This window comes from Zeus faber, assembly GCF_960531495.2.
Source record: "Zeus faber genome assembly, chromosome: 1".
In the NCBI taxonomy this organism is placed as follows: domain Eukaryota; kingdom Metazoa; phylum Chordata; class Actinopteri; order Zeiformes; family Zeidae; genus Zeus; species Zeus faber.
In genome coordinates, this window is record NC_137193.1 from 58012942 (window position 1) to 58287941 (window position 275000).

General features: G+C 43.9%; 4 protein-coding genes across 10 annotated transcripts; all 4 read right to left on the reverse strand.

Annotated features, from left to right (window-relative positions):
• Positions 1-5073: 5073 nt before the first annotated feature.
• Positions 5074-162666, reverse strand: mast2 (microtubule associated serine/threonine kinase 2). Its single transcript, XM_080006553.1, has 33 exons — positions 162589-162666; positions 131776-131926; positions 130685-130869; positions 60340-60371; positions 53691-53864; positions 45452-45543; positions 36081-36156; positions 34380-34400; positions 33569-33647; positions 32365-32519; positions 26898-26973; positions 26560-26769; positions 21309-21410; positions 19631-19763; positions 19189-19256; positions 18840-18934; positions 18527-18735; positions 18303-18441; positions 18059-18191; positions 17680-17845; positions 16575-16676; positions 16186-16308; positions 15647-15756; positions 15392-15546; positions 14732-14880; positions 13758-13937; positions 13411-13638; positions 10900-11126; positions 10395-10517; positions 9969-10105; positions 8931-9121; positions 8098-8663; positions 5074-7722 (listed from the first exon to the last, which is right to left on the reverse strand). The coding sequence occupies exons 1-33, from the start codon at positions 162661-162663 to the stop codon at positions 6217-6219; spliced, it is 6168 nt and encodes a 2055-aa protein (XP_079862679.1). The 5' UTR covers positions 162664-162666; the 3' UTR covers positions 5074-6216.
• Positions 162667-163947: 1281 nt separating this feature from the next.
• Positions 163948-240484, reverse strand: pde4dip (phosphodiesterase 4D interacting protein). Of its 5 annotated transcripts, none has more exons than XM_080006862.1 (44): positions 240368-240483; positions 233438-233484; positions 231676-231743; positions 210611-210721; positions 208363-208439; positions 205822-205945; positions 205542-205705; positions 205220-205334; positions 204330-204383; positions 197196-197333; positions 196957-197076; positions 196618-196710; positions 196041-196250; positions 194082-194240; positions 193836-193937; positions 193560-193697; positions 193167-193346; positions 192325-192519; positions 191911-192180; positions 191539-191704; positions 188553-188671; positions 188107-188276; positions 187529-187886; positions 187131-187311; positions 186889-187005; positions 185762-186227; positions 184656-184891; positions 182206-182254; positions 174910-175187; positions 174023-174148; positions 173474-173641; positions 172170-172466; positions 171914-172051; positions 171646-171765; positions 171127-171316; positions 170628-170752; positions 170381-170518; positions 169743-169817; positions 169212-169402; positions 168953-169096; positions 168580-168718; positions 168235-168281; positions 167801-167915; positions 163948-166101 (listed from the first exon to the last, which is right to left on the reverse strand). In XM_080006862.1, the coding sequence occupies exons 1-44, from the start codon at positions 240412-240414 to the stop codon at positions 165773-165775; spliced, it is 6894 nt and encodes a 2297-aa protein (XP_079862988.1). In that variant the 5' UTR covers positions 240415-240483; the 3' UTR covers positions 163948-165772. The 5 variants fall into 5 exon arrangements, with proteins under 5 accessions (XP_079862988.1, XP_079862987.1, XP_079862989.1 ...); XM_080006861.1 differs by having other exon boundaries at positions 170381-170521; positions 240368-240482; XM_080006863.1 differs by lacking the exon at positions 240368-240483 and adding an exon at positions 235426-235441 and having other exon boundaries at positions 170381-170521.
• Positions 240485-249933: 9449 nt separating this feature from the next.
• On the reverse strand, positions 249934-258128 carry prrx1b (paired related homeobox 1b). Of its 3 annotated transcripts, none has more exons than XM_080002097.1 (5): positions 257444-258128; positions 253783-253958; positions 251837-252018; positions 250408-250473; positions 249934-250202 (listed from the first exon to the last, which is right to left on the reverse strand). In XM_080002097.1, the coding sequence occupies exons 1-5, from the start codon at positions 257688-257690 to the stop codon at positions 250070-250072; spliced, it is 804 nt and encodes a 267-aa protein (XP_079858223.1). In that variant the 5' UTR covers positions 257691-258128; the 3' UTR covers positions 249934-250069. The 3 variants fall into 3 exon arrangements, with proteins under 3 accessions (XP_079858223.1, XP_079858224.1, XP_079858225.1); XM_080002099.1 differs by having other exon boundaries at positions 249998-250202; positions 250412-250473; XM_080002098.1 differs by lacking the exon at positions 250408-250473.
• A 4753-nt stretch (positions 258129-262881) lies between these two features.
• Positions 262882-268412, reverse strand: gorab (golgin, rab6-interacting). Its single transcript, XM_080017196.1, has 5 exons — positions 268222-268412; positions 267830-268127; positions 266779-266880; positions 266525-266665; positions 262882-264230 (listed from the first exon to the last, which is right to left on the reverse strand). Exons 1-5 carry the CDS (start codon positions 268274-268276, stop codon positions 263774-263776), a joined length of 1053 nt encoding a protein of 350 aa, XP_079873322.1. The 5' UTR covers positions 268277-268412; the 3' UTR covers positions 262882-263773.
• Between the last annotated feature and the right edge of the window lie 6588 nt (positions 268413-275000).

The window sequence follows — 275000 nt, forward strand, 5'->3', positions numbered from 1 at the left end:
TCTCTGTAATCAGTGTGGAAGGAAGAAAGAGGGTGGGGGGGGAGAGAGAGAGAGAGAGAGAGAGAGAGAGTGTGTAGGTATATACGTGTGTGTGTGTGTGTGTGTTGGCATGCGCTGCGCTCCCTGGTGTGACGCACAGCCGTGAGGTGAGGACAGGATCTTTCATCTTGGCCGACGTCCCAATCAATCAGCCTGACACTGATGGAGACCCAGGGAGCCCCCCCCCACACACACACACACACAACAACTCCTTTGTTCAGGTGTTTTTCCAGTGCCTTGGTGTTGGTCGACACACTTCAAACTCAAATAAAGTTCTGTATTTGGTCTCTTCGGGTTCTATTGGGAAACATCACAAAATGTTTTGAACCAAAAAGCTGAATTTGCATGTTGTTCTGGTCTTTCACCTTCTGATCCAGAAATGCCTTCAGAAGTCTCTCTCTCTCTCTCTGTCTCTCTCTTTTTGACCAGAAAAGCCCGTTCCAACAATTTCACGTCTGCAACACAACAATCCATCTCTATAACTCTGCACAATGGCAGCTATTTCATGCACTATTAGTCTCGTGGCGTTGTCATTTGCGGCGTCATGGCGGCCATGCATCAGCCACAACAGGGTCCATTAAGTACCTGGCACCTGCTGCCCACGGAGACCAATCACAGGGCGTGGAGGAGGGGCATGTGATCTCTCTCTGCCAGGCCCCAGCCAATCGCCGGTCAGATTTAATCACTTGAAGCTGCTCGCCGATAAGGAAAAAAAAAAAAAAAAGTTGCTTTGGTCGCTGGCGTGGCCCCTCTGTAGCATATAACCATGCGACAAGTGAGCAGAGGGGGAAGAGGTTCAATGACAGGGAATCCGTAAAACTTGAGAATTCACGCGATTCTATGAAGAGGTGTCGGCCGGAGGACACGGTCGACACTTCTTCAGAAAGAGAAGGAACCGAGACTCGACTGAAACCACCCGGTGGAACTTTGGAGTTCCTCCACCCACACCCAGCACAGTATCGTGGTTGTTTCTTTGCACAAACTGTATGGCCAGACCATCACCCCCTCCACCCCCAGCCAAGTTATGTGGCATGACCCGCCTCTTGTGACACTGTACCCTCCTTGAAAAGTCTGCTTATTAACTCTGCACGGTCACTCTGCCTGTCGCTCTGCTATCGACTCCACCTGTGTAGCTCTGCTCCTGCCGGCCTGCCCGTCTGTCCCAACTTACTTCCATCTTCCGATGCCTCATTGGGGGTGTCCCTCCTGCTCTCCGTCGGTATGTCTCCACATTCCGGTCTCTTTCCTTCCCCTCGCCTCTTTCCCATTTGCCGCCTTCCCTCCCAGGCTGCCTGAATGAATTTGCCCGGTCACGTAGAGCCATGTCAGTGCAAGGCGAAGCCAGCAATTCATCACCCCACACTTCCTGCCTGTCACCACTTCTTTAGAGAGAGAGATTGTGTGTGTGTGTGTGTGTCTGAGTTGGTGCACTTGCTGTCAGAGCACCTTCCAACCACCATCTGTGGGCGCACCACCACCATCCCTGCAGGACCCCCAATGGAGAACGTTAGCAGGAAAGTGAGCGAGCAAGCGTGGAGGTCCTTGGTTCACCTCCTCCACGCTGACAGCTCCCTGCGGAAGGGTGGATGGATTGAGGGATGAGGGAACGGCGGGGGTGTGGGCGGTGGGGGCAAGAGGGGGACGAGGGACCCAATTATCCCAGAATGCAGTGTCGGGAGATGTTTAAATCAGGCGGTGCAACCCCTTGACCCTGTCGCCATGTCTGCGGGACAGCGAGGTGCGCTCTCCTCTGCTGGGGACAGGAAGAAAATAAATAATTAAAAAAAGCTAATGGAGCTCCACTTCACCACTCGTCCTCCTCCCTCCATCTTCTCCTCAAAGTGGCGTGGCCCTGCGGCGCTGCACAGATTAGCCATTAGCCCCTCGTAAATGCACTGCGAGCCCCGCAGAAGCTGTCTCTCAAGACCATTAAGACGCCTGAAATCTCCCGCAGAGCGAGAGCCCCCATACATACCAACCCACTGATCGGCACATTTGAAGCCCCATTAGGGGGCTCAGCGCCGGGCAGGCTGTCGCAAAAACCACCACCTAACTGACTGGAGTTAGGACGCCACTTCACTACACTGACTTTAGATATAATTTACTGCCACTTTTCTCTTGGCCTCTTCAGACGCTGGGCCTGATGAGAACAAATTCCTGAAAATCACGTTTTGCAAGAACGCCGGGCGTTTCGAGCACATTTCTGAGATGTGAGATTTTGAGAGCGAAGAGCTTCCCTGAGAAAATGAAAGGGTTAAATCAAGGTGGACCCAATTTAACCGCACTCGGGGCAGTGTTTTAACCCTGTGATCGTCGTCAATTTTCATTTTTTTACTGACTTTATGGCAGGTGTTGAGATTCGAGGGAAGAAAATGTCTTTAAAAATGTCACCTTAATGTTAAAAGCACAACGTGCCATATAAACCTACATAACCATAAAGCACAGGCTGTCTTGTTTTAAAAGGTTTACATAAGAGGAAAAACGCATCAAACAGCGCAATAAAGACACTATAGAAACCAAACATACATAAAAAACCTTTATTTATTGTTATAAGGTAAGACTGACAACAACATGCTTTTACCACAATAAAAAATAAAAAGATATTGCACTGGGTTTACCTAAGCAATGTGTTTTTTTTTTCTTCCATCTTTTTAACCACTTTGTCAAGCTTTTACTGTGCACAACCAAACCTCCCGTGTCGGTCTGTTCTCCCTCTACAGCACAACACAGACCTCAGCAAACACACACTCTGTGCGTCTGCGAGTCAATAGAAGTTGGTCTTTGCCGCTCGATTCGGTGGCGACGGAGTCTTTATAAAAACAAAAAACACACACGACGGGCTTTGTTGTAGGCCAAACACACTGCACACCAAGGCTATGATTAAAACATTGTTCAACGTCGAGTGGCGGGGGTGCGATCGAGGTGCTGGGATCCATGCGGAGAGTAATTTGGCCAGTAGTGGGGCTCACCTTATCAATCCGTACGGGCGAGTGGGACGTTTGCCGAGCACCATTACAGCTTGTAGCTGGTGGTGTTCTACAGTATGTGCCTGGAGACTAGGGTTTTAATTCTCACCGTGCTCGCGTGTAGCGCTGGATCTTTTCTGATCGGCTCAGACCGAGCTGTTCAACCAGATTTATAATTCTAGGGAAGCTCGAGTCTTTCTGGAATCAGGAGTGGTGCGAACGTAACAGAGTGGAGGTTACACCAATAGTTGAAAGTTTGAACCTTATGGCATTTTGACAAGAACCTGAGGCCTTTGAGACCAGAGTGTATAGAGTCCTGATTGGCCGGCGTAGCCCTACCAGAGTGTCTGCATGTGTAGCCAGCCGCCCAGGGCGGGAGATTAATGACTTCACTGTGGAAACTGACACTCCACTCCACTTCACTTCCAGGCAGATGGTTGTAGCATCACTGCGCATGGGAACAAGTGTCAGTGTGTACACTCTGGATCGAGATGAAGTTGGCGCTGGTGGATGGCGCACGTATTGATCAGTGTGCGAGGCAGCTGTCCGGACGACAAATTGGGACGACAGGCCGAGAGCAGATGTGCCCAGCTCTCTTGGATAGCAAACACTTGAGGCTGAACTTTAAAGGATTTTTTTTTTTTTATCTCCGATTAAACACAGGGATCAAAACCCGAGGGTCGCCAACAGGTTCAATCCAAACAGAGATGGCGTGGGAGCCCCGCGGCACCATCTGCGTGTTCATCTGAATGGGATTCAGAGTATGCACCACGACACTGGAGGAAAGGAGGGGTTCTTTTTCCAGTCGTGTCAAATCTCTAGCGAGTGGCTCAATGACGTCCCCTCAGCGGTGTCACGCCGCCGGCCGAAAAGCAGGTCGTCTCCGGGTTTTGTCTTATCGACTGGCCGAGGTGCACGGCAGATTAATCATTACACACTAAACATCTCAGAGTGGGTGACAAATAATGGGAGCTGCTTTCTCTCCACGAGCCTCGCGCAACAATAAAAAAAAAAAAAATAATAAAAATAAAATAAAAATAAAAACCCCAAACCTAAACAGGTGTCGTATACACAGTAGAGATGATTTCGACGTTGTGTGCGCTGTCGTTTTCTCTTCCTGCTGCCAACACAAACATTGCCTGTCAGAGATACCTCTCCATCACATGCTGCAGTGATGAGCGAGAAAGACGCCGGACGAAACAACAACTGTAGGGGACTCAAACACATAGAACGCTCTTGGTAATTATCAGAATTTGTTATAAAAAGGTCTGCATTGTTACAGGCAACGAGCTCCATAAAAAAACTAAAAAAACAAAACAAAACAAAAACACCCCAACACATGTAAACAACACAGACTGCCACAGACAGGCGGCTAATGAGAGATTGTGGCGCTGGGTTGACCATCCACAATCTGCCTTAATCGTATTAAGCTACTTGAAGCTTGCAAAAATTTTATTTAACTTGAGAAATGAGCATCATTGGGCTTTTGATTTCAGCGGCACAGAGGAGGCTCCGTCGCCCTTTAATTCAGTTCATTTCTTTTCTATCCAGTTAAGAACGAAAAGGAAAAGTCTGTCAAGGGGGGAAAAATATGTTCCTTAATTTAAAAAAAATCAGGGGTTGTGATCAGGGCAACGCAGTCGCAAAGAAATATCCATGAGAAAACATGGAATTTAATCCAAAAAGCCTGCATCACTAAAACAAAACAACTCTCCCAGAAAAACAAAACAGTGATTGAGTAAAGTAATTATGTTAATTGTGTTTCTTTTCATCTACACACTCTGACAGAATGCAAATGGATCCAGTCCCCGCCATGCGCAGTGGGGGAGGATCCTAGTGTTCAGGACTCCACAGCCACGTCAAAAAGCCACGCTGACGATCGGCTATCATCAAACTCAAACGATCAAACCCAACGGATTCAAGGGTGTGTGCAAAGCCTGCCCCCCCTCCCGGACCCTCAACACCGTCCTTTACCAGAAGACACTCACACCAACACCACCGTAGGATATAAAACAAAAGCCGAACATTTACCACACACACACACACACACACACACACACACACACACACACACACACACACACACACACACACACACACACACACACACACACACACACACACACACACACACACACACCAAATGCTGCTCTTACTCGTTTACAAATGAAAGTCAGCAAACATTACACTATAAGAAGAACGTAGAAGGAACACAGCGAGTTGGTCCAATACCAAAAGAAAACAAGAGGGACCTGTCATCAGAAGATGTCGGGGGCTGGAAATGAAACAAGAGAAACGCGCACACACAGTCCTTTTAGAGTTGTGCTGTGGCTCTTTGCGATTCAAAAACGAGACTATGTTTCGGATTTAAATCTGGAATCGTTTGCTTACGCTCGCTAAGCTGTGTGCGCATGGCGTGTGTGTCCTGCGCTGCACTGCACAGCTTTATTCGACGTGTGGTAAGTCAGCAATAACAGCGAAGGGGCTAGTTTAACACACTAAAACCTCCCGATCCCTATAAAGCACTGTGCGCTCTGGGCCTCCTGCAGACTTAGATCAACGGGGACTGGAAAGGAGAGGATGTCATTTCCGCATGACTTAGTCTTATTAAAACCACGATCATGTATTTATACCAACTGCTAAGCATACGCTGCTGTTTATTGCTGAGATACTAACTTTTCCTGGCTGTAGCTTGGAAACACATGCGGGGGTCTGGCTTGGGGGGGGGGGGGGGGGTTGTATTCTGTAAGGCACAACCTGACGCTGGGGGGAGGGGGGGGGTGCAGGTGAGTGGTCATCTTATCCTTCAAAATGTGTGTGTGAGTGTTGTCACAAACTGCTGAGTTTTCCTTTTCCATTTCGAGCCCCGTACATCTTTGCAGAAGCAGAGAAAAAGGAAACCGACACATCAACGATTAATCAAGGTCTGAACGTGGAGACCAAAGAAGAAGAGGACGCACGCAGCCAGGACACAAACATGGCCACCACACATAACAAGCATAGAACAATGGGAATGGAACGCGAGCTACTGCGTCTCTGTCGCGTTATTCCGCTACTGAAGGGTCTCACTCCGTTTCTCTCTGTCCTACTTGTGATCGGACAGTTCTAGTGTGAAGTTATGTTGTATCCTCTTCCAAACATGCCGTCTGTGTGGGTTGACTGAAGGTAGTGGTGCAGACTGTGTCGTCGTTCTGGGTTTTCCTTCCTGCTGCTACGTCTTCTTGCTGCTTGTTTTGTCCTGTTGCGAGGCGGTGGGGGCGCTCGGGCTCTTCTGGGTTTCCGGCCTCTTCCTCTGAGGCTCGGACACTGCGGCGCTGCAGGGGGGGGTTGGGGTGGGGTTTGTTGGGGCGGTCGCCTGGAGCCTCTGCGCAACTGCAGAGGTGTTGGTGTGCTCTCTGTCGCCCCTGCCGCCATGACACCCTGATAAGGGCCTCTCAGGAGGGTCCCTGCCAGCGGCCTGCAGCGGAGCTGTACAATCTTTCTGTGCGGAGGGCCTGGTGGACCTCTGCGGGGGGGTTGGGGGGCCGCCGGTCGGCAGCTGAACGGTTGCCGGTTGTCTAGAGGAGGAAGAGTCTGGCCCTCTGAACTCAGTGCTTCCAGCGCCAGTGGGTTTCAGGTCCTTGGGGGTCTTGTCCACAGGGCTGCTGAGTCTCACCGGGCCTAGGACACTCTTGGCCATGGTCGATAGTTGGGACACCATCTTTTCCACCCCACTTTCAGGGGCAGGGCTTTGGGAGTTTAAACTGGCATTGGTGATTGAAGCGGTGGATGTACAAACGAGTGCAGCAGCAGCAGCGGCTGCAGCGGCCATGTTCTGAGCTTGCCTCCGGTTATTGGCCTCCTTTTTCTCTTTGGGGATACCCGGAGAGGAGCAGGGTGTGCGGGCTGTCTCTCGGCTGTCGCTGGCTGCTGCGAGGGTTGGGTTGGGGGTGACGGGGGTGGAAGGGAAAGAGGTTTTGAGGTTGCCTGGGGTTTGATCCTCAGTTCCGGACTCGGACGATCCGACCTTAGCCCTGAGGCTCCTCCAGTCCTGGGGAGGGATGGGTTTGAGGAAAGTCTCCTTGCTGACTGAGATGAACGCACTGCCTGGGGTGGAGAAGGGAAGCGGGGCTTGGGCGGGTTTGGTGGCGTCACCCGGTTGATGGGTCTTTCTCTCTTCGTCGCCCCCAGTGGTGGTCGCGCTGCGATCTTTTCCGACCGGCGATGCGACACTCTGAGCAGGCTGCTGTTCGCCGAGCTTGGCCTCCGTGACGAAGGACATTGGGGGCGAGGGGGTGGGCCGGCCGAACTGGGAGGAACTCGTGTGCGAGAATGTGGCGTGGGGGGTGCAGGGGGAGAGGCAGAGGGACGGCAGAGTGCCCCCGGGGCCCGTTCGGACAGTGGTCGGTCGGAGGAGTGGAGGAGAGGTGAAGGAGGTTCCCCTGCGCCCCTCCTGGCTGTCCTCCGACCCCTCGTCCGTCTCGTCCTCCGACGAGTCCACCTCGTGTATGGCGTCCTGCTTCTGCAGGGACTCCCTGCGCTCGGCTCGGTCCTGCCTGATGGCGGACAGTTTATCCTTCAGCTTGCTCTTCCCGGGGACCAGGCCCAGCGAGCCGGGCAACGGGGCACCCTCGCCCTCCTGCCGCCCCAGCTTCCTGGAGGTCGGGGGGTGTTTCTGCAGGCTGCCCTTCTCTACCCCTCGACCCGCTGAAGACAGAAGACTCTCACTGGCAGACTCCTGGAGGTGGGAGAGACCATCACAACAAGCTCATCAGGAACAGGAACTCAATCAGAAATAAAGTCCAGAACATGCAATATGTTACGTGTGAAAAAGACAAAACTGTTAGACACATAATAGGAGATGTTCAAGATCTTATACTTGATAAGAGATGAACGCAAAATGGCATTTGCAACCATTTATTCTGTGAGATGCAACATCCATAACATTAATTTTACATGTAATTTCAGATGTTGACATAATATATTGTGACCGAATTTCTCAAGGAGAATTAATAAATGTCTCATCTTCTCTTAATATCATAGACACTGTACGTAACACCATTACTGTATGTGTCTTGGAACAGTCAGTGCTGTTCTTGGTTCTCCTTCCTACCTGAAGGCTCAGGAGGCTCGGGTCCCTCTGGAGCATCTCCTTCTTAAACTCAGAGTGGGAGGTGTCCAGGCTGTGTTTTCGACAACCCATGGCCCCGCCCACCGCCAGCTTCTTGTCCCCCGGCACCCCCGCCCCCGACGGAGAGGAGGGTGAGGATGAGGACGAGGAGAGCGAGGCGGCCAGCTTCTCGGCCGACTGCACCCTCTTGAGGAGGGGCGAACGCGGGGGCTCGGCGCTCTTGGGCCTGGAGATCTGCCTCGCCAGCGGGGGGGACGAGTGAAGCTTGACGGGGAAGGACTGGCCCACGATGGCCGCCTGGCACAGCGTGTGGCCGGACAGCGGCGACGGGGAGCGCTGGGGGGAGGTGCTCTGCGGGGTGGGAGACGGCGTGCGGGCCAGTGGCGACAGCGGGATGTTGCCTGCCGACTTACGACGGGGCGAGCGGTACTGGCGCTGGAGTTTGGGGGCGAGACCGTGGAGGGAACTGGGTCTGATGTGGCCCGAGCTAGCCGGGGAATTCGGGACACTGGAGCTGGGGGAGCTGCTCTGGGACGAGTTCCCGCCGACTGAGGTGGAGAGGACAAACACCCACCCACCCACACAGACACACACACACACAGACACACACACAAGTAATATAGTATACATTAAGGCAAGCCCAATTGTCATCCATCATATTTTGCTGCAGTGATAAATCACTTTGGGAGGACATTTACACATTTAGCACATATTCATAAAACATGAGAGACGAGTTACGCCCGGGGCAGGAATCACGTGTACTTCTAAACATGCCTGCGTGTGACAGAAATCAAATGAGTGTTTCAGCAGCTCACCGGAGTGGGTCGAGTCGGGTGTGGACCTGTAGCCCTGGGTGGGGCTGCGTGGAGACAGGTTGTGTGTGGGAGAGCCGGGGCCACTCTCGCCGGACGACAGCGAGCGGTTGAGGGAGGAGAGGCTGCGGCTGGTGTGGAGGAGCGACGCCTGCTTGGTGATCTTCCTGAACAGTGACGTTCTCTTCTTGCTGCTGCGGACGGAAGGAGCAGGATCAAACGCAAGCTCAGGAAAAATAGGAGCTTTAAAAAGGATTCGCACAGAAATGTTTCATTTTTTAATATACACACATACAATAGAACAACAAACATCTATTTAAGTGTCAAGCGGATCAAAACCAAAACATTTAAAGCTATATACGATACTAACTACAATACAAACTTTTAATTATGTTGGAATTAGCCTTTACCCCTTTCAGAAAAAAATGTAAAAGGTAGCATAACATAACTTGAGACCTTTGGAATTTGTCGATTCTGAGTGCTGTATTGGATAGTACAGAGAGTCTCAACATGGAGCCTGGGGACCCCTAGAGGTCCTCCAAGAAGGTCCAGGGGGTTCCCAGCAGAATGATTAATATTTAAAGTTCTCCATTAGAGAATACAGATAATGTCTATTTTGATCCTAGTTTCGCCGTTGGCTCCATAAATATGGTAAAAACTCGTATGGAAGTTTCAACTAAATCCGATCCACAATAAAAATCTTCTCAGATTGTGATCCCAGAGACTAAATCTTATCAAATGGTCGCAAATGTCTGCTGCCTAACACGTGTTAAATATCAAATTGAGGTTCCTTCACATGAAAAAGTACCTATTAAAAATGAGTACGAAAACGAGTTACTGCAGCTGCTATGATAATAATCAAAGCCTGGAAGTCCAAAGGGGATAAAAAAATAGTTTTTAAAAAGCAAAGAGCCTTATCAACTGCATTTCACTGATGGAAGGAGTTAAAAATATATTATAATGTCTTGGGAAGTAGTGTCTATGTCTATGTCTAGTGCCTGTAGCATATTATTGTGTCCTGTGAGACGACTCATCACTCACTTGTCCTGTCCTTCTTTGCTTTTGGTCTTCTTGTTGCGCCGGGCCATCTTGGACTTGTGGCTGGTCTTTCGGGCCGGGCCCACCTTGATGGAAGTGTTCTCAAAAGGAGTGGCTGAGATTGACACTTTGGCACCACTCTGAGGGACAAGAGACAAGGCATCCTTTAGACCCGGGGGTGGTTCAGGATTTTCTTGCTTTTCCCTACGTTCATAAATTCTAAGATGATACTCCAATTAGATTTAATACATATTAAGTTAATATGGAATGTTGTGTGCATTTGTAATCACAAATTATTGTAAGCAATCACAAGACTGTAATACTGGGTACACACAAACATGAGTACTGTGACGTATGCTTGTATTTCTGTGTTGTTAGAAGTATATCTGTATATGTATGTGTTGGCTTGCCTGCACGTAGGTTTCCTACCTTTAGAATGAGCTCCACCACTTCGGTGTGAACCAGGCCGTGCACAGCCTCTCCATTGACGTGGGTGATGAGGTCTCCCTCCCTCAGCCCCGCCTCATGGGCTGGACCCCCATCCTCCAAATGCTGAGAGAGAGAGAGAGAGAGAGAGAGAGAGAGAGAGAGAGAGAGAGAGAAAGAGATTTGAGAGCAATGAATCAAATAAGTTTTAAGAATAACAAAAAGGACCAAGGAAGGGATGAAGAGGGTTCAAAGTGAAAGGAAGAAAGAGAAAGCGAGATGTGGGAGAGACGTCATATTACCAAGTATGACACGACTCAGGTGCATATATTTGTTGTAGTTGTTTACTGCCATCTTGTGTCAACCAAAGGGATCCAATTCCTGACTCATCGTCCTCTCCGCTGTACTGAACTACTGTTCGTTTTAATTGTAATAAAGCCATAAATGTTTGTTTAATATCTCATATCTATATCAAGTGTTCAATTAAAAACAAGTGTGTGCCACTTACCCAAACCATGTGGTGAACGGTGTAGATGTCTGTGTCTCCCATGTAAACACGGATGGCTCTCAGGGTGAAGCCGTACTTCTTGCCGGCTCTGTGGATAATGATGGCGGGCTTTGCGTTGGACACCGCGGGCGACAGGTCCCGGCTCGGAGACGAGTCCCGAGACGACGGGTTGGATGACAGGGAGTGGGGCGACATGGGGCTGGCCAACGGAGACGCTCCATGGTGGTCTGAGGGTGGAGAGAGGGGGCTTTGGTTGGAACAACTTGTACAGATGTGAGGGACATTTTGTGTCCTGCCCTGATTTCCCTTCATACATAAAACAGCTCCAATTGAGAATCCACAAGCTTTAAGGAAAGGGTCTGTGTATCTTCCCTTCATTTGATTTCTTATTCTGAAATTAAAATTGGAAAAAGGATTTCAGGACCCGTTTTAAAAATTTATTTGTGTCGTTCAATTTCAAAACTGGATGGATGAATTTCAAAGCTTTTACTGACACAAAATAGAGTTTATAGAAAAACCCGATTTTTTTTCTATTTTTGTTCGCAATTACATTTTTTTTACAATTCTGAGTTTGTGGCTCAGAAATGAAAAGGAAAGCAAGAAAATAAATAAAAATTGTGACTGTCACTTCCCCCGACCGGTTTCTACTGCGCATGTGCAGTGCCTTACGCATGAGCACATAGATGGTACAAAATAAAATGGCACAGTGATATACCAAACCTTGAACTTGAAACTTGAAAAACCCCGTTTTTTTTAAAGATGAATAACTTTGTGTTATATCATGCCTTGATGGAATACCTCACCAAAGAAGCCTTCTAAAAACACGGTGAGAGCATGCACCATGAAATTTGGCACATGTGTCCTGTGTGTTATTTTGTAATGTATCCCCTCAATATGTCCAATTGTATTATATTATTGTTTGCAGTTATTCTGCAAAAAAGTTGAAAAACCCCCATCTTTATTTGTTCCTGTTGTGTTTTGTGTTTCCAAAAATCAATTACAAACAAGTTGATATATGACAATAAAATGTAATTCCATATACGCCAGAAAATAGTTAGTTGCTAAGCAACTAACTTTGTTTGGTGGTCTGTATTTTATGTTAGGTCAGAGACACATGTGGTACGGACTGAACACTCGGACACATGTCCCTCCTAAATCAGTTGTGATATTTGCAAATACTCATTTGCGAACGTCCTCGCTGCCCACTCAACTGTGATATTTCAGAGGAGATTTCTGCTTATGTAAAGTTTTTTTTTTTCAAGCATTTCATAAAATAAATATTTTATTGGGCTCAAGAGATGCTATCGTCCGTCCGGCACCCAACCTGCTGTGCAAAAGTTAAGACATACAGACTGCTTCCGGGTCACTTCCACAAGAATAGTAATTATCACCTGGTTATTACATTTTGGATTCCTGTGTTTGACAGGTCGTGTGAAACTCAGAGATAGGAAAACAACACAATGTTCTCTTTCGAGGACAAAAATTAATGGAAAATGGCCTGACGGCATCCCAGCAAGGGTGCTGAAGACCTGCGCCCTGGAACGCTCACCAATTTTTCAATCACTCTTCTGCAATTTCCACCTGACTGCCACAATACCTCCCTCTGGAAAACTGCTACCACAGTCCCCGTACTCAAAAAAACCCAACCCACAGAACTCAACTACTGCCACCCGTTGCCCTTACATGCATAATAATTGTGCTCCTGGAGAAGCTCCTGCTAAACATTATTCTGCTAGTTGTCGGCCCTGACTGGATCCCCTCCAATTTGCCTATAAGGCCAAGAGGGGCACAGAGGATGGATGCTGTGGCCTGCTTGCTGCACCTCCTCCAGCACCTAGATTCCCCAGGCACCTTTGTCAGTGCTGTGTAGACGTTGTACCAGGGAATCACACTGCACTGTTCCACCTGCTTCTTTAACATGTTAGCCGTTACTAACAGGGCAAAACTCAGACGCATTACCAACCCTGCCAGGATATTTGGTCTCCCCACATCCAACCTTGCAGAGCTAAATAAAAAGGCCATTACACGCATTGCAACCTGGATATCACACACCCACTAAATCCCCACCTTACTCAACTGCCCCCGGCCACAGGTAAAGAGCACTGAGGTGCAGAAGGGCTTGTTTTGTGAAAAAGCTCGATCCCCGCAGCTATAGCCACCTTGAACAATAGTTGAGTATTCAGTGTGTATTTTTGTCTCTCATTGTTGTGTACTGTTGTATGTACTGTCGTCTGATGGGTATAGTGCTGTGGAAATGAATTTCCCCTTGGGACAATAAAGTCTAAAGTCTTCTTGCTTTCTGATTTTCATTTCAGGATAAGAAATCTATGAATGTCAGGTACAAGGACTAGAAAGCTCTGGTATTTTTACCATAAGCCTTATTTTTCAATCACAGGGAGTGCATATCAGGGGGTCAAATCATTCCTATTTTGCATATGCAAGGCTGTGTATAGTATAAGGTCAAGTATAGGTGTAAAAAAATAAAGAACACTTTAAATCTCAGACACTAACCTGCAGGTATCATGAGGGACAGGGTGGTGGCGGAGGCCGACTTGATGACTTTGTTCAGCGGTCTGGAGGTGGGGGTGGTGGTGTGTTTGTCCGTGTCCCCGGACAGCAGCCGGTGGCGAGCCCTGCGCGCTGCCAGGTCGCTGATGGCCTTGGGAGTGGAGGCGGAGCTGGCGTCCGTCTGAGTGACGGTGGTGCCGTTACGATTGCACACGTCACTGGAACTACCAGCTGCATGCAGAGAGACGGAGGAAGGCGGATGAAGGAATTGGCTCTTGCTTTGGAAAACAATAAATACAGCATCATGAGAGGTTCATTCTCATCGCTGGGAGTATTGTAATGGTACTGACATGTGACCGCGGCCCTGCTGAGCTGGCTGGAGGTGGAGCTGGTCGCGGTGGGAGACTCCTCCAACTTTAGCTCTCTCTCCAGAGGCAGCTCCGGAATGGACAGGGGCAACTCCTCGCTACGCGGGCCCCTCACCGCCATCTGGCTGAGCAGGCTGGGGCTCTTACGAGTACCAGCTGGACCTAAACAAGGCCAGAGAAGAAAAAAAAAACGCTACTCCAATGGTTCTAAACATCGGTTCTGGTGAATCCCAGGGGTCCTTCAAGAGGTCCCAGGGGGTCCATGGCTGAATTAATAATAGATCAACTTCACCATTATTAAATTGACAAGACATTAACACCGTAATATGCAACAATGACTGTTTTGATCATAGTTATCGCTGTATTGTTAGTACAGTAAAGACAGGTATGGATGTTTGGACTAAATCATGTCTAACAATAATAATCTTCTTAGATTTCAGAGACAAAGTCTTAGGATCAAATTGGGTCTTTGGCCTAATGTGTGCCAAATTGAGGGTCCTGGATATGAAAAGACATTAACAGCAATTCCACCTGCAAAACATAAGGACCTCTAGTCAGTGGGGAGCATCGCTTAAATGACAGCTCATGGTTGTCCTCTCAGCTTCCTGATGGTGCTTAAGGTTTGGCCCCAAATTTATAGCATTACAAAGTTGAGAACGTTCCAGGTATGTTATTCTTGATGAATAATAATGAACAGTTTGTTTGGATTAGTAGAACTTGCCACATAAGGAATACATTATAATAACACTTCAAAAATAGTAGGGATATGGATGAATTTAAATGTCAGGGAGGTCAAGGTCATAAAATAATGAATAGTATTCAATGGGGATGACCCTTAACAGGACTGTTAAGGAAACATTTTGTATGAACGACCATTTTGTGGTTTATGAATACGAAATCTTCAGCACAGAACTATAAAAAAAAACCGAAAAACATCAGACAAGTAGTGGCAGCACCTTGAGCCAAGCTGCCTTCCTCCTCTGAGGAGATAGCGAAGCGGGGCATCTCGATGATGGCAGAGCAGCAGCGCCTGCGCACCGTCAGCGGGGGGCTGGAGTCGCTCTCCGTGTGGGACGACTCTGAGACGGACAGACGCTTGCGCAGGCTGGAAACACAAACACAGACACAACAATGAAACAGAGGCATTTTTGGTAGACAATGTGGCTCTCCGAGAAGGACGGATGAATGGATGATAGCGTTTATACATGTTTTGTCATTATCATCACCACTGTTAACTAATGATGGTAACAATGAGATAACTGTTAAAAGCTCTTTACATTACATTCAAACTGAATGAGCACATTAGAGTGAAACAACTGATTGGACTATCTGACTGAACAACTGAAATTGAAAAACAAAAAACAAAAACCATAAAAAGAACTTTAACGGTTAAATTATTCTCTTAAGAACTAAAATTAACCAAAGAGATGATCAAGATGCTGTATCCTTAAGAACAATTGGAGGGAAAAAAAAAAAACACACACACACACACACACACACACACACACACACACACACACACACACACACACACACACACACACACACACACACACACACACAAGAAAGCAAGTGGAACTGTTCGACATTATCTCCGGTTGGGGGGTAAAACTCACATCTCTGGGGAGCCCACCAGCCAGGAGCGGTCCCTGGATTTGAGGCCGCTGAGGCTGTCCACGCGCTCCCCTGCCTCCTCGCTGAGGCTGCGCTTGGTGGGCGGAGGCGTGCGCTTCTCCTCGTGGAGGGAGAGACGCTCCATGCTGCTGTACACCTGCGTGTGAACGTACGGGTTACAGCGCTCGGTCGTCAGTTTTAACAGAACAATTTATGTGGCGCAACGGACGTGAGAGAGCGAGTGAGTGTGGACGCACCTTGCTGAATCGGGGCGAGCACGAGGAGAACTGTCGGATTTCTACATGCTCGTCATCGTTGGTGTCGTCCTCGTCCTCTGAATCCACGTGATGGTACCTGTCAGAACGAGCTGCGTCGCGCGCGCACACACACACACACACACACACACACACACACACACACACACACACGCACACGCACACACACACACACCAAATTTGGTGCGTTCATTTACCAAAAATTGGAAAAATAATGATAACGTCTTCAAAAATGTTTTATAAATTCATTACCATTTCATTTTTTGCATGTTCTGAATTTTTATGGACATGAAACATTTAGGTCCATGTGAAGGATTCCATTCAACTTTATATACTACAAGGCCATAGTGTTTAAGTGCAAATTTGAAGTGCGGATAATATTGGTCTAACGGAACGTAGTTGATCCGTGGTAGGATCTGAACCGTGAGTTTTGTGATCCATTGCACCTCTAGTGGCTATGGTGTGAGAAAAAAAAAAAAAAAGGTCTAACAGCAGAGAGAAAGCCAGACAGAGACACCTACTGTCAAAGTAGCTTGTGTCATCCTCAGACTCCAGCTGGGGGATGAACTCCGCTTTCTGTCTCAGCAGACTGTTCCAGTCCAGCTCGGTGAAGAATCCATGCTGCTTAACCTCAAACGCACTTCCTGAGAAGACGGGGGAAAAAGGGATGGACGCATTTAGGAAAGAGTGTAAAGTGAGAGCGAGCATGTCAATTGATTAGTGGATCATTTACGTTTAGACATGATATTGACTATTCAGGAGCAGAACAAACATAGATATGAACAAGACATACAATAACCATGAGCCATTAGCTAAAAATGACTTATCCAGTGACCTGGGTCTGAAATGCATGCATGCATGTGGAGGTTGTGTGTGTGTGTGTGTGTGTGTGTGCGTGTGTGTGTGTCACCTGTTCCCAGCCTTTCCAGGGGGTTCTGTCTCAGCAGTTTGGTGATGAGATCCTGAGCTTCCTGAGGGAGAGCTTCATCCTCTTCTGGCCAGATGATCTCATCTGAAACGCACACGCACACGCTTTAGAGACCACGGATTTAGAAAGAAGCACTTAGGAGTTCAATAGAGTTGAATTGGAACAGTGGGGTGGGTGAAGCCATTAAAATTGATTCATTAAAAAAATGCACAAATGTAGCTTTTAGTGGTTCTCCACGTTCATTAGAAAAGACAACAAAACCAACACCAGAGAAGGTTCTGTACTGACTCAACCTGGTCGGCAGAGGCTGTTAAAGACACACAAGCACCAAGAGGGTGACAAGTTGCATACATAAATACACACACACTCATAAAATATATATATTGAATCAATGCAGAGTTTATGGTCATGGATTTGTCCTTTCCTCAAAGAGAAAACCAAATCATAAAAGGACGACGAGGGGGAAAATCCAAATCGATTCATCTCTTGTAAAGTCACGGCTCCGCCTCTAATGATCCTCCCACGGACGCATGGAACGTCTACGAGACGGCACCGAGGCAACATCTATATCATCAAATGCACGCTGACTTTAGAACTCTCTACCAGGGGACACTTATTCAATTCACGAGTGACACTGCACTGTTTGTCTCTGTTAGCTTCTGCGAGATACTTAAATCAATAAAATGCAAATGATAAAATGCAAAACTTTGACAGAATGATCTGCTTAACATATCTGAACCTTTTACTTGAATTCCATAACAATTATTCATCAAGTATCTTGTTATACATATTTGCATTGCATTACTCCATAATTTACTCCAAAACGCAGTAAAAACAAGCAAAATGTGTCAATCCATAAAAGAGGATTTCAATAAATGAATATAAAATTGTATGAATGCTGAAATCATTTCTAACTTCTCTGTTAACTATATTGAAATAAAGTCAAGCATTCATTCATTTTCTAATTTGCTGATTTGCTGTTGATAGTATTTTAAGAGTCCAAGAGTGTACAGTTTTACAGTTTAAGAGTGTCACTGAGTACCTTCAAACTATGTCAATTTCCCCACAACTTGTGCATCGCACTCACCGCTGATGACCTGTCCAAACAGCTCCTCCGGCGTGTCGCCAAAGAAGGGGGCGCAGCCCACCAGGAACTCGTACAGGATGACCCCCATGGCCCACCAGTCCACCGGCTTCCCGTAGCCCTGCCGGAGGATCACCTCTGGGGCGATGTACTCCGGAGTGCCGCACACCTGGGCGACGCGTAAACACACAGGCTAAGCTGAGTACAAATAGGTCTTAACTAGCTGGGGAGCTAGGCGAGTCAGCATGAAACTAGTAGCTCAAAAAAAAAAAAAAAAAAAAAAAAAAAAAACAGCTTGAGAATGTTAGTATCAGCCGACAATAGTGGCATTGAAAACATGGTCAGGTGATCAGAGGTTTGTGGGGTTTTTTTTAAGCTGCACCTGTTTATCCAGGAACTCTCGGGTGTCTTTCTCGATGTGTCCTTCGTACAGGTTGGTGGTAAGGCTCATCAGACCGATCTTGGACAGGCCGAAGTCAGTTAGCTTGATGTGACCCATGGAGGTGATCAGAAGACTGATGGAGGGATACACAAAGACAAAATATTAAAATAAACAACAACTATTTCAATATTCAACAATGTCAACAAAATGATGTGTGCGCAAGTCTCATGTGTGCGTGTCTCACTTGTCGGGTTTGAGGTCCCGGTGCACAATGCCGTAGTTGTGCAGGTACTCCAGGGCCAGCACGGTCTCAGCAAAGTACATGCGAGCCATGTCCACTGGCAGTGCTCCGATGTTCTTCAGCAGCGTGGCACAGTCGCCGCCTGAGCAGAGAGCAGAAAAGTTTATGAAGACCACGTCCTCTCCTCCACAGACAAAATGAAGGTCGCGCATGTATCTCATCCTTACCCTCCACGTACTCCATGACCATGCAGAGGTGTCTCCTGGTCTCAAAGGAGCAGAACATGGAGACCACAAAGGGGTTCTCGGCGAAGGTGAGGATGTCCCTCTCCACGAAGGCCTGCTGGATCTGGTTCCTCAGGATCAGGTTCTGCTTGTTGATCTTCTTCATAGCAAAACGCTGACGCGTCTCCTTGTGGCGGACCAGGAACACCGCACTGCGGAAGTCGATGGATGTACAGTACATACATATAATAATAGTATTAATTGTCTGTGTTGTATGTGGTTCCTAATGGAAGCTGCTCATCTCATGTTTTCCTACCCGTACGCTCCATTGCTGATGAGTTTGATGTTTTCAAAATCTTCCTCTCGAGGAGCTTTGGCTTTAGTTGGCGCTGGGACTGTCGTTCCTCGACTCTGAAACACACACACACACACACACACACACACACAGGTTAGTGGAAAAGAAAAAAACAATCATCATCATCAACCAGCAAATATCAACATCACCACCGCAGAGGCATTACCGTCAAAGAAATCCATGGTTTAAAAATGTACCTGTATTCTTGCTCTATATTTTGTAAAAAATACTAAAATAAATCTACACTGGTACTGCAGGGGTGGTTAAGATCCAGCTTTGGCGAAGATGCCGCACAGCAGTCGGTACTTACATCGACAGACTCGTCAATCTCCGGGGTGTCCGGGTTCCCGCTGTCATAGCTGCTCAGCTGGGCCATTTCTGAAAAAACGAAGGAAGGCATTCACAATCAACTTCCGAGCAGAGGGAGTGGTCGGCAGATTGCTCATTTCAGTTTACAATCTTGATTAAAGCAGTGTTTTATACATTTAAATCTGATTGTTCAAGGGCCTGACACTAACTTTTAGAAGTGGTTGGCCAAGTTGGCAACCTCGAATCAGCTTTTGGTTGCCAAAACAAAATGGTTGCCGAACTGGAGATACCTTTATAACCCACATTTACAGTATATGTGTTGTAACAGCTCAATAAATGGCGTTCCATACCGCCTTTCAATAAAACAAGGTTATCAATGGCTATAACATAAGCACACACACACACACACAAAGAGAGAGAGAGAGAGAACAGTGGTTCTGTACCCTCCAGGGGGTCCCTGGTGAGGCCCAGCTGGCTGATGATGTATCTGGGGATGTCGGACTTGATTCCCTGGCCTTCCTTAGCATGGCCTTCTGCTGCTTCTAACAGATGATAGAACTCCTCGGGGTCAAACTCCTGGAGAGTGATGGAATGAAGAGGGAACGGAGCGTGTGAAGAGATGAATCGGAAGGCTAGGAGCGAGGGCTTGTACAACACTTCTGAAGCACTGAATGAGATAAATATGGAGAACAATGGTTTTTTTTTCCACCCCCTATGAACAGGGTGAAATAGTGATGCTAATGAGCAGTGTGGTATCTTGTTGCCAGGGCTGAGGGCGAGCGAGTGCTGGCCACCACAGCGCCGCAATTGTTAAACTGAGACCTGTAGAGGTCTGTTGTTACGTTCAATTGAAACGGTACAAAAGGACAATTCTGCTTTTTGCACAAACACATCAACACAACAGGCCTAGCACCTTATCCTGCTTGGATGAACAGCAATAACAACCATAACCACCAACCACCGTGGACAGTGGGACTAGGGGTTCCTATCATTAGCATGCCTGGTTCTGTGTTCTCTGACAGAGATAGAACACCCTTTGCTCTAACGCACGCACGCACGCACGCACGCACGCACGCACACACACACACACACACACACACACACACACACACACACACACACACACACACACACACACACACACACACACACACACACACACACACACACACACACACACACACACACACACACACCTCGCTACAATCTGTGCGCTTTCATTTGTAAAAACCCACCTTGCGTGGTGTCACAGCATCGTCTGCATGCAATTAGTCAAATGTACAGTGAATGCACAGCGGGGCAGACCTCTACCATCACTCCTCCGTTCCTTCCTCCTTTGGGCCCCTACCTCTCCTGCCCCTTTATCTCCGCAAATTCCAATAGAATTCAAATTCCCCTTTCTCATTCTATTCTTATCTTTCCCCCTGCTCCTCCCGTTCTGCAGACCACTATCAGTTCCTTAGTGCGTCTCTCTCATCTCTCCATCCTGCAGCCTCTAGTTCACAGCGAGGGGTTCGCACCTGCATGGCCGTGCACTCGGTACCCCCATTAGCCTATCTAGGGGCAGAGCTCGAGTGCACCAGGGTCTCGCAGAGAGATGAAAGTAAGGATGCAATGAGGAGAAAGGAGTGAGTGCACTCACGTTTGTCGATGCATGTCCACACTTAAAGACAAATGAAGCCTGATTCACTGTTCTCTGTGGAATTCCATAAATTAATTGCTATGCTTAAATCATTTGACATCTTGCGCCGGATTGATCTAAATTGTAAATTAAGTTCGTATGGATACGTGATCTCTGCACTGTGAAAAGGCAATTACACGTAAATATGGGAACACAGTTTATGGGAGCCGTTCAAATTCAATTTGCAGTTACAGTAGAGTAGTAATATTCAAATAAAAAAACTTTTCCTATTCATGATCACATCATGGAAGGCAGACGCATAATTCATTTTTTTAGCCTAAAGAAAAACAAAACACTCTTTTTTTTATTTATAAAAAAAGCAAGAATAAAAAAAACAACAACCAAGCATTAGGTTGAGAAACCGATAATCTGTGTTAAAATATAACACACTCTGCCTTTATAAAGCAACTGAAAAGTTAAAAATAAAATACAATTCTTACCAGACACTCCAGCAGCCGCGCGGGCCGAGCGATGATGATCATCAGCTTCTTCACCAGCTGCGTGACGAAGGTCACCTCCACGCTTTCCGAGCGCTCGTGAGCCTATATGTAACATATAAACAATAACACAATATTATCACATGCGTTTTTTTACTTTTTATGTTTGCTACACTTGTATTAAAACATTTCGACATTTATTGACGAGTTGTAAAAACCCACCCCAAAATCATCCTCTTTTAATAATACAAGACGCCATCACGAAGAAACCAATTATCTGCTCGTTTTTGCAGCTAGTTTTTTTTTTTTTTTATGTCATTTGTGGCATTACATCTAATTAGGTTTTCATCCCACGGAAGACAAATACCAGTGTTATTAATGATCTGTTAATGGGTTTGGAAGGATGGATTTAAGATATTATAGAATATAAAAAAATGGAGGTTATTAATTATTTTTTTTCTAACCTTTAAATTAGGAAATGTAGCATGACCTTAGAGCTGTGACTTTTCGTTCTCGTTTTTTTTGTTATTCCAAGGGCAAAAGGATGTCAATCTCAAGTGAAAACCATGCACCACCCGGTCCGCTTGCTTAACCGGAGAACCAGAGGTAATTTAAATCCCAGTGACCTCAGCCTTCCCTTCCCAACATTCACCGTGAAATGTCTTGTCAGCTCGGAGACACTGCAATTTATCCACCAATCTACAGTATCTGATTGAGAACCCACGCGGCAAGCTGCTAACATTTCTGGGGAGAAAAAAGGTGGAAGACGGGTGTGTGTTTGTTTGTGTGTGTGTGTATGTGTGTAGGACCTGCTCTGGGAACCCCGGCGAATGTGGGTGTTGTGAAATTGTGTAAGTGTGTGTGTGTGTGTGTATGTGTGTGTGTGTGTGTCGTGTGAAAGGCAGCCTAATAGAAAGGCAGAGGCAGTTAATAAACAATGCCTTGGCCCTGGCCCGTGCGTGTGTTGTTTGGTTAATAGAGACACGGCGCTGCGTCTGACAGACAGACAGCCGGGCACAAGGCTTGGCCCTGGGGGCTTCTCTCGGCTGCTGAATAATTTATAACCGTAATGAAAGCTGGATATGGGAGATGCTGTTTGTATACTGTATGTGTGTGCTAAATACACCTATTGGTGTGCTTGTGTGTGTGTCTATATGCGTTTGAGATTGATTGTGTGTGGGCGCCGTGGAGGTCGGTGATCGGTGAATAATGGACAGCTGAGGGACTGCCTTGCATTGCTCAGCGGCTAATTAACCAGTCAGAGTGTGTGTGTGGGAGTGTGTATATACATTTATGTATGGCTGTCAGGCAGGCTATATATACACCCCGCAAGTCTAATAGGAGGAAGCATCCCTTGTGTGTGTGGTTAACAGCTTGTATGCATGTTTGTGTGCCGGGGATGCCAATCTATTCATCAAAAAAAAAAAAAAAAAAAGATAAATAAAAAAACATTCCGTGTATTTGCAATGTATACAATAGTGAATTCAGGGTGTTATATACTATCGTATATATAATACTTTATTACTTTTATTTTTTTTTTTTATTTAAACAAAATTAAGACTAATTGTTGCACAAATCATCTCTCTCTAATTCAATAAATTATTGCAGATAAGTATTATATATTTGGTACAGGGAAGAGGTAAGTATTCCAGAAGGTAAATATAGGGAAGGTCATGAAGGAGAGTAGTCTAAAAACTGTAATATTATGGTCAGATAGCAAGGTAAGTGATTATAAACTGGAATAAATATGACTATATATACTTTTTTCCACAGAACTTCATTATTATCTTGGATGTCTGTCTACAGGTGTTCCAGGTAGGTATAAAAGGAGTTGGGTTTATCTAGAACAGGTGAGTGTAGAAGGTAAGATTGAAGGTAGGTATTTGGTTCAGTGGTTCTTAGGATTTTATAACACCAGAAAAGTCGACTCATTTTGACAAAAATAAATATTTGGAAAAATAAAATCAGGCAAAATTGTTTACGTTGAAATGAAGTGATATCAATTCAAACTTAAGACTATTTAGTGACTTTCAGGGTGTAATATTTGAAAAACTGAATTCAAGACATCTTAAGACTTTTTAAGGACCCACCTGGAATTAACTCAAGTGAAGTTTCCAACAATAAAACAATAATGAACAAGAGTAGGAACAACAATCATAATATTTATTGTTATACTAGTATTATTATTATTATTAATAATAAAAGCATGTAACCATGAACCAGAGTTTTGTATGGGAATCTTCGGGAACAAAAGGGTCGACAGGGTGAGTGATGGCGGGCTGGCAGACAGATAACCAGTGCTGAGTTAGCAGCGTGGCTGACACTCCCATCTTCCCTCAGGTGACCAACAGGGGTCTAACAGGGTCTCCCGGGGGCTCATCCATAAGATGGCCCGGATGGGGGTTGCCATGGTGACGGCCGGGCAGGTCACAGAGGCCCCGCGACAGGGATAGATGGCAGGTGCGGGGAGGTTGAAAAGTAGAGAGAGAGAGAGAGAGAGAAGGCGGAGGAGAGGGGGGGTAAAGGGGAAAGGAGGATGGAGTGATTGGATGATGTTGGGGAGCAGCAGAGAGGGAAGAAGAGAGAAACAGCAGCGGCGAGCTGGCCTCCTGTGAGCTCTGTAATGGGGTCACGACACGGGCTGAGGGAGGGATGGATGGTGCGCGCCACAAGTCTCTCATCCTCAGACGGACGGAGAGATGAGGCAACGTCGAAGACAAAGAACAGAGATGGAGCATCCTTACTCCGGAACAGTGCAATGACAAATGTGGCTGCTGGATAAAAGGGGTAGTAGAGTTTGTAGTGGAAGACTAAATTAATGAACTCGGGAGAGAATGAGAGTAGCGACAATTTACAATCAACCAAGAGCCCTTTTGCCTTTCCATTATACAACATAGTCTACATAATATTCAAAGAAAAAACCCAAATTGACTTTTGTGACTTTATTCGTTGCTGCTTTGGCTTGATTGACCTTTTGAAGTACTGGATTAAAGTGGTAACGACACTGAAAGATAACTTCAGGAGGCCCCGGTAGTTGTACGCGTTTCAGGAAGTGGCTATGGTGATAACTGTGGCTGCACGTCAGGTGTTATCCTGTTATCCTGGAAGTAAGAAATAATTCAGTAATAAATCCTGTGGGATATGAAAATAAAAATAAATATGCACTGGAGTTTTCTTACGAGAGAGGCCCAGCCCTTGGGAGTCCAGACATGTAATCAGATTCCACAAATAAACACGTGAGCATCAACACAGCATTCAAAGAACCATTCTGCTTTTTCAATTAAATTAGAAGACAAAAGTTTTCTACATAGAATAACCTGTCAAGTAAAACCAGAGGGGCCATCCAAATCGGCAAAAAAAAACAATGATAATACTTTTCCCCCTATTTCCCCATCACTATTCCAAATCCAATAACTACTACGACTCCACTTATTAACTTCTAAACTTTTTGAAACTTCCAAAGCTCTTATTAACACAGCCACCGGCGACAAAGTCCGAACATTTTAACTCCGTCGGCAGCAAAGCGTCGACTCGGCTGAACGGGACTGAAATGGGACTCAACTGTAAAGTCTGTGCCGCTGTGCTCCCAGCTGCACGTGAACACCTTCCGCTCGCTCCTCCACGACGCCTCCTCCAGCACCTCCTCCTCTTCCTCCAGCCTCCTCTGCCACGACACTCGCGACATGGCTTCCCCCCCAAAAAACGTGAAGCGGTTCCCATAAACCCGCCGGTACACCTCCGTTCGCCAGCTTCACTTCCTCATCTCCAGGTTTGCTCCAGACGTAGTAGTTGGCTGCTCACCTGCCCCGCCACCCCCCCGCCCCCCCCTAAAAAAAGGGGAACAACAGCCTGAGCCTAATTACAGGCGAAATGGTGATGTCATCGCGCAGCCCACAGCCTCGCTGTGGCGTGGAACTGGCTCCATCAAATGTGTGGGTGTGTTTCCCAAGTGGAAGTATTTCCTGACTGGATCTGACACCCTCCAACAGCATTCTAACAGGCTTTCCTGCATCAACATCTACACCCCCCCCCCCCCCCCCCCCCCCCCACCCATCCACCCCACTCCAGTACAGGACTGTTTCAACATCCAATCAGAGACAACAGAATCCCTGTCCAGACTCCCCCCCCTCCCGTTTCCCAAACCCTCTCTCTCTCTCCTTCATCCCTCCTTCTCCACCCCTCCCAGCCTGTCTGGGAGAGTCATCCGTCAGCCGCCGTGACTGCTGGAGTGTGAAATTAAAATCAGGGTGATGTGTCTGTGTGTGAAAGTGTGCGAATGAGGGAGATACAGAGGGAGAGAGAGAGAGAGAGAAAGAGGTAGGGAAGCAGAGAGAGAGAGCGCGCGTGTGTGTGTGTGTGTGTGTGTGTGTGTGTGTGTGTGTGTGTGTCCCAGCAGTACAGAAGGTCGGTGTGAGGCCACTGGGAGCCATAATGTCGCCCAGCGTGACGGGCCCCCAGGCGCCTGCAAACTGAGCTAATAGAGATATTACCACACCTACACACAAACACACACACTAACCCACTACCTACACTTATACCGATGACATTCTGTGCGGTAATTAACATGATAAGCAGCAGGTGTACAGGTGAAAACTGTCGCTAACACGTGGCGGCTTGGAGGGACAGGTCTTGTTGTTCTGGCCGTTTCAGCCTCTGGAAGATGCCTCCTGACGCCTCTGACACCACAGGCTGCGAACGGCCCTAACGATGATGGGTGAGGAGCGGGGGTACGTCACTCAGTGAGTTAGCCCTCGTGAAACCGAGCGTGACGCACATGACGTCTTTATTTCAAAGACCTGGATTTGAGCCATCTGGTCTCAATGTTTTAGGAATGGTGAGTGAAAAGATTGGTCAATTTCAACCTAAGCCTTTTATTTTTCCAGATCACTCTGAGTCCACTGCAGTGATTGATCCAGTAGTGAGAGAATAGATTCAGCCAACTGCCGAATGATGGGGGAATCGCGACGGCCAACCACCCTGGTTGGCCGTCGCGATTCCCGAAAAATAAGACTTTGATTAAAACAAAGGTGAGTTTTCCTCTGATTAGGACTACCCCCCCGCAAAAAAAAACCCCAAACTCCCACTGACTACCCTACCCTGACTAACTAATGGAACTGTTTGAGGAAAAGCTCATCTTAACATAATTCCTTAGTTATTCCTCAGCCACGTTTCATTTACACCTACCCTTGACTTGAGATGCAATACTGAGAATCTGGGTAAAAAGGAAAAAAACAGTTCCCCGCTGCAGACTTACGTCCTGCAGAAGCTTCTCCAGGCTCTCCTGCAGCTCGTAAAAGTAGCGGGAGGTGATGAGGCCCTCGTGGCTCTTCTCCAGGCAGTCCCTGGACAGCTCGATCAGCTGGTGGTGGATGAAGCTCAGGACCCCGTCTGCCAGTGGGCACACCTTGTCGGGGGCCGAGGAGCAGAGCAGGTCGGCCAGACGCTCCTCCATCTGAGCCGTGGCCTGCCGGGAGAACGGGAGCGGACGGAGGAGGTTGAGTCACACGCTGATGCCTTCATTTGTGAACACGTACAGTACAGGCTCATTCCACATTGACGGGGAATCATTTCCGTTGCGTTTCTCATACGCACCTTAGGGAACCTTTCCTTGTACACATGGTTCATCATCACAATCTCATGGTCGAAAGAGATCGGAGAACGCCCGGGGCTGCAGGAAAACAGCACACGCGCGCACACACACACACACACACACACACACACACACACACACACACACACACACACACACACACACACACACACACACACACACACACACACACACACACACACACACACACACACACACACACACACACACACGGGGATGAGTCGACACAGCAGCTAGTTGGTCAACCGAGGCCTCCACAGAACCCCTGAGATCCACGATGTAGCATTGTCGGAATTTGATCAGCTTTCCTCCTGTCCCTCTCCCTCGGAAACATGGCTGATCAGATCAGTGTGAGCGGCCCCGTTTGTCAGATCGGAGATGACCGGGTCACCGGGAGAATAGGAAGAAATAAACGACCCCAAGGCCGCACACACCAACGTGACATCAGGGTCGAAGCCATACTGTATGAGATTGTCTGTCGGTGTGACATGCTGTCGGGCCACGCAAGGTTACGGTTGAAGCCCATGACAGCTCCCGCTTCAAAAAAACCCTGATGGAGACACGCCTGGACGGAGAGAAAGGTAAGGTCTCCGGAGACCGATGGCTGTAGCACGAGAGTCCCAAATGCACTGTATGTGTGTGTGTGTGTGTGTGTGAAAGAGGAAGTTAAAAATAAAAGGCACAGGGCCTGTCAGTACCTCACTGCGAGTGACCACCACACTGAAGGGTTTAAGGTGAGCTCTCATGGGGTTTACGGTCGACTTGAGAGACCGACTCTCATGTCTCCTTTAGTCTGCCTCAAGTCCCTGGAGATTAAAGCCCCCCTCCCCCTCCTTGTAACTGCCTGAGGACTTCATCATCCTGGATCCCCTGTTGCCATCACTCGGTTCCACTCTACAGACACCTTCCTTTTACTCAAGCCTCTATTTTCTCTGAGGTGAGACAGAGATGTCAAAGTAGACTCGTGTCTCCTTCGCTCCTTGAGGTCACTCGTGAGAGGATCGGCTTGCCGTTTTTCAACCCAGGCCTTATTAAAATATTGGCTCCTGTAACAAATAACTTGTTTATAACGTAATCTGCTGAAAGCTTGACTGTTGAGAAAATAACAGCCTTACTGTTATTTGTTCCTTTTTTGCTTCTGCAAATCAACTCCTTTGGCTACATTGGCTGAGAGACCAGAAACAGGAAGATGCGTCACTTCCTAATGCTAACCTACTGTAGCCAAAGTTACACAGTAGAAAGGGATATATGCTATTTCTAAGTCTTTTGCAGTGACAATTAGAGATAGAATGTCATAAGCCAAACATTTAAGCATTGAGAGAAGCGTGGATTGCAGGTGAGCTACAAATATGAATTCAAGCTTCCAGATGTCCTGCAGTATGAGTCACCCAGGCGCGCGCACACGCACGCACGCACACACACGCACACACACACACACACACACGACCAAGAGGGATGAGGTAATGTTTAGGTCATCCAGCTGGAGCACAATGGCCAATTACCTGGCTTAATAGATATGAGAGCACCACGAATGTGACATATGGGCTCAGCATCATGGCCTTGGCCACAGCATTGATCGCTGAGCATATAGGGAAATGCGGAGCTGATCAGTATCTAAAGGTTATGTTATATTTACTTATTTTCATAAGCTCTATCGTAAGTGCTTTCAGCTGCACAATTTTAAACACACACACACACACACACACACACACACACACACACACACACACACACACACACACACACACACACACACACACACACACACACCCTGTCTGTTATGCTGGCAATCAAATCTAATACAAGCTTGAATTTTACAATAATGAATAACTCAACTGACTTGTCAACTTCAAAACGCCCTGTGTCTGTCTTTCTAGAAATAATATAAAAAAGGATGAATAGAAAAAAAAAAAATTCAATCAAGCCCCACCTGGCTTGGTAGGAAAAGGTTAGACGTTGACAGAGATGGATGCTCGGCCGGAGGCTGCTATTCACATACTTTAATTTTCGCTGAATATCTTCCCCCGCTCTCTCTTTGTCTGCCCCTTGGCCTGGAGTGGCCTGTGCCTTTATTAAAATTAAAGCTTCCCCATTTAAACACAGTTGTAAGGGAGATCAGAGCACAATCTGTGGGATGAATAACAGCAGGCATCCAGACAAAGGATAATTAGAAGACAAAGACTGTAATGGGAAATAAAAACTCCCTCGGGGTAATCCCCGGGAAGGCTTGGTCATTATTCTGAGAAATGATCTGAACAGACTGCAAAACTGTAGATCAAACTTTAAGGAAAATGCCTGTTTCATGTTGAAAGAGTAAAGATTGTATATATAATAAAAAAAAAAAATAATAACAAAAAAAAAGCAATATACAACACAATAAACATATGAAATGGTTCATGATAAAAACAATACACTCCACAATATTGAATAAACAATGTTAATTTAAGTCTCAAATTGCAGTGTAATAGCCATAGGGGTGGGGGGAGAGAGAGGGTGATGTCATTTTTGTGACAAAGACACTAAAAATGCAAAAGAGCTTATCGCTGGAGATGATAATTGAAGTAAATCAGATGAGACATGTAATGAGACAGTCAGACGGGAAGGAGAGCGAGAGAGAGAGAGAGAGAGAGAGAGAGAGAGAAACAGAGAAATAACATTTTTTTTCCACAACTGAGGTGGGCGGCTTGGGAAATGGGAAACCTAATTGACCGTGACAGACAGAGGTAGGCAGGCTGGATTCTCTGTGTGTTCGCGTGTGCACACACAGAGAATCGAATCACAGAGAATTGTGTGTGTGTGTGTGTGTGTGTGTGTGTGTGTGTGTGTGTGTGAGGGGTAATATCCATGGATATTTATTTCTGTAAGTGTGAATGCACATGCACTGTAAACACCTTGGAGTCCAATAGACGAGAGAATGTGATGAATAAGACCCAAGTAAAGTCTTCCGGCGCTTTTCCGGGTGTGGCGGTAAAAGTCCTGGGGAGAATCGCATCTAATTTTCAGCCCCGGCTAATATTGGTTTTACATGAAAAGCGAAACAAAGCGGGGGATTTGGATAATGGGACACCGACAGGCCGCTCTACGCAGATTCCGTTTCACAGAGGGAACGACGGCACGAGAATCCCCTCAGGAGAGAGACACGAGACTGATGTGCTGAGCACCTGGACGCTGTGGGGAGCAGGGTTGCCATTCCTGCTACAGCGTGTATGTAAAACAAGTGAATAAATGCAGTTATAATGATATGATATGTGTCCCAGTCTGACTGTGCGGTTCGCCGTGGCCACCCAGGGCGTTCGTTTAGCGGCGTAGCCAGCACCAGCAAGCCGACCAACCGGCTCATACACATGATGGATCGCTGAGGGTGAGCTCATTTATACTGGAGAAAATATGGAGGAAAAAAAAAACACAAAAAAAAAACAAAACTACTGGAGACAAACAGTGGAGACAGATGATGTACGATAAGGGGCTGAGCGGGGGCGGGGCTTGTTCTCGCTTTGTGTCAGCCAAGTCGACGCACTCCATTTTGGATATTCTAGTCAGGATCAATTTCACTTGAGGTTAAAGTTTAACAACTATACAAGCAACACTATAACTTAAGGTTCAAATTTGTCTGGTAAAATTAATTATTTTCGGACACCAGAGTTACCACGAGTTATTATGACAGTGGCGTAAAAGTGCAATTGCACTAAGAAAATGTAGGGGTGCCAAATCCCAAATACCCAAATTAAAAGCTTTTGTTTTTAGTACAGATACCAATTGTTGGGCTCGCAAGAAAATATTGACAGCCATTCAAATATTATGCCTTTTTAGTCCATTCAAGAAATCAGACACGATCAAAATAGAAGAAAACTGATTTTCTTATAAGCTTTTCTTTTCTACATCTTGGTATTGGCTTTTTGCATGAGGGATATTCCCTGTTGCCTACATCAGCATAGCATATTAGCTAACATGGCAACAAATACAATATTACTGTGCAGACATACACAGATAGAATTAGCTGCAGTGTCCTGATATGACCAGGAGGAGAGATGCGATCCACCCATCTGCCTATTACTGCTGCCTGCTGTTTTGCGAGCGCCTGCTCTCGTACACACACACACACACGTACAGACACACGCGTACGTACACACACACACACACACACACACACACACACACACACACACACACACACACACACACACACACACACACACACACACACACACACACACACACACACACACACACACACCTTGAATCTCCCTCTCCTCTCAATAATAAGGATGAAAGAACTCAATATAGTGTTTCTTCATAGTGCGGGAAAGAGGAGAAAAGAGAAGCTGTGACAGAATGAGACCAGGGTAGGACAATGAGCTGGTGAAAGGGAGGGAGGGAGAGAGAGAGAGAGAGAGAGAGAGAGAGAGGGGGGGGGGGGGGGGGGGAGAGTTTGAGATGTAAAATTAAAAAAATTCCATGTCATAAAAAAAGAAGGAAAGAAATTGGCTCAAAAAGGTGAGAGCAGAGAAAAATAAACTTTAAAAACAGATAAAGAACGAAAAGACAGAAGGACCGAAACAAAGAAAAGAGCAAGCGTCGTTTCACAGTGAGCGCTGACGACAAAACTGAAAACTAAACTGACGGGAGTGAAGACAGATTGATGGAAAAGTTAGGGTAATAGATGAGTGGAACATGCGGGGAGAGTTCTACTGATCTATCAAAGCCAGAGGATCAAATTCTCCCGAGGCGGACGGATAAACAGGCCCAGCAGCCTGTCTGAGTGTGACAGATAGAGCGGTGGAGAAGCCACGAGGAGGCTTTTCACCGCCAGAGAGAAGAGTTCACACTCACTCACAGCTGCCACGGCCTCGTCACTCAGACCAGCCTGACCTTTCTGAAAACAGGAACGCACACACTAGCATCCATTTACACACACACACACACATACACACACACACGTAGAAAATAATCTCCCGCAAAAACAAACAAACAAACCGCCTCCCCACAGAAAACCAAAAAACATATTTCAACTTAGTAAGACAATCACTCACAATAGCTATCACCTATAGCTTAACTCATGGTGCATTCTTTGCTGTCTCTTCATATTTTAAAAAGAACTACTGAGAGTTGTTATGGATAAAACAATAGAAAACGTCATTTTCAAATAAAAAAACGTCGCTCAAGATTTTAAAATGCCGTACCAAAGGTCTGTAGATATGAGAAATTAGGACCAATTTTTGATTTTGGTAGGTCTTTACATACGAGGGAGAAAACTGTAACTGGGTTGCTATTGACATGCGAGACAACAAATGTATAAGAGGCCACCGGAGAAGGTTAAATCAATATTTCCTTCAATATTGCTCCAATAAAGAGCGATTTCGATGTTGTGGGAGATTAGTGTGTTTGATGACTCTTATTCACCGTAGTCCTCCCTCCTCTCGTCTGAACTCCGCGGTGAAGCGCTCCTACCTGAGGCTGCGGGAGCGGGGCCGCATGGCCGGGGAGCGGCGGCCCTCCTCGTCAGTGATGCTCTCTGAGCTGAAGTGCTTGGTGAGGAAATGCAGCTCGTCGGGCGTCGGCTGGAAGGGCAACTGGTGCAGCTTCTCCTGAGATGAACAGGAGGACTGTGAGAGGAGGAGCAGAGAGGGATCACAGATTACAACCGGCACTGGAGCTACGGCAGGGCCAGCTAGGTCTAGGAGGAGTGAGGGGGGGAGCACTTCACTTCTTTTTCAAAAAAATGGAATACAGCCAAAACTTAGTGGGGGGTGGCTTTGGATTACAGCTGGAAATGGAGCCACTGAGGTTTGCGCGGGGTTAGGATAGTCTGATCATGTATATTATATATCAATAATATTTTTTTTACATATGAAAAATGTTTGACAGCGGGGCAACCAGACCACACAAGATGGTTGGCAATGGCCGAAATCTGGTCTCCCGGGGCAACTGGGCAACTGTTACTGTCGCGTCCCGAAAAACCATTTGTTCCTCATAAAGCTGGTTGAGCATGTTATGGGTTTGAGTTATGGTGATAAAGGATAGTTGGTTAACTTTTTAACAAATTGGAATATCAATTGTTGTTGATGCTTGGTTGAATGATGAGGGGAGTGTGTCAGCCATGTGTGAGTGAGTCTTGGAGCCTACAGAGAACAGATCCAAGTCAGCCCGATTTTCTTTGAACACAGTGAGCTAGCAGCTAGTTCTAGCAGTACGGGGCCATGGCCGGGAGCCAAAAGCAGCGAGCACAAGATAGTTGCCTCTAAAGCACGCTGGGTTCTCATTCTATAGCCAGCAGGTAGGGACACACCACTGGCTGTATGATGAACGGGGCGAAGATTAGAGAAAATATCTGCACATTAAGTGTAGGACACTAGTAAGGGAGGAATGAGACAGGGAAGACACAAGAGATACATAAAAGGAAGGGTGGAATATGAATAAAAATGGGAGGAGAATATGTAAAGCTGTTTTGGAAGGAAGTGAGACAGGAATGATTTTTCTTGTAGCTTCTTGTCTGGTGTTTTGCTGGAGTGACATTGAGTAGAAGGTTTCCACACATAAAATAATAGTGATTAAACCATGCACACACCTAAATTGTGCACCCTCCATACACGCCACATACTGTACACACAACAGCGTCACCGATGAAGATGAGTATCAACAGCAGGGAACATACCGAGACAGTGGAGCTGGGGGTGTTGGTGCCATAGCCGGAGGAGGGCAGAGATGCCAGTGACCAACGTCTGCCATCCGTCCTGAAGCAGAGGGGGAGACAGAGAAAGAGAGAGAGAGAGATTGTATACAAGTCGAGAGCAGTATGATTTCAAACATTCTGCAGCTTAAACATACAGAGCGGCCACATCAAAAAACATATGAGGCCTTCAACAAAATGCACAAAGCCATTCGCTTGCATACAGTGCATGAGGATAAAATGAGTGGAGCAGGCAGCGAAACGTCAAAACCATGCAGGGGTGGAGCGACCACTGAGGATAGATCAAACAGCCTGTGGCGCCCAATGTGCGAGGCAATGCACGACCGGCAATGTAAGCTGCAGGAGACTCCACGCGAGAGCCCAACGAGCCCAGGATGCTCGTGCTAAATCTCCATTGAGTTGGGCAGGCTGACGAAGATCTACTAAAATCTCTGCCGATGCATGTTGTGTCCTTGAAAGCCAAAGTCGGCAAATAGTTTTAACTTTCATCTTAATGCAGCAGTAAAGGCAGTGATGCAAAAATCTAAATTTCCTGAGGGAAATTCTAGCCAAAGAAGGTATAAAGGTATATCATGTATATCTTTTTAACTGCCTTGGGGTAAACACAGAGAGATTTTTGGAGTATTCTCTCGTAAGAAAAGCAGCCAAACAGACATACATGTGGTGTCTGTGTGCACTCAGCCATGCAGGGCGGAGGGCAGGTAGTGGCGGACAGGGAATGGGAAGAATTATGCAAGGGGACGGGTGGTTCAAAGGTCAAAGGATGAGAAGTTACCTGTCGGATCTGTGCCCGTGACTGTGTGGGAGAGAAGACAGTTTTCATCGAATAATCTGCATGTCGGTCTGTCAGTTTTAAACACAATTCCACACACCGAAACAGGTTCCCACACACACCACTAAAATTCCAAACGCTTGACTGCTTTCAGCCTGCGTTATCAAACCTGACCACATGGTGTCACTGCTGTCCTGCTCATGCTCAGTGCAACGCTGAGGTCAGTCGGGAGAAGAAGAGAGTGTCTCTTAAGAATTGGAGACAATTTTCAAATCACTTTGTTCCTAATTACTGTACCAGAACATTTAATGTCATTAACACAGAAAGGACTCCAGTGTCAAACCATATGGGAGCACGAAAGTTGAATGAAGATTCCAGGGTAGATGTGTGGAATACTGCTAATATGTCTATGGTTATGACCAGATTATCCAAATAAAAGGATAATCAGCCACTCATGTGAGCGGATGTGGAGAGTGCAATGACAGCTATGCGTCTAATCCTTACAGCTCTAAGTGGACAAGCAGCTGTCACCAGCATGTATATCATGTGCAGAACCGTCTCATCAAATGCTGGCACAAGCTTATGGGATTGGATTTTTCCATCCTGTCATGACCTCACATCACATATGAGCACAAGCTAGTGAGTGCAATCTGTCACAGACACCTATGCAGATGTAGGAGCAAACACGGCTAGGCAAGAGTGCACAAACACATTTTTGCATTTGCATTCCCTTTCCCTCTAGCTCCATACATCCCTCCTTCTGGCTAAAACCCCCCCGAGTAGAAGTGCCCTGGACAGATTGTCGGACATTAATCCAGTTTTGAATGACAGTCTCAGACCAGCCCGCTCTCATCATGAGTACTACACTATAATCAGCGTCTACAGCCCTGTTCTCAGCTCATCAGGACCACTGAACCATTGAGGAGCACTTGCTATTTAACCGAAGCTGGCATTAAAGGTTGAACTATGGCCCTTCCATCACTCAGGATAAATGCCAACAGCCTCTGATCAAACTAAATTGAAATAGGCTTAAGAAAATGTAGCTCATTGCGCGTCTACATTTGAAACCATAAAACCATCGGTTATTAGGGAAGGCAGGACTCCTGATACGAGCTTCAGGGATATGTCCTTGATTATTAGTTCTATAATTTAACAGAGCGTAGTAAAGCGAGACATGATGAATGGCATCCATTTGTCCTACATCAATTCATATTTGACCAGCTGACCACCAAGGAAGTAGAGCTTTCTCTTAATGTCACTCGCATCTTAGCAGTCAAAAGCCTTAATTCACCTCTGTTGCTGGTATCTATGGTGGACCTTGATTGAGACGATTTATAGTAAAGCTGCTCCTGTAATGGCAACTACGCAACACTAAATAATGAAATAGTTGTAAAATGTTTTCTGGAGGATTTCATGATTGGAAACTGTAAACACTGCAAAAGTATGGTGTATAAATCATTCACCTTCCAGTGTTAGCTTCAAATGTACTATAAATACAACTTGAGAGCAAATGCTGCGACCAAAACTGATATTTACTGCTTCAATTGGAAAGCTTAACTAAAATATTTTAATATAACTCCAAAAACCAACAAGCTGCAACTCTTTCAACCGACTTGAACAATCCTTAGTACAAATGTCCACTAACACGTACACCTCACAGTGCCTCTGTTTGTCCATCAGACATGAGGTGTGTGGGCCTCTTACCTGCGAGCTGGAACGAAGGAGAAGTGAGCAGCAGTGTTGGGGGAGAAGTTGCGGGGGCTGTCTAATGGGCTGGTTCCTGAGAGAGAGAGAGAGAGAGAGAGAGAGAGAGAGAGAGAAACAAAAGGTAAGGGCAGGAAGGTAATTTCTAAATATTCTGCCGCTAATCCATCTATCGGTTTTGATAGAACGAATGAATGGGGTTAAAAGACTACCCGACCAAAAAACCCGCCAAAGAACCTAAATTGCCATAGACTGGGAAATAGCAACATCCAGAGGAAAGAAAATTTGTTGGCTAGATAGATCCAAAATAATACATAAAAAAATAAATGTATAAATAGGTGTGGAAAAACAGGTGTGTGCATCAAGTTGAGACACACCCACACCCACAGACATTAATAAGACAAGACAAGGTCGGGAGCAGAGGTGTGGGTGCTGGGGCATAGCACGGAGGTTGAAATGGACTGGTTGGACATTTCCAGATTAATTATGCATTTTCCTCAGCAGTGTGTCTAGACAGGTCACAATCTCAAATATTCATCCAGTCTCAGCATTTGCTGTCTGTCATCCTGGAATTTCGATCTCCATTTCGCTACCTTCCCTCTCTTTCACCCCTCCACCCTTCTCCGGTAGTGCTGAGAGTGTGTGTGTGTGTGTGTGTGTGTGTGTGTGTGTGTGTGTGTGTGTGTAGGAAAGAGAGAGAGAGAGAAAGACTGGCTGTCAGTGAGTTGTATTGAAAAGCAGAGTGGTCTCAGAGGATTTATTATGACGAGATGAGGGAATATGCTCTCGCCACACTCACATTTCACAACGACAACACTAAGAAGTGTGCGCGCCTGTGGGTCTGTGTGTGTTTTTATTACTCAGAGAGAATACATCTATCTTCGTAAGGAAAAATGCACCGCTCCAACAAAACGTGTGTGTGAGGTAGAGAGGTGCACCTGTGTACTTAAAGGGGTCTACCGAGGCCAAAAGCTATTCTTAGAGGTATTGCATGGTAATGTGAGTCTGCTGTCCCTGGTGGGTGACATCAGCTGAATGTTGTCGAGGCTTAAGGGATTTCTACTGTGTCACCTGGCAGCGTAGGAGCTGGAGCCTGGTCCGTGAATGGAGAGAAGCTATTTAAATTCCCTATTATGGAAGAGGAAGGTGAATGAGGAGTGGGAATTTCTTTTCATACACTATATATTATATATATATATTATTATTAAATCTATCTATCGTTGTATCATCATCATGGGAATATGTAGGCGTGCCAACCACCTGTGTGGTGTCTTCCTTTCTTCTGAACAGGTTACATCCATCACGTTTTTTCCTTCGGCCGGGTAAAAACGGTCATCATGCTGTTAAACAATCCTTCCAGGTTCTGCGACTGTAGAACAATAGCCTCCAGATGTGCGAGGGAAATGACACAGAAAACAGAGATGGTCTGCCTGAATGGCCATGGTCCACTCGCTAATTTCTGTGGCTGTTTAAAATTTTAGAGAGGATGTTCTCAGGTCTTTTATGAGGCAATGGTAAACCTCTACGGGTAATCACCGGTGACTCCTGATTGTTTCAAGTGCTCTAAGTGGTCAGGGAAGATCAAATCACTGTGGAAACCCATCTGAATATTCTATATTCTTGAAAACACACGACTGCGGATGGCGGTCTTCAGGCTGCATAATGAGGCGTGGGGGAATCAAAATTCAAGATGAGCATACATGTTAAGTTTGTTACTACAATAGGTGTGTGGGGGCTGCGGCGCAGACAGACACTGCAGTGACAGTGACCTACTTTTACAAAGACAAACACAGAAATACGCTGGCATGACGACGTGCATGCAAATGCATTGCTTTGCTGTTCCTGTCTCTCCTGAGGGAATTGTGAGCAGGCACAAGGTACCAAAGAGGATATCATTAGGAAGAAAAGAGGAGAAGCACCGAAACCGAAACGCCATTAGAAGTGTATGAGAATGCAGTGATTCCCATGTGTAGGACAGACAGTGGCACGGTGTGATAAATGTAATGCAGCAGAGTGGGATTTAAAGGCTCAAAAGTTGCAGAATATACTGGGGGGGAGCTTTAAAAGTCTTCGCACAAACCTCCTTTGATACATTCCCAGTTGGATGCATCAGAAAACAACTCTCCAGCGCATTTTTTTTTCTTTCAAAGCCCTCCACAAAGACTAGAAGATACAAAGTGGTTGTCTTCTTTGGCCAGCATTGAAGTGATAGAGGAGAAAAGTAAAAATGAAGTGAGATTCCCAAAACATAGGGACCACTATAGAAATAAACCTAGCTTGACAAAAGGGTTTTGCAAGTGTTAAGTTTCAGCACCCAAAGGCGACTTCAGGCCATATCTTCAGTACAATCCAGTACACTCATCGCTGCACTGGTTGTAATGGAAGATCCATTTAGTTCAGAAGTCGTTGAACCAGGCACTGAGGTTTGTTTCATCAGGTTTTTAGTCATGTCCAGTGCTACAATATCTTTGAGGCCAGAGAAGCAGTAGGGCATGTCTCAGCCATCAAAATGGTAGGAGATGCGGTGACATCCTGGACATTATCAGACAAAAACAAATTAGAAAAAATAAATTGTGAAAAAAAAGGAGGGGGAAAGAAGCAAGTTTCTTTCTTTTTTATTAACTGGATCCCAGGAACAAAGATAACCCACAGCTGGTTTTACAGAGAACAGTTTTAGTCTAACGTCATGGCACACAGACCTGCCAATTACCAGGCTGACCTTTATGTGAGAATCATGGGCGCTGGATTGTACCATGAAGTGGGGGGACACGTTGGCTCGAAGCATTTAATCAAGGTTCTTTATGGGAGAGGATTAGTCCTCATCTGCCTACTGTGATATTAGAATTAGAGAAATCTGCTGATTGGCATTAAGTGGCTGGACTAGAGAACTCCATGATGAAGCTTGCTGTTAGGTCCCCATGAGAGAGAGAGAGAGAGAGAGAGAGAGAGAGAGAGAGAGAGAGAGAGAGAAAGCGAGAGAGCGAGAGAGAAGGGATATGGGGGAGAGCAGGGGAGATGTGAAAATGTGATGAACCAGGAGAGAGGATATTAAGCTATAAGGACAGTTTAAAGGAAGGTATGGTGGCCTCTTATGAACTGTGTGAATCAGCTTATAGTGAGATTTATAAGCCTGAGCTGTACTTACAGATGAAATGCTTCAGTTATGTTGCAGTTTTTAAACAAAGCAACATCAATATCGGGATGAGGAGAGAGAATCCATTGAATTCAGCTCTGAAGCGGAATTTGTTGTTAGGAGTGGAACACTCGAACCAACATGTCGTCACGTGGTGAATAAACAGACTTTGAGTGGCTGTAAACAGTCAAACAGCACGCTTTGAAGCATTGGTGCTTCAAAGCGTGCTGAAAAGACGACATGAAGAACTTGGACGACCCTACATTGATTAACCGTATCGGCCCGGCTGTATTTAATGCTCAAATTACTCTGAACTAGCTGGGGGGAAAGGACAGACATGTTCAGCCGGAAGAGTGTTGCCATGGCAACAAGACTACCTCCGGAGCCTAAATAGAACAGAGAAGAGAGATGAAGGGTAAAAAAAAAGATGACAAAAAAAAGAACGACAGTGTGTGTGTGTGTGTGTGTGTGTGTGTGTGTGTGTGTGTGTGTGTGTGTGTGTGTGTTTGAATTAATGTCAGTCTCACACACAGAGAGTTCTCCGCTCCTGAACCCAGCTGCCCTCCTGTCTGTCGTCCTTCCATTTCTCTCCTGCGGTCTTCTGTCCTTCGATCTCCCTCCTCCTCCCCGATCCCTCGCTTAAACCCAACTTTCTCCCGTCCACCTCTCTCAGCTCTTCATCGCCCATTTCGACCTGTTCAAAACTCACGGTCTTTGTTCTTTCCTGCCCTCATACATCATTCATACACCCGCTCACCTTAAGGCGCACGGATCAGCAAAGGAGATAAGTTGTTGTGGGAAATCCATCCTACACTCAACCAAGCCCCCGCAATCACACCCTTTACAATCTTTTACTGTATGTACTTCTTGTTAGTGTGTGTGTGTGTGTGTGTGTGTGTGTGTGTGTGTGTGTGTGTTTGAATGGATTTGTTAATGCTCAGTAGGGGGAGAACTGACTCAGGGTTACAGCTAAATTCGGAAAAGGCTTCAGATCAGGGTTATTTAACTGCTCTCAACAGTGAGCTCAGACTTTAGACAAAGGTGTGTACAAAAGTGGGTTCTTGCGTGAGTTTTACTATACTCGCGAGGACCGGTCTCGGCATAGACTATTGTCTGGTTTAGAAGTGCACCAGAAACATGGGTCCTCACTTACTAGGCGTATTTACTTGGATCTCACTTTGATACCAGTACAATAGTGTGTGTGTGTGTGTGTGTGTGTGTGTGTGTGCGCGCGCGCATGTGGGGGATAAGATTTTATATCAAAGCTCGCACACACAAGTTTTGTTTGACGTGTAGCACTTTTTCTTGTGTGTGTCTGGGTATGTGCCATGATTGACAGGTGACGAAACTCTCATTTCCTGCAGCAGAAATGGGACGCGTCTCCATCTGCAGTGACGCGTGTCGTTTTTCCTGACGCGAGCGCAGCACACATTTCAGCGGTGAACCCCGCTCCGATCGTTTTCATCCCTCTTCTGAGCAGGGTGTTATTATCTGTCCATCCATCATATCAATGCCCCCCCCCCCACTCTCTCCATCACTCCCCCCTATCGCTTTCCAATCTCTGTCATTCTGTCTTCTTCTGAGAGTCATTGTTCCATCCCTGTACCTATTGTCCAATCCATATTCTTAAAATTTTCTGTCTCCCTCTTTACGTGACTGCAATTCACTCTTTATCTCTGCCAATCAATGGTTTTCTTTTATACTCTTGTTCTTTCTCATTGCGTACTGTATACATCTCTCTCTCACCCCCCTTTTCCTATCATGAATCAGCAGAGGGGAGTGAGGCGATGGGTGCGTGAAAGGGTGTTGTGCAAAATGCTGTCAGACAGTTCTTCTGTCACCACCCAGGCAGCCCTGGTCTTCCTCTTTCTTAAACGGACACGCACGCACACGCACACCCCAAACCGAGGACGTACGGAGAGTTTGTACAACCCTTCAATTAAACTAAGCAGCTTTGGTAAAAATGACACAGACCAAAAAAGTTGTTTGATTGTATTTTAGTGTAAGTGAAAGATAGATGGATAGAAAGGCGTGGAGCTCAGAGAGCTGGAGAGTTCCATTTGCATTCTGATAATCGCATATAATTAGGGTCACATACACGCACACCTCACTGTGCTCAGTGAGCAGTCCAAGCTGTTAATTGAGACACATCTAGACTAGCTGGAACCCCACACACACACACACACACACACACACACACACACACACACACACACACACACACACACACACACACACACACACACACACACACACACACACACACACACACACACACACACACACACACACACACACACACACACACACACACACACACACACAAAATGAACCCAGCTGTAGCCATAGTTAAAACAAAACAATACACTCCTACATATTGTACATTCAGGCATCCATCTTTGCATTTAAAAATGTGTTCAGTGTATATAGAGTATATGGTATATACTTAGTATTTATTCAACAATATATATACAGGATATACACATACATGTTTTATATATACAGCAGCGGTTCCGTTATCCGGTAATTGCCAGTATTTTTGGTTGAAGTCCAACAAAATCTTTCCAGTCCCAATGTCCGGTGAAAATAATTCCCTCTAAGGACAATTTGAAATCATATGGAGAGACAGACGACAGCTCGGAAAGACAGCAACCAGGGTGGCATGGGCTAGCATCCCTAACCCGCACCTTCTGTGAAGGAGGACCCAAAGTAAGCTACGACGGATCAAGCAAAGGAGTTATACCCCCAGGGGAGCCCAAGAGCGGGGGAGAATGAAAACCCCATTAGGACGTATGCTCGGGTAACGAAAAACCGCGACGGACAAACGACAATGAGCAGAGAGTGCTTGTGCGGCAAAATCTGCAATAATGAGAGAGGGCTAAAGATTCACCAGTCAAGGATGAAATGCAAGGAGCAAGCACCACAATGCACAGGTCAAGCACCTGATGAGACAGAAGAGGAGTGGGGCCCGGAAGCACCCCACAGAGGCCAGAGCCTCCACGTGACGCAAGTCGTCTCTTTGAGCAGGCCTGTAAAACAAGCCTGTGAAACATCAGAGCGGAAGAGGTTTGATGAGGATGTAGACACAGTGCTGGAAGCAACGGCAAAAAGGGAGGCAGAGAAGAGGCTGCGGACTATGACAACCATCATAGTGAGCAGGGCTGTTGAGAGGTTTGGCGTTGAAGAAGGAAAGGGAGCTAGACAAGCATATGCCAAGAACCAGAGGGTAGTCAAAATCCACAGCATGAGGAAAGAGATGAAGTCCCTGAAGAAATAGGATAAGTGAAGAGGAGCGGCCACCACTGGCAGATCTTTGTCTCATGCTCAGGAAGAAGCTCCTAACCCTGTGCAGAGCTGCTACACACAGGAGGCAGCGAAGGAAGCGGGCTAGGAAGTGGGCTGCCTTCATCGACAACCCCGTTGGCTTCACAAAGCAGCTCCTCGGGCAGAGATGCAGTGGACGCCTAATCTGTTCGAAGGAGGAAATCGACCAACACCTGCACATCACCTTTAGTGACCCCAGCAGAGACCACGAATTAGGACAGTGCAAGGCTGTGATAAGACCACCTGGCCGGCTGAGGCATTTGACCTCAGGGAACCATTCTTGAAAGAAGTGCAGGAGGTGGTGAGGAAAGCAAGGTCAAGGTCAGCACCAGCACCCAGCGGGACAACCTACAAGGTGTACAAGCACTGCCCCAAGCTGCTACACTAACTTTGGAGGATCTTGAAGGTTATCTGGAGAAGGTGGAAAACAGCACAGCAGTGGCGCTCCACCATCTCAGAGCTGGAAAAGAGGGTCAGCCGCTACCTGAGGAGATGGCTTGGTCTGCCGAGGAGCTTGAGTAGCATCACCCTTTATGGAAACACCTGCAAACTGACACTCCCCCTCAAATCTATCGAGGAGGAGTTTAAGGTCTTGCGTGCAAGGGAGGTGCTGCAGTACAGAGAGTTAGGCGACCCAAAAGTCTCTAGGGCGGGGATAGTGATCAAGACTTGCAGGAAGTGGAGAGTGGAGGCTGCAGTGGAGCAGGCAGAGTCCCGACTTTGCCATGGAGTCCTGGTGGGAGCAGTAGCCAGGGGAAGAGCTGGACTAGGAACCGTTGTAACCCCCCGTTACGACAAGGCTCGGGGAAATGAACGGAGGCAACTAAACTAGAACAAGGTGAGAGCAACGGTCGAGGAGGAGAGGTCCAGCAGAGCAGTGGGTATGAGGCAGCAAGGTGCCTGGACAAGATGGGAGCAAGTTGTGGAGAGGAAGATCATGTGGACTGACCTCTGGCGGGCAGAGCCACACCGCTTCAGGTTCCTAGTCCAGGCAGTCTACGATGTCCTTCCCAGCCCGTCTAACCTGCACTGCTGGGGCTTAATCGATACGCCTGCGTGCTCTCTGTGTCAGAGGAAGGGGACCCTCAAGCAAATCTTAAGTAGCTGCCCAAAGGCTCTAGGTGAAGGTCGATATAGCTGGTGACACAACCAGGTGCTCAAGACCATCGCTGAGAGCCTTTGTGCTGCCATCACCTGCTGGTGGAAGTCCAAACCATTAAAGCGGATCATCAACTTCATCAGAGCTGGAGAGAAGCCAAGTACAACACACAGACCAACATTATGGCTTCTTAATACCGCAGAAGATTGGCAACTCTAAGTAGATTTAGGCAGGCAGCTCAAGTTCCTTCAGCATGTTGCCAAGACTACCCTAAGACCTGACATTGTCTTGGTGTCAGAGGCAACAAAGCACACCATCATACTGGAGCTTACTGTGCCATGGCAGGACCTGATGGAGGAGGCCTTCAAGCGGAAGAGGGAGAAGTATGAGGGCCTAGTCAGCGACTGCCACAGACAAGGCTGGAAGGCAAGGTGCTTGCCGGTGGAGGTGGGGTGCAGAGGCTTTGCAGGGCAGTCCCTCTGTAGAGCCTACACTGCACTCGGCATCACAGGGCAGAGGAGAAGCGCCATCTCTACCTGCACAAAGGCTGCAGAGAAAGCCTCTAGGTGGCTCTGGATCAAGCGAGCGGATCCGAGTGCTGCTGGGGCACAAGCTGAGGCTTGATCAACCTCAGCTGGGTCGCCTGATTGAGGGTTTCTGATGTTCGAAAGACCCGAAACACCCAATGACCTCAGGTAACATCACTGATGATGTGCCCTAGCTATACGTCAGAAGATGTTTCACTACGAATTAGTGATGGGTGATAAACCCATGACGATTCTTATTGCCTTTTTTCCCCCCTCGATGTCGAAATAAAATACTCGATCATTTCGATAAAAAATGGTGCAGGTTGCACTTGTAAACACACACACACAGCGGAGACAGAGCACAGCTTCTAAAACCCTGAGTAGAAACAGAAAGATGATGTGTCGTTGTGACACACACATCCATAGTTTGGAGTTTTTTTGGGATATATAAGTTCCGACACAAAGCAGACAGTAAATATTAATTGTGTAAAATATGTGGACGGGACGTCCCAACGAAGACCCACAACACCACAAACTTTATTATGAATTTAGATCTACTTGTCATATTGATCATGTTTTTGATTGTATTTTATTTTAGTGAAATGTTAAATAAAGTGGAAATTATTTGATTTCAAGTAGTAATATTTGAAATATTATTTATTTATTTGTTTTTAAAAGGCTGTTAACTGACGGGACTTATTATATTTTCAATAAAAAATATTATACATCTACATGCCTTGATGATTTTATTTTTTATACAGCCTGCCTATCAATTGTTTTTAAGCTCAATAAACAGGTAATATTTGACCGGAATCTCTCTCTATTAATTGTGAAACTGTACAATTCTTTATTATATACTGTATATATAGAGTACACAGTATATTTATATAATACAATATGTCGAATCCGTATGCATCCACTTTGTGGCTAAAATAAAGGCAATTTCCTCAATGGTATAATAAAGTGGCAGCTAAGATAAATCCATCTAATCTAAGGATGTGAGGAAAGTGCCAGTTTGTGTACTTACTGTATGAGTGTTTGATTAATACAGAACTCTTCAACACACACTAACAGTTGAGACATGGATTTCTAGACACTGTGTCATTTGAAATATATTTCAATAAATTTCAATGCATTAAAACACAACTGTGTGAAAAAAAAAAGAAAAAGGAAAAAAAAGACAATGTGCTGAAAACCATGAACAGGGTATCCATTTTAATCAGATCATTTTCACCTCATGCTTGAGAGCGGCTTTCATTTATATGCATTGTGTATGTTTGTGTGTTACCTGTGTGTCCGTGCAGCGGGGAGTGGGGTCTGGGCAGGGTGGGAGAAGTGCTGGACGTCACGATCAGACTCTTCCTGTTGCTTGTCCGACAGCTGGGGGAGCGGGAGAAGACATTCGATTAGTCTCAAGTGAGGCAACGGCGCTCGATTGTTTGTCCTCGTTTCAGTTCTGGATTTGACTTCAACAGTTCAAAAATAAAAAAAATAAAACATTTTATTGTGAATTATGTGGGAATGAATTACCTTCAAGGAGCGTTGCAATGAACAGCACATAGGCTTTCGAACACTAATTTACACAAAACCTTTGGAGGTGTTGAACAGATCAGCCCCAAGCACACACACACACACACACACACACACACACACACACACACACCAGCCAAACTACACACTGAACTGATACTTATATATGTATAGAAAAAAAAATAGCTGAAGTTGAAATATGATTGTGTGTACGTGTGTGTGTGTGTGTGTGTGTGTGGCTGTGTCTATGTTTCATGGTACCATGCATTTACTGTTAAAGTGTTTGCACACAGAAATTGCTGTCCACTGAGGTGAGAACAGTGAAAAACAGTGTCCTTGACGAGAGTCCTCCCAAGGAGAATAATGAAACGGAGCGAGCTTGGCATCAGAAACCCCAAATGCAATCTGGGCACAACCATCACAGCTGGACCGTTGATGAACTTGTTAATGACCGACGATAGATCCTGATTTCATTCATTCTTTTGCCAAAAATAGGCTTTTGCTTCACCAGAGGCAGCTCGCATTTGAAAACCACAAGTTAAAAAAACCAAAAACAAATCCATCTGTGAGTGCACAGACCTGGCACGCTGCAGTGCCGACGACGACACATTACGTTAGAAAGAGAGACGCACGTTAGGTGGCAATTTTCACGCGCGTGACAAAAAGACAGACGCGTGCGTGCGCACACACACATCAACAGCCTTGTGGGCGCCTTGTCTAACTAAATCACCTATAGAGCACGAGAGCGCGCGCGCACCCACCCACCCACCCACCCACCCACCCACCCACCCACCCACACACACACACACACACACACACACACACACACACACACACACACACACACACACACACACACACACACACACACACACACCTCCCAGGGGATCCAACATGCCAGCAGGAGCAGACCAAGGAAAACATAACACGCTGTTCTGGCTCTGTCAGAGAGGGTGCATGCTTGCGCGTGCATGCATGTGTGGTAAAGACAGAACAGCTAATGCACCGCCAACAGAGCTTAAGCGTAGAGGAAGCTGGCACCCGTGTTTTCTCTGTCAGCCACATGGACAGGCTGTTGTTAAGATGTCTGCCGGGTGGACGCTTTGTCTCCCATGGAGAAACCAACTATCCTGTTATTTAAATCCTAAATCACTCAATTGTCTCGCTCTCTCTTAATCCGCGTCCATCCTCCTCTCTGTCATTTTGCCACCTCGCTCTCTTATTCTATCTGGGACCAGAAGCCAGGACAGGTCACTCTGAGTATCATCATGATGTGTCAGTTATTTCCATCTCTCCATCGTTGCCAGCTGCTTCGTTTCACTACTGCTTCCCATGCTCCCTCCCTTTTCCATGACCAGTCTGCGTCAACGCCTCTCTCTGACACCCTTCTCTTCCTGCCAAAGCTCCATCCCTGGTCCTGGTCTCTGCTGAGGCCTTACAGCTGATCTTCTGTGTGTGTGTGTGTGTTTGTTTGTTTTACTATCCTGTACTTGTGAGGACCGGTCTGCGAATTGACTATTTCTTTGGTTAAGAAGTGCACCAGAAACAACAGTCTTCACTAACCAGATATATCTACTTGGATCTCATTTTGATACCAGTACAAGATATGTGTGTGTGTGTGTGTGTGTGTGTGTGTGTGTGTGTGTGTGTGTGTGTGTGTGTGTGTGGATAGAACAGGGATCAAAGCATGAGGTGTCTGCAACTTAAATAAAACACAATGAGCTAAATAATTTTTTACAGAGATACAGATAATAAGCATTCAGCATTTCTTCTAATCTGTGCTGTAGGCTTGGGCCGATTTACAATTAAATCTTCAATCAAGATTGACATTGATGACAGACGTTTACTTATTTTTATTTTTTATTCACCAAGATATATCAGAGAATTGAAATGGTGTAAGTGCAGTTTACTGTGTTCTGAAACTGGAGTGGAGAGGGAAAGAGAGAGAGGGTGAGAGCGAAGGAGAGGGAGAGAGGGAGGGGACAGAGGCGCTCCCCCTCTCTGCTTAGAGCTGTCAAGTAAACATTGGTGATCGGGTCTAACCTCCCGTCTAGTTCCGTACAGAGACTTTGAGGGGCAGGTGTTCAAAGAAAATATAAAGCAAATGGACCCCCAGCTCCGGTTCTAGGCATTTTGCCGCTCTGGGCAAACGGAGCAACACAGCAGATGCACCGAGGTCCATGAGGTGTTCCTCATCAACATATCTTGCCCAGACAATCCGCTACCTCATTACCCATAAAAAAAAAACAACTAAAAAAGAAACGCACCTGATACTGTAAGAAGGGGTCCATGGCAGGTGCTCAAACAGTGGTGCACGCCGGCTCCAGTGCCTGTCTTTTTATTTTAGATGTATTCATTTTTTTTTGTTTCCTACATGTATGAAACAACATTTTTAAACACAACTGAGTTAAGGGACTTACTTGGTCCTTAGATTGGAATTTTTGCACAAATGACCAAGCCTACTGTGCTGTGTATACTTTACATTTTTGCAGCCATGATAAATGCATAAAATGGCAACAAAGTAGTATTTAATTTGTTTTGAGTTCTTTCATCTAACATTCATCAACGGTCTAGGAGCCTCTCACTGTGACTGATAGCCTCGTCTCCTTTTGTTACTACCTTTATAACCTATAACCTTTATATCTAAAAAAGATCCTTTAGCTACTGTGTGTGTGTGTGTGTGTGTGTGTGTGTGTGTGTGTGTGTGTGTGTGTGTGTGTGTGTGTGTGTGTGTGTGTGTGTGTGTGTGTAAAAGCCAGATTAACAAGAATGGGGGGAGGGCGGGGGCATGTGGTAGCTGGTTCAGGGTTCAAAGGAAAGACAGTTTTGACAGCTTAAAAAAAATGAAAAAAGGAAAAGATTGAATTGAACATGTGCAGAAAGGATTTAAAATGAGGCTGTGTCTGTTTGTTTGTATGGTGTGTTCCACATCAAGGCAAGGAGATAATATTTAACATGGCAGGTCATCTTACACACAAGGTGGACCGCCACTACGCTCATAACACTGCAGAAGGTGCACATTCCAACAGATGGCAGGAGATTTGGGCTAGTCCAGCTATCACACACACACACTATGAATATCATGTTAACATATGAACTATACACACACACAGAGCGAGAGAGAGAGAGAGAGAGAGAGAGAGAGAGAGAGAGAGAGAGAGAGAGAGAGAGAGAGAGAAGACCTATGGGGCCGGTGTGAGATAGAGATGTCAGTTTGATAACTTCATCCTTGCAGGTTGGAGTGATCTGGTCTTAATCAGCTCTACCAAACGATGCAATGCGATTGCCGAGCATTCGGCACGTCAGAACCACAGCGGCATAATCACCCCAAGCAGATGTGAAGGGCCAATTAGCTCGGCACACACACTCTGGGCCAAGCCACACCCGCAAAGCACTGGGAGCAAGGGGGCTGGAGAGGGATCTGTGTGTGTGTGCCAGCCTTGGCCTGGATCCTGTATTAAAGCTCTCGGTATCATTACAGATTTAGTCTCCCTCCTCCCTACAGTCCTTTCAGGAGCATCACACCGACCCGAGTCCAAGAAATTACAGAAGATTAGGGGTAAAGAAGCCTGAGCAATCAACCTCCCCTATGGGTTGGAGACACTGTCGCCTGGGTCTTTCTGACCAGGACGGTTCTATCATTCTGGGTAAAAGAAGAGAGCAGGAGGGAGAGTTTCAGCAGCAGATTGCTCCACACACACACACACACACACACACACACACACACACACACACACACACACACACACACACACACACACACACACACACACACACACACACACACACACACACACACACATAGAGATCTCTGGCTAAACTCATTTCCCACAGTCCACTCAATAAAGCCACCACAGGAAATCAATGTTGGAGCTTGTGTGTGTTCTCTCTCCTTCACACACCAGTTATATCCGCTCACATGTCACAAACAGCGGCAAGTGTATGTGGGTAGCCATTTGCAGATATTGGCCAAGATCTGCTACCACACAGTACGATTCAATACAGTAGCCCATGATCAATATTTGATGAACATACAAAACAAATCATGACCCTGATAAATACCGCCAAATTGAGATTCATATGCTGATTTTATTTAATGTTATATAGAGAAAATATAATATGCACACCTGCAGGTTACTGGGAAAAAAAAAAGAAAAAAAAGTTGAGCAAGGCTTCTACACACCCGCTCTGATAAAATATAAATGCTTTGGCCCAGAGACCTTCATTAGAGCAGCAGGCCCTCCATCAGTGTAGCTATTAATCCAGATTTTGCAAGGGGACGGTGTGCAGCGGTTTCACTCATTGAAATATCAAGCTGTATGTAACATGATGGTGAAATTGAATTTTTAAGTTGGAAAAAAGGGCCCCTTGGTATTTGGCAGATATTTAGGTAACTATGAAAGCTAAGTCACCAGATCTAGTTATTCCTTTACATCCAAATGCACACTGGTTTGCACCATACACAACTATTTTAGCAGAGGATGAGAAGTATTAATTGGCTGCTAGGATTTGAAAGAGATTCTGTGATATTGAATATCATTGTATGTATGACTATTTAAGATGATATTTTCAGAATATTTTCACAAATTCAGGAAGACATGCAGACATCGTAATTGCCTCTAAGCCCTAGTGGAATTTGAGAAGACGAGCAGAATTTGAGACTTAAGACATAAAAAAAAAAAAAAAAAAAAGAAAAAGGTAAAATATAGAAGCACTTCAGAAGAATTTTTGACAGGGTGGTTTGAACGCTTGCTATTTATAAATGGACAGCTCCCTCTTACACCCTGCGACTAAATCCTTTCCTGAGTGCAGGTGATGTATCACCGTTGGTTTTATCAATTCAATTCACAGCGCCGCGCAACCATTTGGCCCTGTTGCTATGTGAAGGTCTCTTAACCTCCATCTCCCCCTTACTGGGAAACAACACCACCACCATCAAGACAACCTCCAACCGGAAGTAGTGACAAGGGGGTAGAAGAAGGGGGGTGTTAAAATGTGTCGGCATGTGGCAGAAACCCCTGTTATTACACAGGAGGAAGAAAATTGCTGTTCTTAACTGATACTAACTAAGTACACCCTCCACCTCCCTCTTGTCTCTCTCTCTCTCTCTCCCCCTCTCTCTCTCTCTCTGTTGTTCACCACTTTTGGCTTTCACTTTCCCTTAGAGACCAATGGGTGGGTGGGGTGGGGTGGGGGGCAGGGGTAGAGGAAGGAAAATGAAAGCACTAGGCACAGCCACATGCACATTGTCGTCAAATTGTGCCTCACACATCAGACTGACATTACAACTGCGCAAACCCAGCGTAGTTGTCTGAAAGTGGATCGGAACAAGTACAAATATGCACTACATTCGTTTGAGGGAACATGACAAGAGTGCAAATGGTGCGTGCATGCACACACACGCGCGCACACACGCACACACACGCGTGCGCGCACACGCACACACACACACACACACACACACACACACACACACACACACACACACACACACACACACACACACAATCATACAGCAAGCCTCCCTTTAGACTCTCACAAGACATTCGGCAAATCGAGTTAGTTGACCTTCATGTTGAAGCAACTCCTGCAGAGCGTCCAGGACAAGATAAAAGACAAGAGGAAAGGAGAGGTAAACAAGGGTGAGGGGTAGACAGAAAAGAGAGTGCGGCATAAAAACGTCAAACAGAAGAGACGAATCTGGAGAAAAACAACAACAAACTCTACTTACAGCCTTTAAAACAACCTGAACCACGGTGTCAACGAGAACAAGAAACAGGAACAAAAAAAATTAAAAGACGATCAATGAGAAAACGTATTGACAGAAGGTCGTCACAAGCTGGATGGGCAGATGAAGAAACGGAGCGATGGAGAGATGGAAATCAAAGTGAGAGTCTACCTCTTGGAGCGCCGCAGCATGCTTCTCTCCGGCAGTGAGAAATTGGAGAGCACCGTCCAGAAGGAATCAGACATGCTCAGCCCGCTAGCGCAGAGACGGGACCATACCGTGGCTCTCAACAGCGACAGGGGAGAAGACAGGAGTGGGTGGAGGAGAGGCAGAGGGAGAGAGGAGAGGAGTGGGAGGAGGAGAGGAGAGGAACGGGTGAGGAGAACAGGGGAGAAGCAGAGGAAGGGATGAGGCGGGCACTGGCGGTGGGGAACTGGCTTCCACCTGTCACACAGGCTACTGTTATGTCAGCGTGTCAGCTCTCCCCTCCCTGCCTCCTCGCTCTCTCCCTCCGCCTCAACCCCTTCGCTCTCCGGCTCGGCAGCGCCCCCTCCCTTTCAAACTCTCCCCTCTTCTTCTGTTTCTCACCCTGTGTTCTGTGTGCGGTTTGTCTTCAAAATCGTATACACAAGGGAAAGGGTGAGGAAAGAGAGAGAAGGAAGAGGAAGAAAACAGGATCCAGCTTTTCCACCGCCCGTCGTCATTCACGCTCATCAAGGCTCGAGGGCAGCGAGTCAGCTTGTGCCGATTCAGAATCTGAACATTCTGGTCCGAAATCCTCCATCGCTTTCTGAGACATTGAAGGCTTGTAGATTAAGGCTTTATGCTTTGGGGATTATTTTATCAACGACAAAGGAAAAAATAAATAGTTGGAATTCTAAAAAGCAGAAACATGCAGGTTTGCAACAAGGTACAGGGTTAAATATTGATCCAAATGCAGACAAGAAGCCTCTTCAGTGATGCAATGCTTGACATTTGATAAAATTGCACAAACCAGACCATCAACCGTCACACAGCTGATTGGACGACAGTCAATTCAATCGTCCAGGTGCAGCTTGACAGCAGATGAAACAACAACAGCGCTCCCAAGGTGTAAATACTACATGGGCTCCATTAGATATAGTGCCCTGTCGAGTCCAGAGGCCGCAAAGTGCTTCACAATTTTTGCCTCACATTCACGCAAGGCACCAACCTACCAGACAACCCCCGTCTACCTCCTACCTCCCCCTCCGCCAAAAACACAAACAAACAATGAGACTGACACCCCTACCAGTCTGGCATTTTCTTTTTAACTTTAGATATAAATGTTAGCCTTGGCGGGACCATCAGGACACTGACCGAAGCATTACGAGGCACCTTTATAGCAGCACGCATTTTTCCTCACAGAGATAAAACACTAAATAGAACGTCCTTCAGATGCGTGCAATGCAGTGAAATGATTCGTGGTGGGACAAAATATCGATACTGGAATATATTGCGGTACAAGGTTATCGATACACTGCCGCCAAATATTGATATTTTTATTAAAATGTGGTGGCGCTCTAAACTGGTGGTGTAACGAAACATAGATGATCCCATAGATGACACCGCAGTGCAGTGATAAAATACCTAATTCCAGCTTTTTGCCATTTTTAGGGGTATTTTTTCTTCTTACGTTACACAGATATCGTGATGTATCATAGAAGAATTTTCTTGAAATGTATGGAGTATGGCAGAATCGCTGCATGGTAAGACCATCGTTATCTTGGGCGACGTATCGTGAGTCACTCTGATTCCCAACTCTAGAAATGATCTGTTAATGTAGTTCAGTACATCAATTTCCTTGATTTGACTGGAGAATCCCTGTAACTCAGCATCAAATTCAGCAGGCTCAATAATGCTGTGATCATGATTAAGTGAATAACCGATAGCCTTTTCAGTGTGCAACTCCAAGATTTCCACTAGCGTCATTTGTCCCCAGAAACGTTCTCGGCAAAGGCAGGCACGTAGACACCCACACACATTACAAGTGATGTTCACCTCTGACTTTGACTTTTCAGTGCTGTGGTCTTGATAAAACAAGGCAAACCAGAGTCACACAGACTTGTGGTTGACACCACTTGTTCAACACAAAATCTCTATACACTCACTTTAAGGTCAACCAACCAACCAACCAACCACCCCCACCCACACACACACACACACACACACACACACACACACACACACACTCTTTCATTAAAACGATTTGAACGATAGTTTGTGCATCCCGTAGTGCTTATAGTCTTACCTCCAGAGGAAAGGGTTTCCTCCCTGGTGGGCCGGGGCAGAGAGAGGACCATCACAGAGGGGAGGTGAGGGACACGAGAGGAGGGACGTGGAAGGATAAAAAGAGGTGGGGGACAGCAGGTGATGGAGGAGGCTGCTGTTGCCGTGGCAACGCAGTTGTGCGGGTGACCAGATTCTGCCCGGGTCGGTTGGGTTGGAGGAGTGGAAGAAGTTGGAGATGTAGAGGAGAAAAGAGGGGTGGAAGGGAAACACTAGTGAGGCTAGGAGGATGGATGGCGAGAGACGAGACAGCTGATGGGGGGAGGGGGGGAGGGTAACTCAAAGTGCTGAAAGAGTAGGGAATTGACTTTGTTTTAAATCAAAATCAACCTCAAATATTTTCACTGTCATTTCCGACAAGGCCTAGAATTCAATTAAGGCATTGGAGCAGGTTTTTTTTGTGGTCTTCTAAATTTGAAAACACATGCTTGTTACCATGATCTTCTATCAGCTGTTATTTCTTGAGGTTTGTTTTTTTTCCCCCTCATACAGCCCAACGAGGCAATCCAGAAATGTAGGGACTAGAACCCTTGAAGACAAACAGATTCAGACTCAACGACACTGCTCTGCTTCCTGCCTGCCTAAATGTGTCGGTGTGAGAGTGTGTCTGGCATACGCAGCACGGTTAGAAGCCACTTGGTCTTTGAATGAAGAGGCATTTAGCTGGCATTGACTGGTAGGGCAAACGGGGTAAGGCTCTACTGGGCGAGCATATGGGTTCAGTCTGTACATACTTCAACTCCTACGGGGGGGTGGCCGAGACCACCTGCTGGGGCTCTGTGTGTGTGTGTGTGTGTGTGTGTGTGTGCATGCGCGTGTGTGGGTGCGTGAGTACATTGTGTGGCTAAGACCACCTGCTGGGGCTCTGTGTGTGTGAGAGTACATTGAAAGCCTTTTTCAGAGCTGCGTGTTAGCGCTCATGGTGTGTGTAAAAAGGAGGCAGCCTGACAGTGAGGCTGGGCAGATATGGCATCGATATAATATCTACATTGTTATACTGTGAGACTACATATCATCTGGGATTTTGATTATTGCGATATCATTAAATTTCGACTTTTAAGGCGGCATTACAGTAATGTAATGCAATTTACTGTTAAAGGTTATCATTATCAATGTGTTTTAAGAAAAATATTGTGACATTTGATTTTGTCATTATTGCCCCGTCCTACTTTGCATCTCTAACGAACACTGCTCCTTGCTGCCCCCTGGAGGTAGATGACTGCGATGGGAGAAACGCAGAGGTTGAATTTCACTCGGCATGTGTGTGTGTTAATCTCTCTCTCTCTCTCTCTCTCTCTCTCTCTCTCTCTCTCTCTCTCTCTCTCTCTCTCTCTCTCTCTCTCTCTCTCGGCCTTTGTGTGGTGTTTCTGTGACTTGCGGGTGTAGGTGTGTGTGTTAATGAAAGCTGAGTCCCTCCCTTCCCTGCCAGGCTATATTTGTAACGACAGGAAGACAAACTAGTGAGACAATGCAGACCACTCCAGCCCTTTCCCCATCTCTCTGTTAAATTAAAAGCCCAAGTTCAATGGTGGCAAAAACATTTTGCAATGATTAAAATATGTATGTTTATGGTGATTCACACAGACCATAAAATGGTCATGTTTACTCTCTTGCCTGACCCTACAAATATCAATATGAAAAAATATTTTTCATCATCGTCACATTTGACAATCAGCCTGAACCCACTTCAGTTTTGGCTTGTTCACAATTAAAGCACTGGGGAAGAAATGGAGGTAGAATTTACTGAAGGTGAAAGCGGAGCTATGGGGAAATAGTTGTGACTTTACAAAGTAAGACAACAACCATAAACTATTATCTGTAAACTATATTGAAAGGCAGTGGTTGCACAGCGCTGGCGATCCCGTGATATAAGTTTGGTTAGTTTCCATGCCTCAAATCCAATTTTCTTAAAACATTTTAAGGTCATAGCCCAAAGAGAGAGGGAGAAAGACACACACACACACACACACACACACACACACACACACACACACACACACACACACACACACACACACACACACACACACACACACACACACACACACACACACACACACACACACACACACACACACACACACACACACACACACAAACAAAACTTTAAACTGCCACACCCACAGCAAAACTCTTACTGGAGTCGTAGGTTTTGGCCCCCGGCTCTGTCTTTCCTCCTCTTCATCTTGTTTCCCGGGACAAAGAGTCACTGGTAATCTTTAATAATCCATTGGGCGGTGACCGCTCATCTGTCCTTCAATGCCGTGCTGGCCAATGGCCGACTTCATGGTCATACAGTGCCACGATGTGAACCCTTTGTATGAGTCAATGGATCACTTTTATATCATACAGGCTCCTTAAGCTACATCAGTCCCTGCTGTCAGCTGTACACACATACAGGGGTGGACACAAACACATGCAGGTGTGCTAGGTATCTAGGGTACAGTGTTCTTTCAATGGCAAGTGTGGACATGCTGAGTTGTAAACCCCCGAAATGTCTCTAATCACACACGACTGATGTTAGCAAGACCAGCCACGTTCATGCAAAACCTGCCATTAGCCAAGACAGTAAATATAGCTTGACACAAGTCAGCCAAATTCTCTGTCCTGTTTTTCCGTCTCACTTGTTAAGCACAGACACACTATAAATAACGCAAATGGAAACTACCAAAAAAAAAAAAAAAAAAAAAAAAAAGTTTTTACTTTCAGTTTTTGAGCTTGCCCCTTCTTTCTCTCAGTCGAAAATGATCCACTGCTGTGTCTCAAAAATCCAAATGAACCAAGCGCGCAGATATGAAAGAAAAGCCAAACTCTCGGCCGCCAGGTTATTCCAGATATCCATCCATTAGTTATGAAGTTCCAGCGATTCTCCAACTCTCTTTTCCTTCACTCACAAACTAAAAATGTTAAAACAAGCTTAAAGTGAAGATAGCCATCCCAGTTACTGTCCTCTTAATCCATCTGGAGGCTGAGAGAGGGCTTCCAGACACCGTGTGCCAGGGAATGGAGCTCTATCCCTGGGTCAGTCTGCTAGGTTAATCCCCTCACTTCCTGGAAATCTCAGCCTATCTGGCTGCTGTGTAGGGACTGTCCAGTGTTAGCGGCAGCACTGCCTCTGCCTCTGCCTCTTTACTGCCCTTACGGGCACAAAGGGGGAGGGAGAGAGGGAGGGGGATGTAGAGAGAGATGTAGCGGGGGAGCGCTGCTTTTTTTTTTTTAAATGCTTTTTATCCAAAGTGACATCAACCTACAATAGTCAGCGGTAGTTGAACTGACTGTATATAAGCATAGATTGAATAATTTAATAACATTACAGAGCGAGAACACAAAAGGCACACACGGGACATTCTCCTAATATCACAAGACTATGTGGGAGGTGCAGCTGTCCACCCTCCGCCCTCATCTCTCTCTGTGCCACGAACCCTTTGCGCCAATCGCCCTGCGTTCTTTTCCCGGAAGTCTGAGAGACTGCAACGTACCTGCAGCTCAAATGCCACAATGCTAATTCATAGACAATGGACTGGATCACAGCGGGCTTACGCGCAGACAAAGCCGTGTCAACTGAAACAATTTATGAACACACACACACACACACACACACACACACACACACACACACACACACACACACACACACACACACACACACACACACACACCCCACTTCTGTTGCGAAGCAGTGATTACTTAACTGAGGCAGATACAGTAATAGGACACGAGCACGTTGCTATACCCCAATCTAGAAACGATGACGTGTGTGTGCATGCTGGAGGATATGTGGCAAACAGAGAGTAGAGCGAAGAGTCGTGTGTGTGTGTGTCGGGAGAGGAGGGGAGGGGGCGGGGCAAAAGTGAACCACAGTAAATATTGACGATAAATGGAAGCTTGGGTACGGGGCCAAGCAACCTAAACACTGGCCATGAGGTGTCTGCCCCCGGCCAGGCCAGAGAGACGGAGATGCCAAGTAAATTCAGCCAGGCTGCAAAACCGCCGCCAGCAAAAAGCACAGCCGGGAATCTCACACACACCAACAATAATTCATACGCCCGCACGCATGCACACCAAGAGCTTAATGGTGATATTAGTTGACATAGAGTTCAACTCCGCAAAAAAAAAAAATCAGCTCTGCCTGGCGGTTGAGGTAGGAAAGATAAGGTTTGAGCGTCGTTTCTTTGTTTAAGCTTGGAGTCCGGCCACAGTTCATATTTGCCATCACCCCCAGATAGAGGTGTGTAGTGACACTGGCTTAAAATCCCACTGAAATTTGGATGGAAACACAGTATACCTGTGGAATCTACTATCTTAGTTTTTCTTTTTTTTTTCTGGACCACCATTGTGTGCGATGCCTTTGCACCTCTCAATCAAAACAGCAGCACTGTCGACTGTTACACAATATCATAATCTTTCTTAAACTACATTTAGTTATCCGGCTCAAGTCAGCTTACTACACCGCACACACACACACACACACACACACACACACACACATATATATATAAATAGGCCTTCATCTATCTATAGTGGGGGGCTCAGCTGTTCTGGCGAGACACACATATTATTATTTGGCCTATCAACTTTGGCCTTTAACCCTTCAATAGGAGCTTTTGCTCGACGACTTATTTTTGCTCCAGAGATGTGCAGCTGCCGTAAAATTATTATGAACGGTGATTTTTGTGAAAAAATCTTTAACATAATACCATAATCAATTACAACTGTTTTTTCAATGTTATGAAACATGGCTTTACATAAGCTATTCTGTGTGTGTGTGTGTGCGCGTGTGTCCAAGGCCAGATGCCTATGTCAGTCAAGGCAAAGGGAGAACTCCCTCAAAAGGGTTAGCAAGAGCCATGTACTAAACATATTGTCCAACAGAGATGATGACAGTAGGTTGCCAGTGTCACCACAGTGGGCCAGTTTTTGAGATCCATTTAAGGAATGCTACCTTGAGAAGGCTTGCATATAAGTGCCTAGTACATGAGTGGCACAGATGCATTGTGGGGAGGTCCCACTGCATTCAAGTGAGTCCTCTCCCATGCCAGGCCCATAGGGCTAAGCAGTTTAACAAGCACTTGAAGATGGAAAATGTCCCCCTGGGCTCAGGATACCAGCATAGTGGGCAGGGCCATTGTTAGCTAGAGAAGTGCAATGACTTCTGTCAGCCAATAGCTTCTCACCCATACAGGGCTATCAGTATCAGGTGCATTCCCCTCTCCTGTAATCTCGCGGGTATTGGCGATATCAGGGTGAGTGGAGGGAGGGAATGCATACAGCAGGAGTCTTGGCCACTTGTCTGCTCGTGCATCTTTTTCACAAGGCTGCCATGTGGGATCATCACCAACAAACAACATTAAACCCAACAGAGAGACAGCTAAAAAGAAGCACATCTTTCGATACAGAATATGGCTACGCATAACAGGAATTTATCTTTTTTTTTCTATTGAAAGAAAGGCTCGAAATGATATGCATTTCAGGGAATTTTCTATTTGAGAAAAGACCTGAGCAAGAGAGCCGATGTTTATTATCACTCAAATACACTCAATTGGCCATAACTCCCAAATCCCAAATCAGAACTAATCATCTATATAAAATTGCAATGTGCTTGCAGAGCATCTGGGGATTCAGTGAGAGAACAAAAGGCAGGAGCACATACCTGTATATTTAGCTGCGGTATGCATATCTCAGAAACCTTCTCTGATTAACAGGAATGTGAAGGTAACCATCCTTTGAGTAAAGCGATGTGAACCAAGTGCTTCAGCTGTAATCGTCATCACAAAGTGAACCCACTCTAAAGCACAAAAAAATGTCCATAGCTCGAGGTTCCTATTGTAAGGGCTTACAGCACAAGCTTGAGTATGGAAAGTGAATTGGCAACGTTGTTTTTGTACTTCGCATGCAAATACATGGGGTGTGAGTACAACCAGAGTATATTCTCTTTATAACTTTACAAAAATGCTTTCTGCGGGTCCAGGCTCTGGCACTACAAACTATGTGGGAACGCTCAGCAGCCTCAATAATGTAGCAGTGAGACAACTTTCGCTCACAGGCTGGGTGGGCAAGTATGTTCAATCAAACAGTCTTTGGAGGCCTGATGAACCAATCCTGGTTCCTGTCCCCCTGCTCACCTGCACAGGAAGCGGGGCTGGTGGACCACCCTGAGCGCACCACCCTGCACACTGGACTAGGGACCCTGGGTTCTGCATTTCTGCTTGACATGGAGTGGCAATCTGAAAAACTGGTCACTTGGGAATCCTAAACATCTATTCCTTGGCTAGTCGGGATACAGTCTGGCCATGTGAGTGACGGGCTCCTGCTTTGGGGGCAAAGATTGGAAACAGATGACGTCATGATGAGCTTCTTGTCCAGCTGAAAATGAGAGCATGAGAGGTCCACCAAGGAATCGAAAGAGAGCAATCGCTTCTCTCTTTAATATCCAGTCCGTTAAACTCTTTCATATCCAGGGTTGGTCACAGGTCATAGCACCGTATCTGTGCTCAGTTCATTGCAGCGCTCCTTTCATTAGGTTCTCAATACAGAGGAAATGAGACACTTCTCCAAACAATGAGGTAAAGGGTCAATCCTCCACACAAGAGCTAGGAAGAATGGTTACTTACAAACTGCCCCTCCGTGGAAGGCTCAGCTCCTTCTGAAAAGAGAAAGAAAGGAGAACAAGTCAATTATCAGGAGTGCACACTTTAAGGGACAACCTAGTACAAAGATGAATAAGTTCTTTACAATAGGAAATGATTCCATTTTAAAGCAATGAGAGCTGTGTATATCCACCCCCCACAATCTATGTCTTAAAAGCTTTGTTTTTGGTGGACATGTAATACCACAACTTTAACAGCTGGTGTCACTGTGACACCAGCAATGTCACAGCAGTGACTAATACCGTTTGAATTTCTTTCAGTAAAAATGTTCTGATCCTTCTATTAAAGGTCTATTCCACAAAGTCCAATAAGCCCAGACACCTGGGAGCGGTGGGAACAACCTTGTGCAAGGTGTAAAAAACATTAATTACTATAGTTCAAATGAGGGATAAGGGGTTAGCGAGTTCGGCACCAGAATGCATTACATTACTTTGTTCAAAATGACTTCCTGGTACATCACAATGCATTGGTTATAAAAAACAAAACAGTTTCAAGCCAGATTACTTTCCAACTCCTCATGTTATTTCCTTGAACATAAATACATAAATAGATTGTGGCAATCAGTCCTGTTTTAATTTTATTACACTGACACCAGTGCAATAAACATCATGGCTGGGCTGACTGTCACCGTGCACTGATAAGGAGTGAGCAGGGTGATTCTGGTGGTGCATTCATCCAAATGTGCGGGGGGAAAAAGGAACCCCGGCAGGCTCAACAAGCCACCACAGGGAGGTGCGGTGAGCCCCGCCATCTCTTTACAAGACAAGCAGTCATGAGGGATGGAGAGCTCTTTTGTCTGAAACTCAGGCCTAAGACCAAAACGAGTCGTGCCAATAACGCTGCCGACCCCTACAGGTAAACTAATCTAGCGAGGACTCAGGGCGCCGAGGGAAAAGAGGAGAAGGGACCAGTGTACATGTTAAAAAATGACCTTGGTACAATTGGAATATCAACTATATAATATGTAGTAATTGAACTTGAGCGTCTGTTCTACAGTACAATGAAGAATACGTTTGCTCAGACACATAAAATGTTTTTAGCTGTTGAGTAGTGTCAAGTGGCTGCAATACTGATGAAATGAAACACAAGACTAAAGACCAAGTTAAAAGTCATTAATGTGTTATAAGTTTGCACAATGAAAGCTCCACAGATAGTTTTAGAAGAAGACCGGTCCCCAACACTAAATAACACCACACCTAGAGAGAGTTCCATCTGGCCAACAAATTGCCTCGGTGTGAGCGCATTTGTGTGTGTGTGTGTGTGTATGTACTGAAGCTGAGATCTAACGATGTTGTAATGGCAGGTTACAAGGTTCCCAATTTAGGTCGGCAGCTGGTTTAGGATGAAAACACAACATTTTGGACAACTGCATTAATGGGCACAAAAACAAATGGTCACCCCAGCGCTAATGAACCCCACACACACACACACACACACACACACACACACACTTTCAGTCCTTCTTCACAAAGAACAAGACAATGGTGTTGTGCAGCTGATGCGTCAACTGCTCCTTACTTCCAGACAAAGAAGCATATCGGCTTTTTAATTACACACGCAAATAAAAGAAAACACTTAGTACACAGAAATATGCCCGCTCACCATTTTTGCCGCCCTCTCCCTTCTCTCACATGTTCTCTTTATCGCTCATATCACTTCATCTCTTTCTCCATCTAGTCCTCTCTGTCCATTTATCATTGCAGATAAGCTAATGGACATAATGGAGTTAGGTTGAGGCAGAGCGAGTGGGTGAAAGTCACTGTACTGCAAAGGTCTGCAGGATAATGGGCATGTCAAGTGTGTGTGTGTGTGTGTGTGTGTGTGTGTGTGTGTGTGTGTGTGTGCGCGCGCGCGCGCGCGCGCGCAAGTGTTTGTGCTCTTGGAATTATGGTCTGCATAATTTCAGGGTTTCAGGGTCGGCTGAAGAGAAAAAAACTAATGTGATCACATCGGAATACAAAATGGATTTTGTGCATGCGGGTGTGTGTGTGTGTGTGTGTGTGTGTGTGTGTGTGTGTGTGTGTGTGTGTGTCTGTCAACTTGATAGACAACTTCTTTGTCTGTAAAAGAAAAAAGGAAGGTAAAGTGTGTGTGTGTGTGTGTGTGTGTGTGTGTGTGTGTGTGTGTGTGTTTGCGTTGTCCTGTCAGTCAGTAGGACACACAGCAGAGCGTATGGTGATTCTATTAGCCCTACAAACAGATGCTGCTGCCCCCCATGGGAACAGGAAATGACTCGGGCTTGTATCACAGCAGAGGCCACAGCTTATCTATTTCCTCTCCTCTTTCTCCCCCAGCACCCATAATTCATTTTACCCCCCCCCCCCTCTCCCTTCAGATTCTGGACTTTCCACAAGCTTCTTGCCTACAACTAAGGCTAGAACTACATGGCGTGCGCCAATATGTGGGCACCGCGTGCCCTAAGTGTAGTAAATTAAAAAGTGAAAAAATTAAAGGTTATTTTTCAACTGCGTGCAGGTAAGCAAGCCTTTTCCATAGATAAAACCACAAAAAAATGTTTTTTGTAAAGCGCGCAATCAATTTAAATGACATTGTATTAGAGACCTAGAGCTGCTGTCGGATTTGCTTATTGATCAATTGAAATACAAAGAACAAACAGATACAATACAGTACAAACACTGACTAATTGCAATAATTACAGTTGTAGCTCCCATTTCAGTAATATTAAAAGTTGTTAATAGCAGACTACTATAAAAAAAAAAAAAAAAAATTACAGTCAAGTTTCCAAGCAAACTAAGGCAAGCAGGCGTGAGCACTGCAGACTACTGATTGGTCAGAGAATTGTCACGAGAAACATCACTGCGTCATGGTGTCACTGCGTCATCATTGCGAAGCATCTTTTGTCTTGCTGCCTTCAGCTGCCTTCAGCTTCATCTAAAACAAAATTTGTCTCCTTTCTGTGACAAACAGCCACATACTGAGAATCAAGAACACCATCCCTTTGGTGTCCTCCATTGCTCCTGTGTGTGTCGCGTTGACAATGACGTCATGGCAGTTTCATGTGGCGTCGCTATGATGACCAGCTACATTTAAGGAGGTACTATCTGTAGTGAAAAACAAAATACCTGGTACCAAAAGCTAGTGGAGTTGAGCCGGTACCACGTGATGGAAACACACAGCATGTGTGTGCACACAAAGCCACCGATGATGATACAATCACCTTCAACAAACAGCTTGTACGAGCTACAGAGCTGCGAGGCTGAAGCACACTGCCCGCTGGAAATCAGGCATAAATATTATCCTGTGGGTACACAGGGTGTAGTAATTATATAAATGGACCGAGAGTGAAAGAGATGGAACTATATATATATATATATATATATATATATATATATATATAATTTTTTTTAATCTGTGGTGATGATGGTTAGGAGCTCAACCGCAATCCCTTGCGGTTGCTGTTACAGCCCTAGTTGCCCCCATGAGTAATATATAAGAAATAGCTTGTATAGCCTATTTTTCATTTTACCATGCAAGAATTTTTTTTAAATCATTTCTTAAATAATTATAATTTTAAAAATTATTATACATTTTTTTAACTGTTTAACTGATAGTATTAATCGGTCAACATTCTTATTGTTGGTTAATGGTATAACAGTTAATTACAAAAAAAACTATTTTGCATGTTTCTCTTTTTTGTATTCCACAAGCAGCTGGCAAGTATGGTAATAGAATAAAAATCAAGCACTTCTTGCATGTGGGTTACGAGTGCCACGATTCTTCAAATCCAAGATTTGATTTAAGTCATAATTAGATTAAATTAGTTTTAAACGTTTTTTTTCACCTGCTTGTGATTTAGAAGTTCAAAATTCAACACTAATTTCTATAGATCTACCGTGTGTACGCGAGATTTTCATCTAGAGTGGATTTTCAATCCAGCGCAAACAGCTGAAATGCAAATGCACTGGTGTATAAGCAATCCTATGGAAGGAAGAGAAAGATTAAGCCCAAAACAAAGCCAGAGCGTGCATACACTGTACCACTGTACACTGTGCATGGGTCTCAAACTCGCGGCCCGCGGGACGATATTTTGTGGCCCCCTACTTGACATCAAAGTTAAGTGCTAGTGCGGCCCGTGCATTTTTCTCACACGCACCTTGTTGCTGAGTCGTTGCGTGAGTTGTTGCCCTGGGCTTTTTATACTTTTTTATCACTTGTGGGCTCAGGCTCGTGACAGCTTCCGATGGTGTTTGTTGACAAGTTAGCCAACGCGAATTAGCAACGTTAGTCACTTGGTTGAAACGTGATTCCGGAGTGACACCAAGTGGAAGGAAAATATATCCTGTCACCCAGTGCAAGGTACAGAGGACTTAGGAAGTGGGCGGACTCAACAAGAGTAATCAGTGACCTGATAAAGACAGCAGAGGGTTGCAATAGCAAAGGGAAAAGAATTACATGGATAGCAAATAGCATGAGATGGGCGGCAAGAACAAAAGCCAAATGGTCGTTAGAACCTGAATATTATGAAGAAGAAGTTACAGATTATTACAAGAGAAATAAAGAGAAGGAAAAAGGACAGATATGTGCGATCGCAAAAGAAAACAAATTTACCAAGGACAATTTAATCAAAAACAGCAAGAAATTAAAATAAATAAAACATGAGACAATGCACTTGATGTTAAGAATTAAGACAGGTGGAGTAACATGGACTTCCTCCGCCCATTTTATCGAGGATGCATCGGTGGTGACTTGTGTGGACTTGGGACAGCCAAGTATCCCAGAATGCATTTCGCAGATTCACCATCCTGCGTCCTCCCGTCCCCGGGAGTCTGTACTCCCGAGTCGAACTTGCCAAGTCTGAACTACCAAGTCCACAAGTCTGGGCTTCGCGTACTTGGTATTGAGAAACGGCTTCTATCTCCAGCGGCCCCCAGGTAAGTTGAGTTCGAGACCCCTGCTGTACAGTACACGACTGCAAACGGTGTGTACACATGGCCTGATGTCTCCAGCCCATGGGGAGCAGTCATTATAACATGTTCGAGACGAGCTAAAAACATGCAATTAACATGTCCCTTCAGAACAGAAGCACCCCAGCAGAGCAAATCACTGTGAAGATGGAGATGCAGCCTGCAGCTAGGACTCATTATCAGCACTCACTATATGAATGAGAAACACATTCACAACAAAGAAACCTTGAGCAGGGGGGCACTCTTTACACTTACACAAATGTAAGAAAAACTGCAGACAAAGATAGACAAATGCAAAATATGGCTGAATGATTTGGGGAAATAATCAAAAAACATTTTTTTTGACCAATATTGCGATTGCGATTTAGTATGAAATTTTATTTTAAGTTCCTTATCTTCTGTATTATTCACTAAATATAATGAATAAATCATTCTATAGTAGGACCAACACAACATTAGATACAACAACATATAAACTGTTCTTTCCTGTAGACCAGGCCTACGTGTTATGATGAAATGAGATGAATTGACATGAATCACATATCTTTATTTAGCTGTTAAATTGTAAAAAGAAAAAACTTAAATCACAGCAGAATATTGACTCATTGACTTAACTTCAAGCCTTGTAATTATCTGAAAAATTAACATTCATAAAATATGCAGTGTTTCAGCATAAAGTTATTAATATACTTCCACGTGTGCTCAGCGACAGCTTTATGCTCATTTAATAAAAAAAACCCCAAACAGACGCAGTGTTCTGGAAGAGGCTCTGCCTGGAATCTATACATTTTCTGACAGCACACGGTGTGCACGGCACACCGTGGCCCCGGGGCTGGGGGCAGCGCAGAAGGTTAAAACAATCGCAGGGGGGGCCACAGAGAAAGCGTCCCCATTAGACACAGTTTAGTTTCACTTGTTTGGTTCCATTAGGAGACAGGAAATAAAATAAAAACACACTGTCCTGGCATCGTCGGTACCGTCAGAGAGGAACACGGGTGCGCAAAATGTGCCCCGATCGCTCCCTCTCCTCCCTCGGTAAGATTGTGTACCATAAAAAAATTTAAATAAACACTTTTTATTTTTAAAATTGCAGTCTTTGCGATTTGAAAATTACTTTCCGTTGAATTCCGATACCAGCTTGAATTTGAATTGGTTGCTCAGCCTGAAAGTGAAAAACAGAGCGATACACACTGTCTAAGCGTCTGGCATTAAAAGACATAGATGATGTACAGCACACACGCACACACAGACAGACACACACACACACACTTTTATTAATCTGAGGAAATGTATTCTCTTTGTGCGTTATGCAAGTCTAAATCGACTATCAATCTATGGCTTGCAACTCACTTGAAGAGTGTTTTTTTTTTTTTTATAATTTTTTTTTACAATAGAACCAACAGTACAGCATTTTCTTTGAGACCAACCAAGTTTTAATGATCCTGGGACACGCAGCAGCACTGGGGAAGCAGCTTTTTTATGAAGATGCTAACAAACATAGATGTGATAGGGCTGAGCCCCAAAATAACTATGACACACACACACACACACACACACACGATATTTTATTAATCTGTGGAAATGTATTCTCTTTGTGCGTGATGCAAGTCTAAATCTACGCTATCAATCTATGGCTTGCAACTCACTTGAAGAGTGTTTTTTTTATTTTTTTTTTTATAATAGAACCAAGAGTACGGCATTTTCTTTGAGACCAACCAAGTTTTAATGATCCTGGGACACCCAGCAGCACTGGAGAAGCAGCTTTTTTATGAAGATGCTAACAAACATAGATGTGATCGGAATGAGCCCCAAAACAATTCACTTTGTGTTCCACAAAACTATGGAACGCACCCCATCTCCCCCCCCCCAGCAGAATGCCTAATGAAAGGTTGTATAATGAAACAGGCTCCTAATGAGACCCATTGAGCTGCCTGGGCTTGGTTTGTGCAACCAGCCCTTGTCAATTGATCCTAAAGGTAATCAATCGAGCGTTGTTTAGAAATAAAACCTAATTAACACCCAAACTTTGAACATCAAGGAAAAGAAAATCCATGTACAAGTCTTAGTTATTCCCTGTCTTTATTTATCTAACGTGAGCCAATTACCTCTGGTTGAGTTGGTGCACCATAAACCTCGTGGTTTCTTCATCTGGACTGGTCTTACATAACCACAGCATGGTGCAACTATCAAAAGGCCCTAATCTTTGGAAGTTCTTTACCTCTACATCTGTTTTTTGTATGCGTTTGTGTCAAATGTTTTGTTGGGCACTGGAAAAAAATGTTGCATCTCAATTCAGCTCCTCTGACTATATTTGGACTGTTCATCTATTTTACCATTCAACAACAAGCTTTTTTTTGGATGAGATTGAAAAAGGTGGGTGTTCAGGTGTATCAGAAATTGTCAACATATTCATGAAATGATGTGACAAAGTAATAAATGATGTACTGTAACTAATACGTGCCTCTGCATGAAACTGAACTCTTACTGGAGCCTGTGATGGAGGTCAAGCAGATCGTGGGGATGATTGTGGTAGTGGGGCATGAAGAAAGAAATATCTAATACTACAGCAAAAAAACACTGTTTCTGGGCACTCAATGATAACCAGCTAAGTGAATGATCTAATTGTCTTTGGTGGGGCCGAGCTGAGGACAGAGGCCAGAGGTCCAAATGAATCCCTTGGTACGCCGCTGAATGGCGGTCATGAGAGTCCCTTAACGACGAGATGTAGCCCAACAAAAGCTGCTCTTATTTGCCTCACGCAAGTTTGTTTCCACAGTGAAAACAAGGAAGGAGTTGAGTGAGGGCGTGTGTGTTTGTCACAGACACACAGTTGTGTGCAGTCATTAAGAACCACTAGGGGCCACACACTGACATTTTAACGTTACCAATCCCCATTAGTGGCTTAGATAAAAAAAAAGGGGGCTAAGTGAGTATGTGTGTGTGTGTGTGTGTGTGTGTGTGTGTTTCAAAATGTGTATATTTGTCACCTGGGGGATTACATCCATTTGGATTGGCTTTTAATCTTCCAAACGATGGGCTATAGCACTCTCATCGCCTACCAACGCTTCCAGTGGTGGCTTGTAATAATTATCTGCATGTAGGAATCGTTGGCCCGAGCATGTGTGTATATTTCTGTTCCTTTTATCTATCTGAGGTAAAGAAAGTTAGAGAAGTTAAATTACAGAATCATAAGGAGAGAGAATTGGAGTGTAGGGGTGTTCAGGGTATGTGTGTGTGTGTGTGTGTGTGTGTGTGTGTGTGTGTGTGTGTGTGTGTGTGTGTGTGTGTGAATTGCATTATTAAAATGATTGAGTAGTGCAAGAGTGTGGCTCTCAGATAACTGAAAAAGGGAACTCAGTATGACAGATCTGTCACGTGGAGTTGTGTAAATAAAGTTATGGAGTGAAGGGAAAAGGAAACAGCTGCTCTCAAAAAGGTAGCCTTGCTGTTTCTGTTACCGTTTTAATACTTAATGGGCAGTAATGGACAGTACAATGGTTCAAAAGTAATTGGCCTATACACCACCTAATGACTTTGGCAAGAAGCGCTCACATATAACAATCAAAAACCTAAACATTTGACTGACCCATCCATGCCAGCACACACAGTAGCGACCAGGAAGGACAGGAAGCATTTGGGACAAGATCAGCAATTTTCAAAGCAATTCTTTTAAGCGGCTTGGTGTTGACTTTGTGGCACTGAGGCGGTGTGCAGTCGGCTCCACCTTCTCCAAGCGCACCGACCGCTCGTCTACTGTATCGTTTCCCGTCTTTTTAAAATCAACATCCAGGGGCGTCGACGCCGATCTTGGCTGACGTAAAACGGCCAAAATCTGAAAATCTTGTCTCGTCACGCAACATACGTCCAATTTCAATGCGATCAAATGGCAATGTCCATGTCCATGTTTCATTCATTCGGTCATTTGAGGAGACGCGTCTCCTCTTTGGCGTCACGTCAAGGAGGCACAATGACGGCAGCCTCACTTAGATACTCAGAAGCATGCGAGGGCTAAGGGAGGGATGGGGGGGGGTTCTGCGGCAACAGGCACATTTGGCTGCCGAGACAGTCGGGAGGAGCAACACCGCTCCATTCCTCCGGCACGCTTTTTTTTCCTCATAGTGTATTAACCGGGGAAGTGCACGGAGAGATGGCGAGAGAGAGAGAGAGAGAGAGAGAGAGAGAGAGAGAGAGAGAGAGAGAGAGACAAAAACCCTGTTCAATTATTAAAGGCAAGGCCAACTTGTTTGGATGCGCTTAGTGGCAAGGCTTTCCGTGCCGTCCTTGGGTGACAGCGTCCGTCTCGGAATCTGCTCAGAATGCTGAGCTTGGTTCTGTATGGGTTTCTACATGGCCAATGAGTTGTACGTTTAGTCTCATCTCTCTCCATCAAATCGTCCAATCATCTTTTGGACTATCCAGCTGGATGCATGTGTGGGATTCAATGTGTAGGATCCCCCCCCCACCTCTCTTTCCGTCCCTCTTTGTGTCTTCTTTGCCTTCCATTTGGCCGTCCGTTCTCGAGATGGATCTTTGTGCAGCCCCAGTCTCGATGCCCCTCGCTCCCTCCTCCTGTCCCTTTTTCCACAGCTGTGCTATTCAACACTCAATCACGAGAAACCCTTCACATATACACTTCCCGTAACACTCTACAGGATTCTCGGACCTCTATACATGCAGCTGGTTGTTTGAAACCGGTGCACATGAATCGCACGCACGCACACGCACACGCACACACACACAGTGTGGTATGACTCATCCATACCATCCATACCACTCCCAAACACACCGAGCCGTCAAGCCGATCAAACATAAATGTACACAAATATAAATATACAGAGTGCAAAAACATAAAGACACACTCGCAAGTACACTACCAGTACATCCGACACACACACCCACCCACAGCAGAGAGGAGGTTATCTGCCATCATCGGTCTGTCTATCGTGTGTTCCGGCAGGCACGACAGCACCACTAGCTAGCCGCTAAAGCCCCCATCAGCACCGGCAGTGAAAACAAGCTAATCCTAATTGGAATTTACACATTAAAATTAAATCTCTCAACGCCTCGCTGGCAGTTTTTATCTGGAAATAATGGTGTGCGAGGGAGGGGTCGGAGAAGAGACGGGGTGATAAGTGGAGAGGAGAGGGAGTGACGGGGACAGGATTGAGAGAGAGTGTGTGGGAGGGTGGGCGCTGAGATAAGGGCCAAACAGCGTTGCGTGTGTGTGATTGGCAGGTGTATTAAAATGTCGCTTTCATTGCCACAATTAAAACAAAGAGCTGTCTGGTGGGTATCTGTGTCACCAGAAAGGAGCGCATGGGGACCAGACATCAACAGAGAGTGAGAGACGAGGGGGGGTGAGGGATACACACAAACGCTTTCGTAAACACACAACTTTAAGTGCGTAATGGTTGTCTTTTTCCCCCCTTTTCTGTTGTGTTAAAAATCCAACATGGTGGAATTACCAAAGAAAAACTTTTAAGGCTTGAAAGAAAGCACTTAAAGCGAAACGTTTAAGTTGGAAGAAAAGCATTTCCGGTATTACATTTCCGAGTGTTATATTTGATCACACACACGCACACAGACCTTTTGTGCATGGAATTTAAAGGGTATTAACTAAAGTAAGTTAACATCTAATCCATCACAGGTGGCATACAGTAGTGGAAGAACATGTGACCCAGATTTCAATCTAACATAAATAGGAAGTAGGTTGGAACAAGCCAACTGCCAGACAATGCCTTTGTTTGCCGTTTGTGTACGTGTTCAGCTATTTACGTACAGGTTTGAGTCTCAGGTGGTGTCGACATTACAGTAGAGTATGTAATACAACTGTGATATGAAGAACCCCCCCCCCCCCCATTTCCCATCTAGCCAGTTCATTATCAGGAGCCAGACTCGCTCCTTCCTCTAAACCTTCTGTCAGTCTGTCTCCCTTAAGCTGCAAACAGCTTCAATTTGCACCTTTATGCTAGAACACCCTCCACTGGATCTATCTGTATGCCCCCGAAGCCCACACCTCAAGGACAGTGGGGGGTGCGCGCGCACGCGCACACACACACACACACACACACACACACACACACACACACACACACACACACACACACACACACACACACACACACACACACACACACCTGGTTACAGCAGTGTTGTGAAATGAATAACACATAAACACGTTTGCAAATACGCACACAGGTGGTATTTGGTGAAGTTCAACAAATTGCACTCCCATGTCGGTTCCTATTGTGTTTAAGCTACACCTGAAGATGGAAATAATACAGGCTTCAAGTATGGTGATATGGAAGAACTCATAATTCACAGAGTTGCTCGTTCAAACTGAACTACATGGTACTTTAAAGTACAGGTACTCCTCACTTAATCTACCTGTCTAACGACCATTCGGACTTACGACCAGCTCTCCGACCAGTCTGTATTGTACACTGCGTACAAAAGTCTCAGCGTCAAGCATCTCATCGCACATCACCCTTTATATACTATATACACTATATATACTATATACACTGTATACACAAAAATATACACTATATACACTGTATACCTCTCATCTCATCACCGTTCTCAGTCTCGTTTCCTGCAGTCTGTCAGTATTCACTACACTAGCGTTCACAATGGCCATGCCCCCTTACCGTGAAATAACACGGGTCCTTGCTTATCCACCAATTCACTTAACGACCTGGTTCTAGGAACGGAAAATCGGTCGTTAAGTAAGAAGTACCTGTATGTACCAAAACTGGAGTTAAAGACCCCCATGAAATAGCCTTTAAGTACTGCAAACCTCCAGGATCTTATGCATTTCTAAATTTTGTGAGGGGAAGGGTTTTGATCTGTCAAACAACCCATCATGGCTGGGTGGGTTGTTTTTTTTTCCCCCAGAATGTAGCGAGCGATGCTTTCCAGTCTAGTTTAAATGTCTCACTGTCAATCTCACTCTCATTTATTGGACAGGTTTTGTTGGCGTACTGCTGCATGTATAAAAAAAATATTGCATTCAGGAGAAATATTCCCTTAGAAACAAAAACAGAAGAGCATTTTGTCGTGAATGTCTAGAACATAGTGCTTCAAAAATGTAAACTAAGCGTACATGAAAGACTTTACAACAACAAAAATACAGTTTCATTTCAGGTACCTTTATAAAAATTTATATATAATATTTCAGACACTGATAGAAATGCTAGGTCAGATTTATTATTTGAAATAATTAGGATAATACAGTTTACATAAAAAAGGGAAGTACATTTGTAATTGCTTAATTATGTCAATAAATAATCATTTTGTCCCCCAAAAGGGTGGATGTAGAAAAGTGGAAAAGAAAGAAGACAAAACAGTGAAAACAGACAACGAAAAAGAGATGTCAAGACACTGTGATATGATAAATTGCACTACAAAGGAAACAAGGGAGTTAGGAAAGAGAGAGAGAGGGTGAGAAAGAAGAAAGGGTGAGAGAGAGAGAGAGGCTAAGTATTTACCCAGACAGTGGGAAGGAGAGTGACATGTGAAGTGTCTCTTTTATTGTCTTGAGCTCTACCTGCTACCTCCACCCTCCTGCTGTGTTCAGACAGCTCAGTCTCATTGTTAGAGCTCATTTTCCTTCCGACTCCTGCTGTGTGTGTGTGTGTGTGTGTGTGTGTGTGTGTGTGTGTGTGTGTGTGTGTGAGAACTTCTTTGTTAACATGCACCCCTCCTGGTGAGAAATTAATACAAGTTAATAAAGCCTAATAACATTTGAACTCTGTCAATAACACATCTATTAACCATAGTAACTGAAACTTAGAGCTACTTAAGCTTAAAATTAAAGTACTCAAAGTTGGTCAATATCTAGTGGTCTAAGATATAGTCATTCTAAAACACCCATTCAATTCCAGTTCAAAAGGTAAGCTCTTATTTGAGATTATTGTAAGAAACAAAGGCTTAATGTCAATATATATTAAAATATGGATTCATCGCCCTGATTAAATATTTCCAAGACTGAAGTCCCTTTCCCTTTATTTTGCAATTTTATCCAAAGTGAAGCAATTTATCGGTTAAAAAATGTTGGCTCAGTCATATTTGTTCTATTTTGTATAACAAGAGAATTATAAACAAATCTTGTTGCCTTAGTTATAATTTGACGTTACATGTGAATTTATTGCTGATAGCTAGTGTAGCTTTCTATCATAATCCTACAACTATATTCACTTGGCCAACTCCAGTTAACTGAGCCCATGTTTAAAGTAGACCTAAAATGTCAAGATAGGATTACGGATTCCAAAGAGCTTTTTTTTTTTTTTTATGTTGATGATCGATCAATCATAACATAACTAGTGAATCTATTTCCTAATGGTTATTAAACCATATGATACAACTCTTAAACATCTTCCTTAATTATTTCTTCACACAGTCGTGTTTCATACCTTTGAAAACTTTGTAATATAGGCTGCTAAATGTGCATGCAACCACTTCATATTGTCAAAGGCCTGCGCCAAAAGAGCCTTAATATGTCCATTACCTCATTCATCTAATACAACTATCTGACCAGACCTGAAACCTATGCCAGGGTCTGATTTGTGGATTACAGCTCTGCATTTAACACCATCACCGTTGCCTCAACACCCAGGAGCTCCTTCAGGCCAAGTCTACCCAACTGACTGTGCCACACCCTGTCTGACAGGGGATAACAGATTTCCAGACAAACAGTAAACAGCATGCGATGCTAGGAAAGCACACATCAGACTCCATGACCCTCAGCACTGGAGCCCCACAGGGCTGTGTGCTCTCCCCCCATCTCTACTCTCTCTACACTAATGATTGCACCTCCAAGGACCCTAACCCTGCGCCTCCAAGGGGTTTCTCAAATTCGCAGATTAAACTATGATGGTTGGACTATCCAACAATGATAAGTCAGCTTACAGACAGGAATAGTATGCCTATAGCTCTGGAGAACTATACTGTGCCTTAGCTCTGGGGACCTGGAGGCCAATAGGAAGTCCAGATATGACCTACCTGGCCATCAGAGAGGCCAAAAGAAAAGAGAGTACAGGGACAAGTTTGAGTCTAACTACCACAGTTCCGACCCCAGATGCATGTGGTGTGGACTGTGATCCATCAGACTATAAAGGGAGAAATGGTAGTTATGCCCAGGCCGCCGCCGCCTCTACCCAATGACCTCAACACCTTTTATCCACAGTTGGAGGAGAGCAACACCATTCCTACTGTGAAGCTAGCTGAGGACCAGGAAGACTGCATTCCGTCCCTAACTACGGCTGATATGAGGAGAGCTTTTAAAGGAGTAAAGCCACAGAAGTCACCAGGGTCAGATGGTATTCCAGGCCGTGTCCTTAGAGGGTGCGCCGACCAGCCAGCAGAAGTATTCACCTCTATATATCTATATCTATATATATTTTATTTTATTTTTTAACCTATGCTGTCAGCATGCTTGGCATATAACACACCGTATTTGTATGCCATTGCATTGAGGACAGCGTTAATCTGCAAGAGGAGTTTAACTTCTTGATCTGCAATGCCACTCTTTATTCATTCTTTAATCATCAAGAACTGCTATAACTCTGTCCTGTGGACGACCTGTGGGATGACAAGAACGTAGCTTTTTTGTTACACCACTGTTAAGCCACCAATCCCCTTCTTTGGAGAACGATGTTAGCATGTTTTGGTCAATAAAAAAACAAACTAACTAATCATCCAGAGGGGGAGAATCACCACAGGTGAGACAAATAAACATAGAAACAAACATGCAACATGAACCTGGAAAAACATTAACATAAAAACATGACCAAATGTATCAACAAAATATAATTAATTCAAGTCCAAAAAAATTGGTACAGCAAGTTGGCACATGGCCTCTTCCTGTGATACCTATGGCAGTAAAGGAGGGAGAAAAGGAGAAGGATGTAATCAGGAGGGTGTTTGGGGTTGTGTTGGAAGCAGATGCTGGTGGTGTGTGTGCGTGTGTGTGTGTATGTGTGTGTGTGTGTGTGTGTGTGTCCATCCACCGGTGAGTGCACGGTACACGTCTGAATTAGTGCTTGTGTATGAAATCAGAATTACTGTATCGACACTCCACGACGGCAGGAAATCTCAGAGCACCCTGCCCTGCAGCCATAGAAGACCATCCCCAGCCCCCAGAGAAGCCAGGAGCCTGGAGCAACACGTACACATGGCCCCGGGAAGCATAAACCAGTCCCACAGAGCACAAGGAGACCCTGCACCCCTAAAGTGCACACAAACAACCCATCACCATGTGCAGGCATAAGACACACCGCAAGCGCAGAACCCAGACCACAGGCGGCGGGCACGGACCATTGGCCCGAAGCCAGGTCCTGTGCCTATGGCCAGGTGGAGCATCACCTCTATGTTCAACCTCTCCCTGAACCAGTCTGTAGTCACCACCTACTTCAAACAGACCATCATTGTCCCCATACCAAATAAACCTCTCATCACCTGACCGAATGACTACTGCCCGCACTGAACTCCATCATCATGAAATGCTTTGAGTGGCTGGTCAGAGCCCACATCTGCTCCACCCTTCCTTTTTTTTTTTTTTTTTTTGCCGACAGCAATGTGTTGTGCCATGACAGCATGGCACAACACAGGGTATTTGTATGCCATTGCATCTAGGACAGAGTTAGTCTGCAAGTGGAGTTCATGTTCTCAACCTGCAATAAAACTCTTTATTAATTCTTAAATCATCAAGAACTGCTGCAATAACTCTGTCCTGTGGACGACCTGAAGATGAGAGCACAGTTTTTGGTTATGGAGTACCACCACCAACCCCCCTCTTTGCAGAACTATTTATCATGTTTGGGTCTATAAACAACTGATCACTACTCCAAGAGAGGGAGAATCACCACGGTGAGACAAATAAACATAGAAACAAACAACATTTACACAAAAACATGAACATTGGACGACAACATGTATTGAAAAACTGAATTAGGTCCAGGGAAACTGGAACTACAACTGGTCACGTGGCCTCTTCCTGTCAAAGTTATGGCACTAAATGAGGGAGGAAAGGAGAGGAAAGCACCCCAGGTTGCTGGGGTGCACTCCCTGCTCCACCCTTCCTGACACCTTGAACCCCCTTCAATTTGCATACCGCCTTAACAGGTCTACAAACGACGCCATTGCCCTGACACTACTCACTGTCTGGAGAAGGGAAACGGATACGTGAGGATGCTGTTTGTAGATTACAGCTCAGCATTCAACACTATTGTGCCCACTAAGCTCGTCCCTAAACTCAGGATCCTGGGTCTTAACACCTCCCTTTTTCAACTGGATCCTCGATTTCCTGAAGTAGTGAGAACGGTGGACCAACGTTGCCTGCAGCAGGTCGAATTTATTCAGTTGTCGCAGGAGGTACATGCTCTTCTGAGTCTTTTTGTGCAGTGGAGTTTATGTTTGCCTCCCACTTGAGATCTTGGGATATCGTGGATTCTTGAATGACTCCACAGTGGTGACTGCTGAGCCATTGAGATTAAGGGTGGGAGGGCGTTAGGATTAGGGGGGTGCTCAGGGTTGCCCTGATTAAATCCACAATAATCGACACCGTCTTCTGAGCATTAAGCTTCATATAATAACATATGTAATGCAACTGTAACCCTCCTTTTGTGTCTCTTAAGCCCTTATATATCAAATATATATAAGGAGTTTCAGAGTGGGACATTAAATGTCCCACTCTGAAACTCCCTTACCGGTCTCTGCGTTGTGTTTTATTGTGATGTTGTTTGCAGTCTGGAGTTTGGAGTGAAGGAAAGGGCACAGTAGGTTGTTGTTTGCTTGTTGCAACCTTGCGGAATCAGAAAACCCAAAAGGGCCACAACAAACCAAAGACGGGCAACTATAGAGCTTATTGTGCGTAATCACTGGGTGTCATGACATTTCACTGCATATATGTACGACCGTATGTGTATGTGACAAATAATCTCTTGAACTTGAACTTCAAGAGGAGCACCAAAATGAACAATAATAATAATAATAATAATTAAAAAAAAAAAAACATGAGTGCCATCTGGTGGCTACTCTAATTACTGTATTTCACCTGCTTACACAACCATGAGTGATAAAAGTACTCATTAGGTCGTTATAGCAGCAAAAAGAATGCTATAATAGAAGGAGTGATTTCATGGAAACTGGGTATAATAGTCTAACATTATGAGAATTTGCCATGGGGTTGTAAAAGTCAGGTTTGGCATTTATTTGTGAAGTCTATTGATCCCCAAATAACTAAATAAATATAAATGCATGTTAATTTCGTGTGTTGCTTTTTTAATATATCAACGCACCTCAGACACGTCTTGCTCACTCGATGTTATTGTACTGGTTACCATGTAACTTCTCTTTATGGTATGTCGCGCTAGGTTGCTGCTACTTTCGCGACACTCTGCGCTACGACATTTCGTGAATAAGCTGTGGAAACACTGGCAGAGGCTACAAGCGCAACATGAGGGTTTCACCGTGGGGATATTCATCAGCCAATAAATATGAGATCAACCCAGTTGTTATCAACCTTTTTATTGAAAAAATAAAATAAAAAATAAAATAGAGGCTGTTGCTCAGTGTGAATGCTTAGAGCGTGTAGAACAAAGGATTTTCCTTATTCATCAGCGTTTCAGGTAGTCTTTTGCAATGTGTTTATCACTCATGTTCATATCGCGATGACAATGAAAATACAATTTATCGGCCAGCATTACTGGGAAGTACGCACAAAATAAACTTTGTCATCTTAAGCCCCTTTCCCACTTGCACTGAAAGCCGTAAATCCACTGGCAATGTTCCATATCGGCATAATGTGGGAAAGGGAGCCTGTGTTGAGGTTCTGTAAAAGTCGTTCTGTAAATTTCCCCATTCTCAACCCATTATCATTTACAGGAAAATGCTGGCACGGCTGTGAATGGAAGTGTAGAGCTGTATCCCAATACCGACAAAGCACAAATATTTATTTTGTAGAAATATTTTAAAAATATATTTGTTTCCAGGCAAAAAAAAAACAGTCCGATCCAAAACGTGGCGCTCGGCTGCAAAGAGAGGGAACGAGCGGACAGGGAAAGGTAGAACGGGATGAAAATGATCACACTGATTTATTACCATTGGGTTAGGTTGTTGTGTCCTACTCCCTTTGTCGGCAATTTTTTATCCAGCAATGTTATGGATTCCATGTGGAAAAGGGGCTAAAAACAATTAGTTATTTTCGCGTATCAGCACGGACGTTCATTGTGTGAAAAAAAACTAGTCTGACGCTACAGAAGTGAAAGTGGCTGCTTGTGCGTGCAGCAGCGTCATGGAACAGTCTGCTTATCACGGGAGGTGAGGAGAGAAGGCTATAGGAGACCTTAGATAAGGTATAGATCGGGACCTGTCTCCCTCTATCCGTAATCAGCGCCCGTACATAACAGGGACACTGCGCTGATGTTACCGGTGTTGTTGTCATGAATTTATTAATAGGTGGGAAAAATTCCTACCTACGGCATCCCTACTTAATATTCAATGTAAGTGACATAAAAACATACAGCATAGTTTGTTGTTTAGGTTGCTGGGCGGTTGGAACAACTGAGATATATAGCCGTAAGCGGTAGGAACTGCGCTCTAACACACACACACACACACACACACACACACACACACACACACACACACACACACACACACACACACACACACACACACACACACACACACACACACACACACACACACACACACACACACACACACACACACGCATGCGCACACGCACACACACACACACACACACGGGTCGTGTCTAGACGTTCAATTTCACACTCCTCCAAGTTTTGCTGCCCGTTGGCTAGAAGCAGACGTGTAGTGTTGGTGCACTAAACATGAGGGGGCGACAACAGGGGCAGTGCTTAGTGTGGGGGTAGGGATGAGGCGTTACTTTCTCCTTACTTTCTATTTATTTATCCTCCTCTATGTTAAGGTTGGATTGTGAGAAGGGTTTAGTGTCCCCTATGATGCCAGCACAGTAGGGTGTCTCATGTATGTCTGTGTGTGTGTGTGTGTGTGTGTGTGTGTGTGTGTGTGTACTTGCGCCATCTCTGCCATTATTGGAAGCAAAGGTATGAACGCACTGATAATCTGCGCTGATCTTAAATAATGCATTTAAAATGTATGTGTGTGTGTGTGTTTTGGCAAATTTCTGTTTTTATCTCTACAATGTCCTCTGTACAATTGCCCTTTATTTTCCACTTAAATCAAGGTGAAATTCTGCTTTTGATATCTTCTCCTACCTTATGCACGATCTGGATATATGATGTATGTCTGTATGAGCACGTGTGCATTACAGTTTATATGTTTGTTAGGGAACGTACTCTCAAGGCAGCCGCCTGAAGTGGTTATGTGTGGTTAGTATAATGTTTGGTTAGAACGCTCTCTCTCTTTCTATGATGAGCTCATATTATTGTCCCAGTGGTTGCTGTGGCTACCGGATGACCTCACTGCTTGTTTTTAAGTTGCTAATCCAACTAGCTGGCACCAGAGAGCGGGGAAAGAGACACACAAACACACACAGATACGGAGAACAAAGAAAGGGATATACAGAGACACTGGGAGTAAAGGCGGAAAAAAAAAAGAATAAAAAGAGTGAGCATCCCTGCTGATTCTTTCTCCTCCTCCATGATCCAATTGATCCTGCGCTCTCTTTCTAGAACAAACATCATGGGAGTCAGCCAATAGGCAAAGTCCAGCTAAGCCCCCAGTAAGCAGTGTTTAACCTGTGCTTGGTGCTCTGTGTGCAATTAGTTGCCCACACCACATCTAAATAACACCACCAGATGGATTTGATCAGGGACAACTGAGGCAATAGCTGCCTTATTACGTAGAGGTGGCTCTGGGACAGTTCTGTACCATGAACACCCCATGGCTCAACCTGCCCAGCTGGCGTTAGCGTCCCAAACCACCGATGCACAGTCAACAGTAAAGGGATTGGGCATTCAATGTGTGTTTAATTATCGATCCCAACGAACAAACAAGCAAAGTCGGGTACATTCATGTTCAGTATAATCTGTTGTTTAGTCGGGGCCAGCAAACAGATCTTTTGCAAGAGCAAATTCCGGGCTAAATTCCAGTGGAAAGAAAAAAAAGCGGAAAGAAAAAAAACACATAAGAGCGTGTTTGGTTGAGACATGCGGTTGCGCGAAGCCTCATCTGTCGTGAAGGTTTTCCAGGAGAGCTGATGGAGCCTGGATGTCAGTGAAGGTGACATTCAATTGGACTGAAGCTCATTAGCTGCACGACAGCTTTCTCTGACTCAGTGGATTGCCGCGGCAGGGGTTTGGTCAAGCCCTGTCACACATACAGTTCTTGGTACAGTGGCTTACAGTGCATTCAGTAAGCATTCAGGGCACTGTTCTGTCGGATACATCCAACAAGCTGTTCTCTGCAATTCCCATTCAGGGAAATATCTATCTCTCACAAATCAATCGAAATATTACATTTCTTCATTAGACTGAAGTGCGGGGTACCAAGTCCCTCCCAGTGGAAGCAGGGAGACAGGGCAGACACCGCCGGCTGATAACGTTGACAACGATGAACAGATTCAGACTGTTTGTCTTGTTGTCCGGACGATCAAATCCATACTTTAGATGAGATCCATTATTTTTAGATAAAACATACGGACAGTCTGTGAAGTGGTCAAACAACTTCCGAGACAGACTGAATGGGTGCGTCCCTTGGTGGGCGTGCTGTGCCTGGAGCAGAAAAGAAATCCGTCATGAGTTCCAACAGCTCGTGCCGAAAGTAAGAAAAAAAAACAAAAAAACGTTGGAAACAGCAGAGCAGTACAGCAGCACGTTATCATTAGTTTACCTCATTATTTGACACGTCTAATATGAACATCCCACATTACAACATTATATACTGTATATGACAGAAAATAAGGAAAAGCACAGTAGGTCTCCTTTAAAACCCCCATACAAACACATCCTTAGATGCAAGGCTTGTTTGTGACAGTACCTTAGTTTGTGGCATCGTGGCTCACTCTATGCTTGTTGCTGCATGGCAAGTTCTCACTTCCCCCAGTTCTGAGAATAGTATGTGTGCCTGACCACGTCAGTGCTCAAAAGGTTAAAAGATATCCTACATATTGTCAGGAAATGTTTCGCTGGTGTAACTCTGTGCTGTGCTAGTTTAAATGGCACCCGGTACAGTCTGAAACGATCTGTAATTAAGCTGTATGGTCCAAAAGACCAGCTGTTCTCTCACCACCCCCATAAGCTAATGCCGGGTGCATCTGTGAAGATGATGCAATGCACCATTCATTATGGGATTTGGGGCGCATTTTAAAAGAACACTGTCGTATAAACAATTTAAGAAAATATGCCCTGAGGAAATTGTGACTCCTCTCAGATAAAGGCCAATAAAATGATATCAAGTTTTAAAACTTTCTTTCCGCAGTTTTGATTGAGCCGTTTGAAGCTTAACACTTTTAGCATGATCAAAAGCATTTAAAAATATTAAAGATGAAGAAAAATATGTTTCAAATGATGAGTTTCTGAGGTATGGTATAGAGATAACTGGTACAGACCTCAAGCTTGCGTGCAAGCAATCTCAAAGTTTGCGTTTGGCAGTTTGGCGACATACTACAATGTAAGTTCAACCAATAACAAGACCTTCAAACCATGAGCTGAGGAAAGACGACTGACTCGGTACAATGTCATCTTCCATCGCCAACTGCTCAGCGTGCCTCACCCACGGTTCAAGTTGAATACACGAGGGACAGCAAACAAAGGAGACCTGTTGTTTATGTTCTTCTTTTCTCCTGTAGGTAATTCTTTGCTTTGCAATTCTTTCACTGGCTAAGGTTACTGTGGGTGGTTATGATGGATTTAACAGTTGCAGACCTACTAAACTTGGGATAATAGTCTCCGTGGTGTTGGAGTTACTGCAGCTAAATGACTCCATCAGTTATTAACACGGTAGTCATCTCTTAACAACAATTAACACATATGCGACGAACAACAACCTAAACAAACAAATGTATGCAAGCTACAAGGGCTATATACAATATACAAATTTAAAGTCACCGAAGCGAAAGTCACCGAACTTCCAACCAGATATGAACCGATTGCACTTTTCTTGGCCGCTTTGATTTCTGATTTTTTTGGAAGTCTGACCTGCCTATTCCGATTCGGGGCAATTCAGAATTTAATTAAATTGTATCTTTATAATAAAACATTGACTATAAAATGTCTTATACACTGTGGTCTGATCATTTAGAGTTCATATCTGTGACAGGAGTAATCTAATTTTCTTATCATTTGGTCTCATTGGGTATATCTGCTGTACGTCAATAACAATTACATCCCGTGATCTGATCACGCTCACGTGACTGGACAGCTGCACTTACAGACGACCGCTGCAACTTTCAGTTACCACAATAGTGAGATTGCTGATTTTGACACTGTGTTTTGAGTTCATTATTCACTATGAAAATTATATTATCATATATTATAATATATTCATTGTTCACTATGGAACAATGAATAGAGCAATAATAGAGCATGAAGTTCCAATAAAATTAAATATGGGACTGTCACCAAGTTTCAGTATAATTCAACTTGTAACTGGACACAACATATGGCTAACATGTCAATGTCCAGCTCAAAGTTCAAATGAAAGTCTCTTTCACTTTTAAGTGCAAATATACCTTTCTTCTATTATATGTATACCATATTACAGTACCATACCGTATTATGGTATTTGCAATTCCAGAATAGATTCAAATCAATGCAAAAATTAAATAAAATTATAATAATAAATGGTCGACTCTTGTCACACTCACTGGAAGTCCTACGTTGCTCGCCCTGCATTAAACCAACTGAATCAAATGGAACGGCTCATTTTACTGTGGGACTCGTCAAGAATGAGTTTTAAAAGAGTCAAACCTTCCATCATGAGCGGCGTTTGTGAAGTGCACTACAGGTACGAACAATCGCAGCAGACACTCTGCTGTACCGACAGCAATATATACGCATTCTGCACAATTTTGGAATATTGTGAGGCGATAAAAAAAAAAATTGATTAAATCTTCGTTTACTCTGAAGTACCTCCAAACAGCTGACATTTAATTTCTTTCGCTCTTTTTTGTCCGTCAACTACGCAACTACTACATTACGTTGGTATCGGGTTTGAGTATCTTTACGAGTACATGAGTACAGTACCGGGCGTGTAAATTTGACCGGCACAGAATCTGATATTCAGACTGAGACTCACCAGCCGATGACTGGCCGATCGATCGTGGATCTCATGTTTTATATGTTAAGATTATGGTCACGTTTTTGTACTTGATGATTACTCCCCTACTTCCCATTTTACCTCACAATGCAGCGTTCCACCTCGGTGGATAATAAAGTACCGCTGCACTCAGTGCACTGCGTATCAGAGGATGTTGAGTGAGAGCGAGGGAGGGGAGGGGTTACAGAACCACAGGTTAAATACCCAATAAATGTACACTATTGTTTTGTATTGATTGATTGTTTTCCGTTATTAAATTAAATATAGATTTATTTTTTTTTTGTAGTGTCAGCTGGCATTTTGTACCTGCGAATTTTGACCAAGAATTGCCCGATTGGTACACAAACTGCGTGCAGGTTGGCAGGTCTGCTAGTTGTGTGTCTCCATTATACTCATGATTTCATGCTCTTCTCCTTCCTTCAAGCCGCTCTGTCAGACCATAACCATATTGCAAATCCTAAGCTTTTGGTTTTCAGCATATAGATTGACGTCTACTTGAAGGAAGGAATAGAGGTAAGGTAGAGACCATTAGAGACAAATTATGTTGTTTTTTATTTGAGTCATTTAATTTCATTTCCATTTCTGAAAGACATAGGCCAATTAATCCTTAGGGCATTTGGAAGATAACATTTTCCTGGAAATTGGCCAAATAAAAACATGGTGGAAATTGAGGAATTATAATTCTACTCACTGATGAAGCCAGCTCCCACTAGCAGTTGACCGGATGGTCAGACAGTGACTAGGCTGACTATTTTATCTCCCAATAAAAAGTAGCTGTTAGGTTGTGAGCAGGTATTTGGAGCAGCAAAATTTTTTTTTCCTGCTCCGCACCTTGTTCTCCGGCTCCGTCGCTAGCTCTGTTATCCCTTCTAGCTGTCCAGGAAACCCATGCCAAAGCAAATGCTAGTTGGTTAGCCCTCTAGTTTAACTGAAACAGTCACATGGAATTCATATCTTTTTACTGAAATATTTAAATACATTTCAATTTCTTACAAACATTATTGAATTACGATAACCAAAAAAAAGTCAATACTATAATTATATTCTTATTTGTATTGAATACTTTGATATGACCAGAGGGGAATATAAATACAAACAAAAAACATAAGCAAATATCGGACACTATCAGACAATAATATATAATATTTTCATGAAAGTAGAGTTGTGAATGTGACATCTCAGAAGCTTTTTTAACAAGAAGAATATTGTTTCCATGAATGTAAAAAAGTCGTACCTCGTTCTTATAGCCTTTTTATATTTATCTTTTAATAAAAATGAAAAATGTTGTCCGACAACGTATTTCTTTGAATGGAGCAAAAATCAACCTACATTTTTTTCAACATTTTAACGGTTCCAGGACGGTGGTGGAAAAAAAAGTCTGGAGCCCAGTACAAAGGGATAAGGGCCAAAGAGCAAGCAAGGTCATGAATTGGTGGGAATAACACACTAATGTCCTCTCCAAAACAGTGACGTGAATGGAACAAGTTGTTTCCACGCTAATGGATTTTGCAAGGATTACAGTACCAACAATGATCCAGTTATTTAGCATACCAGGGTCGTGACTCATAATAAGTAAAGCTAATTTATTATCGATCCCATAATCAGATGGCAGGGGGAACTTTGAGATCACCTAAAATGTGGAAAGAGACGACCACAAAATACATCTGAGAAAAAAAACAAAAACGGATAAACAAGTTCCACTCAATCACTCATACGACACACATACACACATATTACTGATACGGCTACGACGACCAAAAAAAGTCTTGAATACAAAAGAGAGAGCCACATCAAACATGACGGATGTTAAAGGAAAGCAGCTCAATCTAAAACATTTTTGACAAAAGAGGAATGTTTAGATGTCCATAATGGAGGAATGTTTAGATGTCCATAATGGAGAAATGTCACTGATAATTCAACTGATATCCAGCTAACAGTCCAAGTAAAAGTCATTGAGATACAACACTTTGTGTTTAGAAGCCGGTATCAGTCGTAAAAACGTGCCATGGGTGAATCCCTTTTAAAATATTGAAACACTCTGCTAATTGATATGAACAGTTTTTTACCGGTCTGGTTAACGGGGGCAACCTGACTTCCGTCTGCTACGACCTACCGTTCTAACAGCAAGCGCGGTTCATGCCGGGGCTGTTGTCGCCAGTGAATCAGGCTGGCCTTACATCGCCCTGCAGTGCTTAAAGAAGGCTGCCTGTTTTTTTTGTTTTTTTTCCTACCATCCACTTCGAGTCCTACCTGCCGAGGCTCCAGAAGCGTCTCGCTGGTCTCTTTGATAATATTCAACCTGAGGCCATACCGGCTGACAGAGCGCCTGCATGCCAGAGATCTGCCGTCTCCTCCCTGCTCTTCATTAGCCTGGAGCAGCCGTGGACACGCCATCGCTTCGCCGCCTTGGATACACACTCGGACACGCACGCGGCAAACACGCGGTCGCGCGGGCCCGGACCCAGGCGGACAGAACAGCAGCACTGTGATGTGTTCCCGGTGAACTGAACAGTTTTAATAACGCCTAATCCAAGAAAGAGATTTAGCACTTTGTTTTTTAATTGGTAGGTATTTTGTCAATCTCCCCCATTGTTGTTTTTTTTTAACTCTCTCACACACACACGCACGCACACGCGCACACACACACACACACACACACACACACACACACACACACACACACACACACACACACACACACACACACACACACACACACACACACACACACACACACTATGAATTCCTCAACGAATAAGACCCATTTCGGTTCGACACTGTTTTACTGCCAGAGGACAAGATTACAACAGAGCTGCTGAGCTTCTGCGAGCAAGCATGTGAGGAGGAGGGAGGGTTGAAACCAAAGGAGGGAAGTGAGATTTAATTTGCTGTTCAGCCTGACTACCTCAGGGTTATCAATATTTCACCAGGCCGTGGGAGAGTGAGAGTGAGAGAGAGAGAGAGAGAGAGAGCTTTGTCAACTGTAGTTGGAGGAAGTAAGGAGAGGAGTGGAGGAGAGCAGAATCTCTCCATCGTGCAGAGTGGTAACTTGCCGTCTAACTCTCCCCTCGAGGCAAGGAAAGGGAAGGAATAATAAATAAAAAAAAGACAAAACGCAATGGAGAAAATAGTACCTAAATAAAGCCAAAAAAAAGACGTGAGGAAGAGAAGCAGAGTACGAGGGAGAAAGAAAGAGCTCAAGACGAGTCACTGATAAAGCAGGACAAAAGAGAGAAACTGAGAGAATGTGAGAGAAAGAGTTAAATAACAAACAGGGATGGGGCAAAAGAACATGTGAAGGAGACGTGAGCCATGTGGGTTATGTGGGTATGACTTCATCATGGATTCCGAACATAGTCTATTACAGTATGTTCATTTATGATTTATTGCAGTCATTACGGGCCCTGGACAGACGACAGATGTACCAAGACTTCCTATTGTGGCTGGGAGAGGAAAGAGCCCAAATAAGAAAGTGTTTCCCTCTCCTGATCCAAGACAATCAAGTCAGTTCATACTCACACTAACCAGGTCCACACTCACGGTTAGTGGACACAGCTCGAAAGCTTCGAGAAGAAAAAAAAACAAAAAACGTAAAACTCCAGGAATATGCCGCACAAACTAAATTTCAATAACCGCAATCTATTGTTTGGTTGAGCCAGCACAATTTTGACACGTCAACATTTAGTGTTTAACATCTCCTGGAGCCAACGTTCCATGGAAAAATAAAGAGAGGTTAACATAAGACCTGACCTGACCAGACTGAGGAGGTGCGAGGTACAGCAGCTATTGTCACATTAAACTCTGTAAATCTTTACCCTAGTGGAGCTCGGTGTCAGAGAGGCAAGTTTTCGGATCGCTGAGAAGTTAATGTGACACGAACTAATACTGTAATTACCGCTCTACGACAAATTGCAACAAGAACAGGGGCAAGAAAGAGACACTTAAAATCAGTGTTCTCTCGCTCTCTCTCTCACACACACATCATACTGTATCGATATGCTATTACGCAAAGCTGGACGTACTACTGCTGCAAATTACTTTAATCATTCTCAAAAAGATGCATTTCCATTCAAGCAAGGCACACCCTCCCTCCCTCGTTCTTTACCCTCCAGGTACAAATCAGTCTGTCTGCCAGCCCCAGCACCCTCCCAACACACCCCCCCTACCGGCATCCCATCTACAGAGTCAGTGAAGCAGCAGAAGCATTTAGTCCGGCCGAGCTGAGATGAGGAGCGCGGGACTGAGGGATGCCCCGTGGGCCTCCATGAACCACGACACATGTCTCTCCCCCAACCGTCTCTCCTTCTCACCTCCACTTGTCTTCTCCCCCTTTATTGCCCCTCTCAGCCAGCCTGTCTAGACAAAGGCGAGACGATGCTTCCCCACACCCTACCGACCCAAACAATAGGCCAGAGATGGCTACAATCTTATGTGGTGTTATACAGGCATGCATGTAGTTATGGGCATGACATCTTGCGATAATATGTGCTCAGGATATGTGCTTTGTCCTGTACGACCAACCACTGTACAGCCCAATGTACCGAGAAAGATCTTTTGATCTTTAAAATAAGGAAAATGTATATAATAATGATATTCCTGACAAATTATTGTTAATCGGCAAAAGAGGTCAACTAATAACCTGTTTACACATATTGAGAGCAGGTCTACAGGAAAAGAGTGCATTTCAGTATAGAAACTGTATATATATATATTTTTTTTTAATATCAGAGACAGCTAATAGTCACCAATCATATAACAAACAGTTGTATAATAAACTATTGTCAAGCAAGCAAGGGGTTGGGGTGAACCACTAATTCACTTAGACATAAAATCTGTCTATTGGGTATTTCTTCATCTGGATAACCAAAATGGACACATCACAAACCTATTATTTTAGGTGGAAACCTCAGAGGAGGATGAGCAGCAGTCAACCCTGGGGAAACGCTATGAACTGCCAGGACAAAGTTAAAGTCTCTCTCCCCTTAAGGCCAAAATAACCCAGAGGTCAAGTGGAGCTATCTGGCTACCGTTTAAGCTCCCCCCCATCTCGATCACCGGCAGAGTCTGGTGGAGTGGTGTGCTGTCCATGTGACCTTTCAACCAGGGCTATATCTTGTCCGACCCAGAAGCTGCAAAGAGGGCGCCGGACCTGACCGGGTTTAAAGGGGTCACACAACAATGGCCTGCGATCGTGTGGCAGTGTGTTACTTTGTGCATCTGACCTCTCTCAGGTTAGCCTCATAATATATCTAATCGTGTGAACTGTTAGGAAGTGGGGTTGCGAGCGTGGTGTGTGCTTTTGGTCCAGCAGACTGTACTAGTGGTTCTCTAAATCTCATGGCGGGGGGCAGCACCCGCCGCCATGGGATGCATCACAGTCTACCGGCGGCAAGACAAACACACAAAGCTTATGCAGGGGGAGGTAGGAATGTGACCAATTTCTGTCTTTCTCCAACACAAGCTCCTCCCCGATCCATAAAAGGAAAATCTAATTTGAAATTAAGAAAATTAAATGTGCCTTATACGGAGGGGGGGGGAAGAATCTGCTACAAAACTACTGTGTAATATGTGATGAAGAATGTGGTGCTCTACAAAGCTCTACAAATACAAAAAAGCGAAAACATACTTGACACCAAAAACTTGTCGTTTAAAAGTGATGGGGGGGGGAAAGAGGTTTGTCATGAAGTCTAAATTACAAGCACAACAGAATCCAGGTCATTTATTCCTGCCTGCTGCCCTCGTTCCAGGCCTCATTCCTCCCTGCAGAAAGTCATTAAGACACAGCAAACACTGTATGTGAAGCACAATGTTTCCTACTGTCTGTGCATCAGCCTTCTCCTGACTCCGTTCGGCTTTCCACACAGAGACCGAAAGAGAGAGAAATAAGGTAGGAGAGGAAGAAAAGACGGTTGGAACGTAAGGCAAAAATGCTAAAGATGAAGATGAAAAAGTTTTAAAGGACAGAGACATGGGAGGACTCAGTCTTGTCATTGTCCTATAATACAATATTGTGTGCCTTAATGTATGTGTGTGTCAGCGTTTCCGTTATCTGGTAATTGCCGTTTTTTGGACCGGGGAAAATCTGAAGTCCGACATATTTAAATCTCTGATCATAATATCCGGTGAAAATAATTCCCTACGGGCACAATTTGAATTAGTGCTGGGTGGATCATTTCGATAAAAAAATCCGCAGATCTGTTCATTTCCGCACTCAGCAAGTTGCAACCGAAAGCCGATGATTATTACGATGTCATGGTAAAAGTCCACCGGATGCGTTGGCGCGACGTGCCGTAAGTGCACGCTTCCTTTTGAATCCATTGTTTGAGCACAGCATTTCTCTATTTTTGCGTAAGAGGTGCTTGTTTTCAACTGCGCGGCTACGTGAGCCTTTTCAATAGAAACACGAGATAAAACCACATAGAAATGTTTTTGTAAAGAGAGCAATCAATCAAGGCGTCCAGTCGGAAAATAACCCCCTGGGATGGCCGTGTCCCTTTTCATTATGGACTTCTCTTCAGACACTCTCGCTTCCACTTGCACCGGGCACTCGCCTCACTTCCTTCTCTCCTCTCCTTCCACACTCTGACTCTCCGCTGGGAACCCGCACCCTCAACACCTGAGCCAATTACCCACTATCCTGGACACTCCCCCTCCAATCAGATGAACTTATGCAAATTATAACAACCCACCAATGTACTTAAACCCCCTCTCCCAAGTCATATACACAGAGCTTTAACACTAGTTATTGCAGACTACTATAACACATTTTTTTCCACAATTTAACTTTTTTCCCCTTGAATATAAAGATACCGAAACAGTGCCATTACCATGGACCAAAAAACGTGATACATACCGAACCATGGTCCCTCTGTACCGTTGCATCCCTAGTGTGTGTGTGTGTGTGTGTGTGTGTGTGTGTGTGTGTGTGTGTGTGTGTGTGTTTATGGTTACTGACTGATGTGTGATGTCACTTACTTCAGACATTACCAACTACTAGCATTTACCCGCAATGGGGTACGGCTGTTAAGTGTGCTGATGAGAGCGACATTAAAGGGTGACAGTGCTTGACACTTTCTCCCCTAATATGAGCAAGACAAGTGCTGTGCTGGTCAGTGCGTATCAGTATTTGCCAAAGATGACTGTTGTGTGTGTCAGAGCGCCAGTTTGTGTCCGTGATAACCTTCAGTCTAGCACCAAACACAAGGTACAAAGAAGGAAGTCACACCAATTAAAAAGAGCTTCAAATCTATTGTGGGGGATGGGACAGTTGGCGTCTGACACGCTAATCTTATCCTATTACTAGTCCACACAGGCTGTGTACGACATGAAGATATACACTGGATATAAGCGATGGAGGCATGTTGAAATCCACGCCTTCTTCCCTTACACCCCCAACAAATCTTATCACCCCCCCCCATCACCACCACCATCACACAAACACAAAATCCACCCTGTGTTATCAGGCTGCGATGCTGATCCTTACCTGGAGTCCCCTGCGTCGCAAAATACTGGAGTCATCCATATTTATTCAAGGCTCTGTTTATATCTGTCTCCTCAGGTTCAAGCCGAGATGTGGAAAGGGAGTTCAGGCACTTCCTAGGAAGTGGGACCACACGGAAGTGCGTTGCATCATCACAACGTTCTTTCTTCCCTCGTCATTCGCCATCATTAAATATACTTTATGCTCTCCACTCGAGAATAAACCTTCAATTCAAAAGCAAATTCCTCTTCATTCTTCATGGCAGAGAGCAAAAACTGTCTCAAACGATCCCAGCTTCTACAAGAGGCGTCACTGCGCCTATAACGGCATTTCTGCTGCTCTCCCTTGGTCACGTGAAATCCAAGGCTTCCAAGGGATTCCTTTAAGGTAAAGAGCGGCTCAGCATTGATCTTGCATCCCGTTCCCTTGGTTGACAGTGCAGCGCTACATTCAGTCAGCTGAACATTGTATAAATGCTCCTCTGTCCGTAACTCTCAGCCGCCAGCCAGAAGAGAGAAAATATTTCCATTCATTTAGTCCTGGTTAAGGATCCTCTATCAGTCCTCTGATTTGGTTATACGCTCTCATTGGTTCCTTGTTCTAAGGCGAGGTGGTGAGGAACGTCGTCTCCTTGGCTTGCACGCTCTCTCCCTCTCTCCCCCCTCCGTCTTTAACTCCTTCAGCGAAGCACGTGTTGTCCCCGAGCTCGACGCCACCCTGCTCCTCTTCCATTCATCCATTCGGCGCTGGGCGTACCTCTCCCTCCCACCCGCCCTCGCTCGGCCGCTCCCCCTCCCTCCCTCCCTCCCGCTCTTCTGCTCTACAGAGGCGGCGGCTTGCAGCGCTTATCTGTTTTCTAATCCTCCTCTCTCCGGTTACTCTTCGCCCGTCCCCCAAAGGCACTAGTGCAGAGGAGACTCCGTACGCTCTATTATTCATTAGCGGTTTGCGATAGAATTCAATGAAGACAAGAGGACCTCAGGGAAGGAGGGGGCAAGAGAGACGGGGTACATATAAAAGGGGAAGGCACCGGCTTGCCACCATCTGGCTTAATTAGAGGAGTGGACTGAACATGCACGGCTGACACTTAATACGTGCACAGTGACGGCTTTTCGAACGCAAAATACCTGGACGCAGCAGACAAGCTGTTTAAAAGTTTCTTTTGATTGGGTTCGTAGGCTACAGGGTGCGAGAGATAATGTGTGTGTGAGTGTGTGTGTGTGTGTGTGTGTGTGTGTGTGTAGGTGTGGTTGTGTGCATTCCTCATCCCCAGAAGGAATTTAGGAAGTTGGGTCAAGTCTAGGGAAAGCCTAGACAACAATCAGAGCTTAGAAAAGCCGCTTTCTCTTTCTCTAAATATCACCACAGCTTATTTTCTCACTATTCTTCCAGTCCCCCTTCCCTGTCTCAGTTAAAAAAAAAAAAAAAAAAAAAAAAAAAGAGTCCACAAAGAGAGAGAAAAAATGAAGCAAATAAAAAAATTTAAAAAAACCACAAGACAAACACGCTTTCCCCCCAACTGAATCTGCTAGAGGAGGGAGGTGACAGAGAACGCGGAGGGAGGGAAAATGAATGAAACAAGAGCGTGTTTGTTTGCTAGAAGCAGGCTGCTGGCAGAAGGTTAGCGTGAGGCACCTTGCTCTCCATCTCCATGCCAACAACCAAAAGTCCTGGATGTCGCTTGTGCAAAGCCGACGAAAGCCGGGGAACTCCCACCTACTCTGGCACACAGACCGGCACGCTTCACACACACACAGACAGACAGACACCTCCTGTCACATTACAATGGTCATCTCTTCATTGCTTTCTTCGGTCTATTTATCTGTCCCTGTATCCAAGGGGTGTTGAATAAGAAGGCTCCGTCACAGCTGTGGGTAATATCGGCACAGATTGAGAAAAGCAGGCAATATGGAGTTTGATATTTTTATCCAGAGCTCACGGATTCAGCCTCTTCAATTTGTAAAGGAGATGATTCTTCCCCCCCCCCCCTTTTGTCATCTCTTGTGCAGGAGTAGAATGAACACCCCCATCAAAAATTCTCTCTCTCCCGCTCCCTCCCTCCCTTCCTCCCTCCAATCAGGTGGCAGAGGCAAACAGGACATTTGCATGTAGTGAATGGAGGGAGGACAAGTGCTCCGCCTCTCCCCTCTTCGCGCAGGCCCTCTCCGTTCTCTCTCATCAAAACAATAGGGTGGTTGCGGACTGCGCACACACACACACACACACACACACACACACACACACACACACACACACACACACACACACACACACACACACACACACACACACACACACACACACACACACACACACACACACACACACACACACACACACACAGTGCTTTCTTGGTTCAGTGGGATGAATTAATGATGAGTGCACTGATCTGAGGCTCGCTGTGATTACTTATTCAACATGATTCATTTAAAAATGGCCAGGTTTGCACCGTGCAAGACTTTTCTGTATCATCTTCTGCTTTTTGGTGCCTTCCATCTCACTGTTGCATCCTCCATGCCATCCTGCCCATCTCACAGAAAGACTTTGAGGCCTTTTTTTATGATATGTTATTATGTGATTGTTCTGCCTTCGATAAGTCTTTTCCTCCTTCTCAGTTTCGTGCATACTTGGACTCTCTTCGAATCCTTAAAGTGTAATTTTGGTAGCAGTCATGGAATTAAGGAATTACAGTGAAAGGATTAGACAGTACAAGCAATAAAGTAAGAAGTTGAGGTAACTAAGAACCAGATAAACCAGTGGCTTACACTGTGGCACACTCACCCAAAGACAGTTAGGGAAAGAGAAATAAGGGAAGAATAACAATTAACGTTTAATTAAAAGTGACATTGATGCTGGGCGCCAAAACGTTTGATAAAACAGAGGTTTTGCATGTCTGTGCAAGTGAGAGGCCAGGTGTTGATATAAACATACTTTGTTGTGAGATCACAGCCAGCAAACTCAGGTGGTCCAGGCAGACCGATCGGTTAACTCACTGATCATTTCATAGCGTAGCGACTTCCTGGTCGCCCTGAGAAAAGAAACAAAACACTGACTGACGATTGTAGGAGAATGCGACGCCCTCCCTCCAGTCAGGGACCCCGTGTTAATGAGAGTAGAGGCCAGGGGCCGGGGTAAAAGGTCCCTAATAAAAGAATGTTCACACAGACACATTGGCGGGGGGGGGGGTGGACTGACTTGTAGATCGACTAGTTTGTTGGGTTGTCCCTGAGGGTGACTGGTCAAACATTTGTCTAAGATAGCTGGAGGCTGTGTGGCTAGATACTTAGTGAACGAGACTGACAACAACTAAGTACGATTTGTGTGTATGGTGCTGTATATTTATGCATGTGTGAGGAGGCAGAAGTAAATTACAAATAACAAATGTATATTCACCACACTGTCAAATATTCATTACACTGTCAAATTCACAAGGTCACAGGTTTGATTGATTTTTATTAATATTCAAAAAGAACCTGAAGCTAATTTTGTGTGTAGTTCAGGGAAAAAGTCGTGTGTTCCCACAAACAAGGTTGAGAAACACAGGCTCATGTCCGTCCCACTGCTTCAGAGAACCACCTGATAAAGACTAGAGCTTGATGGAAAAAAAGGAAGATGGAGAGATGGGAGGAGCGCTGGAGAGAGATGGAGGCTTTTTTTAATATGACTGATTAAAACCAAGTGCCTGTTTTATGTCTCTACCTTATAAGAGGAGGTTGTGTGTGCCGGTTCATCAATTGGAACAGAACATCTGCCGAGAACAGCAGTTTCCATATCAACCCATACTTATGATTCTCTCTGCCCGATTTTCAAGCTCCTTTTTTATTCTGTCTCTGCTTGAATATTCAAAATAAGTCCTTCTTGTTGTCTAGCCAGTGGAGTGTTCCTCAGAATGGAAGGTGCATCTTGAGCTGAGTGTGTCAGCTCGATGTAACCTGTCAAAAACAAACCAACCTTTCTCTGTGACTCAAAGGATTAAAACATCTTTCAGTTAGCAGTTAAACCACAATACTCCACAGGAGGTAGTAGATTGGGGTTTGGATCCATCACGTTATAGAACCCTGTTACTACTTGGTTGCATTTTTCCTTAGGTCAGGTTAGTGTTCACAGGGTCCTGTGTTAAGTGAACCATAATTTGTAAAGAAATGACACATGGTCATGGGGGTCTATCGGACAGAACATTTTCGACAGAAAAATCACTTTGTCACAAAATCGTATTAAATCACATCAATAGAGCGACAGCAGCATATTGTGATCCTAGCTTCCATTATTATGATATGATGTTTCAACCAAATAAGAACAGTGGAAACACAAGTACGTGTACATCTTGAGACGTGTGAATGATGTAGGCTAATTGCTTCTCACAATTCAGAGGAGACGTAGAAGAGGGAACCAAAGGACAAGACGGGCAATAATGGAGGCCTACAATATGTTCTATGTGTACTGATTACACAGAAGACGAGTGAAGAGGAAGTCAGCAGTTGGGGCTGGAGCCTGCAAAATTTTACATTTTGTTTGTATGTTGTAATGTAAAAAACTGTACATTTTAGTTATTTTTTTTAATCCCTTTTTATTTGTTTAGTTATTAATTGATTAATTTCCTTGGTGAAATTTGAGTTTGACATGAATTTGTTATTCATAAGATTAGGCCAAGGAAGAACAATTACTCAGAAAATGTTTGTTACAAAGTTATAATATTTATATACAATATTTTTTTATATATTTTGCTCGTGATCTCAACCCTCGCTCAGCTATCTCTGTCTGGTGTCAACATCAGGTACCCACAATGCACTGTATTTTGGTTTGCTTCCTATATTAAGTCTGATTACGTTCTCACATGCTACGGCCCAGAACGTGGTTCACTTGGAAGCGGACAGAGTCCGGTCTTTTCAGGAGGAACATGGTTCGATGTTTGGTCCACATCAGACTTCAGATCCGTGTTCTCACTTCTCCAAACAAAGCGGACTAACGGTGTGAACTTAGTTTAAAACAGACCAAACAGGGTAAGTGTGAAAGCCCCCTTAGAGGCGCCCTTACATCTGTTTGGGATGACGTCCTTCACAGTCAGGTAGTGATTTAGCACACCGCTGAGTAAAGACTTATAAGGTCAAATGGTTAACAGGTTAGGGGTTAAAAAGTCACACGATCAACACACACACACCTACGCACAAGGACACAGACACAAGGTCACACAGACATAGGGCTAGGCACTTTCAGCAATGTTATCTTTTAAAGAGGACCTATTACGCTTTTCCTTATTTGTGGCCTGATGTGGCCAAAGTGTCAAATAATGAGGTAAACTAATAACAAAGTAATCCCTGTGAGTAAAACGCTCAGGTTCAGACCGCTTTGAACGCTCAGTTTTCATTGTTTTTTCCACTCTCTGCACAAGCTGACGTCAGCTCCTCATGAACTTCCTTATATGGTCATTAGCTCCATCCAATCCGCTGTGTTTTTTCTTTATTTTAGATGTTTTTATTTTTTGACATAATTTACGTGAAACAAAAAATCCCTGCGTCTGAGAGTCCCGGTGCGTTAAGGTGCGGCGTCTGGCCTTGTAGATCTAATATGAGTGAAGATTCAGCACCTGAATTGCTTATTGCTCGCCTCAAATTTGTTAAGAAGCAGATTTTTGTGTACTGATAAGGTGAAATCAGTGAAAGATCAGAGTAAATAAAATGGACCCCGAAGTAAAGCTCAAACCCCATTGGCTCAAGGAACCTGGAACTTGTTCTCAAACCCCATTGGCTCAGAAGTATGTGCTTGGCTGCTCATTCACAATTAAAACTACACACACTGAAACAGCCCATTCTGGAACAGTCCAGGTTTAGAGGCATGTCACAATGGCCCGAATGCATAATCTGAGCAGTATTTTCATAAAAAAAAAAATTAAAACATGTTTTGGGGACCTCAGAGACCTATATTAATATGTGTAAAAATTAGCACAGTATGTCCCCTTTACATTCCAGCCCAACACCTACTCAGGCTTGCTGAGATGGAAACATATGACCTAAGGCATGTCACCGCCTAAATTAGCATCTTACATATTCTCAGCCGTGGAACACCCCCCCCCCCCCCCCTTGGGTCACCTTCACCCATGTCACAACTTTAACATACACTACACATAATGGATGTGTAGTGCACCTCTTCAAACACACACACACACACACACACACACACACACACACACACACACACACACACACCTAATAGGTCAGCATAGGAGTAAGCAGTCTGCTCATATATTGTGTGGTAGCTAGAGTCTGATTATCATAGCCAAAGCCTCATGAATATATATATGCACTTAGATAGTGACATTTTATAGACAACGTCTTTATTCTCTCTACTGTTCCACAGGGAGTCATAAACATGCTTCTCTGTGAGTCCCCCACTCAAGTTGGACAGGATTTAGACACACACACACACACACACACACACACACACACACACACACACACACCCCAAGAAAACAATAAAGCACTTTGTGCCAGACAAAGAAAACCTTATATCATGGATGAGGAGCAATAAACTGTCTCCTCATTTAAGAGTGTTGTGTTGTTGTTCATTCAGTGGCGAGTTGACTTACTATTAGCCAGACAACCAGTCAGCCTTTTGTCTGACCATCAGGACAGCTTTTAACTAATAGTTATAAGTGCACTGAAAACAAAGTACTTTAATTTTGAATAAGATTTTTTTTGGTCATCAGATGGTTCCAGTAACCTTTTACAGTGAGACATTTTAGAGTATGGATTTAACCATTATGTCAAAATGTGCTCTAGTGAAATATTTTCTGAGGCCTGTGACAGCACTGTGTGTGTGTCTGTGTGTGTGTTTTGTGGGCTTCGCATAATGCTGACAGGTTGCTCTGTCTACATACAGTGTGTGTGTGTGTGTGTGTGTGTGTGTGTGTGTGTGTGTGTGTGTGTGTGTGTGTGTGTGTGTGTGTGTGTGTGTGTGTGTGTGTGTGTGTGTGTGTGTGTGTGTGTGTGTAGATGAGGCCTGTGGTATTGTGTGTTGTGCTGACAGCATCTTGACATCTCCTTAGAGAGCGGAGGAGAACACTCAGCCTGAATAAATCAAAGATGACCTGGTTTGTTAGTCTGACTAAGCTCAGACCGGGTATTAAACATACAGTTAAATAGCTAATTATGATGCTCCCATCAGTGTTGACAGCCATTAAACCGTGTAGTTTCTCAGTCATCTATGTTAAAATTATTTAGCAAAATGACCCTCAAGTGGTTCCTCAATGCAAGCAAGTCACTTTTATTCTGAGTTTAAGGGCATGATTTTACATAAAATTAAATAAAGCTGCCTTCCATGCATAATCTCACATGTCGAGGCACCATCTAGATCAAAACTATCTTTGCTTTTCTTTGATCTGGAGGATGGGCTCAAACCTTGAGATGTAAAATATAAAATCTATGTATCTGAAATCATATCCATTTAAACTTATGGGTACTCGCCATCCTTCCCAGTTCCTCTCCAGAACTGCTTCCGATTCAGTCTTAGAAATTGTGTTCATCATGAATTGATAAACGTGGGACTGACTGCTTATTATATATATTGCTCCGAGTTCAAATGCTGTTGTGTTTGAAACAAGTTTGAGAAAATATTTATGTATGCGTTTCTAAACAACGCATACATAACACACACACACACACACACACACACAATGCCGATGCTCAGAACAGATCAAAGGAAAGAACATGAAGGGGGTGGGGTGAAGTGGAAAAGGGGTGCAAAGGCGGAGCACATTGCAAAAAGCTCTTCTCCCATCAGAGAGCGGCGATAATAAAGAACGCTGACTAAGCCTGATACAGGCTTTTGAACGAGGGGAGACAGAGAGAGAGAGAGGGAGTGAGAGAGAGCGAGAGAGGAAGGCAACAAGACAAAGGAGTGAAGCGAAGAGCGAAACAAGCACAAGAAACAAAGAATCTGGAGACAGAATACAAACACACAGAAGGAAGGAGAACAGAAGGGCTGTTTGGCTCTTTCTTCTAGTTGTGGTGGAGCCAATCTGGGGGTCTTGTGATCTGTGAGCCCGGTAGAGGTCGGGGTCTGCTCCCTCCTGACCAGCTTAAAGAGCCAGCTCGCAACAGTCAATAGAAAAGTTCAAACGCCCACATGTGCATGCTCCTTTCAGCGTGCAACATCATGGACATCGCAGAATGCATAGTAAATAAATGATGATCGCGACAGGCTAGGGATGCAACGGCACACGGTATGTTATTGAACCCATCGGTACGCCCCTACGGTTCAATAAGCACACGTGAACCGTGGTATGACGGTATCACGGTAGAAGTCCACTGGACGCGTTGATGCAGTGTAAAGGTGCAGCGTGGCGTGCAGTGAGAGCTGCTTCCTATTGAATCCACTGCTGCGGCTCCACCGGCCACGGCAGGTGTGCACGGAGCCCTATTTTAGCACGACAGCCTTATCTTTTTTTTTTTCCCCCAACTGCACGCAGATACACAAGGCCTTTTCATAGCAACACGAGATAAAACTACATAGAAATGTTTGTTGTCAAGAGTACAATAAATCAAGATGTCCAGTTGGAAAATAGGCCCCTGGGATGGTCGTGTCCCTCTTTATTACAAACTTCTCTTGAATTCTTTTATATGAATGAAGGGAACAGAGTCTCGCTTGGTGATGAGCCCCTCCTTTTTTTTGGCAAGTTTCAGAGTTTTATCTTGTGTTTGTTTAGGTTGCCATCTCCTGCCGCTGGCAAATGTTTCCCCCTCTATGTAAGAGAAAGCCTATGCTCCTCCCTCGCCAGGAGGTGCCCTGACTGAATAGGAGCGCACCTACTGTCTGTCAGGTTCACAAAGCGAAGGCAAACTCGCACTGGTCTGACTGTGACAATTTATTTCAACAAGTTTTTTTTACTTTCATTATGAATGAAAAATACTCTATGTCAACGTTTTTAAAATATAAAATAAAAAAATTATAATTATATTACCCACTATCCTGGACACCTCCCCTTCAATCAGATGAATTTATGCAAATTATAACAACCCACCAATGAGGTTGAACCCCCATCTCCCCCTTCCCCCCAGAGCATTAAACTATTTTTTTTTTATTACGGACCAATGTCAAAAAAAAAAAAATAAAATATATATATATATATATATATATATATATACGGTATATATATATATATATACCAAAAACATACAGTTTCGTGGCCCCAAAACCGTGATACATATCGAACCGTGAGCCCGTTGCATCCCTTGTACACACGCACTAGAGTAAACACACAGAAATGGTTAAGCCTTGTTTTTTGATGCGGTTTTATAAATCAAGCTTCATCAAGTATGAGATACACAATCTTATGGATTATTACTTAATGATGAAAGTAACTAAAAAACATAGATCTCAGAAGAGACAAAGTCTCCTTATTTTACTTATCTAGTTTCCTATTTCAACTGTTTTGCAAGCAGCCAGGAGAGGGTGACCGTGAGACTTAGTTCCTTCATTTTCAGGCTCTGTTCATAGGACGGCTCTGGCTCACATTGGCAATACGCACGCTCCAAGTCCGAAAAGCTGGGCTTACTTACTGTACTGGCCACTTTTACCGTGGCTCAACAATCAAATTCCTTTCCATGCACCTCCGTGGGCGAGCTGGAGAGTAGTTGCTGTAGATCCCCATCTAGGAACAGCGTTTATTGGAATCACTGTTACAACGGCCAGAGGGTCCGGTGTCTACAACAATTTGAAACATGTGATGCGGGTGCGCCAGTGCAGGGTTCAAACTCAGTTCAAAACACCGCCAGCAACAGTGAGCTAGCAGGAAGGGGGAGCCTTTGACTGTGTACATTTACGTGTGTGTGTGTCTTTGTTCTTTGTCTTTCCAGTCGAGTGATATTGGAGAAATTACAGTTGCTACACAAAACAATGCTCACACAGAGACAAAGGAATGACTACCACACACAAACTCAGGGGCGAATGCACAAAAGCCACATTTATACAGAACAGAGTTTCCGTTATCCGGTAATCGCCGGTTTTTGACTGGGAAGATCTGTTGAAGTCAGACGTATTTAAATCTCTCAGGTCACAATGTCCGGTGAAAATAATTCCCTCTATGCACAATTTTAATAAGTACTGGGCGATAAAGCAATAACAACAGTTATTGCCATATTTTTTTTTACCCTATGTTGAAATAAAACTATAATTTCGATAAAAATAAAATCCGCAGATCTGTTCATTTTTTCGTGTTTGGCAAGTTGCAATGGAAAGCCAATCAGTTTGGACGATCTGAAGCTGACCTTTCACCTCTAACAAATCACATTTATCGATATTTAAAAATATGCCCCGCCCGCAGGTTGCGCTTGTAAACACAGTACAGGTACTCCTCACTTGACGACTGAGTTCCATTCCGAGGACCAGGATGTTAAGCAAACTGGTCTATAAGTGAGGACCCGTGTTATTTCACGGTAAGGGGGCATGGCCATTGTGAACGCTAGTGTAGTGAATACTGACAGACTGCAGGAACGAGACTGAGAACCCAGATGAGATGAGAGGTATACAGTGTATATAGTGTATAATGTATACACAGTATAGCGTATAGATAATATATATAGTGTATATAGTACAGTATATATAATATATATAGTGTATATAGTACATATAGTACACATAGTGTATATAGTATTTATGGTGTATATACACCGCGTTCCAAATTATTATGCAAATTATATTTTTCTCTGATTTTCCCAAATAGCTGATGCAAATGACAGTCAGTATAATTTTCAAGTCATCAACCGTTAGGATATAATTTGAATGTTATTGAACAAACCTCCCAATGATAACAGTATTTTTTTCAAAAATAAAAAACTCAAAATGTTCTGTTCCAAATTATTATGCACAACAGAGTTTCTAAACATTTTATAGGTTGTTAAGAACTGGAAATGGTCATTTGTTGAATTTGCAGCATTAGGAGGTCATATTTACTGAAATCAAAAGCTATTTCAATCAAAAACACCTTAACAGGCCAAGTTACATGTTAACATTGGACCCCTTCTTTGAGATCACCTTCACAATTCTTGCATCCATTGAACTTGTGAGTTTTTGTAGAGTTTCTGCTTGAATTTCTTTGCAGGATGTCAGAACAGCCTCCCAGAGCTGCTGTTTTGATGCAAACTGCCTCCCACCCTCATAGATCTTTTGCTTGAGGATGCTCCAAAGGTTCTCAATAGGGTTGAGGTCAGGGGAGGATGGAGGCCACACCATGAGTTTCTCTCCTTTTATGCCCATAGCAGCCAATGACACAGAGGTATTCTTTGCAGCATGAGATGGTGCATTGTCATGCATGAAGATGACTTTGCTACGGAAGGCATGGTTCTTCTTTTTCTACCATGGAAGAATATGGTCAGTCAGAAACTCTATATCATTTTCACACCTTCAGGGACCCACCAGCTCTCTCCCCATGATTCTGGCCCAAAACATGACTCTGAAAATGAGTCTTCATGTATTTCTGGGCCCACTGCAACCGTTTCTGTTTGTGAGCATTGGTTAGGGGTGGCCTAATAGTAGGTTTATGCACAACTGCAAGCCTCTGGAGGATCCTACACCTTGAGGTTCGCGAGACTCCAGAGGCAGCAGCAGCTTCAAATACCTGTTTGCTGCTTTGTAACGGCATCTTAGCAGCTGCTCTCTTAATCCGATGAATTAGTCTGGCAGAAACCTTCCTCATTACGCCTTTATCTGCACCAACCCGTCTGTGCTCTGAATCAGCCCCAAATCTCTTCACAGTACGATGATCACGCTTAAGTTTTCGTGAAATATCTAATGTTTTCATACCTTTTCCAAGACATTGCACTATTTGACGCTTTTCGGCAGCAGAGAGATCCTTTTTCTTTCCCATATTGCTTGAAACCTGTAGCCTGCTTAATAATGTGGAACGTCCTTCTTAAGTAGTTTTTCTTTAATTGGGCTCACCTGGCAAACTAATTATCACAGGTGTCTGAGATTGATTTCAGTGATCCAAAGAGCCCTGAGACACAATACCATCCATGAGTTTCATTGAAAAACAAAAAATATGTAATGTTTGACACTTAAATCAAATTTGCATAATAATTTGGAACGCGGTGTAGTATATAGTACATATAGTACAGTATATATAGTGTATATAGTACATGTAGTACACATAATATATACAGGATATAAAGGGTGATGCGTGATGAGATGCTTGACGCTGAGACGCCGCATACGCAGCTCGCACGTGGTATTATACGCAGCGGACAATACCGACTGGTCAGAGAGATGGTCGTAAGTCCGAACGGTTGTTAGACAGGTAGGTTATTAAGTGAGGAATAACTGTATACACAGAGCAAAGACAGAGCACAGCATCCAAAACGCAAAGGAGAAGCAGAAAGATGATGAATCGTTAACAACAGGGACACATACATCCATAGAAGCCTTGCAGAAGGAATGAGAAAGGCAAGACAGAGAACGCGGTGTGTGCATGTGTGGTGTGTATACGTGTGTGTGTGTGTGTGTGTGTGTGTGTGTGTGTGTGCGTGCGCGCGCAAAGGGCTGAGATGGATAGTCAATTAAATCTGGTGTCTGAGAGAGCTGATATGGTCAAAATGGGATTACCTCATCCAAAATGGAACACTGAGTGTTGGTGGAGAGAGAGAGAGAGAGAGAGAGCGAGCGAGATGGCGTGCATAAACAAAGGAAGAAAACTCTTGATGAAGACAAGCTAAAGGGAAAAAAAAAAGCCAAAGCTTAATTTCTTAAAGATATTCTTTCCTGGCAAGGTCAATTTTATTGTGTACTTTATCGAACTATGCAGTACGTGACTTCTCCATACCAGACAAAGGTTGATGTGAGTTTAGGCCTAATTCAATCAAATCAAGTGTTGAAATTACTTTAAAAGACTACTTCATTAGTCGCAGGCGTGGTATGCCTATAACGGCCACAATACTTGTGTCAAAACAGACTAACAACTAACCCAATGCTCTCTCTATCGCAGCAGCTAGCTCTAGCAAGCAAGCTTACTTACAACCTTACTTTGACTATTCTGCGGAAGGACCACAGGGAGCCTCTGGGGAGTTTCATATTTGAAAACCACATTTGGCAAAGCAAGAGCCTTCCCAACAGCAGAAAACAAACCTTATCTTGGTTATTTTTAATACATGTCCGTCACTCAGGGGCTGTAGTGACGGATAGCTTTGAGGGTTTGCCGTTAAGAACCGCATAACCAAGCACTGGTGTAATGCTTAGTGGTACATGTAGTTACTGTGGGGGACAGGCTGTCCCAGCTGTCGCCAGTATTAATGGTACTAAGTGGTTGTAGTGTTAACAGATGACAAAGTCCATAAGAACGTACTGGACACATCATGAATGAAATGGGTTTAATTGGGAAGTAATCATTTCATCTGCCGTTCCTGTTGTTTCTTACATTAAATCAATAATGCTTTGATGGCAAAGTGTTAACAGTTCATTACAAATCTTTTCAAAAAGTCCTGACTTTCAGTTTATACGTTTCTCAGAAAAGAGGAGAACACACTAAAAGGTCCTACACTGATGGCCTTGTGAGGGGTTGTGTTGTTGAATAAATCCATTCCCAAAACTGGTCTCCAACACCCCGCAGTGAGCATTCCCCCTGCGCTCGAAGCTCAGTAGAAATCTCGCTTTACTGGGAACAGAGGCTGAACAGATCAAATACTGCGCCCTCTCTTCCTGGCTTGTTTTTTGTTTTTTTTCCCTTTCCCTTGCTCCCCCCCCCCCCCTGGATTTCCACCGATGTGATCTCATTTTATTCTCTCTCCCTTTCTCACAACTGCATCACAGCACTATCTGGCATGCCAGATACAATTTGTGAAGGTGCCGTGTTTCCCTGCAGGAAAGCGGGCGCGGTCCGTGGCGCTCGGGGATCCAGAAGCGCTTTGATGCGCCGACTCCGCTGCCATCCCTCTCATTTAGAAACTTTCTGGAAATCCCAACTGCTGTCCGGGAAAAAACACATTTTGTCTGCCCCGGCGCGATGGAGGGATCGCTTCATTACGTCTGTCACTTAAAGAAGCTCGGGAGTGGAATCTGTCAGAAATTCTAAACACTCCATTGTCAAAATAGAAGAACAATAACTCAGAGAGTATTTTGTGTCTACTTTACTACCCGCTTCTGAAATAGAGGACACATTAAAGGGCAGATGGTCTACTGTTGGATATCAAAGATGGGGAAATTAATAACTGATTATTAATTATTAATAACCCCAAAAATAAAGAAAGTCATTTGGCAGCCTGGAAAGGGAAATGTTCTATTACCGCTATTCTAACAGCAGGTTTCAAGGTTTTTTTTTATTGTGATGGCCAAAACATGTTGTACAGCGCCACTTAAATAGCAGAATTCTAATGGTTGAATGATGATGTCTGACTGGTGCTCGGAACGGTCAATGCTTCAACGCTTTGTTTTGTTCCAAAACTATATACAATGAATAGATAGCACAAAAACTGTATTGTTTGCTGTATCCTTGTAGTAAAAACAGCAATTATTTCTTTAAGACACAAAGACCTTTCACTGCATATATGTATGAAATATGTATGTGACAAATAAACCTCTTGAATCTTGAATCTTTATGAATAACTTTGAAATACTCAGTCATAAAATTTAAATGACAACACACACTTACAGTACATGCCAGCACAGGTGTGGACAGCTCTCACACCCATTCCACTCATTTTCTGATGGCTTTGATGGGGACAGGTCAGCCCAGTTGCAGGCTGCTCTTCCATGTCAAAAGGGAAAATTACAACGCTGTTGCTTAAATGGTCAGCATTGGAGGGTTTTTTTGGTTGAGTTTTCCATCATTTTATCAGTGCCTTTTTTGAACCGTTTTCCGTTTCAATTTTGTTTTGAGTCAGCACAGTTAAGACAGTTCTCGAATTATTGTTTTACCGAATTGTAGCTGCCAAATTTTTGGGCACTAGTTGATTTATAAAATCTAATTTGTATAAATAGCAGATGTACCCACAGTATGCCTTGACGGAAGCCTAACTAAATAGTTGTTTCTTTATTTTTATTATTTGAAACACTGAATGGGCCCATCTGTTTATTATATGACCAATCATCTAGAGTTCGAGTGAATCAGAAAAAGATGTAAAGCAAAGAAGACAACCTTGCCCTCATCCCTCAGCTTCCCCCTCCATCTTCTTAAACACTTGTGCTGCAGAGGCTGGTCTGGTCTCTGTGGAGACGGCGTTATAACTTCCTCCTCTGAGGGCGGAATGCTAATGTGCTAACTGCAGACTATGCATTTCACTTAGGAACTCAAAGGGATTTCAGACACATTTTTCTCAGACTGCAAGGAAATATGCCGATGTGATACGTGTTGCCACGCCATTTTCATGATTTCATGACTGCAGCAACAAAACAATAGTTAACATGAAGATTAGCTTAAATAAACTACAGTTAACTCGTTAAAAACATATATATGGTTAAATGCATATTCAAACAATGTCTTTAAAAGTCTTTCTTTGGCAGACCAGTATGTGTAGACTTCAAAAATGTTGACTGATGTTCCTCAATACTCATGTACTCTCAGTCCTGTCTAATGAGTTTGTTTTTGACAAATTACAAACAGGCATTTGAACCATACTTTTGTAAAATGTACAATGTACATTGTACAATAAATGTGCATTATAACATTGAGGTGCATCTTATGTACCTTACCTAGTCGTTCCTGTGGGACCGCCCTTGCATATAAATGTTTACACAGGGGCAAGTTCACACACGAATACTCAATGTGCACACTGCCCATTGCCCATTTCACACCCATCAGAGCTTTCACTAGTTTGTTGTGTGACTATGTGCCAGCTACATTCGGAAAGCTACGTGATACGACACATGTGTAAGGATGCAATGGCTGACACTTAAGCCTGGTATGGCGTAATGCTGTGTCCAAAACTATCACTACACAACTATGAGTCGAGCTCCGCCCTGACAAGCTCAGTTGATTTTCCAATCGAAAATAGACAAGGCCAGTCTATACACTGCAGGGAGACTGCTTCTCTGCCGCACAAGTTTCCGCCAGATGGCATTTTACTGTAAATGAGAATCCAGGACACTTTTAGATGTCTGGAGTGTGTAGGGTGAGACAGAGCATTCACATTCTATGTCCATTTGTAGGGATGAGAGAGAAAAAAAGAGTGTCTGTAGAAGATGGAAATGTAATTGCAGCATATTTCTAAGTCAGCCAGATTGTATTACTATCGTCTCAGGAACGTTTCTGAGGTGCGAGAAGAATATATGGACAAAATTAAAGTCTCATTTAAGTGTGGCCTCAAAATAGGGCTGGACGATATGGCCAAAAATGTTATCACAATATGTTTAAAATAATAATAATAATAATGTTCAATTTACAATTTTAAGTGTATTCTCATCGCTTTACGTTAAACACTGAATAAATAAAATAAAATAATAAATATGTAAGCAAAAAAGTGATAAATAAAATAAATTATATATATAAATAAATTATATGCATTCAAATATACACAGCTCAAAAAAATAAAGGGAACATAATCATTACAATGTAACTCCAAGTCAATCACACTTCTGGGATACCAACCTGTCCAGTTAGGAAGCAACACTGATTGTGACTCCATTTAACCTGCTGTTGTGCAAATGGAACAGACAACAGGTGGAAATGAGAGGCAATGAGCAAGACAACCCCTATAAAGGAATGGTTCTGCAGGTGGTGGCCACAGACCATTTCCCTGTCCTTATCTTTTCTGGCTGATTTTTGGCCACTTTTGCATTTTGCCAGTGCCCTCACCACTAGAGGTGGCATGAGGCGGTGTCTGCAACTCACAGAAGTTGCTCAGGTAGTGCAGCTCATCCAGGATGGCACATCAATGCGCGCTGTGGCAAGAAGGTTTGCTGTGTCTCCAAGCACAGTGTCAAGCGCATGGAGGAGATACCAGGAGATGTGGAGGGGGCCGTTGGAGGACAACAACCCAGCAGCAGGACCGCTATCTGGGAGGAGATCCCTCAGGAGACCATCCGTCGTCTCATCAGGAGCATGCCCAGATGTTGTAGGGAGTGCACACAGGCATGTGGAGGCCACACACACACCACTGAGCCTCATTATGAATTGTCTTGAGGAATTTCCACAGAAGGTAGATCAGCCTGTGAGCTGATTTTTCCATTTTTATTTTGAGTAGGATTCTGAATCTAGACCTCCATGGGTTAATGATTCTGACTTCCATTGATCATTCTTATGTTATTTTGTTCTCAATGCATTCCACTATGTAATGAATAAAGATTTTCAACCGGAATATTTAATTCATCGAGATCAAGGATGTGTGTTTAAGTGTTCCCTTTATTTCTTTGAGCAGTGTATAATATAATCATCAATTTTTTTTTCAGCTTGTTGTCTGAGAACAGTCTGAAAAGATTAACGAATCTGCGCTCAGGGATTATATGCGGCGACATTTGGAGCGGAGAGGGATCGATCGGGGCGCACTTTCCCGCACCTGTCTCCCTCTCCGACGGTAATAACGATGCGTGCACTGGCAATGGGGTGGCCACGATCGGTGCGCCAAAACAGTGTGTTTATATTTTAGATGTCGGTTTTTTTATTTTACGGCTGCTTATGGAAAGAAGCAAGTGCGTGTGTAACGGTATGGAAACTAAATCGTGCGTAGTGGGGACGCTTTCTCCGTGACTCTCTCGCCGATCACCCCTTCTCCATGCGTTATGTGCAGAAAATAATTTTAACGAGTCTACGAGTCATTCCCCATTCGTCCTTGCCCCGTCCCCACACTGGTTTTAGTGGTATTATTTGAAGGAATGGGGCACGGCGATCGGGGCGCACGGAGAGCTATGTTCGCATCCATGTCCCGGCGTGGATGATTCACACATAAAAATATATTTATGATTCCCCTCATTTACCATTTCCCATTGAAATGTTACCTCTTTGCATGTTCTAAGCTTCTATCTGCTCTATCCTGTTATCGTAATGCACGCATAAAACAAGAAAAAAAAACAACAAAAAAAAATGCTCAACTTGAGGAATCTCAGTCGACTGACGGGTTTTTTGCACAAATGATTAGATTAGTCAACTTTCAGAGCAGCCCTAAATTTAGTAATGTAAATATGCTAGTTTTACAGCCTTCCCAGCCTTTTACATCACTTCCCATGTGAGACTCCCTCTTCAGAAATCAACTCAAGTCTGTCACTTGCATGACAACTTGCATAATTTCTATCATCAAGCAATCACAAATTTGAACACCCATGTGATGACCGGTGGGACAAAATTTGCTGGGGCATTAAAATTAGGTTCTGAGGGAGTTTTCCATACTGTGATACTGCAATATGAAACACAGACCTCACATTCAAACAGAAACATGACATTGTCCCGGAACAAACCCCCAACACTCGAACCTCAACCACCACCACCTAATTTTCACTATTTAATACAAAGGTAGGAATCTCTTCAGCTAATTATTATTGGCTAGGGTACAAATCAATTCATTCGCAGTGTGATGGATGGCTGCAGGACTAATGCTGACGGACAGAACAAGAGTAAAAAAGGAGCACGCATAAAACAAAGCGACAAACAAAGATGAGATGCATATGAGAGATGGAAAAAGGGAAAGGGAGCGAGACGGAGAGGAATGATAAAAGCAGACAGACTGCTAGGTAAGAGGATCTCCAAATAACCACCGCAGCTGACAGCGCTCATATGACCGCTAAGTCTAACAGACCCTGGAATGCCAGCTTGGCACGGCGAGGAGGGATGAAGTGTCTTGTTATAGGCTAATGTAGGGGTCGGGAACCTTTTTGGCTTTGAGAGCCATAAAAGCCAAATATTTCTAAATGTATTTCCTTGTGAGCCATATAATATTTAATAAAATTGAATGAAACTTAATGTGTGCACCTTTTAAGTAAGGCATACATTTTTAACGTATAACATCTGAGTACTTCAAAAAGCGCATTTTTTACCATTAATGCGAGTTCTGGTGCTGCATGGTTTTGCTGATGGCCTTGCAGTCTGGTTCATACGTAGTGAGGTTAAGCTTCATGCTGCGCTGAGGCTTCCATCAGTTAAACATGAGGGTAGTTTGCTCTTAATGTTTCTCAGATGCGAGAAAGACTGCTCACATGCGTATGTAGAGTCAAACATGGTCAATACGGCAATACTCAAACGCTGCATTGTGTGGTATGTGACGGGAAGCTCGTTCCAAGTTTTAAGAATCAGGTGGTCTTCAGGTTCAAGAGATTATTTGTCACGTACATATTCAAGTTTTTTCCATTTCTGTCCACTTGTGTTCAGCTGATTGGTCCGACTTGAGGCAGAGAGTTTTCTTAATGTTTGTCTGACTTACAGAGGGGATCGTAAGCAGCCCAGCAGTGGAACGGCATTCCTCCTGCACCCAAGAGGATCATTATTATCCACAATTATTAAATTGAAATGAACAATAAAACTCTCGCCATGTCGGAGCACCACGGCCAGAAAGACTCCATCTCCCTCCCTAAACCCTTACCTGTGGGCAGAGACTCCCACAAGTGGAGCCTGAGCAGAGATCCGGGAGGGGCAGGGCACCGAGTAAAAGGCGCCCCGGCGTCTTTCTGTGGTCCGCTGCCGGGGCTTGAAAAATTTCAGCTCAAAATTGCCAGCCTGCGAGCCATATACCATCATCGAAAACATGGAAAGAAAAAGAAGGAGGAACAGCGAGACATTTTGTGTGCGTGTGTGTGTGCCTGCATGCGTGCATGTGTGCCTGCATGCTTGCATGTGTGCATCGTAACCCTGTTAGCGTAATGGATAATGGACATTAGGCATTAGGCTGGTGGAGGCCGGTGGGCTGGCTGAGCCTCAGTCTCATACATCACTGAGCTACAGAGCGCTCCTCACCCTGCTCCATTAGGACAGCAATAGTTCACTCTTCTAATTAACCACTATTCATTTACAGTGAGAGAGGTACCAAGTGCTTGTGTGTGTGTGTGTGTGTGTGTGTGTGGGGGGGGGGGTATGCGTGTGCGTGTATGTGCGCATATACGAGAGCAACAAAGAGAGAGGATTAATGAAACGAAGGAAAGCTTGCTTACCAGTGAGCTGTGCAGCGGTCAATAATGTATTTGGGATTTCTCAGCTTGAAATAGCTGAATTAGATTACACACACACACACACGCACGCACGCACGCACGCACGCACGCACGCCAATATCCTATACTGAAATGCTCACGTCATCCAAATGGGCCTCAATGTGCAAAACATTGCATTACAATATAGAACAAAATTGTTTGCTGAACTGATTTCCTATGGCTCCAAAACACAAATGACAAAAGCACAGGGGCAAAAACACACGTGAACAAACAAGAATACAGCTGAGAAAATGTAGCGGGGGAAGTACATAATCCACTCTCAGAGCGTGGGCGAGCTAGACTTAACGGCCTGCGTGGGGAACATGCACACACAACACGGTTGTGTCCAGCTTGTTAGCTGGCTGAAAGAACTGCCAGATTATGAAATGTGCTAACGCTCCTTCTGAGAAAGACAGCGTGCTCCGTGCAAATGTTGTTTGTGTATGCGTGTGTGTGGCGAACAGCCCTAGCTGTGAGCTGAATGGAAGTAACTCACCGTGATGCCAGTACAGTCATACAGTCACACACACCGACACACACACCGACACACACACCTCAATGTGCAGATGAGAAAACGATCATCAAAAACATCATTAACCAGGGCACCAAGGGTGTGAGGAACTGACACACTCACACTCACACACACACCGTTGATTCAAACCACAAACAGAACTTTCAGGCAACAGTCAACACGATGCTTTATGATTAAATCAGACACACTCTATTTCCAATCCTGATTGACAGGAGGGAGTTCTGCCCCGCTAGACCTTTCTAATCAATCCTTGCATGCAATCAATCCATCTGTCAATTATAGTGTGGGCCAGTCTGCGTGGGGTCCCTTAATCAAAGGTAGACAGTGATGCGTGCACTTATCAGTGTGTGTTACTGTGTGTGTGTGTGTGTGTGTGTGTGTATGTGTGTGTGTGTGTGTGTGTGTCTTGTAAAAGTTCCATAAATAAAACACTAATTGCTAAAGGCTGCCTGACGATGACTTGCCTAGATTGAAGCAAAGGATTTGTGTCTGGGATCAATAACAGCTTGTTAGCTCTAAGGAGCATTGTGTGCGTGTGTGTGTGTGTGTGTGTGTGTGTGTGTGTGTGTGTGTGTGTGTGTGTGCGCAGAGGATTCTATCTGGAATTGTTTGCCGCTAGTAGAGAAATACAATTCTCAACAGTAACATAATAAAATGCATTGTGTCGCACCATGCTGTTTGCACTGCCGCTCAGCGTAGCACTAAATTATCAAGGGAGAAAGGAATAGAACAGCGAGAGAGACGGAGAAGCTTGATGTCCGTCTATAGGGTGCACACACACACACACACACACACACCCACACACATACACATACTCACACACAAATTCCAGGCAAGTGTGGCCGAGATTAGAAGGAATAACATTAAAAAAATGATGAAAACAAATCAAAAGGAGAAAGAAAGATACAGGTAAATCCTGAGTGACATGCGTGCACATAAAATATAATCACAAACACAAAAGTGGCTAAAATTAAATCAAGCCTTTAGAAGGAGCTACAGTAGGCTTGGGCAGATTGACGATTAAATCATTGATTGACATTGATGACATTTCACTGCATATATGTACGACCGTATGTGTATGTATGTGACAAATAATTTCTTGAACTTGATGACAGACTATTCTTATTTTTTTATCTGCCAGGAAAAATGTGAGCATTGAAATGTTGTAAGTGAAGTTTACTACATTCAGAAACCGATCCCCTGCTCCGAATGGATCAGAGCGGGGGATCGGGAGCGGAGGGGGTGAGAGCTGATTTGTTGGATTTAGTAACTCTTTGTAATGTTCATTGTGTAAACGTGTCGTATTGCATAAAAAATATAGACGCTTGTTATGAAAATCTGCAACTTTTTACATTTAAGGTCGTTATTTTCCCAATTGCAGAGGTTCTCATCCACCAGGCCACAGACCAGTCGTGAGACAGGCAGCAGTACACTGGCCGTGAGAAGGCGTGCAGGAATATTTTGCGGGAAATAAGAGGCACGTGTGGTTGCACGTGTTGCCCCCATGAGTTGTATCTAAGAAATAGATTGTAAAGCCTATTTATCATTTACCATGCAACAAACTTTTTTTTTTTTTTTTTTTTTTAATAATAGTTTTAATCTGTCTAAATTGTTATTGTTGGTTAATGGTTAAACGGTTAATTATTAACATCCCTACTAGACATCAACATTTTACTTAAGAAAATGTCCCCCCTATGTCATTTTTACAAATAGTACCTTTATTATTAGGAGATATTATTGTCTTGCTACAAAAATGTATTCCTTACGGTTCAGACATAATGACGGCCTTGGTGAAAGGGCCTAGAGAAGATGTTTGCACCAAGGAGAGCACAGTGCTGCATGGGGGAAATGAGCACAACAAAAGACACACAGTAACCAAGCATAACCGCCAACAAATAAATATGCAACAACTAAAACAGGGGACAGCACCTTATACTTGTTTGGGATCTCTGGCTTTTGTGTGTGTGTGTGTGTGTGTGTGGTGTGTGTGTGTGTGTGTGTGTGTGTGTGTGTGTGTGTGTGTGTGTGTGTGTGCGTGTGTGTGTGTGTGTGTTTGTGTGAGAGTGCGTGTGTGTGTGTGTGTGTGTGTGTGTGTGTGTGTGTGTGCGTGTTCCTTCTGGAGATCTGAGGCCTGGATTGTACTAAACACTGGTGAGAGCCAAAGCAGGGCTGCTGTCCTGCAGGGGAGAGCAGAGACAGTGACTTTTTTTTAATCTTCGCTCTTGCTTTTATCTTGTTTGTGGGAATAAATAAAGCGTACACTAAAACAAATCTCCACAGGGGCAAAGCACGCACACGCGCACACGCACACCAAGCAGAGGCCAGATCAGCCAGGGAAATAGTGAGGTGAAAAGAAAAGAGATGTATAGAGGGTGAGGGCAGAAAAAAAAGATGCAGTGAAACAGACAGGGAGAGAGAGAGAGGGAGAAGGTAACATGTAAGACAGAGTGTTGAGTGAATTAATTCACAGAGAGACGGCGTACGCTTTCACAACACCTCTGGACTCCTGACAGTTGCCAAGGCGACTCGGAGACTCATCGCTGTTCTTGTAAACGTGGAAGAAACACGTTTGCATGTTTCTCCCAGACACAATCTCTAGAGTGCACAGGGGAAGATAAATAGAATGTGTGTGTGTGTGTGTGTGTCTGTGTGTAGCATGAAAATCCCGCGCATGGTTGTGTCTTTGAGTCTCTCTCCCTGCTTCCCTCTAGGTGTCTACTGTAGCGCAGCAGTCCTCACATACAGGGCCGGCTCCCAGGCCCCCGCAGAGGAAAAGCACAACACACAAAGAACCCTGCATGCATATTACCGATTCCACACGCACGCACGCACGCACGCACGCACGCACGCACGCACGCACGCACGCACGCACGCACGCACGCACGCAGATGGGTGTATTGTGTTAAGCAGAAGGTGAGCCGTACGGATGGAGTGCTTCCGTCTTGCATAGGGCAAGTGGCAAAACGTTGGCCGTTATGTAAGCAGCCAAATGCAAGCAATGCTTAATAAAGGTTGTACTTAAAGAAACAGGTAACACATTCCCCCCTCAGTTCGGATCTATTATGGACAACTGCCATCAGTGACTCAAACAGATTGCATACTTTTGCTGATCCATTTTCTCAGCAATTGAAAAAAAAAATCCATATTCATACACTATTATACAATTAAATTGGTAATTGCAAACATTTTGATAAGAATTAATCATGAACTACCGTTCCCTGATCATAACAGCCTTAACACACACGGCCTGTTAACCCCATAGCTGAGACATACAGTAGTGTGTCTTTCTGTTGACGTCTACTTGGAGGGCCGGCATCCCTAGCGTCTTAAATGGACATGGTAAAGAGGAGGGCCAGCATCAAAACATAACAAAAATAAACCACAGACAAGTACACAATCACACAAACACATAGAACAACACTGGTTTATAGTTAAATATAAACCCATAATAACAAAAAACAAACGAGAAGCCCAAAAGATATATGTTTTGAAGCACATTTCAACAAGGATTTCACATTAGCCTCCAGTTCAGCTTTACGTAAGTGAGTTGCTCAGTGGGTTGCTTCCTAAAATAGACTGCTCTCACACTGGTCAATTTCAAATGCTTTCAATTAAATATTGCCGTACTGGCAGATGGCGCTGGAAACGTAGCACTGAGCGGAGGTGGTAAAGCGGTGAATGACACCGCAGGAGAGAAAGAGAAGGAGATGCCGCTCATGCTTTTTCGTGTTTGGTCATCTTTGTTCTGTCATCGTGATGGAATAGGAGACCAAATTTGGAAAAATAGAAAGGGAGACGTTAAATTAAAAGTTAAAGATAGCAGGAGAGGAAAAAACACGGATGGAGGGATAGAGGATAAGGTTGCTCCGGTCACCGGTGTTAGGCGGTGTTTGGGCATACACTGATTACATTACTGTCCCGCCGCCCCCAGCGTCTTTATTTTTTATAGCATTAAAACCCATTTCGTTAATTTTCACGTATCAGCGCCCACGTTCATCAAATGAAAAAACTCAAATTTGTAAAATACAATGCATGTTACCAGTGCTTAGTCAGGCGCTACAAAAGTGAAAGTGGCTGCTTTGTGCGTGCACAGAAGAGTCCCAGCAGAGTCACAGCAGAGTCTGCAGGGTCAGATTTCACTTATCACGGGAGGAGAGGAGAGAAAAGAGGCTCTAGAAGACCTTAGACCAGGTCTAGATCGGGACCTGTTTCCCTCCATGCGTAATTTGCGGCCATGATCTCCATCTGCCGCTCCTCCCCATTCCTCTCAATAACACAGTGATAAAAGTTTATTTACTGGTGCGAAAAATTCCTCAACGTGGCATCCCTAATAGAGAAGCTTTATGACAGTGGTTTATGACTTTATGACATTGCTCTTGCTTCTGTAGACTCTCCTTGACTTAAAAAAACAAAACAGCCCACATCCTTGTAAATATAAAATAGACATATTACAGGGCTCAAAACTATTAAATCATTATTTCTCACAGTGGGCTGAATACTGTTTACTGCTGATGGTTTCGCCAACGAACCGCAGTAAAAGTGTTTGTGATGCAAAATCACCTGCTGCTCTAATGTGCACCAGAGGCCCTGTGGAAAGTTTTTGGTTTTGTGGGAGGTAGTGAGGTGGCCAAAAAAGCTTTTACTCTAATATTGCTTTTAAAAATAAGCTGGCCTCAAAGGACAAATTGTTAGAAGTCGGCGGCAAGTTTGCGGCGAGCGTTGGAAACATCGCATATTGCCCTTAATCTACCACTGTTGCTGCTAGTGGCATAACAATACACCCGGCTCAGTTTGGTTCTATACATGGTGGATTCAAGTGTCACAATTTATCATTTCTATTAGCTTGATGTTTTTGCACTGCAGAATTTTGTGCCACAATTAGGGATGCACCAATATATTGGCAATACATCGGTATGGACCAATATTCGCCTTTTTGACTTCCAGCCGCCTATTGCCAAATAAGGTGACATTTACCGATGACAGTGGCCGATGTTTATCCAGTGTTTCCCACATGGGGAGCTGACGGTTGTCTAGGTCGTAGTTGAAACAGCTGGTTACTCGTGTACATTGCACTCTTCTTTGAAAATACTTCCACATGCCTCTGGTGTAAAAAAAAAGCTGAACAACAGTGTAGCGTGAAGTTTTCCAGTTTTCCAATTTTTTATTGATCCTTGGTGGCCTCTCGTTACAAAAATGTTTGTTCCGAGTTCCACAGGTAACAAAATATGTTCACAACGAAATCTTCTTTAACAAGAGTAAATCAAAATGTTAAGTAGTAATTCCTTAAATCATGCAACTACAGAAAGAAAACTATGTTGCTCCCCTTCTAAAACACCGCCAACTCCCCCGGGCCCATTGTAGGAGAAAGATGACTCCAAGAGCCGCTTTAACGAGAGATGAGCGGAGCATGTTTTTAGCAAGAACGGTTAAAGCTAAACCTTGTAGTGCGTCTGTGAGGGAGTAGGGAGTGATAGGAAGGGCAAAAAGGATCAAATCACAGCTTGGACTATAGAAACTGCAGAGGGATAAAAATGGTGAAAGTGAAATCACTTTGTATTTGGAATAACAAAACCAAAGGAACGACTAAAAAGGCTTCCTAAGCTTGTCTATTGTAAACATAATTACCAGTGTCATCTATGTTATATCATTTCCATGTATAACGTGAACTTAAACAACTAATTAACACACACATCTAAGGTGCGTTGACTCCTACCTCCCAGGTATATTTACTGGCTGCCAAAGTATATTTGGCGACCCGTTTTTTTTTTTTTTTTTTTGTTTGTTTGTTTTTTTTATCTGTCTGAGAGAACGACACCATTTGCGATCGATTTAAGAAGACACGGACAGGGCTCTCTGCAGCGTGATGGTGCATTGATTGGAACTTGGAAAACTGTAAGTGATGCTGCTTTCAGGGGAACTTGCGATACATGGGTATCGGCAATCAGCATATTGTTATTTTTAAACATCGGTATTGGCCCAGAATTTCACAATCAGTGCATCCCTAGCGCCAATATATCGTTACAGCCCATTGCTGCACGATTTCAAGGAAATATGTACTGCTTTCCTGCAGCCATGCTGGAGCCAACCGTACGTACGAATGACACCCAAAATGATGATGACCTCTAAAATTAGAGGTCCATGACATCGGAAGCTCCTTTGTAATTCTACAATTCGATGTTTGTAGGGGGGGGAATTATGCCGTAGGTGCATGCATTCTGACAGCATTGGCCGACTTGCTGAACGACTGGTGCTTCCTCGCTCTCATTTGAATGTACGGCGGCAGACCAAGCTAAACTGTTTTCCTCAAGTTAAAAAAAAAAAAACTGTTTTCAGGCTGAGAAAAACGAAAACATAATGGCATCTCAGAGCAGCTAATTATTTGGGAGAAATTATTGGCCTGGAGCCTGCTGTAATGTTTTGCTTCATGCTCCCTGTGTGCATCCTGAATGGGCCCTGATCTCAAAACCATCGCCTTCATCTTTCACTGTCGCTGGCTAATTACTCTCTTCAAGCAGGATCTGCCTGCACGAGGTCGCTGTACCACACAGAGAGGGCGACGCAGGTGATTTAATCAATACAATCCCAAATCAAGCTGATTCTAATGAGCCGGAAAACTTGATTTATTTTGTGTATTTTAGTGCATATGTTTGTGTGTGCAATAGACAGACAACGTGTATACATGTGGTTAGCCCTAAACTCCATTCTTCCAACTAGCTCTTAAGTAATGGAAGGTTTACTGGGCTGTGATGTGAGTTTTTTGGCACAATTTAGAATGTCTCTCCTCTCTGACTTCAACTAATGAGTACAATGGTAAAATATTTGAGTGAGAGAGAGAGAGAGAGAGAGAGAGAGAGAGAGAGAGAGAGAGAGAGAGAGAGAGAGAGAGAGAGAGAGAGAGAGAGAAGGAGTGTGTGTAAGGGAAGAGCATGGGAGGTGAAAAATAAAATAGCGAGAAAGGATGATCAGACAGAAAACTGACAGACGGTACAATTAAGATAGAAAGTAAGAATCTGCAGGAGAAGAAGTATAGACAGTAATTACAGATCCGGTTGAACAGCTGACCAGTGACTTAAGGGCATCAGTGTGGGAAAACACTGGAGCACTGATGTTAGACCAATTAGAACTGCAGTGCTGTCACCCAAAGGAACATTTTAAAAGGTCACGGTGGCGAAAAAGAAGGCAAAGGTAGAATCTTTCAAGTTATGAGCACACACAGTCAGACAGGCCCAATTATAGGCCAGATATTGGACATTTAAAAAGCTGGCTAGAATCATAATAAAGCTTTTTGCTCACTGCCATGAACCCCCCTCCACCTCCTACACGCACACACACCTCAAGCGATTGGGGTCAGACAGTGTTTTCTATGCAGTTTGCACATGACTGTTCTAGATAGATTAGCGAAGGCAGGATGTCAGTGTGTCAGGATGCCCTTCTCCCTTTCCGATGGTACAGACGACGCGTGCGATGGGGTGCCAGCCAACGGCTCGTCAAAACAGTTTATTTTATTTTAAGCCCCCTTATGGAAGGAAAACGTGCATAATTGGGACACTTTCTCCGTGACTCTCCCCGATCACCCCCTCTCAATGCATTATGTGCAGAAAATAATCTTAACGAGACTACGAGTCGTGCCCCAGCGTCCCCATACCGTTTTTAGTTGTTTTATTCGGAGGAAAGGGGCTCGGGCGTGCCCGGGTCTGTGTCTGGGTATGGACGATTCACACATATAAAACTATATTTATGATTCCCCTTATTTATGATTTCTCATCTTAATGTCATCCCTGTGCATTTCGTAAGCTTCTGTTTTATCTTGTTATTGTAATGCACAGACTGAAAAAAACAAAAACAAAACGACTGCTCGACTTGAAGAATCTCAGTCGACTGATGGGTCAGGGTTTCTGACTGATGACTGGACTCGACTACTTTCAGGAGGCAACCCCAAATGTGATACAAGTTCCTTCAACTCAGTCGGTTCTATTTCTGGTTCAGGTATAAAAAGGGCGATACACACACACACACAAATACATATGTACAAACACACACACACACACACACACACACACACACACACACACACACACACACACACACACACACACACACACACACACACACACACACACACACACACACACACACACACACACACACAAACTCACTAAAGTTACAGTGAAAAGAAGGCAATGTCTGTTTGCTGCAGTAATGCTTGAAGTACTTTCCAGCATGGTGTAAGATGTGTGTGTGCCGGGACTGACAGGTCACAATTTTCCATTCCACTCTCATATATTTGTTACCTCAGAAGAGACAAGGTTCCAGGAAGCTCCTTAATGAGACAAAAACTTTGCACCGGCAAGGATTGGGGAGGGCTGTGATGTGTGAGGACAAGGAGGTGGAGACCCCAGAGATGAGGGAAACGCGTGGAGCAGAGTGGGTGGTGAAGCGGGATGCCCTTTCTGGCCCCTTGTAGCTGCTGTCTGCTCAAAGCTGAGAGGAAAAGAACCAGACATCCGAAACTTTTGCTCAGCACTCACCACCCACATAAAGACACAGGATGTACACAGATTAAAGATGATATTCAACTTTAAAACCAAGAGGACTGAATTGAACTATGATTCAGTTAATGGTGCACCCAATCAAGCCTCCTTAGTGCTAGGACTTTGCTCATCAACGCGCACCTCTCTCTGAGGAGGAGTAATATAGTTTGAGAAATGTGAAGGTGTGTCCTGGCTCAGGGCTAGGGATTGAGGAAGAGGAGGCAGGCAGAGGCGAAACAGCACCAGTTGGCGTGTTGATTAGCAAGTCCTTTCTAAATCAATATGGCTCGTGGGCCGAAAAGGAAACTCAGGGCTCGCAGGCCAATATACAAATAGTCCCCACTTCCGCGATCTCCCGCTGTCCATATCCGATAGTTGTCTCTCAGGCGGACTCGCCTGCACACCCATCTCCAATGCGGGGACACACACACACACACACACACACACACACACACAATTATCCCTTCCTGTGTTTAGGATCAGGCGAATCCGCTGATTACGCTGATCCCCAGCAGCTGAGCGGCCCCGGGATGGGAGCCTGTACCGCCTGTCTGCAGCGGCGGCTTGGCCCCGCCCCCTTGGTCCACCACAAGAACGTATACATAGAAGCACGCGCCTCTCTCCTCGCCGCCGGCGAGTCGGGAGTTCGGGCGAGGACACTGCGGTACTGGACCTCAATGGTCGGACCTGCCACTCCCTCCTCTGCCCCCGGGGTAATGAGTGATTTCTCTTAACCGGCCGCCTGCGCTCTGTTTAACCGGCCGCCTGCGCTCTGTCCAGGACAACGAACACCAGCAACAACCATCAAGTGAGGGCTGGAGACGGTGGGGGGGATAAAGCTGCGGCATATGCTAATGTCAGGGCGGTGAAGGTGTTTTGTGGCGTCAAATAAATCTTTGGAGCCGCTGCCTGATACACGCAGAGATGACGAGGCGCTGCGGGGGAATGTATAGAACGTCCCGGCCACAGGGGACACAAACTCACATCTTGTACAGATGAATGCATCAGAGGCAGCATGTTAATCTGAGCATGACAGATGTGGACGTGTAAGAGGCTTTCACACACTGCACCGAGGTGGATAGAGTGACGGGTACCCACCTCAACATGCAGGGTGACACCAAGCCACCTGTCCTTGATGCACTACACACTGTATTTCAGTTTGCATGTGTTTGTGTAGATACAGCAGTTTGATTTAAGGCTGCATAGTAGCAGTGTTTCCTATACATTGATTTCATTGTATCATTAATATATATATATATATATTTTTGTATCATTACTAATAATAATAATAATAATAATAATAATAAAAAATAGCCCAGAATCTACTCATCTGTCGTTCCATTAACAACCTCGAAAATAATATGATATAGTTGATCAAAAACTTACATTTTGGGTGTTCTGTGTGTCCTCTGAGAGTGCGATTGCCCCCCTGTCTCCCTCTCCATGCTTAATGGAGATATTAGAGGGGGTGTGATCACATGTCTTATTCCTCTAAATAAAGCAAATAAAAACATTGTGTTTTTATTTTAGATGTATATTATTTTACTCAATTTCCTTATTGAACGAAATTAAAAAAGCACTGTGCTTAACAGGGACACTCTCTGTTAGTAGCTGACCCCCGGGTCAGCTACCACCACAAATAGAATCTAATTCTGTGGGAAACAGTGCAGTGATCTGACAACATCAGGCGTTACAATTCGATATTTGACAAACAATTGACTATGCAAATATTAACAATACTTAACCCAGACCTGCCAACCTCAACAGTGTAACAGGGAGCCTCCGTGGTGGTTGAGTTACTGCAGCTAAATGACTCCAGTTATTCACACCGTAGTCGTCTCATAATGAGGCTCATCACATCGTATGTGAGCTACTACAGATAACTATATACAGTATACACAGTCATATCATTAGGATATGCCCCTTGAAACGCTTCATCTTGTAAAGTTACCCAACATGTTTACCAACTAGAGATGCACCGATTTAAATTTTCTTGGCCGATTCTTATCTGCAGATGACCTGTGGTCATCTGCGGATTCTGGCCGATTTCGATTTTCATTCCATCGTATGTTCATAACAAAGCATTGACTTTCAAATATATTTGAAATTGTCGTCCGATCATTTTGCGTTTATATCCGGGAGAAATCAAACTTTCTGATATCTGCTGTACATCAATGACAAATACATCGCGTGATCTGATCATGCTCACATGATTGGACAGCTGCACATACGGACTACCGCTTTCAGTTACCACAATAGTGAGAATGCTGATTTTGACAATGTGTTTATTATTATTCATTATTCACTATGGAACAATAATAAAACATGGAACTGTCTCTGAGTTCCAGCAAAATCGAATATGGGACTGTCACCAAGTTTCAGTATAATTCAACCTGTACCTGGACACAACATATAACTAACATGGAAATGTCCAGTTCAAACTTCAAATGAAAGTCTCTTTCAATTTTAAGTGCAAATATAACTTTAATATCATATATATGGTACTGGCCATTCCAAAATAAATCGCAATTATTGCAAATAAATAAATACATAAATAAATAAACAAATAAATAAATGGCACTGTTCTCACTCTGGTTCACTGGAAGTCCTCCTTCGCTCACTGTGCATAAACCAACTGAATCAAATCCAACGACTCATTTTACTGAGTGACTCATCAAGAACACCCCCCCCAAACAATTATGGTCTGGGTATAGGCAAAATATTATTTAACAAATGTACTATGATACACTACAGCACGAGACTTTTAACTATGGTGACCAGACGTCCGGATTGTCCCAGCTCAGTTCCGAGCAGCATTTCCGTTATTTGGTAATTGTCGGTTTTATGACCGGGAAAATCTGTTGAAGTCCGACATATTAAAATCTCTCCGGTCATAATGTCGGGTGAAAATAATTCCCTCCAAGCACAATTTGAATTAGTGCTGGGCGATAAAACGATAACGATAATGATGATTATCGCCATATGTTTTCCTCGACGTCTAAATAAAAGAGACTTGATCATATCGATAGAAAAATCCGCAGATCTGTTCATTTCTGCGCTCTGCAAGTTGCAACGCAAAGCCAATCTGTTTTTGGCGGATCTAAAGCTGACCTTTCACCTCTGACCAACCACGTTTGTCGATATCGAACTAAGCCCCACTAAGGAGTGGAGACGGAGCCACAGCGTCTAGAACTCTGAGTAGAAACATGAAGATGGTGTGTCGTTGGGACACATACATCCATAGTTTGGAGTTTTTTTTGGATATTTAAGTTCGACCCAAAGCAGACGGTAAAAATTAATTGTGAAAAATATGTTGAGGGGCCGTCCTGACAAACACTGACACCACAAACTTTATCGTTTTAGACCTAATTGTCATATTTATTTTGTTTCTGATTTGATCGGGTTTTTTTGTGAAATTTTAAACAAAGCGGCTGCACTTGTTACTTATTATTCACAAACCTAAATTATTTGAAAAATATATAAATATTTTAATAAATATAAATATATTGAATATTCAATAAAACAATTTTATACCTCTATGTGCCTTGGTGATGTCATTCTCTATATAGCCTGCATCAATTATTTTTAAGCTAAGTAAACACATAATATTTGACTGAATTTCTCCCATTTGTCCAGGAAATTGAAATCTTCCAGGACACAGACTTGCATCAATTTTTTTCAAATGGAAACTCTGGTCCCGAGTCTGACAGATATCTGGAAAACACTAAAATGTCCCAGTTTCCACCACAACAATAATAATAATAATATTAACAATAATGATAATTATTATTATTATACTTGAAAATGCTACGTTCTGCACACACTGCAAAAAAAAAGATTTTACTTTGTCAGGCATTGTTGAAGTGTAGGTGGGATCATGCCGTAGCTGTCAACCCCCAGGACTCTCTCGTATTTAACCCTTCTTAGCGCTGTCCTCCCAGCTGTTTATTTTCCCCTCAATAATAAATGTCCTGTATTTTTAATCTTTCAAAAACAAAAAAAAACAAAAAAAAAAAAAAAAAGGGTTGGCCACGGCATCTCCCATCTCCACTCCGGCGCTGACCCGACTGCTTTGCGTCCCCAGACCTCCGTTTCGCCAAACAAAACCAATAATAAGTGTTTTTATTGTAATTGAACAACACAAAGAAAACACTGTGCGTAACCTTGAGTAACGAGCGACACTTTGTCAGCCATACACAGGTTGGCAGGTCTGTTAACCTACTGCGTTTATGATCCATAAACGATTCACACTGTTCATCCTCAGAATCAATATGGTTTTCTGCGTCAATATAGTTTTTACACCCCGTGCTCGGGTTCTTAAATAATATCATTCCAATTGTTGCAAAGTCAAGTCATGAGTTATGTGTGTAGCACTGTCAAGCATTACATAACACCATGCGTTTGTTGACAAGTACATGACAAGTGGAACACACAGGCATGATATTGAGTGTGTGTGTGTGTGTGTGTGTGTGTGTGTGTGTGTGTGTGTGTGTGTGTGTGTGTTTTCTGGGAGATATCTCAAGAAATTATACCAAAATGGTGCCTCAATGGAAACACTGCAGCATGCTTCTACTGTATGTACAGCACTGATGCATGACAGAATGAGTGAGAGATTCTGTAGATATGCAAACTGAATGCCACGATATGCCTCGATAAGTGCGTATGTGTGCTCAGACATGCATAAATAAAGAACACCTTGCTGACCTGCTGCAAACCTGGGGGGAAAAAAAAAAACCCAACAAACTTGCAACTCTTTTAGAAGAAAAGCCTTCAAGGCTATTTATTGGAATGTGTTTTTGAAACCGGACATCCAGACCTTGAGTCAAAGAATGGAGTGAAGATTTCACATGACGGCAGCCATAAATCTGTCTCCGGGTACCAAGGAATCAATCATGTTCTGTCTCTCCGTCAGGGGTTGATATTTTTGTTTTGTTTTTTTTCCCTCCAACAGTTTCGCTAGGTAAGCTCCGAGCAGAGGAATGGGTAACTGGGTGCCATCAAGCCGTGTAGCGGTAAAGCCCTTTGAGACGGTGACCGTGTCGAAAGCCACTTCAAATACGTGACACTTCAGGAGGAGAATGTACAATGCAGGAGAAGCTTCAGCAACGCAGCACAAAGTCACGGCCGGCACTGAAAGCCACGAACAACGACCAGGAACTGGTACTTCGAAAGGGGTCTTAAAGGATGGGCCTCGAAATTCATGGTAGGAAAATGTATGTGTGTAAAATGTATTTCATGTATATAGAAGTCCACATTGAAGAAGTGTTTGCATCAGTGACAATATAAACACCAGCTTTTGTCAAGCCAAGTAAAAAAAAAAAATCAAATTTTTGGAAGTTGAGGATTTACCTTTTTAACCTCAATGTTAACCTGTGTTTATGCCCCTCACGGCTTTTGCTTAATAGCTTCCTGCTCCCTGGCGACGATTCTCATTACTCGCATTCTGCAGAAATCGAGCAAGTTGACTGCTTTGGTTGAAATGCAGCCTGATGGGAAGAGGCAGGTGTGTCTTTCCACACCCGCCATCAACATCACAGCTCGCGTCATCGTTTGCCTGTCAACGCGGCAGGAGGGAGACACGGGGGCTGTTATTATTCAACGCACTCATGTATATTTAACAGGCGGCCGAGTCGGCTGGTTCCTCCTGCTCTCTTCCCTCAGACGCCTCGGGGTGAGGTCACCGGGGCCAAGGTTAAAAAAAAAACTAAAAAAACCAACCATCGGTGGCAGGAGTTTTACACACAACTTCCGGAGAAAGTTCCAAGCGTGTTCCATGTTCAGCAAAGAGGGTGGGCTACTTCACACGCCAATAGATGGCGTGCACGTGGGCATATGAAGGGGAAACCCATACAATACAGTCATAATATGACTATTTTAATTAAATGCATAAAGATATGAACAAGAGTTGCTTTATTTGTGACCTTGGGAACAGGAAAAGATAGAGAATAGGAATCTCACTTTAACATTATTATTGGGTTTTTTTTAATCACATCTTACCTTCAAAGTTGCAAATATAAATTTAGAAAATGTTTAAACAAAATGTAAAAAAAAAAAAAGTCCCCAAAATCATCAATATACAATATCAACTATAAACTCACCATGATTTAAATGTAAGCATACACATGGCTAAAAAAATTAACATAATAAACACATTGCAGCCAAAATAATGCAGTATTTGTATAGCACATTTCAACAATAGTGCAAAGAAACACATTATGAAAGGACACAGAATGCATGATAGTTATAGTGCAATACAAGAAATGAATCAAAGAATCCTTGGTTACCTCTTTGTTAACAACTATTAAGCCAATTCCCCAAATAGCGTTGAGGGCAGAATTTGACCTGTGGCTCCATTCCTGAAACACTGGGGAGGGCGCGGGGCGCGGAGAGAGAGCGATCAGGGCACATTTTGCGCACCCGTCTTCCCTTGCCCTGGCGCGTGCCAGGAAAGTGTGTGTTATGTTATTTCACGTCTCCTAATGGAACCAAACAAGTGCGTATGAAACTAAAGTGTGCCTAATGGGGACGCTTTCGCCGTGCCCCCCCCCCCCCGATTGTTTTAACCCTCCACGCTGCCCCCGGCGCCGGGGCCAGGGTGCGGCGTGCACGCCGTGTGCTGCTGGCAGAACTCAGAACACCTGTAGGTTCCGGGCAGAGCCTCTTCCAGAACACTGCGTCTGTTTCAGTTTTTTTTTTTTTTTATATTCTGTGATTTGAAGTTTTTTCTTTTTACAATTCAATAGTTAAATAAAGATATGTGATTCATGTCAATTCATCTCATTTCATCACAACACGTAGGCCTGGTCTACAGGAAAGAACAGTTTATATGTTGTTGTATCGGTCCTACTAAAGAATGATTTATTGTTTGTATTTAGTTAACAATATAGAAGATAACGAACTTAAAATGAAATTGCATACTAAATCACAATCGCAATGTTGGTCACAACAAAAAAAAAAAAAAAAAAGAAATCACAATTCGATAATTTTCCCTGATCATTCAGGCCGAGGTCAGACCGTCTGAAAAGGTGCATCCCTGGTGAAATAAGCTAAACTAAGCTAACAACCCAGAGTTTTGGATAAAACACTGTTTTAAGAATAAGCACAGCGATTAAAAGGCTTTTTCAGGGAGATTGTAAACTGATGCCAAGCCGCCCCCCCATAATTCAAAAACGTTTATAAAAAAATGTAAATGTATTTCAATATTTCAATAAAATAAAATCGATTCCATGTGAACGTTTCAGATAAAGTAGAGGGATTACGAGCTAGCATTAGCTTTGGCATGGGTTTCCTGTTGTTCCCTATAGGCTGGACGGCTACAACGGCTAACAGAGCTAGTGATGGAGCAGGAGAACAAGTTACGGAGCAGGAAAACAATTTTGCTGCGCCCCAAACCCGCTCTTTGAGACGAAAGCCCAGCATGTAGCGCCCCGAGAAGGAGAAGCAGGGACGTGTCCCTAGCGTTACCCGTTAGCAGCGTGTGTGTGTGTGTGTGTGTGTGTGTGTGTGTGTGTGTGTGTGTGTGTGTGTGTGTGTGTGTGTGTGTGTGTGTGTGTGTGTGTGTGTGTGTGTGTGTGTGTGTGTGTGTGTGCGCGCGTCTCAACTCGCTCTCGGAGAGTAGAGAGAGAGCCGAGTGCAGCTGGTACCAGATAATAAAAGATATTTGCCGTCACTTTTGGCATTCAAGAAATATGGGGTTTTTTTGGCCCGGCAGGCTGATACATAGTACATCTCTGTTCATCCCAAACCTATTTTCTATCACACTGGGCCCCGAACAAACGCACAATGAAAGCCACCCCCCCCCCCAAGTGAAACCTCTCCCTGCCTTAGGGCAAAAGCAGCAGACAAGAACAGGTGTGTCTGTAAACATCAGTGGGTGATTCTGTGAAACGGGTTGGAAAGGAGACGGCCAATCTTCCTTTTCTTTACAGCTTCTCCTCATTTCAAACACGGCGCTGAGTGCAAGTTGGTGTCAATGATGATGAAAAAGAAAAGGGTTGCAACGCCAGCGCTCCTCTTTCATGTTCGGTTGAGCGTCTGCGCTTCAGCTTTGTCTTTCATGTTTCCATGAAAGCAAATGCAAATAAGATGCAAATATGACCGTGTTGATGCCCTTTCTGCCTTCCACTCGTACTCAGTGCTGCTCGTATGGAGAACACCCAAACACCATTAACGCCCTGAACGGCGTGTGTCTGTGGGTCTCCGCGCACCGTCCAGGTGCTAAGCACTCAGGGGCAAAGCAAAACACGCACCACCTGGCTCTCAGAGGTTACCAGGCGATACCGAGTCTCTCTCACACTCACACACACACACACACCCTCAAAGAGTGAGAGAGCAGACCCTAGACCATTAACTGGAAGGTAAACACCATCTGGCCATCACCAGTTTTTTTCTCTCCATCAGGCAGACCCCACAAGTTTCACTCACCTCCCCCAGCAACACGCAACACACACACACATGCACACACACACACACACACACACACACTTAAATTTGTAAGTGTTGTAAAACCACATTACCGAACCCGTTGAGGAGAACAAGGGTAGAAACGGCCGTGGGGAGGAGCCGGGCACCACGACCACCTCGACCGGCATGAACCCGTGGTGCACTGCCCGCGTTTTCCCCGTTTGCTGTTCAACTTAGGAGTTGGAGTGGCGCCAAATTGATGGTGCAATTTTATCTGTGCAAATTAATGGGTTTGTTTCATGGTCACGGAGCTGCAAATTAAGCTACGGTGAGAAAAATAATAATTCAATGTTTCATACAGAACAAAATAAATAACTTGTGTGTGTGTGTGTGTGTGTGTGTGCGTGTGTGTGTACACGTAATGAAAGAGAGAATGTGTTGGAAAAAGAGTGGGAAAAAATGGTTTCCGCTGCGAAAGGGGGAAGTATTAATAACCAGGCCCATGAGAAATTTCATAAACTATGATTATTTACTCAACTAGAATAACTGCAGCTCATATTTTCCATTTTCCATATTTTCCTGCCGGCTGAGTTACACAATCCCTTTCACAGACAGAGAGAGAATGAAAGATAATAAATAGGCTTCAAGGAAATTATCGGGTCATTCCAACTGCCCGAAGCAAGGAAGCGCTTCATCTTTTATTCTTGACAGACACTCACCACGAATGATGGTCAATTTACTGTCACCGTCACTGCCCCCCTTTCTTTGGATTAAGGTGATAAATTTAACGTTTTGTTTTTGTTTTGGTCTGAAAATTTCCGTGAAGGGGTTGGGTCGATTTTTTTTTTTATCCCGTTCCGCTGCTTGACGTAGCCACACGTTAGACAACGCTGCCATCTATTGGTGGAATCAGCATTTTGGCTCAGAATACACCATCCGGCTGAACGCCACCCGGCTACACGCCACCCGGCTACACACCACTGCTGTTTTTGTGCTTTAAATGCAGGTTGGTGACCTTAGTAGCTCCAGGCCTGTGTCCACTGAGCCTCTACATGAGCTGTAGTGGACTGTTTTCATAACTGTGCCTCTAAAGCAGCTTAGCGTCGATTCAAAACAGACTCACACGGTTGAGAAACACTTTAACATCACTGCACTGCCTGATGAATGATCACTGATGAATGATTATCAGCACCCTGTGCAGCAACCCCACCTCTGAAGAACCTCACAAAAAAATATATATAATAAGATAATAATAATAAGAAGAAGAATAATACATAGCTGGTGGATGTGATCCACAAATGTACCCCTGTTTTTTTGCCCCCCCCCCCCCCCCCCCCCAGATATTACTGATAAGAGGGTTCAATATTTGCATTCATTGTTGTGACTTTATTTGTAAAACCGCTTTGGGTTCAACGAGCGCCAAGTCAGCGTTCTGTTTTAAATCGGTGCAGTTTCTGCAACAACCAGCAGGGGTCAGGGTTTCACAGGGGTGAGTGAACAGGAACACTTTGGTCACCTGCTGCACTCAGTGGGACACACTTGGTGCTGGTGAGGAGCTGCTGTATAGATTATCATCATATTCAGTATCAGTATTTTGCTGCCGTTTGAAAAACACACAAGTGAGCGACAGAGAGATTAAGGGCAGGAAAGAGAGAGTGAGACTCCTGTCTGCAAAGGTTTGAGTCATCAGCCTGTGCACTGCATCCCTGTATAACACGTGTGTTCTAACATGTGTTCTAAAATGTGTTTGGAACCTTCAGACACAAAGACAGCTTTAATCACATGTTCTTTGATGTGTTAACAGTTCACATGAAACATTTCGACAGTGACATTCAGTCACTTACTGTGCCGTAACAGATGATGTCAATGATCACAGGGTTCCCTGGGGCTGTGTGCATTTTCCCACGTGTTTTAGAGTCTAGTGTGTGTGCGTGTGTGCGTGGTTGCGTGTACAAAAGCTGTGTGTGCTGGTGGCGGCAGCGTATGTCGTGGATGGTGTAAACATCCAGCACTAAGCACTGTCCAGTCGGTTAAGCTACAGAAGTGTGTGCGCGTGAGTATGTGTGAATGTGCGTGTACTCACCAGTCCTGTGAGCGATGGTGCAGACTGCCCCAGGGTCTGGTTCCTCATGCGGACCAGGTTGTTGACCTCGGCCCCGGTGGAACCCCCGGTGCCCATGTGCCCCGCCAGTCCTCCCACCGCACCCTGCCACACCAGCTGGCTCACACCTCCGTGCAGGCTGCTAGACAGGGGCAGCAGCTGCTTGCCTGACGAGAGAGTGAGCAGAGGAGGATGAAGAGGAGCAAGATGAGGGCTACGGCCGCCAGCCCCGTCGCAGCATCAGTACCCCCTTGCGCTTCAAATAAAGCATAGTCTCTTTTAGATCTGCAACACACCATCACACTCACTCTCATGGAGTCTGTAGATTAGGAATCATCCTTTTACATCCTAAATTACAGCCAAAATACATGGAAAACAAATGTTGAAAAATATTGGTCATAGAGGCAACCGTTTCCTTGTTCAGGGGTCGGCTACCTTTAGCATTCAGGAGCCATTTTGGATTTTTTTTTTTTTGCCATGAAGTTTTGAGCAGTCCAAAAGATTGCAGCACTTTCATCCAGGCAACAACTATTTATATTCACTACCACTGATGCTATATATTGAGGGAAAAAATAATAACACACCCCTGGCACATGTTTCTCCCCCTGAATAATGTGAATAAATATAAGGATAATGAGTTCTTCTGCATTGTAGTTTTGGCTTCTGCAAACAGAACAGCGCCTAGAGTCCTAAAAATTCTTTTTTTAATAATCCCCCCCCCCCCATAGCCAGGGCCGGTGCCCATGTGCCCCGACCCATTGTGGAGGGGTTAATGAGCCCCATGTAGCCCCAGTTTAATGTCCGTGGCGTTGCAAAAATGCCTGAAACTCTAACCTCTTGTAGGTCAGTTCAGTTGAAACCAGACGGCATCAACTCCTAAACTAGTAACTTCCCCATTCCTCGTGTGTATGTTTTGGTGTATGCCTCTCCAATCATGCATCTGCCTACATTTTGTGGATTGTCCTTTTGTGTCCGGTTTTTCACTTTGTGCACACGAAAAAAAAATCTAAATGTCCTATGTCATTACAACACACAAAGTTCTTAAACTTCGACCCAGTTTCGGTTGACATTACCGGTCATGGCCATGCTGCTGCGTCGCGCCCGGCTCTCATCCTGGCTCAGCTGCCGATGCAGTTTGGACTTGGTGACCGCTGTTGCCGCAGGCGACAGGTCTGGGTTACTCAGCTTCCTGAAAAGGAGGGGAGGAGGGGCTGCAAACTCCTTCTGGAGAGGAGAAAGATGGGGGGGGGGGGGCAAAATATGACTTATTAGACACGGTATAATAATAATATAAACTAAAAGTATCATTAGACATGTTCCTTCTTGGCACCATTAATAAGATGGGAATTGAAAGTATATCCAGTAGTAAGTTTGTCAGTATGAGAAGTTAAACATTTCCCAACATAAGCTCTTCCAGCCGTGCAAACTATTTGACCAGATTGACTCCCGAAAAACAGCACAGTTGAATGTGCAGCCATGGCAAACACACACGACTTTCTGGGTGCCGATCCCAACGATTCAGAAGCCTCTGCAGTTGCTATGGAAACAAGGCCTTACCTGAGCCCATATCCTCTCTTATGTCGGCACGACGACCCTTTACAACTATTTTACCCGAGACATCTAGGGGGACCACACACCCACACACCCACACACCCCCCCCCCCCCCATGGCTGTATGTATGAGGAGCTTCAGTGAAAGCTTCGGTTACTCTCTGCAAGGCTTGAAACAAGTAAATATTAATAAAACGCAGCAAACAATTATATTATATACACCTTGAATCCATTAGCTTAAGCTTAACAAAGTAAGCCGCGGAGATATGAAAATAGTGAGGCTATCGTCATATCATAATATTCAACATTTAGTCATGATCACAGCTAATTAGTCTTTCATCAACAACAAAACTAAGACCTTACATATTAAGCCTCCTGCCCTTTATCGGAATTATTTGTAGCTCTAAAGAATGGCTTCAATGGGTCATCTCATCACTACACCACGCTCTCATGTGGTTCTGTGAGGGACATCTAGGAATGGAAGAAAGTAAGGCGGTTGGATCAGTATTTAAAGTTTATACAGTATCTCCACGCTGGCATTTGGTGATAGGTGTGCTACTGGGTGCGTCCCGGTGGATCAACCGGATAAGCGCGTAGCACAGGGGTGAAACGCCTGCAGCGACCCGGGATTTAATCAACTCTCTCTCTCTCTCTCTCCCTCCCTCTCCCTCTCTCTCTCTCTCTAATAAATAAAAACTGCCCCAAAAAAAAACAAGGTGTGTTACAGTGTGATGATGAGTGGGTGTTATCTGGACTGCGATCTAAACAGAGGGAAGGAAGCGGTAACAGATGTTTTCTCAGTATTTGTGGCGAGAAAGGTGGGATGTGTAACCAGATGGAAACAGCACAAAATGTATTTATTTTATTTGCACTGGGGTTTGCATTTGTCTTGGTTTAACTGTATCTTCAATATCAACAAAAACTGTCAATAGCAAAAAAATTGCTTGTGTGACATTTGAAAAGTTTAAGTATAGGGAGAAGAAATATTTTGACAGTTCAACTTTCCAAAATACAGATGCATTTTCATGTTTTACTAGTAGTGTCGATGACCAGTTTAGGATTCTACTGCATATTAAAGTGGGGTCGATGGAGTTGAAACTGGGTCGATTTCCAGTTTCGCCGGTTTGATTTTATGCAAACCAGCCGACCGGCATTTGTCATTATGAGACATTCAGGTAAATTAAAAAGTAGCACCATCAGCATCCTGGGCCAATGGCATCCCAGGGCTAAATCCAACTTTCATTGCGTTAGTAATAAGCAACATGACAAGGTGATTAACATAATATTATGTTTGTTTATAAATAAACGAACGCCGCCACTAGTGTCTGACAGGCCCGTCCGCCACCAACTGTGGCACGGTGGCACAGTGCATCATGTTTTTTTTGGGGGTTTTTTTTTAACGCCTGCCCAACCCTACAGAACACACAATCATACACACACAGCCGTACTAAAGCAAACTAAAGATTAAAGTGCAGTGTATGTTGGATTAGACATTTTCCCTTGAAACGCCATTTCTCATAACACGTTGGCAAAAAAACAGAAATGTGCTGAATGTGGAACATCAATCATGTTGAGGCGATCTCATAAACTCTATGATCTATGATACAGAACAGGAATGAACAGTACAGACACGCAACTCACTAAGAGCAGCTCCCAATACCTGGTTTCAATGTGGGTGGCTGTATGTGCTGCTTGGGTACATACCGTACCACCAATTTTTCAGATACCATGTACTTCTGCTATTGACATAGTGTAATTACTGTACCACCAAAACGCAAAAGTAGAACAGTGATCTGTCTCACATGCTGCAGAGTCATCTGTACATCTCTTGCCGTCTGACGCTCTGCCTGTTGAGCTTTGCTGACTGTTCTCAGAAACTGTTTTACCTGGCCAAGTACATTTTCATGTACAAGGAATTTGGCTCGGTGTGGGTTTAGTGCCCGCGTCAACCGTATAGCCTGCAGTGAATTTATCGTTATCCATACCACTCAATAATAATGAGGATTTAGGTTTGGTGACAAATAACGAGAAGACTTGGTGGTGTCGGAGCCACGACGCAGCTAGGCACGCCTCACACTGTCAACGTGACTAATTTTCCAGTTTCCAGGCACATTTTCACTGAGCAACCGTTGAAGGCGAGGCTGAATACGGTAGCGAGATACCGCAGCTGGAAACCACAACATTTGAAAGATTTTGGATAACCCCATCCTGTCATATGTGCAAGAGGAGCAACATGAGTTTCAGATGCCACAACACAACGGATGATTAACCATTTAATTGTCTTCTTTGTTTGTTTTACTGTATGTCACTATGGTGTTTATTATAATAATTATATGACTAATAGTATTATATTAGATATCCATCTTGGAATATTGGAACATTGGAATACACGCACCTGCCCACTCACACACAGTGTAGTGCTTGTTCAGTTACAGGATACAGCTAATATAGCGAACATTACAGGATCCTTTAGTGTTGTGGCAGGAAGCAAAGGCGTGCTTTGTATTTGTACAGGGCTTAAGCTGATAATATCTCCATCAATAAAGTTGGGGTTTTTTTCCAAGAGAATGACATGACTGCACTTAGGCCTAATTCCTGGTCTTGGTTCCTGAACAGGACCTCACAGAATTTCAGAAGGTAGGGCTGAGTCGATGAAAAATATGAAATATAATAATATATATGACATAAATAATCGGGTTTGAACAGGGAGTGTGCCCTCATTCTCCAAAAGAGGCGGGTCTATGTCCTGGCCCATCTACAAAAGTAAATGAGGTTACATGCACACGCACATCCTATTCCCCTGAGAAACATAAGCAACACAGTGTAAATTCTCAGCCAGAAAAATACAAACCTGAGAAAGAAACCTAATCGATTTAAAAGACATCCGAAGGCACAGCGCATACTGTATGTTCTCCAAAACTTCAATCATCCCCGACACTGAGGAAGAAGGAAATTAAACCAGGATTTCATCATGGCCCCCCATCCTCCCCTTTCTCCCCGTAACCCTCCCCACAGCACCAAGTGTCCCCATGGGGCCCTGCTCCTGCAGCGTTACATTTGGATCAACATTCATCTTGTGTCGGGGGTCCCGTGGACAGCCCCCCCCCCTCCCCCGACCGTAATGCAATAAAGTGTATGTACAATCAATCACATCTCTCACCGCAGCGAGACACAACACGGCCAACTGAGCCCTTAACGTATTTATAAGCATGTGCAAATATTAGCATAACAGCATTACCATAATGGCACGAGTGACACGTCTTTTGCCACAAAGGTTGATGCTTCCGTGCTTTTCCCTACTTTAAAGCAGTGTTTGATCCAATATGCATTCTGAAGAGCTTCGTCACAAACTTTTGCTTCGCAGCAAAGTAAATGTACTGGCACGCAAACAGCCTACACCACAGCGTTGGCACCACACAGCAAAAAAGAAATGGCCTCAATCGATCTTCTTATGTTGTGCTTCTGGCAGCAATGATGCACTGACAATCCAAAATGTGATTTCAAATCTCTGTTGGCTCCCCGAGACTATAACCGCTGATTGAGATTCAACCATGTGGGAAGCGCTAAGTTATCGCCTTGGCCTGAGGTTCTGATGAATTAAGATTTACAGATGCAGCGAAAGAAACGACAGGAGAGATAGTAGGATAGCACATTGGCTCAGATGTTGACGGTATCTCAAGAGTTTTTAAGAAAACTTGATGAACCAGCTGGTGTATCTTACTATCACGGGTGGCCAATGAGTCAGACATTCCACTGGATCTCCAGGCCAGTAACTTTCTAAATTCACCGGACCTGGCACCTGCCCCAAGATCTTGTCACTTCGATAATATTTTAACATCACATTATTTTTCCCATTATGAAAGGGTTTTTAATTGCTGCGATTTGTGATAAGGGTGGATCATGCTGCTCCGTCTGCATGTTGTTCGGAGACGTGCGCGTGGCTGTTTGATTTTATACTTGTACGGATTTTGTGCATAACATTATGTGCCCACTCGGGGGCAGTGTCGTTTAGTAAAGAGCAATGTACAGAAAACATAGAAATCTGGGGTCTTTTTCCTTTTTTGTCCCCCCTCCAAAACTTTATTTGAAATCTTTAGAACCTAAAAATATGGATATGCAAATAGAAATTTGAGTCTGAGCCTCGTTCGCCAGTCGCGCTTCTATCTTCTACATTTAATTTTCCGTTTCGAACCCGCCTCCCGGCGGGAAGTTGGGACAGTTCAACCAATCAGCGTGTCTCGACACGCAAGACCGGGTACGTGTTGTTGAGATTTGGGATGTGTGCGTGTCGGCTCCTCTGAGAGCCTCTCTGCACGTTGCCCATAAACCCCTTTGATGCCTAGCTCCATGGACATGTTTACGTGTACCGCCGAAAAAAAAAAAAAGAATAATCCAGGCTTCAGAAGTATTATAAACAAAAAACTTCATTTGTAATCCACACTTGGCCTTGTGGATTCTACTGGAACACCGGGCCAGTTAAATCGTTTACCAACTGGCCGGGGGGGGTGGGGTGGTGTCGAGCACCCGACTACAGTATAAAAGCCGCATATGGTCGTCTACGGTTCTCTTGTAAAGCGCCGCCTTAAAAAAACGTAAAAAAAATGATCTGGATAAAACAACCAAACCAATTAATGCATGCTGATTTTCTGAGTTGTTGTGAAACTATTACATTATTTGAATTCTTTCACATTTAAAGAAACACATAAACTGGGATAACACATGTTGTTGACACCCTCCTGTGGCAAACAATATTAATTTATGCACTTATATCCGACAGCTTGTCTATATTATGTCACTATTGATTTAATGAAACGCACACAGGTGCATTTTTTTCACTACATTAAGTTTGCTGCTTTATGAGCTAACTTCCAGCTGCTGGGTTGGTTGATGTTCCCTGGCAGTACACTGACACGCCAAAAGTACACTATGTACAGCCTGTACCGATCGCTTTATGAATGCTGGCTGCAAAGCCAAGGAGCCGTAAAAAGTAGGTACAGAGATTCAGCGATTCGAGAGGTTTATTTGTCAGATACATATACATACGTTCATACATATATGCAGTGAAATGTTGCAACGCACCCGGAGATTATGCACAATAGTTACTAAACCGAACATAAAGCTAACTGAAACGAACTGATTCCTAAAATGTAATGCAGTTAGTAAATAGAATAATATAAATAAAAATAATATTACAATTAAAATCAGACTCTAAAAGATCATACAAAGTGGGGGTACAAAATAGAAGTAAAGGGAATATAGTAATGTATATGGAATAGGCTATTTGTATATACAGATATGTGCAGTAAAGTGCATGTGAATAAAGTGCGTATGCAAGATATATAGTACAGTATACAACAGTAGGATACAGCAGTAACACCGAACAGAACAGCAATACAGCGCAGTATGTAGTAACCTAGAACAGTGATACAGTATGCAGTACAGTATGCTACATACAGTACAATAAGGCAGAGGGGCCTGTGTGAGTGTCTCAGTGAGGACCCCTGGTGAGGTCAGCATTGACATTTCTAATGGCTTGTGGGGAAAAAACTCCGTCTCAGCCTCTCTGTTCTCGCTGTGTGACTGCGGAGGCGCTTGCCTGACCGCAGCAGCTGGAACAGTCCATTGTTGGGGTGATGCGGATCCTTCATGATCCTGCGTGCTCTGCTACTACACCTCCCTGTGTATAAGTCCTTCAGGGAGGGGAGGGTTGTTCCAGTGGTACGTTCAGCTGAACGCACCACCCTCTGCAGGGCCCGCCTGTCCTGAGCAGTACAGTTCCCAAACCAGGCAGTGATGCTGCCGATCAGGATGCTCTCCACTGCTTACAGTAGTAAAGTAGTGAGAAAAAAAATATTTAAATCTTTACTTTGTGTCCCCCCCAAAGTGCTGTAGCTACAAAAGCAGCATAAGATGTTCAGCAATGCAGAGTATGACTTTTATCGACATGAGATGTGAATTGTGAATCCTCGCTATGACCTTTCACGAGCGCAAACTGAAATAAGTACTGTTTGCCTTAAAGGGAAGTATGTCATATTCCAACAGTTTTCAGATATATCCTATCCCTATTTTTCCAGCCTAAGGTTTCTCAATTTTTCCCCCATTCCTGGCCGATCCTTTCCAAAGCTTTTAACCCTCCTGTCTGATACAATACTCCACCTAGCCTTTGGATATACAGGTGTGCCTGATACCTAGTCTTATTTGTAGTGGAATACAAACTGGGCTAGCTCAGCACAGCTTACTGTCACTAAATCCATGTCTCCTTTTTCACTCCTCCTGCATCCGCATTCCCTCCAGGACCACACCATCCTTTGTCTTCTTTACACAACACTGCACCGCTTCACACATCATCTTCTGACCAGCGATGGACACTTATCACCTGGTCCCCGGGCGCGTCCACGTATGCTGCCCACTGCTCCTGGCTGTGGCCCCGGAGGAAGGACAAGCCAGGATGGGTTAAATGCAGAGGAACCATTTCACCGGCCACCATCCAGAGCATGTGTGTGTGTGTAAGCATGTGTTGTAGTGTGGTGTGTTGTGTGACAAATAAAGATTGTTTCTTCTTCTTTTCTTTTCTTCAGGTTTTCACCTTTCCCATCTTCTCCATCCACCCACCTCATCCATGTCATCATCTGACATAATGCTTCAGTGGATCGAAAGACAAAATAAAAATCTAGTGATTTCTCTTTATGTCAGTTTGCTATTAGATCTTTGTACTGGGAATATTTTTAAATATCAATACTTTATTTTATGTTTATTACCCCAACCTGCAACACCAGTATTGGTACATCCCCACATAACACTCAGTGTGTAACCAGAATGCATTGCATTCAATATTTGTATTTAGTTTTTTAGAGGTCAGAGGTTAGAGCTGCTATCTGGAGGTAGAGGCAATAGTTGTAGTTGCTTGCACCATCACTAAGCGAAACTCCTGGCAAACATTTTTTAGCTGAATGATTTAATGTGCTCCATTTCCCATACACAAACAACATTGCAAACACACACCACCTGGTTTTCTTATTTTGACTGGTTTCTTCACCTGTGAAACTGCTTTACAAACAGTTAATAGCAGGTGCTTGCAGAGGGAGCTGGATGGTGGATGCTGTGAATACACACTCTTGTCTTATATGTGATATATACACAGGTACGCAGTAGCGAGTGGCTGATAAAGTACTGGGTTCAAATAGAGGGCTAAGTTGGACTGTCGGCCTACAGACTGAAAGGCAACAAGTGTTTCACTGTAGAAGGGGAAGTGGCTTTGTTGCTCCGGCTGCTTTGATTTGCACGACGGCCTGGGTTACATCATGAGAAAAATCACATGCATGTCTGTGCAGGAATCCCATTGCATCATACAGTACATGTTTCCTGTCTGAGCTCTAAAGAACAGAGTGTTTCTGTGCCGGGGTGCTTTGCAAGGCGTGCGCGTGCACATGTGTGTACGAGTGTATGTAAATGTGGCTGTTAATGGGTGATGTGTTCCAGCTGTGCAGCACATCAGCAGGGCTGCAGCTAGATGTCCAAGGCTTGAGGGAGAGGGGGGGGGGGTTAGAGAAATAGAGAGAGAGAGAAATAGCACGAGAGTGGAAGAATAAAAGAAAGAATAAGTCTGCCAGATTGATGTAGGGGGTGGGAGGGAGACAGAGATGGGGGAGTAAGGGGAGGCCAGGATGGGACAAACGCTAGCTAGCCTCAGCCAAAGGGACCATGTGGTTGTGGGTCTGTGGCTTGTGGAAAAGTGTTTGTCCACACGCAAAGCAACCATTCCCAAAACAATATACCCGTGCCTTGATTTCTGAAAACTATTGGTTAGCACTTAACGGTGGCCACATCAGAGGACTTGTAAAATGAGCCAGTGTTGCCGCAGTCAAAAAGTCCTCATTTGGTTTGTGGGATAAAAGATAAATGTCCTGGTTTTAAAGGAAAAATTTTGTGATATGTTTTGCGTCCACAAAATGACCAAAGGTCAAATTAAAGTACATATTAAAAAAAAGTTGGCTGAAAACACCAATAGAAGCAACCAGATTATTTTTGATGACATTTTAAGTGGGTTAAATGTTCCTCATAATCCACTATGGGATTACATCACACTGAATGTTGAATCACACCCTGTCAATGTGGTCTTTCGCTGATAACAAATACCTCCTCATGGAGCAGACGGGAGGGAAAAAACACTGTTTCCATTCAGTGGACAGGCTGTACAGTTCAGCGGTATATCAGCAATCTGTGAACTCCAACATGTCAGGGACAAACTCACAAGTTCCAGAGACATACGTAATGACTTCAAGCTGCTTTAAAATGAAAATCCACAGGGGAAACATAGAACAAGATACAGTATATTTCACCCCAGCTCACAGGCAGTCCAATAAAATATTTGAGAACATAAACAACTGTGCCTGCCCTGTAATGTAATAGTCCGTAGAAGGAAGACCAATATAGTCCTTGTTCGACTAGAGGACTTCCATAATAAAGATTATATTGTAGTTATACCCCAATGTTTTTCCAAGGTATATAACTGGTTTCCTCCAATACAACAATACTGTACGCTACCAAGAGCCATACCAAATATGTATGTATGTGACACTCAAGAAAATGGAATTGATTTTCTGATTTCTTGACAAATATAAGTGTGTTAAGCTCAGTTGTGTGGGGGGCTTCATCCCAGCATGTTCCCAGATCTGATCAATGCTGTTTGAATTAAGAGGACATTCATTCTGGGTAAGCCTCCTCCACCGCAGTGTTACAGACCCGCCTTACACACACACACACACACACACACACACACACACACACACACACACACACACACACACACACACACACACACACACACACACACACACACACACACACACACACACACACACACACACACACACACACACAATCCACCCCCCCCACAACCCCACCACATCCCTGCTAAATACAAGTAAGTACTCATCGGTACATTTGTGGGCATTTGTGCTTGGGTGACCCCTACAATCCAGTCCATATGTTATAGCATCAAAAAGCCTCTCTCCAGATACATTACCAGGCAAAGACTTATCAACACAGACACCTCAGGCCTGGGAAAAGCATTTCAACCAGCATTACTGTGCTCCACCAGCAGAGAGAGGATGAGGTGTGTGTGGGAGACTCTAGACTGCTTAACATTCATCAACACTCATCCTCAGTATTTGAGGGTAAATCCGTCTACACATGACAAGAATCAAGCTCTGTGTTCAACTCAGGGGAGGGCGCTGACAAAGCATTGAATCCAAAAAGTGTGTCGTATGAAATATGCTTTTTCAAATGAAATGAATGTAGTTATTTAGGCACTGATTCTAATAAGACCATGATTAAACACGTTTAACAATTCTGAAGACAAGTTTTATTCCGATTTTATTCTTACAGTATGAGTGGAAGCACTTTTGAAAGGTCAGCATTAACCGGATAAAAGCTTTAAATATTTGAACTCTATTTGAAATGAATGGCTCAATACTGCATCTTGCATTTTGGTAAAGATCAAAAAGAAGTTGCCTCCAGTGGAGGATGGCAGAAAAAAGAAGAAAAACAGAGGAAAGGCACAGAGAGTAAAGGGAGGGAGTAATGAAATTATCAATAAGGTTATAATCTTTTGCCAGCAGTGAAGCTCATAATTATCTTAAAGGGATAAGTTGAATAGAATGTGTGTAAGTAGGTGTTAATGCAGGGATCGGACTAATAATGTGCTGATCTTGATTGTTAATTGGGAATAACAAACCATGAAGCATTAGTTAGTATTGTGACGTGTGAATTTTAACCCACTGCATCTAGATCCTGCTGTTTGCCCCTGGCTACGTGGTTGTGTGAGCTAGCATGCAGTGTTTACTGGGGCTCTATGGCTAATGAGTCCCTTCTAATCAGTCTGGTGCAGACGGGACACATGACGGACCCGCCTTTGCAGCACAGCTCCTCTAAAACATGCTGTACTGCCAATGATAGCCACTGCACGCCAAAGCCCCTACCATGTTTCATTGGTATGCTAAAGGGAAAACTCACAACATGGAGCCAATTCACAAAACATAGTCAAATTATTAGATCCTATTAGCACCAACTTTGTCTTCTTTACCAGCTATTTAGTCAGTCTGGAGTTACATACAGACAACCATGTGAACCAAGTCAACATAAAAGAGGATTTTCAGAAGAGCTTTGGTCTGGTTTTCTCCAATTGGCTTTTATAATAAAAAACATTCAGACCACCCACTGTAGGTCATCTGGGACTGGTCTACTTACTGTACCCAGGATAAAGACAAAATACAGTGAAACAGCATTAAGTTACTCTGCTACACGGTGGCATAACAAACTTCCCGAAGATCTCACACTTTCCCTAACATTCACTACTTGTACATTTTTGCTCCAACACTATTTGAGTGTTTATCAGTGAATAAGTCAGCTTTAAATTGCACTTTTATTTCAGTATTTGTATTATGTATATTTGATTCTGTGCTTTTATTATTGTACTTTGTTTTTGTATGATGCCGGTTATGTACAGCACTTTGACCTGCCCATGTGTATGAAATGAACTTGCTTTTAATCTTCAATGGTATCACCTACAAAAGCTAAATAATCATATATCTCATGTATTTGTTTTAACTTATTGCTTTCAAGAAATAATGATATAATCTACTGCCTTTCTGCCTCAAAACAAATACTTGTGATGGAGGAAAGGAAACAGCAGGAGAGACAAGCCAAGGGGAAGATAAAGGACTGATAGAGTAACAAAACAACACGGTTGAGAAAAGATGACAATACAGAGAGGATGGATTAAGGATAGACTAAGGAAACCTAAATTTGCTTATTGCATAATCAGATGTAAAGTGGAAAGACTATGAACATTAAGTTCCCTTTTTGTTCTTCTGCAAATCAACCAAACCAGCAGTTGTTTATTTACAAATGCTGTCAGGGTGTCTTTTTAAATAACAAAGTTCAGGTCAATAAACCACCATAAAATGCACATACTATATTTGTGTGATATATTTTAAAAACTCCTTTCAAACCTATGTTCTTTAACGCCGCCCCGAGTACGGATTATATTAGGTCTTATGGTGCGATAATAATCTTTTCAGAGTCTGAGAAAAGAATCACAGGGGCATTGTGAAATTTTATGGCGTGGCTGTGAACATTTAATGATAAGCTTTTACTACCTTATACAGCGTTCACTAAAACAGAGCTGATTTGTGAAGAACGCCTTCCTGATTGGCCTGCCGCAGCCTGTAGTTTAGCTCACTTCTGCATTGTGTCCAACCCTAAACTGACAAACGGCCTAAACCTGGCTTACGCTTCTGAAAGACGACATCACCGCTACAACAGCGTCATGATGGTAACGAGAGGCTTTGGCACCACGCCCACCAAAAAGCCGCGAGCAGGGCGAGGCAGACGGAGATAAGCACCGGAGAGGAGGCAGGACTCAAAACCACAGTCATTACGGAGGGACAAAGGAGGTGGTGGAGATATGGACACTACCTTTGGGGAGTTGTGTGTTCATATCTAGGTCAGGCCCAGCGGGCCAGCCTCTCTTGTCTAATGACCATCCCCCCCTCCCCAAACCAACAGTGAGTGACCTTCACTGGCTGGCCAAGTCCCACCAGCGGGCAGCAGGGAAAGTTAAATGTCACAACAGTAGAATTTATTTATTTATTTCCCTAATCAAAAACAGGCCCAAGATTTCAACCTTGTTGCCTAGTTTTGTAGATGTTGCTAGGTAGAGTGAGAGGTGTAAATTCTGTGGAATTTTCTTTTGTTAAGAACAATGGGATGTTCCTTGCGAAATGTCACGCTCCAAAATGCCACGGCTCTCTCTGTACCCTTTCTGTTGTTCACTCTCTTTTCCACCTGTGCAGTTTATACCTTGAATGACTCAAGACTTAAATAGAGTAAATACTTTCTATATGAATAAGGTCCTTAGCAGCACTGCTGGGGCGGGTTAGATAAACGCCATTCATCGTGTTACAATAACATGTAAGCATTTGTCCTGTTAAACCTCTTTGTTGACGCTTACGTCAGCCCTCTGTATACACACACATCTCACACAAACATTCCAGCAATCAGTATTACATCAATCGAACCTCCTGCTGTCCCTTCAGAGAAACAACCAACCCTTATTCACCCAAGCTTAACTAGACAAGAAGTCAAACACAGATAGGCACACACTCAAACATTTTAGTGCAACGGCACAAATACATGCATATGAACTCACATACTAGCACATAACTGAAAAATATTGGGTGCGGCCAACAGCTATATTAAACAATACAAAGACAAATATAATGCAAAGCGCATGGCGGCTAGTGTTTAAGAGTCACTTTTACATTACATTACATTTAGTCATTTAGCAGACGCTTTTATCCAAAGCGACTTACAAGGGAGAAAAACATTCAAGCTACATTGCGACAGAGATTAGTGTAACAACAACATTCGTGCAACATTTTAAACATCTAGGAGAAATGGCACAACAGCATTAGAATAGAAATAGGCTGAGAAAGGTGAGGGAAAGAGGAATTTGATGTCATGCAATAAAAACCTTCCATGCTTTTTTTAGCAATTTGGTGCTTAGTATTGAGACTCTGAATATGCATAACAGACTAAAGAGCTGATAATATAGCCAAAAATAAAAACAATATGAATCTACATTAGAATATGGTCTGGTTTATATATGTTTGCAGCGGTTTGAGTTACAAGGCTCCTGTTTACCTGAAAACTAGGGGACTCAAGGAACAAGAGATGAGAGAAAAGAGAAAGAGTCCATTCAATGTTAGACCAATGTGCATAGGATGTCTAAGTATGCAATGATTGGTATAAATGATGCCAACATTTACTCCTGTTTGTATGGTAATCCAGTTCCACATACTCACACACACACACAACACACACTTGCATTAGCATATAGATCAGTCTTTTGTGGTTGAGGATGGTAATGGCGCAGGGAAAGGGGTTAAAAGGCCTATCATATTGCTGCTCTGCAGCTCTAGCACAGTGATAAAGCCCATTAAATGGTTGGCTCTGAGCCTGTGTGTGTGTGTGTGTGTGTGTGTGTGTGTGTGTGTGTGTGTGGTTTCCACAGTGAATTAAGAGTGTGAGCAAGCAGACATTAGAGTGACAGTTGCAAACTTCAGAAGCCAGAAAGATCTGAGACAGGATGTCTATCTGACAGCACAATGGCCCAAGAGACCCTGAATTAAATGGTTCTGTATCTACTTATCTATCCATCCATCCAGCCATCCATTTCGTTCCACTACTTATTCCCGCTCAGGGCTCCATCTTACTACTGATGTATGCAGGAAGACACCATGACGTGGACGCCAGTCACCACCATGCTACCTTGGTTACAATTAAGATTTTTAAAGCCCAGGGGCTAATATCCAGAGTGTAGTTTGAACAGGTAAAGCACTTTTATGAACCAGTGCTAACAAGATTCAAACAAATGAGGCCAAATCAACAGAAATGTCTGTGAATAAATACAAATAAATAGCAATAATGAATATTGAAGTGAAGTAAGAGATGTGTTTTCTTTGATTTTCAGGGTTTTCCGTTTTTCTGTTGGCAAAGTCAAGCCGAAGTGGCTTGGCCTTCTAGTCTTCCAAGAGGCTTCCACACTGCATGTGTCTACGCAAATATCGGAGCACATGAATACAGTTTGATGAAGAGCCTTGATCAGTATGGTAATTAGATTCCATTTACAACTCCTGTGTGTTGTTTAGTGTGTGAAAAAAATAGGGCCTCGAGAAAGACGTATGAGGCCTTCGGGTTAACCTTTTCTCCAAGCAAACATACACCTGCACCAGCCTGCATGCGTCTGGGATCGTTGCAGTTTAATGACTTGGTGCGATGGTCGCCCAGCGTCAAAAAACATCGTACTTCTCGTCATGGTCCCTGCTGAAAGGTTCCTAGACTAGCAAATTGGATTTTCCCCCAAACCCCCACTCTGATTATCATAAAGACCACACTAGTTCCCATTCGCAGGCTTAAATAAGTGTAATTAGCCTGCTTGGGATTTTAGATAGCTGGGGGTGGGGGGGGTATCGCCTCATCGTTACAATATGTATGAGAATGCAGAGCCTAAAAGCTCTGCACCAAAGCTGCAAGATATGTGAGATTGTTTGCATTAGTCTGGAACAGAGATGCTCATTGTTGGACATTTTTTTCCATACATTACCAGAGATGTGTTTTATTATAAATGTAATCCCACCATTTATGAAACATTCAAAAGTACTCTACCAAATGGTTTATGTCGAACATAAAACACATTAGGGCTAAAATAGGGAAAAAGTGTGTAAAAGTTACAATTAAACGGAAGACAGAAGAAGAGGATGAAGCCTTAATTGTGCCAAATGGAATCTGTGACACTTGGTCATTGCAGCCAGGCAGAACGATCCCAGGTGCCAAATTGTGGGTTAGGAAACGTTGGCTTTGTAAATGCTCAGTCATTCTTTGAGTTAAGAACCTTAAACTACATCTAGGGGTGTAAGAAAAAATTAAAAATAAAAAAAATCAATTGGGGTACATATTGCCATTCTGCTCACAAACAAATTAATTATTCTAGGAAGAATTAAATCGTAACTTCCAGTTCCTGGGTAACGTCATGCAAGTGCGCCGCCGATGTCATACAAGTCGGCGCTCGCTCCTCGCGGCCGAAGGGCCGGTCCATGCTGCGTGCTCCATGCTGCGTGCTCCATGCTGCTGTAGTGTTGGGTCGTTCATGAGTGATCCCATTCTTTTATGCGGCTCAAAATACTTTTTTCTAAGTTTTACAGTTGTATCTTGTTGTTTGTTTAAGTTGCCGTCTCCCCTACTGTTTTGTTCCCAATCACACTGGAACCATGACACGCCCCTTTTCCGACACGTTAGTGAGGTGGAATCTGACGCACCAGAAAAAAAATGCAATTTTCCAGGCAATGGGAAAGGTGTCAAACGCCAATGTTTAGCGGTATAAGAAGCTACCAAAAACAACCAGCCAGCTAACAGTCGAAGCAGCTTTGCAGAAATTACCAAGTAGATGGGAGAGGGTAAAACGAACAACAAATAAGCCTAAATAAACTCAACTTAACAATGAAACAAAATGTTAAAAGTCAATACAATAAACTCAAATAAACACAACTCAAAAGTATTTAACTTGAAATTAAAGTAATGTTAAATGATACTTTATAGAACAAATGTCAAAGGCAATGTCAAATGGCAAAAAGCACAACTTTTCATCAACTAATATTTCAACGCAATAGTGATTTAAAGAGTAGACTAAAGAAAATAGAAATACATATTGTAATAAAGTATCACAATACTTGCTGAATTGCAATATGTATCGGCACCCAAGGATCGCAATACATAGCGAATCAGCAGGTCTCTGGCAATTTACACCCCTAACTACATCTGTTTCAAACTTGCTCATGTCTGTGTGTGTTCGTCTGTAGAAACTCAAAACTGTGTCAAGCTAATAACCGCTAGACTGACAACACCATGCACAGAGACAGGGAGCAGCGCACTTGTGTTGTCCCAGAGGAGTGTTCCATTATTTATGTTGACGGTATAGGAAAAGAGCACCCAATTTAAAGTTTGAAAATGAGGGGGTTTTTTTTTTAACTGTGTGGAAGTACTCGTAGTACCATCTGACACTACATCCAACTGGGTGTCAGTTAACTGAACATCACAGCATCCCATATTGTTCATACATTACACAAGATTCCTCCAATAAGTGTTGATAATGTCCAATGCTTCGACAGATGAAGAAGGAACACGTCATTCCCGGTCAGGTGCTTCTCCAGTGTGATGAGATGGGGTGTACAGTGTCTTGTAACTTTTATGTCTAAAAAAAAAAATGCTTTCAAAAACCTTTGTTTAGCAGAGCACTTGTTTAAGGCACTTAATGACGCTCGCCTCTCATGCTGCTCCGAGAAACAACAATCAAATTCTTCACAAAATACTCCACTTCTGCGTTCAGTGGTGCCATGGCATGGAAGCCATCATTGTAATTTACTGTGGCATGCCATTACTTTCCCCGAGCTTGGTCAGTGTCTCGGGCTAGGTAATACAGAGCTATATTATTCCCATAGGAGATTTGCTCTGCTGGCTGCTGGCAGAAACGTGTGGTTTGGCGACAGGGTTAGTGCGGTTAACCGTGCGCTCTGTTTTCGTTCTTGGCCCGAGCTGTCCATCAAAGATAGTAAATGGAGAAGATGATAGTGTTTTTGCAGGTCTTCGTGTTGATTCACTCAGGAATCTAGAGCCCCGTGGACCCATGGGCTTTGTGAGAGGTCAAGGAAGGTTGGTGCTCAACTTTTATAAAAAAAATAAAAAAATAAAATGAAATAAAATGTTAATTAGCTTGTGGTAGCCATTCAAACTGCAGCAAACTAGCTCTAGGCTTTATGTTTGCACAACTTAATGAAATTGCTCAATAATGAGGGGAAAAAAACAGACAGCTAAGGGCATAAAATTGCCAAACGTTTAATAGTTCCTCAGCAGCACCTGTTTGTTCATGTACAGGAAATAAAATGCACATTATAAAGTTAGAGAGCGACACAGGAGACTTGTTCCAGTGGAAAATTGTAGTGTTTTTCTGTCCCCGGGAGAAAGGCAACGAAGAAATGTAATGGTGAATATGACGTGATATTGCCTGGCCTTCTAGCAAAACAAACAGGACTAGCCAAGACTTGCGCATTATCTATGTCAATCAAATTCCTCCATATTCTTCTTTATGTCTTCATGATAACTGAGGAAGGTAGCGTGTCAAAAATTCTATATTGCCAATTTAATCAATAATTTCCTAAAAAAAAAAAAACAACTTTGAACAACTTTTGTAAGGTACTGACAAGGCCTGACAATACTTGGACAAGCTGAGAATTATAATTAACCAGTCCCTGCTGCAATTCAAGTTGGGCAGTTTATTCTGGAGAGAAGGTGGAGAGGAGAGGAGCTCAGTAAGGAGCGAAGGTCCGAAACAGAAGTTCACATCATGACGGTGAGCTAAGCCAAAGCTCAAATGGCATTATTAGCAGAGGAAGTGACATTGTGAACAAAGTTAGACACACACACACACACACACACACACACACACACACACACACACACACACACACTTTTTAATTGTACAATCATCTGCTGTGGTAAAGGAATTTTGTCACCAGGGGTAGGATCTGCTACAAAAAGGGAATTCAACAAGGGAATGGATGGAGGATGCGGACTGGATCACGGTCTAGAGGTACAATATGAGGGTACAGTTTCCTTACTAGCCCTGCATGCCAGCAACAGAACCAGCAGCAGTTGCGGCGTAAAGCTGTCATTTGGATCAGGAATATCCTTCCCATTCAGTCAGACATAGACACAAACAGGAAGCACAAAGCCTAGTAAGGGCAATGTTGGCACAATGTTTTCCAAGTCATTGGCTGTCAGCAACGTGTCCTCATCCAATCAGATCTTGTTATCTGCTCAACCTAATGACTACAAAACCGACTACGAATAGCTGAATATTAGCAGCAAAAAGCAAGGCTGTGGAATGTGCTGAGGGAAACAGGGTTAAGCAATAAAACAACATGGTGTACAAGCTGTAAACAAATTGCGTAATCCAGCATTGAACAAGAGCAACCTCCATTTCAATGAAATTCTGTTTCTAATTTCATAATTTATTTTGGATGATATGCTTCTGAACAACAGATTATTTTAGTTTGAGGTGGGTGTGTGTTATGTGATAGCAGGCCTCTCAAAACGTAAGCAAGTACAACATATTCAACATCTGCAAAGTATAAAATAAGGTTTGTAAATATGAATGGGACTGTTAATGCAGCCAGATTGTTCTGTCGGCAAAGCATCATAAACTTCAGAGAAACAAAGGAAAAGGGAGAAAATGTAATTCATGCAATTGACTTCCTGCACCATGACACATATTCAGAGACAATAACAAAATACCACAATGGCATTTATGCACAGAGGAAGGCAATGCCGTTACATGTCTGCACCACTACTCCCACCCAGGGCACTGCTCCCAAAACACTCACCTGAGTCCTTGGGATAGACTCCAAGACTTCTCTGCAATTTCCTTTCACCGCATTAAGGCCGTTGCAGCATTATCGGCAGTATCGGCTGCCTCATTTTTTGTTTTTCATGGGATCATTCCAGAAAGTCAATGACAATGACAAAATATAAATATATTGTGTTCATTTTGAAGAACCATCAAAAATGAAAAGTTTGCTGGCACAAAAGAGGTCAGAAACCAGCCTGTTGTTCTGCCAGAGAACTGCTCAAAACAGAAAGACCAGTTGAGTTATTTTATGATTAAAAAAGAATTCCATTATGGTGGATATACAAATGATTTCCACAGCTCGATTGGCTCATAGGTTGTAACATGCCAAGCAGCCCTAGGCATACATCCTATTTTTGAATACTGTTAGAAAAGGATGCAAAAGTAAATAATGTCCTCGTAGATATCGTAGATAATTTGCATTGCGGTTGGCGAAAAAAAAAAAAAAAAAAAAAAACCACACACCCCCACACACGCACAGACACAGTGACAGTGACACACATGGATAAAATAAAACAAATAAGTAGTATACTACAGAAACACACGCTCCTAAGCTGTATCTTCCATAATGTACTCTGTAATCCTTAATGTTCTGATCCATTGGCAGACAGGCCTTCTCCCTGCTACTCCACAGAAGAATTCACAGAGGATTAAACTGATAGCTGAACTCTAATGCTTTAAGCCAAACGTGCCCTGTTAAAATGGGTGGGAGGTTGCTTGGGCATGTTTATGTGCATGTGTTTGTGTGTGTTAATTACACATTTGCCCGCTCATGTCTGTAGGCTGAGATTACATTTGGAGAAAAGTAATCAAAGGGTGTGCCACACTGGAGAGTCCCCGTTGGTCGGGTTTGGTGAGGTTGGGGATTCTGAGACAGAGAGAAGAGTGTTTTAAAGCTGATAAAGGGATAGGATAGAGGATAAAGAATTTGGATGTGTGTGCGACTGTGTGTACTTGTGAATCATAGTAATCTCGGGTTGACTACTGCCACAGAGCAAATAGCACTTGCAGTTTGTCTGAACAAGACAACACTTTTTGATCCAAGATCAAGAGTACATTTATCACACTGAGTCCCAAGTCATAGTTGTCAAACCTATTCTCACTGCGCATGTATCATGAACCTGCTGATAATTCCCGGCCTACAGGAAATTGCTGATCAAACCAGCAATGAATCATGTGCGCTTTAAAGGGTACCTATTATGCTCCTTTCAACAAGTTAATACTGTAGTTCTCAGAGGTCCCCAAAACATGTTTTTGAAGTTTTTGCTGAAAATACCACTCAGATTATACATTCTAACCATTCTAACATGCCTCTAACTAGTGGTCGACAGATTAATGGGCTGGCCCTTTATTTCGGCCGATATTTGGCATTTAGAATTTATGGGCATGCGCACACGAGGCCGATGAACTAAAAATGTCTGCAGACTAGTGTTGTCAAGAATATAAATTTTTCTTTAGGTATCGATTCTGAATATTTGAAACGGTTTCAATACTTATTTTCTGCACTATCGATAAACCGGTAGCAGCAGCAATGTCTTGCTCCCTCTTCCCTAAAACAGCTAGTTGACACACACACACACACACACACACACACACACACACACACACACACACACACACTACTGCAATGCCCACATAGCGCCGCCTCCTCCCACTCTCTCACAGTGCTGTCTTCTTCTCGTCACTCGTCTTATGTGCTCCAGTTTGTCATGGTGTTAGCTCATTAAAGATGGCAAGTTCAGAGCCTTTGCGACCGGTTTTTATTGACAAAGAAAACAGAAGGAGGTGCTGTTTGGAAATACTTCACATTTGAGGCAAAACATAAACCTAACTCAGAGGCTTGGAGTGGAGTTTTTTTTCCTCCTCCCGACTAGGGCTGCACAATTAATCCTACATTAATCGCAATGTCGAAATTTGCTTCCACAATGAATAAATCGTGGCCGGGGACGTTTTTCTTTTTTCAATTTATCCGCTATCTGTGCCGTCTCAGTGTCCAATTAACAGAAGCTATTGCACTATGATATGCAAGCACAAACACAAGCACAAGCATAAAGTTTTGCAGCTGAGTATAATTTGCCCTTGTTTTTCAACTGATCGCAATTATCCATGTGTGGCAAAGTAAATAATCAACGCATTTGTCTTTGGACAGTCAGCTGCTGAGCTTGAGGAAGGAGGATGTTGTGCCGCTATCAGGAAGCACCATGCTGGACACAGCCCAAAGGTTCATAAACCCAAGCAGGACCCAATCAGATTGCCGGCCACTGTGCATTACATTCAAAAATACTAGCACACAGGGACAACACACACACACACAGTTCATGAGTCCGGTGACTCATGAAACTTGTATTGACAACGCCGCAGTGAGATCATCACAACTGAACGAGGCATGCTGCTCTAAGAACAGATGTCCTCAGCCTCATTGGCTTCAGCCCAACCGTCAAAACACTTGGGAGGTAGGTTAGGCTGCAGACGCAGTCTTTGATTTCAGCTTATCCACCATGCAATAAAATAGTTAGCCCTCTTTAAACATTGAAACAGGCAGAAATGCAAAACATTTAACACTGAAGACTAAAACAAAGCTTGTGTAAATAATGAGATAGTCCAAGGCCTTGTGGGGTAAATGTTTCCAGCATTAAACAAAATACTGTTAACACGTGACATTTCAGTCCCGTTCATCTGTAGTTTTGCCTCAGCGTGAATAGTTTATGGTGACTAGATGTGCACGATTGAAGAAGAAGACAGTATTTGTACATTAGTCCAAACAGCATGCTTAAAACTAAACATCGTGGCTGATCAGTCATAGATTTCCTGCTTCCTTTTCCATCCTAGAATTACAAAACTCTTCCTGAATGAGTGTTGAAGGACACAAACCCAATTCCAGTCCGTGCATAAATGCCATTTTATCTGTCAGTTGTTTATGCATTTCAAAGCTAAGTGGAATAGAACCAAATAGGACTTTGAGCAGACCTTTCTTCTTTGTTACTTCTTCATAGCAGCTGCAGCATCAGATCTTGCAATAATAATATGCATTTAAACAGTGTCCTCTGAAAGCCATTATGCTTAATATGGCTTGCCTGTTAACATATACAACATGTCTCTCTAGCCAAAGCGGCCCATCAGTCTATTCTACACAAGCCAAATCCTAGCGCCAGCCAGGAAAGGCCATGCAGGTTTAAGCATGTAGCATTCCTCCCTCTCCCTCTCGCATCCTCTTAATCTCCTTCAGTCCTAACCCTGCCCATAGATGTCCTACGCTATTAGCTAACACAGACAGCAAAATGACCTGCAGGTAACAGCTGACGCAGTACTAGTTTAGCACACAATCATACACCGCATAAAGTATTGAGAGCGATCAAACTTCATCAATGTCACAACACATCATCATTCAAACAATGACAAAATCAAACACAGACACACAACCAGTATAAATACATCGGCCTAAGGGTGCACAACAAAACAACATGACTGCTTCTATTTAGCTTGAGTGAAAACAGGCACACTTGTCACGCACACACTCACATCTCGCCAATAGCAAAGAGTGTCACTGCACTCGCACGTACACAGTAATAAACACACACGCATAATAAACATTGAATAACACAATATGTCAGTATATTGGACAGTTTATATGATACCACATGGACACAAACACACACAAATAGCCTATTAAACAAGCACACACAAGCCTTAACTGCAACAGCTGATGTACTACAGTACTGTACTACATTCAGAATGGAAAATTCCACCATTTGATTTAAATCCTTAATCTCATCATGTCTTGCACACAAAAAAACATTGAGATGGCACATGCCAACATGAAACTATGAAAATAATTTTTCATATTTCATTCCGTTTAGTGTTTGTGTACTTTAATGCCAACATTGGGGTACGATTGGAGAGGACATTTTACAGAATATCTAATCCCCCAATTCTCAAGTGTGGGGAAGAGCAGTGATTGCTAGAGAAGATAGATGAACAAGGAAAGGACAGAACAGCAGAGATCATAGAGACAGCAAACACAGTTGTGGAAATGGAAGGCTAAAAAATTAAAGATGGGTAGCAAAGAGTAGAGGCAGAGGATGTCTTGGGGGGAGAGTGACAAAGCATTTTGCTCAGTGTGAAATGAGCGCCGTACTCAATTACGGCGACTGCACGAGGCAGAACGAAGCAGACAAAAGCATTAGCGGGAGCAGGAGTGATGGATTTTATTCATTAAAGCTGCAGTGTTAACTGGGCGAAATCAAGTTTCTGAAGCAGCTTTTGCTGGGTTTGGCAGGCTAAAGCGTGACTTGAAGCTACATTGCCAATGCACCTAAGCTGCTGTAGAGCAGTTTGACGTGTTTTTGTCACGGGGGAAAGGATTAGAAAAGCAAGCAAGAGTCACACAAAAAATACACTGCACAAACACACTGTGACCATTTCATGAACGCAGGGAGCCTGTTCACCTCTTAAGTATGTAGCTGCACAGTTCATTTTCTCTTCATAACAAAGGTTGTTATTCAGTGAAAAAAAACCCAAAAAAAAAACCACAATAACCAATTGCAATAAATGCCATTCCCTCCCTTTGATACAGTGTATACAGTAGGACTCATCTTGACCGTAATTCTGGGTAATCAGGGCTTCATGAATAATGCTTTGCGTCGTGTTTGTTCAACCCCATTATCTCCTGGGCACATAAACATGGCAGACATTATAAATTGACTATCAATCAGGCCAGTTTTCTGCACCCTTCACAACTGGGACTAGCACCTTGGAGCCACAGCGGCCGCCATTATGGGTGAGAATCTCCAGGGATTTCGCGATACAATATTATTGCGATACTTGGGGCCGAGTTTGAAACACATCTTTTCCTTTCTCCATTTTATTTTCGTCCACACTGAGCTTAAAATGTGGACGTCATGAAGTCAACTTGCTCCGGTGTCAGGAACCTACAAGCGATGGCCGACGACCGGTTTGTTTACATGTGGTCAGTAGTGTTCGGTTTAATTACATGTTAAACAGTAATTAAATTCTGGGGCTGGGGGAGGGCTGTGCCCTTGTGGGGTGCCTGCGGCTGGCTTCCTTGTGTTGCTTTGGAGAGTACTCGCAGGTTTGGGGCTGGGATCAGAGGGTGCGCATTGCGGGTTCGGGTCTTGGCCCTGTGGTCAGCGCACCGCTGGGGTTGCCTGCCCCGTGGGCGCGGTGGTAGGGCTTGCGTGGGGGCGGGGGGTTAGATGGTGGGTGTGCACCCTGTGGGCTCCCTATGTGGTCTCAGGGGCGGGTGGATTCCTGTCGTGGCACCTGGCCGTCCGGGTACCTGTTCTCTGGCGCTCTCTCAATGCACAGGGCACTCATTGCTGTGGGGCTGTGCCGTGGGTAGGGGGGTACGCGCTCACATAGAATGTAATGTTATCCCCCGTTCCGCTGGGGGGAGGGGAATCCCGGACGACTGGGATCCGCTGCCCAGCCTATTGCGCCCCTGTGTTGATCTGTTGTGCTTCGCCTATCTCTCCCAGTGTCAGAACTCAAACTCAGGGACGAATACACAAAAGGGTTGCGCATTTTTTTTAGGGTCTCATTCACAAAGCACCTTCAAAGGGTGAAATGCACCGCTAACTGCGCTGCCATGCAAATAGTGTCCCGGTGCGCCCTTGTAATTTGCGTATTATTAGGTATTATTTTCATTTGGTGTAAAATTGGCCCTTTTCTATGTCAATGAGCCTCGTTGCAAAAAGCATCCAATTCACAGGTGCTAATAGTCACACGCAGTTAGCGTGAAATTGTTATGTCTGCAGAGACCTGGTGGTAACTGCATAGATACCACAAAATACATTTTAAAAAGGTAGCTGTGCGCAATCATCTGCAGGGGGCTGGTGCAAATGAAGAGTATTTATATGAGATGTCACGCCCAGACTTTCCAGTGATCTGTAAATAATATTTTGACATAATTATTGCATCATATGCCTGCACGTGTGTGTGTGTGCGTGTGTGTGTGTGTGTGTGTGTGGGTGAGGGGGGGGGGGTGTTGCACTTCGGGGATGCAGGGTCTCCTCACGCTACCTGGGACTGGTTTATGCTCCGCAGGGCCATGCGTGGGTGTTGCTCCGTGGGCTCCCGGCTCCTCTGAGGGCTTGGGGGTCTTCTGTAGCTGCAGGGCATGGTGCTGGTGACTGGTGAATGGGAAATCATTTCCGCACGCACGGGTCCCAGGGCTGAATGGTTAAAGACTGTAGTTCAAATAAGTTCCGACGCTACTGGGACTGTTACCGATATTGGAGAAATTAAGTCAATCTAATTTCTATTTAGGCTACATAACACTTGCAACTTGCATCTCTCTCTCTCTCTCTCTCTCTCTCTCTCTCTCTCTCTCTCTCTCTCTCTCTCTCTCTCTCTCTCTCTCTCTCTCTCTCTCTCTCTCTCTCTCTCTCTCTCTCTCTCTCTCTCTCTCTCTCTCTCTCTCTCTCTCTCTCTCTCTCTCTCTCTCTCTCTCTCTCTCTCTCTCTCTCTCTCTCTCTCTCTCTCTACCCCCCATCGCCCCTTTCCATGCGTAATGCACAGAAATTAAAGCAGTGTTGATTCTGGTCTTCATTTGTTTTAGTTTTTCCTCTTAAAATTTGTTTTAAATAATAACCGATAAAGGTTCCGGATCAAGAAGCAATATCGGTGAGGGTAGTAGTACCTTTGAAAAGTACCTAACGATACCCATCCTAACTCGTGCCCCGTCCCCGTCCCCGTCCCCTGCCTGACTGAAAAAATTAAAAAAATGACTGCTCAACTCCACAAATTCAAGTCGCCTGACTGATTCTGACTCATTTATGACTGATACTTCGACTCATCCACCTTCAGTGGGCAGCTCTACAGAAAACACTCCTGATTACTAAGGGTGCAACGGATCACAAAACTCACAGTTCAGATCGCATCATTTTTCAGATCAGCAAAAAAAAAAATAAAAACAAAAATAAAAAAAAGGTGGGGAAGACAAACATAACTTTGCTTTCCATTTATTCTGTCAAACACTTAAAGCAAGTAACTTTTGCCCATGGTCTTAAATGAAAACAAGATGTCCAATGTTTAAATAAAATCCTGAAATAGATAAAATATTCAATGCTCAATTGTTAAATTAAAGTGCAATATGAAGCACGCATGATACCTTCTTGCTTTAAACATAGTAGTGAATGAAAAAATATCATTAGATTCGCCCCCAGTAACTGAATTTAATTCCAATAAGTACCCATTATCTTGTTCTCACATGCTGACGGCACAGGTTTAAAAAAAGAAAAAAAAAGAAAGAAAAAAAGGATATAAATTAGTTTGCAGTGTCTCCATTAAAAGTTGAACTCTCTCCAACTTCAGGAATCACGCCCATACCGTATTGTGAATGAATATTTTAGCTGCTGACTGCACTGTTGTTGCTGCTGTAACGGCTGAATTTACCTCTATGGATTCATAAAGTTGCATTTGTCATCGGATTTCCTGGTCATCTCGTGATTTGGACATGTTGAGGATCTTAAATTACTTCAGATGTGAACCGCATTCATTTACGATAACACTGATTTTTCGCACTTAAACAAAGTAAACTTGTTCCTGCCTATTCCTTGCACATGCGTATTAAAAAAAATGGAAATAAATACATAAAAAATGTCCCTGACCTCTAGCCGCCATTGCTCAATACCTCTAGCAGGAGCTACATAACTCATCCATGGTTGCTCAATCCATAGGAAGGAAGTCATTCCCCCACATGATGTGCAAGTGGAGGAGGAGGTTAATGATTAGCCTAAAAGAGATCTAATGACTGAAAGAGAACAGAGTCAAGGTACTGTCAGCGCCATCAGAGACTGTGTTGGCATCCAATGGTAACCTGTAATTCAATTCCAAATGAACGCTAAAATATTGGAGTGAGAATCATTACTTATTTCAAGAGGCTGGACTGTGCAGTCAAAGCCCTCTCAAGGTGCTCTTGGCAAAACTTAACACATTAACATTAGAACTCTTTTAGATTCCTGCCGATCCATTTATGAACTGTTTTTAATGACGCCATGAAGTTAGAGTTTCAATCACTTCTTTAAGGACACGAGTACTCCATAGGTTTTCAAATCATGATAGTTACAGTTGTTACAGTGTGTACTGTACAACTGGGGATTGAAGTCAAATTTGTTATCCGTCAAATTTTTACTCAGGATGACAGGATGATGTCTCACCAGCAGGATTCAGTACTGTCGGATAAAGTGAATAGTAAGTGGAACAGCAATAACCAGGCTAAACATTCAGACTACATTGTTGTTGCCAAATATCACTGAGCTCGGGCTGGGCTCCAAGTAATTCATGAAGGAAGCTAAATAAGATAGAATGAAATGTTAAATGTAATGTTAAAAAAAAAGTGTGAAGCCAAGCTAGAGCAGATCAAGCTACAGGGATCCAGACTGTGACCATTTAGTCGCATTTTGCGACCATCTTTAGAGACAGTGCTTCTCAATTGTATAACTGGGAGCACCAGAGCTACTTGCAAATATGCCGACTGTTCCCTTTTTTCCATCATCATCGTATATCATGTGAAACACTAGGAGGGAGTGAGAAGTGTATGTGTTCGTTTGTGCAAAATTTAAATCTTCCAATCGCGGAACTAAGCCACCACCGCCGCCTCCTCCTCCTCCCCCTCCTCCAAATTCCAAAAGTTACATAGTGCTGCTTTAATGACTTTTTTTTCCTGTTAAAACACTACTTTGGGACTAGCTCCTTTAAAATAAAACACCACATTCTTATTTCTGTAAATTGTCTATTTATCACCTAAGCATTTATCAGTAACACAGTTAAGGTGAAATAAATAGGATTGTGTTGCGTTGTATGTCGATTTCAGTGGTGCTCCTAAAATTTTCAGTAGGGAGCACCAAAAAAAATTAGTCTGGAGCCCTGAGCTAACTCTGATCTAGACCAGTATATGCCAAGTAATTGTTATTTCCAAGAACCGTGGATTCCGTAAGACATTTTGATTGTGCTTATCGGTTCCTACCTTTGCATATTTTTGTCGCGCTCCCGACTTGCTCGCCTTATGTTGTCGCGGTAGCAAATGTTGAAATTATCCAGCCAAGGAGTAATTTCCTGAAGCGCCACCTTACCCCATGTTTGGTTGCACTCGCTCCCACGTGCAGATAAGGTAAAGCACTGTGGTGTAAAATACTGCCGTAAAGAAGTTTGGCCACTGATCTGCGACATAGCAATAGAAACGGTATCAGGGCACACACACACACACACACACACACACACACACACACACACACACACACACACACTTTTGTTTACATCCGGGACCATGGCTGACCCGGGAACACTCGAAAGCTTGGATTATCTTCACAAAATATTTCACTTTTTGGGGGGGGGGGGGGGCTTTAATAATATTTTTCCATTATTTATTTAAATAGATTTGGCTTGTAATTGTTTTTATTGACCATTCCGCATAAGAAAGATTGAAAGAAAGACTTGTCATCTCAATAACAGCCTCGCTTTTTGGAGATTGCACCAATACAGAATGGCCTGAAGCTCATGATGACAAGCGGCAAGCACTACAACCCCCCCCCCCCCCCCATTCTCCCATTTGCAAATTAAACTGTGCTACACTGTACATTGGTAATCCCCTTTAGAGTTCAGCTTTTCAGAGTCTGTCCTAATTAGCTTGGTCCCAAGGAGGGAGAAGTGCAATCAAGAACAACTATGACTCCTGCAGCCATCGTGTATATAAACACTATCGAATCAGCAAAGCCCTGGTGTTCCCTGGGGCTTGTGATAAAGTGTTCATAGTGCAAAACACTATTAAAATTCTAGACGGTGCCGACAGCACAGACAGCTCCAAAGAGTGATTGTTGAAAAAAAATGAAATAACTGCATGAAAGACCCGCAGCCATCAAAAATGTGCATTTTAGAAAGGTAGAAAAATATGTATGTCATGGACATAAAACTTGGCTACACTCATGACACGAAGGCAACATTCTGAAGTGCTGAAGATGAACAGCATTACTCACAAAAGGGATAGTGATTGATAATCAATAGAATACAAAGGAACAAATTAAAACACAGAATATGAAGAAAGAGAAAAGGCCTGTAACAATTAAACAGCAAGATGGATGAAGTATGATATTGAGCAGAAGAAATACAGCCAAATGTCTGGAAGGACAGTCTTGGGGAAAATATAAGTACTGACTAAGCAAACTAATGAATAAATAACCAAATAATGCACACATTTTAACATAGAGTCGAAAAAGCCGACGGAGGAAAGACAAACAACAGTCTACATCGGTGTTCAGACTTTGCCACAAATATCAAGGACATAACGCAGCAGCATTAAAAAAAAAAAAAAAAAAGATATCTGCAATTAATGTCAGTCAATTGCAGTGAAGTGCGTGGTCTTACACTGTCTACTATGTCTGGGGCTGTGTTTTTTACTGCACCCATTCAACATGTCAGAGAGCACATGTGGCTAGTATAACAGGGAAGGGCCATGATCACAGCAGAATAACACAGCGGAACCGCCGGGGAGAAAAGATATAGGATTCCCTGGAAAGCAGGCTATGGAAAAGAAGATGAGAAATCTACTGGAAGGAAGCAATGACCTCCGGGTAGGGACTGGATCCTGAAAGATTTGCATTGAAATGAATGTTACACAACGCCAAGGACCTCAGCTTAAACAAATGCCGTCAAAACCACATGCATGCAGCGCAAAAGAGATGCTCCCTGATCCAAAGACCTGCACTGTGACTATTGTACCCTCAACAACTTGCACATTTCATGAACGCGATGAAGAGGATCAATGAGGTTAACTGTTGATTACATTACTCGTAGTTAAAACTGTAATACATAACCCTATCAACAAGGTCGGATCTGGTGCAGCTACATAACCTGATTATTTGCAGTTGATCATTATCGTCCAGTTTGTGAAATTGCAACTCAGACACTATTTGAAATGAATAGTAATTTAAAAGAAATTTGTAATCTAAACAAATCATGGTGCACATAATGTTAACAGCCACACACACACACACACACACACACTCTTAATGAGGTAATAATGATTTCATTCATTTTACAGTTAAACATTCGGACCCTAAAGCCTTATAAAAAAGCTGCCATGTTTAGGGATATAAAACTAAACCTTGTGTTTTAGTTTCCATGACTAAAGATCCGTTATTTTCCAAAATATTTAAGCACAAACTACATATTACATTAACTTACTTGTTGTCTCACACACACACACACACACACACACACACAAAACCAGAGAATAATTAATTCGCCCGCATATTACTGATAGCCAGTTGAAGAGGAAGGTTTATGTTAAGGTCTTCCGGCCACACCCTTTGAAAGCTTCTCTCACCACAAAATAAAAAAATCGTGGCAGTAACATCCGTCCACCATTCCACAATACCAGGGGGTTCGCTGGCTTTTGCCATCTCCCTACCCTGCTCACACTAACCCTAAAAGAGGTGCTTGTGTGTTCGCCTGAGCGATTAAACCGGAGAGTTTGTGTTTATGACAAGGCGCAAAGCTACAGAGGAAGATGGACAGACGGCATGGAGCATGAAGGCAGAAGACACTACCATGACGACAGACGTCCCAAGTGTGAGGGTGGAGGGGGAATCTCACATGACACAATGGGAGAAACGGGAGTTATTACAGTCATGACTTCATCCACGCCTGGTATTCTTATTCAACATCTTACAATGACCTTCAACAGCAGTTTAAGATTACATTTTGTTAGGGGGGGGGGGGCTTCCATTGCATCCAGGTTTAAAGAGGTTATCCATGCATCACCTGGTTTGGGTGAATTGTACTACACGTCCCAGATTTCCATTCGACACCACAACATATATATATATATATTTTTACACATCCAGGTTTTCCCCTCATCGTCACCCAATTCTAAAAGCTATGCCTTCGTATGATCCAGTTGTTTTGTTTTATCTTGGTTACTTGAGATTGTGGCGATGGCCTCGCATCCAAGCCCTAGTCTTTTTTTTTTTTTTTTTTTGTTGTAAATGTTCATCCACATTGAGCGTAACGACCACACGTAGCTCCATCGGTTTATCTGACACACCGCGGCTTCCAGACTTCTTGGCTTGCCTGATCTCTCCATTCTCGCCGGGTGAAAAGTGGCGGAGCCCGCCACCAACAATGGCAACGCAGCTATAGAGGAGCAACACGCATAACGCGAATACCTCGGAGGACAGGTTTCCCGGGACCGGCCAGCGGAATGACGCGTCGAATACTGGCTTTCTGAACAAAACGCCCCGAGGGACGCGACTTTAAACACACGCCTGCCACCATTAGACCCAGCGGCGTCGACTCACCGCATCTCGCTCGTCGCTGGCCTGCCGCTCCATGTTGCACAGCTTCCTCTTCTGTTTGTTTTCGCTCTTCTGCATTCTTCCGCGAGCCCCGGAGGATAACGATCCGACTGCCGGGGGGCGGGGGGGGTGCGAGAGCCGACGTACTGTGCGCTCAATTCGGCCTGTTCGCCGCGCTAGTCTAACTTGAATGTCGGCGTGACGAGCAGCGGTGTTACGGGCTCGGCGCCGCGACGCGATTCGCTGCTGCTTGGCCCGGCGGAGAGCTCCCAGAGTCGGCCTTCCCAGCCTCCCATCCCCGGCAGGTTGTTTCCCATGAGCGGCGACTGTTAAGTTAGCTTATGTCAGCTAACCGGTTCTACCTGCCTCGGCTCCGGTGTCATCCATGGTAACCGCGGGTACTGTCTTCCGTGATAAACGACGTGCGGTTCTTCCGCACCGAATCGACGGTTGGGGGGGTTAATTAGTGGACCGGTCGCCGTCCCTCCATGTTTCCCGCCGGCAGCTGTGTGAAGCTGAGCCCCGTGCGACCTGCTCTGGTGCGGCGGCGGCGCGGGCGGCTCGCGCAGCTTCCTGGATCTCTGCGCACGCACGCACGCACGCACATGCACGCGCACGCACACACACACACACACACACACACACACACACCACGCTGCTCTTGCCAAAGGCGCCGGTTTTTATTTTGCAGAGAAATGACAATTTGCGTCACATTTAATTTGTTGTGATTGGTTTTTTAATGGAAGTGTGTGTGTGTGTGTGTGTGTGTGTGTGTGTGTGTGTGTGTAAGTTGGAATAAATGACGCGTCGCTGCGTGCAGTGACTGAGATGAGCCCCCATCGGTCATGCGGTGTCCGCTGCCTCCTACTGGCGGAAATTAAAAACGAACAAAAGAATAAGAATAAGAATAATTGAAAACCCAAAAGATTAAACTGGGAGTGATTCGTTCAAACCTTGAACTTGATGTATTCATCCTGAAAGTAGGTTCAAAGTATAGAAATATACTTTGAACATATTTTCAGTACGAATAAGTCAGTTTGTACTTGAGTGCACTTGAGGTGTATTTTTCAGTACATACTTTTATGTACTAATCATGGGATTACACCTTAGTATATATCAAATCCACTTGTGCGGTATTTGTATTGCATTGAAATTTGTGTTTTTGAGAGACAGAAGAACTGCATGTATGTTGCCAGCACTAAAAGAGAATAATATGAACAAATAAGAATGATATGAACAAATAAAGAATAATATGAACAAATAACAATGACGTGGAAAAAAAAGAATGACATGAACAAATAAAGAATAATATGAACAAATAACAATGATGTGAAAAAAAAGAATGATATGAACAAATGGGAATGATATGAACAAATGAGCTTTTTCCCCTTTTATTGAAAAGGATGTTTACCCCCAAACATAGGACAACATTGATAGAAATAAACCGGGGCTCGGCCCGAAAGGCTCCCAGTCAGAGCAAGAACAAGCACTTTTTATACTTTTTACTCCTTCCTCCATATACACACTTTCCACTTTAAAACAAATATATACAGACAAACAACACGATAGGCTGTGCTTTGGAGCAATTAAACAAAGACAAATTCCACTTGCTAGTCAACTAGCGGTTGACTTTGGATGTTTTTATTGTTATACTGTATTATCGATGTCATTTTTTTTTAGCTCAAATTCAATAACAATTCAAATTGTTATTGAATATTAAGATGATTACTAAGTTTCAGTTTACGACTAGTAAGGGGTACAGGGAAGGGTCAGGTAAAGGATTCAAACTTAAAATGTAATGATTACAACTATTCAAAAAGTCTAACGTCAATACCAGACCTTATTCATGAAAAAAGAGAGAGTGCGTTGAAACATATCTCTGCATCCAGATACAGGTGACATGGCATTTGCATAGCTCGGCAAAAGACATCAAAAAGCCAGACATCAAAAATCATGAAGGCTATTGCACAGTCACCCATATATTGCATATGTTATGTCAATATTAACAGGCAGGAAAACTACAGCTCGTGCACCAAAAAACAAGCATTAACTTCACATAAAACTAGTTAAACAATTAAACTATCATTGGTTAAGCCAGTGTAAATGACCCAATTCCCAATTGGATCCCCTGATTGTCGCAATTTCTATTATAGAATATTAGAAAATAAGATAAATTAGATATCCAAGCTCATCCCATGAAGACATTTTTGGAATTTATTTGTAATAGGACTTAAAATAAAATATTTACAATTTTGCTATAAAGAAAAAAAAATTGTCTTTTTGGTTGAAAATGCGAGGAATAAATTGAGACTGTTTAACTGGAAAGTTGGTCAATTTCCATAGTGTTTTAGAAATGGATGAATCGAAAAACACACATTTTGTCTCCATTAGGCCGTGGCGATTAACAGGTTTGTTTCAGGGTGACAGCTGCTCCGTGTCTTGCACGGTGGTGTCACATGTTCTGGTTGTGAACACTGGCTGAGCTGGATGGTAAACACAGCAGTTTACTTAAAAGGCGTTCCGACGTCTGCAAATACATGTTTTGGCCGTTCAGCAGGAAGACCGGGTTGGACCCTTATTTAGAAACACTTGGACTGTTGACTTCCAAAACCTAACAACACCCTGGATGAGCCTCAGAAGGAGCTTCAGGAGGGTCTGCAGCCCCTTGGCTCATGTTACACTTTAGGATATTTCTGTTAGTTAAAAAACAAAACAAAACAAAAAAAAAACATACGTACTTCTCACCCTATCATACACCTTGGTAAATATCATGAAATACATGCATGTCTGTCACCATGTGACATGATCAATAGTTGACCATTTGTATGGCCTTAATAATACTGTGGCAAAAGAAAAAAATATCAAATATCATCAAAGAATATGGCTTCTGTCCCCCAAGCTATTCACACCACATGCAGCTATCTTTTTACATTTACAAACAATAGCCTCATGAAGCACTTTGGTTGTTTGCTTTTTCAAAGCTCCTTTTCATGCTGGCATAAATACAATTTTGTACTTGAATTCCCTGCTGAGGCCGAAGATCTGAACAATCTCAGATGAAGGAAGAGAAACACTTGGGGTCCGTAATGTAAAGCCCTTTATGTGCTGACTGTACACAAAGTATACACAGCACCAGACACAGACTCTCATTCTCGTGACAAAAATCGAACATCGGACCCACTTAACCTCAAGGAAAGACATTAAGCGTCCCTTCCACCTTACGTCCCTCCATCACGACGTTTCCCCTTTCATTGAAGGCATTAGACCTCCTGGATTGGCTGACGCCCGTCTTCCATCCTTTTGAGTGGGAAAGGGATCCTGTGCCAGGAGGAAGCTGGGGCCGGTGCGTTAGAGGAAGACGGCCCGTGGGGCGGGGGGTGGGTGGGGGGCGGTGTTCCCACCGGGGGATGGACGTGGAGCCTCTGAAGGCGGGGATGGGACGTGGAACGGGCTCGGACCTCACAACACCCCGACCAGTAGCGACGGTGAGCTCACGGAAGCCTCCTGGGTTTTCACCTGGAGAGAGGACAAATCCACAGGTTTTTATAAGTATGTCTCATCTTAATAACGACAACTGTGTTCGGATAGTCCAAAAAATACTCAACTCGGTATCAACTGACTATCAGCTGAGCCTTTCAATTGATACTCAAGTCAATCGTACTTGAGTGACAACTTAGTACATAACTTAGTATCAACGTGTCCATACATTGGGGAATTTCCCTGAATCTTGGCTTCAGCTTAACCTGACTTTAGCCACACTAACCCCTACCTAAACATAACCATCTCTAACAACCTAATTCCCAACACTTTCTAATCCAATATTAACTGAGGGATTAACATCGACTCAATTATAAAATTGAGTGGAACTGCATCAGCTGTCATACACATTAGTGTGTATGACTAAGTTACCGACTAAGTTTTAACAGTGATTCCACTCTAAGTCAATTTATAGTTCATAATGACTTGAGTATGAACTTTGGACAATCCAATTTCCATAGATTGCATTTGACACCGAGGCTGGACAGGCTTTGAGAGAAGACGGAAGAGAGGGGGATGCTGGGTAAGTAGGGAAGGACAAAATTAAATCACTTACAGTCTAAGGATGGTGTAATTATTGTATTAATAATATTATTGTGTTAATATTAACCTTTTTATGAAATGCATTTTTCTTGTTAAAATTTTTCTTTGAAGGCAATTTTGTATATTTGCATTTTCTTACCCTGTTTTAAATTTATTTTACTATTTTATTATTCTACTTTGTAAATTCATTTTTTTTGCTTTGCTTTTATGTTATGTTACTATTTGACGGCTTCCTTTTATGTAAAGCACTTTGAGTTGCATTCGTCGCAGTTGTGTATGAAAGGTGGTATACCAATAAGGGTTATTATTATATTATTATCTTATTATTATATAGTATTCATAAATCATCGAATAATATATTATTATATTCATTTCACATCAAATTGTATTTGTATATTCATATCATATTTCATATTACTATACAGCTCTGTGAAATACTTGATTCCCATTGGTCAATAGCTGCATTCAGCAGTCAGTTATTTCTGAATATTAACCGCTGTCCGTTAATAATGGCTGTTGCCACTGGCAACCACTTCTCCATGTCCTTCCTATCCCTCTACCTGCTTGGTAATGTTCAAATAAGCTAGTGGCGACATCTTGTGACACTACATAGAAACTACAACAACAATTTTTCTTTAGCAGAAATTAAGTACTAGTTATGAAATAATTTCAAATGAATATTCCGTCTCAATATATCAGTTTATTTAGCAAGTAGCCATGTTATTAGTGGGATAATGTGCGGCCATTGGGTGATTATCGCAAAAGAAACCCATCAGACAGACACAAGACCCCACCGTGACGGGCTGGCTGCATATCATCCCTTACTTTTATTCATTTCAGCCTCGGCTGCCCGAGGGTGAAAAACATTATTCTATGAGTGTTGTATTTCCGGAGCTAAAAAGCACTGCCTTTGGTCATGACCTTTCCCTGCAACCTAATTTGAAAACAAAACAAAACAAAAAAAAAACCCACAAGCGCAGGCACAAGCACAAGCACGCTCATTGCAAAACATCAAGCAAAAGCTGGAAATTAAACAGAAACAACTACTATGTGGACACCAGAATGAAGAGAAGAGGAGGAGGAGGAGGAGGAGAGGAGAGCCGCAGCAAATGCACACAGAGCCAGAGGGCCGTACCTTGACCGGCAGAGTGCCGTGAGGAAGGGGAGGAGGAAGAAGAGGAGGGGGAAGGAGGAGATGGAGGCCGGGAGATAGAGGCACGGCGGAGGGAGGAGATCCTGCGCTCATTTTCCTGGGGGAAGTCGCCGGGCGTGATCGGGAAGGAGGGAGAGAACGGGGGCAGAGTGAGCGAGGAAGAGGAGGCGAGAAGGATGGAGGAAGGAAGGAGTGAGGAGGAGATGGAGGGAGGGCCATGATAGAGTTTGATGATCGGATCAGCTCTTCTACCTCGGATCTGTATTTTTTTGATCCCGCATATTTGGTAAAATACGAGAAAGGCATGTTCATAGACAAATAAGCAGTAATCATGAAATTATCACTGCTTATTTGTCTATGATGTCAGTTTTACAGTACATTATTTTGGGGTAGTAAAAAAAGGGAACTTAGCTCACCTCCAAGTTGTTCTTGGCTTTCTTCAACACATCCCTGGTTCTCGACACTAAACAAATCAGCATGTAAAAAATTGAATTAGCTGTGAGTCATCAATTCTGGACCACATGGTTATTTAGCCACAAACCCGCTGGAATGCAAATGAGGATCAAACACGAAGAAAGATGAAACATTTGAATTGGTATATAATATAACTCACTATAAATGAGAGTAAAAAAACTGCTGAGGTCAGCGTTGCATACGTAGGTCATAAGGCATGAAAAAAAGCGCTTGTTCATATTCCACATACTGTATTTGATCGTGAATGTTGGGGAATAAAGCCATGCTAGAGGTGAACAGTGACTCACGCTGGCTGACTATGAAGTTCTCCATGCAGTCTTTGGTGGCGTTGGAGCTCCTCAGACTCTCCCCGGCCTCCCTCAGAACCTCCTCCTGCTCCGAGAGTCTCAGCTGTAGGGAAACAATCTCCTCCTTGAGAGACTGTTCCTGAAAAAATAAACACGGGAGTCTAAATCCGCGCGGCTAGTCTATTATGAATTTCAGATCTGACCGTAACGCGAGAACAGAAAAACAGACCCGTGGGTCCCAGACGGGAAGTTTTTTTGACAGTGGACAGACCGAATTCCGTAGGACATGGGATCTATCATTGAATCGTTCTGAACCCTGCTCAGCTGTTGGTTTGTTTGCATAGAGACGAGGGTAAGATAAACATGGTCCTACCTGCTTGCTGCTGAGGTTACAGTTGGAAGAACTGGGCGGAGCTGCTCTCCAGAACCTTCTGAGCAGAGCGTTGGCCTCACTCAGGATCTGTTGCAGCATCTTGGTGTCAACGAGCAGCTTCCGGACAGAGCCGGTGTCTAAGGGCTGGAAGGAAGAAGGAGAAGGTCAGTTTAATAGGTCCGTCCATATTGTTCTTCACATTCCCAGCTGCAAACGTATCTTGAGATGGCCCCTTACCGCAGGGTTCCTGGACTCTCACCTGGTCAAGGCTGAACTCCCGCAGGGCAGGGTCGGTCAAGGGCTTGAGCAGAGCGTCCATTGTGCGGACAAGCGCACCGCCCTCCAGGATCTGCTGCTGCAAGGCCTGGAAATCCTCCACGCGACCCACTGCTTGGCGGCCATGCAGGCCGGAGGAGGCAGCGTCCGGAGCCAGGCCCCGTGGAGCAGGAGCTGGCGGGAGGAGAATGTTTGTGTAACTAAATTCTCTGACTCATGATGTGTTTCGACACAGTTTGCCGACACATGTTACTTACAAAAACACATTGAATAATGCACGTATACAAATAACTGTTGATGGCAGAAAGATGGCATTTGGTGCATTTGGTTATTGTGCTCAGCATGGCTATATAAATATCATATCTATGTCAAGATTCACCACACAGGTCGTAACAAATGTCTGGACAATGATCCTTTCAGAAGTAAATAACTTTCCGTCTGTCCTCTTTTGGCTCGGTATCAATATACTGTATTGCCTGTGTCAGATCAGAAAGATGTCGGGATGTCATCTCACCGCTGTCAGCAGCCTCAGCTTCCCCTGAAGCTCTGAAGAAGCCAATGTCTCTCACAGGTGGAGACGAGACATTGTCTGTGGAAGGCACCGATGGCAACATAGAGAAGTGAACGGGTTTTTGTTAAGCAGTGTAAAATGAATGCAATGTAAATCAACCTACCCTGGACTAACTGTAAGCAGGGGTTCACAAATATTTCGATGCCGAGGCAGACTAAGCTCTGACTAAGTTCTCCTCACATCTTTAAAAATACAAACATATAAATATAGCTATATAAAAAAACTCCCCATGCAATTCCTTTGACAACCCCTGGGGGGCTGCAGACCCCCGTTTGGGAACCCTTGGACTAAAGTGTTATAGTAATAATAGTTTTGTTATATAGTATTATGCATCAATTCATTTATTTTATAGTTTGTGAGGTTGAGGTGGATGGTGGACAGCTAAACCATTGAATTCCTTCCTTTATTGCTTTCCCTGAAAAATAAAACTGAATTTAGATAATAGATACTCAGATATTTGAATATGTGGATAGTTAAACACAGAATTTGTTATTGCATCTGTCCTAACTCATCCCAGCCACCCAACGCTAAACTGCCTGGCGGTCTGGGAAAAAAAACTGTCTGTGGTAAACAAAGCTGACCGGTGAAGAGTTGTCTCCGGGCTGGAGGCTGCACATCCGCCCGTCCTGTCGGACGCTGCTGCAGCTGAATGTGAAGCTCACTGGGGTCAAAGGTCTTGGTGCTCATGTCTTCAGGCTGGGCACTCTCCCCAGCTTGACCTGCTTGGAAACACAATTAGACGAGAAACTGTTATACTTTGGCGAGCCGAGGGCAGACGATTCTCTAACTGTTGCGGTCCTGAGTCCAGTGAACAGATAGAGGTCTTACCTGAGGGCGTGTTCTGGGGGACCCCACACACTCTGTGGTACATCTGGAGCTCACACTGGAGGGAGTGGACCAGACCACGGCTCTCACACAGCTGCTGCTGTACAACGCTCACCTCGTGCTGAAGCCTGTGGGGCACACCAATAGGTATAGGAAGAGTATATCATTCGGGGTCCAGCCCGCAGGACTCCTGTCTTGTTTTAGAGACAGGAGGGTTGCGCTGCGTAGAACGCATAGTGGTTGCTCCGTGAGACGAGCCACCAGGAGATGACAGACCGGGGGGAGCCCAGGCTCTATTCAAGTAAACTCGGAAAATCGTGCTGCGTTTTCAGAGAACCCAGGAAACTGCAAAACACACCCAACAAGACTAAACCGGACCCCGTGTATTGCTGCCTGCAGCTATATTTCTTGTTGTTATTGCCTCGATGTGTGCAACTCTGTCAAACTACTGTGGGGTTCATAAAAACTTTAAAATATATACACACACTGATATTTTCTGTACCTGTTGATTGTTTCTTGGTTCCTCTGTCGTTCCTGTTTGAGTTGTGTGATCTCCTGGCTGTCGGACTGAGCTGCAGTCTGCAGCCTCCTGCTTTGCTCCTCCCACCTCTCCGCCTCTAGCTCCGCCTCTTTCAGTCTGGCCCTCCCCAAAAGGATGGCTTCCCTGAGCTGCTCCACCTCCACACCGCCGTCTAAATAGGAGAGATGGGTGACATATGTATTTGAGCTCCAACTCATCCAGAGTTTGAACTGGAATTGCCTTCTCGGGAGAAAATCCCAAAAGCAGCCTTTTGAATTTTGCATATTGAATTACGAAATGTCTATCTCTCCTGAGTTGGAAATGCTGGCGAGTACTACACTGGCAAGGAAAAGTCAAATGAAGCTGATCCAGGGAGACACCCTTATATCACCATGTATTTCTCAGCCAGCTGTTAGATGTTTCAAAAAAAATAATGGCATCAAAAATCTTTGGGTTCTAATTCTGACAATGGTCTCGGTAGAACCCCTTTTGTCTGAGTACCTGTGTTGGCCTGTTTGAGCCGGTTCTGCAGACCCAGGTTCTCCTCTTTCAGAAGACGTATCTCGGTGGAGAGCTGGCCCAGGGAGTCCAGACCCTGGATGTAGATGTTGGTGGATGCGCCTGGACAGAGAGAGTAGCAGGAGAAGAGAGATAGAGAGGACAGGGAGGATGAGGAACAGGAAGGAATAGAAAGTGATGAGAAGATGGAAAAAAGTAAGGTTGCATACAATAATTTGAATACATTTTGTGTGTGTGTGTGTGTGTTTACCTTTCTCCCCGGCAGTATTGGCCAATCTCTCCTCCAGCTGCTGCCGGAGACGGTCGTTGGTCTGGATGGAGTCTTCCAGCCTCTGCCTCAGACTCCGGATCTCTCTCAGATGCTCTTTCATTAGGTCCGAGCCCGTTGCTGACCAAAGAATTTGTGGCACTTGTTAAATATAACTTCATGTGTTAGTATTGTATTCACGTGTCGGTGTTATATTCCAAATAAACACCCTAAGGCCCCCACGCTATCTCTGACCTACCCGTGTGGCTGGTGCCTGACTGGTACCCCGACGATCCCGACGACAGGTCAGCTCCGAGCCTCAAGGCCTGGGCCCCGTAGCCCATGTCCCTCAACATGCTGCTCTCCCGCAGGCAGGCCTCGGCCTTCAGCGCAGGGCAGGCACTCAGACTAGCACTGAGATTGGCACCGGCAGCTCTACTGAGGGGCGTGGGCAGGAGTCCATGGTAAGAGAGAGGCAGAAAGCCCGAAGAGTCCAGTTGCTGCGGGGGCAACGATGGGAAATCCTGGAGAGGCCTGGGTGTCGGGATGGAAAACCCTGGGGAGAAGACGGAAGGAGATAAATACTGATGAGCAAGAGCGAAACAGTGTTTCTCGGCTTGAAGAGCAATCGCAGTTTTAGTGAAGTTGTTGCCAAGTTAGCCAGGCTGGCACCTGTGACACTCAGATTAAAGCTGGGAGTAGAAGCTCAATCACACTCTTGCCAAGTCCAGAAAGTGAGCCAGTGGGAACAAAGAAGAAACGATGGAGAGGGGGATGAGAGGAAAGAAGAGAGGAGGGAGAGAAAAAGAAAGAGAGTCCTAAAGTCAAATTGGATAATTTTCCAAATGACACCGTCTTCAGTTTGGGCTTCCTAAATCCAGCCCATAATCAGACATCACAGGAACTCCACATCAAGCTGGGGACACTGTGCTTAATGAGCACCGCGCAATTGCGTAATGAAAGTACAAAAGTACAGTGAGTTCTGGTAGTTGACATCTGGATGAAGGAGAGAGCACCAAGAAGGGAGTAAAAAGTAATTAGGGAGATATGGATTATGCGTCCACGGGCGATCAGCCTTATCAACTCTCATCCTATTAGATTCTTCAGTCCCAACCCCGCATCTGGATCCATTGGCCTGTGGAGAGCGAGGTCACATGGCCAGCCCATAATAATCCATCAGTTCTATTTGGTCGGGCAGTCAGCCACTGTAGCAAGCACAGCATACACTTAATTAGAAATACTTTGCTAAAACCTTTGACCAATATTATACTGTACATCACTCAAATATTGAAGCAGAATATTGAAGTAACTAATGTATAGTGTGCTTCAGGCTTAATTATAACCTTTAACACCAGCAAGGTGTTAAATCAGTTAAAGTTAGTAGAAATCTAAAAAAGGGGCAACAGGACCCTATATACTGTAGAACACTCATTAGTATTGTACTACACTAAGCTTAAGATGCAACTTCAAAGAGTTTCTAAATATCTATTCTACATACAGTATAAACACACAAGCACAGATGCACAAAAGCACACGCACACATCGGTCGTCATGCCAACGCACTCTCACTCTCCCCGAGCTGCCTCTGTAACATTTGCAGCTCTTGGTGCACGTCGGCCAGGGAGAAACCCACACCCCTGTTGCCGTGGAAACGGGGACGCAAGGTAGCAGAGTGGGGGTCAAAGGGAAAAGGTGCCCTTTGCTGGAAGGGGGCAGAGGTGGAGACTGGGGCTGGAGAGGAGAGGAGAGGAGAGGAGAGGAGAGGAGAGGAGAGGAGAGGAGAGGAGAGGAGAGGAGAGGAGGGAAGTGGTAGAATAGTTTAACGGTGAAGCAGAAAGACAGACAGAGGTCAGAAGGGGGGGGGGGGTTCAATGAGAAAAACAGAGAAATGCAGCAGAAAATATCACGTTCCTTCCATAATAAGTAAGAATGGAGAAGTTATCAATGGGTTTGGCAGTGGATAGACCAAGAAGAAAGACAACACAAATGAGAGAGGGATGATATTGGACATTTTCGATTGCAATGGCCTAATTTCCACCCTACATAGGACACCACTGCTTCACACCAAGATGTCGACCTAGTATTGACAGTGTTGAGCGTCCGTCTTCCTACCTGTCTGGCTGTGTGTGTCTGCTGCGATGCGTGGAGAGCATTGCATGCTGGGAGAGCTAACAAAGGACTGGGCCCTGTGGGTTGAAGTGACGGATGGAGGGACAGATGGGTGGTGCGAGTGAGAGCCTGGAGACAAAGAGGGATACAATAGGAGCAGAAGAGGAAGACAAGCCCGATTTGAGAGTTTGGAATTCCTTTCTATTGCCGCTTGAATTTAAAGATGAGACATCACAAGCCCTGCAAGTGTGCAGGACCCTGAGATGTGCAAAATGGCTGTGTGAAATGGGAGGTTTAATTGCTTTGCCATTTCTTATATATATGCAGAAACAGTCACATTGGACATGTAATGGCCTTTTATTAATAGATTTTCAATTTAGGATAAAGTGAGGACTCACTTGAATATAAAATTGAAACGGAAAGAATGTTAACATGTGTGAATTACTCCTTTCAATTCCATAACTTTCCTCTTGTAGTTTTGATGGGAATTTTATTAATTACTTTGCCATGTTGTGTACATGCATTACAAACTCCTTCCTATGTCATAATGCAAACCATGACCATATAAACTTGTGTGTGAAACAATATATCTAAATCTATGTAATCACATAAACAAATATGCACACACATAATGAAGAACACAACCTCATATAGCCTCAGCCATATACCTTTATTTCAGAACACAGGGTTAATTCTTCCACATACCTTTTAGATTCCTGCCATAAAGTTTAAATAACTTTTTCCTCTCCATTGTTTATTAGAAAACAGGGCATTCAGCAAAATACCTTTTTATTACACATACTGTTTGACTGTTTTGTGTGTGTGTGTGTGAGTGTGTGTGTGTGTGTGTGCGTGTGCGTGTGTGTGCTGGTGGTGTGTGTGTTACTCACCTGTGCTGGCCCTGGTGGAGGCTCTCTTTTCATCCCGCCCGAACTCGCTGGCGGCGTCCATCTCAGAGCAGAGCTCTGCGTCCTCATTGGTGGAGCCCTGCTCGTCAGACACATAGGAGATGCGATCCGATTGGTCGGTGGTGTCGGAGAGTGCCTGGCTGCTGCTGGGGGTGTCGGAACAATGGCTGGAGTGGTGGTGAAGGTGGGACTGGTGCCGGTCCAGTTTGGCACGGAGCGACTCGATGACTTTGTCCTTCTGCTGGAGCTCCTTGCTCAGCCTGGTATTAAAAATAGAAACGTCATTTAGTATGGCTGGATGCAAAGAACCATGTGTTTGCTGCAACCACCAAATGAGGATTCCCATAATGCTTGTGTCTTATCTGTGAATAGGTTGCTACAAACTGTTGCCCAGGGCACTTGGCAACAGTTGGAGCATGATGCTAAATAAGCCCCACTGCCTTGCTGCTGTGACTAATAGAACACTGGTTCATGTACTCAGCAAAGTCCTTAGTCACCCAGGCTACTTATCTACAGTACCACACCGAGTCAGAGAGAGAGGGAATTAGAGAGAGAGAGAGGAACACAGAGTCAGGAAAAAGGGACAGGCAGCACCATAAATTAATGACAGACTTTGCATACCCAGGCTGTCCCCAACAGCTGATTTAATTAACAGTGATGTGCTCGGGTGAAGGTCACAAAGCTAAACCCGGGCCAAATAACATTCACATGTGCGTACGGACGCGCGCGCGCATGAGCACACATGCACACATACACACAGCACATGCCCACATTCACATACACTCATTTAATTGTACACTAAGTTCCTGCGACCATCTGTCCCATCCGTCACCAACATAAAGTGAAATTGAGGTTCACCGAAATGAATCACTCTCACAATCTCTGCAATCAGTGTTCAAATGTCAGCGTTAAATACCCTCCATCAATTTCCCTTTGTACTTTGCTCTTTCAAATTAAAACTCTCACCGCGTCCCATGTTGCTATAACTACGATTACTATTGTATGGTATAAATTTCACTGAACCGCTGTTAAGGTCATGATTCCGAACTTACTTATCCAGTTGTGTGAGCAGCGTTCTCCTCTCCCTGTCTGTGTGTTTTTTCAGCAGGAGCAGCTCTCTCTCCTGGGCTTTCCACTCCCACAGGGAGAAGGAGTACAGGGAGTCCCTGTACAGGGGGCTGCTCTTGGACAACATGGTCTTCCAGAGAGGAGCCATGGCTCCCCGAAGGCTCCTGTTCACCTGGCGCTCCCGCCCCGCCCAAAGCACCCCACACTGGGCTACAGGTTCACCATGGCTGCCCCCTTTCTCAGCGTCCTGATCGTGCTTTGAGTTTTTGGCAGCACTGTCCTGGGGCGTAGCGGGCAGCACGGCGCGGCTCTCGTCCTCAGAAAGCGTCTCCGTGGTAAATACTCTCAGCCGGGTCTCGGTTTTCAGAGTGCTGCTCGTCGGGCGGACCGCGATGCTCTGATCTCAGACAGGGAGTGGCAGCAGGTGTGGTGGAGACTCGCAGCGTGAGCAAGGGGATGAAAGGATAGATGGAGGGATAGAGGGATGACTGGCTGTCTAAGCAATCTGGTGGCAACCGGAGCAAATCCCAGATTAGGTTTGAGTGTGGGCTTCCTGGGGAGCTGGATTTCCTGGTGGGTCCCTGATGGACTGCTAGCTTCTGTTCGCCGCCCAACACACACAGCCGCGCTCACAGACGGAGCCAGAGAGCAGTAAGGGGCAGCAGGGGAAAAAGGGGCGTTGACCCAAAAAGTTTACATTTGGGAGAGGCTAATCGGTCACTGAGATGGCAGAAACAGGATTTAGAAGGTCGGTCGTTCGGATGCACGGTGTTCTAGGGATGGAAGCCCAAATACCGAAGATTCTCAGAACAGATTCAGAGAGTTCAACAATGGGGTGCAGCCCAAATACTTCAATAAATCAGTCAGAAGGTAAAGAAACTCACTTTAAAGTTGCACCTCTCTGCATAACCATCACGTCCGCATAACAGGCAACCTAAGCTTGATTCTATACCGTGCAAAGCTTTGAGTCAGTCACTCAAATCACTTTAAGTTACAGTTCACAGGATTCAGTGTGACACGGTTCACTGTATTTTGACTGTGATGACATTTCTCTGCTTTTTGAACACGTTACACTTTAATACTCTCCTCTCTCTCTCTATCCCATGGTTGTTCGCCCCAGCAGCAAGCACTCAACAGCCCAGCGGAGGGACGCAGCCGAGAGGAATGAACAGAGGAGGAGAGGATGGAGAGGGACGTGTGTAAACGGACGTCCGGGTCTCGGGTCTCCAGCGTTCACGCCGCACTGACCGTCAAAAAGTGACAGAGAGAGAAACAGAGAGGGAGAGCGCGCGCACACACAAAGGCGGCAGCGCCCGCTCCGTCTGCCAGCCAAATGTGTTTCCTGAATACACACTGGGACAGTGCGGACTCGCGATCCCAAAGGAAGATGCGTCAAAGAAATAAGTGCACTGAGCATGGTCCTGTTGAAAGCTGGAATTCAAGATGCCTGACTGGGCCGTCCCGCGATTAAATCAACTTTTTTCCCCAGCAACAGGGAAAACCTGAGAAATATCCTTATAAGGAGAAGCCAAAAGAGATGTCCATGGAAAGGTCAAAATAGTTGATGGAACCTAGAAAATTGCCAGCCTGATGCAAAACAATGCCGTCCGATGTTCCAACTGAGTAGGAGGGAATAAAGCCGTAGTCCACAGTTGCTCCGCCCACCATCCTGCACGTCCACAGCTGAACTGAACCAGAGGTGATCGGGTCCGATGTTTCACCGTGTGCTGCCGGTGACACAGTGCAGCAAAGTGGCGCTGTTCATCCCTCAATACCTTCCCTCCTCTCGCTCCCTCCTCCACCCCCGCCATTCTGCTCCTATCACCATCTCTCTCTTTATTGCCCGCCCCAACACTCTCTCTATCTCTCTCAGCTTTAGCTGTTCCTGACCTATTTCCCTCAGCATGCCTACTCTTAATAACTTAACCTGATTAGAGGCCATGTCAACACGTCCTGAGCCGAACACTACCGTAAAAACCACGTTACACCAGCAACACAAGGATGAAATATTATATACCTATATACAGCATACAGTATATGGACATTATCGCGCTTTGTATTCACACACCATAAGCAAAAGCACAAAACATGTATTGATGTGAACATGTAGTGTGTGTGTGTGTAGAACCCCCCCCCACACACACACACACACACAATCTCAGCCGTGGTGGCGAATCCAGTTCATGTTTATACTTTGTTAAATTCACAATAGCTGGAACAATAGCTTGCCCTAATGGAGTGGCTAAAAGAGTTCAGTCTCCTCAACATCTGGTTAACCATCTGGGTTGCTGCTATAGGGCTCTCCCTCTCTGAGGGGTCGCTCTAATTACCCACAGTGCACCTGGGTTTGTTGGGGCTTGATGACCTGGCTTTCACCCATTTCCCCCCTTTATGGAGCTAACTGAATCACTGTGTTATCTGAGTCACTCTCCACTCGGCCGTACAATATATAGAGACACACACACACACACTCACACACACACACACACACACACACACACACACACACACACACACACACACACACACAAAGCGACTTACAATTATTCAAACACCGACGGACGCAGCCATCAGGAGCAATTAGGGGTTAAGTGTCTTGCTCAAGGACACTACAGCATGCTAGCAGGAGGAGCCTGGGATCGAACCAGCAACCTTTAGATTACTAGACCACCAGCTCTACCTCCTGAACTACCACCCCCCCCCACACACACACACATACACACACACACACAGGCCAGAGAACAGGCCATATTTGGCTGAAACTTGCCACTTGAAGGACACACTGTGATGCTTCACAAAGGGCTTAAAAGGGCTTTGAGGGTGATTTCCTGCTATGTTGACTTGCATAATACAGGTGGCATAGAAACAGGGGCTTGTTAAATTCAACGAAATATCATGATATTTGGAAAAACTCCCCGTTCAGAAAATGAGAGCCCTTATTCTTTAGCTTTTGTCAAGGGGAATCACAAAAGTTGCATGATGTTTATGTTGATGATGTACTAAACTGTTCAAAGGCAAACCAAAGCAAAAAATACTAAGAAAGGTTAAATGCTATGATGGCCAACTCTCCTGAGCAGTAGCACACATCACAGAGGTGTGTTGTGAAACTACTGGATGCTGTTTTAACTCGTCAAACAAGGATGATCAAAAGCTGTGCTTTGAGCATTAGTCTGGAAATATACATTAAACAACATTAGAGATGATTTAAGGAACAGCCGATAAGAGGCAGAGTGGAGGCTTTAGTCACCACACGAGGCAGAGCACCTAGTCTGAAATCAGTGCAGAGCTCAGCCTCCCGTGGTCCATCTGCTTTAATGTCATGTAAGGCTGAGTGGCGTTTTCCATCGATGTCAGGTCCTTTTGCAAAGGTTTCAATCATCGTCTTAAACCTGCGTCTTTTGTCAAGGAGCATAGTTCATCAACAGTTGAGTGGCATAATGGGATAAGCGAGATCCTTTTTTTTTGCCTTATGGCTTCTACTGTAATGCCACACTATACCGAGGAACGTCAATTGCCTATTTTTATGATATATATTAATCTCACATATTAAAGCTTACTCAAAATTATGAATTTGTAATTCAGTCGATGGTCGTCTTATGTAATCGCTCACTCGGAACAGACATTGTCTACTTAACCATTGAGGGACGTGTCCAAATATGGACTTTTCCTCCTCTGTAGGGTTGTGACTTTGCTTCTAAAAACACACCAAAACACCTATATATATATATATATATATATATATATATATATATATATATATATATATATACACATGTTGAAGAGTTATTCGGAGTGTGTGCTGTAGAGTTGTGCACTGTATTCATTCTAGGGTGATGTGATGCTTTACGTTTGACCAGAACGTGACCCGAGCAGATCACAGCGTCATGGCGTGTTGTTCATGCTGCCTGTCATCAGCTGTTTTAGTCTCATCGTCTATATTTATGTTTCTTTACAGCAAGTATTCTCTTTCTTTTCACCTTCCGTCCCTCCCCGCCTCTCGGGTGCTCTCTCTTTCTCCCACCTCCCTCCCTCTGCCTTATTGGCTGACTCATCGACAGGCTAATTCATCAACGAGCTCATGTCCTGGTCCAGAGGCTCATCTCCACCACTAAATGCCTCTGGTCCTCGGGGAGAAAGGGAGAGACATGGTGTAGGAATGGATTGATGGCCGGCTGCTTGCAGTTCTCCACCATTCTATCCAATCACAGTGTTTCCCTCCGATGTGTGATGCCAGAGGCTGTGCGGTTTGAAACGTGGTGACATCGCAGCGGTGTCACCTGGCGGCCCTCGACCTCAGACCAACATTTCCGCCATATTCGTCTCCCTCGCTCAATCACGACTATTGTAGAAATGTTTGGTTCAAATTTGTTAGTTCAAATTGATAGGTTGGCTGTTTTTCAACCCATTTCAAAATGTCGGTTCCCATCATTTAGAACTGTTTGTGGTACAAACTCTCTAACACTTTACTATTGAGAAACTTACCACTCTGCTGCAAGCTTCCCACTGGGCATAAATTCAACAGTGCACAACTTTAAAGCTTGAAATAAAACTGCTAAAAATCCTTTATCTTCAAAAAACACTTAAATGTTTAGTTGCAGATTTAATGGATGAGCTTTGTGTTGCTCCTAATTTGGGTTATTTTTGTACCCCTGCTCCATTCTCCCTGCACATTCAAGGCATTAAGGTGATGATTCAGGGGTGACTTTTTACAGGGAGCATCACCAAGTGCCCCTGGGAAGAAAAGAAAAAATAATAAAAAACCCACGCAGCAATGTGAGCTACAAGAATAAATATCCCGTTGGGCCACATTGTCGGACTGAATGCAAATGTTGCTCAGACTGTAGTGAAAGCACGACATGAGGGAAGCGTAACTAGGACAGAAACTTATCATGCCAGGTAGGGCTGGGTATTGGTACTCAATATCTTTAAGGTATCGACCAAAATAATCCGATACCAAATCTTATGGAAAATTCTCCAGTCAAATGATACCTGCATTCAATCCTTTTTGTACCCAGATCTAGAAAATAAATTACTTTTTGTATGGTTGTGCTCACAGCCAATCACCACAAGCGTTCTTTGATTTAATGCGACGTGTGATTGGCTGACTACCGCAGCAGCAACAACAACAATCTGTTAAAGGATTGGTTCTAATCTTTCAAGTGTGTCCTCAAACAACAGTCAGTTATCCATATCAACAGTGAAAGAGGTTTTCCTCGCTGTCATCATTCCTCCTGTACCGGCTATTTGTTGAAAATGACACTGCCCAGTACTTCATTGTACAGTTATTTCATAAATATTTCAATATTTTGAACCCTTTCAAAATGTATTCCTGCAAAACTCATTTGTATGGGGAGGAGTGGTGACATTTTACACTGAATGCTCCCATTCACACGACGGGTATAGTAGAAAAAAAAGCTATTGAAAGGAATAGTCTATTGGTACAGTATAGGTATCACTTTAAGGTACTTTTATTGGTACTCGTATTGTCAATTTTTAAACAATACCCAGCCCAAACGCCAGGGAGGGCACAACACCGATTCCTCCTGCCCCCTTAATCAAGCCAAATAACATTAAAACGAGAAAACACATTTGGCAGACGGTAGGGCAAAAGGGTGAAAACAAATAATGTGTGTGAGCCTTTACCACAGTACAGAGATTGAAAACCTGGTGTATCCAGATTGGGTCCATGCCGGCCTTATACCAAGCTGGGGCATGCCAGCTGCTTCACTGGCCGTACAAGAAAAATATTCAAGTCTTTCATTCTAATTTTAAGTTTGGGCGAGTTCAATTATCTTTTGAACTGCTGAGACAAAGGGGATTAACTTGGTGGTGGTTCTAGGTCTGACCCTCCAGCTTCCGCTGCTCCTCTCTGAGTTAATTAGCTGTGTCACTCATTATCCAGCCGGATCATCATCCAATATCGAATGAGCGTCTCGGCCACGGGTAGCGGGTTTCGGCCGGGGCATCACAGGTCGATACTGTCCAATCACCAAGCTCTACTGTTATGTAGTGCAGGACAGTGGGACGGAAACACTCAGATAGACACGTGTACTGTGTACACACATACAGTAAACCCCACACACACACACACACACACAGACACACACACACACACACACACACACACACACACACACACACACACACACACACACACACACACACACACACACACACACACACACACAATGATGGAGAAACTTCACTCACTGGATGGCTAGCAGCTCTGTCTTATCATCTGGATGTTCTGGATGATCGCCTGTTGAATAATACATGCAGAATTGTTTACATCAATAACTTACATAAGGACAGTGTGTGTGTGTGTGTGTGTGTGTGTGTGTGTGTGTGTGTGTGTGTGTGTTTTACTGTATGTGTGCATGTGTGTATTGCGATATTTACAACATCCCAGCTGAAACAAAGAGGACACTTTGTCCATTTGTGTGTTTCACTATACAAAGAATATTTGTACTTGTAGTAAAAATATTACATTACATATTATAACTGGATTTTCCACAGTAGGATAAAACTTTGATTGTTATGATACCGATTGGATATTTGGCAATCTCAATATGATACGGTACCAATACAGGACAGGTACAGTAGACTATGATCGATACGTGACTTATTGGCTACAGTAATGCTATTACATGATTTTGTTGATTGATCTGATGATTTTATTACATGACATGTCGCAAAATGTGGTTGGCAGTGCAAACTCTTTGTTAGAGTATTATGGTTTTAGCATTATGGTGAGATCTATTTTTGCGTGTTCTACATCGAAAAAGACTTTATATTTTAATGTGAACTGAAATCAGTGCAAAAGCGAAGTACCACTCTCGGTTCGACAAACCCCAATTCCAATGAAGTTGGGACGTTGCGTAAAACGTAACTAAAAACAGAATACAATGATTTGCAAATCCTTTTCAACCTATATTCAATTGAATATACTACAAAGACAAGACATTTAATGTTCGAACTGATAAACTTTATTGTTTCTTTGCAAATATTCGCTCATTTTGAATTTGATACCTGCAACACGTTCTGAAAAAGCTGGGACAGGGGCAACAAAAGACTGGGAAAATAGAGGAATGCTCAAAAAACACCTGTTTGGAACATTCCACAGGTGAACAGGTTAATTAGAAACAGGTGAGTGTCATGACTGGGTATAAAAGGAGCATCCCCGAAATGCTCAGTCGTTCACAAGCAAGGATCACCACTTTGTGAACAACTGCGTAAGCAAATAGTCCAACAGGTTAAGAACAACGTTTCTCAACGTACAATTGCAAGGAATTAGGGATAGGGATTTCATCATCTACAGTCCATAATATCATCAAAAGATTCAGAGAATCTGGAGAAATCTCTGCATGTAAGTAGCAAGGCCGACACTGAATACACGTGACCTTCGATCCCTAAGGCTGCACTGCATTAAAAACCGACATCATTCTGGAAAGGATATCACCACGTGGGCTCAGGAACACTTCGGAAAACCATTGTCAGTTACCACAGCTTGTCGCTACATCTACAAGTTAAAACTCTACCATGCAGAGCGAAAGCCATATATCAACAACACCCAGAAACGCCGCCAGCTTCTCCAGGCCCGAGCTCATCTGAGATGGACTGACACAAAGTGAAAAAGTGTGCTGTGGTCTGATGAGGCCACATTTCAAATTGTTTTTGGAAATCATGGATGTCGTGCCCTCCGGGCCAAAGAGGAAAAGGACCATCCAGATTGTTATCAGCGCAAAGTTCAAAAGCCAGCATCTATGATGGTATGGGGGTGTGTTAGTGCCCATGGCAGTTATGGGTAACTTGCACATCTGTGAAGGCACCATCGATGCTTAAAGGTACATACAGCTTTTGGAGCAACATATGCTGCCATCCAAGCAACGTCTTTTTCAGGGACGTTCCTGCTTATTTCTGCAAGACAATGCCAAGCCACATTCTGCATGTGTTACAACAGCGTGGCTTCCTAGTAAAAGATTGCGGGTACTAGACTGGCCTGCCTGCAGTCCAGACCCATTGAAACCCATTGAAAATGTGTGGCGCATTATGAAGCGCAAAATACAACAATGGAGACCACGGACTCAACTGAAGTCGTACATCAAGCAAGAATGGGAAAGGTTAACAGCTACAAAGCTTCAACAACAGTGTCCTCAGTTCCCCAACTCTTATTGAGTGTTGTTAAAAGGAACGATGATTTGACACAGTGGTAAACATGCCCCTGTCCCAGCTTTTTTGGAACGTGTTGCAGGCATCAAATTCAAAATGAGTGAATATTTGCAAAAAACAATAAAGTTTATCAGTTTGAACATTAAATATCTTGTTTTTGTAGTGTATTCAATTAAATATAGGTTGAAAAGGATTTGCAAATCATTGTATTCTGTATTTAATCACATTTTACACAACATCCCAACTTCAATGGAATTGGGGTTTGTAGTTCTATCTACCTTTCTGTATGACTGAATGATTCGAAACCCAGTTTATACCGTGAATTTGTTTGCAGTTTGTAGGTTGCTTACAATATGGATCCTGATTTGACTCTGATTCATATCGCTGCGATTTGAATCAGTGAAGCTTCACACCGCTCGTGTTTACATGGTTTGCATGTGTGTGACTCCACTTAACACCTCGCGTTCCCTCCATAAAAAGCTTTAACTCACGTCCGCTGATCTTGGCGCTGACGCGCTGGGCCAGCGCGCTGCTCTGCGCCAGCTGGTCCCTGAAGCTCTGGCCCATGTAGTAGTCGATGTCGTTGGCTCGCAGCAGCTCCTCGAAGGCCTTGGTGGTGTCGCCCAGATGCTGCGTCAGGATGTTGCACACGCCACGGCCCTCGCGCAGCCGCTGGCGCAGGAGGGACAGCTCTCTGGCCTGCGCCTGGATCAGCATGTCGAATTTACTGCAAGAAGGAAGGCGAGGGAGGATGTGGGGAACAATGAAGGATCAAATAAACCTTGTCTTTGGAGGTAAACTGTGTGTTTCTCATGCAATAGATTTAGAGTTTGACTGACAATATGGTAATTCCCCAAAAAATAGAAACAGTTCTTTACATTTCACAGTAAGCATTGCAGTCAACTTTTTTATTGAGTGATTCCCTAATTAAAAATGAAATATTTTAGTCATTAGATCAAATTGAGCTGCTTTCACACATCTGCAGATTGTCCGTGTCAGACGGGTTTACTTTATCTGGAAATACTCTGTTTAGTTTAGACGAGGGGCGGAGCCTGGGTAGAGCATGCCTGAGTAGAGCGTGACTTATCAGTAGTTGTAACTTTTTTGTGTTGATACTTCATGTATTTGGATGTATCCGCAATATAAACGAGAGTAGAAAGAAATATAAAGGGAAGCAGAAAGGAGTACAAAGCAGCTATGCTCTGTGCACAAAAGAGCCGCACAAAGGTAAATTACCCTTCTACACCCTCGGCAAGTCTCAACACGCGACACGCCCACTCACTCGCTGTGAATTCTCCGGACAATCACCTGCCCTGTTCACACGTACCTGCTCAATCGGACATTACTGGGTTAAGTGCATTTAATGTACAGCTCCTCCGAGTAATGTCCAGATAATTTCAGGGTTGCAGTGCATGTGTGAAAGCAGCAGTAAAGAATTGTGTACATTTGTATAAATCTATACTTCTGAGGTGTTCTCAACTTGAAATTGAGAGATTTATATGCATGTTTTAAGTTGAGAAAACCATACACTGTACACTGAATTGAATTGAATAGTTGAAATCGAATCAAATCTGTCTCCGAATGAATGTGCTCTTACGTAGGCCGGTTGGCGGATTTTCCGTCCTCATTGGCGGACATCTTGCCTCCTTTCCTCAGCTGGTCCTCCAGGGCTCCCACCCGGGACACCAGCTCCCGCAGGTCCTTGTCCGGGTTGGGGTGACGGGGCGAGGACAGCGGGCCTCCGTCGGAGGACTGCCAGCCCTCGTCCTCCTCCGCCCCGCTCTGCGAGGGCGAGGCCTTGAAGGACCAGTTGTCCTTGCGTGGCGCGGACGCTCCGCAGTCGCCTGTGGCGGCGATGGAGCACAGGCAGCTCTGTAGGCCGCGGATCACACTCTGAGAGCGGGAGAGCTGCGAGCGCAGGTCCTCCACCAGCCGCTGGAGGGACGACACCTCGTCGCTCGCCGTCTGGGCGCTAGCCTTGTTGTAGGTGCTGCCGATGCTGTTGGCGGGCCACCACTGGGAGCCGCACTCCAGGGAGGTGCACATCTCCAAGTCGTCAAACTCTGCTGGTCGACAAACACGTTCATTGGCCGATGTATATTTACAAATCACCAAATTCAGGAATGAAAACCTGTCAGTAATAATGACATTCATGAGACATTGCATTACAAATAACATTGTCGAGGTCTGCCTGTCTCAATTGAGTTTGGCCTTTGCTGCCCTCTCGTGGATCTTTATCACAACTATAGATTATAATGTACCCTACAACAGTGCTTCTCAAGCTTCTCCACATCAAATTAATCAGACTCTCAAATTGACGCACGTTAGACCTCAGCCGCAAAGATTTTGTCTCTGGGATCCCAATCTGAGAAGATTTGTATTGTTTGATATGATGTAGTCCGAACTTCCATATCTGTCTATATTTATACTACACGAACAGTATATTAAGAGATAGCAGTGAACGGCAGTGATTATTGTACACAGTGATTATCGCACATGTACAATGAAACAGTGATCGTTGTACATTCTCTAATGGTGCAACCGCGAAATAACGGTGAAGTTTAAGTATGAATCATTTTGCTGGGGAGCCTTTTGCCTGGAACCTCTTGAAGGACCCACGGGGGTCCCCAGATCACAAGTTGAGGACCATTGCCCTACTAAAATAATTGTGTTCAGACATGCTCATGATACATCTAGCTCTGGTGAAAGAGCAGCATTCTGCACCTGGGCTGCTGGTGTCTTCTCTTTCCGCCTCGTTCTCACTGCGTCCGCAGGTCTCATATCCTAAATCCTGCAGGTCCACCTGCACCTGCTTACTGTCCTGCTGAACCGACGTTTCAGCTGTGAGGAGAGAGGAAGCTTTAAACAGAGCGGAACAGATGAACAGCGGTACTAGTCATTGTGACACGCAAAAAACATGCAATTTTTTTGTGTCGGAGTCATTGGACAACAGCACGTGTACTCACTGAGCAGATCCCTGTAATCCTTGATCTGCTCGGCCTGGGCCTGGACCGTGGCCTCGGACACCATCAGCCTCTCCTGCAGCTCCTTGCTCTCCTGCTGCAGACGCACCGTCTTCTCACACATCACCGAGGCCACGGCGCTCTGCTGCCGACTGCCAGCCAGCTCGTTTTCCAGGTCGTCCTCCTGGAGAGAGAGAGGGAGAGAGAGACAGAGAGAGAGAGAGAGAGAGAGAGAGAGAGAGAGAAAGAGAGAGAGAAAGAGAGGGGGTCATTTTAGTCAGTTACATCCTCCTATACGGAGACATGGACAACGATGAAACACTATGTATGCTTTTCCTGGAGCATAAAAAAATAACAAACACCTCATGTTATAATATTCCTTGAAGAGTGGCTCCCCCTACCTGTAGCGAGTGGGATAGCAGGGCCCCCACGTCCGGAGACACGGGTGGGGCTCCTCTCTTCTTCCCCTGGGTGTCTCTGATCGTAGGCTGGGCCTGAGAGAGATGCAGCTCGCCCGGCTCGTCCCAGGCGTCCCACTGTTCAGAGCCCTCCTCCTGCTCGTCTTCCTCCCCCTCTATTGTTACATCTAACTCCTCCTCCTCCTCCTCCTCCTCCTCCTCCTCCTCCCCTTCTTCTTCCCGATGTTCTTCCCCTGACTCCTTCCGTCCGTCCCAGCGTTGGCTGGTGCGAAGCCGGGATCCTCCGGTTAACTGGTGCTTGAGGTTTTTGTTCTCCGCACACAGGCTAAACAGAGCTTTCCTGTGGGACCATTAAGGGGGATAGGGAGAGAGCGAGACAGAGAGAGATTACAGAGATAAGATTATAGAGAAAATTCAATTGACCTGATGAATTAGACATTCGGAAAATTAAGAAATTGCACGTTTCCTTAAAAAGGAAGATATTGCTGAGGAAACGAATCTACTTATACAATCCTGTTAGAATGTCCAACATGTAGACAGGTACGTATCTTAGTACTTACCTCATCTGTGAGAGGGAGGAGAAACCGGCCTTCTCAAGCTGGGCCTTGAGCTCTCCTAGCTCTCTGTCCACCGCCCTCTTCTGCTCCACAAGCTGCTTGACTTCCTCCAGCCCCTGGGCCTCGAACAAGGCCTCCTGGGATAGCGTCTTACTTCCGATTCCTCCAGGACCCTGGAAGAAGGAATGGAGGAGGGGCAACCCTGTCAGGACCTTCATTTATAGCCTTTCACCAGACCCTTATCACTGGAAAACTCAACTTCTGGGTACCCAATAAACAATTTTCATAGGTTCATGAAAATAGGCCTCATGCATACAGCTCAACCGAACCTAATTTCACCCACATCTGATGAACTAGGCCACATTTCGGTTCCAAGCTTCATAACTAACTTTGCCCGATTTTTCTGCCGATTTCTACACACTCTCAATAATAATTCAGATGCACTATACCTTCGTGTTGGCCAGTGACTGTGCAGTCAGTTTGGAATCCTCTTCATCAACGCTGTAGGTATACACACTGTTGGCATCATCATCCTCATCATCATCTTCCTCATCTTCAGAGCTCAGTTCTGTCAAAAGATAAAATTATTGTTTTGTGTGTGCGATTACAAGCATGTAGACACGCAATGTAAAAAGACATGTCTGCCATTACTTTGTTGGAAACTACCTTGATCCTTAGTTACGCATTATTGAGAGAATTGTATGGTAGTTACTACAAAATGCGCAAGTTGGACAATGATCCTAGTGCATTTGTGTTGTGGATCCTGTGCAGCACCATTATCATTGGCATGGGGCTACCAACGTGGCTTCATATGTGATTAGATCTGCTAATGAGTCCACAATAATCCAAAAGTAAATTAGACAATGATGCTGGTAGCGCCTCAGGTTTCAGAGGGAGAATATTAAGGCTGCAGTACAACCACAACAGCATTTGCTGCATTTGAGCACAATGTCATTTGTTAGATTGTCATTATTTGTATTGTATAAGAACTAGGAGATTGTAACAAAGTGCAGTAGAATGGGTTCGGTTCCCGCCTGGGGCGCTGTTGGCACCGTGCTCCGGCAGGTTATCTCCCAAATAGGAGCCTTTCTGTGTGGAGTTTGCATGTTCTCCCCGTGCTCACATGGGGTTTCCTCCACCTCACGTCAGTAAGGACCCCCACCAAAAACATGCACCCATCATCGTCTGACCAGCGATGGACACTTGCATGTGTTGTAGTGTGGTGTGTTGTGTGACAAATAAAGTCTGTTTCTTTCTTCTAGAACATGTATTGTGGTCAGTCTTCACTCATTTTTACAGTGATCGTGTCAAATGCATTGTAAATAGTGCATAAGTATCACTTGGAGTATAATCAAAAGATTTGTTTTACACTTTCCTTTGGGATCGCTGCATCGCAGCCATGTATTTGGTTTTTGGAAAACGTCTGGTCAAGTTGACTGTATTATAGCATCTAATCTAAATTGCTGAATTAGGATTTGGTCCAGCATTATTAATACTGTACTTTAAAGACCAAAGGACACTCTGAATCAGGATGGACGCTCTAAGGCTTACAACACTATGGCATTTTCTATCTTTGATGCACTCGCTGAGAAATAATACAACTAGAGGCATGAATGGTTTGAAACCTCACCTTTCATGAATGGCTAGTCTGAAGAGCTAATAAACCCTATGGACCGACCAACCACTCTCTAATATTTGGTTAGTGACTTTTATCTTCGCTGTGCCTGAGTTTATAGATTTACACATTCATAATGAAGAAAATGTATAATCTGCATTTGGAATATGGCTAAAACACTCTAAAAATATATCCTTAACTATTAGAGCTGGTTAATGAGCTGCCTAGTATTTCCAATAAGCTTATGTCAAAGTGCAAAGCAAAGTAAGCCTTTTTAAGTGTAACTTATGAATGGAAATTGTAATTGTATGACATACATTATATGTATTTTAATCAAAGTGTGTGTGTGTGTGTGTGTGTGTGCACGCACGCGCAAGCAAGTGCACTGTATTGGTGTCACAACATACTGGAAGCACACAAGAATGCTGCTGCAGTTGAACTTGCTTGGTGTCATGTGCATTTAATGTCCACTGGATTTTTGTTTTCAAATGTTCGTCCATGAGAAGAAGTAGTGCTTAGTGTACTGGACAAGTCCAAACTGTATTCGTAGTTACTGTGCCACCGGTGGGGAACAAGTAAACGTTGGCCAATGCAGATGAGGGCGAGAAAAAAGGGGACAGGTGAACCATACAAACCATTGGACTCATCTTGAAGGCATTGTTGTTTATTCATTGAATTAGTTGAAAACATGCAGGGCTGTTGTGATGTGCTTGTGACTGGAAACCAGGAGCAAAGCCTAAACGTTTACACCCCTCAAAATCAGAAGAGGAAGAAAAAGCCCAAAGCATCTCAGTCATACAGTACTCATACTGTGCTCCAGTGTGCTGTTTCAAAAGTAGAACGTAACAAAAGCAACCCATGCTTTTTGAATTGCACTGAATTGACAGAAGCAACCATATCTAAAAACACACATTTAGGCAGTTTCAGTAATATTAGTATTTGTATTATGTGTTGTGGTTGATTATATTGTAAAGTATTAATTGTAATGGTGAATAGTCGACGCTACTGAACACACACATTATATACTGGAACTAGTTTACACATAATACATGTTGAGTAAAGAATTGTAGATAAATAATTAAAATATATTTTGAGCCACGCCCAACAATAAACAGCTAATTGAATTGGAAACATTTTTGTAATATTGGCATTGTTAATTGCAACAACTTGAAACATGTTAACATAAAAACATTCATCACCTGTTCCCACGCCAGGTCTTACCCAGAAAGAAACCCAAAGCCAAACTGAGTTCAATTGGAGACTTACATTTAACCTGTAGCTATGTGTTGAGTAATAGATAGTAGTAGTAGTAGTAGTAGTAGTAGAAATAGATTTTAGGGGCAGCTGGGTCACCTAGTTGACAAATTAAAGCGATTGTTCTTTTTAGTAGAAATATATGTCCAAATGCATTTTACTCCACCAAGGTTATATGAGGGAGTAGAATTCCTAAAATAGAAGAAATCAAGCACAAATTCTGGACTTCAATTTGATCATTCCAAACGCCCAGATGAGACTCTCCATGCCACAGTTTTTCCGCCACGAAGGAATGGAGGAAAATGGCAGACTTTTTTGGGAAGGGGTTCAGAGTTTGAAAACAAACGAGCACATCAGACCTGCAGCCACACTCCATTGCAAACAAGTCGTCTTTCTAATACAATCTTATGAATGTTAGCAGGACACTTGAAAGGTCTTGTGGATTCAATTCATGTTAAATGTGTTGCTCCACCACCATGCACCACAGCATTGATGACCACCATCACCCCCTGGTGGTTAGGGAGGGTGCCATTATAGATACTGGCCCATGCTTCTCTGATGCCCACCTCCAAACTCAGGCTGTCTGTTGTTCTGTCTATCACTGCCCTGGCCGGGGCCGACGGCAAGGGCCAAGTCCTGCTGGACCAGGCTCTCCCTCAGCTCCTGGAGCTCCTGCGTCAGTCTCTCTACCAGGGGGAGGTCAGAGGTCTCCACAAGCTGCCTCTGGAAGCCCTGTTAAACACACACACACACACACACACACACACACACACACACACACACACACACACACACACACACACACACACACACACACACACACACACACACACACACACACACACACACACACACACACACACAATTAAGCAATGCTCCAAACGGAAGCATCACTAAGGGTTTCACCCATAAACAGCTTGTTAGCCAAGCACACTGACCCTGATAATCTCCTCCTTTGCATGGAGTGTCCTGGTGAGGGAGTCCAGCCTGATAGCCTGACTCCGGCTCTCCTCCTGGGCCTCCTTCTCCCTTTTAAGAGCCAGCTGCAACTCTTCCTGAGCAGCCTGGACCTCCAGGCTAGGTTCCAGCCCAGAGAGGGACCCCAAGCTGCCCCCAGCGGCCTGGGAGCAAGAGCTTAGCTGTCTGCGAAGCTCCTGAAGCCTCACAGTCTGCTCATTAATCACCTCACCAAGCCTGCCCGCCGAGTCCTGCGGTTACGGTTAGAAGAATCAAATAAAATGATCACGGACATGAAAACACCTAATAGTGGTCTCTCTCTATCCAAAGACTATGATTAATTATCAGCCATTGGTGGGAACACAATTCACATGTATTGAATCTCTCTCCCACACCTTGATGTAATGGTCCCTGGAGCTGATGGTATTGAGCAGATCCTGGACCTGCGCGTTGTGCTCCTGGGTCTGGCGGTTGCGGTCTGACAAAACCTCCTGGAAGAGACGGTCCTTGAGCTGGAGACGAGCTTGAAGCTCCTCGATGACATCCGCAGGAGCCGCTTGGAGCTGACTGAGCAGCGAGCAACGCAGGCTCTGCAGTGGAGGAGAGGAGGGGAAAGAGAAAGGGAAATGGAAGGACAATAAATCAGAAAGGGAAATGAAAGGAAAAGAAAAGGAAAAAAATATATAAAATATAAAAAAATGGGAAAGCAAAAGAAAACAAAGGAAAGGAAGAGGGAAAGAAAGGAAAAGAGAAAGGGGAAAAGGAAAGAAAGGAGAAAGGACCGTAAAGGAAAGACCGAAAGTGGGAAAGGAAAGGAAGAGAAGACAAGAAAGGGGAAAGGATAAATAAAATAAAGTACCAAAAACAGAAAGAAACGAAAGGGAATGGGAAAGGAAAGGAAGGTAAAGGAAGAAAAGAAAGTGTAAAGTAAAATAAAAGAAAAAAGAACAGAAAAGAAAATACAGAAAAGGGAAAGAAAGGGAATGGGAAAGGACAACAAAAGAAAAGAAGGGAAAGGGAAAGAAAGGGAATGGGAAAGGAAAGGAATGATTAGGTAACTCAGAAGGACATGGGGATGGCAGCGAGTGCAAGAAAACAACAAAGGCAAGATAAGTCACAGAGTTTAAGGGAGAGAGAGAGAGAGAGAGACAAAGAAAAATACAAAGCGGTCAGACCGACATGGCGAACAAACAAACAGGAAGCTGGTAGAGGCCTAGAGCGGGTTCAGCAGTGTTACCTCGGCCTCCTGGGTGTGGCCCTGCAGGGCGCTCTGCAGCTGGCCAATCAGAGCCTCCTGCTCTCTCAGAACGAGGCTGTGGCGCCCCTCCCTCTGCTGCTGCTGCCGATGCATGCTGCTCCACGCGTCGCCCACCTGCTGCAGCTCCAGAGCTCGGCCGCGCAGCAGCAGCTCCAGGCTCTGACACACACACACACACACACACACACACACACACACACACACACACACACACACACAGCGTTGAAGGCTGCTATGAAATGGTGCTTTCGCCTGTACACGTGTGTTAATGACAGAGTGACAAAAAAAGAAAGAACTCGGATATTCTGAGATATAATGCGAGCGTTTGGCGATTTTAATTCACTCCTAAGCGATAACTGCACATTCTCTTACAGTGATGGTCTCTTCGTTGTTGGCCAGCACACAGCGCTGCCTCTCCAGGTCTCTGTCCTTCTCCCTGAGCAACAGCTGCAGCCGCCGTGTCTCCTCCTCTTTTCCTTCCACACAGCGGAACTTGTCATCCACCGCTCGCTGTGACCAGAGGACCATCACCAATAAACAAAGTAAGCGTGTGTGATGCCAACCGACATCCATTTGGGTTAAAGTTCAATGAACTTGTTTATTGGGTTGAGTGTGTGTGTGTGTGTGTGTGTGTGTGTGTGTTCTAACCTCCAGTGCTCGGTCTCGGTCCTTGATGCGCTGGCGGAGTGTGTAGAGCAGAGTGTCTCTCTTCTTTGGATCCCGCTGCTGCTCTAGCAGCTCTGAGTATTCCTGGTGAAAGACACAGCAAGTTTTGGAAATACATCTGTGTTTATATATCTGTGAGTCTGCGTTTACGTCCCTGTGATCAATTTCAAGTAATGTAGGGCTCAGATACATTTCGAAACGCCTGTTGTGTGTTTTTGCGACTCCCACCTGCATCATCTGTTCTTTGATGTTCAGTGAAGTCCTCAGCTCTCTGATGGTCCTCTGCCTTTCGCCGTCCTCCCTCTGCCTCTCTCCATCCTTCTCTCTCAGTTGCTGCTCCCTCTCCTGCAGAGCATGGCGGGCCTTCTCCAGAGCAAGCTGGAGCTCCTGTAGGCCGCAGAAAGATCAGAATCAGAGTGGGTATTTCTGAACCTTTTCACCTGGATATGTGACTAGCATACCCGCTCTTGCCCTCAAACCCAGTATCTTGCTGATAGAATCAATACTCCATAGTCCATACTTTGTTATGTACAGGGCTTCTCCCGAACACGGCGATAAGAGCCTCAGTTACCGAGTTTTTCATTGGTTATTTGGTCGCAGGAAAAAAAAAAAAAAAAAAAAAAAAAACTCCATTCGGGAGCTGCACCTTGTCAAAATAAACCTTTAAACCTACAGTATACTGTTCACCGATCAGCCACAACATTAAAACCACTGACAGGTAAAGTGAATAACATTGCTCATCTCGTTACAATGGCACCTGTCATGGGGTGGAATATACGAGGCAGAAACTGAACAGTCAGTTCTTCAAGTTGATGTGTTGGAAACAGGAAAATGGCCAAGCGTAAGGATCTGAGACACTTTGACAAGGGCCAAATTTTGTTGTTCTGATGAAAACAGCAGGTCTTGTGGGGTGTTCCTAGTCTGCAGTGATTAGTACCTACCAAATGTGATCCAAGGAAGGACAACTAGTGAACCGGCGACAGGGTCATGGGCGCCCATGAGCCCATTGATATGTGTGGGCAGCGAATGCTAGCCCGTCTGGTCCAATCCCACAGAAGAGCTGCTATAACACAAATTGCTGAAAAGAGTTAATGCTGCTATGATAGAAAGGTGTCACAACACAAATGTATGTCAGCAGTGTATGTCAGCTTGCTGCGTATGAGGCTGCGTAGCCGAAGACCAGTCAGAGGGCCCATGCTGATCCCTGTCCACCGCAGAAAGCGGCTTCAATGGACACATGAGCATCAGAACTGGACCATGGAGCAATGGAAGAAGGTGGTCTGGTCCGATAAATCAAGTTTTCTTTTACATCATGTGGACGGGCGGGATTAGGGTCCGATCCGATGGAGCATCTGTGGGATGTGCTGGAACAACAAGCCCGACTCATGGGGGCCCCACCTCGCAACTTACAGGACTTAAAGGATCTGCTGTTAACGTCTTGGTGCCAGATACCACAGGACACCTTCAGAGCTCTTGTGGAGTCCATGCCTCCACGGGTCAGAGCTGTTTTGACGACACAAGGGGGAGCTACACTATATTAGTGGTTATTAGTGGTGGTTTTAATGTTGTGGCTGATCGGTGTATGGCTGGACCAGTGTATGAAACGCTAGAGGGCTTTTAATTTGAAACAAATTTTCACACAAATAAATGTTCAGTCTCCTTGCCTGTTGTTCCGACACAGTCAGAAGAATAATTACAGATTTTGATGGTTTGCCGGTAATTAACAATGGCTGGCTTCATGCATGTGAGCCGCGCAGGAGACAACGCAGATCTCCCCATTACTTTCCGTTGTTGTGGGACTTGCTCTAGTAAAAATGTTATGTTTTCTGTTTCTTCTGTAACAGGGAGACCACATTTGGCACATTACGTAGCGTTCTATGCGTGCGAACACACACCCCCACGCGCGCGCGCACCCCCACACACACGCAGACTTCCCCCTTCCCGATAATATCGTCAATTCCCTGCCCCGACGATTAGTGACGATTAGTCGACTAATGGCTTGAACTGACGACTAAACATTGACTAGGAAAATCTTTAGTCGGGACCAGTCATAGTTATGTAATACATGTTTTTGAGTGGTTTATTTTTTTACTCCTTATAATTTGTTTAATTAGTGTGAGGACATATTTACACATAATGCAGCTTCTTATACATGAAAACCAAGCAGAAGGTTCCTTGTGTGCTGACCTGGTTGTGTTTCTCCGTCTCCCTCCGGTGCTGCAGAGCCCCCTGCAGGTCGTTCTCCAGGCGCTGCAGGGCGCGGCTCAAGTCCTCCTGGGCCCTGCTGGCCTGCCGCTGGGCCCTCTGGCCACCTTGCAGCTCCAGCTGGACCTGGAACAGAGAGGCCTGCAGAGCCAGGACCTCGCCCTGCCCTCGGACGCTCTCGGCCCCAGACACCTGCCGCGTGGGGGAGGAGGGTGAGGAGAGAGAAGGGAGTGGGGAGGTGGGATACAGGGGAAGAGGGGGATGGAGTTAAAGACATCTGATGCCTTAATGAGAGAAAATGTAGAGGTATTCAAAGAGAATAATGAGTCGTCACAGAAAATTACAAACTGCCCGACCTGATATTTTGGGTTATGAAAAAAAAAAGCAAGAAACATAAACCTCTAGTCAAGTATTCACGTACAAGTGTGATCTTTTTTCGATATTAGGCAGGTAGTTTGCCAGCAATCTAAAAAGTAGCAAAGCAGCTGCGTGCTGTGTACTTGTCAGAACACTACTATGAACTCTGAATCACGTGTTTGCCGACAAAGGAGCAGCCCACCTGGAGCTGCTGGAGCTGGTTTCTGTTGGCAAGTTCTTTTAGAGAGCGCAGCATCTGATTCTGCTCCTCAATCACCCTGTACAACTCAGCGGCCTGGGGCACACAGGGAAAGATACACAAACACACACACACACACACACATACACAGACAGAAATGTAGTCATGATATGCAGATCAACATGTCGCAGAATTCTGAATGCGTCCTCTGTGTATCGCTCTGATTTTAAGGCTCAGTTGTCCCAGCCCTCCCCCATCCCTCAGCCATCATATAAACCTCCTTTCTTCTCATCTCTCTCCATTTCCCTACGCTCATCATTCACAACATCTTGATCCCCTCACCTCCAACTCCTTGGAGACCACGCTGTCTGTGAGGTTCTGGACGTTGCGTTCCTGTCTCAGGGCTTCCTCTCCAACCGAGCGCAGCTCCAGCTCCATCTCCCCAAGGCGCACTTGCAGCTTCTGTTGGCAGAGGCACACAGGGATTTCCTATACATCTGTTCTTCTAAAGGAGATGAATTACAGGATTTCTTAGGTACAGACAGGGCTTTGGGAACAGGTGGCAGTGAAGGATGTGGTACCTGGTTCCTGCGTTCACTCTCTATGATCTTGGCCTGTAAGGAGTAAACCTGGCCCTGGGCCTTCTGCAGTTCACCCACACACTGGCCTGCAGCGTTCTCATACCGACCCAACTGGCCATGCTGCTCATCAATCAGCTTCTGCAAGTAATGCAAACAAACACACCAGAACAATTGGGTCAGGACAGGTTATTTATTGCGTTGAATTAGAATGCCATTGATTTCATTATTCCTATATATGTTATTTTACTCTATAGATCTAATTTTGGGTATCGGGAACATTGGGTTAGGAATTGTGACACAAATGCATCAGAAATTGGGAACAGCAGGCGAAGCAGCTGTCCTTGTGAGTGTGTATGTGTCCTAGTAAGAGTGCAGTGTGATGTCAGCTCAAACTGCTTGATAACTTCCTGGGGAAATGCCTGTTACCACAACAGCGCTGTTGTGTTGACTTCTGGTTTCTCTCTTAAGAGACATACTGTATGTAATGATACCGGACTTCTGGGAACAATTAATACACTAAACAAACTACTTGAAAGCTTAAGATTTTGCTAAGGGAAAAGTCATCCTTATCAGTAAATGGCATTGGGTTTCTAACATTTGCCCAAGACATTATGATCTTAAAGCAACAGAGTAAAATAACGAAAAAGGGAGAGAACATGTGTCATTATGAACACTGATGGTCTGTGAACCTATTAGATTATGAGAAGACACAGATAGGCTGACTGCTGTTTTCAGCCAAACAAATCATCCTCACGCTGTTCTCATTTTAAATAGTAGACCTCATCTGTTGTTATTAAGGGTCAAATAGAGGGCAATAACGGAATTACTTGGCTGTAAATCTCTCTACATATTTATGAAAGGATCATTTTCGTGGATAGCCCAGTGGCATACAATAAGCGGACATACAAGACTTGTCTTTCTTTCGCAGAAATGTCTCTGTAAATGTTTTCCGTAACCCAAGCATAGAGGACTAGATTCAGTCTAATCATTAACATGACAAAGGAAGTTATGAAGCTGGATGAGCCTAGACAGAGAGCATACACAGGGGCACCCTAGCAGACCCTGGATACTGTTGCCATAGAAATGGAAGGGTTGCTAGGATAATGAAGGAGGAGCAGGGGGGGCACAGTGTAATCAAGAACCTGACTGTGTTCAGAACTGGGCAAAAAATAAATGTCTCTCATCATTCAATAATTCAAGTAATATTCAATCTACTCTTGTCAGGCCACTGGTCCTGCACTCCTAGAAGTTAAATAGCGTTATGCCTGGTTTTGTGCCAGGCTGCGGTGAGTCTTAGATGTTTGGCTATTCAATATACAGATAAAGTAGCTAGCAAGCACCTGCTGCAATTGGAAAGGCCCACATTGTACATAGTCATCCATCCACTGCTCCTCCATCTCTGCCAGCTCTGTCTGGGTGGATGGCATCACCACTTCTGGCACAGTGGGGTGGGGGTACAGCTCACAGTCCAGAGCCCCACCGAGGAGTGCCCTCAGTGGGAAGGGTAAAGTCAGGGACAGGCCCTGATTTAGTTTGGCTTTTATTAGAACTGGTAGCTTGCTGCCTCTCTGGGTCCTCACAGGCCTATACTCCCAGCCCCTGATCTGGCCAAGCAACAGCTGAAGCCCAGAGAAAGAGCTTTCGCTTGGAGGATTTTCCCAGGAAATGTCACCTGCTAGGAACCCTCTAGGATCCTTTTCTTCCACTTCTTCTCTTTCCTGTTCTGCAAGCTCTTTGTGTGTGGCAGGGGGTTGACCCACATCGACTGCTGTGTCTAATGATTCTACAGAAGATGCCAGGCTGGGACTCATTTTATCACATAGGGTCCTGTCACTGTCTGGTCCAGCTGAAGGTGACTCAGAGGTGACAGGAGTAGCAACAGACCCTGTAGGAGCTGTGGGAGTGGCCTCCCCATCGGCAGCACTGGGTGAGCAGCGGGTTGAGGGTCCACAGGACGTACTCCTCTGGCCTACCCTGCGAGGAATCTTACATACTGCCTCATAGTCGGAATCAGCAACACGGAGGGCTGCACAGCCCCTGCAGCGCCTTGGCTTCTGCCCAGAGAGGGAGTCTGATACGGGGCACTGGTGATGTTGATGGTGCTCCTGAGGGTCCAATGCTACGTCCTCTTTGTCAGCCCAAGACTCATAAACGGAGTACGTTAGATCATCTTGGATCATCTCAGAATATCTAGCATCCTGAAGAGCGGCGAGATCCACGACCGGAGAGTTCTCCGAGCCCAGCTCGGTTGCACCCCCCAAACTGGAGCCAGAGAGTGTGACCTCAATGTCCTCCACGTTGTTCTTACGGTACAGACCTCCAATACATTGTCTCAGTCTGTCTTTCTCTAACAGCAACTTATGCAGGCGTTCGAGAGACAAGGCCTCCACACGAGCAATCACTGTGTCAAAGCGGTACATGCGGTCCAGCATGAAGGCACACTTGGAGCAGGCAAACTCGCCTCGGCCGTCCCGGGTCAGTTCGCAGCCCAGGGCGTGGGACAGGAGGACCTGTAGGCTGAGCTTAGAGGCAGGATGGAAGATCCACCTGCGCTGGTTGCCACAAAGCTCCCGGGCACAGATCCTGCAGGCCTCCTTCATCTTCACCACGTCCAGCATCACAGAGGACTTTGAAATGGAAGAATAACCAATGGGACCGTTCTGGTTATTTGGGAAAAACCAGCAAGGATGACAGATTTTTTTTTTTTTTTTTTTTTATGTCAGATCCAAAGTGACAAAAATATTTTTTAATTACTTAACGCAATACTTAAGACTATTATTACTGGAGACTAGACAAAGTCCAAGGCAAAAATACATCGCAGTAAATACACCCAAATAAGTCATTGTGCCAGAATGAAGTGATTCTTGGGAGAATTCCATTTGCAGATTAGATGCTGACTCTTCTGACTGCGTTGTACCAAGTGAATCGGACAAATCTTTTTTACTGAGACTCGGCAAGAACCGAAACTCAAAAAAACCCAAAAACCTTCACGTCACACGTGTGAAGAAGAAGAAGCCGCATGTGTAGTCGTGACGTCACGCCATAACACGCCGCGCCGATCGCTATCCAGATTAGGTGGGTAGCATCACTGACGTCATCAAATAGTCATATTTTCGTGGGGGGAACAAATAACAGATAAAAAATAATTCCACGTGACGTGCCGGGTGTAGTTAACGCCACTTAAAAGAGGAAGTGAGAGATCCCACGGAGAGCGGCAATGAACTGTCACATCGTCCCTTCCTCGGTGCGGTGTCGCCGGCGACAACAAGCCCGAGTTGCCGTTTTAACCCAAATGTAATATGACGTTGACTCCTGCGTCGATGCCGCGCCGCGTTCTCTCTGTCACCCGAACGAGGTCCTCGTGATGACAGCGTCGCCCTTTCCATCCGACACGAAAGCGGAATTGGCCCAGAAAAGCGCGTGTTTAGAAGCGGGTCCCTCCCCGCGCTCGGCCTCCCCCCTGTCTCCCAGTGCGGTCTTTAAAATGAAGAGAAGCGGTGACGATGGAGGAGGTCGTCACGGTGAAAAAACAAAAATAAAAAAAATCTCATGGGGGCTATGAAATCGTACATTCCACTCATCGCCGGGTTGGCAACGCAGCCACCCCGGACTGTACCATCTCACCGGGAACGGGGGAGGCTGTGGATGCCTGTCCCCGAAGAGCTGGGGGCATCAGCAGCCTCGTCCTGATTGGGCTGCGCTGCTATTATTCGATGGGTTATTTAAAGTGGTAATCCGTAGGATTATTTAGTAAAAAGATGAATCTCGTATTTTTATACCATTATTTAACTGGAATTGTATAAGAAAAATTCAATCACTTTATTCGCATTTTGCATGAGCTCCTGTATACGTTGTCTCCATCGTCTGTGGCGGGGTCCGCCTTTCCCGGCAACAATGCCAAGATCGGGCACAAGAAGTGAATGTAGCCAGTTGTGGTCGGTAAAAAATGACCAACTGACCCGAACTGTTTGAGGCGGGTGGAAGAACTCAAAAAAAGGCCAGCACTCTCCGGTGAAAAAATATCACCTCGAGTGACCAAGAAAAATGAATCGATCGATTAGAATAAGACAAACTAAAAAAAAAAAAAAAAAAGGTTGCAGTGTCAAAAATGGAATCCTGGGAGTGTACAGTAAAGTCTTAGAAATCCAACCAACACAGGCAAGTTTATGGATTGGCACTTGATTCCATTTTACATCTTACTTTCCCATTTTACCAAATCCCATGGACTCCTGCTCCCCTGATCAATAAATTGCAGTTATTAATGAAAGAAAATGTATTTCCTCTGGATAAAATAAATGCCAGCTACCAAAGTAGGTAATGTCAGCCAAAGAAAACCAAATAAATATTTTTTTAAGCCTCTGATGCACAACATATTCAACACCTCATAATGCACAACATGCATCATGTTACTTTGATTTTTTCCTCACAGTGCATTCAGAACAAATTACAACATGTTTGTTGCTGTGATTCTCGCACTCAGGTCTGTTGCATTGTGTAGACCAACCGCTGACTTTTCGACCACTGATGGATGGACAGATCGCACGCCTCTTCTTTGCACCTCCTCTTCCAGCGTGACCACAGGGTTTTTCCAGACATCAGAGATTTCAGACTCTGAATTAAGACCAAGAGTTCCCTCCTCATCGTACTGATCCTGATGCGCTTGCAATATGTCTATGACCATTTGATCTGTAAATCGGACTTCACTGCAACCAGCTACACCGTCACAATAATCAGAAGCACAAGAACAAATTCAAATGCATATCAGTTGGTCAAGCATATACTCTTCTATTTTGAGTTCAATTTAGTTTACCAAACATTAGTTGGCTAGAATACAATAGGTAGTAGTAATAATAGTCTAGCCTCTCATGTAGGTCGCTTTGGACAAAAGCAGCTGCGAAATGAATAAATGTACACGTAATAGTTTTCGACACAGGGTTTCTCTTTCTCACCAGTAATATATGTGCAGATCATATTTTCTGGTATCTATCAAACATATTGAGATATATTTCCTTGGATAAAACAGTTGTAAAAGAAAACTTACATGTGAGAAAAGCAGCCTTGCAGAAATGCTGCCCAGGTGAAGAGTCGTCCACAGTAAAATATGTCTCTAACTGCTAACATGTACAATCAAAGGTTCATATCAAATTGCATAGTGAATACACATGGCCCATGTCTGCAAAGTTGAGGACAAGTAATATAAAGACTGTTTTTGCTTATAAGGTAAGAAAGGAAAAATTTAAATAATAATTTGTGATCATAAAAAAAACAAGATATTTAATGAACACCTGGAATAGCGAAAGCTAAAATAAATAGGTTTCAAAGATATAGCAAAGACACATTCAGCTATGCATCAAAACACATTGACTCATGTTGTGCATTTATGAGGTAGTGAGGCAAAAATGTTTTTTTTTATTTCAAAAACTAAAAAAGAAAACATGAAATAAGGATTTGCATCAATCGAAAACAAGTTGATTGAAGAATGCATGGAATACTGAACACTATGAATGAATATGAACACTACTACTGAATACTTTGAGCCATGTTGTGCATCAGAGGGTCAGTGTATCAGAATGGCTGCAACATAAAAAACAAAACAACAACATAGCGTTTATTTTGCAAAACCGTGTGAGATGATGGAGGTTCCACTTCCCTTAGATGAAAGTGATTCAACTGTTGGCTTCACACAAAGTAGTGCTGCAACTTTTCCAAAACTCTCTCCCATAAACGCTCAAACACTGTCTGTGTAAAATGAGTTCATGCTTTTTCCCGGGGCAAGACTTTCCCTGGGGCGCCAGTTCTAATCTGGCCCGCATGTTAGACAAAATGAGCAGGACAAAAAAAATGTGTGTGGGGGGCCTCTGTGTTGCAGGATTTGGAAATTAAATCACATGATACAGCATGCAAGCAGCATGACTCAAAAAAATCACTAGTTATGTAATTTCCAGTGTTGGTCAGTCCTTCCTGTCGACTCGCTCACACATGCATCTTTAGTTTGGCCTCCGCCGCTGCCGTGGGCACGATAAGTTGTTTATGCAAAGACGCCGAAATGCCATTTGTATCCTCAGATGTGTGTACTGACCTCTGAGAACTGACTCGCTCCCCAAATTTATCAGCGAACAAACTGCAGGAATTGGCCGCAGGAGATACGACGCCATAAAGCAATCTGGCTCTAACGGTTTACGTAATCAAAAACCAATTAATCCCAATCAGGGAGGAGGACCAAACACTGCCGAGTGATTGCCCCTTCTGTTTATTTCCCCAGAAGTGACAGAAAAAGGAGGGATGTGACACCAGGGAGACAAAGGCGCGAGAAGAAAGCGAAGCGGCTTTGAATTTACGACTCACAGAAAAGCCTCAGCGCTTCGTGTAGAAAATAAACAACAAAGGCTTTTTATGAAGTGAGTTACTATGTTTAAAGCAGGCGCTGATGCGAGTGTAATTATAGCTGGCCTCGGCGAAGAGACCAGAGCACGTACGAGCCGACACCTCACCGACCCGCATTATTTGATCGACCCCACTTGACTCGATGCCGGCCGTCAGGGAAATGGCTTTTTTTCTTTTTGTCGTTTTTTTTTGGGGTGACGCTTTTCTCGGACATCTCGGCCGGAATACACAAAGAGACGTGTTGAGACCCCAGACCAAGAGCGTGGCCTGGAATGCACTCAGGGCAGCCAAGCAGAAAGCAATGACAGAGTTATGATCATTGACATGGATAGAGAACAAAGACAGGGAGAAGAGGAGAGGTCAGTGTGCATGGATGTGTGTGTCTGTGTGTGTGTGTGTGTGTGTGTGTGTGTGTGTGTGTGTGTGTGTGTGTGTGTGTGTGTGTGTGTGTGTGTGTGTGCATTGTAGTCTGCTGCTGTCGTGTTTCCTGGGGAATGGTGCCCCTATGTTGACATGGTCAGTGTGCATGGGTAACACTAGGTGGCACTACGTATCTATGATCCCAGTCTTGTAGGGCACAGCCAGAAACAAGGCTGGTTTCAGACTCTTGCCATTCACCAAAGCATAAAAAGTCACCAAACGGATTAATTTAGTGCGTGTTTCGGTTCACACATGTATGAATCAATGTGTACAGAGATCAATTACCACCAATGAACAGGTACACAACAACATGAACAACTCTCCTCTTACCTGCATCTCTGCAGGGATACAGTGTTTCTCCTGGCCCATGTCATTCCTCAGCAACTGCACAAAAAGGTGTTTAGTTTGCATTAATTTGCAGTGACGTGACACAAACAGACGACATTAATCTAAAAACAAAAATGTGAACGGATTTGATTTGGCCAGCGTGCCTTTGCACACAGAAGACACTGCGATTGCCAACTTAATTTGACTTCTCAAGGTAAAGGTGGACTTTGCTTTTAGCCTCCGCCCTTACCGAAAACAATTCAGATAGCACCAAATTATAAACATTTGGGAATCCTTGAAATTGTGATATGTCAGTGCACTCGATCTCCTAGAGTTGAACTGTGGCCAGGTCGGCTATAAAATACACATGTTCTCTCTCCTCGCGTTCGTGGAGGTGTGCTGCTCTTCTGTACATGCCAAGGTTCCACTGACCCACATACAGTATGTTTATAAATACGGCCTGACACCTTAACCGCTCAGCCTATCTGGGGTCTTTGCCAGGGCTCTCCGAATGGACGGCGGGAGCAGGAAATAAAAAGATTTGTGACACCGGGTAAGAACGCAGCGTGTGCCGCAAGTACTGGCTGTGTGTACAACCAAGAACCAACCTACTAGGAACCTGGAACCAACCAAGAACCCAACTAGATCTGCACAAGTCCTGAATGTCCTTAGTTTTTCCCGAGAATTCAATTTGCTTAGACAGTTGCGCGGCTTCAGAAGAGGTATCCGGTCGTCAAATTATGGAGCAGCCCGAGTTTAGTTTAGTTTGTTTTACTTAATATATTCGGAGGAAACAAAAGCGACCGAGTGCCAAATATCCCTGGGGCCTCATTTAAAATACGTACAAGAAAAGGTTTATACAGAGTAAAGGTTTGGGGATTTGGCCTGCCTACCTCAACCTCGCTCTCTTTCTTCTTGAGGGAGCAGGAGAGGTGGTGAACTTTGACCTCCAGCTCCCCCACCCGGAGGCCAAACAAACTCTTTTCCTGTGTCAGCTCTTCAATCAGCCTGAGAAGGAGACGCGAGCAAGAGAGAGGCCGGTTTGTCAACCGACGTCATTCTGACTGCAGCAACGTACAGTACGAGAATGTTTTACGGAAACTCTGTAATATCCGTTCTGAAACTGGAAAGATTATTTGATATTTATCCACTGACGATCACTGATGCAGGGCAACAGAGTGGGTAGAATTATTTTGCATTTTCCTCTCTTTTCACCTGTCTTTCTCCTCCGAGGCCCGCTGGTCCAGTTGCAGAAGAGAGCTTTCAGACTCCTCCTCCATTCTTCCTGCCATTTCCTGCTCCAGGGCGAGGCAGCGGTGGGACTCGGTGTCCGCCAGCAAGGCCATCTTCTCGGCCTCCCCTCGCGCCAGCTGAGCCTCCTAAGGAACATGTTGAACGGGGGGATTTAATGATGATGGTTGGACCTTGTTTTAAAAAAAATCACTATTATGAGATTTTTTTTTTTAATATATATCGTGTGTTTAAGTATTTGTACCTCCTGCAGGAGCTGCACTTTGGTTTCAAGGATTTCTTGCATATGGCTGATCTCCTCCTGCCGCTCGGCCAAGCGCCGCTGCAGCTCTGCCTCATTTTGATCGGACAAGCTCTCTGCCGTGGACCTTATGCGTTGACAATGAGAGGTTCATTAAGATTACGGGAGGAGAGGTTTTTTTTTAAGGTTTAAGCAAAGATTTTCACACATCTATGCAAATATGAAAACGCAAATGACCAGTCTGCACTTCTGATGTATGTGTGAATTCTCGTCAGTGATCTTGATCCTCCAAGGCCTTGAATAATGCATGCGAGCCATACAGAGCTGTACTCAGCAGCAGATGAAACAATAACCACACATTATTTATTCATGCAAGGCCACTCAGACAGAAGTCCTCAGGGTCATGGTGTCGTTTACTGATAGAGGGTCTATTCCTGGTCCTGCGGACAGCAATGTCAGCGGACAAGAAGGCAAATCCACACGTTTGCTTTAGCTCGCCTACAGCTTCGTGGGCAAAGACTTTTGTTTTGTATTTGTAGGAAAAATGTTTGCTAGTTCTAGTTTCTGCAGTATGCATTTAACATCTAACTGCAAAGGCTCTGTCTGTCTGTTATGTCCTTTGACAACAATGTCCTTTAATTGAGTGAATCGCTGGGGACCCAAGGACGTGCGGAGTCGAATTTGGTGCAATTTGGACACACGACACGTGTAATATTAATAAACTTTCAATTAACAGCGAGCCAGCGGGGGCGGGGCTCCAGGGCTCTGCGTCTGAGTCACAAAGAGAGTCCTTCCCCGGCGGAACGACTTTAACCTGCAGTTTCATCTTCCGTTGTGGAATATAGGACTTCATCGTTGACATTTTGTTAAATTGTGGCATTAAAATGTTTAACGATGTCAAATATAAAGTTTAACATTCATGATGTGAATAACGCAGATGCGTGCAAATAAGGGAAACGTGAAAAAATGAGAGTCAAATGTCAACGATGTGTTTCACTAATGAGTTTCAGTTTCTGGATTTGTTCCACACCGAGTTGAATCCCTCTTCAACTTTAATCCGCCGCAAATACAAATAAACCTGTTGGGTCTCGAATCTCGAAATACAGCCACCAAACCGAGCAAATAAAGATTTGCTGAAGCTGGCCAAACATCCTGCTCTCCAGAGAAATGAGGCAGGGAGTCGGGGGAAAATGTCCCGTGACCCCCGTGCGGGACTAAGTAGAGGTCATTATGGTAAAGAACACTCTGTCAGTGATCCATGCTCAGCACCGTTTACAGCCAGCCTAAACAGACAGCCGAAGGCCCTCACTCCTTTACCGTCCTCTATCTATCACTCAGGATCTGTTAATAACTCTAATGGTAAACACTGGCCTCTGGGTTTATTTTTAAAAGTGGAAGACAGAGAGGGGAGGGAGAGAGAGAGAGAGAGAGAGAGAGAGAGAGAGAGTACTAGTGAAAACAAATGGGAATGCCTGCTCAGCACTGACTTGGTCCAACCACATGCTCACATACGTTCATGCACTTTAGAATTTCCACCGGGGCTGTCTGGCCTCTTTTTAATAATTTGACCAAACTGTTTAACAAGTGCTTAATTGACTAAACAAATGAAATATAGGCTAATACTGTCCACTGCACTGATTAAGTCATCTAATAGTTTGCTGTAAGTTGTACAGTATATTTCTGTATAAACCATCAACAAGTTGAGTTATTGACATGATTTCCACACAGAGCAATAATAGAGTAATGAAATAGAATATAATGAAATAATGCTAAAAACCAAATGATCACGGCCACTATCACACACATTCAGGGAGTACAATTTCATGTTCAGAGGGTAGTGGGTAGTCAGGGAGACAGAGGAGGAGATATACCTGGTGGTATTTCATATAAAGCCAGAACGGACAAATCTAGGTACCATAGAGTGGTAACTTGAGTTCAAATGAGTAATCTCACTGAGTCCCACAGTGTCACAGTGGGGGGATGATCTATATAGGGTTGTTTGGTGCAGTTGTGGAGACTCATAGACTGAGAGAAAGTCAGCTGCCTTAAGACAGGTGCCGGGGCTCAAATAGTTCCTCGCTCAGCACAGCAAACCACTCCCACTCCTTGGCAACATCTCTCTCTGTCTTTCTCAGTAAAAGCATGAATCCAAAGACACCCACAAAAAACACTCTCTTCTACTTCCTCTTACTGTCCCTCACATTTCTCTCTCTTAACCTGCTGATCTAAATGGCCTCCATGTGATCTGTGCCAGGCCACAGATTCGGTCCAACCTCTCAAGAAGCAGTATGGCGATACCTCCATACATGGCATTCCCCAGAGCTTAGGTTGCGTTGTGATTGCCAGAAGAGGCCAGAGGCCACTGGGCCGATGTGCCATGAGAGGAAAAAGCCTCAAGGTTCAGGGTTAACCCACTCTGCCTGGCAGACTCGGGATGAGTACTGGAGGGGAGTAAAGTGGGGCCCTTCTTCGGTCTGGGCTCGAGTTTTGTTTTTAGCGACAGCAGTTACCATGGCAGTGACAGCAAAACAGAAAAATACTCACAGGGCTTTGTCCAAAAACTGCTGCTTCTCTTCAAGCTCATTCTTCAGGCTCTCCACTTCAACCTTCAGTTCAATATTCTGGAAACAGATATTTATGCAACACTGAAACCATGAACTGATGGGAAACTGATATAACATATTCTATCTTGATCATTGAGAACATATATTTACATACTATTTACATGTATTTGTTTATAGATTAGTTCTAAAAAAAGCAGAGGTAACAGGTCAGTAAAGCAAATAAAATATTATATGATTTGGTTATAGCAACTAATGATCAGCCTGTTATTTTGTGTAACTACTGTAACGACATTGCATTTCTCATTTGCATGTACGCGCACCACTGTTCCTTCATTGCGTGTGAAAGTTATCTTCTGCCGAACAATCCCAGCTCTACCAAAATCTCCCGTGCCCGTGCATATATCTCAGTACCAGAGCGAGGCTATAAAAAGCTCAAGGGGATCGAGCACCTGCTGCGTCGGTCTCTCCAGTGTAACCATCCACCGCTGCCCTCCTCCTGGAGCACAGCAACACCGACCATTTTAACTTCGGGCACGGGGGTCTGGCAGGCACAAGTAAGACAGCGCTGCTTTTCAGCGTCCTCAGGTGCCGGGGGTTAACTATTCGGATGATGGCCGATGCTGTACCGTGTGTTGCACGGGACTGGGATGGAAGCCCTGTGCTGCTGTAGTGAACTACATGGATTTACTGCACCGTGTTCATGTACAGCAGGACGACTATCTGAATACTGACACAGAGATTCAACTGAACTCAAGTGTCACTGGGTATCTAAATGCAAACTCCTACGCTCAACATGCATGCAGGCATTCATGCAAACAGTATTTCCAGGCCCCAGGGTTTGGCTCTAGCCCTCATGTCAGTTAGTGGATCTATAATGACTAAAAGAAAATAGGTCAGTCGGGCACTTAAGGCTATCCTCTCTTGGTAGTCACATGGGTCTCTGTAGATACTGTGGATGGTCTGCTCTGTCCCATAATAATTGTAGACATAAACATTGTATGAATTTTTACTTATCATAATGAAATTCTGTAATAACGGATATAATAAATGAATAATTTTATTATAAAACGGTGTACTTTGCATTTGCAGTGCTTTGCATGTTCTTTGGGTGTGCGAGTAGAGAGACACATGTAGATTACATGCATAAACACTTGGACTTGTTTTTTTTTTCTGTTTTTTTGTTCCCATTTTTTGGGGGGGTTTCTGTTTTTTGTTGTTTTTGTTGTTTTTTGTTTTTGTTTTTTGTTACTCTGCTACAGTAGTTCGCCATCCTCAAATGAGCTAGTCTTTCAATCACTACTTTTAGTCAGAAATTCCATCAACAGAGTGCCAGTAGACGAGACAATGATCTTATTCAAATGATCGGTATTATGCATCATTTAGTTGTCATGAACACAAGGTCAGATGGAGGACAATCACTGGAAAATAGTGTTGCTGATCTGTCACTCATAATCTGCCATATAAATTATGCCAATTCAATTAAATAAATTACAGGATATGATTATGATTGATATTCCATATATTAAGGGACTCTAATACAGAATTGGGAGATGAGTTTAGCAGCACTATTGTGATACTATTTGAATACATCCTGTATTCTATACCCACTGTGTGCAAAGATTCAGGTCAGTTGGATGAGTTGCTGACTCTTGGCCTTTCCCTGGAGGTAGACTGGCAGATGGATTTACCGTCATCTGATTGGTTGGCTTACCATGTAATTCAATCAGCAGCTGCTACCTTTACGCCTTCACCCAGTCCTATTCGGTCACACTCACATTTCCGTCTAGTTTTATGGCTCTCCAGCCCTAAAGTAGCTACTGAACGTATTCTGTCACTTCTACTCATTGTAAGCCTGTGTTATAGGCAAATATACTCTAATTTACCATATCGCAAGCATTATATGAGTATTTGTATTGGGTGCACATTGATGATATGTTTATGCATGATATTATTCTTAGTTCTATGACTGTAAGGGTTCACCATTAAAACAAGGGTTCATCTCCTTTCTTCTTTTCTCCTCTTGTCAGAACTTTGTGAGTAGCAGCATGTGTGAGTCAGTACCCATTACACGTCAGGCATCAACACCAGGGCTGCACTACACAGCATCCAGAGTGAACAAGTATGCGTTCTGCATCGTTGAACTGCGTCCGCCGTACAAAACACACACACACACACACACACACACACACACACACGAAGACCAACAACTGACTTAATTCCTTACTCACCCTCTTGTACACGTTGTCGCTGCTCTCCTCATACTTCTGCTGGATCCGCTCCTCCAGGAAGTAGATTCTCAGCTTCAGGCTGAAGTTCTCCTTCTTCAGGTCGTTCAGGTGCTGCGAGATAGTGCGGTAACCACGGAAACCACAGTTAGACATGGCAATGGGTGGTGGTTTCGCAGGGGGCGTCCAGGCCCCCCATTTAGTGCTGCATAGTAACTAAAACAGGACAGAAGGAGGAAAGAAACAACTAGACGGCGTAATAAAATGCTCTTCTAATCTATTCTGATGGCAGGTAATATAGAACAACTAGTAGTCCAGAGGCGTGTTCACCATCAGAAGACATGAGCAAAGTGCTGGTGAACACTTCAGGGGACATTAGACCCCCCTCGCCTGAATATGTGGTGGGGGGGGGAGGGGTCAGTGGCGGCACAGGGGCAGTGAGGGATTACAGTGGTGTGTGTGTGTGTGTGTGTGTGTGTGTGTGTGTGTGTGTGTGTGTGTGTAGTGGGGTCTTTTTTTACCCCCAGGAAGTCATGCCAGGAATCTGAGATAGAAGTCTGACACTGAGAGAGTGTGCTGGATAGTTCACGCACCCAGGAGCCTATTTAAACCAAGGTGAAAAGGGTGAAAAATTGTATTATCTAGTGGATGCTCTTTGTCTGGACCGGACTGTTAGAGCATCTCTGGTTTCCTCCGTGGCTGATTTGAGGCATCTTGTGAGCCGTATGTGTCAAATCTAATGTCCAACCTCGCTGGGCAGCAGCAGCTGCGAGCATCCCGAAAATATATTGTACAGCCATTTAAGAGAAAGAGAGAGGATAGCTACATGTTGTTTTGGTTACAGAAAAGAAAATGACCAGAAAGGTCAAAGGGTTTTAAGGTTATTGGGGCATTCTTTTGCATAACTGGGAATGGGGAGTCAATTATTTCACATATTTCACATCCTGAAAGGGTACACTGCAGAATGATGCGATTTCTCCGGCAGTGGTTCTCAATATGGGGTTTGGAGACCTCCCAGGTGTCTAACAAGAGGTTCCAGGGGGTCCCCAACAAAAGTCAACTTCACCTTTATTTAATTTACAAGACCTAAGCACAATTAAAGAATGTACAATACTAACTGTTTTGGTCATAGTTACACTGCATCTCCCTAACTATAGCATAGACAGGTATGGACATTTTAAATACATTATATCTAACAGTAAAAACATTTTCAGATTGGGATTTCAGAGACAAAATAGTATGGGGTCCATGGCTAATGCGTATCAAATTGAGGGTCCATGATGTGAAAAAGGTTGAGAGTCACTGCTCTGTATCGCCTTTGTTTGTAAACACCTGGAAGTGTTGAAACGTGAGTGTGTCTGGGCATGAGGGGGCGCTGCAGTCCTTCTCTCCGGCTGAATTCACCTGAGCTCACGGGGACCCGGCCCAAAAACGCCGGAGCGCTGCAGCGGCCGTCGCTATTTATAGAAGCTGTGGCCCGCTGGCTGTCATTGTGGAATGCTCACCCGAAGTGAGCACGGTGCCACATGCACTGACACATAGTGTGGGGGATGATTTTGACGCACGCACACACACACACACGCACGCACGCACGCACGCACACACACACACACACACACACACTTTGTATGTCAACAGTCATGCACACATACATAAAAACTAGGGCAGTCACACAAATGTTAGTTGGCGATTGTCATACAAATAAATTGCGTTTAATTATTTAATTGTCTTTCGTCTTACCACCATAATAGTTGCAAAAAATAAAACTTGTAATAAGACATGTCTCCCTATTGCAGAAGAGCAATTTATTCGCATTGGAGATAACATACGTCGATGAATAAATAGCCATATACATAAATATAAATATATACATGATGGAAACCTTATTCACGATCTATTTATTGCGACATTCCTAACGTCGGTTGATGATACAGCTTGTATGGAAACAAAACGTTGAATTCTGACGAAAAGAAAAAAAAAAAAAAAAAGAGATCTCACTCCGGATCAAATAATTGCTATTGGGCTATGACGCAATGACTGTGACAGCTCGGATGAATAAAACACAGGCGCGCGCGCGCGCACAGGGGGAAAGCATAACGCAGTCAGACGGAGCTCATCCCGATCGGCCACGAAACCAGGGGAATATTATCTGTGACAACACTAATACGAGCGCGGCGCTAGGGAGCGACTTTGGCACCGTCTTCAACACATTATCCACGGCTATTTGTCACTACTCCAGCTCCGCGATCCCGACAGCCGCATGACCTAAACACATAATGCCTGCGACCGCGCTGCGCAACACTCTCAATTTGACGGATTTTGGGGAAAACACGAACCGCAGCAGCTCGTCCAAAAATCAACGAGGAGAGATTTATTTTGTATTTTTTTGCTTTGTTGAGGGGGGCGGTGTCATAAGCTGCAGATGCTTTGAGACGCGCTGTGTGTTGCAGAGTTCAACCGATGATTCGAGGGGACGCGCGCAGCGTAAGAGAGAAGGAAAAAAATATATATATATATATGGAGAAAAGGGAATTAATCAGAGCTCCGAAAAACAATACCGGTCGACAGATTTGGACAACGCGCAACGACCACAACAGCCCGTCCAGAGGCCACGCACAAGAGAAATTACTGAATTTATTACGGCGCATCCCGGCGTGCCCATGAAAATCACTTTAATTCCACTGGACTTTTCCAGCGTCAGTGGATAACCCAATACTGTGGGAGGAGGCGGGTGAGGGAGGAAAAAAAAAAAAAACAAAAAACAACACAAATTTATAAGGACATTTTTTTCCAGGCTTTTCATTTTCACTCCTTTTGAATTGGACCCCACCGCTCCCTATTATTTAGCAATACATCCAGGCCCCCGTTATTAGCATCAAAAGGGATTAGAAGTTCAGAGCTGATTATCTGGGTACCAGGGAGAGCCCACGTCACACGCTGCCATTTCCCGGGGCCACTTTCCAGCGGCGCTCTCACCGGCCAAGGCTGTCCCCTGTCCCGGGGACCGCGGGCCGCTGTTATGTTGCCACGGCAACACGGGCGGCGGCGGCGCCCCAAACAGTTTCCCATAAGCACCGCCCACACTTTCGTCAACGCGTCAGGAAAGCTTTGATTAACAGTTCAAACGCGTGTTCTGGGGAGGGGGGGAGCTAGAGGCAGTTTATTTGTTCTTTTGGTGTGTGTTTGTTATGTGTGTGTACATATTCACTTGTATGTGTGGGTGTGTGTGGGTGTGTGTGTGTGTGTGTGTGTGTGTGTGTGTGTGTGTGCAGTGGTAGAAGAAGCGCTCCAAGGTTTGACTTAAGTTAAAGTACAAAATACGCACACACAAAACAACTCCGGTAAAAGTGAAAGTATCACATTGAGAGTTCTGCTTAAGTACAAGTAGATAAGTACAAGCTCTAAAATGTAGGCTCCTTAAAGTATTAAAAGTGAAAGTACTTGTCATATTCAGTCTATAATATGGCATTAAGTACTACTGTAGAGATGAGTGCCCAGCATATCCTCATTTGTCTCTTTTGATAGATATGGATATAAATCCTGAATTAAAGAATTTATGTACGTGACATGAATCCATATTTTCAAATCTAAATGTATATAAATATAAATTCAGATTGAAAAAGAAACTAGATGTGGTCGAGTCAAAAGTATAGATATTTGTTTACTCAAAACATAGTGTGGTCAAAGTGGAAAGTCTTTGAAACTGAATATACTTGAGTAAGTACAGATAGTAGAACATGTACTCAAGTACAGAATCAGAATCAGTAAATACTTTAATAATCCCAGGGGGAAATTACTCTTGTTACAGCTCCAAATCTACATACAACATATTTACATACAACATATAATAATTATTAAAAAAACAGATTTATATATAAATATATATATAAACATATCTATATGTTATAAACATATCTATATAGAGTGTAAAATTTACAGTTAAAAATGTGCAAAAAAAAGAAAAATACTTTTTTTTTTAAATACTTGTACTGAGTTACTTTCCACCTCTGTGTGTTTGTGAGTGCATGTGAGTGTGTGTGGGGGTAAACGTGCCCTTGGGTCGGACAGAACGCTGGAAGTCTCCTCATTGCCAGTAATAGGAGCGGTTCGATGCCAGCATGTGAGACATTTTCCAGCCTGGCCATCCGGCGCTGCCAGAGCCTAATTCTATTCTGCAGGGAGAGCTCTGATTGTGTTTACTATAACGCTGTGGCACAACGTAGGGCTAGGTTCAAATCTGAATTTGTGAAATCAAATTAAGCCCTGATTTAAATCGTCGATAGTGCCAGAGTCCAATATGTACTGTAACCCAAATTGTTTAAGGCCAGAGACAAAAATAAGCTGGAGGACGATTTTGATTGTTAAAAAGTCCACAGTAGCCAATAAATTAAAAATAGATTAAAAAAAAAAAAATCTAACAAATTTTGAGTTTTAGTACTAACTGAGCAGCTACGAAGACACGATTAATAGTTTTATTGAATTGCCTATAAGTTAATTAGCGCTACTAAGTTTCATCCTGGAAAAAAAACAACATTCAAACAATCAATGATATTGGTTTTCATATTATAAATGGTTATATGATCATTTCATGGTGCTACTGTGGGCTTTCATTGGCAATCAAAACTCAAATTTCATGGCAGGGAGAAAGTTGGTTGGTCTACAGGGCAGCGTATCAAAGGGAACGACAGTCTAAATGTGAACCCCATTAACTTTGACCACACACAAAATCCATTTCGAGCTTAGTTCAGGTTCACTGTAAATGATCAACGTAAAATAAACACAAAAAGCCGAGGATTGTGCAGTAGACATTTTTCAAAAATTTATACATTTCACAGATGAAGATTAACAGGGGGAAAGGACCCCAGTGCGAGCTACGGTTCCCACGCTGTTAGAAAAATACACTATTCACCTCTTCACAAGTGCATAAAACAATCCCATTTCTTTTTCACTTAGCTGGTATGATATTTATCTCTGTTTTTCCAATGACGATTCACTGCTCGCACCGCAAGAACCATAATGATGTAAAAAAGATCCAGGCTGACATTCAGGAACAACACACAGGAGGAAATCAAATCCAACAGCAAATGAACATTCCGACGACTTCATGTTTATAGACTGAAACTAAATGTAAAGTGAGTTGTACACGTGCCATGTATATCCTTTTAAAATACTAGTACCATAACCAAATGACACGAGTTTCTTTCGTATTTGTATTTTGACTATTCTTCTACATTTGAAGACAAAAAGTAAAAAAAAAAGTCAATGTAAAATACTAGTTTTGCACGGAAATGTGTAAAATACTAGTTTAAATAAAAAATTCGAATTTACAATATAGAAAACTGCAGCAAAACAATGTGATCAAAGCAGTGATTCCCGACCTGGGGTGACCAAGATCACTGGGGGGTCACGAAGCCTTGAACGATTTAAGGCTTATGTTTTCTAACAGTTAAATATTGGTCCTAATAGTTAAATATTGGTTAAAAAAATACACAGCTGTTCACAAATCAATTGTAACAAAACCCTTGAAATTGTGAAATTGTGTTTGACCTAATGATAAAATAACAGGAAAATGATTTTTGGAAGGGGCCTCTCAGATTGAATCAGGTTTGATTTAGAGGAGCTCAAAGGAAAAGAAAAACTGTGTCCAAAACCAGTTAACAGTTGTATTGGTTAATATCGCCAAAAATAATTACAGCCCATCTCGTCAGCTAATTAATACTAAGAAATATTCTTCACATTTCTGTGTGGAGGTTGCATGTCCTCCCCGTGCTCACATGGGTCTCCTCCAATACAAAAAAAGGACCTCAATTAAAAACATGCACAACACTTTCCTGTCTTGTCCCTGACCACAACATGGATCTACACCTGGAATAAGTCCCCGGGTGCCATCAAAGTGAGGGCTGCCCACTGCCCCTGGCTGCCCCCTGGAAAAAGGACAGCTGGGATGGAACAAAGGCAGAAGCTGAATTTCTCCACCCACCACTCCCTGTGTGTGTGTGTGTGTGTGTGTGTGTGTTAAGTGCATTTGCACCTATGAGACAAATTAAAATTCTTCTTCTTCTTAAATACTTTTAATCAATTGGTGGAGGCCTAAAACTGCTACGCTTACCTCTTTGCATAAATGCTAAACAATAAAGAGGGGGGGCAGATGATATCTGAATTCAGCTTCACCTCCTCATCTCCCTCCACCCTTCTTTCCCCTTCTTTCTCCTAAATCGTTTCCATGTGTGGTGGCAAAGAGGGGTGCCAGCAGCATGTGAGAGGATGGTGCAGTGTGATGTTCCTGTAAAATGGAGGGCACAATGGCGGTGGGTGGTGGGGGTCTTCCATCAGTGCCAGCCTCCAATCACAGTGTGCGTTGGGACAGTAATGATGGAGGATGTTCGATGGCTTTTCCAGCCGCTCGGCCAACCTCAGTGTGGTCAACAAAACAAACACTCACACACACGCGAACACAAAAAAAGGACCCTATGGCACACCAGGCCTCTGCTGTGACACACCTACCTCAATGTATGCTGTACACACACACGCACGCACGCACGCACGCACGCACGCACGCACACACACACACACACAATTGATTACACTACTCTTGTGTTGTCAACCTCTGCATCTCCATGAATCATTCACTATGTATGGCTTTTGTTCTGTGTGTGTGTGTGTGTGTGTGTGTGTGTGTGTGTGTGTGTGTGTGTGTGTGTGTGTGTGTGTGTGTGTGTGTGTGTGTGTGTGTGTGTGTGTGTGTGTGTGTGTGTGTGTGCGTGTGTGGAGGACAACTTGGTGAGCTCTCGCCAGCAATCTGCGGAAGCCCCATTGTTTGCAGGAAGGAGAGGGACACATGGCCAGTCTTTGTAATCGACTCGGCCGGCCTGTGTCGAGTTGAAGGCTTTGCATTTTTCCATGACCCTTAAATAATGCCAAAAGAGAAAAGGGCATAACAAAATCAGGAACCGAGTGTCCCTTGCAGCACAAACACAGACAGCCAGATGTCCATGTGGTTTAAAACAGGGCTGTGCATTGGAAGTTATTTACCTCTCCCAATGCGGGGACGAGGTAGTGCCCGCCAAGGGCACCGACAACAGAATGAAATACGCTGTTTATTTACTTTTGAACCATATCCCGGCACTGTTTGTATTTCTGTGTTTCTGTGTTTGTCTAAATCCTCGAAGTGAATGGAAGACCAACTTATCAGGTTCATGAAATGATGTACAGTGCAAGTATCATGGATTAGAGACTATCCTTTTTTTTATGTCTCACCCCTTAAATTAGTTAGTCAGGAAAATCCAAACATAAACAAGGACGTCTGGTTATTCTAATTTGGTCCGTTTAAAGAGGCCTGTCTACACTCTATTCTTAACCAAAGAGTCCGGAGGCGACAGGGCTTTTTGCTATTCTTGGTCATCGCATAGGAAACTCAGCTGATGTCATATATTTTGTATGGGACTGAGAAGTAATAAATAGAGTATCTAATGTGGGGCAGGTTAGATGTAGAAGCCGCACTGTCTGGCTCCGAGTGCCTTCTGGGCTTAATCAGCGAGTGGGTCCAGTTTGCATCCTGCCCACGCCGCAATAAACCTACACTGTATATCACACATGGCTGCTGCTCTAGAGCTCCAGATACGCCGATATGGAACAGCGCGGCCACCGCTCGCTGCGAGGTGGAACCAAAGCTGTCCTGACCGAGCACTTTTATTGGACGGCCGACTTTAAAAGGGCTGGAATTGAAACCAGGCCTGCGGGAGCACCGTTTGGACCAGGATCAGATGTTTCAATGCTACTTCCTCTGTGACCCGGGCCGTCTGAGATACCTGACCCCCGGATGTGAACCTTTCCCTGGGCAGGCGGTGACGGATAGCCCTCCGCCTGGAGCATCGGTTCATGGTGCAGCGTGATACTCCCACAGTGGGAGGAGAGGAGGGGAGTCAGGCAGCTCCTGCAGCCCACAGCGCCACCGCTACAAACAAAACGGTGCGTTGATGCCCAAGTTCTATTGGAGTGGACTTATTGGAGTTCACTTATCTTCGCTTGCTTGCTGTGCTGCACGATTTCTGATGCAGTGTGTGTCTGCTTTTCTGCCGAAGGCTCCATGGGGGGCAGGGAATCAAACAGTTTCAGTCAACACGGCTTAGCACATGAGCATGAGATCTAAAATTAAATCCATTTTTTATGACACTCCATTGATCATTCTATGGATCCATTGAGAGGTGTGAGCGCTGTGACTCTGCCAGAGAGGAAATGACCTCATTCAGCGTGGGGGGGGGGCAGAAAAGCCCTTTTCCAGCTGGGGATCTTCACGCATGAGGGAGAGTGTGCATGTGCGTTGTGTGTGTGTTGTTTATAAGCATGTGAGTGAATGCTTGACGGAGAGACAAAGAATTTAAGTAGGATAGGGCTAGAAGTATATATATATATTTATACATTTAGAGCTTGATTTGTTTTATGAATCTATAACAATAGTTTGCACCATAGAATTCATATACATGAGTATGCAGGCACATGCTATACTGTATGTGTTCAAGTTTCATCTTAAGGGGGTGATGCGGGTATCACTCTACAGCAGTTGGGGGTACAAAGGGGATGACATCATGCCGCTGACCACATCTTCAATCACTAGGACGTGATGGAGTTTTTCTCTCTCTCTCCATCCTCCCACTTTCCTACCGCACACAATGATTCATTTACACTCATCTGTCAGGACCAGCCATTCTAAATATTGGAGCAAAAACAAAAATAACGCACAGGCACATACATACATACATGCATACATACATACATACATACATACATACATACATACATACATACATACATACATACATACATACATACATACATACATATAAGTACTCATGATAGATAAGATAAAATGAACAAATGCAAAGCCAAGATATGCCCATGCCCACATTGTCTGTTTCAAACCTCTGTCTCTATGAGCTGCCAGGACAAAAACATGGCAGACGGATGGGCGATGGGAGATGTCTGTTTTCTGTGTGCGGGCACACACTGGTGCTCAAACCTGTTTGTGCGTGTGTTAGTTCACACAAGAAGGAAAGAGGAAGTGATAGGCAGATGGCTGAAAACTGACAATAACAATATGAGAGTGATGCCTCTGCTGTCTCTCACCGAAATTCTGCAGTGCACTTTTTGGTTGCGCCAACGCCATAAAATCCGTACTTCATTATCTTGCAAGCTATAGTTGAAACTTTTAAACCATTTAAATAGAGAAGAGAAAAAGGATATATTCAGCGTACAACCAGTTCCACTTTTACGTCCACAGTGACAACCCATTAAAACCTTTTGTTTCTCTTCTTCTACTTGCATATGGCTTTTGTAACTGTTAACCCTTTGAGTGGAAAAGATTTGATCTTTTCCGGACTGCGAGGAACCTTGCTCAGCTAATTTTTTACCCCCCCTCCCCAGCCCCACACATACACACCCATACACACTGCACTGCCAGAGCTAATCAGTGGCGGTCAACCCACACACCCATACAGAAATACACACACACAGAAACACACACAAACACTGAGCATCTGAAAACAGACAAAATGACAATGCACTTCTCTTCAAATTAATCTGCACGCTGGGCCCAGGAGGCACCACAGAAAGCACGAGAGCCTCAGTGTAAAAACTTCATGTCTAAACACAGAGTCAGAAGCGGACCGTCTCTGCAGCAGAAGGTCATACCTGCTCCGACGACGGCCCCCAAACCTACAGAGTGCGCACGCAGTCAACATGGGCAAGGCCAAGCAAATACTTTCCACGGTTTTGTGTAAGCAACGATAAACATGTTATGTCTAATCATAAAAACATGTATTTCATGTGATGGCATGGGCAGCGCTTTTGCAGCCAATGCCCAGTTTTCCCATGGATGTATTTCAGAGAGAAGGAGAGAGTCTGTCTCTCATTTCTCTGTGTTTATGCCGGGTCTAAATTATGGTATCAGGTTCTCCCCAAACTGAACCAACTGCCAACTGTCATGGCCGACCCTCCCATGCAGGCCACTTTTGTCTCTGGGAAGTCGTGTAACCCAATCTTTGCCCAAATTTCTGGCTCTCCGCTTGAATTCTTTTTTGCCGTATAGGGAGAAAGCCAGAGAGAGAGAGCGTAGACAGTTCCTAAAAAACAAACACAGACCCTCGGAACAAAGTACAGTCATTTTTTTGAGTCTATATTAAAAGCAAAGGAAACGGTGCCGGCATAGCTCTGTTTTGTGAATGAAGCCCAGCTGACAAACAGAAGACCTCGACTGCGGAGACGTCAAGATGCATCAGCGTGTGTGTGTGTGTGTGTGTGTGTGTGTGTGTGTGTGTGTGTGCATTCACAAGCATGTGTATAAATAGTATTTATGTGTGTATCTCTGTTCATGTGCACACACATACACACGCACCAACAACACTGTGACCACAGTAATGACAGGGAGATGGAAGACACATCTCCATATCACTATAATGCACTCGGTGCCCTCAACTCTCTGTGAACCACTGAGACACATGCAGCATCTAAATAAGCCACAGCAATATGAAACACATCCCATAGATGGCAATATTACAGAAGACAGGAGGAAACAGAAGAATAGATTATTCTAAAACTAACACCAACCTGATACTATTCTGTACATGTGATTACTGTATCAGTTGTTACTGTGTTATTATTGAGTGCTTGTATAATGGTAGGTAAAAATTGCATTGTAAACTTTGTTTACCTACAGTAATCTCACGTATACTGAGTCTCTTTTCCTTTCCACCTAAGGTGGTTATTGTTTCATAAAACTGTATATTGGAAGATAGTATATAAATAGTCACCTTTTTAAGCTAAAAATAACAACCAAACCAAACACAAAAGATCAGCACATCACTGATGACTTGGCAAATATATATATATATATATATATATATATATATATATAAAATTCTATTGATTCCCCAGATGTAGGCATATATATATATAAATATATAAATATACACACACACACACGCCTACATCTGGGGAGTCAATAGAATCCAATAGAACTTATGATACACAGTTTGGGAAAGTGGTGCATTTGGAATGTTGACATCGTCTTTCCACATCTTGTAAAAATGTCACAATAACACATTGAAATTGCTATTTTAAACTTTAATTGAAAATGTGAACTTTTTTGTGCATTTGCACTGACAACTATTGTCATAGCATGCTAACAAAATATAAAAAGTCTGTTTTATAGGGACTGAACGACAGCACAAAGTGTATACACACAGTAACAGCACGACACTGGTGAAATATATTAGTGTAATATGTAATCTATCATCGCATTAATGTCATTACAGTACTCAGCGTCTGAATTATCCTCCAAGTGTTCCCATGGTACTTAATGCCAAAAAAAAGAAGGTTGCAGGATCTGGGATTCACTGGAGATATTGCTTTTGTTTCTTTTTTTTTACCCCTTAAATACATTAATTTTTGAGGTTTGAGACTTTGAGACGGAAAAATGACAACTGACAGTTGAAAAGTAATGGCAATGTGCTTGGAGAGTACAAGAAGTCGGTCTCCACTTGTGTGTCCGGTTCACTGGATCCATGCACTGACGAACCGTGCGATAGACAATGTCTTGCACACGCACTATAACTGTATGTGCTAGTGCTTTCTCTACTGTATGTACTTGATTATATATACACATGTGCGCGTGTGTGTAATGCATGTGTGTCTGTGGACACTGGAGCAGTGCCCTGCTTTGTTGTCAGTGGATGGAAATCAAAGGGCCGGGCAGCGGCGCCTGCGGGCCCCCGCTGCACTGAACCATCAGCTGGGTTGGGGTTGGGGGACTCGGGTGGGGGGGGGATTCAGGGTGGGTTGTACAGAGGGAAGCATGACGTGATGGAGGGAGGGGCAGAGGAAAAGAAAGAAAAGGGAAGAAAGGGGTGGATGGGGAGATAACAGAGCGATGGGAGAAAAGGATGGTGTTTGGAATGGGAGAGAGGGGAGTGAGAGATGATGGGGGTTGGTGTGCAAGCGATAGGGGGGACACAACAATCACACACACACACACACACACACACACACACACACACACAAACACACCTACACAAACACACACACACACACACAAACAAACATGTGCCATTCACCTTTCACTTACTAATATGCTTGAGTATTCATTCATACAATTCTACACACCCACACACATTTCCCACACACAAGCACAGTTATAGGCCAAATACAGCATTGCAAGAAGATGTCATATATGATACAAGGAAAGTATGGGATGTTCTGGCATTTATTTAAGATATTGGGCAGCATTTAAGTGAACTATTGGTAGGACTCTGCAACTAATCCGACCTGAGTGCATTTTATTTACTCTGACATGATTGAACAGCACTGTGACTATGGACTGTGTTTATCTTGTTTGACTACTGCCAAAATGACAGTAAGTAGATCTGTACAGCCGGCCAGCCTTATCATCTTAAGCAAAGAGAGGACATTGGAAAATATTCTTGGTATTTGCCGGGGCTTTGATTCAAGGAATTTCAAATGTCTGAGACTCACGTCTGTCTCGTCCTACACTGTGGCTCAAAGAATTTGATTTGGTTTCACTTATGGATTGAAGAAAACACGTTTACACGAGGAACATCACCTTTATTCACCAGAAAAAAAAAAAGTTCCATTATTTTCAGTGTAATGTCTATAAGGTTGGAATGAAATAAAATGCTGTGAAACGTCATGTCATTGCCAGCTGATTTGTGTGCTAACGCAGGGAATGTTTTGGAGCCGCGGCTGTACTTCATTAACTAGCTCCACTTTACCTTTCCCTGACAAATTCAATAAATGTTCATCTGGTTCCAATTTGGCCCTTGTTAGCGATAATTGGCCTGGTATTTACTAACACCAGTACTTAACACGGGCTGGCACGGGCTGGACCGGGCTGATCCGAGCCAGGTTACAATCAAGGCTCTGGGTTTGTTAGGTATCTGCCGACCGTAGTGGTCCTGCTCAAAACCTGGATCAGGTCACATTTTCAGCCTTCAGCAGTTTTCTTTTCTTCGCTTTCATTCCTTCTTTGTCCTTTAAGACTGACGTTAACGCACTTTGACCTGTTTCTATTGGTTCTCCCTCGTCTACCTTGCTCCCATAACGTTACATACATAGTGTTTCCCACGGAGAGGAAGAATAAAGGCTCGCGCTGGACGGCCGGCTGCCCAGCATCCCCGCCCCCACCCCGCCCGCCGCTAGCCAGGGTCGCTGCGAGATGGTTCAATTCTAACGTTTCACTGGCAACGAAAATATTTTCACAGGGGCGGAGAGGGTACTTGGGACCGAGGCTTTAAAAAAAAAAAAAAGAAGAATGGGGGAAAAAACAACCGCTGATATGTTTTAAAACGGGGATTACTGCCTTTTCCCCAGACTCACAGGCCATTTCACTCACAGGATACACTGCCAGGTTTGGAGGGTGTGGGGGGGTCAGGATATGAGAAAGAACATGATCTCATGCCACGTACGACTCCCCAGAAGGGAACCATGTGCCCTGAGAGACTGATTAGGTTATTACCTATCATGACCTCAGATAGTTAAGCTACGAGGGCCGGAGTCTCGATGGACGGCGGAGCCACACAAACCCTAATGATACCAGAGTGCACGAAAAGGCTGGCGAGCCTCCTCTGTACGGTATTTATGTTTTTCTCAGTAGAAAGAAACAAACGACCGTATCTAGCGAGGGAGAAAGTGAGAGTTTAAGGAAGCGACACGTTACTCAAGAGGATAACTAACCAACAGAAAAGCTCTCAGGTTTAACAGAAAAAAAAAACAAAAAACAAAAAAAAAAAAAAAAAGTGATGAGAGTAAAAGTGGATGATGAAAATCAGGAGTCATCCTTGTTGCTACTAGTCATCCTCCGGTTTCCCCACTGGAGGCAATTATTTCATTTAAAGGCTCAGGCACAGATACACTTAGTCATACAGGCTTACGAAGAAGCACCTGTCCCAAAATGCAGCACAGCAAAAACTCTCAATTACAACACCCCGCTCTAATGCGTGGCTTCCAGGAACCCCTCATTGGAAATAAATGATACATGGGCGCGTCTATTTGAGTTCCAGGTTTTGTATTTTTTTTTTTCTATCTCATTCATTTCTTATTTTTTTATTATTTTATTTTTTATTTTTTTCCTTTTCCCCTTCCTCTCCCATTTTCTGGCAAGTGCTCTCTGGTATGCGCGCAAGGGGTTGAGGAGAGGAGAGGGGCTGCGTCTGACTGTTCGGAGGTCTGCCGTGCACATGTCGCTCTTTCACAACCCCAATATAACCGATCCCAGTGAAGCCGGAGAGAGAGAGACGGAGGGACGGATGGAGGTAGGGAAGGAAAAAAGGCAAGAAAGAGGGAAAAAACTGTGCATTTGTACAGTACGTGTGAGGGACAAACGAGATTTGAAAAAAAAGGAATAAGAGAGGACCCAGACAGAGAGGGAAAGTGGAAAAGAATGTAAAGACAAAAGAGAGAGAGAGAGGGGGAAAGAGAATGATACAAACAGTGAGATGGCTTTGATTACAGACAGATCTGGTCATTACCAGCCCATAGAGACGCTGTGTAAAGCAATAACAAATGGAGACCATCAGTCAGCCCATCAGTAATAGGTTACAACAACCAGTGGGATGATGGGAAACACACCTACTGATGGTCGGAGGAGCGAGACTAAAAGGATACAAAAGGAACCTTGTAAAAATCTAGATTCAATTTCCTGTTGCTAATGAATAGGTGTTTCTGATAGAAAAATACCGCACTGCCAGTTCCGAGGCAGCCGAGCAGACAGGGCAGCGCAAGCCTCCCAAAAAGACGTCCAACTAATGAACTTTCGCCAGGATTTGCGGCGGATACTGTACAGTGTTTGATTTTTATGCATTCTCGCTGTGGCTTGGTTCTTGTCCCGTACGCCCTCATCTGGAGATTCCCTAAAACCATGACCAAGCCCCCGAACTTTTCCGGAGTTGTGTTTTTTTTGTTTTTGTTGGCCAAGTTTGCGCTGATTTAATTAGATTTTTATCGTGACTTTACGTTGACTTTTAGACATTAGCTCTCCCAGTTCATCCTGATTCACGATGGGACAACACGCACTTCGTCTTTCTTCATCCATTGGAATTCATTAAAGCAAATGCTTCTTTAAAGTGGAAGGTTCAGCGTTGAAGTCCACTTTTATTGTTTGTATCAGTTTACCGGCCAACAGTCGATTTCCACAAAAGTAGAGGAACAAGGATTAGACGGACCAACCTGATGTTAAATACACATGAAAACACCCTGGACACACTTAACCCCCGGGCGCCGCTGCGAGGTTGGCAGCGCACTGCTGCCAGACACATCAGATACTAGGACTAGGACCAGAACTACGATGGGGAAATGCAGAGAACCAGTTTCCCCACGGGGATTAATAAAGTACATATCATTATTATTATTATCTCCAGCTGCTGAATAACCTCTAAGGGCAGACATTTGTTTTTTAATCCTTTTCTGTTGTTTTTATTTTGTTGTTCATATACATTTTTAGAACGTTTTGGAACCGTGATTATGCAGATTTACAGCACGTACTTACGGCTGTGGTTTTTCTGCCTCTCCGACCCCGGCGGAGGTGGTCGGCCTTGTTGTCAGGTAATTGCAGAGGGTTAACCGCTGAATATCGAAAACGATTCATAAAATGTTTTATTTTTTTTGTTCTTTGGTTGTAAGTGCTTCCATATGATCGATAGACTCAGGAGAGGAAATGATGAAATGTAATAAAAATATATTTTGGACGCTAGAAAATATATTGTATAACAAGGCAGTGAAACGGCACGTAAAAACACATGAATACACCAATGAATGTTCTTAAATTCTCTCTGAGACAACTCCTTCTCACACACACTCAAATACACACATACTATACAATGACATTTGGGGCACATGTATACACCTTACACATACATTAATGCAACCGTTGAGAAACCAAATAAAACATCATCTCTCACACATTACACTACATCAGGCCATTTCCAGACAGTATTGTGTGTGGGGGTTTTTTCGACGGGGGGCGACATAATGCGGATAATAGCCGCATTACCGTTGGGAGCGGAGTGGAAGCAGATTACTGTACACATTAACCGAACAATTATCATCCATGACCGACACCATGATCAAGTCAATATGTCTTCTCTGACCCACTGGAGAGGAGCACACATTTATTGCTCACGGCTGGGATCAATTAACCAAGTCTAGCAACTACGACTACCATGTTCCCCTCCTCCTCTCTCTCTCTCTCTCTCTCTCTCTCTCTCTCTCTCTCTCTCTCTGTTTGTCTGCCTCTCTCGCTCATTCCCTCACACCCCCACCCCCCTAAAATCTCTCTGGAGCTCCTTTCTTCGTTCTCCATGTGGTGGCGCTAGTGTCGCTGTGGTGCGTTGTGTAAACCCTCACCAAACCCAGGGCAGACGCCACAATGTTTATGTTTTCATTGTAGTTTTACTGCAGTTACTGAGCTACTTAATAGTTACTTATTGGTGTCATTTTTCGGTCATGTTTTCGACACATATACTGAATTTGTCAATATTCATTTTTTGGCATAATAGATCAAACTAATGTGTGTGTGCACGTGTGTGCGAATGTGTGCGTGCGTGCGTGAATGCATGCGTGTGCCTTTGTGTGCGTGCATGTGTGTGTGTGTGTGTGTGTGTGTGTGTGTGTTTGTGAGGATTGCGTGTGTGTGTGTGTGTATTGTGCGCGGATGTGTGTGGATACCAATTTAGCAAATATTTGATGAGAAAAACGATCACCGACATGCCTGCCACCCTGAATATAAAAAAAAACAGCAAACGCCGATGTTCATTTTTGTCTACGTGCCGTGTGTATTGGTGTGTAAGACAGCTAAGTATTGGCCCCGGTAGATAATGCCGCTGGCTGATGCTGCTCTGTATCGATCTGCAGACTCTAAGTGTGTCTGAGTGCTGCTCCAGTGAAACCTGAGAGTACCGCTGTCGGCAGATCTGTTCAGCCGGATGTCATGTACCCATCAGCTCCTCTGAACGCAGGCATGTTCAGCACCACACAGGTCAACAAGGGCACAGACAGACATCAACACCTGTAATTAGTGAGTGATTGGAGTACGGGTTGAAGGGCTGAGGGTGAAAACAATCAGAAAGAAGGTGCTTGTTGGTGCTTTTAAACTATGTTAAACGATTACAAACCTGTATTACTTCAATTTGTTAAGGTTCTTTTGCGGGGAAATTCCCTTGTCTCAAACGAGAAGGTCAATACCCATCTCATCCCTGTGTGTCATGTGCAGAGATTGCAAGGGGCTTCACGTGAACTGTGCTAGCTCAATGCATGGCTGCAGGGGGAATCAACTAGCCGAGCTCCTGTGAAATTAGGGAAATACACCTTCCAGCTTCTCAAAAGCTGGATTATTTAAGAGATACATCCTGAGACAAGAAGATTTCGTTAGCTATTATGTTCGGTTTAAAAACTATTGTGCATAATCTCTGTTGAAAGACATTTCACTGCATGTATGTATGAACGTATGTATGTGACAAATAAACTTCTTGAATGAATGAAATTGGATTTGATCTTCTCGGCTGTAAGAGACAAAAAAAGGATCTCCCAAAAAAAAACTAGAGTATCCCTTTAACAAATTGAAGTAATCCAGGTTTGTAATCTTTTAACATAGGTGAATTTCCAATATATATCTTCCCAATTTACTGTAATTTCAACTTTTTCAACACATTTTTCAACCAATTTGGTTGAAAGAAGCACAATCTATATATAACGCCCTCCATTGTTAAACGTTGACTCATTACACCCCTTCAAAATAACAATTTGGAAAACAGATTCCGTTCCGATTCTAAGATATAGATATCTATAGACAACACTTAAGAAAGCAGCAAGTACAAAGCGGAATGACTGAGTGGAATCATCATTCATCTGTCGTTTTTAGCCCTTGCTCGACGTGGCTCTCTGTGTTTGAAGCCGATCCGGAGCAAAAAGCCCCATAAAGCAGTGAATCCGAGCGAACAGCTTTAGCGGTTGAGCAACACACACAAACCATGCAGAGACCCAATTCTGACCTATTTTCAAACAGCATGACAAAGGAAATCACATGGGGTGAGGGCGGATGAGAGAGGATAACAGGTTTTAGGGATAGCGAATTAAAGTAGGTGCTAATTCCCCCTCATGTTAACTCCGACCCGAAGATATGAGGTCTCAGGGATGTGACCGAGTTTGGGTGTACATAAGTTATGGCCTACATCCCACTGCTGCCACTCTGAAAAGTCAATCCTGCTCTTTCAGACCTTTCATGGCTGGTGCAGCTTTTGAAAAGTGAACATTGAGGTCAAGGGCAAAATAACAGATTAACAACCCTAATTTGTCCTGAGGTTTTAATGGCCAAAATTATACTCAATCCTCCCCTGCTCTATCAATCCAAGTGTCTCTGTGGTCAGTTTGAATTCACATTTATAGGCCGACATGTGCTTTCAATTTGTCCAATAGACCAATAAAAGCTATATGAGAAAGAGGTATTTTGATTTGGTGATATTTAAAAAAATAAAACAGAAAACCCCAGCACAGCGGAGGAGGGATGTTTGACAGTTACAAACGCTGCACTGGCAGGTTCATGTTTCTGCCACAGAGCCAGGAGAAGACTGATTCTTTTAAGTCACACACATACCCTTCACATACACACACACACACACGCACGCACGCAAACCATAACCTGGATTCAATAATCCAGACTGCTCTATTAAAATGAGGGGACCAATCTGAGCGCTCCGTGCTCCGGCACTGTCAGAAGAACTTAATGTAAAGCTGCGACGGCGGAGAAAGGTCAACAAACTTTAATCTGCTCAGTCAGACGGGGGAAAAGTTTTCAGACAAGAATCGAACTGTTATGTCTCTGGCATATTTCATCCATCACCTGGTCCCCTTTGCTACAGTGTGCGCGTGTGAAAATACTCCTGGCGGAGCACCACCTCCACGCGCAAAAACATGCAAATCTGATGTTTACATTCTCGAAACGCTCCCTCTCCTCAAATGTCTTGCAGAGCAAACCTATATGTCATCGACTTTTCCTATTTTCGGTAATTGTATCGTGGAGCTGAAAAGCTTCGCCGTGCGTCGCATAATGCGCGCTGCTTGGGTCGGAACCCGCAGCGGTGACTTTCACAGCGTGTGTGTCTCATTGATGCTGTACTTCAAGGTTCCCTCCTCCTCCTCAGAGTCTGTATCTGCATACGCTGTAGCACGAATCAGCCCTTCAAAACGCCAGTGGGCCACTCGCTGGCTGGCTTCAAAAGCCAAGCAGCCTGGGCGCTGCACCGTACCGGAGCCCGCTGCCTGCGATCGCACTCTGAGAGTCAAAACAGCCTGAGCACAGTTTCAGCAGCAGCTCTGCCCGTTGCTTCGGGTGCGTGAGATGAGGTTCACTTTGGTCGAAGCACGTGCGCTGTTACGGTATGTGCACTCGGGGATCTTTTGGGGGAAACCGCTGCTCTGAGCAGCCATTTTGTTTATTTACACTTAAAGCGGAAATCCGTCCCACATTTCCATTCGAGATTGTAACGTTTTCTTTTTTCTTCAACATCCGGGGTCACCCTCGTCTTGGTTCGAAGACGATCACGTTCTTTCTTTCCAGAGTACGTCTTCTTCTCGGCGCTCAATTTGGTGTTTTTATCTAATCATTAAAAATCAAGAGTTTGTGATTTTTTTCTGAAACTTAACCTAAAAAAACAATCTATCATCAGTGAAAACTTAGTTATACACAGATCATTTTGACCAAAACATTGATTGTGCTGGATGGAACCTTTTTCATACCTTTTTCTCTGGATCGCCAGATCTCAGTATTTCCAGACCATGCTAGTCCGATTTTCTCTTTCCTGGAAACTTGGAGGCTTCTTAATATTCAAATAGTCGATGGACATCAACATCGTTCAGAACAAAGAACATAAATGATGGCATCAAGAAGTTGAAAGCATGGAGCCATCACATCACCTTTAAGTTTTACTACTTTCAATAATCAATATATGTCTTCCATATGTTTGTCTTGCCAACCAGCGAGACAGCTGAGCGAAGAAATTTTAGCCTCTACATTCAATTTTCCATTTTTAGTGCTTTACTTGTTAGATCAACTGAACTGAGCATCGGCGCTTAACTCAGCTCTTTCCAGTCTCTCTGTGTAGATGCAGGTAATGCTGCTTCACCCGCTCCCTACTCCTCCCCCAAACAGAGATGCAGATCCTTCCTCTTTTGGTCTCTCCTTCGCTGAGGTTGAATTGTAATTGAACAAAGCATGACTAGAGTTATATCACAACCATAATGCACCTGGCAGAGTTCCCAGAACCCATTACCATGGAACAGAACCGAGGGAGTTCGCTCTCTCTCTCTCTCTCTCTCTCTCTCTCTCTCATTCCAAACTTAGTCCAAACACATACTGTATTAGTATATACAGCTGCATAGAATAGAATGTTTGATTAGAATTTTTGGAATACGCGCGTGTGTGTGTGTGTGTGTGTGTGTGTGTGTGTGTGTGTGTGTGTGTGTGTGTGTGTGTGTGTGTGTGTGTGTGTGTGTCTGTGTGCTTTTGCTTGACTGCGTGTTTAACTGTTTACACAAATGGGAATTAATACTCTACATATTAAACATTCAATTTTTTATTTTTTTTAATTGCTCGCCATATGTGAGATGTTGGAGTTACTAGGGAGAGTCTATTCCCGGTACTTGCCACATTCAAGAATGTTTTTGGCACGGAAGCAGTGAAAAAAATGAATGCGGTGATGGAAGTGTTATGATGTAATGGAGCAAAGTGACAGAAACTCGGGAGAAGATGGGGAAACTGACTAACTCATATTTCTAGGCGTTGGAGTCACCACGTTATCTCCACAAACACACCGAAATAGTAATTACCAGAGACCAGATGCATGTGTGGGCAACTCTTCTTTCCACTGAAACTAAGGGAACTTTAATTATTCACCTTGACTCCTGTTCATCATAACTAAAAAAAGGGTGTTAAAATATAACACCCTTAAATGTCGACTCCAAAGTGAGAACACAGCATGTTCCAGAGTTTGGCTGAGACAAGTCCTTACCTGTTCAAACTCTCTGAGGCTGTGCATCTGGACAGGTGGGCCTTTATCAGTCTCATCACAGGAGAAATCTGGGCCAATGGGAAATGAAAGGAGAAAATACATAAAACAAATTAGTATGGCGAGACAACGGATCGGCCACTCCCTTGTGGGTTTCTTCGTCCGGCAAAAAAAAGGAAGCCACAGGGATACAAAAAGCAGAGACAGAACAAGGAGACAAGAGAAGAACTTCTGGGACGGTATCTTTGGCCAACAGGGCTGCACGCGAAGCCAGTCTCAAAACAAAGATTGCGAGTGACATCTGCTCACATGTGATCATATACTCTATTGACAGGCTGAAATTATAATAATCCCCTGGTTGATGCTCAGATAACGCATTGTGGTCCAGCTGAAATGGTTTCAGGGGTTTGCAGATGTTTCACAGACAAAATGTACTTTCCATAAAGTTCCAGAAACAATCCCATAAAATTCCGCACAGCGGGGATTTGTACAATGGTAGATGCAATTGACCACATTTCATCTGGAGTCCAGGCTTTACCTTGCTTTTTTTGTAATGCCTTTCTTTGTGTGTTTGGATTAATTTCCTCTGATTCTCACAGAGCAGCAGCTCCATCGATGTGCCGTGCTCTGTGCCGATGCCCGACAGAATTAATCAGCCAAAACCTTTTTGGGCTCAGATCAAAACATCAAGGGGGCTCAGGAGGGAACCTTCTCTCTTTAGAGCATCTCTCAGACCTCATAACATGGGAGTTCTGATCAAACGTAGGCTCATTAAATACATATTAAACCTGGCTATGTGGCCTGTGTCCCCCCCCCCCCCTCGCAATGCAGACATGCTACATGCGTGTCCAGCTGAAATGGCTCCAGAAATCTTAAGACCCTGCGCAGCCAAACTTATTCTCGCTAAAAGGCCGGGATCTTTCCCAGAAAATTCCACACAGGATTTGTACAATGATGTGTGTTTTATTCCTGTAAAAAGGGGGGTGGAGGGTGGGATTGGAGGTTGCAGGGTACATCCCATGGGGCATAATCAAGCAGCCATTGGCAGAGCGTGAGGTTCTGACAGTTCTTCAAAATTGCAGCACAAGCTCATTAGAGATTATTAAAAAGACGCTCTGTTATGTGTAGGGAAGATATGTTCTGGATCGGGGCCTGGATTTTTAACTGTCGTGGGGCGCTACACGCAACACACGCCATGTACAAAAAAAATGTACACAACACTGAAACGCTTGATGCCTGGGCAGAGTCAAGTAAATATACAAAGGCACACACATGAAAACACTTTTTTTTTTTTTACATACTTTTTCCCCCTCTCACTCTCTCACACACACACACACACACACACACACACACACACACACACACACCTAGAGAAAAACAGAAGTGGGGGCCATTCCAAACTCTTTCTTTAACACCGGGGCTATGGTTTTATTAAGTTATAAACTTCCCACAAGCAGCTAATTGTATTTAGTGTAACATGAACCTGCATTGGACAAAGACTAAAAAAGTGCGCTGTAATAGTTTAATAGTAATACTTTTATTGAATAGTATCAGAAAACACAAACCTTCAAGGACTATTCAGTACAGCATTTCATAAAATGAGAAATAGTTATCTTATTGGAAGCGTGGTTTCAGTAATAAGAGAATAAAAGCAAATCAAGCGGCAACAAACAACAATAAAGAATGTTAAAACTGTCACCAAGAGGAGCAGAAGTCTTGGTGGATTCAAACAGAACATTAAAGGTCAAACCTGAAGGTAACGTACCTGTCATGGGTCCAACACTCTTCGGCCTCAACTGTTCTCCCTCGTGTCTGAAACAGGGCAGACCACGAGACAAAGTCACTGTCAATACTCCCTTGACAACTTTCGTCCTTATTCCTGTCAACCAGTTTTACTTTAAATACAGTTTGTTGTTCCCACTGACAGGTTTTAGAGTAAACATTCAGGGTTCTTGTACTCTTTTTTTTTTTTTTTTTTTTAACCTCACCTGGCCGACCTCCTTGCATGCGTAGCTGATCTGATTCGAGTCAGAAATAATGGTAAGTTTTGTCATGCACACTCAAGAAAAATCCAAGCACTCAGCTGCGAAGAAGTCTCTGCTGCAGATGACAGCGACTCTGAGGAACACTCACACACCGGTGGTGGAAACTGAGTCAGCGCTGGGTCGCACAGTCACACAGACATTGCTCATCATTTAGTAGCAGTAAACAAAAATAGTAGGTGACAGCCCAGTATAAAACTTCTTAAACTAGTTGTCTTGCCAAACAAAAACAAAAACAAGAACCGACCCCCTCAGAGTAAGTTTTGTAGTAGTTCTGAACTTTCATGACCACTTATCTTTCGTGAAGGGGGGGAGAAGAGAAGATTTTATCTTACTCTATTTAATCTCAAACTCAAAGCTGAATGGAACTGTTTGGCCCGGACTTGAGACAGTAGACCTGACTCCACTGTGGTGCTCTCTAAATGGGATTTATAGGAGGTCAAACACAGGGCCAAGACCCAGAGGACGTTAAAGGATGAATGGAATGCATTTCCTCCTGATTAGCACCTCCATTGAGCCTTTCATGAATCAATGAAAGAGATTAGGTCGGACCTGATAGGACACCCACAGTGGGCTCAAACCAGTAGAAGGATCCGATGAAGCCTCCACATCCCTCTCAACAACAGAGAAATCAAAGGCTTTCATTGGCATGAGTGTATTGTCTGGTTTTACGGCACTTTGCATTATAGTCGTTTTCAAGCTTTGTGTGTGTGTGTGTGTGTGTGTGTGTGTGTGTGTGTGTGTGTGTGTGTGTGTGTGTGTGTGTGTGTGTGTGTGTGTGTGTGTGGGCATTATGGGTGTATCAGTGAGTTACCACCACAGTGACCATTAAGTAGGAAAGGAACAGATGGATCCCATTGACAATACAGCCTTCAAGACAGCTGCCAGAGGAAGAGGAGTGAGAGGTGAAGTGATGGAAATGTTACGCTTCTAAGATGTGTGCGTGCATGTGTGGTTCTGTGTGTGTGGTTGCACATGTGTCTGAGCAAGTGGACGCCCTAAAGACAATAAATGCTGACTTGACAGAACACTTAACACCAAATAGCCACTGGCACCTGTCTGTGCTGGGGACCACCAGTAAACTGATCACCAAACGAAACAATTGCATCAGAGCACCATCTGTGCCCTCATTTATTGCTACTTGTCATAAAGACGCCCCATCCACCCCCCCATCCCCCATCCAGGATGTAGTATCGCTGATTTAACTAACGACAAAAGCAAATACACTCTGGTTTACCTTAAGGATATTCAATCAGCAGATGTCTTGCTGAACTCCAGCATCAGCACACATGTAATTTACTTGTCTGAGTCAATAACGGCTTTACCAATGGTATCGCTAGCTGACATTATGGCTTGTTTAAATCTTGTAATAGGGGTCCCTCTAAGAGCCTCTAAGAGCCTCCGAAAGCATTTATCACTATGATGATCAACAATAAAACAAAATAACATACATTTTGGAAAAAATGGGTGATGCCTATTTCTAAATTTGTAATTTATGGAAAAAACCTGGAATAAAGAGACTTTTGTTTTACATTATGCACACACAAAGGCAATAGGCAAAGACATACACACAAAACACACAAAAGCATATTTAGATACAAATAGAGCACATACACCGACAACAGTCTTTCTATTCTTTTTAAGCCTTCACTACTTCAGCCATTGCAATATTCTCTTTAGTAAAAGATGTGAGCGGTACAAAGCCAGTTACCTTCCTCTGTAGGGAAATCCACTCATCTTTTATCTCCTTAAGCGCCAGGTGAGCAGCAGCGTTTTCCTACGTGTGACTAGTTCCTCTGGTCTGAAAACATTGCTATTGAGCTCCGTAGCGGTGCACTAGCCAAGCACAATCCAGCCTTCAGTAACCAAAACACCCGTCAGAGAGATACTTCTGAGCTGCAGCTAGCAGCAGGAACCAAAAGGACTTCTCCACCTCCTCCACCTCCTCCGGCCACGAAGCCCTCAAACACTGAGTCGAGCTCCCAGCCAGTCATTTGACGTGGCAGGACTAGAGACAGACAGCGGCACGCCGGGCGAATGAGAGGTAAACACTGACTGAGCAAGGTACAGCACAAGAAGTGTGTGTGTGTGTGTGTGTGTGTGTGTGTGTGTGTGTGTGTGTGTGTGTGTGTGTGTGTGTGTGTGTGTGTGTGTGTGTGTGTGTGTGTGTGTGTGTGTGTGTGTGTGTGAGTGTGTGTGTGTGTGTGTGTGTGTAGGTCTGGTTCAGCATGAAAGAGTGATCTGTTCCGGCATGTTCCCAAACAGCCGCCTCGGTAAGTATTAGTATGCCTGTGTGTGTGTGTGTGTGTGTGTGTGTGTGTGTGTGTGTGTGTGTGTGTGTGTGTGTGTGTGTGTGTGTGTGTTTGTGTGTGAATGTGTGTGTTTTTGTTGTAGAATGTGTACAAACCAAACTAAAATCCTCCTACCGTTCCTTGTGAAAGAGTCATTGAGTCAACTGTCAACTGACAATTAGCCTCTGGCTTTTTTTTTTTTTTAAAGGGTGGAGCAGGAGTAGGTTATGGAGTGTTGCAGTTTTGCTTAAATAACATTGTGCATTATTTTTCATATTTTTAGTTTTTGTTTGTTTGATCCTGTACATAAGTGTGTGTGTGTGTGTGTGTGTGTGTGTGTGTGTGTGTGTGTGTGTGTGTGTGTGTGTGTGTGTACGTGTGTGTGTACGTGTGCGCATGTATATGTTACTCAGGCATGTTGGGACAGCTGAGATTAAAGAGACAGCGCTGGATCCAGAGACAGCAGTCTGAATACAGTTCCATGGAAAATCCTCCTCAGAGTATCAAAACATGAGGACGTTGTGTATATATATATATATATATATATATAGTGTGTGTGTGTGTGTGTGTGTGTCTGTGTGTGTCTGTGTGTGTGTGTGCATGCGTAGGTGAATAGGTGAATTCCCCTTTCTGTTATTCCAGTATCACTGAATTTAAGGAACTAGTTCCTCCAGAATTGAAGCATGTTCTGAAGGAGGTTCCCAAAGTTACTTAGGAGGAGGGCATTGAGAACCCTGGAATCTGAACAAATCAAGGTACGCGTACCTTATCATTAAAAAATAAAATAAAATAACAGCCTATATGAGCGAGATACCGTGCAATCGCGCTCTGTTTGCAATCTGTTGCGATCTGTTGGGACCTGTGTGGAGGCATCCGCTGGTTGGCTCACATACCTGCCTCACATTCCACACATCCAGCCAGTTTACTTTAGAGCAGCAGGGAGAGCTGGGGAGGCAGGGTGGGGTGCTGGAGGGTGGAGGGGGGTGGTGTAGCCTCAGCTGCCCTGCAGACTTGCAGGTCTCTACATGGGAGGGGAAAGAATATTACAGGGTGCACTAGGAGGCTCCTCTCAACCAAGCATCTAATGCAATCGTGATAAACCATAAATTCAGCTCTGTGTAATACCTTTTAGCGCGTCACGTTAAGGTCCACCCACAGTTGACAAATGTTTGTCTTTCTATACATTAATATTCACTGGACTACGTGGCGTGCTGTTAAACCAGCCTGGAATACCACGCAATCTCGGGAGGCAGCCGTCAAGAAGAAAATGTTGACGGTTGAATTGTAGTCTGTTGTGCTTTCTTAACCAACGACTTGTCACAGTCTGAGGAAGAATGCCTCTGCGCCGTGACTTCAATTTGCCGTGAGTTACAGCTTTACACTGTCAGCAGTTGTAATTGGAACCAGCATGGCCACTGGCCACAGGATAACAAGCTGCCTTGTATCTACTCTTATTTTAAGAGTAAAATGTTAACAAGAGATATTAATGATTCCTGGAGGACAAAATTCTAACAGGTTTCTCATGTGATAAATGCTCTGCGAGTAGAGTAATAAACCACAAGAAATAGCTAATCAAAAGTAGAATGTAAAAGTGAGAAATGCAACACTGTTGAGTACAAAAGAGTGACAAAAACACTATAAATTAACTACTGCAGAGAGAACCTCCTCTCTTGTGCATCCCGTCCTGCAATACTCAGCACTCCGGGCCTAAAGCAATTATAGCGACAGTGTGAAATCTAACATGTGATGCTCAGAGAAGAACTCTGCAGGTGGGACCCCACAGTCTGTTCAGGCCAAGAGTCAAGTACGAGAGGTCAACAAATCCAACCGTTTTTTAAACTGGGGTAAACCCGCTAATTTTAGGCGATTGACACCTTTCCCATTACCAGGAGAAATGCATGTTTTTTTTCTGGTGACTCACGTTCAACGTCCAAAACATGCCAGAAAAGGGGCATGTCATGGTCCCCGTGAGATTGGGAACAAAACAGCAGAGGAGACAGCAACTTAAACAAACAATGACATAAAACCGTAAAATTTGGGGGGGGGGGGGGGGGGGGAGTATTTTGAGCCATTCAAAAAAATCTGATTGTTCAGCTTTGGGCGTTGCCGAAGTCCCTCAGAGCTCAGCGGGGAGTGCGGTTCTCCGCTGCGATCCTCACACTCAAAACATTTCACGGTCCCCCATGCGGAAAGGTGAATAATTTCAGATTTTGTTTTTCGATTCTAAATGGGATATGACATGATGGAATGAGACGCCGATATTCCTATCTATATTATGCGCGTCGCATTGCGCAGGTAAAGGGGCCAAAATTAGCGGATCGACCCAGGAGTCCTGTTCAAGTCCGAGCCGATCGGAGGTAGAGCCGATTAAAACCTGCATCCTTCGACCCGAGACTGAGACCCAAGTTTTTCCTTTCCAACTGATGACAAATGTCGGATGTTAGTGGGTGTTACCGTGTTTTTGGTGCAGTGGGAAAGGGGTATAATACTGTACGTGAGGATTTAGGTGAGTGAATCCATGAATGAGTGGATGAGTTAATGAGTGAATGAATGAGTGGATGCTTGGATGGATGGTGTATGAAGAGATAAAGTACCAACATACAAAGAAGGTGTCAGCAAAGTGTCTCTTGTTACATAAGACAAGACAAGATAAGATATATATCCCTGTCATCTCTTCCTCCTTTCCTCGCCAGGACTCCCTGGTTAGCTGCAGTGACAGCAAAATGACAGACAAGAGAACCTTTGGTCTTTCCCACACCATGTCCAGAGTAGACCGGGCCAAAACGGATGAATGATGAACCAAAATATATGCTTAAAATGACAAAATACATAATCGAACACAGATAGAAATATGGTAACGTGGAGGGTGATGACCTTTTTTAAAGAATGGAACCCCGGTTTCCCCCCTCACTCTATGTCTTTACAAGCTACTAATACGGTTAATTTAACACACATACCTTGCGCGCTGGGACCATGAACGTGAAGCGCGTTGAAGAACAGAATGCACCCAAAATAAAATAGTAGTGTACACTGCACTGAGCCAGTGGGAATGTCCATGCGATGGAAATGTTATTGTGAGTTTATAACTGTTATTACAGTTGCTGCCTCGCCAGGAAAACGTGTCATACTGTCCTGTGCCAAAAATCCATATCCTGCACTCACATTGGGCACAAGAGATATAATGTACTATCTAAATGCAGCAGCAATACTTCATTCAGATCAATTATGGATCCTTTCTTATTAGAAAAGGTTTCAGGTGGTTTTTGGTGGGGGTTTGAGGTACAACTCCAATCTCCAGCGGAACAATTTTGTCATCGCTTTGAGGTCGATTATGTCACGCGTGCGGGAGACAAGGACACAGAGGAATCAGTTGTTTGGCCACACTGCACCCTGGGCTGGGCAATACTGTGATGCAGGGACGAGGGGAGAGGGGCGGGGAGATAGGGGGGCAGGGAAGGGAAGGGAAGGGAACTAGGTCAAAGTACATAAGCATGGCGGGGTGAGTCAAACAGCATCGAAAGGTAGCAAATGTACAGGGTCCAGGATTGATACGGCTGGGTTGCAAATAGGGGGGTTTTGTTTTGGGCGCGGGGGTAAATATATACACACTACAAAGAGTGCTCATGTTGGTGATGTGAGGAACAACCCTGATCCCTTTGGGGGGGTTTGGGTGTTGAACGGTGGCCCAGAGGGGGAGGGCAGCATCTTTCCATCCCGTTGAACCCACTCCACCATCTACAGCTGCACATCACAAATATTCTAAAGCGCAGTTCATTTCCCCGAGCCTCTGTCCTTACTGTCGCCCTACCTCCCCGGAGGCAAGAGAAGGTAAACAAGTAGAACAATCGAAAAGCAAAAGAAAGTCCGCCTGAAATCAACCTTCGTGTCCAAAGATCCAAACGAGCTTAAGATTGCTCTGAAATATCTGGAGCAATAACAATTTAGTCACGGATCCTCACAATCATATTCGGAAGTCATATTGTAGTTACGAGTTTCAATGGAGGGTGGCACACCGTGAGAACAACACGACATCGTCCGTGTTATATTACACAAACCCAAATATCTGGTTTCGGGTGACAACATTTCGTTGGATCACAGCTGGTACATCAATTTTTTGGGGGGGTTGTTTTTTTTTTGTTTTTTTTTTCAAATATCACACATCCATTCAGACAAATTAGGACGGAAGAACAAAGAAACCGCGCAAGCAAAGCACGAGTAAATATCACAAACCCCCCCCCCCAAAAAAAATAAATCGTATTTTTCATTTTATATGGCGCAAATAAACGTGACGCTTCGACGACTGAATCACATTCACCATTCCTACCTACATGGACGTGGAGTCTGCAACGTGGGTGCCGTTACCTGTCGGCTCCTCCGCCCGGGACAGCTCCCGCTCCATCCTTATTCATGGCATCCACCTGACGCGCCGCTCACCCCCCGGCGCCGCCGCCAAACCGTCGGCGGTTGGATCCTCCGGCGGCTCCATCTTCAGGAATTCGCTCCAACGCAGCTCGGCGGGCGCCGACGCTCCCGCCCTCTGATTGGTCCTCCTCCCCCCAATATTTTCAGCCCGATTAGTAATCAAAGTCGTGAAAGAATTACTCTAACCATGATACCAAACGCATGAATTATGACAGTAACACAATATTGGGGTTACCGATGTCGGAAAACGGTATATTCCCTCCATTAACCCAATTAATCTGCCTCGCTCTGATTATGGCCGGCATTGCTCTTATGTCCCCTGGTGGACAACTCTGAAACTACACCCACACACGTTTGTTTTGGGTCTTCGATCGTGTTTGGGTCGCGCGCGCGCGCACACACACACACACACACACACACACACACACACACACACACACGCACACGCACACACACACACACACACCGCATACGCACGCACCTCATTTAGTGAGTCATTGTGTGAATGAATTTACTGGTCTTTCTTTCTCTACATATGGACTCAATGTGTTTTCTGCATATAAGTGATCCAACAAGACTAATTATTGTCGGTGCAGCTCATGATGATCCAGCTGCAATCTGCACACAGGCACACACACACACACACGCAGTGCTGATTTTCTCTCAAGGCCAATCCAGGTTTACTTGCACCCTTTATTTCTGACTCTAAAGATGCACTTTTTGAAAATAAACATGGGGGGGGTTCTATTTTATCGATTAATAAATCGCTGAAAACAACAGAGAAGCTATTTCTACTAATGCTGTCGATGGAAAAACTGACGTCAGCGGTGTGTGGATCTCATGGATCCGACGCCCTCACAGACAAAATGAATAAAATGCGAGTTCCGGGCAGTCCCGACATGCGGTCGTCAAGTTTGATCCAGATCGCTCTATTATTGCGGAATCATTTGGTAAAAAACTGCTTCTTTTTTTTCCGCATCGCCGCAACGCGTGCACATGCGCAGATGATGGCTCGCCAAGGTCACATGAGAGCATTGCATTCTAGTGATTGGTCAACAACCGGGACCTCACCAAGATGGCGGCACATACAGATGTAACCAACGTCAGATCTTTATGGATGTTGTCCGACGAACCCACAGACAATCGAAATAAGATTTGTATTCGGGGCGGTTCCAACATGGCATTGTGTGAGTTTCATCCAGATCAGTTCATTATTGTGGAAGAAGTTCGTGATCAAGAATCGCAACCTCACCAAGATGGCGTCACGCACAGAGGTATGATGCAACGGAGAAGTCCTTGCGCGCGCGTGCAAGTTAACAGAGTACACAGATCGCCACGCACAGATAAAGTCACGATTGGACTTTAACTGAAGGAATATAAGATACCGTACGATGTTACAAAGTAATGGGTATTATTTTATTCCTCGTAACCTTTATGTTTGAAAAAAAAAGGTTTTACCAGAAGACAATTGGATGAAATAAAGCACAGTGTATTGAACATTATAAATATATAAGCTCTGCAGAGAGCCAAAGCGCACCCTGGACCCCAGGTTTTGCTTCCTGCAGATGCACTTTTTGTAGTCATATTTACTCCAAGCTGCAATTCACCTGAGTTTGCTGTCAGGTTTTTTGTTTTTATTTTTTGTTTTAATAACACATACTTTTTTCCCCTCTCAAAATAATAAAAAATATCTAGAGACCTTTAAGTAGCTAATAAGAACCCATGTGAATTTATTGTACTTGTCTTTGGAAGCTTTGGACATATTCATAGGCTTGCAACGCGTGGACTCTGCATCTGAGAACCTCTTCAGGAAAAAAGGGGGAGCAGCGGTCCATCCCGGCCATTATAGGAAACATGAGTATTTGGAAACGATGATGCCTCCATCATACTTAAACTGAAACACCTATAATGGAATATGAACATGTTGAACAGATTCGGAAAATTAAGTCCTCGCTGATATTTGCACAAACGGTGTAATTGGGAGCTATTCCGCTTCTCCGCGAGTTTGCCATGTCGTCAATTGCGGAGATAATAATAAAAAATAAATGTCAGCGTGCGGCAGGAACCAAGGCAGGGAACGTCAGCTGACTGGTACCTCCTCGCAGGGGCGGATTTGGATCCTGTGGTTTGCGAAACCACATGAAAGCCTTCGAGCGGTGAGGCAGCGAGCGGCCGCAGAACTGTCTCTCACAAATCTCACCGAGTACGAACCTCTCCAACTGGGACTGCAAGTAGGACTTTTTGGGGACTTTTTGTGTGAGTGAGCTATCGGAAGACCGTAGGTGTGAAACAGTGTGAAACAGGAGAAGCATCGAATTCCTTTCTGCTCCACTCCCCCCGACCAACGTTTCAGTGAGATGGTCCATGTTTTTGTTTAAGTCCTTAGAATAACTTCGTTTAATATTCCAAAGCTATTGCATTTTGTTTATTTTATCCAAAAGTGTTTTTTGAAGTACATGACATGTACTTATATACAGATGGTCCTTGTAACACTAAGTACGACTCAGAGATATGGAATTGAAAGTGCTCTGCTCTGTGTTTTTCATTGCTTTGTGCACGCTGGCTGGACAAGTTATATACTGTATGGAAATGTTTCACCCTACATGTGAGCTTCTTGGCTCCATGTGCTGGAGGTTTTTTTTGGGGGGGTTTTTTCATCAATATTTCTGTCTGGGCCAGAACTCGGGGCAGATAATGTTTGCTGCTAAATCCCTTTGGCCGAGTGCAGATTCACGTCTCATCGTGATAAAAAAAATGTGTGTGTGTGTGTGTGTGGTCAATTCTTTGCTGGCTATAAGTGGCTATAAGTTATAAAAAGAGGTATTTTGTGAAACACTATATACAGTATTTACTGTATGTGTGTATATATATACACACTGTATATTAATACAGTATCTATCTATCCATCTATCTACGTATCCATCTATCTATCTATCTATCTATCTAGAGTATCTATCCATCTATTTATCTATCCATCTATCTATCTGTCTATCTATCAACAGTATCTCTCTATCTCTTGTGAGTTAAAATGCCATTGTGAAATAAAGACAATACAAACATTTCCTGTCAGTGTGCGTCCTATTAGACGCCTGCCACTTACACTAAATGGATAATTGAGAAAAAAATAAACTGAGGCCCACTCTCTGTAGCCCAGCTAGATTTAAAAGTCAATGTGGGAGCCCATGCCTCTTAATCTGTGTGTGTGTGTGTGTGTGTGTGTGTGTGTGTGTGTGTGTGTGTGTGTGTGTGTGTGTGTGTGTGTACGCGTGCGTGTGTGTGTGTGTGTGTGTGTGTGTGTGTGTGTGTGTGTGTGTGTGTGGGTGTATGTGTGTGGGTGTGAAGGAGAAAAAAATAGAGTGAGAATGCATGAGAGAGAGAGAGAAGAGTGCTTGAACAGCCACCAGTGGGGAAAATTGAAGACAGATTTTCCGTGGCAGGCGTCGGCTCCAAATTGCTCGTTTTGGACAGGGAATTTGCTCTGGCACGAGATGTGACAATGATATTCATTTCAGAGCTTGCCCCCATTTATACGGAGCGCTCGCACAAACCCCAGCTGAACCAAAACTATTACAGAAAACTCAAACGGCCTTCAAAGGAGAAAAAAAGAAACATTCCTCATAGCCTCAAGTTAGGGCGCTGATCAAAAGACGTGTGCGCACACACACACACACACACACACACACGCACACACACACACAAACACACAGTCAGCTCACTCTCTCTTTCTCACACATGCATGCATACCCACACAATTACACACATGGAAAAACACGCTACTCTTACATACACACACACACACACACACACACACACACACACACAGCTCACTCTCTTTCTCACATATGCATGCATACGAACACAATTACACACATGGAAAAACACGCTAGTCTTACACACACACACACACACACACAAACATACACACACACACACACACACACACACACACACTATTCCTTGTTTCAAGTGCCCACACACACCTTCATTCTTTGTACACACGTTTGGACCACATGCACGGCCATTATACATAGTATGTGCCTACAATATAACCAGTTTGATCTAGCCCCGGTGTCATGTTCCCCAAAATAATCATCTACAACTGTCTCACTGCAGCATGGAGCAGATTCCAGATTCTCCGCCCCGGCATTTCTCCTCTGGCCGGCGTTCACAGCCTGCTGGAAACGGGGCAATAGGGGGGCGGCCACACTGACAAGGTTTGAAAGCGGCATCACTGTAATGGACATTATTGACTCCACCACCACCACCACAGCTTGAATCAGCAAGTATCCGGCGAGTGTGAAAATCCAAATTCTGACTTTGCAATGTATTTATTGTTCAGACCCTCCTTCGTAGCAGAAAACATTCCAAATGTTTAACGTTTAAGCCGGGAAAAAGAAAAATAATTTTTAAAAGTGCTATCACAAACTTAAACGTAATGATTATAGCAACAAAACAGTCCTAATCAGCAAATTCAACGCAGCGCCTTTGATTCGAAAGGCCTTCCTGATTTTGGATTAAAGTAATGAGAACGAGAACACAGAAAACGCGCACCTTCAAACCGTGGCCCTCCGAGTTCGGCGCCAGCGCTCGATTCTGCTCGGCGGCCGGTGGCCTCCCGTGACCCGCAGCAGCAGCCGCACTGCGAGGGCGCTCGGGGCCCAGCAGAGGGGGTAAGACAGTAGAGAATACGGAGGAGACGAGCCGGCGACTACCAGGGGGGTTTGAGGCCGCGGATCACAGCCGCCATGTGCACCGCCCACACCTCGCTTCGGAGGAGGGAGACCTCCCGAATCACTCAACTCTCGGCTCGGCCTCCACCCCCGACCTGGGGCAGGGTCGGCTGGGTTTCGACCCTCTCGTGCTGCGTCTTGGACAGGGCGGAGGGGACCGGTTAGCGTCTGCCCTTAGTTCCTGGTTCTGTCGTCTTCCGAGCACGGTGTCATCCACGGTCACGGTCAAACGCGCTCGTCTTTTTTTATACGACTACGCTCTTTAAAAAGACACATTGGAACGTTCACGGCGAGCGGCGTGGTAGCTGTCCCCCGAGAACTGATCGGCAGAGCTGTTTTATGGTCACAGTAAATCTGAAAGTTCAATAGATTATTTTCGACCGCTGTGGGTACTCTTTTGAAGCGCTGCTTGTTACAGTCCGGGTTGTTGGTTTTTTTGTTTTTTTTTTTGTTGTTTTTTTTTATGTCCTCCTCAGCTCCTCGCGGGACCTCTTGCATATTTCCCAGGTCGTCCACATGTGTTCCACTGTGAGAGGCCAAGCTCCTCGTAAGAGATCGCTTCTTGTTAAAAAAAAAAAAAAAAAAAAAAACCTCCAAAAGCAAATTCTCAAAATAGTTCATGCGCCATAGGGGAATATGCGTTGCAAACATTGGGAAATCTGACGATGATTATACAGTGACGAAGTCTTGGAACGCGATGCACGTCGGTGACCGTAATTGTTGTTTTGGTTTTTTTCGCCCTGGACCCTGGTCGATGTCTAACCACGCCAACGGAAATTAAAATGCTAATTCACTCAACCACAGCGGCCATTTAGTCCGAACCCAAATGATTATCGCGCCATAATTAACTTCCTCAAGGACGAGACAAAAACTATCTTTGTTCCCCCCCGTCGCATGCACCGCATCAGGTTACTGGGCGGCGACTTTTGGGCCAAGGTGGGGTGTTTTCTTGTTTTGTTTTTCTTTTCGACCCTGCTGAGTGATATTTAAAGTACATATGTGTATATATAAAAGAATATAAGAATAAATTAACAAACAAACAAATAAATAAATAAAGAAATACGAAAGTCAATGTTTACCATTCACTTCTTGTTCCAAGCAGGTCTATCTTTAATTGGATAGAAATAACTAAATTAAAAAGTCAAAATCCCATGATCCTGCTATAAAGTTAAAAAAAAAAAACACTCATCAGCTTATTCCGTCCGCTTACTTTTCACATTATTCTTTTTGAAGACTCCTAAGAATTGGAGTGCTTTCGTGACCTGCATGAATAAATAAATTCCACACATGCTCGTATAACTTTAGTACGCGTATAAATAGCAGTCGGACAAACCAATCAACCTCTGGACCGGCTCCGGGCATCCGTCTGAACCGTGAGACGACACTTAATGAGGCTCCTCTTACTTTGTCCCGGTGGCGGCTGCATCTGTGTTTACGAGAGCGTGTAGTAATAGTGACTTAATCACACAAACAGCGCAACCTCTCCGTCAACTTGACTTTGCGTGGAAACTCCACATCTCGGGACATTCTTCTGGTCGCGCACCCAAACCGCACACTGTTAACAGCTGTGCAGTATTTCACTCAGGACCGCGCTGCTCGTGGATTTTCTTCTTTTCTTTTTTTTTCTTCTGCGCTAAGCTCTTTCCAAAACCGCTCATTAATAAAGTATTTGTGATCATGTGGCACTGACAGTGGGACAAAGAAAACTGCCGCAGGAAGTAACGGGGGAGAGAGGGAGGGAAGGGGGTGGAGGAGAGGGGGCAAACCAGAGGAGCAGACAAGGAGAAAAAGAGTCGAAATGGAGTGAAAAAGCCAACAACAAGATGGATAAAAGGTAGGGGGGGGGGGGGGGGGGAGGGTCAAAAAACACTCTTTCCCACTCTCTTACAAACACACACACACACACACACACACACACATTGACACACACTGCACGCAGACTCCCCCCGCCTTCCTCTCTCTTACTGTCTCCTCTGTAATGAGCTCCAGATGTGCTGCTGAGAGTCGGAGCGAGCTGCCTTGTATGTCATGTGCTCAGGCGGAGAGAGACGCCCGTCCGAGGGGACGCTGTCAGCCCTGATGGAGTGGCCAGGGCCCGGGGCGAAGAGGTGGAGGAGGAGTGGGTGGGTGGGTGGTGGGGGGTTAGGTGGGAGTACAGCGGGGTGGAAAGGGGTACGGGGTAGGGGGGGGGGGGGGGGGGGGTCAAAGAGATCTCCACATCTGGAATCACTTCAGGTCAACCGAGCCCCGGCTGTGAAAGGTGAGAGTGGGCGCCTGGCAGGGGAGAGAGGCGGGTGGGCGTGGGGGTGGGGGTCTGACACTGGACATACCATGGTCAGGGATCAGCGGTCAGGAAAACAACCGCCGCAGAAAATAAAATGGAGGGGAGTAGGAGGGCGGGGCATCAGGAAACAGGAGGCTCGGTGAGAAATTAGCATTGTAATTTTCTATAGAGGTCCAAAAAACCTCCAGAAAGACATCGTCGGAGGGTCTTGCTGCTGCGGCACCGGTTTGACGCTCATATATGTTGAAGCTGATATTGTTTTGGGCAACAGGAGGAGCCTCTTCACAGCACTGAGTAGTTATAAATCACTCTAGACTTACTGTAAAAAGCACATTTCAACAAATGGCGCAAGACACGTTCCCCGCGTCCGGCCGTTGCGACACGTGGCGTAAACGTGCGTCCTGATTGGATGTGATTGGATTGTTGACGATACAACGTGTAATTGCATAAAACCGAGTGTAAATACGTCAAACGCGCAGTGTGGAGTTGATCGGCCGAAACCGACAGAGCGGAAACGGCGACATCTTTGACAATGCTCGCGGCGTGGAGTGAACGCGGTGATCTACGGCGATGCGTCGGAACGGTTGTCTTTGTTCTCGTTTCCAACAGAGAGCTGGGTATTCCTTACAAAAATGTTAAAATGTAAAATTTATATTCGCGGTTCTGAAAAAAAAAAAAAAAAAAAGTAAAACTGCATTAAACTGTGCAAGTTCTGTAGCCCCTGCTATTTCCTGGACATAGTGAGGGGAAGTGACCTAAATTAAATTGTGGGGGTTTTTTCGTGGGGAAGAGAAGGATCCGGTATCGGCACGGATAGAGGAGACACATATCAATGCCAGGTGTAAATGTAATTCAGCTAAAATATATTTGAACCCGATCCAAAAGTTTAACACACGTACAGTAAATTCCAGGTGTATCGGGGGGGGGGGGGCAATACCTTGCAGGATAAAACACACACACACACACACACACACACACACACACACACAGTTACTGCGATGCTAGAACCACAGCTCTACGGTAAGTTGCGCTGTCCATGAAGAAGTTATGAGCGGCCATAAGGAAGAAACTCCTTTCTTGACAGCCGCACAGGTAAATGAGGCCCGCGGGCCCCTATATATTTAAGAGAGGATTTCCCCAATCATAAATACTGTTTTTAAGATGGAAACTTTAGTTTGTGGTAATCAGCAAAAGGCCTCGCTGCTGGAACAGCTTGAGGTTTTCCCCGAGTTGTTTTCTCTGAAGGAGAATCTGTCCTCAAGTTATAACTCTTGTTTATGGCTCTCCCGCACAACCTCCAAGATCGTTTTGCATTTCAAAAGGGTCCCCGCTATAAAGTTACTTTTAATAAAGTTCAATTCAGTGTCACAATGGACCGTGTTGTCGGGATCACCGAGAATTTTTTTGTCCGTCGAAGCTATTTTCCATGTTTTCCAATCGCAGGCATAGCAATATCTAAAGCTACTGAAATCATATTTTTTCCATCATATTTTTTTCAACAGTTTGTTTTGTTATTGAGCCTAACACATTTGGGGAATTATAAAATAAAAAAAATAAAAAGATTTTCCTTCATTTTTTTTGTTTTCAAGCCGGCATTCGTCTCTATTTACATGAAGGATTAAATTGACCCTGTGAATAGGACACAGCGGCGTTGCATTGCTGGAAATGCATTTTATTAATATACATTTTATTCTGTTACAAATATCGGTTATCATAGGAAATTAAGAGAATCTACTGTTTTTGGATTCAGAAATACATTAGCCTTTTTCTCTGTATACTGGACTATTACATGAATCAAAATGCAGGAAAATGTTTGCTTGTCAGTGGTATTACATTGAAAAAATGTGAAAGAAAACATTGGGAGTAAAACTAAAAAAAAAAAAAATTATAAATGTTATTAATTCCCACTTAACGTGGATGAGGAAGTCCTTGTTTTAAAATGTTCTTCGGCTGACGTTGATTAAACAGAGCTGTTGATCCCAGTTGTTTTTTTTTGGGCAAATCCAATCCGGCACCTCGGACGAATAAAAAAAAAAAAAAAGGGGGAGACAGAGTTCAAAGCGAAGTCCGTACAGGAGTCTCTTTATCTCGGATGGGCTTCGGGTCGGCCTCGAAGGTGAGCCCCGGACGGGGGCGGGCGAGCGAGTCGATTTCCGCGACACGACGCTTCCACAAAAAACTCGCTCCCCTCCTCTTTTCAGTTCACATCAGAATCAAAAACAAACAAAAAAAAAAAAAACTACTCGGCAAGGCCGGCTACAGCATCCAATCTGGATCCCTTTAGCACAAACAAGAGTTGAGCGATGCACGGGCTCAGGAAAAAGCCCCCCCATAGCTCGGTGTCCCACGTCAGGTGCCCTGGAGCTCTTTGAATAAAACAGGAGGCGCGCCACGTTGAGCGGCGCCTCCAGACAGAGGAGAGGAGAGGAAGACTTCACGATCAGACTCCATGGCAGGGGGCGTGGGACGCGTCAATCGTTCCCAGAGTCCCGGTTCTGTCTTTTGGGGTCCAGTGGCGTTCGGAGAGGGGGGGTCTCCTTCCCCTCCGGCGCAGGCCCAAAGCCCCTCTACGATTAAGAGCCCCTCTCCCTCTCTCTCCCTCTCTCTCTCTCTCCCAGCCGCCCCCCCTTAGTTGACCGTGGGCACCTGGTTCAAGCTGTACTCCTTGGCTTTGAGCCTCAGGTTGGCGATGCTGTTGGCCATGTTCATTCCCTGGGATGTATTGGTGTTGGAGCAGGTTGGAGAGTAAGAGGCCATGGTGCTGAGAGACAAGACAGTGATAGAGAGGGGGGAAAAGGTTAGATCACCTGTAAGCGTCACCCCGGCAGACCCCACTGCACAGGCTGCGGCTGTGGAAATACAAATCAATCATTCATGCGAAAAAAGATGCTATTGGACAAAAAAAACTGACTTTAAGACACTTATGAGCCTTAGGATTAAATGTAATGTGTAAAGTGAAAGCATACTTGCTTTCTGAGGGCAGCATTTTCTGTGGCACTCGCATTGGCCCCCCCTCCGTCATTGGATACCAGCTTTAGAATAATATACAATAAAATGGCGATGTGTTAGCACCACATTAGTGTGTTCCAAATAGCATTATTTCTGGTCAAGAAGGTTTCCCAACTCGACAGCACCCAGCCAAAGCCCTCGCTGAGGTTAAACTAGAAGCTTTTGGCCGCAGCCGCAGGGTTGGACATTTTATACCGAGTTTCATAAGGGAGGATTACAGTAAATCATGACCAATGTAACCAGAGTCACAAAAAATGTTGCCTAGCGGGCCCCGAGTCTCTCTAGAGTTCAGTATCTGGTATAGAATAGCAGAGAGGGGTCAGAGGGGTCAATAGTGGATTTAATACGCTTTGTTTTCACATTATCACCTTGTCACCGGGGGTCATAGGATCCCACCGCAACCCCTCTCCTTCTCCCGGGGAGACGAGAGAAATGTGTTTTGGTAAAACACAACTACTTGAGGCCCACACACGTGAGCGGTCCTTCACGACAGACGGTGCAGAAATGACTCTATTAAGGCAATAGAAACATCGCTCAGTTTTTAAAGGCTACGGTGGCTGAGAGATAACATCAGAGCGTGAGGTCGGTCGTAGGGACGGGTGAGGAAGGTGGAACTCCTCGAGGGCGACCACTACAAGCACAACAAGCAGCCACGCTGTTCTGAGCATGCATTTCAAACACTCAGACCTGCCGTAAACCCGCCGCGCTTTTACTTATTAAAAGCTGCGGCGCGGCACAACGACAGCCTCTGAGAAATCCAGTTTGATGAGACGGAGATAAACAGTGGATAGGGTAAATATGAAGAGCATGCAACAGGTAGGAAAGGAGGCGGACAGATGCAGGGAGAGGAAATGAAACAATAACAGTGAGCCGCGCCGAGGTCAGGGCAGGCCAAGGCATCGGGCGGGCTTCTTTCTGAGTGTGTGTTTGTGTAAGCGTATACCTGTGTGTGTGTGTGTGTGTGTGTGTATGTGTGTGTAAGTGGATGTGTGTGTGTGTGTGTGTGTGTGTGTGTGTGTGTGTGTGTGTGTGTGTGTGTGTGCGTGTGTGTGTGTGTCAGGGATTGAGGTTTGGGCCTGAAGTTACAATGTGGTTATTGAACATGACCTATTGGGGTTTTCTTTAAGAAAAAGGGTATATTGCATAGCGGCAAGCACAGATAGAGTCATGATGAACAGTTTTACTTTCTAAGACTCACAGTTTCAAGGTTAGCAGCGATGCTACAGTGACGTTAAACTACGGTTAGGGTGGGGGTTAGTACATTATTCACTCTAAATAGAGGGTCCGCAGCAGAGGAGCTTACTGCAAGGGGTTGGTCAAGACGAGATGTCAAAAAAAAGAAATTGTTCGTATTAGTTATGAACAGATAAACTGAGAATTATTTACCTGTATGGAGCGGCGCTGCCCCAGGACAGGTAGTCGTTGGGGCGGGGCGCGGGGCGCGGTACGATGGGCTGCTCCACCGCCGTCACGTCTCCCGAGTAGGACTTGAGGAGCGAGGCGTTCTTGCTGGCCAGCATGGCGCGCTCGTTCCGGCGAAACTTTGCTCTTCTGTTCTGAAACCAGACCTGGCGCAAAAGCCGAAAACAAGGAGAACAGAGGAGGAGAACTGAATCGACGGAACTACTCGCGCAATTAAAATGTCAATGGAAGCCCCGAGAAGTCGATTGATTTAGTGCGTAAACCTCTCACACGTGCACCATTTCTGAGGAAAACATGCTTTTTGTTCTGCAGGATTTATTGCAGTGCGAGATGCTTTGTTTTAAAATATTTATGTTTGAATTGTCAATTTGGGGAAAAAGTCAATTTCCATCCCATAAAAAACCTGAATGATGCCGTTTTTTGCAGCAGAAAGCTCGAGTGTTTGTGCGCCTCAGACCCCTACACACACTTTATCGTTACCTATGCAGCACTTCAGCAGCCATCACTACAAACTGTGTCACCCCTCCCGACACTTTAACCCCAGCCTCTCTCTAGTTGCCGGCCAAACAGACGATGAGGGCCCTGCGTGGGGGTGCTAATGTTGTTCCTTGCTGTAAATTCAAATCCGTTATTAAACGCTGTGGGCGCACAGGGGCTCGGGGAGGCACAGTGTCCGGTTACGCAAAGCCTCAGGAATGAGCCTAAAGTCTCTTTTATCAAAGGATTTCTGCATCTCTGGTACACATTAATCGCAGATGTTCTCTCTCTCTCTCTCTCTCTCTCTCTCTCTCTCTCTCTCTCTCTCTCTCTCTCTCTCTCTCTCTCTCTCTCTCTCTCTCTCTCTCTCTCTCTCTCTCTCTCTCTCTCTCTCCTCTCTCTCTCTCTCTCTCTCTCATCTCTCTCTCTCTCTCTCTCTCTCTCTCTCTCAATTTTCCTCTCTCTTTCCCCCCAGGTAAAACATCCTCATTACAGTCTCTGATTAAAGTGGAGTAGTGCTCAATATTAAATGTTTGTATTAGATAACTTAACTGTTTTACATTACATGAATGTGTATTGATGTATGTACTTTACATTAAATCTAAACGTTCATGGAAGGACAAAAACAAAATTGACTACATCAATGATGACATAAATTTGCTCACGTAAATAGTAATCTGATGTAAATAGTAATTTGTTGTTTTATGTTATGTTGATTATTATATCAACATAATTCCAGCAATAGGATAATTCCATCTACTATCAAATCAAACTCAGTGCTTTAGTTCAGTTAGGTTTATAATGTGTGATACCGTTAATAAGTATTTCTTTTTTTTTTTTTTTTCACATTTTTTGTTTTTAGGTGGTACATTTGATATCTACAGTTTACATGACGTCAACTTAGACTCAACCAAAGAAATGTAAACTATAAAAATTACACCGAACTGAAATTGCAAAGGAGAACATGCTTTTGGTTGTTTGGTTGTTAAAGCAATTGAATGTTCAACATTTAACAAGTTCCTCTGGGTGTAATGAGGACTCCTTGGATCGGTTTAAACACAAGAAGTCCCACATAAAAGGGTAGCTGGAAAAAAAAATTTACTGTCATATTTACATGACTTGAAAATGCTTGGCCATATTCCTAGATATTTTAGGGGTCCCCCTGGTATAAGATGCTGGAAAACACTGTTGTTATAATGGTAGTGACAGCAGCTTCTCCTTATGGAACAGCTTGTATTTGATCATCTTCATGGTTAAAGTTCACTATCGTACCACCAGAGGAATTATGTGTATCTCTAAAAACATTTTGTTCATCTGGGTATCCTGGTATGTATATATCCTTAAAAACTTTTTGTTCATCTGGTTATCCTGACATGTGTATCTCTAAAAACATTTGGTTATTCAGGTTATCGTGGCAGAGGTTCTGCTGGTACCTGCACCCGTGCCTCTGTGAGGTTGACTCTGCGGGCCAGGTCCTCTCGGACAAAAGCGTCGGGGTAGTGTGTTCTCTCGAACACCCGCTCCAGCGCCTGCAGCTGGCTACTGTTGAAGGTGGTCCTGTTCCTCCTCTGCTTTCTCTTCTTTTTCTCCTCCGTGTTGATCTGTTCATCTGCGGACAGATAGAGAGAGACGGATCCGTGCGTAAACAAAAGGCTCTGGCACATATGGGGAACCGTGGCACCTCGCAGTCGGTTTTAAAAGAGTAAACAGTGTAGTCAGCTGCAGGCCTCTCTGTGTGTGTCAATGCATTCCTTGTCAAGAGTCTGACTCAAATAAAAACGCTAATTTATATGCATGCGCCAGTTTTAAACAAAGGCACCATGTCAAAACACATCAAGATCAAATAATAAATAAGCCACATTCAAAACGGATGGTGTGATGCCGACTGACTGTTGCTCCTTTTTTTTTTTTTACACATAAAGGGATTTTTCTTTACCAAAAAATAAAAAAAAACAGTAATGCAACAAGTGGTAAATTGCCTCTAAGTGCATAAAAAACGTCTTCAACTGTTCAATAAAAAGTGTACATCTGTAGTAAAATTGACATATAAACAATTGAGACATTTTCTAAGTTCTGTAGATTTTATGCTTTTGGGGGCTTTTTTTTTTTTTTTTTTTTTCATCAAATGCACCGAACACACGCTAGAATGCGATTTATCTGGTGGACCAAGTAAAAATAGGAAGATTGAAATACACACACATGATTTTTATGTCACCATGCAGAGGCCAGTCATATGCAAACTAAACACAAGCACTAAAACACAATACACACACACACACACACACACACGTCAATCTCTGCACCCTTGCGATAGAATTGCTGATTTCTATTTTTTACATACTTTCTCATTGTAAGATTCATTTGGCAAATACGGTACACGCTTTATTTAGAACGGACGTGTAAGAATATAAAGTATATTTTTTCACATGGAACACGGTAAAACCAGCTCACTCGTGTTGTTGTTGTTGTTGTTGTTGTTGTTGTTGTTGTTGTTGCTGCTGTTGTTGTTGCTTTTTAACCTCTGTGTGACTGTTGTCCCCCGCGACCAGCGCAAGGGTCCTGACGCGCCTGTGCAGCCTGCCTTCGCCGTCACCCCGACTAACGTAAAACGTCGCAATTAAACTCTCTTCGCTTGGGTTTGCCTTGGTCTGTCACGTGGCCTCATCAACCAATCGGAAAACAGGAAAGAAAAGCCTTCATTTAAAGAACGAGGAAAAACGAAGGAGACGTATTCTATAAATCACTCTTTTATAATACGTATTTTAATATGTACATAGTGTAATAGTAAACTGCGGCTCATTGGGGGTTTTTTTTCTATCTTAAAAACGTAGAATACATCCCCTCTGAAATGTCGGATGTTGGACAACTTGCAGGGCAGCTTAGTCTATTGTATTGAGCGCTCAAACTAGGGAAAGCGAGTGATATGAGCGCCCTGTGTTGTCGTTTTTAATAATGTTATTGTAATATTATGTTTACATGATAGCTAATATTTTAATCGTCACGTTTTCATATTTTTTATATTGTACATAAATAAACATTTTAGGATGAGTCCACCTCAGGCCGTCGCACAAAGATATCTTAAAGTCATAATAAAGGCACGTATGAGACTTGGACGGCTGCAATGCGGCATTCAAACAGCCAAACATTTTGGACTAAAACGTTGTATGCCCCGCGGTTTAATGAGGTTCCAATCAAAATGGAAAACCAAAGAAAAAATAAATCCTCATCTTTGTATCGTTGTATGATTTGGGATATGGGCTACAGCAAAATATTTTTATCCTGGATAAATTACACTAAAGTGTCACTTCTTTTAATAGGTTCACAGTGACTGTGGCTTTTAATTAGCCCCGGGGTGAGACATAAAACTACAAATCAAAGCCATTAGCAGCCTAATTATATGTGCTGCCAACACACACTGTATAATTAGTCTTACCTCATCGCCAGCCATCGGAGAAAGTTTTGGACGCTCCTGATGTAAGGGAGCCTGATCGCCTACCTAATAACATTTGTTAAAAAAAAATACTATGATTTTAGATTAATAACAAATAATGTGGTTATAAAAATTGATGAATTCAAAAAGATCAATCGGGAATATTGTTTCAATTGTTAACTTATTATGTCAGAAATTATATATATATTATATAAAATTATATGTATAAATATATATATAAGTGTGTGTGAGTGTATGCGTGTGCGCGTTCTTGTATGTACGTGCTTTTCCAAATGTTTTAATATTTGTTTGGCAAAAACCGCACCATTACGGATTACAGATATTTCTTATTAAATAAATACATTAAATAGAGACATACAAATTGTGTATTTGTATGTAATGTAATATATATCTTAGTTAAGTGGATTTTATACGTTTCCTACAAATGGTGTGATTAATTCTATTTTTTTTTCTTCTTTTTTTTTTATTTTGAAAAAGAGAAAAATGTCTAACTATTGCCAGTCACACACAGGCAGATCCACTGACTTCTTGTGAGCCAGATTCTTTAATAGTTGGGCCGAGGAGACGTGGATAATTATGACAAATGATTACGCGTGAATATTGTGAAAATGTTTGACAAGCCCAAATAACCGTGGATTAACGACGTGACCTCCCCACTTTCCCCCCGCACGGCCCTCACGCGGGGACGATTTGGGCCGTAAAATAACAATAACACTCATTAAAGGCCCGTAACGCTTCTGTCAGCCCCTCCACTGGCCTGTGTCCAACTCGATCGCATTCTAAAGCCTTTTCACGGCGAATTCCATGTCTGTCCACGACCATCTCAGAGGTCTGTGTTTTTATTTTATTTTTATTTTTTTGTATTTTTTTTTTCAAGATTTATGACTGACCGGACAGACCAGGCCCCTTCAACATCATCACGCCACACCCCACCGGCATCTAAGTGCTCATGATGAATTAATGGTCATTTTAGAGAAGCATTAATGAGGTATTACCATAATTACACTTCCACTTCCATCTCCATCCGACCTCCTTGTCGGATTGTTTTCATTATATATATATATATATATATATATATATATATATATATATATATATATATATATATATATATATATATATATATATATATATATACACATTTTTTTTTACTCAGCTGTATTATCATGTATATGTTTTTTGCATGCATCTTGTTTGTTTTGTTTCTTTGTTGTTTTTTTTTTTACCGTATTTGTATTACTATTTTTTATATCATATTTATATAACTACATTACTATTTTATTCTACTTGTATAACTATTTCAATTTTTTTTTTAATATAAAAATTTCATAGCCAGCAATAACTGCCTCCATGCTGTTTTGCTGTACCTATGACAATAATAAAAAAAACAAAACCTCTTTTAACCTCCCATCAAGCATTTCTTCCTCTCTTCCTACTCTTTAACAGCATCCACACAAAGACACGCAGCTAAGATTATGAAAACAAACATTATACATTGTGATTTTAAATAGTCCCCCCAAAAAATCATATGTACATATGACGTTTGGATTTTCTTTGCATATATACATTTTTATATATCTTTTCCCCACAGATCACGTGCTCGTGTACGAGTCGTGTTACTTATTTCATCTTTTCCCACTCACTCTCCTGCTGGGTGGTGTCGCTCCCGCTGGTCAGCCCCGGGGACTCCAGCATGCTCCTCCCCGCCTCCCCGACGCTGTCGTCCGCCTGGCTTCCCACCATTTCCCCGGCCTCTTCCAGGTCCAACAGGTGGCTGACCGAGAAGTTCTTCTTGGCTTGAAGGCTTTCCAGGTTAGAAGTGATAGGACTCTCCAGGCGGTTCGCTATAGATGCTTGCCTGTCCATTACATGCGCATAGCTAGAAGTCATGACGCAAATAGGAAACGGTGGAGGGGAAAATGTACCGACGATTATAATAATAGGAGTATAAAAGCAAAAACTGCCAAATAGATCCTTGAATACAAAACGCACGGACAAAACGCCTCCAAAGCAAACGAGCCGAAAGAAACTGCTGATGCGTTCACATCCAAAACGCTGCGTCGGAAAAAAAATACAAACTTTTTTTTTTTTTTACACACGGAGGAAAACAAAGTGTTTCTGTTTTCTCGATTTCCCGTTCAAAAACGTCGCCGATCCATCCACTTCTTGCGCGGTAACAGCAGCACGTCACCGAGTGAAACACCCTTCCTCCGCGTGTTTCAAAAGTGAGTTTTCTAAGAAGAGGGGTTTGTTTTTTTCCTCCAGCTTCCCTCCCCGAGTCACGGTCTGAACTGACTGAGTTCACACAGCACCGCCGCTGCTGATGCCGACCAGATGCGCACGACTCGTCGTCCGTGCGTAAAAGTGCATTTAGCTCCAGTTAGAAGGCAGGGGAGGCAGGCTCTCTCTCTCTCTCTCTCTCTCTCCCTCCCTCCCTCCCTCTCTCTCTCTCTCTCGCTCTCTCTCTCTCTCTCTCTCTCTCCCTCCCTCCCTCCCTCCCTCCCTCGCTCTCTCTCTCTCTCACTCCCTCTCCCTCTCTCTCTCTCTCTCTCAGTTCTAGTCAATTCTGAGGGCTTGATTGGCATGGGAAACAATAATATAAGTACAATTGAAGATCAACTAAAAAACTAAAACACAACGCAGGTATCACGTGTAAACATTGCACTTACAAATATAAACGTAAATAAGAAAGGATAACCTAAAATACATGAATGTAGGCCAATCATACATAGATACACGTGGAATTCAATGCATTTCCCTGTATCATACTTGTGCATCCATCATTTCGCTTATCGCCTCTCTCTCTCTCTCTCTCTCTCTCTCTTTCTCTCTGTCATTCACTTCAAATCTGCTGGGGATGAATAAAACTCCGATACACCTCTGGGAAGTGGAACAGGCTCTAAAAGCATAGGAGCACCGTAATATACGTGGCGACGTTTTTTTGTCGCCGCCCCCACACACACACACACGCACACGCACACACACACGCCATCATCACCACCCTGATTAGTGTTTTATCCTATATGTTGAAGACGGGTAGGGTCTGCGTATCAGCTGTTCAAAACGACAACATCCACAGCATTATTTTGAAGACATCCAAAAAGAGCTGATAACTCAATCCCTTCCATCACAGTCTGGGCCGTGGGGGTGGAATTAAAGCATGTGAAGCACCGGAGGAATGAGGACCGGGGGGGGGGGGGGGGGGCGGGTGGGGGTGGTAGTACATGGAAGGAGGGGGATGGGGTGGGGGGGGGGGGGGGGGGGGGGTCCATCCATGTGTTCAGATGGCAGGAGACTCGGCTCCAAGCTGCCATAGACATCCCGTAGCTTCCAGCCCCTGATCTGGGAAAAGAACACTTGATGCCATCAAAGAGAGGGGGATTGAATCCAGATGTGCTGCTCCGGTTCTTTCCATGTATTTAATGAAGGCGCAGGGATGGAGGAGACTTTTTCATCATTAGTTTTCCCCCTGCACTCTCCATTCCGGTGCCAGGGCAGAAAGCCTCCCCGTCTCAGCCTCAAAGTCCTCTCCGGGGCCCCTGAAGTTTGTGCAGATTTCGATTGCAAAAAGTGTTGTATTTGTTCTGCTGTGTTTCAGAAACGCCACCATGTCCCGTCAGAGACACATCCCGAAGTGAGGAGTCGGAAAAACAATCTATCTCTGGGAGACAGGAGGATTTCAACTGTTATAGCATCGAATCATTTACATTGACCTCATGGTCTCGAAATAATCCATTTGAAATTTGGATTTTTGAAATGTATTTTATAATTAACCCTTTTATATAGCATCTGAAGAAATTGATGGTCTACACATTTTGCAATTCTCCTCTAATGGAAACAAACTTGATTTATTCATAACTTCACAGAAAACGAAAATAAAAGGCTCCGATAAATTATCACTATGCGTGGGGAAACGAGCGATCTAAAATGACATTGGACTCCATTCGATCTGAATCTGTTTCATTTAACGTGAGGAATACAAGGCTGTCGAACGAAATAGGCTTCTTATATACCGGATAACACGTATAAAATAAATGAGTAATATCCACTATGGCATATGCCAACATTATAATTGTGATTAAAATTGTTGTTGTTATTATACAACTTATTATTATTATTATTATTATTATTATTATTATTATTATTATTACTGTTGTTGTTGTGTTTGTTGTTGTTGTTTTTGTTATTATTATATTACAATTCTTATTATTGTTCTTCTTATTATAACTCTTATTATTATTATTATTATTATTATTATTATTATTTATAAGTTAGTATTATTTGTTATACTAATAATATTATCATAATAATAATAATAATAATAATAATAATAATAATAATAATAATAATAATAATAATAATAAATAATAATAATAATTTAAAAAATAATAATATTGTTGTTAAGTTTTTGCTGTAACTTTTACAACCGTTAGTGCCACAACATTCCATTTTCTTTTGGCGTCCTCGTTAATTCGTTATTTCACCGAGAAAGAATCGGCCTCCGGATGGTTCCGAGCGACGCAGAACAGCATCTCCACAGTAAAAGGCCTTTCACAGTTTCCTCCAAACGGAAGAGACCATTCGCACTTTCACCGATGAAATGTTTAATTTGCGATGAAAAAAAAAAAAAAAATAAAATCCCCAAATCCGCGCAGCCAACGACACGGTTTTCGTTTTGCCCTTTGCGCGCGTGTGCGTGTCTCCAACCGTTAGGCGCGTGCGTTTATATCCACGCGCACCTCTCCGCGTGTGGGTGTTGACATTGATTGTGACGAGATGACAATAACTAACAAACAACACATGTAAAACGATGATAACGTGACGAGTGCGGGTTTTTTTTTTAGCATTTTCAATCGAGCCGCGACTGCTCTGAAGCGTCAACGTGAGAGGACTAAAGTTAAGCCCGCCAATGCGTCTCTGATGGAGCTATCTGAAACGCCCCCCCCCCCCAAAAAAAAAACAACAACACAATTTGTCACGAATTACCGCAGAGTTTCCAAATAATAAACAAGCTCTTCGGCTCCGAAAGGCGTGCAGCGCGGCTCTGCGACGCTAACGACGCGATTCCACGTACGTCGAGGAAGCCTCGTATAAGTGCAGCGTCACAGTTTTATGGCCGCCGCGCTGCTCCCCCGAGCAGCGCGGCGCAGCGGTGGCTTTTTTTAATCAGGGAGAATTAATTTCACAGCTCGCACCGCTTTGTAAAACCTCGGTGTTTGTTTAATCAGGAGCAGATTGGTCGTTTTTGTTGTTTTTTTTTTTAACTTTTTTTTAATATAATGTCACCGCACCGCAAGCGGCGCCGCATGAAAGTGAACAATAAACCACGTTGGACTGGATGACAGTCACAAATCAGCCGTCGATCCAGAGCTTTGCAGAGATTTAAAAGCGATTGGGAGTAGTTTTGTTTGGGGAGACGCATCTTAAGGGGCTTTTCCTTCAGTGAAAGCTCTAATCAGCTCCTCGGGCGGACGGTGGAGAACTCCCCAGTCGCCGCAATCAGGGCGCGCGCGCGCGCGTGTGTGTGTGTGTGCGTGCGTGTGTGTGTGTGTGTGTGTGTGTGTGTGTGTGTGTGTGTGTGTGTGTGTGCGTGCCTGTGTGCCTGTGCTGCGTGGGTGCGTGCGTGTGTTCGTTCCAGCGCGCCGCGCCCAGAGTCAACACGGGGGTCATTTAGGCTCCATTAGGGAAATGACACAGGACAGGGGCCAATCAGCACCGGGGGCCACTGGACAGCGGCTCCGCGAAAAGCCACTGATCCAGACTGGGGCCAAGACGACGATTGAGTTAATAAAGCACTAAACCAACAGCAAAAGAAAACACATTAGACACTTGGGTTTGGATTAAATGCACCACAGCACATGAGGCCAAAATGCATGGATATATAAATTAAGAAGAACATTTTTGTCAACTGCACCCTTTTTCTTTTTGTAGACTTTTGACATCTGACCCAGTTATACTATTCTGTTTCAGAATAGTAAATCTGGACCTGTCTGCAATTCACTTTAATATTTCTGGGAGAGTGTAGGCCTATATTTAGGCTACAATCCCAAAAGCAAGGTGAAAAATATTGAACACAATAAAGGCCTTTTTACAATTAAAACCTATAGATCTGACACTTTACAGCATAGTTGCAAGTGTAAACATGCATTATTATTTTTACAGTTCCAACTAATATCTAATATAATAATAATAATAATAATAATAATAATAATATAATCATTGTTTGGATGCAGATTGACACAAAGTCAGAAGTAGGATGAGTTAGAATCGGGAGGTTGATTCTCTCAGCACGAACTGCATTCAAAACTCAAAAATGTCAGCTTTTCTCCGGCCACATGGTGAGGATTTCCAGTTAAACGTAATCTTATTTTTTTTTTTTTCCGGCCTGGCTTCTCCAGTTACAGAGACGTCTCCAAACCTGTCGAGGGAGGCCAGCGCCACACAAATCATATAAAATCCACCACTCTATAAAAAGGAAAAAAATCGAGATACAAATTTTTCAACGTTTTTAACAATTGCAACTTTAGTTCCACTTTTGTGTAATACGTGTTGCCTGTTTCCGCCTGTCTGTAATTATTCCCATGAGGACTGGAGCATAGTTGGACTATTAGAATTATTACTAAAATACTGAGAGGCATCAGGTTGGCGTACGATGCAGGATCCAGCGTCAGTCCCGGCATCATATAGTGAGATATATCCCAGTCAGTTCAGACAGGATATCAAACTAGTTAACCTTTGACCTCTGAGGTGGTCAGTCTCTGCAGGCTGGCTAATTCAAAAAGGAGGCTTTATGGGCTCTGGTTCAGACGGCCACATGTTACCGCAGTGCTGTAAAATCTCACTTACTGCACTTTAAAATGACTCGGGAGCCACGGTAGAGCCGGAGTATTCTCCCTAAATTCCTCCCTAGTCCAGAGGCTTCTGGGAATTTGTCTTTGTCAGGCAAATATAGCCGTAAAAAAAAGGCATAAAATGACTTATTGAACAAACTTAACGACTTTATTAAAAGTTCTATGATTGAACGTAAATATCTGCCCAGGTCTGGAAAACAACACAAATATTCATAAAAAGAAACTGAAAATGCTTTTGTAAATACTTTATTTTATTTTTTGTAAAATATTACAGTATAGCTAGATATTTAAAATAAACTTTAAATATCCATCCATTTAAATATCACCACCACTTATCAAAATCTCATCGTGTCAGTCGTTTGCCAGTTAATTTACAAATGTAGTCGACTAACAGATTGTCACATTGTCACATTCACACAAGGTTATGTTATCATATTACTTTGGAATGATTGTTCAACACACTCCGAGTAAAAATAAATTCATCCAAAGGCTCACTGCGGCACAGGACTTTTAGCTTGTAGTGTCTACATGCATCCCTACATACATTATGGGATATCACCTTACAATTTAAGAGGCCCACTGCCATTCTTCAACTGCAATTGTGTAGGAAAACTTGCTTCGGGAAATACTACCCTACCATAATATGTGGATCTAAACCATATAATAAACGGATTTTTATGTTTTAGGACAAAGATAGATTGATCCTTCCTCCATCTGTTAAGCGCAACACGGATTTCCAGGAAGTAAACCCTGTGAATTTTAAAAGACAGGGGAAGACAAACCCAAAACAGCGATCCTTTGTATTAAACTTTCTCTTTGGAGAAGATAGCTTGCATATGAGTTGAAACCACATGTGGAAGTAGAGCAACAGAGACGCATGTTAGAGGCTCCCATACAGAGTGACTAGCTGAGACAAAAAAGTAAAATAAAATAAATAAAACAATTTGAATATTCTGATAATGCACTCTGGCGTCATCAAACCTAAATATGACACTGCTATTTTTCAGGTTTGAGCAAACTATGCATCACGACCGTAGCCAATGACATACATCGCCCGACAAATTATTTGTTCGATATTGCAATGTTCTTCTGTGACAAATCCATCTCTGTTCCTCCTGAACCTTAGGAAACAAAAGTCACCGCTTGATTTTGAGGAGTGTTTTCTACAACGTCACAGTCCTTGGTGGTCCCCTTTGTTTCGGGGGCCGGGGGGGCGGTTTGGTCCTTTACATTCTCTCCTGCTGTCGATGGCCGGTCACGAGTCGAAGGCACCGCCGCCTCTCCATTCTCCCTGACCTCTGTTCCCTCTTCTCCGTCTTCCAAAATGTCCCTCCTCTTCTTCTCCTCCGCCTTTTCTTTTTCCTCCTCCTCCATCCTTTGCCTTGCCTCGTCCAGCTCTTCTTCAGTGACCTGGAGTTGCAGCTGCTGCATCAGCTCCTCCAGCTTGTGGGCCTTGCGCAGCTCGTTCTGCTGGATGATGGCACACAAGTGTTCCGTCAGCTGCTCCTTTATTTCGGTCTTCTTGTGGAGGTCCAGCTTGGCAGTCACATACTCGGTTTCTGCCTTCTCATAGCGCTTCCTGTGTGAGGACACCACCACAAAAAAATAAAAATAAAAAAAAATCCCACAAATCACAAAAACTGAGGAGAATATCAGAGACAAGCAAGGGAACAAAGAGATGAGCCGAAAAGTGTAGAAATATTAAATCAAAAGAAGAGAAGATTAAGCGATCAATGCTAACGAATAATAATGATTAAAAATAATAATAAGGAAATATCATGCCTACACATCAATACATACATCTGATTTATGGTTTACTAATAAAAATATGAATATTTCCTTTAATAACAACAATTACATTACAATACATTTACCATAGAATTTGAAATGTTACTCTAGTCAAAATTAGCACAAGCAATTAGCGTTAACCAAAATGTATAGTACTGTTAAATCACAGCCTTAAAGACATTGAATGAGAAATCAAGAGAAAAGTGTTATTATAGCTCAAAAAGCAAACATATTGAGTCAAAATTCTGAAATGAGGATGCTGTTTAAAATATGTATTATATACAGTACACATATACTATATGTGTACACTCAGTGTGTACTTTATTAGGTACACCTGTACAATCCAGTGTAATCCAATACACCAGCTCTGCCATTAATTCTACTTTTATGAAGTTTATAATGTTCAGGTTTTGTTGACTTATTTAGAAATGTGTAAAATTCAATGTGACGTTGTACTGAAGTACATCATATTGAAAGGTGTTTCCAATTGTTTTTTTGTCCCCCTCATTGACATACATGAGAAGGGCAGAATATTATAAACACCTCTGAATATAATGCAGCTCAGTACAACACCACCACCTACTATAGGTGCATCGAACAGTTCTGGGGACTCCCTGAGGGCAACTAGGAACTGTAGAGGTCCCCTAGAACTAGATACCGTCAAGGGCCTTTTTTTCCTGGTTGTATTCACACTGGAACTCTAAAGTGACGCTGAAGTGACGTCAGCCAATGGGGTTTCAGCACAACCTCCGTGTTGTATTTACTCCGTAACTTTCACTGATTTCACTTCATCAGTACACATTAAATCTGTTTCTGAACAAACTTTTTTGCAATCCAGTTGCTTAATCTTCACTCATATTAGACCTACAAGACGTCATTTAAAAGTTGGTTCAGACTTTCCTAAGGCACGGGCTCGCGTCGGGACGCCGCATGGGGATTACACTGCTGCCTCACAGCAAGAAGGTCCTGGGTTCGATTCCCATGGTGGGAGCCTTTCTGTGTGGAGTTTGCATGTTCTCCCCGTGCTTACATGGGGTTTCCACCACCTACCATCAGTAAGGACCCCCACCAAAAACATGCACACATCATCGTCTGACCAGCAATGGACACTTGGTACCAGGTCCCCGGGCGCGTCAACGAATGCTGCCCACTGCTCCTGGCTGCCCCCCCGGAGGAAGGACAAGCCAGGATGGGCAGGGGCCCCATTTCACCGGCCACTGTCCAAAGCATGTGCATGTGTGTGTGTGTGTGTGTATGCATGTGTTGTAGTGTGGTGTGTTGTGTGACAATTAAAGATTCTTCTTCTACAATAAAAATATTTTTTTGTTTTAATACGGCTGAGTGTACGTGGGCTGGTCCCCACCCAGAGCGATGCGACTCGACCGGGTGGACTGCCCTCACCTCATCGCGCACTTAGGTCACTGAAGGTTCCTCTTGTGCCGGTTAATCCCTGCCCGGGAGTAGGGGCTAAAAAAGCTCTCAGAGTGGAGTTGTAAGAACTACGAAGGTTCCTAGTTCCTTCAATGCAGACACAAAAAAAAGGGACAGCTCCTACAAAAAAGTACTTAGAACTATGAAAAGGTTCCTGCGGTGCGAAAACGCCTTATGACCTCGATGCTAAAACATATAATTGAATTACCATCTCTTCTATGACAGCGTAAAAAAACAACTTAACATTATAGGCTACATAGAGAAAAATTTATGGCTGAGCTGGTGTATAGGATTACATTGGATTGTACAGGTGTACCTAATAAAGTGCACACTGAGTGTATATACACACACTTAAACGGAGTGAAATGTTGTAGAAATACTGGAAGTATTCTCCAGGGGGCGATATTTCCAGAAATTGAAGGCACAAAAATGACCACCCCTGCTACACTTCCACAGTGAGCTTCCATCGTAAAATGCAAATATTAGAAGAATGCCCAAATAATTGATTGATGGCTAAATAAGGTTAATAATGTGACCGATTCCACCATTTACACATGTGGGGAAAAAAAGTTCATGATGACTTCTCATAGCGGTTACTAACTTTCCTTTCGATGCGTCTGTGATCCTTCACTTCCTTTCCTTGTTCTGTGTTACCTGGCAGCGCTGTAGTCCCAGCTGGCTTGCTCTATCCTGCATCTGAGGATGCCAATGTCATTGGACACCATGTCGTCCAGCACCTGCAGTTCTTTCTGGATTCTCTTCAGCTTCACTGCCTCTTCCTGAGTCTGTTTGGACCTGTGGAGGGAGATGGGGAAACCTCCATTCGCTAATAATATTTACAGGCCCAATCTCCTGAGAAGACTGTGATATTTAAAAAAAAAAAAAACCTTCTATAGACGAGTACTTACTTTTCCGCAATGGTTTTCGTGAGCAGAGCTTTTTTGCGCTTATTCCTCTCTTCAATCATCTTTTGCTCTTGTTGGAGCAGCTCAAGCCGTGTCTTTTCTCGTCTGTGAGAAAAAATAAGAAAGTATTGACAAGAAAAAGGGTAACAAAAAAAAACTATTTTTGAAGTTATTAGCACGATAGAAATCTGATATTAATTCACAGGAATAACAAAAAGTGACCCATACCTTTAAAACATTTGCTTATGATGTATAAACATCTTCACGAAGGTTAGGTAGTTGATGAAATATATCTGGCAAGTGAGACTATATATATATATATATAAAAACTGTCTTACCTTCGTCTTAAAGGTGCATTATAATCAAGTAATGCAATTTTTATACTTTGACTATTCTTGCCTCTTGGATAATAGCCACAATACTAATTATTGTTTCTCAAATCAAATTTCCTGAGTGTAAATATCCTATGAGAGCACCAATAATCACTGTCAAAATATTGTCAAATAATTGAAGTGTGTGCCTAACATGCATGTCTTTACGGCGGGAGAAAACCAGCTAAATATTATTTAACCAATAGCATAAGTATTGATTAATGCAATAGCGTTGCAGTATGTATGTATTGCAATATTTAGTGATGGGGTCAAAGTGAACCAGTTAAAAGCACAAATATCTTCCTTTCTCAAGGCTAAAGTATTTTGCCTTAGGGCAGGGATACACTAAAAGATGAAAAAAAACAGGCAAGCCAAAAATTAAAACTCATTATATCAAACTGGTCCCAAACTAGTCTGGACTGATCACAAGAGTTTCTGAACATCTCAAATCAAACGACTAAAAGTGCACTCTAATCGTCTCTTTAGTTCAGAGATCCTCCTCTCATGATCCTCTTAAGTTGTCGGAGACTCTAAAATCCAAGTTAAAGTCCTTTGGTGTTTAATAGGCATTAGGGCACCCTGCTGTACGAGCTTATGTGCAGCCACATCCAAAAACACGGGGAAAAGGAATACAGTGTTTTACAGTGTGTGTGTGTGTGTGTGTGTGTAAAATAGTTACTAACATTTCCACCTCTTGTTTTTCAAGTTCTTTCACAATGGGTAATGGCTCTTCTGCTCTAGGTATCTGGTGGTTCACAGACGGGTCTCCCTCCTTGATCTTCTCTGCGGGTGGAGCAGGTGGTGGAGGGGGACGATGTTCCGGCGGCCCCTTCGAGAGCTGCTGCCCCGGCGTCAGGGCAGGAGCCCCGGGCACAACATCTTGCTGAGCAGCGACCCGCAGGGCTCTCTCCCGCTGCTGCCGATTCCGGTTGGCTTGAGCGGGTTTCCGAGTGCGACCCAGCGCCGCGGGTACCGCCTGGTCTGGTACATCCACACACAGACACAACAAACCGTGAGCGGCGACCATTTGTCAAGCGGAATTAATTACACAGCAGGTGTCGCGTTACCGAGTTACCTTTCTGCTGCAGCCTCCGCAGTTCCTCGTCAGAAAAGCCCGCCCAACCTGCCATTTTTTATCATCCCGAACCTACAACGACTTAAAGGAAAAACGACGAACGTGCATTTGTAAGTTATTGCGACTGTAATTAAAATAAAATAAAAACTCGTTCGAAAAATCATCCAAATACTGCGACGGGGCTACAAAACTTTAAATACCACCGCCATCTTTGTTTACGCCTGCCACGTCAAGGACCCCGAAGAGGACCAGAGAAGTGGTGTTATGAAGGGTGCCTGAATAAAAAGAAAGTATTACTGAACAAATAATGGTAAAAAGAATTTCAAAATTTTCCATCGATAAGCCGATGTGTAGGTCAATTTATGTTTATATATTTGTCATAGAATGCAATATGCATGGAATATTCAGCACCGACTAAAGGAAAATACTATCTGCCTTTATATATTTTTATTTTGAGTTCGGGCATTTTAGTGGCGACGGCACGTGCAAAATACTTTATTATTTATTTACTTATTTGACTATTTATTTATTTACTTTCTTATTTACTTATTTAACGTTTTATTTATGTATTTATTCAGCTATTTAACTATTTTTTTTAACTTATTTATTTAACTATCTAACTAATTATTAGTTTATGAAACGTTGTATTAATTAATTTATTAATTTATACATTTTTGTACTTATTTACTTTATTAACTTTTTATTTATGTATTTATTCAACTATTTATTCAACTATTTAACTATATATATATATATATATATATATTTAACAGTTTTACTTTTTATTTATATAACTATTTGACTAGTTAACTACTCATTTATTTATTTATTTAACTAATTATGTATTAAAATATTTGACAAGTTGATTATTTATTTATTTATTTAACTATTTGACAAGTTAACTATTAATTTATTTAACTATATATTTTTTTTATAATTTATTATTTTATTATTTTACTATTCAACTATTAAGTGGTGCAGGTGGCGCAGTGCAGTGCATTGCACTGCTGCCTCACAGCAAGAAGGTCCTGGGTTGGATTTGGTGCTGTTGACACCGTGCTCCAGGTGGGTTATCTCTCAAATAGGAGCCTTTCTGTGTGGAGTTTGCATGTTCTCCCCGTGCTCACATGGGGTTTTCTCGTCTGACCAGCGATGGATGCGCGTCGACGAATGCTGCCCACCTCTCCTGGCTGCCCCCCCGGAAGAAGGATGGGTTAAATGCAGAGGCCACATTTCACTGGCAACCATCCAAAGCGTGTGTGTGCAATTATTGTGTGATAATTAAAGATTCTTCTTCTAAGTTATTTGACTAGTTTACTTTTATTTATTTATTTATTTAACTATTTATTTATCTTTTTTTTTTATTAACTGTCTAACTATTTATTTATTTATTGAAATCTATCTATCTATCTATCTATCTATCTATCTATCTATCTATCTATCTATCTATCTATCTATCTATCTATCTATCTATCTGTCTATCTATCTATCTATCTATCTAAATATCTATTTTTCAAAACTACCACACAAAGTTAGCTCAAATTATTTATTGTAATGATATGTTTTCATATGTTTTAAATTATATTAAAAACAGTTGGTGGAGGGGGGGTATTGCCTGTGACTTGGAAGAGTCAGAGTCAGAGGTTAATTGAAGAATCACTCTGTCAAAACAGCGTGAAATTTAAAATGGACTTCGCTACAACGCCAGAAAGAAACAACATGAAATGCTCATGACTCAATATTCTATATTGAACGTTTTTGTCACTTTTGTGTAAAGTCCAATTTCTGTTTTATTATGTAACGTATGTAGCCATCCTTGTTTTAATTTTGTTTTCATTGAAATCTTTGGATTGAAAAGTAACAATGCAGACAATTTTTAAATGCTGGATAATATAACTTATTATAAGTTTTAATATAACTTAATTTGGCAGTTGCACCAATGATTTAAACCACAGTCCTTCACGTGCACATTGTATAATATGTGTCACAATCTCTTATCCCTCTCTTTCAACTGATCAACTCTAAAACTAAAACTAAAGCAGAAAGAATCAGCGTCCCTGCGAGAAAAAAAACTTTGGTTTAACATTCTTCAGACAGCCTGGGGCCTAATATGTATATACTGTATGTTTATGCAGATATTGTGAACAAGATAGTTTAAAAAGAGCAGTTGTGCTAGAATATTAAGAGTTCAGAATCAATATTTTACTCATGAGTCATGAGGCGGCGATGTAAAATCAAATTGAGAAGCTAAGCAGTCTTTAAACCTGCGGTTTTATTTTATTTCCGTGTTGTTGCAAACTTTCTCCTGAATCTATCACAGGTTTTGTCATTTTGAACCGGACAAGGTTTATCTAAATGAACACAGACTTTGTCTTGACCTACGTTGCCAAGATAAACACTATTATGCATTCGTGGACCAAAAATACAAGTGCACAACTTTTTTTGTTAATATCACCAATGAACTCAAACAAATTTATGGCAGGCAAGTAACGTCTGGTAAGTTGACCGTGATGGCAGTGGTATTTTCCATGGCCCAGCAACAAGACAGAAGTTGTTCGTTGTTTCAGGACTTCGGGGCCAAACTGAAATGCTCTCCTCTTATAACTCTGTCTTACCGTCATTGGATTACACCATTGCAACTCTTTTTTAGAAATAACATTTTCCTTATACTTCATTTTTCTAAAGTAGCATTTGTGTGGATGCCATGTGTTATAAATTGGATCACAGTAATTGGTCAAGGTACAGACGCAAATTGAGTCTTTTTAACCTTGGCAATGCTGAGGAGTCAGAGCAATGCAAAAACAATGACCCCTGCTTGGCAACTAATAAAAACTGGCCTCCACATCTTTCTTGCATCTGGGGGCCAATTATATGTGAGTTAAAAGGCGAAACACCTCAGGAGGGCATAAATCCAGGGCAAAGTGGAGACAGGGCCAGGCATGGAGGCCAGATGGCAGAGAGAGGAGGACTGGCTGGCTATTTAAGATGTGTTTGCTGCTGTGTCAGGCCAAGGCAGGATGAGATAGCCTCGGATCCCTGATTTCCAGGGTCTGGGGGACCAAAGGGCTCATTATTGAGACTACCTTCAGGGACACATCGGGGTTATAGGTCAGGGAAGTGTAACTCCCCTTTAGGAAGGGGGTGTGTGCACGCTGGGGATGGAGTTCTAATGATTACTGGGCTTGGTTCAGAAGTTCAACATGTCAGATACACGTGTAGGGATGTTTCTTATAGGGTCTGTGGAAAATTCTGGCAATCAGTCTTTAAACACAGTAATTGACCGTAAATCCATATAATCATATTAACAATGATATGATTATTATTCTTAATATTATCATATTAAGAATTAAGTTTATTATGACTAATATGATTATATATATTATATATAATATAGGTCAGGGAAGTGTAACTCCCCTTTTGGAATGAATATATATATATATATTTATAAATGTGTGTGTGTGTCTGTTTGTGTGTTTATTTATTTATGTATTTATACATCGTAAATCATGGATAGATACAGTAGATAGAAAGATAGAAAAATAGACAGGTAGACAGATATATATGATTTATACATAATTTATATAAGATTTCTCTATATATATTTATATCAATTGTAAGAAATTGTTGATCTGGAATTTGTGATTATTTCATTTTGTTGTACAAAGCGTACGGCGTATTTGATGTTTCTGCTAGAGAGAGAAAAAAACACACACTGCCGTGAAAAATAAACAGACAATCTGTGCGGACACAAATAAGTCAAAATTCCAAAATTGAGGATGATTAGGGGTCAACCAATACCCGTGACTCAGAGCTGGATGCTGGCGATCCATCTAATTGCTGCTTAAAATCGCACATGCTGGGACCGCGTTGACCCCTCTGCCTTCTCTTCCATCTTGGCTAGAGCCGCTCTCTCTACTGCTGTTCTGAATTTGTTCTTTAATTTCCATCCCTGACCTCTCGTTCCACCATCTGCAGTCAGTTTGCAGTGCTAAACAGCGGCTTGACATCATCCATGCTGTTTCCCTACATCCCTCCATTCACTAACTCGGAGGGATGTACTCGCTCACCAGCTCCATACCATTCACCGGCTCACTTCTTCGTTCTCCGTCTGTCTCCACCCACTCTGTATTCCTTAGTAAAGGTAAGGCCTTTTTTATTTGGTCTTGTGTTTGTACTCTATCTGTCACCAACGCTTGTTCCTCTTCACAGTCTTCTCAGAATGAATCTTTATCGAATGGATGTCCACGTTTTGACATTTGATGTTTTGAAGACGTGGCCTGTATCACAATGACGCACATCACTACCTTGTTTCATTCCGCTCCAGCTTTTCCCCATTCTGTCTTCAGAGCACAGGCAGCAAATCCATCAATCCCCAGAATGAATTCTGGGCCTCCAAGGTTCCTTTCGCCATCATGGCCATTCCTTCCAGACTTGGCGTTTGGCCCTTGCCCATGCCAGCCTCCAGCCAAGCCCTCTTAATGGACTTGGAGAGTGTCCCTCGTCCATCTGAACAGGGGTCTGTGCTCGAGGCACGGAGGAGTCCCACCTGTACGGAGGAGAAGCGGAGCGAAAACAATGGCTCCCTGTCTCACCTGCCTGTCGGCTGTATTTCCCCTGGCAGCTCCCGCTCCGTCGCGGTCCTTTTGTACACGCTGGACAGCGCCCAGGCTTTCAAGGCATTTCAACAGGCCCCTTGCAAGGCGCAGCTGCTTGCAGGCTCTGACGTCTACCGTAGTCTTCCATAAACCTTGGCACCCAGTCCGGGCGTCCAGTCCACCCCCCCCCAGCACCGACCTTTACTAGCCTCTGGGTTTACGCAAAGGGTGAGAGCATAGCAAGCACTTGGATGGGACACACAACAACTTACCGGGATGCAGAGAGAATGAGGTGGAGAAAAAAACAGCACAAAAGAGAGAGAGAGACTACAGAATAATAGGCGCGGAGGATACAGGAGAGAAAATGATGTAGTCAGAAATGGAACTAAAGAGGAATACTGTATGTTTGTTGATTTATTAAAGTGAGAAGGAGCGGGGAAGACAGTTGCTGACAATAGAAGGCAGCCAGGCCGACACTGAGGAGTGTTCTGACTCTACACTGACCCCGACTTGGACCCGGTCGAAGCCAAAACAAAGTCAGAGATTTTGGGGACTCAAACGCAGGCAATCACACATGATGACAACTGATTCCAAAGTCTGCGAGGTTTGCCCAGAAAATTCCATAAAAAAAAACACGTCAGGATAAGGTCTCATGGAAGCTCATTAAGGGGTAAAAATAAGGCCTTGCGCAGCAAATAGAAGCAAAAAAAAAAAAAGAAAGAAAGAAAGAAAGAAGATGCAGCTGTTTCCAGGACGGCTCCAACAAATTTGGAATCAGAATCGGATTCTTAATCAAATTATTTTTATTGACGGCACATTTAATTCATTGTTGTTTTATTCATTAGCCATTCCATGAATTGACTATGGCTCCGTCAGCCTCCTCTCTCATCTCAGCCATTTCCCAGGCACACACACACACACATACACACACACACACACACACACACCCACACCCACACACACACACACACACACACACACACACACACCTGCTCCCAATCAAGGGTAAAGGGAATGAGAGAGAGAGAGAGAGAGAGAGAGAGAGAGAGAGAGAGAGAGAGAGAGAGAGAGAGAGAGAGGCCTTATAGAAGTCTCTGTTTCTGGCATGGCTATACAGTAAAAATCAGTGCCCCCCCCCTCAGAGGTACTGCGAGTGTTTATACGAGTCCCCCGTCCTGTGGCCTGTTTGCCACGCCCTTATTACCTGATTTTTATTAAATCTGAACTTGTGTTAGAAAATTTACAGAAGTTATGGATTTGTGTTGTCGGGAATCCCAGGAATAAAGAGCTCCTGCTGGGAGTAGACAACAGCGATTTATGACAGTGTCGGCTGAAGCCATTCAGTTAATTGCATTAAATATGAAGTATGCCCTGTGTGTTCGGGATATGCAAAGCAAAGCACTGCATTGTTCCAAAGAAACAAACCCTCGTGATAATCAGACTTATTTATGACCTCCTCTTGTAAGTCCCCTTTTTTCATCTCCTTAGTGAACAATAAAAATAAACTTTTTGATTGAATTATTTGAAAAAAAATAAAAAATAAAAATAAAAATCAGAAACATATTGATTGAGGATATAAAAGAATAAAAATGTGGCATTGAAACCGACGCGAGGGGTCATGGATTCACAGAGTAAACAAGCCGTGCTAAGCAGTCAGTTCCTTCAAAGGCGTCCAAAGCGGTTTCATCCCTTCAGACATCTGTTGCCGTTTGAGATGGGATTCATCCTGCTCTTCTTCCCAATTAAGAGACAAACCACACAGCGGATTCTTCTGGATCGATGGTCAGAAGGACACAATGAAAGGGAGTAAAGTACTTTATGTACTGTGGCAATCATAAACAAGTTCCCAACCCCTCACGTGATAGATGGATAGATGGATAGATAGATAGATAGATAGAAAGATAGACAGACAGACAGATAGACAGGTAGATAGATAGATAAGCAGACAGACAGACAGGCAGACATACAGATAGATAGATAGATAGATAGATAGACAAACATAGATCGGTAGATCGGTAGTTAGATAGATAGATACTGTAGATAGATAGACAGACAGGCAGACATACATACAGATTGATAGATAGATAGATAGATAGATATATAGATAGATAGATAGATAGATAGATAGATAGATAGATAGATAGATAGATAGATAGATAGATAGATAGATAGATAGATAGATAG

What these genes read in the sequence shown, in the direction of transcription:
- prrx1b (XM_080002097.1), bottom strand. Translation starts at nt 257,690, where the DNA reads ATGACTTCTAGCTATGCGCATGTAATGGACAGGCAAGCATCTATAGCG. An exon ending in CGACACCACCCAGCAGGAGA is followed by an intron (nt 253,959 to 257,443) that starts GTGAGTGGGAAA and finishes ATCTGTCCGCAG; the next exon opens with ATGAACAGATCAACACGGAG. An exon ending in ATGCTGCCCTCAGAAAGCAA is followed by an intron (nt 250,203 to 250,407) that starts GTATGCTTTCAC and finishes CTTGTCTCTCAG; the next exon opens with CACCATGGCCTCTTACTCTC.
- pde4dip (XM_080006861.1), bottom strand. Translation starts at nt 240,414, where the DNA reads ATGAATAAGGATGGAGCGGGAGCTGTCCCGGGCGGAGGAGCCGACAG. An exon ending in GAGTGTTGGACCCATGACAG is followed by an intron (nt 231,744 to 233,437) that starts GTACGTTACCTT and finishes CCATTGGCCCAG; the next exon opens with ATTTCTCCTGTGATGAGACT. An exon ending in ACAGAGCTGCTAGCCATCCA is followed by an intron (nt 175,188 to 182,205) that starts GTGAGTGAAGTT and finishes TTTTAATACCAG; the next exon opens with GCTGAGCAAGGAGCTCCAGC.
- gorab (XM_080017196.1), bottom strand. Translation starts at nt 268,276, where the DNA reads ATGGCAGGTTGGGCGGGCTTTTCTGACGAGGAACTGCGGAGGCTGCAG. An exon ending in ACGAAAACCATTGCGGAAAA is followed by an intron (nt 266,666 to 266,778) that starts GTAAGTACTCGT and finishes CTCCCTCCACAG; the next exon opens with GTCCAAACAGACTCAGGAAG. An exon ending in TGGGACTACAGCGCTGCCAG is followed by an intron (nt 264,231 to 266,524) that starts GTAACACAGAAC and finishes GTCCTCACACAG; the next exon opens with GAAGCGCTATGAGAAGGCAG.
- mast2 (XM_080006553.1), bottom strand. Translation starts at nt 162,663, where the DNA reads ATGCAGAAGAGCGAAAACAAACAGAAGAGGAAGCTGTGCAACATGGAG. An exon ending in CACCAGGGACCCCCTGGAGG is followed by an intron (nt 19,257 to 19,630) that starts GTACAGAACCAC and finishes TCGTTTTTTCAG; the next exon opens with AAATGGCCCAGCTGAGCAGC. An exon ending in CCTGGAAAGGCTGGGAACAG is followed by an intron (nt 16,309 to 16,574) that starts GTGACACACACA and finishes CCGTCTTCTCAG; the next exon opens with GAAGTGCGTTTGAGGTTAAG.